This window comes from Salvelinus namaycush, chromosome 30 (genome assembly GCF_016432855.1).
Source record: "Salvelinus namaycush isolate Seneca chromosome 30, SaNama_1.0, whole genome shotgun sequence".
In the NCBI taxonomy this organism is placed as follows: Eukaryota; Metazoa; Chordata; class Actinopteri; order Salmoniformes; family Salmonidae; genus Salvelinus; species Salvelinus namaycush.
In genome coordinates this window covers 29,862,791-30,151,148 of record NC_052336.1, presented here as the reverse complement: position 1 = coordinate 30,151,148, position 288,358 = coordinate 29,862,791, and the positions used below count along the sequence as shown (strand labels likewise).

The 288,358-nt window shown below is 42.5% G+C and overlaps 2 protein-coding genes across 4 annotated transcripts; one reads left to right on the top strand and one right to left on the bottom strand.

Annotated features, from left to right (window-relative positions):
- The first annotated feature begins 20,383 nt into the window (after positions 1-20,383).
- LOC120025130 (src substrate cortactin-like) lies at positions 20,384-38,141 on the top strand. Of its 3 annotated transcripts, none has more exons than XM_038969571.1 (15): positions 20,384-20,495; positions 22,105-22,188; positions 22,452-22,525; positions 22,783-22,912; positions 23,551-23,661; positions 24,001-24,055; positions 24,787-24,897; positions 29,663-29,773; positions 31,132-31,242; positions 33,994-34,049; positions 34,141-34,210; positions 34,341-34,612; positions 35,008-35,158; positions 35,960-36,028; positions 36,222-38,141. In XM_038969571.1, exons 2-15 carry the CDS (start codon positions 22,105-22,107, stop codon positions 36,356-36,358), a joined length of 1,542 nt encoding a protein of 513 aa, XP_038825499.1. In that variant the 5' UTR covers positions 20,384-20,495; the 3' UTR covers positions 36,359-38,141. The 3 variants fall into 3 exon arrangements, with proteins under 3 accessions (XP_038825499.1, XP_038825498.1, XP_038825500.1); XM_038969570.1 differs by having other exon boundaries at positions 20,439-20,554; XM_038969572.1 differs by lacking the exon at positions 24,787-24,897 and having other exon boundaries at positions 20,439-20,554.
- Positions 38,142-55,465: 17,324 nt separating this feature from the next.
- On the bottom strand, positions 55,466-223,241 carry LOC120025092 (SH3 and multiple ankyrin repeat domains protein 2-like). The gene is made up of 21 exons (XM_038969526.1): positions 223,038-223,241; positions 207,113-207,316; positions 201,112-201,183; positions 199,657-199,765; positions 195,194-195,345; positions 194,691-194,858; positions 186,787-186,903; positions 184,659-184,736; positions 180,479-180,545; positions 156,639-157,071; positions 152,970-153,109; positions 152,165-152,278; positions 140,508-140,589; positions 127,801-127,883; positions 120,091-120,215; positions 83,851-83,986; positions 83,574-83,654; positions 76,217-76,323; positions 75,966-76,089; positions 72,861-75,423; positions 55,466-55,988 (listed from the first exon to the last, which is right to left on the bottom strand). Exons 1-21 carry the CDS (start codon positions 223,239-223,241, stop codon positions 55,466-55,468), a joined length of 5,682 nt encoding a protein of 1,893 aa, XP_038825454.1.
- Between the last annotated feature and the right edge of the window lie 65,117 nt (positions 223,242-288,358).

The following is a 288,358-nucleotide window of genomic DNA, read 5'->3' as shown; positions in this document are numbered from 1 at the left end:
GGGTGCTTTGCTGCAAGAGGGACTGGTGCACTTCACAAAATAGATGGCGTCATGAGGGAGGAAAATTAGGTGGATATATTGAAGCAACTTCTCAAGAGTCAGGAAGTTAAAGATTGGTCGCAAATGGGTCTTCCAAATGGACAATGACCCAAAGCATTCTTCCAAAGGCTTAAGGACAACAAAGTCAAGGTATTGGAGTGGCCATCACAAAGCCCTGACCTCAATCCTATAGAAAATTTGTAGGCAGAACTGAAAAAGCATGTGCGAGCAAGGAGCCTTATAAATCTGACTCAGTTACACCAGCTCTGTCAGGAGGAAAAGGGCCAAAATTCACCCAACTTATTGTGGGAAGCTTGTGGAAGGCTCCCAGAAACGTTTGATCCAAGTTAAACAATTTAAAGGCAATGCTACCAAATACTAAATGAGTGAATGTAAACTTCTGACCCACTGGGAATGTGATGAAAGATATTAAAGCTGAAATAAATAATTCTCTCTACTATTATTCTGACATTTCACATTCTTAAAATAAAGTGGTTATCCTAACTGACCTAAGACAGGGAATTTTTACTAGGATTAAATGTCAGGAATTTTGAAAAACTGAGTTGAAATGAATTTGGCTCAGGTGTATGTAAACTTCCAACTTCAACTGTATATGCACCACTGGAGGCTCCTCAGAGGAGGAAGGGGAGGACCATCCTCCTCAGTGAATTTCATAAAAATAAAAATAGTTAAACGTTAAAGTTATCCTTTTTAGATAAAACTATAGTAAATATATTCACGTCACCAAATAATTGATTTAAACACACTATTTTCCAATGAAGGTCTACAGTTGCCTCATCAGCACTCTGTAGGGTTTCACCACAGTGTAGCTGGAGGACAGCTAGCTTCTGTCCTCCTCTGTGTACATTGACTTCAATGCTAAACCTAGGAGGCTCATGGTTCTCACCCTCTTCCATAGACTTACACAGTAATTATGACAACATCCAGAGAATGTCCTCCAATCTAGTTGAACAGTTTTGAACAAATTAATTTCTTTGAAAATGAAGTAGTAAGAGAGCGAGTTATATTTCGTGGTATATTTTCTTTCACTTTCTCTTACTTAGCTAGTGTCGAATGCAGCTAGTTGGTTCAGCCTACTCAAACAGAGGGATGCCATGTTAGCTAGCTGGCTATGACTATCAAAAACTGGAAGTCTTCCAAGTCAAGGTAAGCTTTAAGGTTTATTAATTTATTGCCACCGTGACACACCAGTATAAATCTTCTTAGGGCTATGTCGACAACTTCCGGTGAAATTGGAGGGCACGCAATTCAAATAAATAATCATAAAAATTATGGATATTAAACATATAGGTACATACAAATGTCTTATATCGGTTAAAAGCTTCAATTCTTGTTAATCTAACTGCACTGTCCGATTTACAATAGGCTTTACAACGAAAGCATGCCATGTGATTGTTTGAGGACAGCGCCCCACATCAACATATTTTTCCACTGGCACAGGCTTCATAAAATCACAAATAGCGATTAAATATTCACTTACCTTTTGAAGATCTTCCTCTGATTTGCAATCCAAAGGGTCCCAGCTACAACATGTAGTGTTGTTTTGTTAGATAAAATCCTTCCTTTATATCCCAAAAAGTCTGTTTAGTTGGCGCCATCGATTTGAGTAATCCACTCGTTCAACATGCAGAGAAAGGAATCCAAAAAGCTACTGCTATACTTTGTTAAAACAAGTCTAAATATATTTATATTTATTCCCCAGGTACCCTAAAATGTAATTAAACTAATATTTAATACGAAAGAAGTATGTTCAATAGGGAAACGATATTAGCAGGTGCGCGTTCTCTTCGTCGCCCGCGCACAGACTGATTTCCAACTCTGAGTCACAGTACTAAAACTCATTATTCCTCGTTTGGGAAGAAACAAGCCTGAAACCTTGAACAAAAACTGTTGACATCTAGTGGAAGCCATAGGAATTGCAATCTGGGAGCTTGATTTGGATATGCCCTTATACTTTCCATTGTAAGAGCATGGGCTCTCAAAAAAAATGTCCGGTTGGATTTTCTCCTACCATATCTATTGTGTTATAGTCTCATACATTATTTTAACATGTCTACAAACTTCAAAGTGTTTTCTATGAAATGCTACCAATTATATGCATATCCTGGCTTCTGGGCCTGAGTAAGAGGCAGTTTACTTTGGGCACGTCAGTCAGACAGGAAGTGGAGAAAAATAGTCCCTAGACTGAAGACTGTGGGTATCGGTTAACGGTTATAATATTAAAGTTTGGCTTGGAAAGGTTTTTTCGCCTGGTGACAGACAGCTGATATGTTGTACACTGAAGTCCACAAGCAAAGGGAAAGGGTGAGAGGAGGAGAGCGTGTTGATAAATGCGAGAAGGAATTATATTTCCAATGAGCTGTTTGTATTTGGCTGCTATGAAAGTCAACTGTGTTTGCGTGTGATCAGGGTGGTATTCACTGCGCCGATTCTGTTGAAAAACGTTTCTTAAACAGAAGAAACAGAACGAAACAGGAATAAACATATGTGAATTTTTCTAATAGACACTCTCGTTTGCAAATGTGGGACTAATGATTACACCCTAGATCAGCTAGAGGCAGGCAATAGTGTGCAAGGTGATATTGAATGTGTGACTTTGTCACCTTGATCACTCAAAATTCTCTTGATCTGTGCACCTATGTTGTAAACTTTCGTTCATAGGCTAAGTTGTAGCAACTTCATGATGGGTAAAGGGATAATTTGAGTATCATGTAGTAGCCAAAACCTGTCAATGTTACATGGAATATGAATGACAGTCATCTAATATGTTGTAATAGAAATAAGGCCATGTTCATAAAACATTTGTATCATCTTCCCTCATCTTAAACGGCACCGACCGCCACTGATATGCACAACATAAAAAATTACAATGTAACATGTAAAGCTATCTTCGTGTGAAAACACTGAAGTTCTAGGTTCTAGTAGTGCAAACTCATCCACTCTCAGTTTTGGGTTGTCCACCCAACTATCAGCTGGAAGTTGGTATGGACAGTTCAAGACTCGTAAATCCATGTTGGTAACCTGCCAAGGTTTGGTCAGTTAAGGTGGACACGATCACAACCTGCCTGGAAGCCCAACCAAAAAGCTAGAAATTTCTAGTACAGAAGAGAAATTCTGAAGTCAAAGTTGGATGTTAGTTGTGCTGTAGCAAAGTATCTATTATTGAGCCAGAATGAATAGAATTAATATGTTTAAAACGTAAAAATATAGCATGTTAATTTCAAGCAAAATGCATGTACGTGAATGGGCTTTCTTCACGCTTCGTGGTCGTTGCTAAGACAAACATTGATGACACAAACTTGTCTTCCTCCATATGGTACACTATGGTAAACTATGGTACAGTATTGTGAACTGTGATACAAAAATTCTACTTAGCAGTAGTAGATTCAGATTAGTACAGTACTAGGAAACATTTATGAAAACTATGGTACTTGTACCATGGTATATCATAACTTGCAATTGTAAGTGATTGCTTGATACTCAATTAGTCTAAATATATACAAATATATGTGTTGATCTTATCCAGGTTTATGCCCTGCCAACAATGAGCCTGGCTCTGATAACATGCAAGACCATTATGCCCTTCCCATCTGACAATGATGAGCCTGCCCCTGATAACATGCACGTGTGTACATGTATATGTGCCTGAAACATCTGTCAGACTCTTCACATGTACAGTACTAACACTTGTTTCTCGATAGGATAAAGACCAAGATGCTCAGTCATCTGACAAAGAAGAGCCTGGCTGACAACGATGAGCCTGATAACATGCAGGTGTGTACATACGTACATGTACAGTGTATGTGACTTGGACCCTGCTGCCTGAAACATCTCATCAAACTCTTCTAGTTGAATGGCAAGATGCACTCCCATCTGACAGCGATTGAAATTTTACAAAAACGAGATGCTTTACAGAAAAACAACATTCATTTGAATCACAAAGCAGAACTTCCCTTTCACTGTCCTGAATGTGAGGGTTCATTTGGAGTTGATGAGGCTACAGAAAAAGGTCAATTTGTCAGCATGATGCATCAATTAATGTATGCCTAATCGATAGCAATCACTGAACGTCATCAGGCACACTTTTTGGTGTGTTGTAAACAGATGTCTATTTCCATTCAAAAAATGGAGCAAAATGGCATTGGACGGTTTGGATTATTTTGGAGAGGACTACCATGTACAGGTATTATAAGTGATTTGTTTGACAATCAGATGAAAGCATCATGACTGGCTAGATTGAAAAGGTATAACCAGTGTATCTATGCATGCTGTGTTCAGAACTTAGAAAGGGGTCAGATCAGCTTACACATGCCTGAAATGAGGCTGAAACTGTCCCGTGATTAAATGGGATGGTCACCCTAATGGTCAATTTACTACACTACTTCTGGTAGCCTACCCTCTCAGCCGAGTCAATTTTACACATGAACACACGCAGAGGAGGTAGCCTACATTCAATATAATACACGTGTTGAATCAGAACATGTTCACACCCTAGTTCATTTGTTGTTGAAAATTCACGAGTTGAATGCTCGGAGTCTTCACAGATCGTGTGACATAAAACTTACCTTCCTTACATTAATGACATTTATGGCATTGTTTGTCATTTATTAAGCATTTAACAAATTAATTAGAACATTGAACATAAACCCTGTATGATTCCTGGATCTTGGAGATCTCAGGAAATGCACTGTAAGTGTAACTATGCCTATGTAACATTTCATTACGTTTCGCCGTGAAAACAGGTCTCATGGGCACACAAATGTAATAATGTAGGCCTATGCCATTGCAAAGCCGAATGCGTCGAATGGAAAGAGTCAACTATAGGACTACTATCATTAATGTTGGATGGATTGGATGTGCTTTGGTGTCTAGCTGTAGGCGAGTAGCCTAGTGATCATAAGCTGATCCAGGAAAGAAATTAAATATTGATAGAAAATAATACATCAAAATAAATGGTCTACTTCTTCTGGCCATGGACACCAATACATGTGCACACCGGGAAAAACAAAACAATGAGCACTACAAACAGCTGACCGACAAATGGCGAAAATGAGCAAGTAGCCTACAAAGTTCAAAGGAGCTCAGCTGAGGCCATGTAGAAGTAAAGGGTTTAAACCATGACAGAGAGGTGGGGGTGTTCGTTTCATTTATAAGCTTTTATTTCATATTTACCACAGATTATTAAAATGAGTCTAATGGACCTTCAACAGGTGACAATGATCTGTACTACACAACATTAAATACCTTTCATCATTGTGAACAGCTGAGTAAATTCGTTTTTGTTTTTCATCTATGTAAATTCAGGAGTAGCAAACTGATGCCATCAATTTGAGAGAAAGGGTTTGTCAGAGGTGCAATCAGAGAGAATATAGTCGACGGTTTCTGTCAAAAAGTGATTGATTTTCCTGTGTCCTGCGTTTGACCTTTTAAGGACATCCTGTCCGGATGATCTCAAGCTATTTAGTGTGTGCTTATGTAACTTGATAGTGCAGCTGTTGCACTGAAGTAAAGCACTTGTTTGAAATAAAAAGTAATGGCCTGGTGATTGATCTGCCGTGTAGTGACCTTGTTGAACTTAAAGAAATGTGTTTGAACATTTGAAACAGTTGGGAATTTTGGTAGTGAACTTATGGAGCTGCTGTGCAGTGAACTTGTGACCCCTTGTAGAATAAAAAAGTAATTTCCGGGTAGGTCTGCCTGAGTATAAGTAAGTGTTAGACTTGTCCTGTGAACACTATGAGCGACAAGAAACCTCGAGAGATAAACCACAGAAAAAATGTCTCCTAGACCAATTTTAGGTGTATTGTGTCCTTCATGTCTGGGCCATAATGACAAAACCATCAATGCCATTCTTCGTGATGAACCTGATTTTCTTTTTTTTATGGTGGGATTGATATGGGTTACATTTTCCAACCAGATGATTTTAACAGTTAAGATTTTCACACACAGCTTTCTCAACACCCTTTTTCAGCCAAAAACCGGGAGTTTTTCTCCTGCGTTTCGCATGAGAGAACGGCTTAAGATAAGATAAGGCTCTATGTCAGATCGAACAGGCCCTGAGTGGAACATCCCTGCCTGAGTACGCTTTGGAAGAGGAAGTCTGCGGGCAAGATGATTTGGAAGCCATACGAATATCTTCAGTAGCGTATAGTCCAGACTCCAAAGTGACAATTTTAGGGTGTTCTGAATTCAATAGCGCAAATGCCACCGTTAGTTCGTATGTATTTTCAAGCGCTTGCACAGAGGTCAACTATTTTGTGCCTGTCTTTAGCTTGAAGTGGCGAGATTGGTTTAAGGTGCTTGATATGATGAAACAAGTGCAACAGTTTTTTTTCCATCATCGTGAACATTTACGAAGATTGTCCCTTCTGTCCTCAAAACAAAACTTGGGCTTAGCGGCAAGAAGGTTGATCTATCATGGAAAAGAAAGCATATGAAACCTTGAAGGCCATGGAGAGCCTGCGTGGAAGAGTCAATGTCAGAGGCCTTCACAGCTTGAAGATGGGGATTTGGAGACTGATGGGGGTGTCTGGTTACAATAAGGCCCGAAAAGGAGGAAAATGCTGATTCTGCTTTTTTTCCTAAGAAAATAATTTAAAACTGTTTTTTACAACAAAAGAAAACATGTATTGTTTAGTAACATGTAGTATTTTGTAATAATAGTGTATAATCCATATGGTTTAGTAATTAACATTAGTGTCATAGTTTAATATTGAACTTTTAATAATTTGTATATGTATGCTTACATTTCTGTCGTAACATTTTAGAAGAAAATAAAAAGGTTTGAAAGAAAATTGTATTTACCTTCAATGAATTGCAGCTCTCTCTCTAAGAGCCATTGGTTCCTTGGGTTGTGCGTGTGTGGTGGTCACACCCTGATCTGTTTCACTTGTCTTTGTGCGTGTCTCCAACCCCCTCCAGGTGTCACCCATATTCCGCAGTGTACTTATACCTGTGTTCTCTGTCTGTTGCCAGTTCGTTTTGTTTCGTCAAGCCTACCCGGTTTTGACCGTTCTGCCTGCCTGTCATTCTGTACCTTGCCATACCACCCTGGATTACTGACCTCTGCCTGCCCTGAGCATGTCTGCTGTTCTGTACCTTTCGGACTCTGCTCTGGACTACTGACCTCTGCCTGTCGTTTGCCTGCCCCCGTTTGCGTAATCTTTTGTTACTTTGGAACGGTCTGCATCTGGGTCTTCTCCTGAGCCTTGACAGTGGTGTGTCTTTGAGACAACTGTTTTTTTTAAACCTGTATAACCTTTTAAAAAGAGTTCTCAGCAATCCATATTTTAATGGCCAACAGATGCTAATCTAGGGGGTCCCTTACACACAAGGAAACTATATGTACACAAGGGGTCCCCCAAATGTTTTAAACCGGTTTAACCTTTCAAAGAGTTTTCAGCTGGGGGGGGGGGGGGGGGGGGGGGGGTGTGTATGGCATCCGAGGATGTCTGGTGGGAATGTCCAGTGGATGTCTCAGGCCCAAAAAAATAAAATAAAAATAGAGGCCTCACAACCTCTTTTAAAGAGTCATTGTACTCTTTAAGATGGGCCTTTAATGCCGACTTAAAATTAATTGGATCCCCTTTAATAAACATTTTCTGCAGTGGACTAAATCAGGGGCACACAGTGTTTTTTGGTAGTCTTAAACAAATTTACTGTGAAACAATGTATTCATTTTTGAGTTTGCATTCCAATATGACTCTTTAAATCAGTGTAATGAATACTTGGGGAGAAAAAGGTGTAGATTCATGCGCAGAGTGGGGCAGGTGTTTATTTTGCCTTTGCAGAAGACCGGAATAGTGGTCACAGGCAGGCAATGGTCATACACAGGTAGGCAAACAGGCAGGTGTATGTAAACTTCCGACTTCACCTGTGAGTGTGGACTGTGTGGAACTGTGTTTAGATACACACTGCCCGGTATGACTGCAAATCAAATAAAAATACATTCTATGGAGGCTGTGTGTGTGGAGGCTTTGTGTTAGATTTGATGAATTATTAAAGTTCCATTTCCTTTGTCGTTTCACACTAGGAGAGGTAATCTACCGTTGCTCTTCAGAGGGGCACAAATATAGATGTCAACCGTTGTTTTTCTCTTGGTTCCTTTTACCAGGTTTGCACAGTGTTTGGTATCTGGTAATTGTACTGATCTCCGCTGTGTGGAAAGTCAATTTTCCCCTGCCTCCTTCCAAAATAAAACCCTTGGATCTTCGTCCAATTAACATTTTCCACTACATGGGACTCACCATATATTTTTGTGCAGCTGAAAATCAGAGGCAATGGAAAAATTATATGTAGTAAAATAAATGAATCTTTGCTTGACAATTTGGACATTTTAAGGACATCTTTTGGCCAATTTTAAGGAATTAACTACATAGTCATATATATTTTTTAATCCTCCAACCAACCTGTACTCCAGTCACGATCCACCACTGGGTCTCCGACCCATAGTTTGGGACCACTAATCTACATCCTATTGAGACAGTCCTGCTCTCAATATTCAAGCGTTGATCATTGACATTGATCTAGCATGCCATTGACTTGGACTCAGTTACACCAGCTCTGTCAGGAGAAATGGGCCAAAATTCACCCAACTTATTGTGGAAGGCTACCTGAAACTTTGACCCAAGTTAAACAATTTAAAAGGCAATGCAACCAAATACTAATTGAGTGTATGTAAACTTCTGACCCACCGGGAATGTGATGAAAGAAATAAAAGCTGAAATAAATAATTCTCTCTACTATTATTCTGACATTTCACATTCTTAAAATAAAGTGGTGATCCTAACTGACCTAAAATGGAATTTTTACTAGGATTAAATGTCAGGAATTGTGAAAACCTGAGTTTAAATGTATTTGGTAAGGTGTATGTAAACTTCCGAATTCAACTGTAAGTGAAATTATGAACTATTTATTTTGTATTTCTCCCAGTCAATGTGTGTTTAGTATTGTTTTCTTTGGCAACTGTGGTAATAAGATGGATAAACAGCTTAAACGAAACGCAACGCAATAATCTTTACATGCTGACCAGACCGGACACGTCGCGCGCCAACGAGGGTCTGCGAGGGTCGGCTAAAATAGAACTCCTTCCTATTTCTGAAGCAGATCGCGCTGCAAGTCCTGCCTCTCCCATCTCCTCATTGGGTTATAGAAGCAGGTACCCACGTGCCATCTCCTCATATGTTATACCCACGTGGGTGATTGAAAGACGAACTTTGTTGCCGGTTGTCATGGAAATACAATGAAAGTTTAGACGCAATCGCCATATAAATTCAAAGATGAAAAAGCCTGGAAGGAGGAGAGATGACTAGAAACGATTTGGTTGGCCGTTTTATGTGTGGATTAATTGTCGGAGTAGAGGTCCTTGTGCATTTCAGGTAAAATAACAACTCAATGTTTATATCCCTGGACAGATTAGCTAGCAACAGCAAGCTAGCTAAATAGGACAAATTAATGTTAGCTAGCAAGAGCAAGCTAGCTAGCTAAATTGCCATACATGTTTAATGCATTTTGACCTGTCCCCAAATGAATGTCATTGGTTCAGAGTTTGTTTTGATATTTTAACCTGCTTGTCGTGATCGCGTTTGGTGTGTGTAGGGGGGGGGGGGGGGGGGGGGGCAAATACATTTATGCACGACAGCGCACGATGGCGCACGCGCGCAGCCGGTTTGGGTTCCGTGTCACTGTTATTCTGGCTGCAGAGGGCGTCACTGTGTAGCGGTAGCAGCAAGCAAGAGATAAGAACGCTGCCACTGAGCAGGACAACGGCACATAAACAATGAAGGACTGGGTCACATCTGTAAATATCCAACTAATTGAACGAACGACTCTCTAGCAGCCAAAAGATGAGAAAGTATGAATTTTCTTATAAAAAAAATATATTAAAAAATTATTCCGGTAAATGTGTGCTTTGGCAACTGTGGTATAAGCGGGATAGATGCCCACGTTCTCCGCAAAGGGACCAGGCTCCACCTCGTCCTGCAGCGTCTTCCCGCTGTATTTTCCATTGTTTACTTATTAGACATTCTAACCGTCAAACTCATTTCGCATCGTGGGCCACATACGGCCTAGGGAGATGTCAAGTGGGCCGGACCATTAAAATTATACCATACTCTGCTATAAATAACCAAAATATCATGTCTTTCCTTTGTTTTGGTGTAAAGAAGCACAAGAACATTAGGAAAATATTGAAATTTAATGAACTATCCTTTTACAAAACATTTCATGAAACACCTCATATTTCCTTAGACAAATGTGCAATTTACTTTTATCATTCACAAATATGCATTGCAACTGATCCCACTGATTGTACAAAGGCACAAAACTTTAATTGGTACTGAAAAATATAGTAATGCACTTTAAGATTAAATGAGACTTTTAAAGAAAGGAATTTTTAAACCACTTACACATACGCATATAAAATCTAAATGTAATCCCTGCGTACACCTTACAAACTAAGGAGAGTGATTTTAAATGTGTAATGAAGAAAGTGTTCGCCTGTCCTGTAAATCTGTAAACTTCATACATGAAACATACATACACATACAATACATACTGAAAATTTATGGAGTTGTATGAACAGTAGAATTCCATCACACAACTTTTGTTTTGAAGCTGCTGACTAACATTAAAGTGCACATTTTTTAAATCACCACAGTAAGGATTCATCTTCACAGAGCTGTATTCTTTCAATGCAAACAGTATCTAAGGCAGCATTTTAAAGGTGTTAGTCTAGTCTGGACTTGTATTTGTTCCTGAAACTTGGCATCTTTTGGCCTGTACAAGTGCATCAACACCAGGTGTCATGTCCTGACTAGCTGTCACTTTCAGAATGTCATTTAAGTGCTTGTTTGTGAGCCTTGAACGCATTTTTGTTTTATTGATATTCATCACTGAGAAAATTTGTTCACAAAGGTAGGTTGTCCCAAACATGCACAAAATTTTAGCAGCCAGGGCTGTTAATTTGGGGTACCCTGGTAGTAGATACTGATAAAATCTGTCCAGACCTACAGAGGCAAATTTGCCCTTCAAATCTGCATCACACTGGTAGCTGGCTTTTACCGCTGCTTCACTGACTTCTCGGCTCTGGATGAAAGTTGACTGCTGTTTCCTCAGACCCGCCAGCAATTCGTTAATCTTATCTCTTCTCAGTTGTCCTTGCAAGCCGTCATATTTTTCGCTGTGATGAGTCTCGTAGTGGCGTCGAATATTATATTCCTTCAATACCGAAACTTGTTGCAAACACACCAAGCACGAAGGTTTTCCGTGCATCTCTGTAAATAAATAGGACGTGGTCCATTTTTCTTTGAAAATTCTACACTCCTTATCTACTTTTCTCCGTTTGGATAACGACATTTTGGCTAATGAGGGTGTAGCGGAGAGGTAGAGACCAAGGTATTAACAACGTCGTAACAAGCAGCAGATGGCGCATTGATACCGTCTGCTGTTTTCAGTCTGTCTCAGTGATGCGGCTTGTCTTCTACTCTGATGGAAAGAGTGCGCCCCTTAGCGGATAATCCATGAATTGCAGCGAATTAAAAATATTAATTCCATGTCTTTTATGCATTTTTTCCACTTTCAAATTATCCTGCGGGCCTGATCGAACCTCCTTGGGGGCCGGTTCCGGCCCGCGGGCCGTATGTTTGACACCCCTAGAATCTAACGTATACCACAATGTCTTGGTACTTATTTTCAACGCAACATTTGAATAGCAATTTTGACCAACCCTTGGTTATGATGCATATGACAAGATACTTTGGTTATTTTAGTAATTATTTTTCACATGCTTATAATCCAAAGATACGTTTTTATAGGGGAGTGAAATATTGTTTATGTTAAACTGTTGAGAAAAGAGAACCTATGGTGACTCAGGGAGACACTCATGTTTTATATGCTACACATATCCAGAAGGCTCATTCTGACAATAAACAAGTAGATTTACAGTTTCAAACAATGTTTACGGCATGTCAGTACTTTAGTACTACACTGTTATTTACTACTAATGTAGTATCTAACATGTTAAGGACGGTCTACATGTACACAATATAAGACATCCCCACAGCATCTGAGGCGGCATTCACTGACACTGACATTGTATTGTATTATTATGTGAAAGTAGCATAATATAATACATAATATAATAAACGTAGAGTTTATAATGTTGTTTAAAAGTTTAGAATATACAGTGCCTTCAGAAAGCATTCATACCCCTTGACTTATTCAGCATTTTGGCATGTTAACATGTGTTTAGATTCTTTTCAAATTTATTGACAATTAAATACAGAAATATCTCATTTACATAAGTATTCACAGCCCTGAGTCAATACTTTGTAGAAGCGATTACAGCTGTGAGTCTTTCTGGGTAAGTCTGTAAGAGCTTTCCACACCTGCATTGTGCAACTTTTGTCCATTATTCTTTTCAAAATTCTTAAAGCTCTTTCAAATTGGTTGTTGATCATTGCTTGACAACCATTATCAGGTCTTGCTGTAGATTTTCAAGTAGATTTAAGTCAAAACTGTAACTCGGCCACTCGCTGTCTTCTTGGTAAGCAACTCCAGTGTAGATTTGGCCTTGTGTTTTAGGTTATTGTACTGCTGAAAGGTGAATTAATCTCCCATTGTCTGGGGTAAAGCAGATTGAACCAGGTTTCCCTCAAGGATTTTGCCTGTGCTTAACTCCATTCTGTTTATTTTTTATCCTGAAAAACTCCCCAGTCTTTAACGATTACAATCATACCCATAACATGATGCAGCCACCACTATGCTTGAAAATATGGAGAGTTTTGAATATGTGTATTCTGTACAGGCTTCCTTCTTTCCACTTTGTCAATAAGATTAGTATTGTGGAGTAACTACAATGTTGTTGATCCATCCTGAGTTCCTCCTATCACAGCCATTAAACTCTAACTGTTTTAAAGTCACTATTGGCCTCCCTGGGCGGTTTCCTTCCTCTCTGGGCAAACCATGATAGGAACGGGGTATATTGATACACCATCTAAAATATAATTAATAACTTCACTATGTTCAAAGGGATAGTCAATGTCTGCTTTTTTAATTTCTACCCAACTACCAATAGATGCCCTTTGCAAGCCATTGCAAAACCTCCATTGTTCTTTGTGGTTGAATCTGTGTTTGAAATTCACTGCTCTATGTGTGGGGTACAGAGATGAGTTGGTCATAGACTCACCACTGGCATACCAGACACCCCTGCAGCCCCCGTAAAGAGGAGGGGGCCATGAGTTTTGCAGGCCCATGCACCTGTCATTGATGTCTATTTGTTTTATTTAATACATCATTTTGACAGTAACTCTTCAAAAAGTCATGCATAAACCACAATGTTGCTTATGTACTAGGAAGCTAAGTGTTTGTTGCTTGTGACTGAAAAAGAACAAATAAACTGATTGAAAGTATGAGGGGATATCAGTGAACAAATGCCGTGGTCAAGGCTACGACGGTGCCAGTGCAATGAGTGGAGCTTACTCAGGTGTTCAAAAGCGCATATCATACCGAGAGCCTAATATCATATCATATCATACCGAAGCTTATCATACCGAAGCATATCATACCGAAGCTTAGGTAGTTCTTTATAAGTTTAGAAAACGATCTCGCAGAAGCAACAGTTTCAGGGACGGTACAAACAGCTTGATTGCCGTAGCAACATCAGAGAAACTAGGCAGAAGGGAGTTGTGCTCCAAATACAACAGTTCTATAACATCTTCAGCCTATTGTTGCAAGCTCATTCTCCTTAAAGGCCGGTCTCAACACGTTATGGAAAGAGACTGTACAGGAAGCTCTGGGGACAGGTCGTCTGGATACTGGACAGGCAATAAATTGGGAAACGCAAACAGATTCTTCTTACGCAGACTAGTTCTTGACGACTTAAACATAAAAAGCTTTTGCGATTTCTTTCATACTGGTGAACTGGCGTTTGAGTTGAGTGGTTGCACTACCAACAGTCCCTTATCTCTGGTATATATTGGCATGCATCAAGACTAAGTAAAAATGTTTTGTAGCACAATGGACATATAATGCACAATGACTCAGGAAACTATCCGGGTTGGCAATACTCAGTATAGAAAACAGTCGGCCCGCAACCTGGACCTACAGCATGTGGTGAAAACATTTGCAGACAAAAAAGGAGGACTTTAGGACACCAGTGGAGTCCCAATTTGGATTTAATTTGATTTAATTTACCTTGAATAATGCAGCCCATTTGTGTAGGCTATTAGCCAGACAAAACCCACTAAGTTCAACAACCACAAAAATCTCTGCAGCACTCCACCAATCAGGCCTTTATGGTAGAGTGGCCAGATTGAAGCCACTCCTCAGTAAAAGGCACATGACAGCCCACTTGGAGTTTACCAAAAGGTGTCTAAAAGGACAGCCCATGAGAAACAAGATTCTCTGGTCTGATGAAACCAAGATTGAACTCTTTTTAGCCGGAATGCCAAGCACCATCCTTACATTGAAGCATGGTGGTGGAAGCATCATGCCGTGGGGATGTTTTTCAGTGGCAGGTACTGGGAGACTAGTCAGGATCGAGGCAAAGATGAACGGAGCAAAGTACAGAGTGATCCTTGATGAAAACCTGCTCCAGAGCGCTCAGGTCCTCAGACTGTGGCTAAGGTTCACCTTCCAACAGGACAACAACTCTAAGCACACAGCCAAGACAATGCAGGAGTGGCTTCGGGACAAGTCTTTACATGTCCTTGAGTGGCCCAACCAGAGCCCAGACTTGAACCCAATCGAACATCTCTGGAGAGACCTGAAAATAGCTGTGCAGCGACGCTTCCCATCCAACCTGGCAGAGCTTGAGGGGATCTGCAGAGAAGAATGGGAGAAACTCCCCAAATACAGGTGTGCCAAACTTGTAGTGTCATACCTAAGAAGACAAAGTTCAACAAAGTACTGAAAAAAGGGTCTGAATACTTCTGTAAATGTAATATTTTAGTTAATTTATATAAAATGTGCAAACATTTCTAAAAACAGTTTTTGCTTTGTCATTATGGGGTATAGTGTGTAGATTGATGAGGGGAAAAAAACACTTAACCAATTTTAGATTAAGGCTGTAACGTATCAAAATGTGAAAACAGTCAAGGGGTCTGAACACTTTCCAAATGCACTGCATATATACACACACCACTTTAAATTTGAGTCATTAAGGAAAGTTGAGAATAATAATATTACTGTGTGTCAATATATAAATGTAAGCAAGTTTCCATCCAACCTTTATGCGAGTAAAGTATACAGAATAAAAGTATGAACTTAACATGTAAAGTGTTGGTCCCATGTTTCATGAGCTGAAATAAAACATCCCAGAAATGTTCCATACTACAAAAAGCTTCTTTCTCAAATTTTGTTAGTGAGCATTTCTCCTTTGCCAAGATAATCCAGCCACTTGACAGGTGTGGCATATCAAGAAGCGGATTAAACAGCATGATCGTTACACAGGTGCAGCTTTTGCTCAGGACAACTGTACGGGGCAGATGGCGTTGGATGGGCAAGCGGTTTGCTGGATTCAACATTGTAAACAGAGTTGGTCGCGGTGGGGTGATGGTATGGGCAGGCATAAGCTATGGACAACAAACAATTGCATTTTGTCGATGCAATTTGAATGCACAGAGGTACTATGACGAGATCCTAAGGCCCATTGTCTTGCTATTCAGTCGTCGCTATCACTTCATGTTTCAGCATGATAAGAATCTGTACACAATTCCTGAAACATGGCCTGCATACTCACCAGACATGTCACTCATTGAGCACGTTTGGGAGGCTCTGGATTGACGTGTGCGACAGCGTGTTCCAGTTCCCGCCAATATCTAGCAACTTCGCACAGCCACTGAAGCGGGGTGGGACAACATTACACGGGCCACAATCAACACCCTTATCAAAAACCTAGCTACTTACAAGTAAAGGCTGCATCATAGAACAGCTGGTGAATTTTGCGTTTGGCAATGGCGTTCTTTTGGAATGACAGCCGTTTCAGCGAAGGTACGATGCTTTGGGTAAAAAGCTCATCTTCATCAACTGCAGGTGGTGCTAGAACGGACAGGCCATCTGCTTCTGCTTAGATTGCAGTCAAAATGCGCTGCTGGGAAGGGGTCTAAGGGCTTGGGATTTCCGGGTATGGGGTCTAGTGGGTTGGGTGACTTGAGAGGTGCTTGGGGTTGGAGGTCTGGTAGCTTGAGTGGTTCTCAGGGTCAGCATAGGGGTTTACTCTAAAGACATAGGCTCTTCCCGTATAGCGACCTCAAGTGTTCACCTGTGTCTTCTCTTCCTCTCCCTGTCCTCTCCCTGCACCTGGCTGTCATATTCCCACTTGTGGGATGTTATTTTACAAATGAGTGACATGATTGGGATAAAATGCCAGAGACAGTGGTTGCTGGTTGCAGTCCCACTCTGTATTTCCTTCTCTACCCTTTATGTACTGTATCTGTTGCTCAGGTTTCCCATTTCTCGACAGTCGTCTTCTACAAAGTGATACAAAAAAAGTGAACATTTTGCAGGATCTCTTCCTCTGATATAGTGGCGTCCATACTAATTTAATGTGCATGCTACCACTGTTACATGGAGTGGAACAGGGGAACCCAAGAGCAGACTCAGATGAGGAGACTGGGACGAAGTAACCAAGGTATTTATTGAAACACAGGGGGAGATGGAGTGCAGGTCAGGGAAAGCTAGAGGATTGCTAGAAACCAGGTGCGGAGGCTGAGGCTGGAGCGAGAGGGGTTGAGACAGAGTAAGCAGGTCCGGAGAGGAATCGATGGGAGTAGAAGAGTGGGGATTCCAGGACAGAGTAGCAGGATGACGAGACGTGGGACTGGAGACAGGGACCAGAGTCAGAGCGGGCAGAACTGTAGCGGAGAGGAAAATAGCGTCAGGCAAGGAAACCAAGCACAACATGATCTGAACAGTAACAAACGGCTAGAAACATAGACTGACTGAGCAGATATTACAATCTGGCAGCGTGGAAGTGGCAGGGCTGAGTATTTGTAGAGGTCTTGGTTATGGAACAGGTTGCAGCTGGTGGGGATCTGCTCTGACTCCAGCACACCTGTCTTCGCCCACACAATCACACACACACACACACATACACAGAGAGGGAGAGGGAGAGGGAGAGGGAGAGGGAGAGGGAGAGGGAGAGGGAGAGGGAGAGAGTACTGGGGGAGTGGCGGCAGGTCAAGGAGACACAGGATGAGCAGTAGAGGGCGTTGCAGGAGCAGATGTGACAACCACCAACTGTACGGGTAATGAACTGGATATTTTTCTTGAAACCATTGCGCAAAGGGAAAATAAATACATCATCATACAAATAAACAAAAATAGATAAATAAATGAAAAAACATCCCACACCTTCAGTCATAGTCCAATCCAAATCACACCCCTACACAGGCTCAGGGGACTGGGAGGGGAACATCTTCAGTCAATATTCCCTGCAATGTTTCAGCTGTTAATTCCTGAATACCCAAAAACCTTGCAGCTGCAGATAGAATTATGTACAGCTTCTTGGACTTCTTGCTCGTTCACCACAATTGCAACACTGTCGATCATCACCTTCTTTACAAACATATTTCTTCCGTTGGTATAGACTTGACACATGACCATACCTTTTACAATTCGACACTGCAAAGGTTTATTCACAAACGCTTATGTATCCCAGTTTCACATGAAAATCAAAACTCTACACTTCAGATCCTGATCATTTAGAGAGACAGCAGGGAAAGAAAAAAAAAAATCCTGGTCACTGACTGGCTCTACCTTTCCTAATGCCTCCTTAACCATCTCCATGACCTCAAATTGATCTCCCAGAAATACATTTTATATACAGAAATACAGATTACTGCACCTGTACATAGCCCATCTATAATTTAGCCCAAACAACTACCTCTTTACCTACTGTATTTATTTATTTTGCTCCTTTGCACCCCATTATTTCTATCTCTACTTTGCACATTCTTCCACTGCAAACCAACCATTCCAGTGTTTTTTACTTGCTATATTGTATTTACTTCGCCACCATGGCCTTTTTTATATTTTTATTTATTTATATATATATATATATTTTTTGCCTTCACCTCCCTTATCTCACCTCACTTGCTCACATTGTATATAGACTTATTTTTTTTACTGTATTATTGACTGTATGTTTGTTTTACTCCATGTAAAACAAACATACTCCACACTGCACCCTCAGGGTTGTTAAGCATGTCAACAACCATTTCAACAGTAACATCTGTTACCCCCCAACATCTCTTTTACCGTCTCCACAATAACCTTCAACCTGGCATTTCTGCTTTCCACAACCCGAGTCGTATTGATAACCTTACCAATAAGAGCTATGAAGTCAACTTTATTCATGATCAATGTGTCCTTTGACAGCGCACATTCATGAGCACAAGATTTCTGAACAGGCCTCGAAACCATGCCAAGACCATCAGAAACACCATACCCGACATTAGGTCCACTTACTTAAAGATTAGCCATGGAAGATACATCATTACACACTGTAGTTCCACCAATCTGTCTTTCAGCCTCTGCATATGATATTTCATGACTAATTTCATCTCTACCCTCTCTCTGTACCTGGCATCCACAAATGCTGCACAATCTCCCCCCCATTTACAACACTTAACCTTCAAATTGCTCCCACATTCACCGTAATCATGTTCCCCTCCACACTTGGCACATGTTTTCCTTCCTTTCCATTGAACAGCCACATGTCCCATTCTTTGGCATTTAAAACACTGCAATGAGGATGGGACAAATTCTCTGACATTGAAACTAAGGAATCATATCTGTACATTTCCAGGTCAAACATTCTCAAATCTCAATAGCACTGATAGGCTTTCACTTCTTCGACCCTCTTTCCTACTGATCAACCATTTTGGCATCAATCCCTCTTCCTCCCTTCACATTTTCTTTAATATCATCCAGGGACATAGATATAGGGACCCCAGTGATGACTCCCCTCAATCTAGCATAAGCACCAGGGACATGGCTTTTAATCTTCTTCCCATTAAGCTTTACATATTCAGAATCTTCTCTTGCTGAGCCTGGCTACCTCACAATATGAACAGCCTACCATTTGCAATGAACCGAACTAGTTTGACTTCACCGACCTCTTTCTCTATGGCATTAGTTAGTTGGATAGGGTGTAAATGAGGCCCTGTGGTGTCATCAAACACCATCACCACTTTCCACTCCAAAACAGTATTACTCTTGCTTCCTACCTTGGCCCTCTTTATGCTTTCTTCACTAGACACGCCACTGCTTTCTGTATCGTGATCTCTCTTCTTCCTCTGTCTTTCCACGACCGACCATTTCGGTCCTTGACCCTCATCCTCCCGCTCCATACCATTAGAACTGACACACGTATTGTTCGCATTCGAGGACAGCTGTTGCTTCCACCAACTTTTTCTCAATTTCCTCCATTTCATCAGCGCTACTCGCCGCCATTTCCGTCTCTCCCCTCTACCTTTGACGTTGACCGTCTCCACACTCCTCCCTACTAACTCAATACGCCCACTTCCACCATCTCCCCGGAGGCATGTTTTCCCTTTGTGTGATCTCAACTGTGAAGATGCAGAGCATGGATTGTGACAATTGCATAAAATGTACCGTACAGCAACGCGATGATGCGAGCAGTGTGCAGTGTGCACGTGGCGTTACTCCCCAACCCTGCTGAGTGCTTATGGTTATTGTGAATGAGGCTTCAGGGATTTTACAGCAGAGGCACTACAAGGAATCCTTTGATTGAATGCTCCGTCCTCACATGTCCCTGAGCTTGTGTAGGGATGTGATTAGAACTGTGACTGAAGGAGTGGGATGGTTTTGGATTGATATACATCTTCTTCTTTTTTTATGTCACCCCCCCTCTAGTGGCCAAAAGGCTGTATTATCATGGGCAGCGCAATTGAGGGCTTCCACCATTTTAAAGTAGTCAACTGGGTGGGACTTCTAACTTCATTGGCGGACCCTCCTGGTCATCAGGAGGGTTCAGCCAACCATCAAGAAGAAAATTGACTACTTCAAAATGGAGATTGCCTCAATGACACTGCCCGTGCAACTATAATGGTACAGATACTAGTGCCACATTCGAAACAACTGGGACGTCGGAGAAAGAGTTTAAATCATGATGTCAGTGATTTTCAGGTCTGAACTCTTGAACGAGGGCTGAGTTTCCGATTTGGAATTCCCGAGTTGGATAACCGTTCAAATCAATATTTTTCCTGTCGGAGCTCGTTCCCAGTTGTATTGGACGCAATGAAGTCGTAGATTTCTGAGTTCCGAGTTGTTTTGAACGTGGCAAAAGATGAGTCCTCTGTCTACCTCTATGAGAACTGCGTCGCTCCCCAAGCAGGAAGTGGGATATTGGGAGAGCCGGAAGAGAGCGGGCCAAAAGGAATGTTCCATCACACCCCGACGACTGTCAAGAGGTGCATTATTTTTCACATCTCAAATATATATTTTTGACTGCAGGAAATTTTCATAAAAAGTAAGTAATTTAGATTAACATGAAAGTATCTCTTAACTACTACGCGCTCGCAGGATGGAATGCAGGCTGAATTGAAAAACCAGTCCGAGCTCGACCAGTGCCAAAATAATTTTCGACAAGCAGAGCTAGTAACTGGAACAGGAAATAATATTAACTTACTATGAACCTCTTCATGTTTAGTAGCTACAAATCTAGCTAAGCTTGTTCTTTATGTCTGTCATTGTCTAATAGAAATAGCATTCTCTGTACCGTCTTTTCTGATTCCACTGTTAAATCACTGCAAATTAAAATGTGTCACAAGGTTTGATAAAGATCAGCAATCAAGAAAATGCTAATAATGTAGCTACTTTACAAGCTACTTATGTCAATGTTATTTGTTTAATCTCTCGCAAGTGTACTTGACAAGGCAGCACATTTGAATGACTATTGTTGCTACAGTGGTCCAGTCGACCAGTCCAGCTAAGAAACGCAGAAATACTATAAATACACAGCTGCCTGGATTTTTTTTTCTAGCTGACGTTAGCTAATTAAGCCAATTGTCTTGCATTTGTATTATGGACGTAGCTTTTCTAACGAAACACTCAATCTACGTGTGTGGTGGTGCTGGAAGCCTTCAATACTATGACTACTCATCGTCAATGCGCAATACAATAAGTGACTTTTGTGGTTAACTTGGAATCGCTAGAATAGTTTAGCTGACAACACTGAAACAATGCGCCCGTTTCAATAGGGCCGAAGTCGTGAATAGTTTTGATGCTGGATGGCCAGATCGCGAACAAGAAACTGCCGTGTGGGGAATCGTAAGTGGCTCGTTTCAACTAGTTTAATCTTGTCCTGGACTTGATACCATGGCTTGTTTTGACTGATTTCACGTCAATAATATGGCAAAAAAATCGCTAGATAGCTAGCCAACAACTGTAACGATATATTTGAGAAACAAGTGTTCAATGTGCAAATGTATGTATGTTTTCAATAAACATTGGAGACGAAATATTGTTTACATGTTGTCAACATTTTAAGCCAACCCCATCTGTTTTGCCCCATAGTTGCGCACACGTCGGTTTTGTAGCTAAACAACCAACCCGTCTATGGCCGCACCTCTTTTTATTATTTTATACGTTTTTTAAGGGGCTTTACTACACATGGGGTGTGGTATGTATGTCACAACTGCGCCAGACGGAAGACCATTTTGTTGTTACAGAGAGAGAGTCCCATGTTGTAACAGGGTGCATCCTCCCTCCTTTTCCCCATCTCGGAATGAATGGAGCCACGTCGCGTACTACCCGCTCATTGAACACAGATGCCAGCCTTGTGCAGAGTTTGGTCTTAGTTAAAAGTGGCACTTCTTGCTGAGACTTGGATGATGGCCAAAGGCAGCCTAAAAAAAATATACAAATACACCACAATACCCCCATCCCAGGTTTTGAAAGACTTCATACTGGTTATTCAGTTGTCTGCTAATGTTTAATGACATTCGGATGGGGTTTTTAGGTCCTATAAAAATCATAGGAAGATGCATGTTTGAACATTGATATGCCAATTCTCCCCAGATGTGGAAGGCAGCAGCAGGTCAGTCCGTCACCGTGGCGGTGGATGATGGAGGTGATGACTGGGAGACAGACCCAGACTTTGAGGTGAGTCGACCACGGTAATGAAGTCCCACTTCGGTTTTAGTCCAGAGCAATGGCTGTTTTCCCCCTGTTTTTTGCTGTTTTGTCTTATTAACACCTCACCATATCCTCTCCTCCCTCCTTATCCCATGTCCACTAACTCTTTTTCTTTCACTACTCCTCCTCTTCTTCTCTCTCTTCCTTTGCCTCCCCGCTTTCCCCATTTATATCTTCCTCTTTCCTCTCCTTCCCGCTGACCACCTTGCTCCTTGTTTCCGTGCTAACAGAATGACGTTTCGGAGAAGGAACAGCGGTGGGGGGCCAAGACGGTGGAAGGCTCCGGTCACCAGGAACACATTAAGTAAGTACCGCTGCTTCGTCATACTTGTCATCAACAACAGTTCATCGTCATCGGCGTCACTACATTTCAAACAAGATCATTTCAATGTCATTGTAGTCTACCTGTCGACGATGTTACATCTTTAATCGTTTCATTATTCGGCTAACTTTTTATTTTTTACCTGTCATCAGGTTTTTGAGGATGGCCAGTGAAGCTCAGTCATTCTTACCCCATTATTTCTCTCCCTCCCAATTTTTTCCCGCCTACCCCCTCTCCAGTATCCACAAGCTGCGTGAGAACGTGTCATCGGAGCACAGTGACCTGAGGCAGAAGGAGCAGGCCACCATGCCCAAGGCCTCGGATGGCTATGGGGGCAAGTTTGGGGTGCAGCAGGACCGCATGGACAAAGTGAGTGGTGACCATAGTAATAGAATTACTGGAATGGGAAATGCCCCTCAGACCACAGCAATTTGATTATATTTTATTTTGGTGACCAAATCTGTAGAAAAGCTGATTATCCAATGATTCAAAGCCCAGGACCAACAGCTGATCGCTATAACAACAGTCTCCAGAGGGAGCGCAGGAACATTATTTTGGAATGGAATTAGTTTAACCTCATCTGATTGGCATAAATTGCCAATTGCATTTCAGTCTTCTACTGATATGTTTACTTTTACACATGCGCACACAGGACTGTTGCCGTGCGTTGACTGTGATTTGTGGCAAAAGCAGCTGAGCTCATCATTGCTGTTTGAGTTGTGTTATCCACAATGCTCTAGGCCTCTCTCTTTCTCTTTCTTTGTGTGTGTGAGAACAGGGTGTGACGGTGAGCAGGCAGGGGGCCATTTTATACCCCCCCTCACTCTGCCTGCACACTGCTCAGTGTGTTGTGAATATTATGACTCAGCACTGTTTACCCCACTCTGTGTGTGTGACTCGGCGGTCAACACCTGATCAAACCACTGCATACTCAGCAGTCAGCCTCACACTGTTTGCATTTATTCACCTCTCTCTTTCTCTTATCCCCCCCCCCCCTCCTCCTCCAGTCTGCGGTGGGCCATGAGTACCAGAGTAAGCTGTCCAAGCACTGCTCTCAGACAGACACATCCAAAGGCTTCGGGGGGAAGTTTGGAGTGCAGGGCGACCGCGTCGACAAGGTACGCTAATCACGGTCACATTGGGCTCTATGGTCAGGTCACATGGTCAGGAAAAACCACACAGAGATTTTAGGTCTTGACATCAATATATGATGTGGCATTTTGGGACAGATCTCCCTTGTAAGATATAGTTTTTGAGGGACCCAATAGGAATACCTAATTATAGGATGAATGAAAAGAATAGAATTTGAGTAAGTGCCCATCTCTCAAGTTATGTCATTTAGATGAGAATACTTGAGTAGCATGAAAAGATACTGGATGATGGTGCTGAGAAATGCTGCGTTCTCCTTTGGCTGGTGACTTTTGTTAACTTCAACATGGAGATCTCTCCCTTTTCAGTCCGCTGTCGGGTTTGACTATGCCGGGAAGACTGAGAAACACGCATCGCAGAAAGGTGATTTTTACACGGTCTGTTAACACAGGCAAACGACACAAGTTGAACAGTTCAATGTTTTGTAACTCTGGGTAGAAGTTGCACAATTTAGCTCTGATCTAAGATCAGCTCACTATCCTTAGTCCCCACAAATCCTAACTGTATCCATCAGGCGGTAAAAGGCCAAACTGACCTGAGCCTTCTGAATACACACTCGTTGTTTAGACACTTCACATAGGTCAGAACTGTCTGCTCTGTAGACCATCTGGATGTCATCGTATCTGGCCCAGTCAGACCTTTATGGTATTAGGATGGGTGTGAGTGGCATCCGATGCTGTGTGAGTGAGTATGCTCCTGGCTTTAAGCTTTCAGTGCTCCCTGACTCCAGCTGCACTCCTGTGATTCCATGCTGTGACCACCATTGTTCCTCACCCCCATCTAGTTGTTAGCTCTATGTGCCCAATCCTAAATGAACCCCTAGCTCCTAAGGCACTTAAACTAAAATGACTACATTAAGCAAGATAACAACAGCTCCAACTTGCCCTCTGACAAGCTAGGTGGACATTTACCCATATTGCTCACACCTATACTATTAAACAGCCAATCTGAATTTTACCCCAGACCTACTGTACATGAAGTGCCTAGATGGTATGGGCTAGGGGTTGATTCTTTTTTTTTTGGTTGAGTATTCATCACTGCAGCCACCATTCCCTGCTTCATTCTTGACCCCCTCCCCCTGCTTTGATGTGCAGACTACTCCACAGGGTTTGGGGGGAAATATGGGGTGCAGGCAGACCGCGTGGACAAGACTGCAATGGGCTTTGAATACCAGGGCAAAACGGAGAAACACGACTCCCAGAAAGGTTTGTGTAGCGAGTAATACACACACATAATTTGTACATGGACCCACACATACATTCGTGCACACATACATTAGTGGGGGAAAATATGGCGAAAGTTAAGTCCCAGAAAGGTTTGTGTAGCATAACATGAGTACACAGTCGTGTGTGGTATATAGTACCAAACGTTTGGACACCTACTCATTCAAGGGTTTTTCTTTATTTTTACTCTTTTCTACATTGTAGAACAATAGTGAAGACATCAAAACTATGAAATAACACATATGGAATCATGTAGTAACCAAAAAAGTGTTAAACAAATCAGAATATATTTGAGATTCTTCAAAGTAGCTACCCTTTTCATCCCAAACCATCTCAATTGGGTTGAGGTCGGATGATTGTGGAGGACACGTCATCTGATGCAGCACTCCACTCGCCTTCTTGGTGAAATAGCCATTACACAGCCTGGAGATGTGTTGGGTCATTGTCCTGTTGAAAAACAAATGATAGTCTCACTAAGAATTTTCATAGACGCTTGCTAAAAACTTTAATGAGCAGGCCTTCCTTCATGACCTGGCCTCTGTAAATTGGTATAGAATTAGCTTGATCCCCTCTGATGAAGTTTGGACCTTCTTTTTTGATATCTTTAGGGATATTGTTAACAAACACACCCCCATAAAGAAAATGAGAATTAAAAACCGGTTCAGGTCCTGGTTCGACCATGATCTTGCAGTTACACTACCTCAAGAATTGCATTTGGCTAAAGGCTCGGCACACGCATACTCAGGCTGATTGGCTCTCGTTCAGGTAAATTAGAAATAAGTGCACTCAGGCTATCCGGAAGGCCAAAGTTAGTTACTTTAAGAAGCAGTTCTCTCTCTGTGGGTCTAACCCCAAGAAGTTCTGGAAAATGGTTAAAGACCTGGAGAATAAACCCTCGCAGCTGCCCATGCCCCTTAAAGTTTATGATGTGGTTGTTACTGACAAGAAGCACATGGCTGAGCTCTTTAATCACCTCTTCATTTAGTCAGGATTCCTATTTGACTCAGCCATGCCTCCTTACCCGTCCAACATTTCCTAATCTCCCACCCCTTCTAATGCGACTAGCCCCGATGCACCTCCCTCTTTTTCCCCTGCCTCGCTACAAAGTTTCTAAAGGAGCTCCTTAAACTTGACCCCCAAAAAAACATCTGGGGCAGATGGTTTAGACCCTTTCTTCTTTAAGTTTTCTGCCCTTAGACTTGGCAATTATATCTCTGACCTTTTAAACCTGTCTATCCTCACTGGGGAGGTTCCCATTGCTTGGAAGGCAGCCACGGTTCGTCCTTTATTTAAAAGGGGAGATCAAGCTGATCCAAACTGTTATAGGCCTATTTCTATTTTTCCCTGTTTCAAAAGTGTTGTAAAAACTTGTCAATAATCAACTGACTGGCTTTCTTGATGTCTGTAGTATTCTCTCTGGTATGCAATCTGGTTTCCGCTTCGGTTATGGATGTGTCACTGTGACCTTAAAATGTCCTCAATGATGTCACCATTGCCCTTGATTCTAAGCAATGTTGCGCTGCTATTTTACTTGACTTGGCCAAAGCTTTTGATACGGTAGACCATTCCATTCTTGTGGGCTGGCTAAGGAGTATTGGTGTCTCTGAGGGGCTTTGGCCTGGTTTGCTAACTACGTCTCTCAAGGAGTGCAGTGTATGAAGTCAGAACACCTATCTCAGCCACTGCCGGTCACCAAGGGTGTACCCCAAGGCTCAATCCTAGGCCCCACACTCTTCTCAATTTACATCAACAACATAGCTCCGGGAGTAGGAAGCTCTATCATCCATTTATATGCAGATGATAGTCTTATACTCAACTGGCCCCTCCCTGGCTTTTGTGTTAAATGCTCTACAACAAAGCTTTCTTAGTGTCCAACAAGCTTTCTCTGCCCTTAAACTTGTTCTGAACACCTCCAAAACAAAGATCATGTGGTTTGGTATGACGAAAGGCCCTCTCCCCACAGGTGTGATTACTACCTCTGAGGGTTTAGAGCTTTAGGTTGTCACCTCATACAAGTACTTGGGAGTATGGCTAGACAGTACACTGTCCTTCTCTCAGCACATATCAAACCTGCAGGCTAAAGTTACATCTAGACTTGGTTTCCTCTATTGCAGTGGTTCCCAAACTTTTTATAGTCCCGTACCCCTTCAAACATTCAACCTCCAGCTGCGTACCCCCTCTAGCATCAGGGTCAGCGCACTCTCAAATGTTGTTTTTTGCCATCATTGTAAACCTGCCCTTTGACAGCTCTTTGGTCTTGGCAATAGTGGAGTTTGGAGTGTGACTGTTTGAGGTTGTGGACCGGTGTCTTTTATACTGATAACAAGTTCAAACAGGTGCCATTCATACAGGTAACGAGTGGAGGACAGAGGAGCCTCTTAAAGAAGAAGTTACAGGTCTGTGAGTGCCAGAAATCTTGCTTGTTTGTAGGTGACAAAATACTTATTTTCCACCATAATTTGCAAATAAATAAATTAAAAATCTTACAATGTGATTTTCTGGATTTTTTTTCTCATTTTGTCTGTCATAGTTGAAGTGTACCTATGATGAAAATTACAGGCCTCTCTCATATTTTTAAGTGGGAGAACTTGCACAATTGGTGGCTGACTAAATACTTTTTTGCCCCACTGTATATCACCCGTTCTGCCAGTCACATTCTGTTAAAGGTCCCCAAAGCGCACACATCCTTGGGTCACTTGTCTTTTCAGTTCGCTGCAGCTAGCGACAGGAACGAGCTGCAACAAACACTCTAACTAGACAGTTTTATCTCAATCTCTTCATTCAAAGACTCAATCATGGACAATCTTACTGACAGTTGTGGCTGCTTTGCATGGTGTACTGTGGCTGCTTTGCATGGTATACTGTTGTCTCTACCTTCTTGCCCTTTGTGCTGTTGTCTGTGCCCAACTGTGTTTGTACCCTGTTTTGTGCTGCTGCCATTTTGTGTTGCTACCATGCTGTGTTGTCATCTTAGGTCTCTCTTCATGTAGTGTTGTCTGTCTTGTCGTGATGTGTGTGTTTCGTCCCATATTTTTACTTTTAATACGTTTATTTGTAATCCCAGCCAACATCCCCCGCAGGAGGCCATTTGTCTTTTGGTTGGCCGTCATTGTAATTAAGAATTTGTTCTTACCTAACTTGCATAGTTAAATATAAAATAAAGCGCAAACCAGATGAGATGATGTATTGCTGTGGTAGCCATGCTGGTTAAGTGTGCCTTGAATTCTAAATAAATCACTGACAGTCACCAGCAAAGCACCATCATACCTCCTCCTCCATGCTTAACTGTGGGAACCATACATGCAGAGATCATCCGTTCACTTACACTGCGTCTTCCAAAGACGTGGTTGTTGGAACCAAAATTGAACTTTGAAGTATTTATTTGGGTTGCAATTTCTGAGGCTGGTAACTTTAATGAACTTATTCTCTGCAGCAGTGGTAACTCTGTATCTTCCTTTCCTCTGGCAGTCCTCATGAGAGCCAGTTTCATCATAGCGCTTGATGGGTTTTTGCAATTGCACTTGAAGAAACATTCAAAGTTCTTGACATTTTCCGCATTGACTGACCTTCATGTCTTAAAGTAATGATGGACTGTCGTTTCTCTTTGTTTATTTGAGCGGTTCTTGCCATAATATGGTCTTTTACCAAATAGAGATGTATACTACCTCTACCTTGTCACAACACAATTGATTGGCTCAAACACATTAAGAAGGAAAGAAATTCCAGAAATTCACTTAACAAGGCACCCCTGTTAATTGAAATGCATTCCCGGTGACTAGCTCATGAAGCTGGTTGAGGGAATGCCAAGGGTGTGCAAAGCTGTCAAGGCAAAGGGTGGCTACTTTGAAGAATCTCAAATATAAGATCAATCAAAAATATAACACTTTTTGGGGTTACTACATGAATCCATATGTGGTATTTCATAGTTTTGATGTCTTCACTAATATTCTACAATGTAGAAAATAGTAAAAATTAAGAAAACCCCTTGAATGAGCAAGTGTCCACACTTTTGACTGGTATGGTACATTTAATCAGAAATTACTTTGTCAAGCAACAAAATAACTAGGACTTTACAGTGATGGTGAAACTTGGATAAACAATGTATTGTGGGTTGAAATCTTCATAGAAGTGACACAGGGTTGACGGAACATCAAAATGCTGATTTTGGCACTTTAGCAAGTCTTCATTCATATAAACAAATGTATTAATTGAATTGTCCATGTGGTCTATTTTAAAGGGCACTTCATTTAATATAACAGCCTTTTTAAAATTCATTATTTGTGCACAATTTCTACTTTAAAATATCAAAGGGCACTCATTTTGTGGAACAACCCTACAGGATGTGCAGGTTTGACTGGTTTCCTGGACAGTTCTGACACACCTAATTAGGCTTATTACGGTTTTGATGTTTTAGTGCTGGGCTGTAACAAATACCTGCACATCCTGTAGCTCTCCACAACCAGGGTTGAAGTCCACCGGTTTGCAGTTTTCTTGTCAAATCCAGTGCTTTGTTGTGCTTTAGCTTGATCGGCTGCTGTGCAGTTCCTGTTTTAACTTGGTTTTTGGGCTGTGTGTCAGTGACTAACACTTGCCTGTGTATATATAATGTAGAATGTGTATCCAGATGGTACCTTGACTGAACTCTGAATTCTTTGCCTTGGGGGCAAGCCCAACCTATTATTTTTTTCTTCTTCCTATGATTAACTATATCTGCTATTTTCCCAACCACTTTCCCGGGTATCACCAGATTACACCAAAGGTTTTGGTGGGAAGTTCGGAGTGGAGACGGACAAGGTGGACAAGAGCGCCTTGGGCTTTGAGTACCAGGGCAAAACCGAGAAGCACGAGTCTCAGAAAGGTGTGTGTCCCTTTTGTCACGCACACACTAGGCTTGGGCGGTATCCATAGTGTCATACCGTGATACCGACCTTGTGTGCAATACTGGGTTATTCAGTAATACCGGCACTGAACACAAGGGGCCCTGTTTTCAAACCCCACTGATACTCTAATCCGAAAGGTTAGAAATGCTAACAAGTAAATGTAAAATCTCATAGCGAATGCTAACAATCGCGTTGCGGACGTTGTATACAGTCTCTGAACTAAACTATACAAGTAACTAAATAATGCTACTCACAGTTTGCTGTTCGCCTAAAGCAAATATTAGACGGCAAGGCTCTTGATCCAGGAGGTGATTCTCTGGTGTTACCAAGCAACTGCTTGATTTTGGAGGAAGCTAAACAGTTAGCTAGATGGCTAACTAGCTACTAAATTAGCACATTAAATGCACAACCACAGAGCATTTAGCACATTTTAGACAGTTAACTTTAATAGGTATAAGATATCTAGCTGGCAAACATTTAGTTATGAATTCGATCACCTGGCGCATTCTGCACAACAGTGAGTGACTCAAGGCTCTGGTCTCGTTCTGTGCTTGTAAACAAACACCACGTGACTGGGGACTATTGGTAAGCTTCATAATGAAAAATTATGTGACGGGTGAAATTAAGAACTCGATCTTTCTCCTAACATATTGCACAAGTTGACTGCAGGCATTTAGTTAAAAAGTAGGTTCAAATATTTATTAAAACACAGAAATCGATTCAATGGTATTGACGTTATTGAAAACCATCCCGTGGATTTGTCCAAATAACCCGGTATACGGTGTGTATGGTGTACCGCCCAAGCCTTATGCACACACACATACACACTTGTTTTTCTATTGTGCCTGTGTAACAAGTGGGAAGAGGCGAGACAGTGTGGGGCCATCGATATCTCCAGAGTGTGTACTACACCTCCCTCAGCTCTAATCAGACTTTTCTCTCTCCTACAGTGCCCCAAATATCCTACTAGCTAAATAGTTCTGCTTGTAGGATCTTGTTTTCAAACTCTCCCGAAGGCCTGAAAACATGTTGCCTTATCATTAGCTTTCCCTCCCTGATTACGCAATCTCAGGCTGAAGGTATCAGAGAGCGGGAAAGGTGACCTTCCATTTTTACCCATACTGCACCAAGGCAGTGTTTACAGCCCTGGTGTTGGTCACACAATGGTTGAGATGGTGGCTCGGACACGTGTCCCAGAGGGTCTACACGGTAGCTATTTTTGTAGTACAGAATTATCAAATATGTTATCCGGTAATGTACTGTATTCGTTATCAAATTTGGGCCTACCTACATTGTACTTTAGTATCCATTCTGATATTCTCTGTGCCCTTCACAGATTACGTGAAGGGCTTTGGTGGCAAGTTTGGTGTGCAGACGGACAGACAGGACAAGTCGGCCCTGGGATGGGACCACCAGGAGAAACTGCAGCTCCACGAGTCACAGAAAGGTACCGGTGGTTTGACCTGTTTTTTACATGTGTTTTATTCCACCTAACACCTATCCTTAGTAGCAGGAAAACGCACCCAAGAAATGTGTTCACACACACTTTTTACTGATGTGGTCATTATGTGGTTTTACTATTGAGTTAATGAGGTTAAAGTACTTCCTTTGTCCGGTGGCGTGGCATCTGCCACAGGCTCATAATAGAGGAAGTGAGAACAGATAGAGCAAGACAGACTGAGGACTGATCAGTCTAGCGCTCAGGCTGGATTTACTGGATGTGTATAGCACCTTGGTTATCTTGGTTTAAGTTGTTGACAGTTTTTCATTTGTGTGTGCTTTTTATATACTGTAAGGCAGGATTGGCGTGTGTTTGGTCTGAGTGCAGCTGACCTGTGTACTTGTTTATATCTGCATGTAAATGTCTGCTTCGGCCTATATATACACTGTTGGTGCATGTTTGTGTGTGTTGTTTCAGACTATAAGTGTGGGTTCGGAGGGCGGTTTGGGGTAGAGGTGGAGTAGCAAGACCAGTGTGCCCTGGGTTATGAGCACAAGGAGAGGCTAGCCAAGCACAGCATACACTGTCCTTCCTTTTCGTTCCAAAGTTTATTCTCCTCATGCCCCAGCACTGTTTTGGAATGTCTAAAGCGCCTTTGCCCTTTACCAGTCCTAGTCCCCCTTCAAAACGCCAACTCCTACAGTACAAACCTACCTCAAGGGTCGGACGATATTGACAAAATAGAAATTCATCACCAATAGCAAGTGTGTGTGTGTCACAGTCAAAAGTTTGGACACCCACTCATTTCAGGGTTTTTCTGTATTTTTTTACTATTTTCTACATTGTAGAATAATATTAAAAACTAACTATTAAAGACTAACATCAAAACTATGAAATACCACATGGAATCATGTAGTAACCAAAAAAGTGTTAAACAAATCAAAATATATTTTAGATTCTTCAAAGTAGCCACCCTTTGCCTTGATGACAGCTTTGCACACTTTTGGCATTCTCTCAACCAGCTTCACCTGGATTGCTTTCCCAACAGGCTCTAAGGAGTTCCCACATATGCTTAGCACTTGTTGGCTGCTTTTCCTTCACTGCGGTCCAACTCATCCCAAATCATCTCAATTGGGTTGAGGTGATTGTGGAGGCCAGGTCATCTGATGCAGCACTCCATCACTCTCCTTTTTGGTCAAATAGCCCTTACACAGCCAAGAGGTGTGTTTTTGGTCATTGTCCTGTTGAGAAACAAATGATAGTCTCACTAAGCGCAAACCAGATGGGATGGCGTATCGCTGCAGAATGCTGTGGTAGCTATGCTAGTTTAGTGTGCCTTGAATTCTAAATAAATCAGTCTCACCAGCAAAGCACCACCACGCTTCACGGTGGGAACCACACATGCGAAGATCATCCGTTCACTTACTCTGCGTCTCACAAAGACACGGCGGGTGGTACCAAAAATCTCAAATTGGACTTATCAGACCAAAGGACAGATTTCCACCAGTCTAATGTCAATTTCTCGTGTTTCTTGGCCCAAGTAAGTCTCTCCTCTGTAGCAGAGGTAACTCTGGGTCTTCCATTCCTGTGGCGCTCCTCACATAGCGCTTGATGGTTTTTGCGACTGCATTTGAAGAATCTTTCAAAGTTCTTGAAATTTTCCGTATTGACTGACCTTCATGTCTTAAAGTAATGATGGCCTGTCGTTTCTCTTTGCTTATTTTAGCTGTTCTTGCCATAATATGGACTAATATGGTATTTTACCAAATAGGGATGTCATCTGTATACCACCCCTACCTTGTCACAACACAACTGATTGGCTCAAACACATTAAGAAGGAAAGAAATTCCACAAATTAACTTTAACAAGGCACACCTGTTAATTGAAATGCATTACAGGTGACTACCTCATGAAGCTGGTTGAGAGAATGCCAAGATTATGCAAAACTGTCAAGGCAAAGGTTAGCTATTTGAAGAATCTCAAATATATAAGAAATATTTTGATTTGTGTAACTCTGTTTTGGTTACTACATGATTTCATTAGTTTTGGTGTCTTCACTATTATTCTACAATGTAGAAAATAGTACAAATAACACAAAACCCTTGAATGAGTAGGTGTTCTAAAACTTCAGACCGGTAGTGTAGTTGGTATTACAAATGCATATAAATACATTCCTTTTGGACATTCCTATTGAATGGTAACGCAACCCTTATTCAGAAATATTAACTTAACCACACAAGTAGGCTACAATGGCTACAGATTATGGCTGACGAGAAAGGTAGTTTGAATATCTTGGAAACTGGCTAAATACTTATCAGTGCACATTTGTTTCGCGATACCAACAAATACACAAAGTATTGCCCAGCCCTACCCTTCCTCCATTGTCAGGGCGGCAGGTAGCCTAGTGGTTAGAGCGTTGGGCCAGTAACCGAAAGGTTTCTGGATCGAATCCTCAAGCTGACAAGGTAAAAATCTGTCGTTCTGCCCCTGAACAAGGCGGTTAACCCACCGTGCCCAGGTAGGCCGTCATTGTAAATAAGATTTAGTTCTTAACTGACTTGCCTAGTTAAATATAGGTGACATTTCTATTTTATCCTCTTTTCACAGGTCTTTATGCCATGAGCTTCATTCCTGTTTTACTTTAACCCTTTCTTAAATTTAAGCGATGGTTCCCTAAAAAAAACACTTTACGGGTGGACTATCACTTGAATCTGTGAATTAAAGTCATTCTAACTATTTATTCTCCGCTGTTTACAGACTACTCCCATGGGTTCGGAGGGAAGTTTGGCATCCAGAAGGACCGAATGGATAAGGTACAATGTCTCTCTATACCTAATATCTAAAGACTGGGGATTTCTCATCTGTTGTTTGTAATTACTCTCCTCCCCCTCGTTTGAATGGCAGAGTGCAGGTAACTTTGAGGATGTGGAGAAACCAAGCCCTGCCTACCAGAGGACCAAGCCTGTGGAAGCTGGTAAGTAACCACAAAACCAGTGCGCGTGTGTATGTAAATGTGCAATATGTTTGTCAAGGTCATTGCAAAATATGTTTTTGAACCACAGGTTTGATTATGATCTGCCCTCCCCTGTGTCATCCCCCCCTAGCTGGCAGCAGCACAGGCAGCATCAAGGCCCGCTTTGAGAACATCGCCAAGCAGAAGGAGGATGAGGACAAGAAGCGGGCGGAGGAGGAGAGAGCTCGCCGCCAGGCCAAGGAGAAGCAGGAGCAAGAGGAGGCGCGGCGCAAGATAGAGGAGACAGCCAAGGCCAAGCCTGCCTCCCCGTCTCCCGAGCGAAGCCTTACCATTAGCCCCACCCCTCCTGTCCAGAAAGCCGCACCTTTGCCTGTACCTGCAGCCGCCGACCCAGTTTACCAGGTGAATGACAAGCGGTTCCACCAATCACTGCACTCCCCACAAATGCCCGTTTGCTTAACATGCCTACGTGCTCATCACTTTTTTTTTGTTGCCAGTATTTAGTTTGCTGTGTAAAATATGGACGAGTACATCCTTAAATGGATGCATCAGTCCTTCTGACATTGGCGTGAACAAGGATGATCTGATTTTTATTCCAATGCCGCAGTGCTCTTCTCGCTTTTCCTTAGACCCTTGACTTTCCTTCATTCTTACTATGCTTTCTGTGATTATTTCATAGAGGAAGAAAAAGGTGAAGTCCCAAAGAATGAAAACATTAATAGTTAAGGAGGAATTTGAATTGACCCCGGGGTTAGGAGCTGTTTTCTGACTGTGTCTCCCTCGGCTGGCTGTGTCAGGACACTGGTGTGTACGAGGATCCTGCAGCAGAAGAGAATGGAGAGGAGCTGTACGAGGCGGAGCCCACCTCCCGTCCCTCTTCCGAGCAGACGTATGAGGAGCCTCCCGTCCAGGAGGCGGCGCTCTACCAGAGTCCTGACGACACAGGAGGTGAGAGAATGAGAGTGAATGAGGTGAGAGGGGAGGAGCAGGACATGCCATTTGCTGAGTCACTGTGAACCCCATTTCTAGCTTGGCTCTTTCTCATAAAAAAAATCTGTCCTATCCATTGCACTGGTCCGAAAGAACTGACCAGGTGAAAGCCAGCCTAATGAGGTTCGACCTTATTGTTTTCACCTGTCAAGTCTTTTCCAATCAGTGCAAATTAAGGAGAGAGGATGTGAAAAGGACGTTTTTAAGCGATTGAGCCATTGGGAGAATCTCAATTGGAATCTCGATTCCTTGCGTCCTCGCCTCGATTATGTGAGGGGAAGAGAGAGAACTTGGAAAACAAATGCATTAAATGACTCCCTTTCTCCAGTAGCTTGTCATCAGGCAAATTGCCTTTACAGGGGAGGAATCCCAAAATGTGTAAAGTAGTAAAAACAGGAGAGCTAGTGCCAGACATTTTATTGATTAAAATGATTGCTCAAGTATTGTTTTTAATCGTGCGCATGCGTTCATCCTACATGAAAACTACAGCTGATTCAAAGGGAGTGTGGTGGATTACAACACTTTTCCCCATAGGATATACACTTATCCTCGGCCGGAAAAGAGTATCGAGGAGAGGCGCATGCTCCTCCGTTCAGCTATTAATGAATTGACACTCATATGGCGACAATTTAGCCGTTTCCAGGTCACGAGGGAGAGGAGGATGGAGGAGTCGAGGAGAGGACCGCATTTTGCCCAATTGACTATCTCCCTTTGCGTTCCTGTGTCTTCTGTGAATGACCTGTGACCTTTTCCCTGCAGACGCCCAGACATATGAGTACGGTGAGGACTTGGGGGTAACGGCAGTAGCCCTGTATGACTACCAAGCAGGTGAGTGGAGCCAAGCCCTCTATAATCTATACTGTAATCATCACATCGATCAAAAATCTCATTTTTAAGATCAAGATCTCCTCATGATTACCCCCAAAATACATTCATGATATACACAGACCCTTTTGACATTGTTTATAATATGAGGGCAACGGAATGCAAAGTCAACTGCTCTGGAATGTTTGCCTTCCAGCTGGTGATGACGAGATCTCCTTCGACCCTGATGACATCATCACTAACATTGAGACTATTGACGAGGGCTGGTGGAGGGGCGTGTGCCGGGGTGCCTACGGCCTCTTCCCAGCCAATTACGTTGAGCTTCGGCAATGAGGCCCGCCCACCACACCAAACAGTCTCTCTCCCCATCCCTCCATCTCTTCTAAATCCACTCTTGCGCTCTGTCATTTTGTTGATCACGGCGCTTCTTTCAAGTGTGCTCGACATTCTCAGGTCTTTCAGCTGTCCCGGTCCTCCTTCCTTTCTCTCGCTCCTCTCCTTGGGAAGAGGCTTCAGGCTGATACAGGACTAAAAGAAGAATCACGGACAACACTCGCCCTGGCTCGGCTACGCAGTAGAGCGAGATCAAGCGAGTAAGCGGGCGAGCCCTACTATGACAGAAAGGCCTTTTTTTATTGTAAAGCAAGTCATCAGAAAAACACTACTCCCATTATAATATCTAGTTATATTCTTAGTTCTATAACATGCCAGGCACTCTTGCTGCTTTGCCCCACTAGCACCTGTTAGTTAATTTACTTTAAGTTGAAATGTTCCCTCTTTGACATGTATTCAAACTTCCAAGGTATCGATTGAGACCTGGCGGCCACATTATCACGCACAGTATAGGTATTACGATCACCAAAGATCGAGATCACAGAGGTAACGTAGAAATGAACCCCAGGTTTTATGTGCATATCGTGATGTCGGGGGTTCTCTTTTTACGAAGATATGAAGTAGCTTTTAGAACAAGTTTGGAACTAGTGTGACGTCAAACACAACTGGGCATTTTTATTATGTTTTGATTAAATACATTCCACTTCCAGAAGTTGTTTGAGTTGATTGGGGAACTAGCACTTTGGATCCGTTTTGTAATAGTACAGACCAGTGGTGAATTGATTGGTGTGTAGCTGGTTCGGAGAGAGGTCTGACAGTGCATTGTCTGAGCTGCGATTTCTTTCTCTTTGGAACACTATTGTTTGCTTTAGTTAGCAGAGATCAGATAACGCTAAGAAACCCGAAATAGGGATGTTTTTGAGGATGTGTTATTGAAAACAGGATGTTTGCCTGGGGTCACCCACATTTTTGGTGTAAGGCCAGCATTTGCTTAATCATGGGGCCGATACGATCACCATAGATGGTGTGAATCTCTGTTGCGTCTAGTCTCCTCCTTTTCTCATTGTCACGAAAGACACCAGAAAGCATTAGAAGAAAATAAACGATGTAATTGTCTTGCTTTTTAATCACCCGCCCACAGTCCTGCGGTAGATCATGTCAGATAGGATGCTGAAATTAAATGGTGTACAGAAAGATGTTTTTATGATGCTCCGAGAAATATATTGAGTAGAGAAAGTACCAGATTTTCGAATCCGTGCCATCGCTGCAGACAAGACCGGTCTACATCGTAATAGACCGGAGTCTGTCACGTGTTCTGTCATGTCTGTTGCGTGTTCATGTACTGTATGTGGGACTTGGTATATTATTATGTCTGGGGCCACATTGACATCCTTGTCATGACCAACATGTGTACTGTTGACTGAGTGACTGCAGAGTGATATTTATTTATATATAGGGGGCTATAAGTACTAAATAATGCTGTGAAGCAATATTTGGCTATAAGGGGATTTTGACTGTGGTTGTTTCTAAAACGCAGAGTGATTATTTTAACCGATGACAATCTCACCCCAACGTCACGGCGATCTAATGCAGTAGTGTAACTTCAGTAGGTGTGTGGGGAATGGGATCTCATCAAATCAATTATTCGAGGTTTTATAATAAAAGTTACCTTTTTTATATTTGTTTATTTTTGATCTGTACTTCTACTTGCTCAAGTCACCACGTTATCTGCTTGTTCCCTTTTTGTAAGTCAATTGTTTGAATAAACAACGTATGGATAGTATTTTGGTTACTTCGATTCATCTTTACCACTACTACGTACATCCTGAAATAAACAGCTTCTGTATAACAAATCCTCATGAAGGTGCATTGCGGGCTTTAGAGGCATGGTTCCCTCAACCAGTGAAACCCTCCCACTTGCTGGCCAACACATTTTCTTGTGGAGTTTTCATTCAATAAGTACATTTATCTTAAGCCATCCCTTTAAATACAGTGTACCTTTTTTTTCTTTCTTTTTTTAACATTTCGTCCACAGACTCAATAGAATATATAGAGAGGAACGGGTTCAGAATATTAGAGGTCAATGAAAGAAAGCCATTTTGATTATATGCAGATTTGTCTCTCCCAGCACCAATTGGTAGATTTCAAAATAGTCTTCTCTTGTAGATTATTTAGTGTTAGGAAAGTATTTATGAATCATAAACAGGTTTGGAGAGCCTTTATGCATGAAAGAACAGTGGTTTGATTCTTTCTGAAAATTACCACATTCAGTTCTTTCACCCATGGTAATGTTGGAGATTGGTGTACAATGGTAGTATTATGCCGTGCTTCGCCTTTTAAACTGTTACTGCTTGGTCTGCCCTCCACTCCTTAACGATTTTAATTAGCCTATATGTATTTTATTCTATATCAACTGTTACTAATGATCCTCAGCAACAAACACCCGGCCGTGACGGCGTTTACAGAGGAAGCAAATGAAGGTAAGCGAAACAATGTAATGAAATAGAATGTTAATACAGTAAATTGGCAGTTGAATATGTGTTATTGTTAACTAAAAAGACACGACTAGGTTTCAGTTTAACAATGTTTTCTCCACCGTATTACCACGGTACGTAGTTGCCATCACACTCAGACCAGGTCAATCTCCAGTGAGACTACTGTGCAGGCGTACTAATAACAGAGTGGTAGCACCGTAATAACAGAAATGTAGGGATACTTAACATGATCATAAGTTATTAGGTCTACTTACGGTTGATGGCTAATATTTCATGTGATAGAAATAGGCAGTGGTGGAAAAAGTACCCAATACTCATACTTGAGTAAAAGTAAAGATCCCTTTTTTAATAGAAAATGACTCAAGTGAAAGTCACCCAGTATAATACTACTAGAGTAAGTCTAAAATTATTTGGTTTTAAATATACTTAAGTATCAAAAGTATGAATAATAAAAAATTCCTTATATTAAACAAACCAGATGGCACAATATATTACATTTACGATTAGCCTGGGTCACACCCCAACACTTGCATAATTTACAAATTAAGCGTTTGTGTTTAGTGAGTCCGCCAGATCATATGCGTTACGGATGACCAGCGATGTTCTCTTGATAGGTGTGTGAATTGGACCACTTTCTGTCCTGTTAAGCATTCAAAATGTAATGAGTATTTTTGGTTGCCAGGGAAAATGTATGGAGTGAAAAGCACTTTACTTCACTACATTCCTAAAGAAAATAAGTTGTCAAAAATACAAATGGTAAAGTACATTTACCAACAAACAAAAAAATACTTTGGTATTTTGAAGTATGTTTACTTAAGTACTTTACACCACTGAAAATAGGAAACAGAAAAAGTTGGGTCGCCTATAATTAAGACATTCGAGAGTGCCCAGCCCTGCAAGTTAAAAGGCCCTAGAATGTAAATGTTGCATAATGGCACAGCATTTCATAGACTTTACTGTGGGAATGTTATGTTCATATGCTTCAGTTTACTTACACATGACTGGTTTCCCATTTGTCTTCCGCGATTACAAGGTAACCGTGTGCATTTTAGCATCTGGCAAACAAAAAAAGTATGCCAGCCAAGCCCCAACACTAAACAATACATTAATTGATGTACCCATCTCAGGGCCATCAAACTGTAAAATAGCCATCAATAGCCGGCAACCACCCGGTTACTCAACCCTGCACCTTTTAGAGGCTGCTGCCCTATAGACATGGAATCATTGGCCACTTTAATAATGGAACGCTGGTCATTGTGACTTGTGTGTGTTGCATGGGTCCTGAGGTCCTCAAAAGGTTCTACAGCTGCAACATCGAGAGCGTCCTGACTGGTTGCATCACTGCCTGGTACGGCAATTGCTCGGCCTCTGACCGCAAGGCACTACAGAGGGTAGTGCGCACGGCCCAGTACATCACTGGGGCTAAGCTGCCTGCCATCCAGGACCTCTACACCAGGCTGTGTCAGAAGAAGGCCCTATAAATTGTCAAAGACCCCAGCCATCCCAGTCATAGACTGTTCTCTCTACTCCGCATGGCAAGAGGTACGGGAGTGCCAAGTCTAGGATAAAAAGGCTTCTCAACAGTTTTTACCCCCAAGCCATAAGACTCCTGAACAGGTAATCAAATGGATACCTGGACTATTTGCATTGTGTGCCCCCCCCCCAACCCCTCTTTTACGCTGCTGCTACTCTGTTCATCATATATGCATAGACACTTTAACCATATCTACATGTAAATACTACCTCAATTAGCCTGACTAACCGGTGTCTGTATGTAGCCTCGCTACTGTATATAGCATGTCTTTTTACTGTTTTATTTCTTTACCTACCTATTGTTCACCTAATACCTTTTTTGCACTATTGGTTAGAGCCTGTAAGTAAGCATTCACTGTAAGGTTGTATTCGGCGCACATGACAAACTTTGATTTGATTTGTAAGATACTACTGCACTGCTGGAACTAGGAACACAAGCATTTCACTACACCAGCAATAACATCTGCTAAAAATGTGTATTTGACTAATAACATTTGATTTAATTGCACTATAACAGTGACAAACGGTGCCCCCAAACTGTTAGGGCCTACATAAAGCTGTCCCAACAGCAGAGCTTTATTTTCAGCACCATGGAGTGAATCCTTACCACTGCTACACCTGGCTATCAGCGGAGCCTTGTCTGGCAGCAAAACCGTTAATTCAGCCTCATTTACTGCCTTTTTAAAAAACTTTGCTGATATGACTGACTTGCTTAAACAAATGTGGTTTCTACTGACAATTGAGATGTACAAGCTATGGCATAAGGGAACGGGGAGAGGATAAGAGGCAATCCATTAATTTCGATTAAGACAATGACCGTGCTAAGACAGACATAGTCAATATAACTATTTGTTCAGCACTTTTGAAATGTACAGTGGTTCCTCATTTAAAAGTTGCTGCGGTATGGTACAGCATGTTACAGTGCATGACGTCATAGTATATATACGGTCAGCCATTGTCAGCCTTAATGCTGTTAATGGTTGTTGAAACCACCAGAATATGTCTTTATGAAGCTTGTTGGCGCTTGCTTACTTTCCCAAAGAATCCTACAGAGGTCCGTGCAGGCCAGACGTTTTAGTTGCTATATCTGAAAAAGCATAAGTTAATTTAAAAAAATCAAAAAGTTTAGGGATAATGTTTAATACATTTTTTATTTCACCGTTAATTTAACCAGGTAGGCCAGTTGAAAAAAAATTCTCATTTACAACTGCGACCTGGCCAAGATAAAGCAAAGTAGTGCGACAAAAACAATTAATTTTATTGACATGAAGCAACCATAGCCTCAGCTGCTATAGCACAGAGAAATACATCTTAAAACATGCTATTCTATTATTTTGTCTTAGTATCATGTTTTTGTATGACCTTCCTAAACACAATATTAATGGATTTATTTGTGATTGTGTATATTAAATGCATTTATTAGACTGGCGGCTATTGGTAGGCTACTCGTTGAGTCCCAGCTATTCTACTGTTAATATGCATGCGGCACATCAGACCTTCATGGGTTTTTAAGGATGAAATGCTCAGTAAGTTTGTATTTTTTAATGATATTTATTTTAATGTAAGCATACTACTAGAGTGTAAAAATACAAATATTTGGTAAATTCAGGGACGTGGGTTCAAGGTTTTTATTGAAATTACATGTAGGACGAAGAGTCCTGTTTACTGTAGCTGTCTTAACGTAACATAACTTACATATTGGCCTAAAGGACTACTTCAATATATATCAATCTATCATTCATGCGTGTGTGCTGTACATCTAGCCGACGTCTGCTCGATGTATACATGATACATCGGGCCGCTGTAGTATGGAGAGCGTTTGCACATTGGCAAGATGTCGCCGAGACGTTGGCAGTAGATCGCATTTGCTCATCAGCCACTGTTTGGATGATGCATGTCAAAGCTGCTAAATGATACTTTAATAAGCACGCAGAGCTTACTCCTTCTTCATCTCCTTAATGTCATTATCATTAGTAGGCAAACATACATTAAACCCCCATTAATACATTTCAAGTCCCTAAAAATAGACATCTACTTTGCAGGAGTCTGTTGTCCTGCTAGCCCATCATGGGTTGATGGCTTCTTTTGTATTCCAATGTTTTGAATGAATGTATTAATTACAGTCATTTACCATTATCATTCTCGGAGTGGAAACGTCGTTTGCAGAGTTCACAACCTGCTACACTTTTCAAACAAGTGTTTGAAAGCATGTTTTCAAAATGCCTCCAGCTCACATCGTAAAGCGTTGGGTGACGCTTTGATAGCCTGTTGCCTGCACTTGAATGGTGAATGTGAGGCACGCTTCGATTACCCAGTTGAGAAATAAAATAATGCTAATTATTCTATAAACGGATAAGCAGGACTTCAAATGTACTTTCACCCAGAAATGTTGGGATTTTTGTAGGGTGAATTATGTGGATTATAATCAATTGACATATTTGTAGGGGTTGTTGCATTTTGTCTGGGTGGCCAGATACAAAAGAGTTTCGATCACCCATTTGCTATTATGAGGATTTCGGCTGGCTATCGTCCAATTCAATGGCTCATCAATGCGTGATCTGTGACCAATGTCAATCACTACTGTCAGCCGAGAACTGTATTCCAAAAATAATAACAGCATCGATAGTGGTAGAAATATATTATTGAATTAGATTTTTTTTCAAAATGCTTATGTTTATGGGCTACTGTGCAATGTGGCAAAAACCAAAAGGACAATGAGATGTTTACTGTAGCCTATATACTGTATGCTTAATTCCTTAGCCTGATTTCCCTTATCTATGGCACTACAGAACCTGGTTCGATCCCGGGCTGTATCACAACCGGCCATGATCGGGAGTCCCATAGGGCGTCGCACAATTGGCCCAGCGTCATCTGGGTTAGGTCAGGGTTTGGCTGTTTGGCCGTCATTTTAAAATAATAATTTGTTCTTAACTGACTTACCTAGTTAAATGTCCAGACTTTCTCGGTGACCTCAAGTACTCATTAACTCTGTCTCAAATAATTTTTCGGGTTGCGTCACTCATGGACAGAAACTTCAGAAACACAGTATTCATGATGAATACTCTGAGGTTCACTGGTAAGCCAAATTTGCCTCGGGATCCATCCCAGTTGGTATTCTGTGTCCACTCTTGGTATCACTCATGATGGGCAGTTTGTCAAATTCTGTCAGAAGAGGAATGGAAATGTCAGGGTGAACCGACGACCTGACGAACCCGCCACAATTGTTGCCTCTGCCTGTCGGAGGTGGAGTTCCAGAGCTCACAGGTGTGCCTGGCATGGATTGTGACTCCATCTCATCCCTCCCCCTCTTCAACATGTACCGGTAGCGCCATAGTTTTTTAGAAAGCCAGCTTCTTTCTATGTCCACGAGTGGACACAGTCTGTTCTCTTTGGTCTCAATGAAAAACATTGAGATAAAAAAGTTACCATTAAAACAATTCTGTTTAAGGGCAGAGTTTAGGGTGGGGTGAGGAGTACTGGAAAGTTGTGACTCCAGGTTACAATAGACCATAAGTATACAGCAGACTTCCCACTGTCCTCACTTTGATTATGCTGTAGCACATACTGTAGCTAAACTCAGCTAAAAAATAAACGGCCCTTTTTCAGGACCCTGTCTTTCAAAGATAATTTGTAAAAATCCAAATAACTTCACAGATCTTCATTGTAAAGGGATGTTTCCCATGCTTGTTCAAAGAACCATAAACAATTAATGAACATGCACCTGTGGAACGGTTGTTAAGACACTAACCGCTTACAGACGGTAGGCAATTAAGGTCACAGTTATGAAAACTTAGGACACTAAAGAGGCCTTTTACTGACTCTGAAAAACACCAAAAGAAAGATGCCCAGGGTCCCTGCTCATCTGCGTGAACGTGCCTTAGGCATGCTGCAAGGAGTCATGAGGACTGCAGATGTGGCCAGGGCAATAAATTGCAATGTCCGTACCGTGAGACGCCTAAGACAGCACTACAGGGAGTCAGGACGGACAGCTGATCATCCTCGCAGTGGCAGACCACGTGTAACAACACCTGCACAGGATCGGTACATCCGAACATCACACCTGCGGGACAGGTACAGGATGGCAACAACAACTGCCCGAGTTACACCAGGAACGTACAATCCCTACATCAGTGCTCAGACTGTCCGCAATAGGCTGAGAGAGGCTGGACTGAGGGCTTGTATGCCTGTTGTAAGGCAGGTCCTCACCAGATGTCACCGGCAACAACGTCACCTATGGGCACAAACCCACCGTCGCTGGACCAGACAGGACTGGCAAAAAGTGTTCTTCACTGACGAGTCACGGTTTTGTCTCACCGTGGCTTATCGTTGAAGGAATGAGCGTTACACCGAGGCCTGTACTCTGGAGCGGGATCGGTTTGGAGGTGGAGGGTCCGTCATGGTCTGGGGCGGTGTGTCACAGCATCATCGGACTGAGCTTGTTGTCATTGCAGGCAATCTCAACGCTGTGCATTACAGGGAAGACATCCTCCTCCCTCATGTGGTAACCTTCCTGCAGGCTCGTCCTGACATGACCCTCCAGCATGACAATGCCACCAGCCATACTGCTCGTTCTGTGTGTGATTTCCTGCAAGACAGGAATGTCAGTGTTCTGCCATGCCCAGCGAAGAGCCCGGATCTCAATCCCATTGAGCACGTCTGGGATTTGTTGGATCGGGGGGTGAGGGCTAGGGCCATTCCCTCCCAGAAATGTCCGGGAACTTGCAGGTGCCTTGGTGGAAGAGTGGGGTAACATCTCACAGCAAGAACTGGCAAATCTGGTGCAGTCCATGAGGAGGAGATGCAGTGCAGTACTTAGTATCAGGTGTGGCCAACAGCTACATTGACTTATTTTTGATTTTGACCCCCCTTTGTTCAGGGACACATTATTCCACATGTCTGTGGAACTTGTTCAGTTTGAATCTTATGTTCATACAAATATGTTAAGTTTGCTGAAAATAAACGCAGTTGACAGTGAGAGAACGTTTCTTTTTTTGCTGAGTTTATGATGACAATGACCCAACAGTACAACACTTTTTCAAAGCACATTACTCAACACTCGTGTCTCACCTCGCCTACAGTATATCTCTACATGTAGGTCTCCTGATTTAAACCCGATTGATCTTGTTTGGCATCAACTGAAAACAATCTGTAATTTTGCCAAGCCTACAGGTGAAGATGATCTGGTGAAGGCCATCCAGACGGTTTGGCTTGAGAAACTGACAATGGAACAAATACATTGATCATCTCAGCAAGGTTTTACCTGTGATCGTGGAGCTGGGGGGGAAGTGCAACTTAAATGTAGTTGAGATAAACATCTGCATTTTGAATTAGTTTTTTTATCATTATTTTATTAACGAAAACATTAAAGATGTTGATGAACAAATACTGTATATGCGTCTTTCTTTTGGAAAAATATAAATCATGACCTATTATAAGGTTGACTTGATTATTATGTGGATTATAATAAATTGACTTTTGTAGGGGGTTGATACATTTTTCGGTAGGACAAATCAGGTCTGTGATATTGATACATTTCTAACTTTAGTCTTGTATCAGGTGAACTGTTGTGTCTGATCATTTCCCCATAATCTCCAAAATGTTCTCTTTCAACGATACTTCAATATACACTACTGTTCAAAAGTTTGGCGTCACTTAGAAATGTCCTTGTTTTTGAAAGAAAAGCGCATTTTTTGGTTCATTTAAAATAACATAAAATTTATCAGAACTACAGTGTAGACATTGTTAATGTTGTAAATGACTATTGTAGCTGGAAACAACAGATTTTTTCATGGAATATCTACATAGGTAGATTATCAGCAACCATCACTCCTATGTTCCAATGGTTTGTGGGTTCGATTACATCCTCAAAATGGCCAGAAACAAAGCACTTTCTTCTGCAACTCATCAGTCTATTCTTGTTCTCAGAAAGGAAGGCTATTCCATGCGAGAAATTGCCAAGAAACTGAAGATCTCGTACAAGACTGTGTACTAATCCCTTCACAGAACAGCGCAAACTGGCTCTAACCAGAATAGAAAGACGAGTGGGAGGCCCCAGTGCACAACTGAGCAAGAGAACAAGTACATTAGAGTGTCTAGTTTGAGAACACGTCCACAACTGGCAGCTTCATTAAATAGTACCCGCAAAACACCAGTCTCAAAGTGAACAGTAAAGAGGCGACTCCGGGATGCTGGCCTTCTAGGCAGAGTTGCAAAGAAAAAGAAAAGATTAAGAAGGGCCAAAGAACACAGACACTGGACAGAGGAACTTTTTTTTACATTGTTTGCAAACTAATATGTGACACATATTAATGCCAAAATAACATGCAAAACAGCCAGGCAAACGTGTGAGAAAGAAAAGAAAATATATTCTGAATTCAGACTAACGCAAAAAATGTGGAATACGTCGTGGGGTATGAATACTTTCTGAAAGCACCATATATCTAAAACAAGTGTCATTTGTATTTACAATTCCCTTATCCAAACGGATTACTCATTTACCTAGCTCTTTCTCAAGTTGCAAATTACAGTGTATGGAGAATGGTGTTCTTTTTTTATTTATGTATTTGTATAATTTTTTTAAAATCTAGATTTGTAAAAATATATTTAAACATTTTATTTTACGCCCTTTTCTCCCCAATTCCGTGGTATCCAATTGGTAGTTACAGTCTTGTCTCATCGCTGAAACTCCTGTACGGGCTCGGGAGAGGCGAAGGTCGAGAGCCGTGCGTCCTCCGAAACATGACCCAACCAAGCCACACTGCTCCTTGACTAGGGATGGGTATCGTTAAGATTTTAACGGTATTACTACTCTTACCGATACTGCTAATGATCTGGTACTTTAATGGTATACTTATCAGTTACTTTTGTTATTTTTTACGAAAAAACCCCCCAAACAAATTAAGAACAGAATTAACATTGCTTTATTTTCTGAAATGTAAAATAAATAAAATAAGCAATTATTTACAGCAAAAGAAACGGCAATCTTTTGAACAAATCACTTTTATAGACTGTAATGTTGTGATGATGGAAATGTAAAACAAATGAAATAAACAGTATTTTCTTGCAAAAGAAAATACAGTAGTATAGAGCAGGGGAATGCAGGTAAGCTGCAAAATGACTAATAGTTCTTAGCAGTTCTTCTGGAGAAAGATCAACATATTCCCTTCTCTGGCAGAAGTCGGGACCTCTCCTGGCTTATTGTGTTCCCTGCAGTCGAAAATACCCTCTCGCTAGGGGTTGAGGAGGCTTGAGCACAGAGGTAGCTTGTTACAATGTTTGTGAGGAGGGGCGGAGTAGCTCTTCTCCCACTACCACGTCACAGGATCTTCAGCCATGGGGATGGGAGGCAGGCCTTTTGTAGAGCTCGACCTCTCGCTGAGGGTGAGGGACGAGGTGTCCTGTTGGATCATCAACCTCAACTCCCTGTCCTCCTCTGAGAACAGCTCCATTTCCTCTCCTTCTGCTTCAGACCTCCTGTTGCTGGTGCTCTGTGTCTGTCTGATCCGGCTCCTCTGACAGCCCTGGTGTTGCTCCTGTCACGTTGGCCTCAACAGTTGCCTTCCTCAGCCCGTCCCAGGTGTCGTCACTCACCGGCCTCCCTTTAAATCTGGGGTCCATTGCTGTGGCCTCATGCAGGAAGGCCTGAATGTCCTCATCCTGATAGCGCTCGAAGAGGTTCTCCCACACCTTCTCTTTGATGGTTGCCACAAACGTATCTTCATGCTTCACAGTGAAGTGCTCTTCCAATTATTGGAGGATGAGTATGATCTGTCCACAGGTGGCATTCTTGTCACATGACACACACAGTGTGGATGTATAGAGGATTCTCATGAGCTGGAGAAACTCCTGAGCCTTATGGAAGTCCTCATCCTTCAGACGGGTCAAGTTGTCTTTGGTCATTGCTTTTCGCAGTCGTGGGTCCAAGGTTGCTGCTTGGGTGCTGGATACTGCTACATGAATCTCTCTATCATTAGATAGAGCGAGTTCCAGCTGGTCTTGGCATCAAGGATGAGTGAGTGTTGCGGAAGGCCTGAAACAACAACAAAAAACAACACATTTAATTACCGCACACTTGAATATTGAATTAAATTGTTAAATGTAGGGAATTTCAAAACAATACTTCAATAGATTGAACTGGCTTCTTACCAAGGAGCTGCTGCTTTTCCTTCAAGACTGTTTTGGACATTGAGAATCTCTTGAACCACACGACCACTGCTCAGATTCGGGCTGCCCGTTTATCAATGGAAGGAATTTTGTGGAGGACTTTCCGTTGTGGAGGACCTTCTGTTTTACACTGCCGTGGCTTGTGTAGTGCACTGTAACAGTGAGATAGTGGTCCTGACAGAGGCTGGTCCAACCATCTGATGTGATGGCCAGCTTTGGCACGTCCTTCAGCTCAGTGATCACATTGACCTTTTCTACATCATACCAGGTAGGAATTCATGTTTCACTGAGGTAACTCCTGGAGGGAGGGGTATATTTGGGGTTGAGTGCCTTGGTCATCTCATGAAAGAGTTTTCATGTGTTGAATTATCATTATTGTGTTGTTGTGTATTGTGGAGTGATGGGACTAACATACAACCCTTTTATACTACTATATCCTAAACATGAATACAACTCAATATATACTGACAGACTGTTACCTAAAGCCCTTGGACTCCACTGTTGCAAAGAGGTTTAGGCCTTTCACTATGAACTTGGTCACGGCTAGGTGGTACTCATTCACCCTCTCCTCAGTCATCCTCCCACTAGCTGCCAGCGTGAAGGGGCTTTGGGCTTGTCTTTGGTTTGGACCAGCGTTATTAGAGGGAGGAGTGGGTTGGTTCATTGTAGCTGCAACTTTAACCAAAAAAGTTGCAAAATCTTTAAATGGGTGATTGAATTTATCAGCTGGCTAATGGTTACTTTTGATCATGAGCCCATGTTCGCATAATTTAGTTAACTCTGTGTATGGGCTCTAGGCTGCTAGCATACATATCTAACGTAGATCGGACAACGAGAGATGAACTACGAGCTAGGCAGTCAAAAACTGCATTTCTCTGCCTGTACATGATGCACTTTCGATAGATGTTTGGACAGATTGCTCGTGTTTCCGCCCTTACAAGCAAAAGTCTTGTTGCACTTGTGGAAACGAGCATTGTCAGCATCGACTCTGATGAATTGTAACCACACTTTTGAACGTTTAGTTCTCTCTGCCATTGTCACTAATTAAGAGCAGGGTCTTTCTTGTGTGTGGCTTCCGTTTAAGAAACGTTTTTCAACAGAATTAGTGGATTGAATCCTCCTCTCACCTTTTCCCATTGTTTGTGGACTTCAATGCACAAAACATGTATGTGACCAGGCGAAAAAAATAATTTCCATGCTGTTGTCACCATATTAGCTAAAGTAACATCATAGTCAACATAGCTAATAGAACTAATGCATTAGTAAACCCACTACAATCATGCAGTAATTTTACAGTTACTCAGTAAGCAGTTGAGCAGTTACATCGGCGGGCCACGGTTGCAATAAATTTGTAAAACCAAAATCTTACCTTAACTTGGAAGAGTTCCAGTGTTGTGTTGGATAAGTCATAGCCAGCTAGCTAACATAGCATCCCTCTGTCTGAGCAGGTTGTTTGAGTAGTCTAAACTAGCTAGCTGTAAGTGAAACTAAAAGTGAAAAGAAAATCTAAATCTCTCTATTTCTCTCTTGCTTCTCCTTCATTTAGGAAGAAATGAATTTGTTAAACTGTTCAACTATTTTCTTTCTCTCTCTGAGTTAACTACTCATCACATTTCATGCACTGCAGTGCTAGCTAGCTGTAGCTCATGCTTTCAGTACTAGATTCATTCTCTGATCCTTTGATTGGGTGGACATGTCAGTTCATGCTGCAAGAGCTCTGATAGGTTGGAGGACGTCCGCTACCCTACAGAGTGCTGTTGAGGCTACTTTAGACCTTGTTTGCAAAACAGTGTTTTAATTAATTATTTGGTGACGTGAATAGGCAAAAGGCAAAAGGTGGCTACTTTAAAGAATCGAAACTATAAAATATATTTTGATTTGTTTAACACTTTTTTGGTTACTACATGATTCCATATGTGTTATTTCATAGTTTCGATGTCTTAACTATTATTCTACAATGTAGAAAATAGTAAAAATAAACTAAAAAAACCTTAAATATAAAAAAAAAAACTGAAATATCACAGTTACATAAGAATTCAGATTCAGAAAAAGTAAACGGGTCTGAATCACTGTATATACATACACACTCTGGACTCCGACATTGCTCTTCCTAATATTTCTATGTTTCTTAATTCCATTATTATTAGCTTTTTTTTATGTGTGTGTGTGTGTGTGTGTGTGTTGTGTTAAGATATTACTGCACTGTTGGAGCTAGGAACACAAGCATTTCACCACACCCGCTATAACATCTGCTAAATATGTGTATGCAACCACTACAATTTTATTTGATTTCGATTTAAAGGTGGTGGAATTGTTACGGACTTAAGTCAAGGTCAGAATATGGATTATCTATAGACACACCTTCATTTATTCCATCTCCACCCACAATGAATAGCAGTTGTATAGCACCCGATTATCATGCTTAAATACAAGGTGAGAATACGCAGAGAGAAAAGCACATTAAAAAAAAAAGGAATTTAAAAAAGGACATCCAATATCAGTCCATTGGACGTCCAGTTTGCCAACGACTATAGAAAAACAGTGCTGACTGAGTTGTATGGGTTAACCTCGCTCCACAGCTTGCAATGTCACCACCCGTGCCATCAAATTGATAGCTTTTCGGGGGCTTCGCCGGCTAAGGCGGTTGCCAAAAGGGTGTTTATGTGTAGTGAGAGGGTTCGTGAGGAAGGAAGCTATACTGTTGAGCGGCAGCGTGACCCCCATTACAGTGGGGTCATGACTGGGATACCTTGTAGTAGACTCGGGAGGTGCAGCTCCTTTTCATGGTCCTTCGAGACGGATCCAAAGAAGCCCAAACCCCAAAAATAGGCACATCAGGAATTAAATGAATACAACCATAGTGCAATATTATATTTATTTCTTACAGTATCTTTTGGTTGCCATACAAGAAGTATTGAGGATTTGGGGGGGAAGGAAGAGTGCAGTGACAAGAAACTTCTCTTTCTTTTTCATTTTTGATAATTAGATCGTCGACTCTACGTAATGAGGAATTACAACATAGAGAACACGAACACAAATATACACAAAAAAGACGGAAACGTCTTGGTATTTATGTAGAATGAAAAATAAAAGAAGAGATAAAAGAAGAAGAGAAAATAGCAAAAGTATCCAAATAGTTGCCGATGGGTAAGTGAAGGACTGTGTTGTGATGGTAAGGGGGATAGTGAGCCATGCCAGTCCTTATGTAGCATAGCCTTATAGTCACACAGTGATGATTTGTATAGCATCTTAATACCACTACTCAGTTCTACGATTCCACATATAAATTAGCTTAGTGATATGTTTTTTTCCCATGAAATCAACAGTCACAACTAATCTTTTTTTGTACATTTCTATATAAGTTGAGCATAAAAGTGTCATCGGGACAGTTTTCGATCCAGTGGACTGTGAGGATATGTATAAATGTAAAGCGTTATACACACATTTTATGCAGACTAAGCGATTGGAATTGTCAAAAATTACAATATTCAAGATAGGCAGGTGATGGCCAGAGGATAGTATATAAAATATATTTTGATTGGACAAATGTCTTCTGTCCACTTCATCTATCAGTGTTCATAACATCAACAGGTGATAATATATAATGATAGTTCATCTTAAAACTGGGAAAAACCACAACCAAGGAGATCCATTCAGTATAAATATTGCTTCTTAGTTTCCTCATAAATCTGATAATATTAATTTCTATTAATATATATTTATATATAATATAGTTGTTTTTTCTTCACTTTTTGGCAAACCACACTTCAGAGTTGAATATTCTTCTCCAAATGTCTTTTATAAAATTCCATATAATTCTATATAAATCATAAAAAATACTGTGCTTTTTTCTGTCACTTTTGTTGATTCTTTTAAAATAATGAATGGATTATAGCAGCGTTATAACTCCTGCAAGTCCTCTCTTTCTGTCGGCCTGGTATTTTTTAATCATCCCTTTGTCTTCCCTTCATCATCATACAGTTGCACACAGGGACCGGGAGAAAGAAGAAGGAATCTCACCAAGGTAGCTTTTTTTTTGTCCAACAGGAGACCCTAAATTGCACACAATCCAAACAATCATGGTTATGTTCATAGAACATCACTGTGAACTGATAGAATCATGGATATGTCTCGAATGACACCAAAATACTGTTCACTTTTTTAGTTATATGTTATAATATATAGGTCATCTGGGTACAGTGGCATACATGGCCTCCACACTTCTCCTTGCAGTCCCTTCTGGGGTAGTTCTAATCTAGTTCAGAGGCAGAGAGGCCAGAAATGGGGCACTATGTATCCAATCACAAAACGGATAGAGTGACAAGGAAACAAGTTCTGAGGGTGGATGCAATGGCCATAGTCTTTCATAGAAATTCTCTCTCTGAACCTTTTAGAAATATTACACATAATTATTCTATAGATGTACTCTTTTCTTTAAATCATTCCTTTATACACATTCAAAACAATACATGTATTCACTTTACTTAAAATCAATGCCACCAAACACTTCCTGGGTACTGACCTATCGGCAGTTCTCACATTAACATTGACATAACGGTGTTTCTTGAAAAAGGATGGAGACAATTGATCGGCGGTCAGATGGGAGCTTTGATTGCAAGATAATCTTGTTCTACTTTTCTCAACACATCACTGGTGTTGAGAAAAGGACTCAGTAACACTTTACTTGAAGCCTGTAGTAATAATACTTTATAACTTTTTATAAGCAAGCCTTATAAAAGGGTTATTGCCTGCAGGCTTAAGTAAAGTGTTACGGAGGACTCTCCCTCTCATTCTCAAACGAACAGGGACCAAATGCATCATCGAAAGCCTTTATTGCCTGGATCAAACCATACCCCTCTAATAGCTGCTCAGTTGGTGCTGCTGTGTCACACCTCTTTTCTTCCCTCTGGAAACACCAGGTAGGACTAACACCTCTTCTCGTCAATAAATACATTTTGTGATTCATCGGCAATGCAAACACTGACTATACACAAACTTTGTAAACGTTCCTAGAAATCTTTTTTTAAATCCTCTTCGGTGATTGTGTGAATGTCTGGGTAGCAGATTTGAGTGAATTCATATTATTCATAGTATTCATAGTATTCTTGGCCCCTGCAATGCACAGTATAGGTTAGCTGTCTAAAAACAAGCACACAGTCAACCACAGTGTCCTATGTTAACACAGATCAGAAAGTAACACCCGTTTTGCACTCATCCTTTAAATGGTTGTCTTCAACTACTCGCCGAGAATCATTATGTCAACAAATTGTTAACCCTCACCTATAACACAACAGCACACACTGGTGTTAATATTAAAACAATGTTTGATCTGTGAAAGGAATCACTCAGTGATTAGACATGATTAAAGATGGCTGAATAGAGAGGAGAGAGATGGTGATATTATGGCAGGGAAATTGTTGTTGTGATAGGTGGATTATTTCTGTCATAGGCCTGGAGGGAGGTTGGTTGGTTCGGGGGTAGGGAGTAGGGGTCTGGCATTCCACTCCTGTCTGGGTCACTGTCAAGTGTGTGGAAGACGATGAAAACACACATGACGCCAACACTTAGGGCTCGATTATATCAGATCCGCGCCAGCCAACACCAGTGTAGGGTTGTTTTGGCAGTGTCGGAAGTGGAACTGTGTTAGAGCTGTCAAATCCACAAGCGGCTCCTGGCATTATACCTAAAACAGACATTGCCATTGGCTGCACGGAGTCGCATTAAGATAAATCCCACGCAGCCCTGTTCACAAGTTCGAACACCGGAATGTGAGATGCAGCCGACACCTTGATCAGGTTGATAGAAATCCTCATTATTTTGTTTCATGATTTTCGATTTGAGCGTATTATTGTATGCTATATTATTTCTATATAGCATACACTTTCTCTTTTTGAACTTCTAAACACGAAAGGAATGGGTGTGGCTTCGTGACAACGATCACCGATTTGACAGCTCCAACACAGTTACACTTCCGACACCGCCAAAACATCAGCTATGCAGGTGTCGGCTAGCACTGCTTAACGCTCGATTTGATTGAATCTAGACCTTACACTCTCACTCGTGTCTTTCTAAAAACCCATTTAACAAACCTCCCACAGCGTGCGCGCACACACACCTCACAAACATGTCTCTGACAAAAACGCAAATACACACACCTTCCACAGTGAACAGGGATGTGAAGGGGACAGTGGTGCCTGCTACAGTAGAGCCCCTCCAGCCATGCATTAGAAAAGACTAACACATCATTATGTTTCTCTCTCTCTCTCAGGAGAAGGCCATTGCCGGATCTGTGTGTGTGTGTGTGTGTGTGTATTTGCTTGCAGCGAGTGCTATGGTTTAGGATTAAGCAAAACATTTCTGCAAAGGTTCTCGTTTCTAATGTTTTTCAAATGTCTCTACAACGTCAGATGCATCCATAAACATAACCCACGGTTTGACGTCTAGTGACGAAATATTCTCTGAAGAAACTCTAGCAAAGATAGAAAAGGAGCGCCGACCAGCTCAGCTGGTTTCAAACACCCGCACTGTGGGAGCTTGAAAAAGTATTGAGTATTCCCAAGCAAATTGGGAGATGTAGTCTTTAGTATTCCAAAAATGTCCAGGTTGGATTTCTATCAGTATTTCAAAGTGTTTGAGGGCTACGTTTCAAGAATATTCCAAAGTGTGGTGACATGAGCATCCCTAAAAAGATACAGGATTTCCCCCCACTTTTTCTCCATTCTGGATTGATGCAGTTCCTCCAGGATTCCGACATCCCCTGATACTCGGGAAGCAGAATGGGAATGATCAAACGCATACACGCCACAGAGTCGAGGCAGGAAGGGAGGAGTCAGAGGCCGATTCCTAAATCGTCCCAGACAGAAAAGGAGAACAGGTAGGATAGAGAGTGTTTCAGATAAATCCACACCCCCTGGCTTTATCTGTCCTGCAGCATTTTGAGGGCCCTCTCGATGTTCATGCGGTGGCCCACCCGCGTCACCCCCAGGTCTATCAGATCCTCTTTCTGCAGCGAGGGCAGGTGGGCGCCCTCGATCTCGTTGTCCAGGAAGGCGTCTTTATGCTCCGACAAATTCAGACTGTCCAGCCAGTCGGCCACGTCCAGCTTGCTCCACAGCTCCACGGGCTTGGAGGCGAAGGGCTTGCCCGAGGTGGCTACGGCCTGCATTAGGGTGAGTGGCGAGGGGGAGCGCGAGTCCCCGCACGAGGACCCTCCACCAAGGCTACCGCCCATGCTGCCGAAGCCACTCGTACTCCCCATGGGTGGGGTGGGCAGGCCGAAGAGGTCGCTGAGGCTGGGCGAGGCAGAGTGGGGTAAAGAGGAGAGGGACGAGGTGTCCGGGGGGCTGCAGAGGTGAGGGGGCAGGCTGGAAGGAGGGGTGCAGGAGGGGGGCAGGCTGAAGGACACGCTGGAGTTCCGTTGGCTTCCTGAGGCTGGAGAGCTGGAGAGTGAGAGAGAGAGAAAATAGAGAAGGAGAAAAGAGAATGAGAACCTAACATACAAATGGCACAGTGATGAACTATGGTATAGAGTGGCTGTACCAAACTAATCCAGACCATAATGATCAGAACATGGCAACCAAAGAAGACCATGGCAACCTAGAGAAACTTGGCCAAATAAAAACCTCTGGCAAGAACCAAACTCCTCCCCCTCCACATGTGACTCACAACCAACCACCCACTACAGGATATGTGTGTGGGTGGGTCTGTGCATTCAGACCTGGCTGGTGTAAAACGGATGTAGTGTTTGCTGACCTTGACATGTGGTAAACCTGCTGAGGCTTGGTGTGGAAGTGGGGATCGCCGAGAGCTTTCAAAATAAACACGAAGTTCATGAACATAAAGTATCTTACTGCTCTAAGCACAGAAATCTACTGAAATACTTGAAAGAGCCACTAGGGTGCAGTGTTGTCAGTGGATTTTTACCTAAATCATACTTTACTTCACTGGTATTTTCCAGTCTACTACTTACCAATTAGGCGGTCCATATTTAGCATTTTTCAAACACCTGAAAAAGCTTGTTCCTGCAATCTAGAGGCATAATCATTATGATAAATTTTGTGTAAAAAATATGTAAATTTTTCGGCATATTTAAGCATACCACTTGAGCTGTCTGTATCCTCCTGACTGGTGGTTATTTTGTTAAATAAACTAAATATGCTTCTTTGCATCTCTGCTCAAATCCGGGTAAAGATTTAAAGGAATGTGAGTCTTATTCAGTATATTTAGTAATTGCTTGCTTTTCTAAAGTCTATCAACCTTGTCAGCAGGCATAACAGCTAAGACAGACAAGCTAGCTACTCTGACATGATCGACAGCCTGAAATGGCTTCTTGGTAGCTAGTTACAGTTCATTCGGAAAGTATTCAGACCACATGACTTTTTCTAGGTTTTGTTATGTTACAGACTTATTCTAAAATTGATTAAATCGTTTTTCCCCCTCATCAATCTACACACAATACACCATAATGACAAAGCAAAACAGGTTTTTAAAATTCCCTGAAATATCACATTTACATAAGTATTCAGACCCTTTACTCAGTACTTTGTTGAAGCACCTTTGGCAGCGATTACAGCCTCGAGTCTTCCTGTGTATGACGCTACAAGCTTGGCACACCTGTATTTGGGGAGTTTCTCCCATTCTTATCTGCAGATGCTCTTAAGCTCTGTCAGGTTGGATGGGGAGCGTCGCTGCACAGCTATTTTCAGGTCTCTCCAGAGATGTTTGATCTGGTTCAAGTCTGGGCTCTGGCTGGGCCACTCAAGGATATTCAGATATTTATCCCGAAGCCACTCCTGCGTTGTCTTGGCTGTGTGCTTAGGCTTGTTGTTCTGTTGAAAGGTGAACCTTCACCCAAGGTCCTGAGCATGTTTTCATCAAATATCTCTCTGTACTTGGCTTCGTTCATCTTTCCCTCGATCCTGACTAGTCTCCCAGTCCCTGCCGCTGAAAAACATCCCCACAGCATGATGCTGCCACCACCATGCTTCACAATAGGGGTGGTGCCAGGTTTCCTCCAGAAGTGACGCTTGGCATTCAGGCCAAAGAGTTCAATCTTGGTTTCATGAGACCAGAGAATCTTGTTTCTCATGGTCTGAGTCCTTCAGGTGCCTTTTTGCAAACTCCAAATGGGCTGTCATGTGCCTTTTACTGAGGAGTGGCTTCCATCTGGCCACTCTACCAGGCCTGATTGGTGGAGTGCTGCAGAGGTGGTTGTCCTTCTGGAAGGTTCTCCTATTTTCACAGAGGAACTCTGGAGCTCTGTTAGAGTCACCATTTGGTTCTTGGTCACCTCCCTGACCAAGGTCCTTCTACCCCGATTGCTCAGTTTGGCCAGGCGGCCAGCTGTAGGAAGAGTCTTGGTGGTTTCAAACTTCTTCCATTTAAGAATGATGGAGAACAGGTTCTTGGGGACCTTCAATACTGCAGAAATATTTTGGTACCCTTCCCCCAATCCTGTCTTAGAGCTCTACGGACAGTTTCTTCAACCTCATGGCTTGGTGTTTGCTTTGACATGCACTGTGGGACATTACATAGACAGGTGTGTGCCTTTCCAAATTATGTCCAATCAATTGAATTGACCACAGGTGGACTCCAATGAAGTTGTCGAAACATCTCAAGGATGATCAATGGAAACAGGATGCACCGGAGCTCAATTTCGAGTCTCATAGCAAAGGGTCTGAATACTTATTTACATAAGGTATTTATTTAAAAAATATATACATTTGTAAAAATGTCTAACAACCTGTTTATGGGGTATGGTGTGTAGATTGATGATGATTTTGTTTTATTTAATCCATATTAGAATAAGGCTGTAAGGTAACAAAATGTGGAAAAAGTCAAGGGGTCTGAATACTTCCCGAATGCACTGTACACTAGATGACTGTAGGAGGCGCTGTGTTCAAGCCACCGTGACTACATCTTGGCACTCCCTCACCATTTAAAAAAATATATTTTCGAAGCTATAGAAATGCATTTATTAATGCCTACATTCGTTTTGGCCACATTTATTATATTATGTGAGCTAAACATCGTAAAATATGGAGGAATATATTTACAAAAAAAATTCTTAAAGTATACTTTTTTGAGATTGTTAAAACAAAGAATAAAACAGTACATCATTAAACATTATTACACCACCACATATCTACAATACAAAATGTATAATACCACCATACAACAATATTACAATGTACTGTGTGTGGGTGTGTAGTGTGTGTGCGTGTGTCTGTACCTATGTGTGTCTCATCACAGTACTCACTGTTCCATAAGGTGTATTTTTATCTGTTAATTAAATCTGATTCTACTGCTTGCATCAGTTATCTGATGTGGAATAGAGTTCCATGTATTCATGGCTCTGTGTAGTATTGTGCGCCTCCCATAGTCTGTCCTGGACTTGGTGGCATGTCTTGTGGGGTATGCAAGGGTGTCCAAGCTGTGTGCTAGTAGTTAAATCAGACAGCTCGGTGCATTCAGCTTGTCAACACTTCTTACAAAAACAAGTAGTGATGAAGTCAATCTCTCCTCCACTTTGAGCCATGAAAGATTGACATGCATATTATTAATGTTAGCTCTCTGCGCGCATTTAAGGGTCAGCCGTGCTGTACTGTTCTAAGACAATTGTTATTTTCCTAAGTCCCTCTTTGAGGCATCTGACCTATAGCAGGGGGTGTAAAGGCATACGTTTTCCCGGCAGCAGACTATGATCGATAACGTCAAAAGCCGCACTGAAGTCTAACAAAACAGTAACAATAACTCTATTTAAGAGAAGAACGCAGATAAGCAGGAACACACACACAACAGAGCATGTAGAGAAAAAAAACTCTTGACTGCACGGAGGCCAGAGGGAAGCTTGCAGCACTAAGTCCACAGAGCATGTCCTAATGTGATTCACTCTCTATCTCGGAATGTGTGTGTGAGTGTTTAGAGAGTGCATCTATGTGCATGCATGCATGTCATACAAGCATGTCTTTTGGGTCGTTGAACTGTACATAGAACAGCAATGCAACATATCGAGGAAGAGGATTATACAGTATTTGAGGTCAGCTCAGCTGGGAATAATCATTATGAAGTGATTATTACTCTCACATCCAGCGGTTCATTCCAGAAGAATACCATTTGACCATCTGGCATCAGCATCACAGTATCCTCGACTCACAAAAACATACCTAACACAAACATGCAGTGGGCTTGACAACACAAGAGGGACAGAAGAGAGGACCTAGATCTGGTTTGCAATCTAATGTCAATATAATATTTTTTGGAACCGTGTACATATCAGTCCCCTACAGACCACAGAGATTTGTGCAGCACCAGATTGAGTGATGAGATGGAGTGATGGATCAATGGGGAGATGGAAGAAGAGGCGGATGAAGTGAGAGCAGGGACACACAGGGCAAACCCATCACCTCCCCCCAAAACACACACAATAATGCCCCGTTCAATTCAGATTAACACCCTCATTCAATTCCCCCTCTAAACTTCCTTCTGTGGTTCCATACTGATCGGGCCCTGAAGGGCTGCAATGCCTGCTAATTCGTTGACTAATATATGTGTAGAAGTCATTTAATATACTGTAATTACACTCCTAAGTATGGACAAAACCAGAAGAAAGAGCAGCCCTTGATGACCGGGTTGGTTGTCCCCTCTTTCCCTCGTACTATATGGATAACCCTGAGGGAAGTTAGGGAGGGGAAGTGAAATGGGCAAGGGCGTTATTTGGCCCCAATGGATTGGGCCAAAGTGAAAGCACCAGTCCCCCCCCCCCTCTGGACCTGTAGCACTTTGCACCATGGGTAAAACTTACAGCTTGTTCTTTTCAGCACCAGCTTTTCCACATGAAGTCATCGTGATGGAGTTAAGGAGAATGGAGTGAAACAGAGGACACATGAAAAGATGAGACAACGACAAAACACATGGAGAGACACAAACACTATCACGCACACACACACACAAAGGGGAAAAATTTGAGACAGAAAATGTGACAAAATGCAGGGAACGAACATATGTCCTTCTAAACTGACAACTCACTCCAACCTGATAACCTTCTTGTGAAGATGGGACACTAAAAATTCCCTTCACAGATCAGAGGCCAAATCTCGTAATTTCCTCTAACAGTCATAGTCTGGTCTATTTCACATATACTGTGCATGCCCCCGTACTGTACATGCCCAATGAATGCACTTGAGCAGCTTTGCATAATAAAAGTTGATGCTTCGTTATGTCACACTTATCCATTTCTAACTGATCAATACTTTGCTGTTCAACCTGTGATCACAATCAATACCATCAGGCTGACGAGGTGGGAGAGGGATGAGGGTATAAACACCCTACTGTGACGTTATCCAGCAATGAAAGCAGAAATGATACCTTCTGACTTGCTTGCTTATCGAGGAGTTTAATGACCAAGCTATCGCTCCAACCTTCCATAGTGGGTATAACAGCCCGGAAGCTGAATGGTTTTACTGTATATAAATGGGTCGGCGTCGACTGTGTCATTAGAGATCATACACAACATCATCTGAGCCATTTTCTACAGAGACGTACTGGATGCCTCAACTTAGTGCAGTGAATTTAACCATTATAGATATACTGTACTGTACACACGCATATACACACGAATGCACACACAAAAAACAGTCATGAGACTCTTTCTCCATCTCACCACACACCCTCACACATGCACGCATGCCTGCATGTACTCACACACACAATCACCCACTCTGAAATGTTATGTAAACCGTGGCCTAGCAAAGGATGTTGCACATGATGTGGATGTGCACACTGTGATGACACTGAACTCTACTGAGGGTTAGCCCACCCCCCCCCCCCACCCCACCCCACACTATAATCGGACTGACATCACTCCAGCGGGCCTCAAGGCTGCTCTCCTCAACTCGTTGCTAGGCAACCCCGTTCGTTCGCTGGCGCACTAATCTGTGAACCTAAAAGACAGGGATAAAGTGAAGGGGGGAAAATGTAAGAATGCTAAAAAGGAGAAAGAGCAAATCCTTCATGTAGTGGCGTTCATCTGGGCTGGTTCTGCTGTGCTGAACGCTTAGGAAGGAGAGAGACTGTATCTTATGAACCTGTCTAAGTCAGAGAGAGAGGGGGGGTGAGAGAGAGAGAGAGGGGGGGGGGGGAAGAAACTGAGAGAGAAAGCTACAGAGACATAAAGAGAGATGGAAGGCCCGAGACTGAGACAGAGAGAGAGAGGGACAGACAATATAGGCCACCCTCTCTTTCATATCCATCTGCTCCATGTGCTCAGCTACAGGGCACCTTGCCCCTTCTGCTATCTAATCCCTCACACGCTTCCTCACTTCAAGTGTTCTATATGATCTCGCTCCTTCCCTCAGGCTGTACTATACAGTGCCATCTTTCCCTTTAACCTACACTATGTAATGAATCTGTTTTCCAGAAAACACGTTTTATGGAAAACTCGGTCAATATCATTGGTCCAACTTATTCCAATCAGCTTGAAATGGATAGAATACGCCAGTCCCAAACACCTGACTCTTCCCTCACCTCCAACCTTTCCTTAGCCCTTATCTCTTCTGTGTTTGCAGATATGTGGCGAACCAGCTGTAAGCAATATAGTGGAAGGAAGCTCTGGTCAGTCCATTGGAGGGATAGGCCTAGTTAACAAACAGATCTGCAAACACTGGAGAAGTATTTATATCCTGAAATAAATAGATAATCTCACTAAAATACATTTTAATAAAAAGTTAGCAAAACTAGATCAAATATTGCTACCATGGAAAGGATAATACCTGACTATTTTTGGAAAAATCACCCAGATTAACTCTTTAGTCATATCCCAGTTGACCTATTTACTTATGGCCCTGCTTACACCTAATGACTTGTTTTTTAAATTATATGAGCAAAATATATTACACTTTATTTGGAACAGCATGCCAGACAAAAGTAAACAGGCATATTTATGTAATGAATATGAACTCGGAGGGCAGAAATGATAAAATATTAAAGCATTTGACCTTTCACTAAAGGCTTCAGTCAAACAAAAGCTATACTTAAATCCAAACTGGTTCTCTAGCAGATTAGTAAGAATGGCTTACCCCGTGTTCATGAATGGCCTTTTTCCCTTTATTCAGATTATAACCTCTCACTTTCCATTATTTGAAAAATAAATAATCTCCAAAATACCGCTATTTTAAAAACAAGCCATAGAAAGCTAGTTGCAATTTCACTTTAATCCACCAGAAACGACAGAACAAATATTATGGTTAAACTCAAATATACTAATCAATAAAAAAATATAAAATTGAATGAAAAAAGACAACTGTATAATCTTTGTAAATTATATCATAAATAGGACTGGTGGAGTTATGTCAGACATGCAGTTAGCAAAAAATATATGGAAATGTCTGCTCTACCCAAAATTACAACCAACTGATTGCAGCATTACCGCAAAAATGGAGGAGGCAAGTGGAAGGGGGAGAAGGTAAGGAACTTGTCTGTCGACCTTGCAATAAAGACCAAAATTGGTTAAAGAAATTTGTGATAAATAAAAAAGTTTACCAGTTTCATTTAATGGTGGGTCCCCTGCGGGACGGTTGAGCTAATGTAGGCTAATGTGATTAGCATGAGGTTGTAAGTAATAAGAACATTTCCCAGGACTTGGACATATCTGATATTGGCAGAAAGCTTACATTCTTCTTAATCCAACTGTACTGTCCAATTTACAGTAGCTATTACAGTGAAAGAATACCATGCTATTATTTGAGGAGAGTGCACAATTTTGAACATGAAAAGTTATTAATAAACAAATTAGGCACATTTGGGCAGTCTTGATACAACATTTTGAACAGAAATACAATGGTTCCTTGGATCAGTCTAAAACTTTGCACATGCACTGCTGCCATCTAGTGGCCAAAATCTAAATTGCACCTGGGCTGGCATAATACATTATGGCCTTTCTCATGCATTTAAAAGATGGTACAATTTTTTCTTCTTTTTTTTCTTGGTATTATCTTTTACCAGATCTAATGTGTTATATTCTCCTACATTCCTTTAACATTTCCACAAACTTCAAAGTGTTTCCTTTCAAATGGTACCAATAATATGAATATCCTTGCTTCAGGGCCTGAGCTACAGGCAGTTATATTTGGGTATGTAATTTTAGGTGAAAATTGAAAAAAAGGTTTTTAAGGACCAAAAAAAATACATATGAACCAAACAGATTGCAAAATAGTTGGATAGAGATTTTCGATGTACTGATTCCATGGCACATGGTTTATGAACTGATACACAAAACAACGCTGGATTCAACACTTCAATTTTGTTCGTTTAAATTATTATACAAAATCCTTGCAACCAATAGAATGTCATATACATGGGAGATACAACCATAATAGCTCTGCAGATTTGCTGTGAAGAGATAGAATCATTATATCACTTGTTTTGGTACTGGCCATATGCTTGTTTTTGGTTGCAGGTTCAGGAATGGCTGAAGAATTACCTGGAGCTAACTCTGCAAACAGCACTGCTGGTTGATTTGAAAAGTCATAGTCAATCAATCAATAATATAATAATACTGAAAAAGAATGTATCTTTAATTTACAATCTGTAGAAACTATGAAAATAGAAAGGTTCAGGACTTTAGTGAAACATCACAGCACAGTTGAAAAATATATGGCAATTTGAAAAAAAATGGTCTTCAGATATATATGGGAGGGGTTGAGGGTAGCTGGAAGGTGGGATTAAAAACAAAAAAAGATAACTAATGTAAAATATATTGTGTCCGTAAAATGTACATAGTATGTATAACCTGGAAGTAGAAGGCTAAATATTGTTGTCCATTAGTCTACTCCAATTAGGGAAGGGGTGGTAGGGTTAGGGTAAAAAAAATCAAATATACTGTGTATACACATTCAAGGATTTTCTTTATTTTTACTATTTTCTACATTGCCATACAACACTCCTTCCGAGGCCTCCAACTGCTTTTAAATGCAAGTAAAACTAAGTGCATGCTCTTCAACCGATTACTGCCGCACCCTCCCGCCCGACTAGCATCACTACTCTGGACGGTTCTGACTTAGAATATGTGGACAACTACAAATACCTAGGTGTCTGGTTAGACTGTAAACTCTCCTTCCAGAGTCACATTAAGCATCTCCAATCCAAAATTAAATCTGGAATCGGCTTCCTATTTCGCAACAAAGCCTCCTTCACTCATGCTGCCAAACATACCCTCGTAAAACTGACTACCCTACCGATCCTTGACTTCGGCGATGTCATTTACAAAATAGCCTCCAACACTCTACTTAGCAAATTGGATGCAGTCTATCACAGTGCCATCCGTTTTGTCACCAAAGCCCCATATACTACCCACCACTGCGACCTGTATGCTCTCGTTGTCTGCCTCTCACTACATATTCGTCGCCAAACCCACTGGCTCCAGGTCATCTATAAGTCTATGCTTGGTAAAGCCCTGCCTTATCTCAGCTCACTGGTCACCATAGCAACACCCACCCGTAGCACGCACTCCAGCAGACCAATAAAATTTGATTTGATTCGATTTGATATTTCACTGTTTACCCCCAAAGCCAACACTTACTTTGGCCGCCTTTCCTTCCAGTTCTCTGCTATCAGTGACTGGAACGAATTGCAAAAATCACTGAAGCTTGAGTCTTTAATCTCCCTCTCTAACTTTAAGCATCAGCTGTCAGAGCAGCTTACCGATCTGTAAATAGCACACGACTACCTCATCCCCATATTGTTACTTATCCTCTTGCTCTTTTGCACCCCAGTATCTCTACTTGCACATCATCATCTGCACATCTATCACTCCAGTGTTAATGCTAAATTGCAATTATTTCCCCTCCATGGCCTATTTAGTGCCATACCTCCCTACTCTTCTACATTTGCACAAACTGTACATAGATTTTTCTATTGTGTTATTGACTGTACGTTTGTTTATGTGTAACTCTGTGTTGTTGTTTTTGTCGCACTGCTTTGCTTTATCTTGGCCAGGTCGCAGTTGTAAATGAGAACTTGTTCTCAACTAGCCTACCTGGTTAGAGGTGGAATAAAAAATAAATAAATAAAATAATAATAGTGAAGACATCAAAACTATGAAATAACACATATGGAATCATGTAGTAACCAAGAAAGTGTTAAACAAATCAAAATATATTTTACATTTTAGATTCTTCAAAGTAGCCACCCTTTGCCTTGATACTTTGCACACTCTTGGTATTCTCTCAACCAGCTTCATGAGGAATGCTTTTCCAACAACCTTGAAGGAGTTCCCACATATGCTGAGCACTTGTTGGCTGCTTTTCCTTCACTCCGTGGTCCAACTCATCCCAAACCATCTCAATTGGGTTGAGGTCGGGTAATTGTGGAGGCCAAGTCATCTGATGCAGCACCCCATCACGTTGCTTGGTCAAATAGCCCTTACACAGCCTGGAGGTGTGTTTTGGATCATTGTCCTGTTGAAAAACAAATGATAGTCCCACTAAGTGCAAACCATATGGGATGGCGTATCGCTGCAGAATGCTGTGGTGGCCATGCTGGTTAAGTCTGCCTTGAACTCTAAATAAATCACAGACAGTGTCACCCGCAAAGCACCCCACACCATCACACCTCCTCCTCCATGCTTTATGGTGGGAAATACACGTGGAGATCATCCGTTCACCTACTCTGCATCTCACAAAGACACGGCAGTTGGAACCAAAAATCGCAAATTTGGACTCATCAGACGAAAGGAAAGATTTCCACCTGTCTAATGTTCATTGCTCGTGTTTCTTGGCCCAAGCAATATTCTTGACTGACTTTCATGTCTTAAAGTAATGATGAACTGTCATTTCTTTTTGCTTATTTGAGCTGTTCTTGCCATAATATGGACTTGGTCTTTTACCAAATAGGGCTATCTTCTGAAAACCACACCTTGTGTCACAACACAACTGATTGGCTCAAACGCGTTAAGAAGGAAAGAAATTCCACAAATTAACTTTTAACAAGGCACACCTGTCAATTGAAATGCATTCCAGGTAACTACCTCATGAAGCTGGTTGAGAGAATGCCAAGAGTGTGCAAAGCTGTCATCAAATCAAAGGGAGCTACTTTGAAGAATCTCAAATATAAAATATATTTTGATTTGTTTAACACTTATTTGTTTACTACATGATTCCATAGTTTATGTCTTCACTATTATTCTACAATGTAGAAAATAGTATAAATAAAGAAAAACCCTTGAATGAGTAGGTGTTTTCAAACTTTTGACTGTTACTCTATATATACATATATATATATATATATATATATATATATATATATATATATATATATATATATGGCGATTGGAAATGATGCAAACAATTACATTGGTAAAAGCCACAGTATACTGCAATATTAAAGCTGATCTACCGCCTAAAGAGAAATAAAATACAAACACTGGAGAAGTAACTCACTAGGCTGGTGGATCATTTCCCCCCCCCCAACCAGGTAGCTATATAGGCCACTCTCTCCCTTCTGGCTCTAACACATTCCATAGTCAAACACTGAGGACTCAGTAATCTATTAGACCCAACAGTTCCCAGAAAGACCTCAAAGCTACAGGGAACCCTCTTGTATTATCTGTCAAAATAAAAACCTAACACACGCCAATATATAAATACAGCTTCTTGAATTGAAATGTATTTCAATTAAATTCTCAGAGGTAACAGAAAAGTATCTTGTCTCTCTCTAGGCGATTGTGCAGTCAACCTTTACCTGTTCTTGATTATGTGGATACTATTTATCAAAGTGCAGCTGCCTGTACTCTTCAACCTCTGGATGCTGTTTTTCATAGTGCCCTTCATTTTATCACAGGAGTTTTATTACTCATCACTGTATTCTTTACCAAAAAGTTGTCTGGACCTCTTAAGTCACGTGGACAAGAAAATGCTCATCCATAGGCTGCGCTCCTAGTAGCCGGGGACTTCAACGCAGGGAAACTTAAATCCGTTTTACCTCATTTCTACAAGCATGTTACATATACATATCTAGACCACCGTTATTCCACACACAGAGACGCATACAAAGCTCTCCCTCGACCACCATTTGGCAAATCTGACCATAACTCTATCCTCCTGATTCCTGCTTATAAGCAAAAACTAAAGCAGGAAGTACCAGTGACTCGCTCAATACGGAAGTGGTCAGATGATGCAGATGCTAAGCTACAGGACTGTTTTGCTAGCACAGACTGGAATATGTTCTGGGATTCTTCCGATGGCATTGAGGAGTACACCCCATCAGTCACTGGCTTCAAAAATAAGTGCATCGATGATGTTGTTCCCACAGTGACCGTACGTACATACCCCAACCAGAGACCATGGATTAAAGGCAACATCCCCACGAGCTAAAGGGTAGCGCTGCCGCTTTCAAGGAGCGGGACTCTAACCCGAACACTTATAAGACATCCCGCTATGCCCTCCGATGAACCATCAAACAGTCAAAGCGTCAATACTGGACTAAGATTGAATACTACTACACCGGCTCCGATGCTCGTCGGATGTGGCAGGGCTGGAAAACTATTACAGACTACAAAGGAAAGCACAGCCGCAAGCTGCCCAGTAACGCGAGCCTACCAGATGAGCTAAATTACTTCTATGCGCGCTTCGAGGCGAGCAACACTGAAGCATACATGAGAGCACCAGCTGTTCCGGACGACTGTGTGATCACGCTCTCCGTAGCCAATATGAGTAAGACCTTTACACAGTTTAACATTCACAAGGTCGCAGGGCCAGAAGGATTACCAAGATGTGTACTCCGAGCATGCACTGACCAACTGGCAAATGTCTTCACTGACATTTTCAACCTGTCCTTGACCGAGTCTGCAGACCAGCATAGTCACTGTGCCCCAAGAACACCAAGGTAACCTGCACTCACATCTGTAGCCATGAAGTGCTTTGAAAGGCTGATCATGGCTCACATCAACTTCGTTATCCCAGAAACCCTAGACCCACTCCAATTTGCATACCACCCCAAAAGATCCACAGATGATGCAATCTCTATTGCACTCCATACTGCCCTTTCCCACCTGGATCCTGGACTTCCTGACAGGCCGCCCCCAGGGGGTAAAGGTAGGCAACAACACATGTGCCATGCTGATCTCAACACAGGGGCCCCTCAGGGGTGCGTGCTCCATCCACCTCCTGTACTCCCTGTTCACCCATGACTGCATGGCCAAGCATGACTCCAACACCATCATTACGTTTGCTGACAACACAACAGTGATAGGCCTGATCACCAACAATGATGAGACAGCCTATAGGGAGGGGTTCAGAGACCTGGCAGTGTGGTGCTATGATAACAACCTCTCCCTCAACGTGATCAAGACAAAGGATATTTGATTTGACTGGAAATCCCTTTGTGACAGGGGGAAGGGAAGCTTGATATGTGCAACAGGAAGGGGCAATTGAATGCAAGAAATTAAATTGTGAACACATTTCTAGCATTCAGTTTTCTACCACAAAACAAAAAATGTTTGGGTTAAGTGGGTTAAAATCTTCCTAGAAGTCGGAAAATTATGACGGTGGACAATGCTAATTTATATTAGAAATCAGATGTATTGAATTCTCCATGTGGTTTATATTAAAGGGCACTTTATTTAATATAACAGGATTTCAAAAAATTCAATATTGGTTCAAACGTTCTACTTAAAATATCAAAAGGGGCTCAAAAGGCACTATTCATGGAACTATTTTATCTACTATATCTACTGATATGGTTAGCTTTAGCCCAATGCTAGCAAAATTATTTTTGTTGTGCCCTGTTATAGATGTTTTCAGCTGCAATACTAGCTAAGTCCTCTGAATTATGCATTTAATGTTAGCCACAATGCTGCACTAGCTATGTGCTAACAACAATGATAGCTATGGCTAACTAAATCCACAATGCTAGCTAAGCCTCTGACATTATGTACAGTGGGGCAAAAAAGTATTTAGTCAGCCACCAATTGTGCAAGTTCTCCCACTTAAAAAGATGAGAGAGGCCTGTAATTTTCATCATAGGTACACTTCAACTATGACAGACAAAATGAGAAAAAAAAATCCAGAAAATCACATTGTAGGATTTTTAATGAATTTATTTGCAAATTATGGTGGAAAATAAGTATTTGGTCACCTACAAACAAGCAAGATTTCTGGCTCTCACAGACCTGTAACTTCTTCTTTAAGAGGCTCCTCTGTCCTCCACTCGTTACCTGTATTAATGGCACCTGTTTGAACTTGTTATCAGTATAAAAGACACCTGTCCACAACCTCAAACAGTCACACTCCAAACTCCACTATGGCCAAGACCAAAGAGCTGTCAAAGGACACCAGAAACAAAATTGTAGACCTGCACCAGGCTGGGAAGACTGAATCTGCAATAGGTAAGCAGCTTGGTTTGAAGAAATCAACTGTGGGAGCAATTATTAGGAAATGGAAGACATATAAGACCACTGATAATCTCCCTCGATCTGGGGCTCCACGCAAGATCTCACCCCGTGGGGTCAAAATGATCACAAGAACCACACGCGGGGACCTAGTGAATGACCTGCAGAGAGCTGGGACCAAAGTAACAAAGCCTACCATCAGTAACACACTACGCCGCCAGGGACTCAAATCCTGAAGTGCCAGATGTGTCCCCCTGCTTAAACCAGTACATGTCCAGGCCCGTCTGAAGTTTGCTAGAGAGCATTTGGATGATCCAGAAGAAGATTGGGAGAATGTCATATGGTCAGATGAAACCAAAATAGAACTTTTTGGTAAAAACTCAACTCGTCGTGTTTGGAGGACAAAGAATGCTGAGTTGCATCCAAAGAACACCATACCTACTGTGAAGCATGGGGGTGGAAACATCATGCTTTGGGGCTGTTTTTCTGCAAAGGGACCAGGACGACTGATCCGTGTAAAGGACAGAATGAATGGGGCCATGTATCGTGAGATTTTGAGTGAAAACCTCCTTCCATCAGCAAGGGCATTGAAGATGAAACGTGGCTGGGTCTTTCAGCATGACAATGATCCCAAACACACCGCACGGGCAACGAAGGAGTGGCTTCGTAAGAAGCATTTCAAGGTCCTGGAGTGGCCTAGCCAGTCTCCAGATCTCAACCCCATAGAAAATCTTTGGAGGGAGTTGAAAGTCCGTGTTGCTCAGCAACAGCCCCAAAACATCACTGCTCTAGAGGAGATCTGCATGGAGGAATGGACCAAAATACCAGCAACAGTGTGTGAAAACCTTGTGAAGACTTACAGAAAACGTTTGACCACTTTCATTGCCAACAAAGGGTATATAACAAAGTATTGAGATAAACTTTTGTTATTGACCAAATACTTATTTTCCACCATAATTTGCAAATAAATTCATAAAAAATCCTACAATGTGATTTTCTGGATTTTTTTTTCTCATTTTGTCTGTCATAGTTGAAGTGTACCTATGATGAAAATTACAGGCCTCTCTCATCTTTTTAAGTGGGAGAACTTGCACAATTGGTGGCTGACTAAATACTTTTTTGCCCCACTGTATATGCTATAGGTCATGCGTGCATTGTGTATGTTATGTTGGACCTCCATAAAAGGGCACTAGCCAAGTTGTCAAATGGGCAGAAATACTGAGTTTTCAATGGTCTGATTGAGGAGGGAGCATAAACATGAAGTGCCAGCAGGAGCTCTGGCCATTGCCAATAAGGTTGATGCCATAGTTGAAGTAATGGTGGCAGAAGGCTTATTAGTATAAAATAAAATACAATTTCATTTGTCACATGCGCCGAATACAACAGGTGTAGGTAGACCTTATCGTGAAATGCTTACTTAAAAGCCCTTAACCAACAATGCAGTTCAAGAAATAGTTAAGAAAATGTTTACTAAATAAACTAATGTGAAAAATAATAATGACCATTTTTAGGGATTTCCTCTGACACCGCCTGGTATAGAGGTCCTGGATGGCAGGAAGCTTGGCCCCAGTGATGTACTGGGCCGTACGCACTACCGTCTGTATTGCCTTGGGGTCGTTTGCCAAGCAGTTGTCTTGGTGTGCTTGGACCATGATAGTTTGTTGGTGATGTGGACACCAAGGAACTTGAAGCTCTCAACCTGCTCGACAGCCCCGTCGATGAGAATGGGTGCGTGCTCGGTCCTCCTTTTCCTGTAGTCCACAATCATCTCCTTCGTCTTGTTTACATTGAGGGAGAGGTTGTTGTCCTGGCACCACACGGTCAGGTCTCTGACCTCCTCCCTATAGGCTGTCTCATCGTTGTCGGTGATCAGGCCTACCACTGTTGTGTCATCGGCAAACTTAATGATGGTGTTGGAGTCATGCCTGGCCATGCAGTCATGAGTGAACAGGGAGTACAGGAGGGGACTGAGCACGCACCCCTGAGGGGCCCCCGTGTTGAGGATCAGCGAGGCTGATACCTACCTTAACCACCTGGGGTGGCCTACCACCTGGGGTGGCCCGTCAGGAAGTCCAGGATCCAGTTGCAGAGGGAGGTGTTTAGTCCCAGGGTCCTTAGCTTAGTGATGAGCTTTGAGGGCACTATGGTGTTGAATGCTGAGCTGTAGTCAATGAATAGCATTCTCACATAGAATTTATAGCTGATTTAAGATTAAATATTTAACCCAGATACGGTCAACCATGTTACTTTAATTGGCACTTACTCTAGCAATTGTTTTTCTTGAGATGGGAACACCTTTTTTATGAAGTTGAACATGTACTCCTTATGACAGAATGTTAAAATTAGAAATACAAATTTAATAAAAACGTTCTTACTTATTTACCAAACTACAGTACCCAAAAGGCACTCTATTGGTGGAATGACCCAGTAGCAGGTGTCTTGGGTATCCCCTAACTGCATCATTATGGCTAACTGAGGAAATATACCAGAAAGTGGAATTAGTAACGAGAGGATGGGCTAGAGCAAACTTGGTCCAGCACTACACAGCTGATTCAAGTAATCAAAGCTTGATGATGAGTTGGCTATTTCAATCAGCTGAGTAGTAACACCGAAGACATTGAAGACCGATTCTGGAAAACCTTGGGCTAGAGTAGCACGTTAAAAAGATGACAGTAGCTAGCTAGGCTTATGTTCCCAAATGACTATTGGTTTGTCTTAGCAACACATCAGCTCATTCTCTCGCTGTTTTAGAGGGAATAATTGATCAGCAAATGGATATATAAAAAGAGAAGATATAGACCATCTAATATTCTTAATGCCCACAGCTTGGCTCTTTGGAGATGAGGGTAGGGGGTTTGTTTAAAGGTCAAAGGTGAGATGTGTCAGCGTAAGTGTTAAAGGTCAAAGGTAAGGTAGATTTATGTGTTACCTAGTTCCAAAGCCGCCCATGGCCCCTGTGGTGGGTGAGTCGAAGGAGTCCCCCGGTTTGGGCCGGTACATCTGTGATAAGATGGAGCTCAACTCGTTGATAACCGTGGCCTTGGGGTCGGACGTGGGTGGGCTCCTTAGCTCCGGGGGCTCGCCCCACAGCTTGGACGACCGATAGGTAGGGGTCCTGGGGAGGTCCGGGGGGGACATGGACCCGGGTGGAGGAGGAGGGACAGGAGGGGGCACCCCGAAGGAGTCCAGGGATTCCTCTATGAGGACGTCGTGGTAAAGTGCAGTGTTCTTGTTGATGATAGGCTTGTTTTTGGGCTTGGGGGGAACGGGGGGTCGGTCATCGAGGTAAGCCTGGCCATCAGTATAGACCATAGAAGTGTTCTCTAGGGCGCTGTTGTACCCGCCCTCCGACGACAGTATAGAGATGCTGGAAACTGTGGAAATTGTGCTGGTAGTCTCCATATGGGGGTCTCCACTGCTGCGACTGTCTACCTCCTCGATGCCTGAGTCAGTGACACCTTGCTCAAAGCCACCGTCGGGGGGCGGAGGGGGATAGGAGGGTGGGGGCACGCAATTGGACATCCCGCTTCCCCGTCGGAACTGGCCGACAGGGGGCGGGGCGTGGGTGTAGTATGGGGGTGGATTTGGCCCCCTGTCCCCCATACCGTTGCGTCTCTCTTGGTCCCGTTGCTTGAGCAACTCAGCGATGGCCGTTGCCTGGTCCTCAGGGATGTCGATGCTGTTGGCGAACTCCAGCGGCGGCGGCAAGGGCTCGGAGAAGACAAACTCCTCCACCTCCTCGATGTCCACCGAGGCCAGCGGGGGAGGGGGCATGCGGAAGGGCAGCTTGACTGGCTCGTCCACCGACCCCCCAGCCGTGATGCTCTTCCCCCGCGGCACAGGGGGCAGGGGCATGGAACTGTGACTGTTGGTGGGGGGGTTTGGCTGGTTGGGGTCTCTCAGTTCACTGGGGATGCTGTTGTCCTGGGCTGGTGTGTTCTCCTGCCCCCTGTCTTCCCCCTCTGGGCTGTTTTTGGTGTGCACCATCAGCAGCCCGGCAGCTTTCTGCGGTTGTGACGTGTCCACAACGTCGATCTGTATGTTCTTCCCATCCTGCTCCGCCTGCTGCCTCTCCTCCCTTGCTCCATCCGACTCGTATTTCTGCTCCGTCATCTGCCTCTTCAGGCCTACCACTCTGCCTCGCCCCAGGGTTGTCGTGGAGGTAGCGAAGCTTGCCTCGGTGTTGGAGCGGAGCTTGGTATCGATGAAGAGGGGCTGATTGAGGCCAGGTTTGTGGGAGTTGGGAGGGAGGGACTGGGGGCCATCGCTCTTGGGGAGCGGTTGAGGTTGAGAAGGGGGTGGGGCTTGCATTGCCATGGTCGTTTGTGTCTGCTCCTTCATGGTTCTGTCCCGGGCCGCCAGCGCCAGGGCGAGGGGCGAGTTAGGGTCCAGGGCCTTACCTGTGACAGGGTGCAGGTAGTCCCTTCCTCCGTTGGAGCTGTAGGTCTTGGGCGGAGTGGCCGGGAGACTGACGGGGCTGTCCAGGTTGGGGTACTGGCCGGTACGCGAGGTCAGGGGCTCCCTTACCACCTGGGTGGGCTCAGGGGTGTTGAAGTCTGTCACGTTACCCCCACGGTCATCCCCTTCTTGGGACCGCAGCAGGGTGGAGGCCGGCGGGGGAGCCATTATCCTCTGCAGGTGCTCGTCATTGCTGAACATGCCCTCGTCGATAGACTTGGACTGGCATAGGCACGGGGCCTGGTCTCCCAAGTCCTCATCCCCCATGTCGGTGGAGAGGAAGCCGGGCGAGTTCCTCCGCGCCTCCAGCCTCTTCTCCCGGTCCCTCACTGCCCCTGCGATGGCAGCCGCAAAGGGGTTGTTGACAATGGGGTCTTCAGGCCTCAGCCCCCTGCCCCCTGCCCCAGGTGTTAAGGGTGGGTGTTCGGGCGTGGTGGGCTCGATCTCAATACTGCTGCCCTGGCTGCTCTTTCCACTGCTACTGGTGGACGGCTCCTTGACGATGATGGTGGGGATGGGAATGGACGAGAAGGTCCTCTCAGTGGGTGTGGTCGGCATGGAAATGGCGTCTGAGGGCGGGGCACAGCAGGTCTTCTCTGGGCTGTCCTCCACATTGGGCTGCTTGACCAGCATGCCCTTCCTCCTCGCCGGCTTGGCAGGCACGTACAGCGCCTTGTTGCCCACCTCCGAGTACGGGTTCTCGGGCACCGGTGCCCGTCCTCGGCTTCTACTATCGTACTGTTCTGAGCTCTGGCGGTGATAACCTCGCCTTAGCGTCCCTACATCTACCGTGCGGTTGCCAAGGATAGTGGTGTTGGAACATTTTCCAGCGGAGTTGAGGGTGAGGCCCGGTCGGTTGGTGCCTAAGCCCCGTGGCGTGGTGGAGACGGATGGAGAGTTGGAGGAGGAGGGGGGAGACGGGGGGGAGATGGCCGGGGGAGGGGGAATGTCCTCGGACGTGTCGGGCATGGAGAGGCTGCGGGTGAACTTGAGTGGGGGAGGGGTGAGGAGCGTCTTCTCCTCTTCTGTTATACCTGAGAGAGAGAAGTAAAGTGAGAGAATGAGAGATAGAGAGATCTGTCAATTGTACATGTGTGATTCTATTCCATTTCATCTTTCTTATCGAGAAAGATTTTTTGGATAGTTCACTTAACTCTTTAAATTCTGTAATCAGTTTTAGAAAGTTGCCTATGGGTCAGAGGTGTGAGGATTGCCTTCTATGTTCCAAAATATTATAAAATGATGCTCAAGCTACTGCATATACTGAAGTTACTAGCTACTGAAGCTAGTGCAGTCATAACACACAGACCTGCCTTTGGGCTACTATTGGCTCTGAGTGGCGTGATGAATTGGATGGAACATGGATAGAATTAGTTTCTATGGAATACTTTTGCTTCATCATAGACTGTGGTTTCAGCGTATGGGTAATGGGTTATAATACTGTCGCCTCAGAGCACAATTTGGCAAGTGGATCACTCTAATTTGTTCACATCACACTTAATGAAGCCAGTTACTCTCTGGAAACGGTCATCATAGTGTGGCCTAGAGTGGGGCCATACATTAGACACACACACACCTATGGACTTCTGTCTCCTCATGGTGCCACCCTTGGCAAGTATGCCCAGGAATGCCCCCCCTCTAGGACTGCCTGGCATGGTGGGTGGTACCACTGCCACACCCCCCTGGCGGTCGTACATGGACTGTAAACCAGAGTTGGGTAGGGTTAGAGTTTAACATGTCCACAACACAGTAAGTATTGATCAAGACCATGCTTTAGATAGAAACGTCTGCTAAATGGCATATATTATACTGTGTGGAGTAACTCACATTCATGTCAGTAGGCGTGACCAAACAGCGGCTGGAGGGGCGTGGCTTAACGGTGGCCACCTTCATGTCCACGGCATTCTGGGAAGGTGACACCTCGTCCACTTTATCTGCAAAACAAACCCCACCCCCTATGAGTGACACGGTAAATAGGGCGGGAGTTCTTTAATCCTAAAAATGTCACGGGCCAAATGCGTTCGCAAGCCAGTCATTTTCATGACCCCTTCCTCAGTTTCCAAACTAAATTGAGGCTGAAACAGAGAAAAAATAAACACAATAAAATAAAATAAAAAACATGTAATTTTGGGAAGAGGCCAGCCTTGGAAGCCGTGCAAGCCTTTAAACTTATATTATGTAATATTTAATTGTATTTGTTTTTGGAAAGCCTCCATGCATTTGGGGATGTTACTGTACTTAGAGTGACTTGAAAACATATCCTCTTCTTCTGACCATCTACACACAGAGGGAAGAGAGTGGAATCAGCCTTAACCTGGACTTAGATTACTAACAACCTCTAACACACACACACACACACACACACACACACACACACACACACACACACACACACACACACACACACACACACACGCACACACACACACACACACGCACACACACACACACACACACACACACACAATCATACACATATATTCTGAAACTATGGGTGACTTCTTCTATCTGGCCATTTTCTGTGGCATGATGTGTATAGATTCAGTTTCTGATGCCACTTCAGTAAAAACCACTCCAATTTCATCCATATCCCATGCAATCTGTTCTGCTGTGTAGATCCTGCTATATAACATTATTGCCAATCTGTTGCCAACTTTTCCAATCATATGGGATTGAAGCCTACAGATTTATTATAATTCATGTAGCAGGATCAACAAAACAGATGGCATGAACTCCAGTTTTTACAGACCAGTTTTGAGATGTGAAAACCTCTGACAAACTTTGATTTTGGGGTGAACTATCCATTTAATAGTTCATGAGATACCTGAATAAACCAAAGTTCAACATTTCACCTATGTGACATATCTGACATAAGCAATGTTTGAAATACAATACCATGGTATCACGTTATTGAGTCTGATGTCCATTCAGTATGCACAGAGATTAGACTGTAATAAAATCATGCATTCTCATTGGTGCAAACAATTACATTCAATGACAAATCAACTTACTACTTACTGTAAGTTACAGTACTTGTTGTCAGGGTTGGGGTCAATTCCATTTAATTTCCAGTCAATTCCGGAAGTGCACTGATATTCTGAATTGGAATTTCGTTTACTTTTTGAAAAGTCACAGTCGGTATTCACGTAATAATAAGGAATTCCCCTCGACCGCGGCCACAAATTGGGAAAAACCTAAATTCTTTCCTATTTTACCCCCATTGTAAAAGAGGCAACTTCAATGTTGATTTTTTTGTATCCCAGGAAGAATTAGCAAGCAACAGCAAGCTAGCTAAATAGGACAAATTAGCTAGCAACTGCAAGCTAGCTAGCTAAATTGCCATAAATGTTTAATGCTTTTAGACCTGTCCCCAAATTAATATAATTGGTTCAGAGTTGGTTTTGATATTTCAACCTGCGTGTCGTGATCGCGTTTGGTGTGGGGGGACAAAATCAATATGCGCACGAAGGCGCACGCGGACGTTTGGGCATGGTCTAAGTAGTGAGAACGCTAGAGAGCAGGCAATGTTGAAAAGTAATCTTCAGACATGTTGTACTTTTCTTAAATGTAGTTTTGGAATTAAATAAACAAGCAGTCAACAACAAAATTGGTTTGAAATGGGGAAACCTAGGTATCCACAGGTTGTTTTGCCCACAGTCGGACAGGATCGCTAAGTTCTATTTAATACCGACTGGGTCTATTGACCGGAATTTGAATGGAACTGACCCCGACACTGCTTGTTGTACTGACTTTATCATGCAAATATTACCAGACAATGACATACTGAGTAGGTATCTTTCTCAGGGGGAAAACACATTTGTAAATGAAACAAACCACTTTGTAAATATAATTAAAAATATATTGTTAATGCAGTCAATAAAACCAAGGCATACAAGTCAGTGATTTGTGGGTTAGTGCTCAAGTCATCCATCCAACATACTGTACTTTGTGTGAAACATGCCTACGTAACTTACCACCTTTCTTTTTCCTTAGTGTGGCTTGGGAGGGATAGAGAAAGAGTGCTCTGTATTTGATATGTGTATTTGACCCAGGTCTGATGAAAAGTACACTACATGGCCAAAAGTATGTGGACACCACATATGAGTGGATTTAGCTATTTCAGCCAAACCCGTTGCTGACAGGTGTATAAAATCGAGCACACAAACATTTGCAGTAGAATGCCATCTTTCCAACAAGTCAGTTTCTGCCTTGCTAGAGCTGCGCCGGTCAACTGTAAGTGCTGTTATTGTGACGTGAAAACGTCTAGGAGCAACAATGGCTCAGCCACGAAGTGGTAGGCCATACAAGCTCACAGAATGGGACCACTGATTGCTGAAGCGCGTAGCGTGTAAAAATTGACTGTCCTCTGTTGGGGGTTACCCTGGGGGTCGGGTGTGGGGCTACACCAATGCCATGATTACTGTATATATGTGATAACCTTTGTATACTTGCAATGCGCAATGATGGAAAAGTACTGGGTAAAAGGAGATGTACTGCTTTAGTTCTCAGGCTGAGAACTGCCTGCACCTGCTGAGTCACGCAGCCTCAAGGCCAAGATAGTAGAGTGAGAAACCACAGTCTAGACATGTTTTTCTCACCTTAGATACTTTGTATCTAATCCATTGCAACAATGTTAAGGTATGATTGACGGTAGGTTGTCCACACCAACTAGTATAAGGAGGGATGTCTCCTGTTTCGCCACACAGATCTTTACTATAGACTACTGAGGTATTCTGTATGTGAATCTCTGTCTGCAATTGCATTTCGTTACTAGAGTTTTATACCAAGGTTCCTGTGTCTTGGTCATCTATCTGGAAGACTGATTGTTGAAGGAAACCTACATCACCCCATGCAAAGGACCACCCAACACCTCGCTTGCAACACTGACTACCGAGTTCCAAACTGCCTCTGGAAGCAACGTCAGCACAATTGTTTGTCGGGCGCTTCATGAAATGGGTTTCCATGGCCGAGCAGCCACACACAAGCCTAATATCACCATGCGCAATGCCAAGCGTCAGTTGGAGTGGTGCAAAGCCCGTCGTCATTGGACTCTGGAGCAGTGGAAACATTTACTGGAGTGATTAATCACGCTTCACCATCTGGCAGTCCGATGGACAAATCTGGGTTTGGTGGATGCCAGGAGAACGCTACCTACCCGAATGCATAGTGCCAACTGTCAATTTTGGTGGAGGAGGAATACTGGTCTGGGGCTGTTTCATGGTTCGGGTTAGGCCCCTTAGTTCCAGTAAAGGGAAATCTTAACGCTACTGCATACAATGACATTATAGACGATTCTGTGCTTCCAACTTTGTGGCAACAGTTTAGGGAAGACCCTTTCCTGTTTCAGCATGACAATGCCCCTGTGCACAAAGCGAGGTCCATACAGAAATGGTTTGACGAGATCGGTGTGAAAGAACTTGACTGGCCTGCACAGAGCCCTGACCTCAACTCCATCAAACACCTTGGGGATGAATTGGAACGCCGACTGCGAGCCATGCCTAATCGACCAACAGCAGTGCCCGACCTAACTAATGCTCTTGTGGCTGAATGGAAGCAAGTCCCTGCAGCAATGTTCCAACATCTAGAGGAAAGCCTTCCCAGAAGAATGGAGGCTGTTATAGCAGCAAAGGGGGGACCAACTCCATATTAATGCCCATCATTTTGGAATGAGATGTTTGACGAGCAGGAGTCCACATACTTTTTGTAAATGTATAAGCATGAAAAGCAAAATACCAAATTTGTAATGAGCAGCCATATAGATAGAACTTTATGACATTTTCTATCCGATACAGCAAAGAAAAGACGGTATTAAAATAGCAATGAACAGCAAAATTAGTAGTAGAATTCATGCATGTGTCAACTGAGATCAGGGACGTACTGTACAAGTGACATTGGCCTGACACTTTCATTTCAGAAAAATCTCCCTTTCTCTCTTCACGTCTCCTCTTCTCTCTATCTCTATTCCCAGCCTCTCCCCTCTCCCTTCATTTATCTGCTCCCTCTATCTCAATCTCTCTCTTCCTTTCCTCCCACTGTGGTCGTTCAGTAGTGTTATTGATGTATTACGTGTTTCTCCTGTTTCCTACCTTTCACACAGTGTTAATTTCGTCAACAATAACTATGATGAAAAACACTTGTCAACTACCTATTTTTCCTGACAAAAACTATGACAATAACGAGACAAGAAGCCCTGGAAAAAAACTATAACAAGTTACTTTTCATTTTAGCCGATGAAAATGTGACGAGACCAGAATTCCACGTGAGACTAACGGACATTTAATTTGACATGAAGTTCGTTTTTATCTGTTTTGTCCAATCCTAAGCATGCATGCATCCATAATATTTCATCCAATCCTCTCATTGACAGAATTGACATCTTTCAGTTGGCCGGTCCGATTGAGCTGATCTGCCTGGCTCTCCCAGTCAATCTTTTGAACTGATGAGAAGCCAGGACACTTGACTTGTAACTACCTTCAACTAGAAACAATGTTTACTCTCTCTCTCTCTTACTTTCATGTAGGCTATTTTTGCTTTGATCACATCAGAAGCTCTATTTTCCCATGTGCACTGTTATTCATTCATCTGTGCTGCAGCTCTTACATCACGTTCCCCAAATGCGAGTCACGGTTGCTTTTTTCCTAAGGGAAAAACGAATGCTATATGTTGAATATTAGGAGTACAGTAATATTACTGGTATTTCCTTTTCAAGGAAACTGCTGTAATTTACCCCCTGGAGAAAAAATCTGAGATGTAAATTGTTTAACCTGTAGCCAAGGCTTTATGGTCTATATCAAGGGGGGGCAAAGTACTGTCTGCCGGGCGCTTCAATCCAGCCCACGAGACATAATATATTTAAAAAATATATATATATATATATTCACACACATATATATATATATATTTTACCCCTTTTTTCTCCCCAATTTCATGGCATCCAATTGGTAGTTACAGTCTTGTCCCATCGCTGCAACTCCCGTACAGACTCGGGAGAGGCGAAGGTTGAGAGCTGCACGACCCAGCCAAGCAGCACTGCTTCTTGACACAATGCCCACTTAACCCAGAAGCCAACTGCACCAATGTGACAGAGGAAACGCCATACACCTGGCGACTGTGTCAGTATGCATGTGCCCGGCCACCCACAGGAGTCGCTAGAGCGCGATGGGACAAGGAAATCTCAGCCTGCCAAACCCTCTCCTAACCCAGACGACACTGGGCCAATTGTGCATGGGTCTCCCAGTCACGGCCAGCTGTGACACAGCCTGGGATCGAACCCGGGTCTGTAGTGACACCTCAAGCACTTTGATGCAGTGCCTTAGACCGCTGCGCCACTCGGGAGGCCCCCACAAATTGATTTTAACAAACAATTGGTCCCCCCCTCCGTTGAATTTCAAAATCCCGATGTGGCCCTTGAGCAAAAGGTTTGCCCACCCCTGGTCTATATGCTTACTAATGGCATTGATTACAATCTGCCACAATATCAATGTTGCCAGCTAAGGTATACAAGTGGATAGTAGATCTAGTTGGACAAGACTATCTGAATGTGCACGTGATGGAAGTCAACCCCAGGCTAGGATGGGGGGTTATAAATGACATCCTGTTTCTTTGTTCTGTGGAGAAAAGCTGAGGACAGGGGGAATGAACATCTACCATCTACCTCCCAGCAGAACACCTATGATTTGTCCTTTTCAAATAGATCTATTTCTCTCCCCCTGACTTGCTTTGGGGTTTGTGTTATTGAATAATAACACCAACTGCTAACAGTACCATCTGAAATTCAGTGAAATATATTTTCCATGACAAAAAATATTGTATTTTAAGCTGTTTGAAGCTGGTGTACAAAACCGAAAGTAAAAGACGCAAAAACTAAACTTAAGAACAGGAAGCATAGAAATAGCCAACTTGTTACATATCTACTGCTTCTTAGACTTGCTTTCAAAGCAAATGACAGATATATAAACTCACATTTCTATATGAATAACCCCCCCCAAAAAAGTTACATATTGCAGCTTTAATAGAAAAAAAGGATTATGTGACTAAAATGGCTGTGTCTAAAACTACACTGAAATTGTCCAAAATTTAAATAAAACTAACGAAGGATGACATGACTAAAATGTGACTAAGACTAAAACTACATCTTAAAATAGCGGCCAAAATTAACACCACAAGTTTCATCCCCATTGACCCTCTCTGTTTCTCTCTCTCCCTCTCCCTGTCTTTCCTCCCGGTCTTCTCTCTCTCTCTCTTTTCTCTCTCCCTGGTTCCCTCCCATTTTCCCTCTCTGTTTCTCACTTTCTCCCTGTTCCTTGTATTTGAGCTCTCTCTTCTCTCTCCCTCAATCCTCCTCCTCCTCTTCTTTCTCTGTTTGTCTTTCCCCTAGCTGAGTTAGCAGGGTGGTGCTATACCGTAGCGTGTGTCCCTAGCTGCCCACCAGTTCCTCCTCCTCTCACCAGTGTTCTAAAGCAACCCTTCTCAGAAGCGCTGACTGTTCCCTCTGTCAGAACACATTACCATCACACTGCGCTCCCATTCAACACATGGGCCCTCAAATGAGATCTTAGCCCACCACACATACACCCATACACACGTGCATACACACAGTCACAAACGCAGACACATACTCACACACGCAGATATACGCTCTCACAGACACACACACACACACAACCGTGTCTGTGTTTCTAACTCGAAGACGCTGATGCAACTCTAATGCCAACTTTACAACTAGCCAGATACTCGTTTCCATGGTAGTTAAGCAAAGAAAATGATCTGTGGAGGTATTTTCACAAACGACCGCTCCTCATGCAATGGCGCAGCAAATCACTCTGAGAAATCGGTAATAAATAATAGCAAAAATATGACAATCTAAAATAATACATGGTTAACATAATTAACAGCATGTTTTGGTTTGAACCAATGGGCTTGACACTACAGCTTAGCAGGTTCAAAAGATGAATAAAATGTCAATGAATCAGCATGTTGAATATGTTGAATATTAGATGCCCTTCCCACACCAGTAGGCTACATACTGTATGTTCAGCTCCACTCCTTACCTTTACTGTCTTCCACTAATGGCAGGTAAATAACAAACCAACAGGGACAGGAGGGAAAGATCGAAAAGAGGGCGTGGTTAAAGAGGCATCGTCTCAGTGACTCCTTTGTGAGAGCCTGTCAGCTTGCTCCTTACCTAGTTCTTCCAGTTCAGAGGTCATAGACTTGGAGCGCATAGACAGGGCGGTTGTGGGGGCTCTCTTTGGCGGTGGGGGGGCTAAGAGAAAGAGAGAGATGGAGAGAGGTAACGAGAGAGAGAGGCAGAGACAGAAACATTTAGTAGGAATTTGGCATTTATTGACACATTTCAACACCCAAAATCCATTTAGCGTTTTCGCATGAGTATTGGTTGTTGGGGCAGCATTGTGCTGCTACTGGGGTGGCAAGCATAAAGTGGTGTAGGGGTATAGTACCTTTTTTGCGTGCGGTGTCCTCTGGGTCCATATTCCTGCTGACCGTTACCACTTTGATGATGAGGCTGTTCCCTGCATGACGGATCATGTTGACCACCTGCCTGTGGCCCACCTTCACCACATTCTCCTGGTTGACCTAACAACACACACAACACACACTCTTACAGTACACATATTTATATACCTGTGCTCTAACACACACACACACACACAAACACAACAGTATGACATAAAACAGATATGACAGTGTGAATTTGGTCCAGTAACCATGGAAACCTAATCCATTCAGACATTCCAGATCAGAATGTGTGTGAGTGAAACCATGGCAACAGTAATCACAGGCACCACGTTCACTTGTAATGCCAGAGCACAGACCCCATGTGATACTAACACACACAGAGAGAGAGATAGAGTGAGAAAAAGAGGTATTTAGGGAATTTGATACATTGTATCAGCAAGACAACCAAGTTGTTCCTCACATATATTTTTTACAAGAGAAACTGTTGAATTATTCAACATTTTAACAAATGGGGATCACACAATACTAAAACAGGAATGACATTCTCAGTAACGGTTGCACAAAAAGAATTGTGTGCAAACCACGCCCCCCAAACATTCAAATGAGCACCTGCCTCTAACTGGGCTTGGTGTGGGCTGGCCTGTGTTTGGCTATGCTAGGCTAACCCATGTCAGGCTGGTGTGAGCTAACCCACATTGGGTTTAGTGTAAGCTATTCCGTGTTGGGTTTATGTGGGCTAGCCTGTGTTGGACTGCTGTAGGCTAGCCCATGTTTGGCGTGGGCTAGCCTGTGTAGGAATTGTTGTGGGCTAGCAGGTGCTGAGTTGGTGTGGGCTTGGTGTGCGCTACTGTGCTTTTTTACCTTGTCGGCTCAGGGATTCGATCCAGCAACCTTTCGGTTACTGGCCCAACGCTCTAACCACTAGGCTACCTGCCGCCTCTTGCAACAGCTGCATAGTGCGGATCCTTGCCTATATAAAGTTTGAGGGAGTTCGTCCCTTCTAACCTCCCCGTGGTATTGTGCTATATTCTGTCGAAAACAAGTTTCATTTAAGAAGACCACAAATGGGGATTTTATTGCTCAATCTAATTAATGCCGAACATATTTTTTTTTATAGGCCTAATCCACAGACGTCAGTTCAACGTCTAGTTTTGATTTACATTTGGTTAAGTTGTCAACTAACGTGAATTCAATGTCAAATCAACCAAATAATTCACCATGTCATTGGATTTAGGTTAAAAGTTGGGTGAAAAAAAGACTAAATCCCCTTACGTTCTTGCCTTTTTGCAAATTCAATCAGTTTTCCATGTTGATTCAACATCGTCACATTGAATTGTTTGGTTGGAATGACATGTAAACAATGCTGAGTCAACCAGTTTTTGCCCAGTGGGAATGGACAAATGCTCTAACTCGCACACACACCTTTGATAGACGTAACACCTAACACCTGCAAATGATTGCGATATTATAGTGACACCAACAAAAATGTAAAACAATATATAGGCCTGTAGCAAATGCAGCGTACGACATACATGTTTCACATGCAAATACAATAGCACTTTCGGTAGTACTCGGTAGCATGCCATTCCGGGGGGAGCATTTCTTTTTCAACTCGAAGAAATGCGTCCAATCAGTCCTTAATGACAACAAAATCATGAACAACAGAATAGGCTAATACGTCCTCCGTTGTGGGGTTATGCTCAGGTAAAACAATTTGGCTAATCTATATTTCCAAGTCCTCTTCTTGAATATCAAGGGGTATTATTATTGGAATGACTGAAAATCTAACAGACTCTGTTTCTTTATGTAAAGATATAACCTAATCGTATTATTATCTGTAGTAGAAAACAATGGGTTAGAAGATGCCAACATAACCGACCCATAAAGTAAAAGGAAACACCATTTATGGCCAGCTATGTAAACTCTAACATTGATTTATCCTGCAACAGATGTACTTCAATTGGTAATATTCATTATTGTCTTCTTCTAATGCCTCTTAAGCAGGTTGACATTTATTGGGGTGAGTCTTGTCCTTGCGGCAGAACTGAGCGATTTCCACTAGATGGGCCAGCTGCAAAGTAAAAATGGGCTGGCTATATTGTAACAATTAATGAAAACAATTATTATTATTATTTTTCTCTTAATATTAAGGTTAGCGTTAGGCATTAGGCTTAGAAGTGTGGTTAAGGTTAGGGTTAAAATGTGCCAGCTAGTGACCACTCTGCAGAGCTGCCTCCAGAACAAGATTCATGACGAAAAACACGAACCTGCGCCTCTTAGGGGGAAGAAGTATAAAAGTAACTGGAAGAAATTTGATTACTTTACTGAGCTTTGGTAATTCAAAAGTTATGTTACTGACTACATTTTTGGACAGCAACTAGTAACTGTAACGGATTACATTTAGAAACTAACCTACCCAACCCTGGGTACCAGTTTGAGTTTTTCCAACCACATCTTAACTAGCGTTGAATGGCGGGAACCCGGTTACTAGCTATGGTCACTAGCTGGCACATCCACAATGTCATAAAATCTGATTTTAACCTAACCTTAACACTAACTTTAACCACACTTCTAAGCCACTTCTAAGCCACTTCATCTCATATGTATATGTTTTATTCTATTCTACTGTATCTTAGTCTATGCCGCTCCGACATTGCTCATCCAAATATTTACATATTCTTAATTCCTTTCCTTTACTTTGGATTTGTGTGTATTGTGTGTATTGTTGTGAAATTGTTAGATATTATTTGTTAGTTATTACTGCACTGTTGGAGCTAGAAACACAAGCATTTCGCTACACCCTCAATAACATCTGCTAAACACGTTTATGTGACCAATAAAGCCACTCCTTTTTCCCGGGATAACTGTGAGTACCGGTACATTTATAATAAATTATTCATATGAACAGCATGGTGTGAAATGGAACTGTTAAATTAGGCTATATGTGATGTCTAAATCTGGTTTCTGCATGATGAATCAACGCTCAAGGTGGGGACAGACAGCCCATCTCAGTATGGAGCGTAGTTCACAATGCATGTAGACTTAGAGTATTCATATCATCCGGTAGGCCTACATTTGATGCAGCATAGCATATGCTACAGCAATATAAAGACAGATTGCGTGTCTAATTTCATCATCTCCATCTGGCTTTCGGGGGTCACCTTGTTTTTTAATTGTAAAGATGATACTTAAAAAAAAATTGTAGCTGCAGAGTTTTAAAACAGCCTATCACTCGAATATCATTGCACTCTCGCAGTCCTTCTCTCTCTCCATCAACTCCATTCAAATTGCATCCAAAATAGATAATCCTGTTCTAGATTGATATATAGCCCTATCTATAGATGTCCCACCCTACCTCCTTTCAGTTAATACATTCTATGCTGTATTAGCCTTATACTTAGCTAATTATTGATGGTTTATGCATAATTTGCTTCTAATTTATAGCCTCTGTCTCTTGCACAATACGCAAGCACCTGTGCTCCGCTGGCCTCTCCTTAAAAAAAATTCCTTAGCTCTTAGAGTCCCATGCAGGAAAAGCTAGACTAGAATTGCTTACTGGACATTATTTATTTTTTTGCATTTCTTATACTAATAGACTATTCAAAAAGGGGCACAATCTCTTTTTTGCTGAATGTTAAATACAGCAGCCAATAGAACTCACGGCTAATAACATCAGGGGAAATATTATGAAAGGTATATACAGTGGTTCTTCCTTTAAAAGTTTTGAGCTTATGCCGTTAGTGGTAGATGGTGGCATTCTGTCATTGCACCACAGTATCACAAGGGGGAGTTAGAGCGCTGATTTATCTGTAGTCTAAACTGTGGCACAAATTGACTGTTCGTAAAATTCACAGCTGTGCCATATAGATTGCAAAATAGTTGGGAAGAGATTTTCGATGTACCGATTCCATGGCACATGGTTTATGAATTGACACGCAATTTTCCGTTCCTCTTGATAGCCCTAATATTAAAAACAGTCAAATGCATTCTCTCCGTCGCCCAAACACACTTTAAACATTTGGATAATAAATAATTTAAAGCATATTGAATATAGAAGCCTCCTCTTAATAGTTCCGAGAGCCAACGATTATTATTATTATTAACCCTGCATTATAATTATATAAAAGCCCCTTAGATATTCTCACAGACCATAAATACATCCTATTCATAATGAATAATCAGATGTGTGTTGAAAGCTTGATTTGTTTTTACTTACAAAAGTTGAAGTCGGAAGTTTACATGCACCTTAGCCAAATACATTTAAACTCAGATTTTCACAATTGCTGACATTTAATCCTAGTAACAATTCCCGGTCTTAGGTCAGTTAGGATCACCACTTTATTTTAAGAATGTGAAATGTCAGAATAATAGTAGAGAGAATTATTTATTTCAGCTTTTATTTCTTTCATCACATTCCCAGTGGGTCAGAAGTTAACATACACTCAATTACTATTTGGTACCATTGCTTTTAAATTGTTTAACTTGGGTCAAACGTTGCGGGTAGCCTTCCACAAGGTGGGTGAATTTTGGCCCATTCCACCTGACAGTGCTGGTGTAACTGAGTCAGGTTTGTAGGCCTCCTTGCTCGCACATGCTTTTTCAGTTCTGCCCACAAATTTTCTATAGTATTGAGGTCAGGGCTTTGTGATGGCCACTCCAATACCTTGACTTTGTTGTCCTAAAGCCATTTTGCCACAACTTTGGAAGTATGCTTGGGGTCATTGTCCATTTGGAAGACCCATTTGCCACCAACTTTGTTGCTTCAATATCCATATAATTTTCCTCCTCATGATGCTATCTATTTTGTGACGTGCACCAGTCCCTCCTGCAGCAAAGCACCCCCACAACATGATGCTGCCACCCCCGTGCTTCACGGTTGGGATGGTGTTCTCCGGCTTGCAAGCCTCCCCCTTTTTCCTCCAAACATAACGATGGTCATTATGGCTAAACAGTTCTATTTTTGTTTCATCAGATCAGAGGACATTTCTCCAAAAAGTACGATCTTTGTCCCCATGTGCAGTTGCAAACCGTAGTCTAGCTTTTTTATGGCAGTTTTGGAGCAGTGGCTTCTTCCTTGCTGAGCGGCCTTTCAGGTTATGTCGATATAGGACTCGTTTTACTGTGGATATAGATACTTTTGTACCTGTTTCCTCCAGCATCTTCACAAGGTCCTTTGCTGTTGTTCTGGGATTGATTTGCACATTTCGCACCAAAGTACGTTCATCTCTAGGATACAGAACACGCCTCCTTCCTGAGCGGTATGACGGCTGCGTGTTCCCATGGTGTTTATACTTGCGTACTATTGTTTGTACAGATGAACGTGGTACTGTCAGGTGTGTGCGTACTAGTAGCGAAGTCAGGTGCAGGAGAGCAGAGAGTTGTGAACAGGCGCACAATTTATTGAAACCAACAGATGGACGCAACTGCGTCAAAACCTCCAGCCCATAGGCAAAAGTGCAAAACGCGCAAAACAGTCACAATAATTTATGTTTAACAATAAACATCTTCGTGAACAACACAATATAAGCAAACCAGTCTGGCGCGTCAACAATTAACACGTAACACAAACAATTTCACACAAAGACATGAGGGGGAACAGAGGAATAAATACATGCAGTGTGATTGGGGAATGAAAACCAGTTGTGCAGGGAACAAGACAAAACAAATGGATCAATGAAAAATGGAGCGGCGATGGCTAGAAAGCCGGTGACGTCAACCCGCCGAACGCCACCTGAACAAGGAGAGGAGCCGACTTCGGCGGAAGTCGTGACAGGTACCTTCAGGCGTTTGGAAATTGCTCCCAAGGATGAACTGGACTTGTGGAGGTCTACAATTTTTTTCTGAGGTCGGCTGATTTCTTTTGATTTTCCCATGATGTCAAGCAAATAGGCACTGAGTTTGAAGGTAGGCCTTGAAATACGTCCACAGGTACACCTCCAATTGACTCAAATGATGTCAATTAGCCTTACAGAAACTTCTAAAGCCATGACATAATTTTCTGGAATTTTCCAAGCTGTATAAAGGCACAGTCAACTTAGTGTATGTAAACTTCTGACCCACTGGAATTGTGATACAGTGAATTATAAGTGAAATAATCTGTCTGTAAACAATTGTTGGAAAAATTATTAAATTATTAAGTACCATACTCTAAAGTTTTACATTTCTAAATCCAAACGCAAAATGTCGGATAAAGCATATATTGTACAGTATTTTTTCATCAACATCTTTATGCTTTCGTTAATTAAATAATGATAAAAATGCTATTTTCAAAATGCAGATGTTTATTTCAACTATCAGCAGGACAATAGACTCTGGCCGAGTTTAGGGACTTAAAATATATTTATGGATCCATAACGATTTACTATGGGAATAAATATCACTGAGTGACATAGCATGGGGACTGGTCTGAATAAATCAATCAGATTTTTATTTGAAAATGTTAGGATTATTTTTCTCTTCACTATCACAATATTAAAAACGTTCAAATGCATTCATGAACTAAATCGCTTTAGCCGACATGTTACGGTTCATCTGATGAAGGTGCACATGGGCCTATTTATATAATGAATATGAATTCGGAGGGCAGAAATGATTAAATATTAAACTATTAGACCTCTCACTAAAGGCGTCAGCCATACAAAAGTTGTCTCACCCCATGTTTAAGAATGGCCTTTTTCCCTTTATTCAGATTACAACCGCTCACTTTCGGTTATTTGAAAACGAAATACTACAACAAATAATGTGGTTAAACTCAAATGTACTAATTGATTAAAAAAAACATATTTCTATAAAATAAAAAAGTATAATCTTTGTAAGGGAACTCCCCCCTCAATTGTACAAAATAACATGGCAAGTTATTGGCACCGAGCGGACCATATACACAATGGGATTGTGTGGGAAATCACACTATTTCTGGCGGTGTTTCAGCTAAAGTTGATGGCAAATGCCATATTGTAAATGAGCTGTGTAACACCCCAAAAATCCTATAGTGGGCGAGTGTGTTCTATCTAAATTTTTCATAGGCTTACTGTAACGCAAGTCAAGACCCAAGAGTAAAATTTTGAGATTTTGAAAGTTTTGGCAAAAACGTATCACCCCCTTAAAAAAGTGCTTTCTGGACCGTTTTTCGAAATTCTTTCGAGTTTTATGTCAATTACACATGTGTAAGAACTGTATGAAAATACTTTTGTCAAATTTTATTAACATAATTTTTTGGACATTTTTATTTGGACTTAAGGAATTTGTTTTGTGCATTTGGAATGTGATTTCATAGGAAGTCAAAAGTCAAAAGTCAAAAATGTCAAAAATTTGGAAAAAACGTATCACCCCCTTTAAATAAGTGCTTTCTGGACCGTTTTTCGAAATTCTTTCAATTTTTATGTCAATTACACATGTGTAAGAACTGTATGAAAATACTTTTGTCAAATTTTATTAACATAATTTTTAGGACATTTTTATTTGGACTTAAGGAATTTGTTTTGTGCATTTGGAATGTGATTTCATAGGAAGTCAAAAGTCAAAAGTCAAAAATGTCAAATATTTGGAAAAAATGTATCACCCCCTTTAAAAAAGTGCTTTCTGGACCGTTTTTTGAAATTCTTTCGATTTTTATGTCAATTACACATGTATAAGAACTGTATGAAAATACTTTAGTCACATTTTACTATCATCATTTTTTATAAATGTTTACTTGTACTTAAGGAATATGTTTTATGCATTTGGAATGTGATTTCATAGGAAGTCAAAAGTCAAAAGTTAAAAGTCAAAAATGTTAAAAATGTGGAAAAAACGTATATTCCATTTAAAAAAGTGCTTTCTGGACCGTTTTTTGAAATTCTTTCGATTTTTACGTCAATTACACATGTATAAGAACTGTATGAAAATACTTTAGTCACATTTTACTATCATCATTTTTTATAAATGTTTACTTGTACTTAAGGAATATGTTTTATGCATTTGGAATGTGATTTCATAGGAAGTCAAAAGTCAAAAGTTAAAAGTCAAAAATGTTAAAAATGTGGAAAAAACGTATATTCCATTTAAAAAAGTGCTTTCTGGACCGTTTTTTGAAATTCTTTCGATTTTTACGTCAATTACACATGTATAAGAACTGTATGAAAATACTTTAGTCACATTTTACTATCATCATTTTTTATAAATGTTTACTTGTACTTAAGGAATATGTTTTGTGCATTTGCAATCTGATTTAATACGAAGTCAAAAATGTGAATAAATTAGAAAAAACGTATCACCCCCAAACCTCCATAAATCACTCAGGCCAGCACCCATTGATTTGGGGCCGTAGTATAGTGCTCCCATGGACGTCTGGATGACACCTAAAAGCAATTAAAACCGTTTTGAAAAATGACGCCTGGTAACCCAAAACATGAAACATAGAATATTTTTTGACTTTGTTTGGAAACCTCCATAAATCACTCAGGCCGTACCCCATTGACTCGAGAAGAAAAAACATAAAATATTTTCCAGAAAAAAAACAGAATATTTTCTGAGTTTTTGTGAAAACCTCCATAAATCACTCAGGCCAGCCCCCATTGATTTTTGGCCGTAGAATAGTGCTCCCAGAGCGGGTATGGAGGTCTGGATGCCCCCTAAACGCAATTTCAACCATCTTGAAACATGGCACCTGGTAACCCCAAAAAAATACCAGGTGCACGAACAGTTTGGACTTGTGTGTGTGTGTGTGTGAGCTTTTCTTTGACATCTGTTTAGAGAAATGACTGATTTACAGTTCATGAAGGTTGCCTAATCACATACTTAAAGTTTTGGAAAGATCTGACTTTTTTAACCCTTTGAAACAGCACCTATGACCCCATTTTAAGGCACTTCCGGTTGTCACAGGAAGCTATAAGTAAATACCTATCCTGATCGTGGTATGCTTTTACAGAATCCTGAGTTTTAAGTCTATACGTTAAGAACTGACTGATTTACACAGGGTTGAATGCACCATAAATCACAAACTGCTGGTTGGGTATGGCAAAACACTTTTAGGGTGATTTTATCACTTCCGGTTGCTCCAGGAAGCTTAGAATCGACACAGGTAGACCTCATAGTGGCTTGATGGATTGTCATTGAAGACTGGTTCATAAGACATTCATAACCCACATAGGGTTTATTTAAAGAATGCACGTTACATTTGCAATATGGTTCAACACATCATATTGCAAAAGTAACACACACTGTTGATTTCAGAATGCTATTTTGGTGCATTCGTGGAAGGCGCTGTGAATTTTGGGCCTGCTCTGAAATATGTGATAGTTGGCTTCTAAAGGAGTTGGAAAAAGTGAGTTTGGAGTCAGATGGTATCAGTTTGGTGTCTGAAAAGATGTAATTGACTTATGGACACTGACTTGCTAGTTGACTTTTGTACATTTGGAATATGTTTCAACAGGGAGGTACCATGAGGAAAAAGCGACATGATGAAATTTAACACAACGAGCGATGGAGAGGAACCACTATCACTGCCCGGCCATCCTGAGGTCATCAGGACGTTGACTTTTGTATTTATAAAGTATTTAAAGAATGCCCGTTACATTTTTGACTGATTTACATAGGGCTGAATGCACTATTTCTCTCAAACTGCAGGTTGGCTATGGCAAACACTTTTAGGGTGATTTAACCACTTCCGGTTGCTCCAGGAAGCTTAGAATCGACACAGGTAGACCTCATGGTGGCCTGATGGACTGACATCAAAGACAGGTTCATAAGACATTCATAACCCACATAGGCTTCAGGTTGAATTGAGAGGTGCAGTCAATGTATTCCTATGGGGCGACATGTCATTGTAAATTGTTTGATGTAAACACCAGCTTTTAACTGTTAAGGGTTAATGCCACAAGGTCAAGGTTAGGCTTGCACAGATCGGGAGGACCTTAAGAACATTCCTGAGGTGAAATTGTGCTTCTAACCTTAACGGTTCTCTCTCTGTCTCCCAAAAGCAAATAAAATTGACATGAGGTCAAAAGGTCATTTGGGTCCATTTTCTTGTAACGGTCGCTGCGCTCAGACCGAGCGAGCTACGGTCAAGCGGGGCATCTCGTTGAACTCGGCACGGCCTGGAGATAATAGTAATGCCATTGCAGGTTTTGTGTGACTTTAAGCACCGTACTTTTTCACTCCATCCCTGCTGTGTGTGTGTTTGAGAGCTTTTCTTTGACATCTTTTGGGAGAAATGACTGATTTACACTTCATGAGGGTTGTCTAATCACATATATGAAGTTTTGAAAAGTTCTGACGTTTTAACCCTTCAATACTGCATCTATGACACCATCTTAAGGCACTTCCGGTTGTCACAGGAAGCTATAAATAAACACATATCTTGAATGGAGTATGCTGTTACAGAATCCTGAGTTTTAAGTCTGTATGTTAAAAATTGACTGATCTACACATGTTTGAATGCAGTGATTTTCACAATTGCAGGCAATGTAAATCAAAACACTTTTAGGGTGAATTTAATCACTTCCGGTTGCTCCAGGAAGCTTAGAATCGACACAGGTAGACCTCGTGGTGGCCTGATGGACTGACATCAAAGACAGGTTCATAAGACATTCATAACCCACATAGGCTTCAGGTTGAATTTAGAGGCGCAGTCAATGTATTCCATTGGGGAGACATGTCATTGTAAAGTGTTTGATGTAAACACCTTCTTTTAACTGTTAAGGGTTAATGCCACAAGGTCAAGGTTAGGCTTGCACAGATCGGGAGGACCTTAAGAACATTCCTGAGGTCAAATTGTGCTTCTAACCTTAACGGTTCTCTCTCTGTCTCCCAAAAGCAAATAAAATTGACATTGAGGTCAAAGGGTCATTTTGCTCTGTCTTCTTGTCACTGTCGCTGCGCTCAGACCGAGTGAGCTACGGTCAAGCGGGGCATCTCGTTGAACTCGGCACGGCCTGGAGATAATAGTCATGCCATTGCAGGCTTTGTGTGTCTTTAAGCACCGTACTTTTTCACTCCATCCTTCCTTTTTGTGTGTGTGTGTTTGTGTGAGAGAGCTTTTCTTTGACATCTGTTGGGAAAAATGACTGATTACAGTTCATGAGGGTTGTCTAATCACACAAGTGAAGTTTTGAAAAGATCTGACCTTTATTACCCTTCAAACCTGACCCTATGCACCATTTTAAGGTACTTCCAGTTGACATAGGAAGCTGAACGTGAACACATACCCTCCTTGGGGTAGGCTCTTATTTAATATTGAGTTTTAAGTCTTTATGTTAAGAACTGACTTATTAACAGAGGGTTAAATGAGTGTGTGTTACTTCATAAAATCACATAAAATCACAGAATTCTCGCAGAGCTTCGAGACCCACTTTAAAAATGTTCGTGTGAACAAACTGCAACTGGATCTGTGAATTTTTTGAAAAAAAAATTCCTCTTCGTGAACATCACCAAATGGACAATGTACGATTTCTCTTAAATTACGATAGATAAACGGCTGGTTCTTTTTTTCCTGACACCGTATGCTTATGTACTTTGACGTGAAGCGGTCAAATTGCACCCTACTTTGCGTTTTTGACCTTTAATCCCAGAAAAATGTCCATAACTCAAAAAGCGCAGAGGCCTCGACGCCATCTTGTTCGGGGCCAACTTCCCTTTACTCCAAACCTACGCTCGCCGAGTTTCGTCTTCGAAATATTTTCCGTTTAGGAGAAAAGGCCGCGCTCGTTTGCCCCGTGTTCGTGCGCCTGCAATATGATTTATTTTCCCCCTTGTGGGAATTTTCGAGAATGAGAATTTTTATAAAACGGTGACCGAACGTCCGAGACGATTTCTTCGATGACTTCCCGAAAGAGCTCCCCCCCGCCCTCGGCCCGACGCCGTCCGCGATTTTCCGAGACGAAGTCGGACGTCTAGTAAGGGACCGTACATTCGCAATGGGAGAATCTTCACCGATCATACGGCTCCCGTACGAGGTGTCCCTTAAGGTATGTAAATGATATCATAAATAGGACTGGTGGAGTTATGTCACACATGCAGCTTACACAAATATATGGAAATGTATGCTCTAATGTCTGCTCCAAAATTACAACCAACTAATTGCAGCATTACCGCAAAAATGGAAGACGCAAATGGAAGGGGGAAAAAGTAAGGAACTTGTCTGTCGGCCCTGGAGGCATTTTGTAAACATGTTTTCAAACACCTGTTTTTCACAAGGGCTATTAGCAGGACAATAGACAATATGTGGTCCCAAAAACACCTCTCTGACATAGGGTCCAGCATTTCTCTAGATGATATCATTGAATGTTTCGCCAGCTTTGATCCATGCCTGGGCCTGCAGCACGCAAAGTTCTTTGTTTGTCAGACGAATCATTGGGTCAAAACTACAGAACAGTACACAACAAGAGAACACACATGGTTAATGTTCTGAAAAAAATGAATATATATATATACTACTGTTCAAAAGTTTGGGGTCACTTAGAAATGTCCTTGTTTTCCATGAAAACATACATGAAATTAGTTGCAAAATTAATAGGAAATGTAGTCAATTACGTTGACAAGGTTATAAATAATTATTTTTAATTGAAATAATAATTGTGTCCTTCAAACTTTGCTTTCGTCAAAGAATCCTCCATTTGCAGCAATTAAAGCCTTGGTAATCTGAAGAGATTTCACCCCATGCTTCCTGAAGCACCTCCCACAAATTGGAATGGCTTGATGGGCACTTCTTACAGTATGTACCATACGGTCAAGCTGCTCCCACAATAGGGTTGAGATCCGGTGACTGTGCTGCCCTCTCCATTATAGACAGAATACCAGCTGACTGCTTCTTCCCTAAATAGTTATTGCATAGTTTGGAGCTGTGATTTGGGTCATTGTCATTGTTGTAGGAGGAAATTGGCTCTGATTAAGTGCCGTCTACAGTGTATGGCATGGCGTTGTAAAATGGAGTGATAGCCTTCCTTCTTCAAGATCCCTTTTACCCTGTACAAATCTTCCACTTTACCACCACCAAAGCACCCACAGACCATCACATTGCCTCCACCATGCTTGACAGATGGCGTCAAGCACTCCTGTTTTGTGTGTTCTATTTAATGAAGCTGCCAGTTGAGGACTTGTGGGGCGTCTGTTCTCAAACTAGACACTCTAATGTACTTGTCCTCTTGCTCAGTTGTGCACCGGGGCTTCCCACTTCTCTTTCTATTCTGACCTTTCTATTCTGTTCACAGAACAGTTTGCACTGTTCTGTGAAGGGAGTAGTACACAGTCTTGTACGAGATCTTCAGTTTCTTAGCAATTTTCGCATGGAATAGCCTTCATTTCTCAGAACAAGAATAGACTGACGCTTTTCAGGAGAAAGTTCTTTGTTTCTGTCCATTATGAGCCTGTAATCGAACCCACAAATGCTGATGCTCCAGATACTCAACTAGTCTAAAGAAGGCCAGTTTTATTGCTTCTTTAATCAGCACTACAGTTTTCAGCTGTACTAACATAATTGCAAAAGGTTTTTCTAAAGATCAACTAGCCTTTTAAATAATATACTTAAAGATTAGCTAACAAAACGTGCCATTGGAACACAGGAGTGATGGTTGCTGATAATGGGCCTCTGTACGCCTAAGTAGATACTCCATAAAAAAAATCAGCCGTTTCCAGCTACAATAGTCATTTACAACATTAACAATGTCTACACTGTATTGCTTATCAATTTGATGTTATTTTAATGGACATTTTTTCTTTTCTTTCAATAACAAGGAAATGTCTAAGTGACCCCAAACTTTTGAACGGGAGTGTAGCTTGTGTAGTATCCCATCAGTTAGGTACGTTTTATAGGCATTTATTTCTGTAGACCTAACGGGAGCTTGTGTGCACACTCCGCATGCGTGTGTGTGTAGCGGGAGTGGTCGGAAGGCAATGGAGTGCGTGTGAAAGGGAATTTAGGGAGAAGAACTGTTTAATGCTTGGCTTGGTTTATTTTTTGTTGTGCTCTGCAAATGTACATGTACAAATGGAAAACCAGAGTTAAAGCAAATTAACGTTTATTTTTCTTTCATGGACAAAAATGTCACTTGCCAGTTCGGGCAGCAACAAATCACATTCCACTAAAAAGTTTGACAGTATAAAAAAAAAGTGATCTCTGGTTAAAGATCTAGTTTTAACGTCCGTTCGAGTACTCGATTACTCCTACCCATCCCTAAGCGGGCCATTCTATTGTGTAGACCTATTCAAATTCCAAGATGGCGTAGCAGTGCAGACGTTGTTTGTCGTTCTGCTGTGTATTTTTCATCTTTTTGTATATATTTCAATATATTTTCAATATATTTTTCCATTTTTAAATTAAATATACCTTCCGGCAACCCGCCTCACCCAATGTGATACGGATCTGCTATTTTTAGACCTTATAGCCAGAACCTCCATCAGGAGATAGCCATCAGGAGATAACCAGCTAATTAGCTACTAGCTATTTAGTCATGGTTAGCCACTGCTAGCGGCCTTTACCTTTTGCACAGACACCAGACGCTTTTAGCCTGGCTAATACTTGCCAGCCTGCCAGTATCGGACTGTTTTTCTCCACTACAACACTGGATTCCTGCCGTAAGCCCTGGACCATTACTCCTGATCATCACAGCTAGCTAGCTGCCACTGAGTGTCCCAGCCTTGAAGCTAGCCTTGAGCCAGGCGCATCTCTCGACCTGCTCAGTTCACCCTATGATCACTCGGCTACACAGCTGATGCCTCCCGGACTCTTCACTAACACGACTAGAATCCACTACACCACCGGATTCTTGCCATAAACTCTGGACCTTTGCATCGGATCATCACTGCTAGCTAGCTGCTACCGAGTGGCTATAGTGGCTTGTCCCGAAGCTAGCACCAGTTAGCCGTGAGCCAGGCGCATCTCCCGGCTAGCAAACAAAATTACTCCAGCTACAATACCTCTTTTGCCAACTGGCCTGGACCCTTTGTCGACTTGGAGCCCCGCCGTTCCATCACGACTAGTCTGCCGACGTAATTCCATCCGTTGTGCCCTCAACCGGCCTTAGCCGGATGTCGGAGCAGACGCGTCTACTAGACCCGGCCTGCTAACTTATTTTTTGAACGCCGTGTCTCCCGCTTGCTAGCGTAGTAATGACTACCTAGCGGCTTCCCTGTTTAATCTATTGCTGTTCACTGGACCCTATGATCACTTGGCTACATAGCTGATGCCTGCTGGACTGTTCATTAATCACGGTACTCCATTTTGTTTATTTTTGTTTATCTGTCGGCCCCAGCCTCGAACTCAGGCAATGTGTGTATTTAACTGACCCTCTCTGCCCATTCATCGCCATTTTACCTGTTGTTGTTGTCATAGCTGATTAGCTGTTGTTGTCTTACCCGTTGTTGTCTTAGCTAGCTCTCCCAATCAACACCTGTGATTGCTTTATGCCTTGCTTTATGTCTCTCTCTAATGTCAACATGCCTTGTATACTGTTGTTTAGGATAGTTATCATTGTTTTAGTTCACTGCGGAGCCCCTAGTCCCACTCAACAAGCCTCAGATACCTCTTTTGTCCCACCTCCCACACATGCAGTGACCTCACCCAGCATAACTAGTGCATCCAGAGATGCAACCTCTCTAATCGTCACCCAATGCCTAGGTTTACCTCCACTGTACTCGCACCCTACCATACCCCTGTCTGTACATTATGCCCTGAATCTATCCTACCACACCCAGAAATCTGCTCCTTAAATTCTCTGTCCCAAACGCACTAGACGACCAGTTTTGATATCCTTTAGCCGTACCCTCATCCTACTCCTCCTCTGTACCTCGGGTGATGTGGTTAACCCAGGCCCTGCGTGTACCCAGGCGCTCTCATTGGTTGACTTCTGTAACCGTAAAAGCCTTGGTTTCATTAATGTTAACATCAGAAGCCTCCTCCCGAAGTTTGTTTTACTCACTGCTTTAGCACACTCCGCCAACCCTGATGTCCTTGCCGTGTCTGAATCCTGGCTTAGGAAGGCCACCAAAAATTCTGAGATTTCCATTCCCAATTACAACATTTTCCGTCAAGATAGAACTGCCAAAGGGGGAGGAGTTGCAATCCACTGCAGAGATAGCCTGCAGTTCTGTCATAGTTTCCAGGTCTATGCCCAAACAGTTCGAGCTTCTAATTTAAAAAAAAATCTCTCCAGAAATAAGTCTCTCACTGTTGCCGCCTGTTATAGACCGCCCTCAGCCCTCAGCTCCCAGCTGTGCCCTGGACACCATATGTGAATTGATTGCCCTCCATCTATCTTCAGAGTTCATTCTGTTAGGTGACCTAAACTGGGATATGCTTAACACCCCGGCAGTCCTACAATCTAAGCTAGATGCCCTCAATCTCACACAAATTATCAAGGAACCCACCAGGTACAACACTAAATCCGTAAACATGGGCACCCTCATAGATATTATCCTGACCAACTTGCCCTCCAAATACACCTTTGCTGTTTTCAATCAGGATCTCAGCAATCACTGCCTCATTGCCTGCATCCGCTATGGGTCCACGGTCAAACAACCACCCACTCATCACTGTCAAACGCTCCCTAAAACACTTCTGCAAGCAGGCCTTTCTAATCGACCTGGCCCGGGTATCCTGGAAGGATATTGACCTCATCCCATCAGTAGAGGATGCCTGGTCGTTCTTTAAAAGTAATTTCCTCACCATGTTAAATAAGCATGCCCCTTTCAACATTTTTTGAATTAAGAACAGATATAGCCCTTGGTTAACTCAAGACCTGACTGCCCTCGTCCAGCACAAAAACATCCTGTGGCGGACTGCACTAACATCGAATAGTCCCCGCGATATGCAACTTTTCAGGGAAGTCAGGAACCAACACACGCAGTCAGTTAGGAAAGCAAAGGCTAGCTTTTTCAAACAGAAACTTGCATCCTGTAGCTCTAACTCCAAAAAGTTTTGGGACACTGTAAAGTCCATGGAGAATAAGAGCACCTCCTCCCAGCTGCCCACTGCACTGAGGCTATGAAACACTGTCACCACCAATAAATCCACGATAATCGAGAATTTCAAGAAGCATTTCTCTACGGCTGGCCATGCTTTCCTCCTGGCTACCCCAAACCCGGCCAACAGCTCCGCACCCCCAGCACAGCTACTTGCCCAAGCCTCCTCAGCTTCTCCTTCACCCAAATCCAGATAGCAAAACCTGAAACCTGAAAGAGCTGCAAAATCTGGACCCGTACAAATCAGCTGGGCTAGACAATCTGGACGCCCTCTTTCTAAAATTTTCCGCCGCCATTGTTGCAACCCCTATTACCAGTCTGTTCAACCTCTATTTCATATTGTCCGAGATCCCTAAAGATTGGAAAGCTGCCGCGGTCATCCCCCTCCTCAAAGGGGGTGACACTCTAGACCCAAACTGTTACAGACCGATATCCATCCTGCCCTGCCTTTCTAAAGTATTTGAAAGCCAAGTTAACAAACAGATCACTGACCATTTCAAATTCCGCCATACCTTCTTCGCTGTGCAATCCGGTTTCCGAGCTGGTCACAGGTGCACCTCAGCCACACTCAAGGTACTAAACGGTATCATAACCGCCATCAATAAAAGACAGTACTGTGAAGCCGTCTTCATCGACCAGGCCAAGGCTTTCGACTCTGTCAATCACCGTATTCTTATCGGCAGACTCAACAGCCTTGGTTTCTCAAATGACAAACCATTCAGATTCTCAAATGACTGCCTCGCCTGGTTCACCAACTACTTCTCAGATAGAGTTCAGTGTGTCAAATCGGAGGGCCTGTTGTCCGGACCTCTGGCAGTCTCTATGGGGGTACCACAGGGTTCAATTCTCGGGCGGACTCCTTTCTCTGCATATATCAACGATGTCGCTTTTGCTGCGGGTGATTCCCTGATCCACCTCTACGCAGACAAAACTATTCTGTATACATCTGGCCTTTCTTTGGACACTGTGTTAACAAACCTCCAAAACGAGCTTCAATGCCATACAACACTCCTTCTGTGGCCTCCAACTGGTAAACACTAGTAAATCTAAATGCATGCTTTTCAACCAATCGCTGTCCGCACACTATTATCGCTACTCTGGACGGTTATGTCTGGCTACACTGTAAACTTTCTTTCCAGACTCAAATTAAACATCTTCAATCCAAAATTAAATCTAGAATCGGCTTCCTATTTCGCAACAAAGCCTCAGTTCACCCTATTCACCCCCACGCTGCCAAACATACCCTCGTAAAACTGACTATCCTACTGATCCTCGACTTCGGCGATGTCATTTACAAAATAGCCTCCAACACTTTACTCAGCAAACTGGATGCAGTCTATCACAGTGCCATCCGTTTTGTCACCAAAGCCCAATATACTACCCACCACTGCGACCTGTATGCTCTCGTCGGCTGGCCCTCGCTACATATTCGTCGCCAGACCCACTGACTCCAGGTCATCTATAAGTCTTTGCTAGGTAAAGCTCCGCCTTATCTCAGCTCACTGGTCACCATAACAACACCCACCCGTAGCACGCGCTTCAGCAGGTATATCTCTCTGTTCATCCCCAAAGCCAACACCTGCTTTGGCCGCCTTTCCTTCTAGTTCTTTGCTGCCAATGACTGGAACGAATTGCAAAAATCGCTGAAGTTGGAGACATATCTCCCTCACTAACTTTAAGCATCTGCTATCTGAGCAGCTTACCGATCGCTGCAGCTGTACACAGCCCATCTGTAAATAGCCCATCCAATCTACGTACCTCATCCCCATATTGTTTTTATGGACTTTTTTGCTCTTTTGCGGACTAGTATTTCTACTTGCACATCATCATCTGCACATCTATCACTCCAGTGAGAATTTGCTAAATTGTATTTACTCGGCTACTATGGCCTATTTATTGCCTTACCTCCTCACGCCATTTGCACACACTGTATATAGACTTTTTTTCTATTGTGTTATTGACTGTACGTTTGTTTATTCCATGTGTAACTCTGTGTTGTTGTTTGTGTCGCGCTGCTTTGCTTTATCTTGGCCAGGTCTCAGTTGTAAATGAGAACTTGTTCTCAACTGGCCTACCTAACTTCTCTAGGGTAGGGGAAAGCATTCTGAATTTTGGATGAAAAGCATGCCCAAATTAAACTGCCAGCTACTCATCCCCAGAAGATAAGATATGTATATTATTAGTAGATGTGGATAGAAAACACTCTGAAGTTTCTAAAACTGTTTGAATCATGTCTGTGAGTATAACAGAGCTTATGTAGTAGGCGAAACCCCGAGGACAAACCATTCAGATTTTTTGTTGTTGTTGAGGTCACCCTGTTTTCAATTAGATTTCATTGGGAATCCAGATTTCTAAGGGACTTGCTTGCAGTTCCTACCGCTTCCACTGGATGTCACCAGTCTTTAGAAATTGGTTGAGGTTATTCCTTTGTGTAATGAAGAAGGACGGCCATCTTGAAAAAGTGTCACTTCATGTGTACTGTTTGATAGAGGCGCAAGACCAGAAAGCATGCTTGAGTTTGTTTTAATCCTGTATTGAACACAGATCATCCCGTCTTCAATTTTATCGATTATTTACTTTAAAAAATACCTAAAGCTGTATTACAAAAGTAGTTTGAAATGTTTTGGCAAAGTTTACAGGTAACTTTTGAGATATTTTATCATTACGTTGCGCAACGTGTTTTTCTGGATCAAACGCGCCAAATAAATGGATATTTTGGATATATATTGACGGAATTAATTGAACAAAAGGACCATTTGTGATGTTTATGGGACATATTGGAGTGCCAACAACAGAAGCTCGTCAAAGGTAAGGCATGAATTATATTTTTATTTCTGCGTTTTGTGTCGCGCCTGCAGGGTTGAAATGTTTTCTCTCTTTTGTTTACTATGGTGCTATGCTCAGATAATAGCATCGTATGCTTTCGCCGAAAAGCCTATTTGAATTCTGACATGTTGGCTGGATTCACAACACGTGTAGCTTTAATTTGGTATCTTTCATGTTATGATTTAATGAAAGTTAGATTTTTATAGTAATTAATTAGAATTTGGCGTGCTGCATTTTCTCTGGTTTTTGGTCAAGTGAGTCAGTAGCGTCCCGCCTAAACTCTAATTTTTGGATATAAATATGAACTTTACCGAAGAAAACATACATGTATTGTGTAACATGAAGTCCTATGAGTGTCATCTGATGAAGATCATCAAAGGTTAGTGATTAATTTTAACTCTATTTCTGCTTTTTGTTACTTCTCTCTTTGGCTGGAAAAATGGCTGTGTATTTCTGTGGCTATGTACTGACCTAACATAATCGCAAGGTGTGCTTTCGCCGTAAATCCGTTTTGAAATTAGACACTTTGGTTGGATTAACGAGAGGTTTATCTTTAAAATGGTGTATAATGCTTGTATGTTTGAGGAATTTTAATTATGAGATTTCTGTTGTTTTGAATTTGGCGCCCTGCAATTTCACTGGCTGTTGGTTAGGTGGGACACTACCGTCCCACATACCCTAGAGAAGTTAAATAAAGGTGAAATATATATATTTTTTTAAACAATTCTAATCTCAAAATGGTAGGTACCCTGTATCAGTCCACAGAATTCAAGAAGTCTTTATCAGTCTACTCTGGCCTATTTGGAGTACACAGTGAGAGCATGTATAATTTACAATAGCAAAAAGACCAAGACGAATGGGTGCCAATGCTGCACGTTGTAAAAAATCTGAATGAAACCAACTCAGATGGTGGGGAATAAATGAATCATGACATCTCTGATGATTTTTTTTCTGATTCTGAGCCTCAGCCTAAACCTATACTTCTGAGGCTTAAGCACAAAAAAGACATAACGGTGCGCACTGAGCCAGTGCCCGCCCCACCACCAAATGAAACAGTGAGAGAGGAGAGAGGAAGGGACAGCACCGTTTGGAATGAACAAGCTGGTGACAATGCTACAGGCCAATTATCAGCACAAAATGTCATCACTGAGAGAGTAGACCCTACATCTCAAGAAAAAAACTACATCAGCATTTATGTTATATTAATTATAATTTTGGGTATTCTTCTAATTTTTTGACATTCATAAACACAACCAAATTATTATTTTGGGGATAGCATATACGACATTTATTAATTACACTCTTAGATGTTGCAGTCGGAATGACTGCTCATTAGCTTGAAGGGGGGGGGGGTCCCTTGAAACACAGTCGTTGCAGTGTTAAAGAAAACCGAACCATAACAGTTTATCTTGGCCCAAGACTACTTTCAGAGTGAGGAACCATCTAACATTAAGTTGTAAAATCCTGAACTTTGCCTTTAAGTGATCATTATGAGGAAGTTGGTTGTCCTGCAGCGAAGAAAGGTCATGCCCATTCAAAGATGAGCCAAACACAAAGTCTATTCACACTAGTGTTATCTCCCTTATTACAGGACCAGGGGCACAGATCATAGTCAATGAGAGCGTACAGAAAAGCATACACACTACAGAATTGTCTTTGGATAACAAGTGCGGGAGCAGTGTGTGTATGTGAGTGAGTGATTGACTGAGTGAGTGAGTGAGTGAGTGAGTGAGTGAGTGAGTGAGTGAGTGAGTGAGTGAGTGAGTGAGTGAGTGAGTGAGTGAGTGAGTGAGTGAGTGAGTGAGTGAGTGAGTGAGTGAGTGAGTGAGTGAGAGAAATCAGGGAGACAGAGAGAGAGAGACAGTGAGATCGGGGAGACAGAGAGAGAGACAGTGAGATCCAGAGATTTCATTAAAGGTATTCTTTAAAAGAGAGAGAGTGTGAATATATGAGTGTGTTGTGTAAGAGGGGCTTTTATGTTGAACGCAGGCAGGTTACTTGTTAAACCCATAATGGAGGGGCTGTACATGTGTGGAAGATTAGAAGCACAGCCTCTTAGCTTGTGGTGTGTGTTTGTGTGTATTCCCTTGATGAAAGTGGGAACAGGGAGACTTCAAAGTAGGATCATTAAACACTATCTGCTTTCCAGAGTGTGTGAGTGCATCATTGTGTGTGTTTGACTGTGTGTGTTTGTGTGCCTACGGGCGAGAAATGACGTGTGTGTGTAAATGTTTGGTGAGTATGCATCGTGGTGTATTTGTTTGTGTATTTATGGTGAATCTTTCTGTGTCTGAATGAGTGTGCTTGTAGTGATGACGCACAACTCCAGCTAGAAGAATCTGGATTCTGATGAATCATACTGCTGAGCACGGAACTATCAAAGGATGAGTACACACACACGCACACACACACACACATACTTTACACACACATACACTGGATGATTTTGAATATTCTCGAGAAAGGAACATCATGATGAGGGTGAATTATTGTCGTGGCATTACACTATACATCAGTATGCCTTTAATATAATGGATTTTAATCAATGCTTTATAATTCTTACAGATTTATATTTATTCATTGAAATGCATCATATCGGGTACCAAAGCAAAGACTATAGCTTCTGTAATGATAATAAGTTAATGAACTATCAGCCAACATTGAAATGATCTATAATAAAACCACAGGAGGCAGCTGAGGGGAGAACGGCTCACAATAATGGCTGGAATAGAGCAAATGGAATGGCATCAAACACATGAAAACCACGTGTTTGATACCATTCCACTAATTTCGCTCCAGCCATTACCACAACCCCGTTCTCCCCAATTAAGGTGCCCACAACCTCCTCTGAATAAAGGGTGTAGTGATACACAACAAACAAGGTTTGGAATGATGTGACATAACATCGGTCAACTGTTCTGTCTGCGGCTATGGAACCCTGACCTGTTCACCGGACGTGCTACCTGTCCCAGACCTGCTGTTTTCAACTCTCTAGAGACCGTAGGAGCGGTAGAGATACTCTTAATGATCGGCTATGAAAAGACAACTGACATTTACTCCTGAGGTGCTGACTTGCTGCACCCTCGACAACTACTGTGATTATTATTATTTGACCATGCTGGTCATTTATGAACATTTGAACATCTTGGCCATGTTCTGTTATAATCTCCACCCGGCACAGCCAGAAGAGGACTGGCCACCCCTCATAGCCTGGTTCCTCTCTAGGTTTCTTCCTAGGTTTTGGCCTTTCTAGGGAGTTTTTCCTAGCCACCGTGCTTCTACACCTGCATTGCTTGCTGTTTGGGGTTTTAGGCTGGGTTTCTGTACAGCACTTTGAGATATCAGCTGATGTAAGAAGGGCTATATAAATACATTTGATTTGATTTGATTCTCCGCCTTTATTTCCTTCCTCTGAGCCCAGGGTTTCAGACCTGACCAATACGGTTCGATTCCTGCACTCTCTGCCGATGACCGAGTGTCTCTCTGACGCCCCATTATGCATCATTATATCATCAGCATTATGCATGCAGGCACAATGCGCCGACGGTTGCCAGATGACCGTTGCCCTGCGTTACCTTTCTAAGTGGGAGTGCGGTGTTGCTGTATGAAAAAAGGCAAGTACCATTTATTATTAAAGGGGTTGGGTTGACGTTCTGTGTTTTTCATCTATGGTGTTTTCACTAATGTAACCCATTTAATCTCTCGCAATATGACAGCCATCCTAACCTTTTATTACTACTCCAGGTTTTGACAGTGTGTGTTTTTTGTGCCTTTTTTGAAGGAGACGAAAAGAGTTCCCACAGCAGCAATGTGTTCATGCGGGATCTTGATTGTATCTGTGTGACTAAATGATTCATGTGATACGATCGTATCCACTCCCGATGCTATTTTAAGACTGTGTGCGTGTGTACTGTGTGTGAGTGTGTGCGCACGTGCATGCAAGCGTGTGTGTGACTCTCGGCTGTCTGATATTCCCCGAGAGCTACAGTATTGATCTGTGTAATGGAAGGGAAGTGTAACTCACCACATTAAAACCACACACCGCAACAACTAACAGTTACCCTGGGAGAGGTCAGTGAGCCAGAAGACTCTAGACCAGGATTGGGTTTCACGGAGATCAATACATTAGCCGGCTAACACTAATTTGAATATTAGTGAGGGAGTAACAAGTCCATGCCCATTTTTGGTTAATAGCCATGTAGGGAGGGGATGAAACGCATCCAAACACAACCCTTTTCATGTCTGGCAATAAAACAGCACAACATTTCTGTCAACATTAACGCAACTATGCCATTCCCACAACCCAGGTTCAAATATTTTAGCTGAACCTCAGCTTGTGTCTATCAATGTTGTTGTCCAAACACTCAAGACGTGACCCAATGCTAAGCGCGCGCGCGCGTGTGTGTGTGTGTGTGTGTGTGTGTGTGTGTGTGTGTGTGTGTGTGTGTGTGTGTGTGTGTGTGTGTGTGTGTGTGTGTGTGTGTGTGTGTGTGTGTGTGTGTGTGCATGTGCATGTGTGTGTGTGTATGTGTGAGTTAGCCAGCTGTGGGAAAACCTTTGTAGTCTCAATCTCCTCAGTAGTAGAGCTGCCTAAAGGCATGGAATGGCTCCCCGCTGCTCCAGGTGCACCCTGGGTAACGAAGAGAACCTGTGTTCATTTTACACCCCTGTGCTTCAGCAGGGAAGCTACAAGCCCGCCTGATTGGCCCTCTAAATGGCGAGCGCAGACACACATCCTGTGTCTCTTCGGGCCATTTGTCTTGAGCTGGGACAGGCAGGAATTTGAAATGCTTTCTCCTGTTGATACCGTTTAAGTTATATTGTTTCTTGTTTTTTATACAGCATCTTCAAGAGAATTTGAGCTTCAACAGAGCTCTTGTCTAAAGAGTCCAATATGACCTAATGTAGCAAATACATTTCCTGGAGTGTCCGTGTCATTTAAGTCCTCAAACCTTACCACTAGGTTGGTAAAAAAAAAGTACATTGTGTTGCAACTAAAACCCCATTTGCACGGGACTTGTATTACTATAGAACGTCAGTTATGTAACTATTACGCAAGTGTGTTAGTTTTTCCAGTGGACAATTCAGATGGGATTAATAACAAACTTGTATGCCATCTGTAAATATGAACAAAATTGTTCAATTACAAGCCTAGTTGGTTTAGCCATGGAAAAAGTCAGGAACCTTCCTGCTAATGTCACGCCCTGACCTTAGAGAGACGTTTTTTTTCTCTATTTGGTTAGGTCAGGGTGTGATTTGGGTGGGCATTCTATGTTTTCTAGGTCTTTGTTTTTGGCCGAGTGTGGTTCGCAATCAGAGGCAGCTGTTTATCGTTGTCTCTGATTGGGAATCATACTTAGGCAGGCTTTTTCCCACCTATGTTGTGGGTAATTATTTATTTTTTCGTGTGTGTTTGTGTGCGCCACGGTTGCGTCACGTTTGTGTCACGTCTGTTTCTGTTTACCTGTTCTTTTGGTGAAGGTTTCACTACGATTAAAAGAGATGTGGAATTACATGCATGCTGCGCCTTGGCTCATTTATGACAGGGAGTTTGAAGATAGTGAACGTGACAGCTAGCCATTATTGGCTGAGATAATGGATGGGCTGGACATGCCAAGAGATGAGTTTGAATTGGTCTGCCATGTAGCTCGCTTCTGTCTATAATAGGCTACTCAGTATGTGTCGGTAATCCTTTCTAACGCAGATTCTTTTGAAAGATAGCTCTCCACTTTCTGAAGGACACAGTTTTGAAATCAGTGGAATGCTCGGTGAAAGCCTAAACAGATTAAAACATTGTGACTGGTTTTGTTTATGCCACACATAAAAATAAAAGGTAATAAATACTTTTGCGAAACAACCCGAGGCGAAAGAATGGCCGGACCTCCTCAGCCATTGCACCAGCTGTCGTCATCTCGAGTTCTATGGTAAGAAACACGCTGTGATATCCTGGAGCATGAGTACAGGACATTTAAAGGCTGCTTCCAACCATTCTACGACAGCTGCCGGGAGTTGACGCTGTCGTAGTCCATGTGGTGTCAAACGACATTAGGAGGGCTAGCTCGGAACTTCTGGAAATGAATTTTAAAGAGCGAGTGTGAAGGATTCAGGCTACTGGCATTACACGAATGGCAAAAAAATTGCAGAATCACTTTTACAGATAACTTTGACACTTTCTGGAAACAGAAGATGCTCTACAGGAATGATGGAGCCCAGCTGAATCCTCTTGACTCCTGGACTTATCAGTGACCCAAGCCCAACTCAGTTAATCCCTACCATTGTGTTGCTGAGGTGTCATAATGCTGCAGCAAATGTACATTATCCCTGGGGCGTTGGCAGACACAATGTAAGTAACCTAATGTATGTCCCTCTAACTGCCCTGAATGCCTCTGTTGATCCTACAGCTATTGTATGCTGTAATCATGTGCCTATGAACCAGAGTTATACTGTTAGCACTGAGGCGGTGTGCCCTAGTAGAAAGTCCAATGTGTGCAGCTCAGCCTGCACTATCAGCTCAAACATAAATAACATGAGCATATCTACTTCTGCTAAGCTTCCCAGTAAAGCAATAAAAACAATCAAGCATCCCAGAAAAGTGCTAAAAACAGACCACATTAACATGTGTAGCCTAAGAAACAAGATTCAAGAAATGTATATATGAATCATGAAACTTTTTCTTGAATGGGCAGCTTGATGAAAGCCAGTCAATATTTAAATCACCAAGAAAACATACCTCTCTCTTGGTATCACATATATTATCAAGTATTTCACACATGTTATCCAGATACTGTTAGCACTTGGTGTTCTAAAGCAGCTTCCCACCAGAATGGGCTTTAAGTAAGGCAGATGAACCTGTAGCCATATTACTTCAACAATACTGATCATGAGGTCCTCTCTAAGCTTTACAGGAATATGGTTCTAAATATAAACGGTTACACCTCCACCTTTGGCATTTCTGTATTTTCTGTAGATCTTATAACCATGTATTGCTACCACTGTATCATCAAAGGTATTATCTAAGTGAGTTTCAGAGATGTCAGAATATGAATGTCATCTGTAAATAGCAAATTATTGATTTCATGAACCTTGTTTCTTAAGCTACATATGTTAACGTGGGCTATTTTTAACACTTTTCTGGAATGCTTGACTGTTTTCATTGCTTTACTGAGAAGCTGAGCAGAAGTACACATGCTCGTGTTATTTATGTTAGTGCAGGGTGAGCTGCACACAATTCCTACTAGGGCACACCGCCTCAGTGCTAACAGTATAACTTTGGTTCATAGGCACATGATTAATGCATAGAGTTAGGGGAACATACATTAGGTGATCCCATCCTCCAAATGATTTGGGTGGATCCCATCCTCCTTATAAAAGGAGCTTTGTTTCCAGAAGGTATCAAAATTATCAATGTCACAACCACAGAGCTGCAATAGTCTCGTAGCCATGGAGGGCTAATAGTCTGCTTAAACATTCAAGGCAACAATTTAGGGAGGGCACAGGGCCAGATATTATGGGGTGTTTGTTGGTGTCAAGCAGAGACCCAATCAGTTCTTTAAAATCCATCTTCAGCTGTTCTGAGCTGCCCTTCATAATGTCATTGAATCCCACATGAATTATGCTAGACTAAAATTCCTGATGCTCGTTTAAAATGTTTAGGAGCAGCTTATTGATGTCCTGTATTTGTGGTCTTGGATAGCACAACGTTTTTTCTCCAAGGACTGAGACATTTCTCACCACTGATCTGCCCAACACAACGGCCGGATAAGGGGACAGAGAAATCCGCCCATTCCTACATCACACACAATTCGTTAACCTCTTTGGGCTGCAGGGGCAGTATTGAGTAGCCTGGATAAAAGGTGCCCATTTCAAACGGCCTCGTACTCAATTCTTGCTCGTACAATATGCATATTATTATTACTATTGGATAGAAAACACTCTCTAGTTTCTAAAACCGTTTGAATTATATCTGTGAGTAAAACAGAACTCATTTTGCAGCAAACTTCCTGACAGGAAGTGGAAAATCTGAAATCGATGCTCTGTTCTAGGGCCTGCCTATAAATGTGCTTGATATTTATTAGTATACATGCACTTCATACGCCTTCCACTAGATGTCAACAGGCAGTGAGAGAAGAAATAGAGTGTATAACATCATCTGAGGTCGAATAAAAGCTCTTGGCATGACGTGACCCCAATTTCCTGTTTTCTGGAACGCGCGAGAAGTGACCTGGTATTGCCTTCTGTAAAGCTGTCGTTATAGACGACTAATATCTCCGGCTTTGATTTTATTTGATACATGTGACAATATCATCGTAAAGTATGTTTTTTCAATATAGTTTTATTAGATTATTGAAATTTTTTCGGGACGTTAGGCGTGTTGCTTTGTCTGCGTATGTTCAGGAAGGAGAGCTTCGCGCCACTTTGCTAGCTTTCCGTGCTAATTGACTGGAGAAGAGGACATTCTAAATCCAAACAACGATTGTTCTGGACAAAGGACCCCTTGTACAACATTCTGATGGAAGATCATCAAAAGTAGGACCCATTTTATGATGCTATTTCATATATCTGTCGAACATGTGAACTAGTAGTTTGCGCCCAGATTTTGGGCACGCTCTCGCCATAACGTAAACTGCATGTCGTAATGAAGTTATTTTTTGAATTCTAACACGGCGATTGCATTAAGAACTAGTGTATCTATCATTTCCTATACAACATGTATTTTTTAGTAATGTTTATGAATAGTTATTTGGTCAGAATATGTGAGTGTCAGAAAAATATCCGGACGTTGTGGGAAAAAGATGCTACGTTAGCACAATGTATAACCACTGATTTCAGCTCTAAATATGCACATATGCACATTTTCGAACAAAACATAAGTGTATGTATAACCTGATGTTATAGGACTGTCATCTGATGAAGCTTATCAAGGTTAGTCAAAAATTATATATCTTTTGCTGGTTTGTTACGATCGCTAACTTTTGCTGCTGGTAAATGGCTTGTGTTTCTGGCTATTGTGGTAAGCTAATATAATGCTATATTGTGTTTTCGCTGTAAAACACTTAAGAAATCGGAAATATTGGCTGGAATCACAAGATGCCTGTCTTTCATTTGCTGTACACCATGTATTTTTCAGAAATGTTTTATGATGAGTATTTAGGTATTTGACGTTGGTGTCTGTAATTACTCTGGCTGCTTCGGTGCTATTTCTGACGGTAGCTGTGATGGTAGCTGCAATGTAAAACTGATTTATAGCTCAAATATGCACATTTTTCGAACAAAACATAGATTTATTGAATAACATGTTATAAGACTGTCATCTGATGAAGTTGTTTCTTGGTTAGTTTGGTTGGTTCTTGGTTAGTTAGGTTGGTTTTGTGCATGCTACCTGTGCTGTGAAAAATGTCTGTCCTTTTTTGTATTTGGTGGTGAGCTAACATAAATATACGTGGTGTTTTCGCTGTAAAACATTTAAAAAATCGGACATGTTGGCTGGATTCACAAGATGTTTATCTTTCAAATGCTGTATTGGACTTGTTAATGTGTGAAAGTTAAATATTTCTAAAAAATATATTTTGAATTTCGCGCCCTGCACTTGAAGTGGCTGTTGTCATATTGTGCCCGGCTTCGGGCTTGCAGCCCAAAGAAGTTAAACCTTTCACAGTCCCGCGAAAAGCAGCACTGCCCGCTGCTCCCGGCGATAGGTCCCACAGCAGGCAGTGGTCCGTCAGGTCCAGAGAGAGGGAAAGGAGCCGAAACTCGGCGACGAAGCCGCTGCTGGAGTCAGCACAGCCGCCACAGACACAGCGATGAAGGCGCAGAAAGATCAGGTACCAGTGCGGTGAAGCTATCCCTTATGTCAATCTGTTCCGAACCTCTCGCAGTCACTTCCGTCCACTTAGAAGAATGCCGCTGCTTTCGGTTTCCACGACTTGTGCCACGGGACCAGCGCTGACTGGAACAATCCTCTTGCTGTTCCCTGTCTACTCCACCACAAGATGGAGGAGGAGAAGCAGATGGACACGACTTCCTCGGCAGGCAAGTTCCAGGTAGCACAGGCCATTTGGATAGGGAAAGATAACAAGGTGGGGATACATCCGGGGATACATCCATCAGGCCCGAGCAGCGTCCAGCCACAGGAGTTGAGAAGGAGAAAGTTACAATTTGCATTTTCCCCAAAAGTTCGCACAGCATTGAAATTTGCTTGCTAAGGATAGCTACCTCATTCCTGTAATCCTCCGCAAACAAACAATTGCTGCATTGGAACTACGGATTGTCAATATTGTCCTGGATAAGAGAGTAATAAAAACAGCTTCGACAGCGCTGGAAACGAACAAAATAAAAATAAACAAAATAAAACTTCGGAAACATCAGGTCAAAACAACAGGTCGAGACGCAGGAGGTATCTGAGTTTGTGACCGGAGTTAAAAACGATTTAATGGAAACGATTTCAGAAAAACAGCAGACGGAGTGTAAACAGTAAACTGATCTATGTGGAATAATGTGGAAATTGAGCAAGTTGAAGTGACTCAACTGCCTGGAGTAACCCTGGATTTTAAATTGTCATGGTCAATACATGTTGACACAACAGTAACTAAGATGGGTAAAAGTCTGTCCATAATAAAGCTCTGCTCTGCCTTCTTAACAACACCATCAACATCAACAAGGCAGGTCCTACAGGCTCTAGTTTTGTCGCACCGGGACTACTGTTCAGTCGTGTGGTCAGGTGCCACAAAGAGGGACCTTGGAATAGTACAATTGCCTCAGAACAGGGCAGCACAGTTGGTTCTTAAATGTACACGGAGAGCTAACATGAATAATATGCATGTCAATCTCTCAAGGCTCAAAGTGGAGGAGAGATTGACTTCATCACTACTTGTTTTTGTAAGAAGTGTTGACATGTTGAATGCACCGAGCTAGCAGCACACAGGTTGGACACCCATGCATACCCCACAAGACATGCCACCAGAGGTCTCTTCAGAATCCCCATGACTACATGGAACTCTATTCCACATCAGGTAACTGATGGAAGCAGAAGAGTCAGATCAACAAAATTGTACACCTTAATAATAATAATACACCTTACGGAATACACCTTACGGAACAGCGGTGACTGTGAAGAGATACACACAGGTACAGGCACATGCATACGCACACACGCACTAGCACCACACGCACACGCTTTCCACACACATGTACTTTGTAATATTGTTGTATGGTGACATTTTGTATTGTAGATATGTAGTGGTGTAATAATGTTACATGATGTACTGTTTTATCTTTTGCTTTATGTGTGATGTAAGCGCCTTAATGTGTTTGGACCCCAGGGAGAGTAGCTGCTGCCTAATAAATACAAATACAAAATCATATTCACAAAGTTGGTGTGAAGATGGGGAGGGGTATGTCTGTTACAAAAAAAGATGTCCTGCGTTTTTGACAAAAATCAACTGTACTAGTTGTTCAGGCTCTGGTCTTGTCCCATCTTGATTACTGTCCGTAATATGGCCAATTGCAGCAAAGAAAGACCTAGAAAAGCTGCAGCTGGCTCAAAACAGAGCACACCGTGTCCGTACCTGCACATACAGAAGCAACATCAACAACATGCATGCCCGTCTTGAGGGTTGATGAGAGATTGACTGCTTCTCTTCTAGTTTTTATGAGAAATATTACTGTGGGGAAAAATTCCAGCTTGTTTGCATAATAAATAACATACGGCTCAGACATCCATACATACCCCCACAAGACATGCCACCAGGGGTCTCTTCACAGTCCCCAAGTCCAAAACGAATGTATATATACAGAGCCATGATCGAATGGACCTCCCCTTCCATTTCTAATTATTCACGCAAACAGCAAAATTCCCTCATTTATTTGTTTTATAAAACAACGTCTCATTGCACAATAGGGACTGTGAAGTGACACACGCAAACACTCTAACGCACACAAACTACGCACACATCACTCTTTAGCTGCATTATTTGCACATCGTTGCATTTTAAATTTGTGTGACTGTTCTAGTCTACCAGTGTTTTGTTACTTGTCGCATTTTACATTTTTGTGTGGACCCCAGGAAGAATAGCTGCTGCTTCGGCAAAAGCTAATGGGAATCTGAATAAACAAATAAACTCTCCCACCATGTGAAAATTACTGACATGGCAGATTCAGAAGGGACTAAAATTACAGTTGCTGTGTTTTGTGCTTGTGCATGTAATACATTATTACCTGACCTCCCACAGTAAAACTAATCCCTGCCGAATAGGGCTCTAGTGCCTTCTTCTAGCATTCTAAATCTCAAACATAGTCTGCTGAACACCGCATATCCATAGCTCTAAGTGGATGCAGGTTACAAGTTAACAGGTTCCAGCGCTAGCTATTCCAGATCCTCTAGCTATCATCACAATACTGCTTGTCAGAGAGAAAATTGGCCACTCACTCAGGCATAATTGGGTCAAGGGCAATGGTTGTAATCTCATCAATATCACTGAGCACAGACCTGGGGTCTGTTGGGAAAGCATGGTTGACTGCCATATTAGCAGGGAACTGAGCTAGCTAGCAACGTAGCACTTTCACAGTGCTAGAACGTCACACAGCAAAGTGTTTATTAGCAATGTGCTAATATCCTGTAGACTAGCTTTACTGGTTTGTTGTAACTAAGTTGGGAAAGACATAGTGTTATCAGTCCACTGGTAGAATTATGGTACGGTAAGAGACTTTGTATTTGTATCAGCTGTGTTTGTGTAGCACTAGAGGAGGACTGAGTTGACAGTAAGATGCTCAGAATATGCAGCAGTGGGGAAGAGATCTGACTGTCACACACACACACACACACACACACACACACACACACACACACACACACACACACACACACACACACACACACACACACACACACACACACACACACACACACACACACACACACACACACACACACACACACACGCACCTGGGGGTTGAGGGTAGCAGCTGCCTTTGCATACATACAGTCACACACAGCACACTCCTGACCTGGGAGAGAGGAGCGTTATACTACAGTCTTCCTCCCCATCTCTCTATCTCTATTCAAACACACACACAGGCAGAGAGATACAGTTAATTCATCTGTGTACTGTACTGTACTGTACCATAGTCAGTGTCCTGGACTGCTATGGGAGAATTAGAGTGGAAGAGAGAGAGAGAGAGAGAGAGAGAGAGAAAGTGAGAGGGGGGAGCTGCTACATTTGAGAAATGACAATGTACTGTAGCAATCTGCTAACAATCTTTATCTGGGCTAACCACCACCATCTTACTTAGCCCTGTCAGCACCACTGCTGTGGCAGCCACGTTCAGTACGGTATACCCAAAATGCTTGGCTTGTATGGAGCGATACAACATAAATTGTATTTTAATTCCATAACTTCCAGAATTTGTATTACATCTAACCCTAACCACACTGCTAACCTTATGCCCAACCGTAACCTTAAATTAAAACCAAAAAAGCTATTTTGACTTTGTGGCTGTGGTAACTAGTGGAAACTGCTGTGCCTGCTGTTCACACGTGTATATATCTACCCTCTCATTGGCTAGAATGGTCCCCCCTTATCTTGCCTCCGCTCGACTGCCTTTCATTTTTTTATGAAATGTATTTCCATTGTTAGAGCAGCCACTAGAGTATCTGGTCAGTATAACGGCTAATCTGTGTCCAAATTCAGATTCAAAATCGGAGACAACATCCTGGTACTTTGCCAGCCAGGAGAACTGGCTGGAGAACTGCATTTAAAAACTGAATCTGAATACATCTGAGAAGTTGAATATTTGAAACTTTGATGAACATGAAATTATATTTTGTAAATTTGAATCACAGCCAATGAATACAATATCTACCATATTGAAAATGAATATATAAATATTGAATTTGAATATTACATTTAAAAAAATGCAATATTCATTCAAAATAGCTTCAAATTATGAAATACAAGTTAAATTTATGAATTCATTGATTCAATTTGTGCATTACAAATTAAAAAATATAAAATTCAAATTCAGTACCTTAAAACAAATTCTAAATTATGAAATTGAAATACAATTGGCACTGTTGGCACTGAAATCGCTCCATACTTTGGGCCATACACTCCACTTAACATTAGTAAGCCACTGGCTCCTAAGCCGTAGTCTGTATAGACTGAATAGGCTAGAGACATTCAGCCTCTTGGAAGGAAATGGAAGTTTAATGAAAAATATGATTTGACATTAACTGCCAAATCATTTTGGGGATAAAAAAGTGTGTTTTGGTATATGGTGCATACTGTTCAAGACTCATACGGTGCAATTTAAGATGCAGTCCAGCCCATCAGCTAAGGGCACAGTAAGGCAGCGCAGCCCACTCCATATAGAATCTCGATTTTGGGGGAGATTTGCCAAAAACTGCAGTGTCTGAGGAACAAGAGGTCAGACATAAACAGTGTCCTAACAGCAAGGAGTCTCGCCATTACAGACAGTCTAACAGAGGAGAGGAGAGGGGAGGGGAGAAGATCCCTCATCTCCAAAAACAGCTTGGTGAACTCTGCAGCCTGCAGTAAAACTGTCACCTTTCACCTTTGACCCTGACAACGAAAGGGGCAAAGGTCACATCAACAGAGACAAACAGTACAGACCAGAGACAAGTCATCCTACACTCTAACCTGTCAGAAACAAAGTTCAATAACATTGACAGAACACTTAGACAGGTTTCACGCTTTCTCACGTCCAACAGTCACAGCCTGAGTGATTGATCCCTCCCACTCTGTCTCAACTCAATACAATTGAATCAACTTCATTGGTACGACAAGTGAAGAAAGGGTTACCGGAACATACATGACCAAAAAGCACATGATGAGAACAATTAAAACAGCAGAGACAACAACAATTAGTAATCATTGACAACAGTAAAAAATATGAGAAGAACCTGAAAAACGGTTGTCAAATTCATCTCCCTCTCGTTCTCTCTCTTTTAATACAACTCAGTAAGCAGTAAAGTTTGAAATGTGTCCTTCTCCCTCCCAGCTATAGGATATTATTTCCTCCATGGCCTGAAAAGGAGGCCTCTCAATACCAACTTTGCAGAATCATGACTAGTTAAACCATGACTAGTTTCTCTCACATCAAGAAAGGCCAAGGATGCTGTACCCATTGGGCACAGACGTCAGTTGAAAGTCTAGTTTGACTTACATTTGGTTGAGTTGTCAACTAAAGTGAATTCAATGTATAAAAAATAACAACAATAAAAAATCACCATGTCATCGGATTTAGGTTCAAAGTTGGGTGGAAAAAATACAAAATGCCCTTACATTGAGGACTTTTTGCAAATCCAATCACTTTTCCACGTTGTCGCAACATCATCACGTTGATTGTTGGTGTTGAAATGATGTGGAAATAACATTGATTCAACCAGTTTTTGCCCAGTGGGTAATCTGCGTTTAAGATGCTGTAATAGAGAGATGAGGGGAAAGATAGGGGCAGTGTATGTAACAGCTAATGAGAGAGGAGTGAGGGAGAGAGAGGAGATAGAGATGGAGGCGGAGAACGAGGGAGAGATGCTCCATTTAGCAAGAGCCAAGACAAACCCCAACCACAGCACTGCACTGATTACAATTGCACTGTTTGCACTCGTTACACACACATACAGTATGCACGCAGCCCAACAGGGATTCACAACCATGTTCATAACAATTCTCAAACAGCACCGTCATAACCACTATCCCAAAAAAACAGAACACAAAAACAGACCCCCAAAAAGTACCCACAAAAACAGTACTTCAGGTCTCAGGAAGGCCATGTTATTGTGTGATGGTAGCCTAAGCTGGCTATCACTACCTGGATGTCGTTTTTTTCACACCACATCCTTGGCTGTGACCCACCTAAAGCCTTTCACCACAAATAAACAAACCAATGCAACTGGACACAATCACATGTTCATCTGCCACCAGACAGGGAACTTAGTGACTTAGTGGTGGATCTTGACCCAGAGTTTGGGAATCACTGGTCTGATCCAAAAGCTCTCTGAAACTCAAAGCATTGAGCAGAAACAGGACAAGTGGTAACTACCTGGTATCAAAAGCTGCAAAGTCGGGCTTGTTGTAATAATCCCAAAGACACATTTAATTGTAACATTATTAGTACATAATGATCATACTAGCGTGTGCTTTTTAAATAAATACCAGGTAAATAGCAGTCTGTAAAATAAAGAGGGACCTAAGATCAAGTTGAACCAAAACTCAAGCGCCAACAGATATCATCACCAGTCAGCTCTCACTCATCCCAAAATGGATCTCTACAACCAATCTCATTGCTTCTAGCAGCAGGAAGAAAGACCTCTGTTAGGGACAGGAAGTGAATAGCAGTATGATACACACAATCGCACAATAACACACACACAGACACACAATGCACTCACTCTCACATAAAAGCGCATACATACACACACATGCATGCACGCGCACACACACACTTACCTCAATGAGGAAGTCCCCGGTCCTAAGTCCCGCCTGCCAGGCCACTCCTCCCTCATCCACCGACTCCAGGTATTGGAGGGCTGGGAAGGCAGGGGTGGGAGTAAACTCCTCGATGGGCGTGTCCGCTATTGGATAGAAAAAGAGAGAGAGAGAGAGAGACAGGGGGGATAGAGAGAAAGAGAGAGGAGGCATTTAGGAGGAGTGAGAGAGAGAGAGAGAGAGAGAGAGAGAGAGAGAGAGAGAGAGAGAGAGAGAGAGAGGAGGCATTTAGGAGGAGTGAGAGAGAGACAGGGGGGATAGAGAGAGAGAGAGAAGGTAAGTGGGTCACCTTATCCTGAACACCACTCCCCTCCTCAACCCTGAGTCTATGGAGATCTAGCCCCATTCCAGATCTATATACACACACACACACACACACACACACACACACACACACACACACACACACACACACACACACACACACACACACACACACACACACACACACACACACACACACACACACACACACACACACACACACAGCTTTATTTTCAACAGGGTTTAGCATGGACTTTGTGGTCAGCAGACAAACAAACAAACAAAAGACAAGCAGAGATAATCCATTAATCACCAATAAAACCACAAAGGTCATTGCCAATTCAATAAGGTGGAAGGCTGAAGACACTGTGCTGTCATCAACACAGCCAGATTAGATTACTGCTGTCCTAATGTCTATGCATGGCAGTGTGTGTGTGTGTGTGTGTGTGTGTGTGTGTGTGTGTGTGTGTGTGTGTGTGTGTGTGTGTGTGTGTGTGTGTGTGTGTGTGTGTGTGTGTGTGTGTGTGTGTGTGTGTGTGTGTGCGAGTGTGTGTGTGTGTGTGTGTGTGTGTGTGTGTGTGTGTGTGTGTGTGTGTGTGTGTGTGTGTGTGTGTGTGTGTGTGCGAGACACAAGGTTTGCTCTGGTGGTAGGGGCAGTAAGATCTCTTTCTACAATCTCCTATACTGCTGTCTATTTCGTCTCCCCCATCTCCCTCTCTTCACCCTTATCCCCTGTCACCCTCTCTCTCTTTCTCCTCTCCCATCTCTTCTCCACTCTTCCACCTTCCAATGGCCAGTGATATTCACATTGTGTCCTCGTGGCAGCCAGAAACCAATGGTGACGAGTGACACTTCTAATACATCACCCTCTTACTGTAAGAGAGATGCTAGGCACTGTGTGTGTGCGCGTGTGTGTGCGCGCATATGCGTGTGCGTGTATGCGCGTGCATGTATGCGCAAGCATTCATTTGTGATTTTATGTGAGAGTGGGTGCATTGTGTGTCTGTCTGTGTGTTTTCGTGCGATTTTGTGTGTTTCCGTTGTGTGTGTTTGTGAGCATTAGAGAGTGTGTGTGTGAAGTGCACAGTGCCAGAGGATAAAGAGGGCTGGCTCAGTTCCCTTGGGTGATGGCAGTGTCAGAACAACTCTAGTACATTCGGCTTGTTGTTTTTTAGGCTAAATTGTTCTCTTCCTCTCTCTGTCACTTTCTTCTTCTATCCCTGTCTGTCCCCCCACCCCCCCCCCCCCCCCCTAAAAAAACAAGGATGTTCAGACAGTTGACAATCTACCTGTCAACAGTTCAGAACAATGAGAAAATGCCACCTCGCAGCGTTTGACAGTGTGGATTATGACATGGCTGTAATCATCATAGAAACCAAAACAGCCGCTCAGCGGGCTATTTTTAGACAGCATCAAATGGGTGGTGTAATATCAAATGATGTGTGGACAATCGCACTAATGTCCTGACAACATGTCCTACACGCAGGCTGATATTGATGTGTGAGTGTGTGCATTTGCGAGTGTGTGCTCTAGAGTAGCGGTCTTCACGGATCCACCTGTGCCCGAATACCCGAGATCCAGAATTCTAAATCATGTCAAGGGTCTGGGTTTGATCTGATATGATTGTCACGGGTATCGGGTATGTGTCATTTTGATTGACTTGTCCAGAAGGACCCATATAGATCCGAACATGACTGCTGCAGTAGAGAGAGAGAGAGAACATTTTTATAATTTCTCCTTCTGCTCTTTGCTTTTCACGAGAGTGGCGCGTGTAGCAATTGTTTAACAATCATAAGTCTTCAAAGTGGCAATAAGCGGCCTCTGTAAACTGGTATAGAATCAGCTTGATCCCCTCTGTCCAAGACGCCTGTACCATCTTTTTATTTTATTTTCAGTGATATTGTTAACAAACACGCCTGCATAAAGAAAATGAGAATTTAAAACAGGTTCAGCCCCTGGTTCGACCATGACCTTGCAGAGTTACTCCACCTCAAGAATTGCATTTGACGAAAGGCTTGGCACACGCATACTCAGGCTGACTGGCTCTCCTTCAGGGAAATGAGAAATAAGTGCACTCAGGCTATCCGGAAGGCCAAAGTTAGTTACTTTAAGGAGCAGTTCTCTCTCTGTGGGTCGAACCCCAAGAAGTTCTGAAAAACGGTTAAAGACCTGGAGAATAAACCCTCCTCCTCACCGCTGCCCATGCCCCTTAAAGTTGATGATGTGGTTGTTACTGACAAGAAGCACATGGCTGAGCTATTTAATCACCACTTCATTAAGTCAGGATTCCTATTTGAATAAGCCATGCCTCCTTGCCCGTCCAACATTTCCTCATCTCCCACCCCTTCTAATGCGACTAGCCCCGATGCTCCTCCCTCTTTTTCCCCTGCCCCGCTACAAAGTTTCTCCCTGCAGGCGGTCACTGAGTCCGAGGTGCTAAAGGAAATCCTTAAACTTGACCACAAAAAAAATCTGGGTCAGATGGTTTAGACCCATTCTTCTTTAAGGTTGCTGCCCCTATAATCGCCGAGCCTATCTCTGACCTTTTAAACTTGTCTCTCCTCTCTGGGGAGGTTCCCATTGCTTGTAAGGCAGCTACGGTTTGTCCTTTATGTATTTATTTAATAAATAATTATAATTATTTATTTAATAATTATTATTTATTTATTTAAAGGGGGAGATCAAGCTGATCCTAACTGTTATAGACCTATTTCTATTTTGCCCGGTTTATCAAAAGTGTTGGAAAAGCTTGTCAATAATCAACTGACTGGCGTTCTTGATGTCTATAGTATTCTCTCTAGTTTGCAATCTGGTTTCCGCTCAGGTTATGGATGTGTCACTGCAACCTTAAAAGGTCCTCAATGATGTCACCATTGCCCTTGATTCTAAGCAATGTTGTGCTGCTATTTTTATTGACTTGGCCAAAGCTTTTGATTCGGTAGACCATTCCATTCTCGTGGACTGGCTAAGGAGTATTGGTGTCTCTGAGGGGCTTTGGCCTGGTTTGCTAACTACCTCTCTCAAGGAGTGCAGTGTGTAAAGTCAGAACATCTGCAGTCTCAGCCACTGCCTGTCACCAAGGGTGTACCCCAAGTCTCAATCCTAGGCCCCACACTCTTCTCAATTTACATCAACATCATAGCTCAGGCAGAAGGAAGCTCTCTCATCCATTTATATGCAGATGATAGTCTTATACTCAACTGGCCCCTCCCCGGCTTTTGTGTTAACTTTTTATGGCTGCAGGGGCAGTATTGAGTAGCCAGATAATAGGTGCCCATTTCAAACGGCCTCGTACTCAATTCTTGCTCGTACAATATGCATATTATTGTTATTATTGGATAGAAAACACTCTCTAGTTTCTATAGCCGTTGAAATTTTGTCTCTGAGTGGAACAGAACTCATTCTACAGCACTTTCCCTGACATGGAGTCAGATTTCAGACATCTTGGCCCCTGATCTGGAGTCAGTTTAAAGGTCCCTGTGAATGCTATGAGGATACAAACACTGCTTACGTCTTCCCCTGGATGTCATTACGTGGTGACGCTTTGAATGGAGTCGATTGCGCAATCAGAGCCTCTATAAAACAGCACAACGTGTAGGTAGTGTTCCTTTTCCAGCTGCGCCTGATGCAAGGTGGACACGGACCTGCTCTTTTTCCAAGCTTTAGTTTAGCCAGTAATATTTCTCCGGTCATGTTTTTGCTCGTTATAGGTGTTAAAAACATCATAAGGTAGTTAATTTAAACCGTTTTATAGCAATTTATATCCGTTTAGTGCGATTTTGAGGCATTGCTTTCTGAGACACTTTGAACCTCTGGGCACGTTTCCAGTTCATGCCGAACGCAGTGGGCATTTCCACATGGCAAGAGGACAGCTTTCGACCAAAAGACGATTAGACCCAAGAAAGGATTCTTTGCCCAAGATTCTGATGGAAGAACAGCTCAAAGTAAGAACAATTTATTATGATAAATCGTGTTTCTGTCGAAAAATGTTAATCGCTTATGCCGCCATTTTGTTAGATTCGCTTGGCGCAACCTGTATTGAAAAGTAAGGATAATTAAAAAAATGTAATTCAGCGATTGTATTAAGAATTAAATTGTCTATCAATCGCTGTCCACCCTATATTTTTTTAGTCACGTTTATGAGTATTTATGTATAAGACTAGATCACTGTCTAATATGGCGCACGACATTTTCTGACCAGCTGGGCTACTTTTGTCATTGTCTAACCATGATTTTGGTGGCTAAATATGCACATTTTCGAACAAACTCTATATGTATGTTGTAATATGATGTTACAGGAGTGTCATCGGAAGAATTCTGAGAAGGTTAGTGAAAAAATTAATATATTTTGGCGATGATTACGTTATCGCTCTCTTTGGCTTGAATCAATGCTCTGGTAACGTTTGCATATGTGGTATGCTAATATAACGATTTATTGTGTTTTCGCTGTAAAACACTTAGAACATCTGAAATATTGTCTGAATTCACAAGATCTGTGTCTTTCCATTGCTATGTGCTGTGTATTTTTAAGAAATGTTTTATGATGAGTAAATTGGTAATACACGTTGCTCTGTGTATTTATTCTAGTCGATTTGTGATGGTGGGTGCAATTGTAAACTATGATTTATACCTGAAATATGCACATTTTTCTAACAAAACCTATCCTATACAATAAATATGTTATCAGACTGTCATCTGATGAGGTTTTTTCTTGGTTAGTGGCTATCAATATCTTAGTTTAGCCGAATTGGTGATAGCTACTGGTGTTGAGAAAAAATGGTGGACAAAGAAAAATGGTGTCTTTTGCTAACATGGTTAGCTAATAGATTTACATATTTTGTCTTCCCTGTAAAACATTTTAAAAATCTGAAATGGTGGCTTTATTCACAAGATCTGTATCTTTCATTTGGTGTCTTGGACTTGTGATTTAATGATATTTAGATGCTACTATTTAATTGTGACGCTATGCTAGCGATGCTAATCAGTGTGGGGGGGGTGGGGGATGTTGTCATAGGTGTACCGACCTCGGGCTTGCAGCCATAAGAGGTTAAATGCTCTACAACAAAGCTTTCTTAGTGTCCAACAAGCTTTCTCTGCCCTTAAACTTGTTCTGAACACCTCCAAAACAAAGGTCATGTGGTTTGGTAAGAAGAATGCCCCTCTCCCCACAGGTGTGATTACTACTTCTGAGGGTTTAGAGCTTGAGGTCATTGACCTCATACAAGTACTTGTGAGTATGGCTAGACGGAACACTGTCATTCTTTCAGCACATATCAACGTTTCAAGGATAAATTCAAATCTAGACTTGGTTTCCTCTGTCGTAATCGCTCCTTTTTCACCCCAGCTGCCAAACTAACCCTGATTCAGATGACCATCCTACCCATGCTAGATTACGGAGACTTCATTTATAAATCGGCAGGTAAGGGTGCTCTCGATCGGCTAGATGTGCTTTACCATTTGGCCATTAGATTGGCCACCAATGCTCCTTATAGGACACATCACTGCACTCTATATTCTTCTGTAAACTGGTCATCTCTGTATACCCGTCGTAAAACACAGTGGTCGTAAAACACAGTGGTTGATGCTTATTTCTTAAACCTCCTTAGGCCTCACTACCCCCCTATCTGAGATATCTACTGCAACCCTCCTCCTCCACATATAACACCCATTCTGCCAGTCACATTCTGTTAAAGGTCACCAAACACACACATCCCTGGGTCGCACGTCTTTTCAGTTCGCTGCAGCTAGCGACTGGAACGAGCTGCAACAAACACTCAAACTGGACAGTTTCATCTCAATCTCTTAATTCAAAGACTCAATCATGGACACTCTTACTGACAGTTGTGGCTGCTTTGCATGATGTATTGTTGTCTCTACCTTCTTGCCCTTTGTGCTGTTGTCTGTGTCCAATAATGTTTGTACCCTGTTTTGTGCTGCTACCATGTTGTGCAGCTGCCATGTTGTGTTGCTACCATGTTGTTGTCATGTTGTGTTGCTACCATGCTGTGTTGTCATGTGTTGTTGTCTTAGGTATCTCTTTATGTAGTGTTGTGTTGTCTCTCTTGTCATGATGTGTGTTTTGGCCTATATTTTTATTTAATTAATTTTTAAATGAAATAAAAAGGCCTCCGTCCCCGCAGGAGGCCTTTTGCCTTTTGGTAGGCCGACATTGTAAATAAGAATTTGACTTGCCTAGTTAAATAAAGGTTAAATAAAAAAAATAAAAATAGGCTACAGTCATAGAGTCTCCGTGTGGGGCAAAAGTGAGGAGATATTAATCAATGGAAGATTCAATTAAAGTGATGGAATAAAAAGTTAAAGGAGAAGAATAGGCTACAATTACCAAGAGCCAACAGGTAGGCTGCTACTTCATATTCTGAATGTTGTTGTTGTTTGTAACTGTGTAAGATGAGAGAGCGCTCACTGCCTCAATTAGCCTAGCGCTAGCTAGCTAGGGAGCTTAACTAGATTCACCCGGTTTGATCCAGTCAAGACAGGTACTCAGAATCCTATTGGATGATAAATAACTTAGCTATGGCATTTATTAGTTTAATATAGCGCATCGGCTTGCTTGGTTGCTGTCTCTCCCTCCCTCCTCCCGTGTCACTCACTCACACTCAAAGTAGCCTACACACACAGCACAGCCCCTGCTAGAGCCTCACCTCTCCCTACCCCCTCTTCCTTGCGCTTTCTCAACTCTAGTTAATAAAGTAGTTTAAAAATGGACTTTTCTGCTGCTTCTCTCACTCGGATTGGGTCTGGATCTGACCAGGTCGAAACGGAACGGGTTTAGTTGTCCTCGGGTCCGTTTGGAACAGGTCTCTATATTTAAAAAATGAATTCATGCAAATCATGTCCAGATGGGAAAGCCCCAGGTCCATTTCGGAACAGGTCCAACTATTTGGACCCATGAGGGCCTCTGTTCTAGAGAGGTGGACAGAGGTGCAGTTAGTCTTTGTTTGTGTGTGTGTGTGTGTGTGTGTGTGTGTGTGTGTGTGTGTGTGTGTGTGTGTGTGTGTGTGTGTGTGTGTGTGTGTGTGTGTGTGTTTCTGCTTCAGTTATGATGGTGTCTAGCTGGCTAGACATTGACGCTCACACTGACAGACAGACAGACAGACAGACAGACAGACAGACAGACAGACAGACAGACAGATTAACTCATATATATTCATAAGTCGTTTACATTATACAGTAGGCTATATATAGGTGACTGACATACCGAGTGGAGGGGTTCCTGTGGTTACTTCAGGTGGGAAATACAATGTTAATCTCTTTAAAGTTTTATCATATAGAGACATATAAAATACATAGGCTGTTATTATATTGTTTAATGTGCAGTGCCTACATATACAGTAACCATGAGAAAGGGATATGGAGAAGGGGGGAGAGACCAGGGTAGCATCTTACCTTTGGCCCCTCGCAGCACGAAGCCGAAGCCTTCATTCTCCTTCTTGGTCAAGACCACCGTCTTCTCCTCGACCACGCAGTCGCTGTGGAGAAAATGCCGCGCAAAGCGCCCGTTATTACAGCCCATCATCCGCATCACGGCCACAGCCGCCCGCCCTGAGTGCAGGTTCATCGCGGTAAGCTACTCTGGGCAGCCCCCGACGGAGGGGCTCCTTGCCTCGGCCCCTTTTAGCTCAAATGAAGTGCATGACAACGCTGGCAGTGGCAGTCCGGCGCCCGCATCTCCAGAAAAGCCGCCGCTCCGCTCCTCTGCGGCCGAAAACCACTCGGGGGAGCGACAAGCGGAGGCCGGAGATGGCGACGAAGTCGAAGCGTGACGTCGGATAGAAGCAGCATTACCGACTAAATAAATGATGATGAAAGCGTGGCTTGGCGCGGAGGAGGGGGGGAGAAAAGGAACGGATGGTGGCAGGCAGTTAGGAGTCCTGGGCGAGGAGTGCGCGCAACGAATGAGAGAAGAGAAAGAGAGAAGGGAGAGCGTGACCAGCATGGCAGTGCGCGGGCACGAAAACAGGAGGCCATGCATGAGTGATTGACCCTTTCACTCGAGTCGAGAGGTGGGTGTCCTCCCACTCAGTGGCGTGGGGTGGCGGTGGGTGACACAGAGGGACGCAGCCCGCATGCGCTTGCATTACATTTTTCATTAATGTAATGCAAGGCGACAGATGCGCACAAGCAACGCGACGAGAGAAATGGAGAGGGAAGGAAAAGATATTCAGGTAATTATGTTGCTTTCAGTTTCATTGCTGTGGTTTTAAAATCATGGATGGGGCTTTGATACAGTTTTTATAAAAATGTATTTTTGTTGAATCCTCTTTCTCCAGCCCGACTCCAAATGCGATTGGGCACAACAGGTGATAACTCAAACCTGTATGCTCATACTCCAAAAACAGAATGCCACCACGTCAGTCACAGCCACATTCAACCAAGCAATTAAATTCTCAGACACCTCTTCACCTCTATAACTTCCAGAAGAAAGAAAAAAACATCTACAAGCAGCAATGACGTGATCCAAGCAATACAGCCCCATAAACACGACAGTGGGCCTACCAGGCTACCAGTAATACTGCTATATACCCTTTACCTGTCACGTCTGCAGCTTGAACCTTTCAGTCGATATACTTAAGGCACATAGACAGTGTGACTAGCGTGGCATGCTCATTTGCTAAAGTTGATCTGCCATGAGAGCTGTGATTAGGGGTGTGTGTGTGTGTGTGTGTGTACTCTACCATAGTAAATGAGGGGGGGAAACAGTCAAATCCACCCAGACAGTGGATGAGATATGAGACACATTAAACAGGGATGGTGAGGGATGAGAGGAGAGATGGAGAGCTGCAACTGCCTTCCTAGCAACAGAGCAGCAAATGCAGAGTTGCCTTAGCAACACAATATGTCTTTTTTTTTTAAGGACAACATCCTGATTATATTATTATTGTTATTATTATTATTATAATAACACCACTTTTTATTTAAAAAACGTTTATTCAAAACACCCAGTCACTTGAGCTTGTCAGGATAATCAGCAAAAAACAATAAGACAATAAGATCACACATTAAAACAGCACACGAGGTTATCGCCCATGACCTGTCAAGACATGGAGTCAGGTGGCCGATGACATCAATCGCACCGTTATCACCTGAAGCATCGCCTGCTTTGTTGATTTCACCACGTCCTATGGTTTGACAGGGGAGAGTTTGCATGTTATCGATAAGAGTCATCTTCATCCATCCACCAGAGTGACCATAACAGTTACAAGTGTCAAAACGTGGACATTGTGGGGCCAGAGGATAAACACACAATAGGCTTCTGTGGGATATCAACGCACGGTAGTCCTGGTGACCACTGCACTAATTCAAATGTCTAACCACATGACCGGTAGGCTACGTGTGCCTTTTTTCAATTTATTTTTTAATTGACGTAGTTCTGTCCTTGAGCAGTTCTTGTCTATTAATGTTCTGTATTACGTCATGTTTCATGTTTTGTGTGGACCCCAGGAAGAGTATCTTCTGCTTTTGCAACAGCTAATGGGGATCCTAATAAAATAAATACCAAAATACCTGAATTGTCCTTTCCTGTTACAGGCAGAGCCATTTATGTATAGGCTAGATATGTGTACATATGGATATACACTGAGTATACAAAACATTAAGGACACCTGCTCATTCCATGACATAGACTGACCAGGTGAATCCAGGTGAAAGCTATGATCCCTTATTGATGATACTTGTTCAATCCACTTTAATCAGTGTAGATGACTCAATATTAGGAAGGTGTTCCTAATGTCTGGTATACTCAGTGTACACAGCTATCTTTACAGGCTATTTCTGGTTCCTTTTGTTTTTCCTCTTTCCTGTCCCTGATGTTGACATTGTCAACCAATCTGAGAAAGATTCCTTCCTCTGCCGGTCGACATTTGGCGCCTTTTTCTCCCCCTGTGCCCGTCGGCCAGGAAATGTCTTGGCTCATGTAAAATTAAATCTCCTTCTGTCTGTTAAAAAATCTATTATGAATCTTTAAAGAGCAAAAAGGGCCTTGGTGTCTCTGCCTAAAGAAAATAGAATTAGAAGCATTTTTTTAAAGTCCTACTTCAACTTGGGATACAGATAATAGTAGCTTAGTAGTCAGGTTTGGATGTAATGACATGTTATCATAGGCTATTCAATGATGGTCACTTGCCACTATCAGTTGTTCACCTTGACCTACTGTATGTATATTTACAGTGCATCCGGAAATTATTCAGACCCCTTGGACTTTTTCCAAATTTTGTTACGTTACAGCCTTATTCTAAAATGTATTAAATCGTGTTCAGTTTTGAATGAAATTATAATATGAACACTTCCCACCTGCGTTTTGGTCTCCTCCATTAGACGATCGTTACACCACGCTGGGCTAGAAGATTGAGGATCCACCCACCAGTGCATCGTGCGAGTTCACTCTCCCTACTATTTTCATTACAATATGTTGTTCAAAGTGGTTAGAGAGGCTAATGAGAGAGAAATAGTGGAGGCTACCAAATATATTACAAGATGAATAAATTATGACAGGAGAATTTGCTTCAGTTCCTCCCATTTAATAAGAGAGGAAATAAAAAACTGGCACCTGTCATCAGTCCTCACACATACATTGGCAAGAAAAAGTATGTGAACACTTTGGAATTACCTGGATTTCTGAATAAATTTGTCATCAAATGTGATATGATCTTCATGTAAGTCACAACAATAGACAAACATAGTGTGCTTAATAATAACACACAAATTATTGTATTTCTATTGTCTATATTGAACACATCATTTAAACATTCACATTGTAGGTTGGAAAATGTATGTGAACCCCTAGGCTAATGACTTCTCCAAAAGCTAATTGGAGTCAGGAGTCAGCTAACCTGGAGTCCAATCAATGACATGAGATTGGAGATGTTGGTTAGAGCTGCCTTGCCCTATAAAAAACACTCACAAAATTTGAGTTTGCTATTAACAGGAAGTATTGCTTGATGTGAACCATGCCTCGAACAAAAGAGATGTCAGAAGACCTAAGATTAAGAATTGTTGACTTGCATAAAGCTGGAAAAGGTTACAAAAGTATCTCTAAAAGCCTTGATGTTCATCTGTCCAAGGTAAGACAAATTGTCTATAAATGGAGAAAGTTCAGCACTGTTGCTACTCTCCGTAGGAGTGGCCGTCCTGCAAAGATGACTGCAAGAGCACAGCGCAGAATGCTCAATGAGGTTAAGAAGAATCCTAGAGTGTCAGCTAAAGACTTACAGAAATCTCTGGAACATGCTAACATCTCTGTTGACGAGTCTACGACACATAAAACACTAAACAAGAATGGTGTTCATGGGAGGACACCATGGAAGAAGCCACCGCTGTCCAAAAAAACATTGCTGCACGTCTGAAGTTTACAAAAGTGCACCTGGATGTTCCACAGCGCTACTGGCAAAATATTATGTGGACAGATGAAACTGCAGTTGAGTTGTTTGGAAGGAACACACAACACTATGTGTGGAGAAAAAAAGGCACAGCACACCAACATCAAAACCTCATCCCAACTGTAAAGTATGGTGGAGGGAGCATTAATGTTTGGGGCTGCTTTTCTGCCTCAGGGCCTGTACAGCTTGCTATCATCGACAAAAACATGAATTCCCAAGTTTATCAAGACATTTTGCAGGAGAATGTTAGGCTATCTGTCCGCCAATTGAAGCTCAACAGAAGTTGGGTGATGCAACAGGACAACGACCCAAAACACAGAAGTAAATCAACAACAGAATGGCTTCAACAGAAGAATATACGCCTTCTGGAGTGGCCCAGTCAGAGTCCTGACCTCAACCCGATTGAGATGCTGTGGCATGACCTCAAGAGAGCAGTTCACACCAGACATCCCAATAATATTGCTGAACTGAAACAGTTTTGTAAAGAGGAATGGTCCAAAATTCCTCCTGACCGCTGTGCAGGTCTGATCCGCAACTACAGAAAACGTTTGGTTGAGGTTATTGCTGCCAAAGGAGGGTCAACCAGTTATTAAAACCAAGGGTTCACATACTTTTTCCACCCTGCACTGCGAATGTTTACACGGTGTGTTCAATAAAGACATGAAAACATATTGTCTGTGTGTTATTAGTTTAAGCAGATTGTGTTTGTCTATTGTTGTGACCTAGATGAAGATCAGATCAAATTTTATGACCAATTTATGCAGAAATCCAGGTATTTCCAAAGGGTTTACATGCTTTTTCTTGCCACTGTATATTCTGTATATTGCTACTGTATATTCTAAACAAAAAACATTTGTCATAAGAAACTAGCTCCCTGGTATACAGAAAATACCCGAGCTCTGAAGCAAGCTTCCAGAAAATTGGAACGGAAATGGCGCTACACCAAACTGGAACTCTTCCGACTAGCTTGGAAAGACAGTACTGTGCAGTATCGAAGAGCCCTCACTGCTGCTCGATCATCCTATTCCAACTTAATTGAGGAAAATAAGAACAATCCAAAATTAATTTCATTGATACTGTTGCAAAGCTAACTAAAAAGCAGCATTCCCCAAGAGAGGATGGCTTTCACTTCAGCAGTGATAAAATCATGAACTTCTTTGAGGAAAAGATCATGATCATTAGAAATCAAATTATGGACTCCTCTTTAAATCTGCATATTCCGCCAAAGCTCAGTTGTCCTGAGTCTGCACAACTCTGCCAGGACCTAGGATCAAGGGAGACAGTCAAGTTTTTTAGTACTATATCTCTTGACACATTGATGAGCATAGTCATGGCCTCTAAACCTTCAAGCTGCATACTGGACCCTATTCCAACTAAACTACTGAAAGAGCTGCTTCCTGTGCTTGGCCCTCCTATGTTGAACATAATACATGTCTCTCTATCCACCGGATGTGTACCAAACTTACTAAAAGTGGCAGTAATAAAGCCTCTCTTAAAAAGCCAAACCTTAACCCAGAAAATATAAAAAACTATCAGCCAAAATCGAATCTCCCATTCCTCTCAAAACATTTTAGAAAAAGCTGTGCAGCAACTCACTGCCTTCCTGAAGACAAACAATGTATACGAAACGCTTCAGGCTGGTTTTAGACCCCATCATAGCACTGAGATTGCAGGTGGTAAATTACCTTTTAATGGCGTCAGATCGAGGCTCTGCATCTGTCCTAGTGCTCCTAGACCTTAGTGCTGCTTTTGATACCATCCTTCACCACATTCTTTTGGAGAGATTGGAAACCCAAATTGGTCTACACGGACAAGCTCTGGCCTGGTTTAGATCTTATCTGTCGAAAAGATATCAGTTTGTCTCTGTGGATGGTTTGTCCTCTGAAAAATCAACTGCATTTTCGTGTTCCTCAAGGCTCCGTTTTAGGACCACTATTGTTTTCACTATATATTTTACCTCTTGGTGATGTCATTCGGAAACATAATGTTAACTTTCACTGCTATGCGGATGACACACAGCTGTAATTTTCGATGAAACATAGTGAAGCCCCAAAATTGCCCTCCCTGGAAGCCTGTGTTTCAGACATAAGGAAGTGGATGGCTGCAAATGTTCAAATTTAAACTCGGACAAAACAGAGATGCTAGTTCTAGGTCCCAAGAAACAAAGAGATCTTCTGTTGAATCTGACAATTAATCTTGATGGTTGTATAGTCGTCTCAAATAAAACTGTGAAGGACCTCGGCGTTACTCTGGACCCTGATCTCTCTTTTGAGGAACATATCAAGACTGTTTCAAGGACAGCTTTTTTCCATCTACGTAACATTACAAAAATCAGAGACTTTCTGTCCAAAAATGATGCAGAAAAATTTATCAATGCTTTCGTCACTTCTAGATTAGACTACCGCAATGCTCTACTTTCCGGCTACCCGGATAAAGCACTAAATAAACTTCAGTTAGTTCTAAACACGGCTGCTAGAATCTTGACTAGAACCCAAAAATTTGATCATATTACTCCAGTGCTAACCTCTCTACACTGGCTTCCTGTTAAGGCAAGGGCTGATTTCAAGATTTACTGCTAACCTACAACGCATTACATGGGCTTGCTCATACCTATCTTTCCGATTTGGTCCTGCCATACATACCTACACGTACGCTACGGTCACAAGAAGCAGGCCTCCTCACTGTCCCTAGAATTTCTAAGCAAACAGCTAGAGGCAGGGCTCTCTCCTATAGAGCTCCATTTTTATGGAATGGTCTGCCTATCCATGTGAGAGACGCAGACTTGGTCTCAACCTTTAAGTCTTTATTAGGTCCTATGATTGAGTGTAGTCTGGCCCAGGAGTGTGAAGGTGAACGGAAAGGCACTGGAGCAACGAACCGCCCTTGCTGTCTCTGCCTGGCCGGTTCCCCTCTCTCCACTGGGATTCTCTGCCTCTAACCCTATTACAGGGGCTGAGTCACTGGCTTACTGGTGCTCTTCCATAACGTCCCTAGGAGGGGTGCGTCACTTGAGTGGGTTGAGTCACTGACGTGATCTTCCATTCCAGGTTGGCGCCCACCTTGGGTTGTGCCATGGCGGAGATCTTTGTGGGCTATACTTGGCCTTGTCTCAGGATGGTAAGTTGGTGGTTGAAGATATCCCTCTAGTGGTGTGGGGGCTGTGCTTGGCAAAGTAGGTGGGGTTATATCCTGCCTGTTTGGCCCTGTCCGGGAGTATTGTCGGACGGGGCCACAGTGTCTCCCGACCCCTCCTGTCTCAGCTTCCAGTATTTATGCTGCAATAGTTTATGTGTCAGGGGGCTAGGGTCAGTCTGTTATATCTGGAGTATTTCTCCTGTCCTATCCGGTGTCCTGTGTGAATTTAAGTATGCTCTCTCTTAATTCTCTCTCTCTTTCTCTCTTTCTCTCTTTCTCTCTCTCGGAGGACCTGAGCCCTAGCACCATGCCTCAGGACTACCTGGCCTGATGACTCCTTGCTGTCCCCAGTCCACCTGGCCATGCTGCTGCTCCAGTTTCAACTGTTTTGCCTTTGGCTATGGAACCCTGACCTGTTCACCAGACGTCCTACCTGTCCCAGACCTGCTGTTTTCAACTCTCTAGAGACAGCAGGAGCGGTAGAGATACTCTGAATGATCGGCTATGAAAAGCCAACTGACATTTACTCCTGAGGTGCTGACCTGCTGCACCCTCGACAACTACTGTGATTATTATTATTTGACCCTACTGGTCATCTATGAACATTTGAACATCTTGGCCATGTTCTGTTATAATCTCCACCCGGCACAGCCAGAAGAGGACTGGCCACCCCATATAGCCTGGTTCCTCTCTAGGTTTCTTCCTAGGTTCTGGCCTTTCTAGGGAGTTTTTCCTAGCCACCGTGCTTCTACACCTGCATTGCTTGCTGTTTGGGGTTTTAGGCTGGGTTTCTGTACAGCACTTTGTGACATCAGCTGATGTAAGAAGGGCTTTATAAATACATTTGATTGATTGATCATCATGACATACCTACATTTTTGTTATGCTCATTTCAGTTATAGACTATCGATCATGCCTCCTCTTTTATTAACCTCTTTGGGCTCAAGGGGCAGTATTGAGTAGCCAGATAAAAGGTGCCCATTTCAAAAAGGCCTCGTACTCAATTCTTGCTTGTACAATATGCATATTATTATTACTATTGGATAGAAAACACTCTCTAGTTTCTAAAACCGTTTGAATTATTTCTCTGAGTGAAACAGAACTCATTCTGCAGCACTTTTCCTGTCAGGGAGTGAGATTTCAGAAATCCAGGTCCCTGTTCTGAGATCAGTTTATAAGTCCCCATGCAAGCTATGAGGGTACATGCACTGCATACGCCTTCCTCTAGATGTCAGTAAGCGGTGAGACTTTGAATGGAGTCGATTGCGCAATCTGGGACCTTATATTAGACCGTGGAACAGGAAGTACCGTTCTTTTCAACAGTGCGCTTGACGCATGAAGACATCAGAATGGCGTCCTGCAAACGCTTTCGTTTTAGTATTTCTATATCTCCGGTCATGTTTTTATTCGTTATAGGTGTTAAAGACATCATAAGGTAGTTAATTTAAACCGACTTATAGCAGTTTATAGCAGTTTATTGCGATTTTCTGGGATTTCTTTGCCATGCGCTTTCACGAGTTGGACACCACTCCAGTTGGCGGCTAACGTTTAGCGGCTAATTCGACCGGACAAGAGGACATCTTTCAACCCAAAGACGATTGTTTTGAAGAAAGGACACCTTGCCCAAGATTCTGATGGAAGCTCAGCTAATAGTAAGCAGTCTTTATGCTGATAATTCATTGTTCTGTTGAAAAATGTCAAATGCATGAAACGCCATTGCTTGCAGTGTAGCATTGTGTTATTGCAACCTGTATTGCGCAGTAAGGTTAATTTTAAAAATGTAATTCGGCGATTGCATGAAGAACTAATTTGTCTTTCAATTGCTGTCCAACCTGTATTTTTTTAGTCAAGTTTATGAATAGTTTTCGATAAGAGTAGGTGGCTTTCCAAGATGGCGCCGGACAGATTGCTTGACGTTATGGACACTATTCTCATTGTATAAGCACAATTTGTGCCGCTAAATATGCACATTTTCGAACAAACTCTATATGCATTGTGTAATATGATGTTACAGGACTGTCATCTGAAGAATTCTGAGAAGGTTAGTGAAACAATTAATATATTTGTGGTTTATACGTTATAGCTATTTTTGCCTTGAATCAATGCTGTTGTTATGTTTGCTATTGTGCTAAGCTAATATAACGCTATATTGTGTTTTCGCTGTAAAACACTTGATAAATCGGAAATATTGTCTGGAATCACAAGATGCCTGTCTTTCAATTGCTGTACACTATGTATTTTTCAGAAATGTTTTATGATGAGTATTTAGTTATTTGGCGTTGGTGTCTGTAATTTTTCTGTCTGCTTTCGGTGCAATTTTTGACTGTAGCTGCAATGTAAACTATGATTTATACCTGAAATATATGCACATTTTTCTAACAAAACATATGCTATACAATAAATATGTTATCAGACTGTCATCTGATGAGGTTGTTTCTTGGTTAGTGGCTATTTATATCTTTATTTGGTCGAATTTGTGATAGCTACTGATGTAGTAAAAAACAGATGGAGTAAAAATAGTGGTGTCTTTTGCTAACGTGGTTAGCTATTAGATTTACATATTGTGTCTTCCCTGTAAAACATTTTAAAAATCGGACATGTTGGCTTGATTCACAAGATGTGTACCTTTCATCTGGTGTCTTGGACTTGTTAATGTGTGAAAGTTAAATATTTAAAAAAAATATCTTTTGAATTTCGCGCCCTGCACTTTGAGCTGGCTGTTGTCATAAGTGTACCGACGTCGGGCTTGCACGCCAAACAGGTTAAAGAGACGGAGTCCAGACAGACCTACACTACTTTAGGAAACTTTCTGAACTCACACACACACCCATCAAAATGACCCATCAATCAAAGCTACCAGCTCATCTCAAACAAGAGCAAATCACATTTCTCCTTTCCTGAAAATGTATCCTATTAAAACCCAGGCCTACCTTTAAATCCTGGCTGTAGGCTATCAGATAGTAGACTACATTAGGATAATGCTAAAACAATGTACCTATCAAATGAATTGACAAGGCAGGTTTAAAGGGGATTGGGAGAGAGACATCTATGCAATAGTAGTCTATGAAGATGAAGAACAACCATAAAAAAGGGAAACAACATGCAACCTGTCCATATCTACATTTTTGTGAAGCAATTGGTGCTTAAATTGACACCACATTTAAATTTGAATGAGTGTAGGCTTATACGATATCTTAAGTCTGTGTACACACTTATATATGTTCAAACGTTTTTTGTCTGTCTTGCATATTCATTGTGATAGTTTACCAAGGCCGAATATACAGGCTGGCATACACATTATGCATTAATAGGCACATATAAATTAGCCTAACTTCTAATTTAGTCTATATATCTTTCTGACTTCACTGTTCCCTTCTGTGCAATTCTCCACTGGCATCTCCACAGACTCACTGGCTTGAGTGGCCTCTCTCACATTCACCTCTCTCTATTCCTTATTGCTCTTGAACGACTAGGCCAATAATGGACTTAAGGAGCCTAACATTACTCCTTATAGGACCTTACACGTTTTGTTTATAGGCAAATTGGCTCTGGCAGCCAAAACAGCCAAATACTCCATCTAAATGTGAATTGATTCTCAACTGTGGTGTGGTTCTAGAGACATAAAGGCCTCTACTTTCATATCACATGAAAATAATTTGACAAATGCAAAATATACTGTACACTTGCTGTACACTGTTTTATGCCGTTTTAACACAGTTGCCTCCGACAGTATTTTTCAGTGACAACACGTTTGTTGCGTCCGTCTTCTGTTTACACACAGGCGTTTTGAGACACATATAGCTAATATTCACAGGTAGTAGACTTTGTCTTCTGTCTGTTTTCCGTAAACAAGCGCTGTAACATGTAAATATGGTGCGTGTGGGAACCCTAACCCGATAAAGGTGTGTAGTAATTTAACCTTTAGTTTTTTTGAAAATAATTATGAAAGCTACTTTCCTAGGATCTCCCGAGTGGCACAGCGGTCTAAGGCATTGCATTGCAGCACTAGAGGTGTCACTACAGACCCGACATCGATCCTTGGCTGTATCACAACCGGCCGTGCACTATACCCTCCACTGTACTGTAGTGTGCCCAATATAAAACAAAACAACCCTCCCCAAAGGAAAGAAAAAAGTTGCATCCCCCTCCCCTATTTTGGTCCCCCACAGTAATTTTCGAACGGTCTCTTATGGGAGATATGCCTATATCACAATACATGCTGTGGGTAGTGGTCTAAAATGGACTGTAATGGTCTAGCTATAAAGGTCTATAACACTCTGTAGTGGTGTAATGGTCCATAATGGTCCGTGGTATACATAGTGGTCGGGCACCACGCTGTGTAGCTGTATGCTTTGGTTTGACACCCTGCTAGCGTATTTTTTAATATATATTTTTTTAATTTAACCTTTATTTAACTAGGCAAGCAGTATTTGCGCTCTGCTCTGGTCTGTGATTAGTTTGGACTGGTGCCTAATGAATACAAAGGGCCTTATCTGAAGCTGGCCTGATCAAACACAGCTTAATAGAGTCCAGCAGCTTCATATTCATGTATGGACAAGGACATTTGTCTTAACCCGCTGGGTTGCTGCAGCTAAATGAGATTTGAACACAATGAAGAACACACTCGAGTGACACGCTTGGCCCGGTGTGTGTTGTGTGTGTGTGCGCCGATTGAAACTGAGGGGTCATGTGCCATCAGTGCTCCCTGAAGATTAGCGGCATGATGCTTCTATGTGTGTGTGTGTGTGTGTGTGTGTGTGTGTGTGTGTGAGTGTGTGTGTGTGTGTGTGCGTGTGCGCACGCGCGCAGTGGTATAAAGTACATAAGTAAAAATATTTTAAAGTACTACTTATGTAGTTTTCTTGGGGTATCTATACTTTACTTTTTTTAGGAGTGAAGTAAAAGTATAAGTTGTAAAAAATATAAATAGTAAAGTCAAGTACTTTTTACGCCATACATTTTCCCTGACACCCAAAATACATTTTCACTAAACACCCATGCTTCGTTTGTAAATGATGTCTGAGTGTTGGCATGTGCACCTGGCTATCCGTACATTTTCAAAACAAGACAATGGTGTCATCTAGATTGCTTAATATAAGGAATTAGAAATTATTTCTACTTTTACTTTTGATGCTTAAGTATATTTAAAACCAAATACTTTAAGACTTTTACTTTTACTCAAGTATTATTTTACTGGGTGACTTTTACTTGAGTCACTTTCTATGAAGGTATCTTTACGTTTACTCTTTTACTCTTTTTATTGAGTCATTTTTCCACCACTGTGTGTGCTGGCGTTCATGCTTGCGTGTGTGTGGACTGTGGAGGAATTGCCTAGTGGTCAAATCCAACACCTTGGAAATTAAGCCTGTGACTGGGAGTGGATAAGCCAACGGGAAGAGAAGAAGTAGAGGAGAACAATTGAAGGATAACTTCAACTGAAAACTCGAGAAAAAAACGAACCTCAAAACACTGCTCTGAGACACGCTACCACTTCACGTAAACCTCCACTTAGCTTATCACCCTGTGTGTTTGTTTGTGTATGTGTGTGTGTGTGTTTTAGGACATGCATCTGAGTAACCTTACCTGGAGGCGTCAAAGCTATCGTAGGAACCCACAGTGTAGTGTCGGAAGAGTTTCCTCTTGTCCGAGCGGTCAGCTCTTGTGTCTGTGGAAGAACAGGAGGACCAACAGTCATTGGCCACGTCGGTCACCGACCGCATGCATGGCTACAGAAATCAATTCATCAACAGTAATAGAAAGAATGAAAACAAAACAGCAGCAACATGCAAACTGTGAAACTCCTGTACAAGAAAGTGCAGCTCTGCAATCCAATCAAATGTGCAAACAAACATAGACATATGGACACACTCCAGTTTTCATTCTAAGGGTACACAACGAATTACAAATTACAAATCGACCCCCAACCCCTACCACCCTGTAGGCACTTCAAGAATATAGATCTGAAAGGATTGGATAAAGTGACAATGACAACAACATGCTGCAGAAGTGTGCACCACTGAAACACAAATAACTACAATCTCCTTTGGTAAAAAACACAACCCTTAAGCAAGAAATCAACTCAAGCGACCATCAACTGCGTATGCACACACACACTCGCACACGCACACACACACACACACGCACGCACACACACACACGCACAGTTACCTCCAAAACGAACTTTCCTCCTGATAGAGGCCGTTTTTTCCATTTGCACTTGACTAAATGTCTCTTCCCTCTTTCTCTCCCTCACTTTATGTCTTTCACATGCACCCTCTCTCTCACTCTTATTCTTTCAGACACTCTTTCTCTGTCTCTCCCTCGCTCTTCATATTTCTCTCTATCCCTCTCTCTCAGATGCAATCAGTGACAGGGACATGCCTTGAATGCCCAGAAATGCCCAAATCCACAGTGTCTAGAGAAAAGCCGGAAAACCAGACAGGCAGTCCCACTAAGCGTTAAGGATAGAATCCGGTTTGAGATCTGTGGTTACTGCTGAGAGGAGAACATAATGTAAAGGAGAAGAGAGAGAATAAAGAGAGGAGGGAGGAGAAAGAGATAAATACTACATCACAACAGGCCCACTCCATAGCAACCACTGGTGTACTGTAGGGAGTTTGTTTCCATGACCACCGATCAATGGAGAAGGTACATGACGTACATGTCTGGTCACTGTGAAGGTTTCCTTAGTGTGTGTGTGTGTCTACATATCTGAATGTGTGGTTGTGCAGGGGAAGTGGTAGAGTAATTGAAGGGTGTGCATGCGTGTGTGTGTGTGTGTGTGTGTGTGTGTGTGTGTGTGTGTGTGTGTGTGTGTGTGGGGAAGAGGGCGGATGGTTACGGATTTGCTTACAGTTCAACGTGAAGGGGGGTCTTCGTTGACCTCCATTTCCCTATTTTCTACTTTTCCTCCCCCATCCCTCCCTCCTTTGTTCCCTCCCTCCTACTGACACTAATCTTACACAGTTTGGGGGAGTGGAAAAGACACAAAATGAGCAAGAGAAATGAAAGATTATTTATGAGTAATAAATCATCATTGCAGGGCTTAAAGTATTTGAGGGATTACACGGCACAGGCACGCCAACTATATGATTGAAGTTCTGGAACAAACAGAAACACAGACATGCCAATACAATATTTAATTGTCTTGCAAATGGAGGAGAAAATGTAAATACAAAATAGAGAATAAGGACCTGTGTCTGTGCGTCATTCTCTTTCTCAAAGAAACACCTGCGTGTGTGTGTGTGTCTGTGTCTTTCCCTCTGTTTTCCTCTCTTTCCACCCACGATGTCCAAGGGTGGACTTAGTGATTTGGATACCCCCAGGCAGAGGCCTGTCTTTTTACGAAATAAATTGTGTTAACTTAAGTCATTTTTTTGTTCAAATTCAATCTTCTTTCTTTTTCGTTTCTCTGCTTTGAAATTGTCACATGCGTCGTAAACAACAGGTGTTGACTAACAGTGACATGGTTACTTACGGGCACAACCCAACAATGCAGAGAGAGAGAAAATAGAGAAATAATAGAAAAGCAATAAAACAAGGTAATTGAGGTAGAAATGTACATATAACTAGGAATAAAGTGACTAGCCAACAGGATAGATAATAAACAGTAGCAGCAGCGTATGTGATGAGTCAAAAAAGGTAGTGCAAAAAGGGTCAATGCAGATATTCCATGTAGCTATTTGGTTAACTTTTTAACTAACATTGTAACTAACACATGCCGTGAGGTAGCAGGGAGAACAGTCTATGACTTGGGTGGCTGGAGTCTTTCACAATTTTTAGTGCCTTCCTCTGACACCGCCGGGTATAGAGGTCCTAGATTGCAGGGAGCTCAGCCCCAGTGATGTACTGGGTCGTACACACTACCCTATGTAGCACACCTTGCCAAGGAGTTGCCATAACAAGCGGTGATGCAGCCAGTCAAGATGCTCTCAATGGTGCAGCCTTTTGAGGATCTGAGGGCCCATGCCAAATCTTTTCAGCCAACTGAGGGGGAAGAGGCGTTGTTGTGCCCTCTTCACGACTGTGTTGATGTATGTGGATCATGATAGATCCTTAGTGATGTGGACACCAAAGAACTTGACGCTCTCAACCTGCTCCCCTACAGCCCCATAGATGTGAATGGGGCCGTGCTCGGCCTTCCATTTCCTGTAGTCCACGTTCAGTTCCTTTGCCTTGCTGACGTTGAGAGAGATGTTGTCCTGGCACCACACAGCCAGGTCTCTGACCTCCTCCCTATAGGCTGTCTCATCGTCGTCTGTGATCAGGCTTACCACTGTCGGTGTCATCAGCAAACTAAATGATGGTGTTGGAGTCGTGCACCGCCACACAGTCGTGGGTGAACAGGCAATACAGGAAGGAGCTAAGCATGCACCCCTGAGGGGCCCCCGTGTTGAGGGTCAGCTTGGCGTATGTGTTGTTGCCTAGTCTCACCACCTGGGGAGCGGCCAGTCAGGAAGTTCCAGGCTCCAGTTGCAGAGGGAGGTGCTCAGTCCCAGGGTCCTTAACTTAGTGATGAGCTTGGAGGGCACTATGGTGTTGAACAGTGACCTGTAGTCAATGAACAGCATTCTCACATAGGTGTTCCTCTTGTCCAGTTGAGAGAAAGCAGTGTGGAGTGCAATAGAAATTCTGTGGATTTTTCAACACCATCATCCCAGACACCCTGGACCCACTTCTTTGAGGGAAGATCATGATCAATGGAAAGCAAATTACGGACTCCTCTTTAAATCTGCATATTCCTCCAAAGCTCAGTTGTCCTGAGTCTGCACAACTCTGCCAGGACCTAAGATCAAGGGAGAGACTCCAGTTTTTTAATACTATACCTCTTGACACATTGATGAAAATAATCATGGCCACTTAACCTTCAAGCTGCATACTGGACCCTATTCCAACTAAACTACTGAAAGAGCTGCTTGCTGTGCTTGGCTGCTTCCTATGTTGAACATAATAAATGGCTCTCTATCCACCGGATGTGTACCAAACTCACTAAAAGTGGCAGTAATAAAGCCTCTCTTGAAAAAGCCAAACCTTGACTAAGAAAATATTTAAAAAAAAAAATGAATCGGCCTATATCGAATCTCCCATTCCTCCCAATTTTTTGGGAAAAAGCTGTTGCGCAGCAACTCACTGCCTTCCTGAAGACAAACAATGTATACGAAAGAGAGATTGGAAACCCAAATTAGTCTACACGGACAGGTTCTGGCCTGGTTTAGATCTTATCTGTCGGAAAGATATCAGTTTGTCTCTGTGGATGGTTTGTCCTCTGAAAAATCAACTGTAAATGTTTGTGTTCCTCAAGGCTCCGTTTTAGGACCACTATTGTTTTCACTATATATTTTACCTCTTGGTGATGTCATTCGGAAACATAATGCTAACGTTCACTGCTATGCGGACGACACACAGCTGTACATTTCGATGAAACATGGTGAAACCCCAATGTTGCCCTCCCTGGAAGCCTGTGTTTCAGACATAAGGAAGTGGATGCCTGCAAATGTTCTACTTTTAAACAGATGCTAGTTCTAGGTCCCAAGAAACAAAGAGATCTTCGGTTGATTCTGACAATTAATATTGATGGTTGTACAGTTGTCTCAAATAAAACTGTGAAGGACCTTGGCGTTACTCTGGACCCTGATCTCTCTTTTGACGAACATATCAAGACTGTTTCAAGGACAGCTTTTTTCCATCTACGTAACATTGCAAAAATCAGAAACTTTCTGTCCAAAAATGATGCAGAAAATTGTATCCATGCTTTTGTCCCTTCTAGGTTAGACTACTGCAATGCTCTACTTTCTGGCTACTCGGATAAAGCACTAAATAAACTTCAGTTAGTGCTAAACACGGCTGCTAGAATCTTGACTTGAACCCAAAAAATGTATCATATTACTCCAGTGCTAGCCTCTCTACCCCTGCCTTCTGTTAAGGCAAGGGCTGATTTCAAGGTTTTACTGCTAACCTACAAAGCATTACATGGGTTTGCACCTACCTATCTTTCCGATTTGGTCCTGCCGTACATACCTACAAGTACACTATGGTCACAAGACGCAGGCCTCCTTACTGTCCCTAGAATTTCTAAGGAAACAGCTGGAGGCAGGGCTTTCTCCTATAGAGCTCCATTTTTATGGAATGGTCTGCCTATCAATGTGAGAGACGCAGACTCGGTCTCAACCTTTAAGTCTTAGGTCCTATGATTGAGTGTAGTCTGGCCCAGGAGTGTGAAGGTGAACGGAAAGGCACTGGTGCAACGAACCGCCCTTGCTGTCTCTGCCTGGCCGGTTCCCCTCTTTCCACTGGGATTCTCTGCCTCAAACCTTATTACAGGGGCTGGGTCACTGGCTTCCTGGTGTCTTCCATGCCATCCCTAGGAGGGGTGCGTCACTTGAGTGGGTTGAGTCACTGACATGATATTCCTTTTTGGGTTGGCGCCCCACCTTGGGTTGTGCTGTGGGGGAGATCTTCGTGGGCTATACTCGGCCTTGTCTCAGGATGGCAAGTTGTTGGTTGAAGATATACCTCTAGTGGTGTCGGGGCTGTGTTTTGGCAAAGTAGGTCGGGTTATATCCTGCCTATTTGGCCCTGTCCGGGGGTATCGTTGGACGGCGTCACAGTGTCTCTCGACCCCTCCTGTCTCAGCTTCCAGTATTTATGCTGCAGTAGTTTATGTGTCGGGGGGCTAGGGTCAGTCTGTTATATCTGGAGTATTTCTCCTGTCTTATCCGGTGTCCTGTGTGAATTTAAGTATGCTCTCTCTAATTCTCTTTCTTTCTTTCTCTTTCTTTCTTTCTCTTTCTTTCTTTCTTTCTTTCTCTTTCTTTCTTTCTTTCTCTTTCTTTCTTTCTTTCTTTCTTTCGGAGGACCTGAGCCCTAGGACCATGCCTCAGGACTACCTGGCCTGATGACTCCTTACTGTCCCCAATCCATCTGGTCGTGCTGCTGCTCCAGTTTGAACTGTTCTGCCTGCGGCTATGGAACCCTGACCTGTTCACCAGACGTGCTACCTGTCCCAGACCTGCTGTTTTCAACTCTCTAGAGACAGCAGGAGCGGTAGAGATACTCTGAATGATCGGCTATGAAAAGCCAACTGACATTTACTCCTGAGGTGCTGACCTGTTGCACCCACGACAACCACTGTGATTATTATTATTTTTGAACATTTGAACATCTTGGCCATGTTCTGTCATAATTTCCACCTGGCACAGCCAGAAGAGGACTGGCCACCCCTCATAGCCTGGTTCCTCTCTAGGTTTCTTCCTAGGTTCTGGCCTTTCTAGGAAGTTTTTCCTAGCCACCGTACTTCTACACCTGCATTGCTTGCTGTTTGGGGTTTTAGGCTGGGTTTCTGTACATCACTTTGTGACATCAGCTGATGTAAGAAGGGCTTTATAAATACATTTGATTGATTGATGTTCTGTGTATGTATGGTGGGACATTTTTGGAACATTCTCCTAACCATCAGAAAACTGGACATATGAATGTTCTTGCAACATTCCCAAGAAACGTATCTAGAACATTAATATCTTATGTTGTGAGAACATGGCAACCATGTTCTGTGTAGGTTTGGTGGGACGTTGATGAGATATTCTCCTAACACACAGAAAACTGAACACATGAATATCCTTGCAACATCCCATAAAACATCTCTAGAACATTGTTGTATATTCTGAGAACCTTGTAACCACATTCTAGATAATTTATGCTTGACATAAAGGGAATGTTCTCCTAACTTTAACACCAAAACATGCTAAAAAGATTCTTAGAAGGTTTTTGCTAACATAGATTGAATTTTCCTCTAACTAATGGAAAACTTTAGGGAACATTAAGGGTAACATTACAAAAAGGTTCTCCCTAGAATTTTAAGCTGGGCAGTTACTGATTTGCCAATATAAAAACTGTCCCCTTTAAAAATAAATTAGAGTACTAAGTACATGTAAGTAAGGTAGACAATCAGACTCAATCTTCACACTTAAGTCCTGCTATCCATGCATTCGCAATGAACACGTGCAAGGCCCGGTCTTGATGAGACTGCCCCTGCGAGGGTTTGTGCTAGCTAGCTACTTCCATACTTTGTTCCCCTTTTCTGACAGGCATTCTTTGGGGCAGCCCTAAGGTACTTCTGATCTGGCAATGTGTGAAATGAGTTCTCTCTGCCAAGAGCTCCAGGGCTGGTTCGAAAGGGGTGTCGCAGGGAGGGGGTGAGAACAGCCAGACAGGAAAAAGGGGGCATGTTGCGCCCCATCTGCCAATATATATATACAGTAACAGTCAAAAGTTTGGACACACCTACTCTACAGTGTAGAATAATATCACATATTTAGAATCATGTAGTAACCAAAAAAGTGTTAAACAATTCTAAATATATTTTGGCTGCAATTTCTGATGTGCAGGTAACTCTATTGAACTTATTCTCTGCAGCAGAGGTAACTCTGGGTCTTCCTTTCCTGTGGCGGTCCTCATAAGAGCCAGTTTCATCCTAGCACTTGGCTGACCTTGGCTGACCTTCATGTCTTAAAGTAAGGATGGACTGTCGTTTCTCTTTGCTTATTTGAGCTGCTTTTGCCATAATATGGACATAGTCTTTTACCAAATAGGGATATCTTCTGTATACCACCCTTACCTTGTCACAACACAACTGATTGGCTCAAACACATTAAGAAGGAAAGTTTTAACAAGGCACTTCTGTTAATTGTGCATTCCAAATGTCTACCTCATGAATCTGGTTATGAGAATGCCAAGAGTGTGCACAGCTGTCATCAAGGCAAAGGGTGGATACTTTGAAGAATCTCAAATATAAAATATATTTCAATTTTTTTAAACACTTTTTTGGTTACTACATGATTCCATATTTGTTATTTCATAGTTTTGATGTCTTCACTATTATTTTACAATGTAGAAAATAGTAAAAATATAGAAAAACCCTTGAATGAGTAGGTGTGTCCAAACTTTTGACTGGTACAATATACAGTGCCTTCGGAAAGTATTCAGACCCCTTGAATTTTTCCAAATTATGTTACGTTACAGCCTTATTCTAAAATTGATTAAATCTACACACAATACCCCATAACGACAAAGCAAAAATTGGTTTTTAGAAATGTCTCCAAATTTATTACAAATAAAAAAAATCTGAAATATCACATTTACATAAGTATTCAGGTACTTTACTCAATACTTTGTTGAAACACCTTCGGCAGCGATTACAGCCTCGAGTCTTCTTGGGTATGACCCTACAAGCTTGGGACACCTGTATTTGTGGAGTTTATTCCATTCTTCTCTGCAGATCCTGTCAAGCTCTGTCAGGTTGGATGGGGAGCGTTGCTGCACAGCTATTTTTCCAGAGATGTTTGATCGGGTTCAAGTCCGAGCTCTGGCTGGGCCACTCAAGGAAATTCAGAAGCCACTCCTGCGTTTTCTTGGCTGTGTGCTTAGGGTCGTTGTTCTGTTGGAAGGTGAACCTTCGTTTGAGGTCCTGAGTGCTCTGGAGCAGGTTTTCATTAAGGATCACTTTGTACCTTGCTCCGTTCATTAAGATGTGCAAAAGAACACAGACTCTGGACAGAGGAACTCTGCCTAGAAGGCCAGCATCCCGGAGTCGCCTCTTCACTGTTGACGTTGAGACTGATGTTTTGCTTTTTTAATCAGTAAAACAGTTATCAGCTGTGCTAGCATCATTGTAAAAGGGTTTTCGAATGATAAATTAGCCTTTTAAATGATAAACATGGATTAGCTAACACAACGTGCCATTGGAACACAGGAGTGATGGTTGCTGATAATGGGCCTCTGTACGCCTATGTAGATATTCCATAAAAAATCTGCCATTTCCAGCTACAATAGTAATTTACAACATTAACAATGTCTACACTGGATTTCTGATCGATTTTATGTTATTTTAATGGAGAAAGACAGAGAGAAGGAGCTAGGAGGGGTAAGACATAATGCATTTTGTATTATGCAATTATGCCAACAAAGCATAATTTAATAGAATTTAATTGAGAGAGAGAGACAGAATAAATAAAAGAAAACAGAGGAATAATGACATCGACAGTGAGCGAGCGAGAGAGAGAGTAAGATGACAGAAAGTGAGGGAGAGTGGGCATAGAGAGAATAAATGGGCCAGTTGAAAGAGAGAGAGAAGGGGGTGGAGCGTTAATTCCCCTGCAGCCCAGAGGACATCAGAACGCACCTGATTTAGCAGCGCAGCGCTTAGCCTAGCCTACCAGAGAGAAGAGAGAGACGGGGCCCGTTCACATGGAGCACATGTACCAGAGACAGAGAGAGGGGCTAACACATGTCACTGCCTGCCTTGACATCACTTCACCTAGTACATTTAGCCAACACTGAGTCTGAATTATTTTTTATTTTAACCTTTTTTTAACTAGGCAAGTCAGTTAAGAACAAATTCTTATTTACATTGACGGCCTACCCCGGACAACGCTGGGCCAATTGCGCGCCGCACTATGGGACTCCCAAACACAGCCGGATGTGATACAGCCTGGATTTGAACCAGGGACTGTGGCAACGCCTCTTGCACTGAGATGCAGTGCCTTAGACCCCTGCACCCCTCGGGAGCCCCTGAAAATTGGAATTGTACTGTTAGTGATCCTTTGCTATGGCTAACAGTAGTGAATTGCAGGTTAGCTCTTGCTAAGACCATTCCGGTTCTATGGGCAGCACAAAACAGAGCAAGGATTTCTGTTATGTTTACCGAACTATGGTTAGCAACACAATAACTGATCTATCACAGAGATTGATGGCTAATGTGGTTATTGACCAAAAGCATGGGAATGGTAAGGAACCCAAGCTTCCAGAAATGATTATGGTTATCAGCAATAGGGTGACAACCGTAACATACAAGAGTGATGTCACACTTGTGCCAGTGTATAATACCCAGAAGACACCTTGCTTTAAAGGTCACGAGGCAGATCATACTGTACAAAGATATCCAAGGGCCTATGATGACACAGCAGTGAACACGCACACAGTAACATATTAGCTCAAAGCCCAGTAGCGGTGCGTGGGTAAAATCACTGGGGAAGCCAAGCCAGGGAAAAAAAGCCATATTACAACCTGTTTGTCGTGTTAGTTGCACTATTTGCTCTATAAATTGTTAGTTTACACCAGTGGAGGCTGCTGTGGGGAGGACGGCTCATAATAATGGCTGGAATGGAGTCAATCGAATGGTATTAAACACATCAAACATGTGGTTTCCATGAGGTTGATCCCGTTCCATTGACTCCATTCCAGCCATTATAATGAGCCGTCCTCCCTGCAGCAGCCTCCACTGGTTCACATGCCTTGCTACCGTGGTATATAGGCCTAAGGCCGAGACAATAAGAAGACAGTGGCAGAATAAATTCAATCGCACCTTTGTTTCTTCACAAAACCGGAGAGCAACATAGCATATTACATGTAGAAAACAGGTACATGACCTACAGCATGGTCCAGCAAGTTAATGTTTCCAAAATGTTCAGACCACTAAACAACCATTGATTTAGAACCACAGAGTTACCGCAAGTCACAAAGAAAACAGGAGCTGCCTCCACTATTCCAGCACCATTTCAACTTCATCATCAAATCACCTACGCTTAGTCTAACAAAGTGACAACTAAAAGATACCAAAAACAATTTCGTCCAATCAACGTAAGCTAAATATGACGTGGCTGTCCATGGTACTGATTTGTGTGTGTGTGTGTGTCCGTGCGTGCGTGCAAGTAAAAAAAACATGTTGACTCACCCTACTTGTAGAGAAATGCCAAGGACATCTTCCTTTCTGTCATACAGCACACACTTACATTTTTTGTTGTCCTAGGCTTCCTGGCTAAAATGCTCGCTTGCTATCCTAACTTCCTTTCATGGGCAATGCGGTGCCCCCACACATTGACTCTGTACCGGTACCCCCTGTATATAGCCTCGCTATTGTTATTTTATATTTTACTGCTGCTCTTTAATTATTTGTTACTTTTATTTATTTACTTTTTGAGGTATTTTTGTCTTAAAACTGCATTGTTGGTTAAGCGCTTGTAAGTAAGTATTCGGCGCATGTGACAAATACAATTTGATTTGATTTTGATGCGCTAGGCCAGCAAGTTAACGCTAGCCTATTACATCTAGCTAGCTACATTGAACTTCTCTCCTCTCAGGCCAGCGCCACAATGTATGCATTTATTGTTGGATCAGAATCGCCGTTATAATCACAGTATGGAGAATTAAGTAAAACCTCAAGTCCAAATTCCTATCTCCCTCCATGGTTAATTTAAGAGAGGGATGATTATAGCTAGCTAGCTAGCCACCGGAGGACAAAAACCCAACGAGATACAACAATTCATTTTTTTTTTTAAATAAATTATGTATTGCTTTTGATGTGATGTGGTTGGTGTGAAGCCACATCCAAACTGGCTTCCCTTGACACTTTGTTTTGGTGCACCAGGACCATTCCCAGTTGAGCTCACTCAGTTTAACTCAACGCTGATTGGCTATTGTTATATTTTAAAAATATATATAAAGGGAGGCCAAATGCTCGCTGGCTTCCCTTGCATTCAATGCTACGGGCGGCAACAATGTCATAGTCTTTTTGACCGGACAGCATCAGACAGATGGGCTACACATACAGAGAAAGAGGGGCGCTGTTTCCCTCGCTCGGATGCTTTCTCCAGTGAGATACATTCAGCCTCTTGCAAAGGGAAGGACAATTATGAAACACAGAGAGATAAATTATGTTTATTTTTATTTTGGGGAAGCCTGGCTTCCCTTGGCATCCATGAATACACACCGCCGTTAAAGCCCCATAATATCTGACATCTGACAGTGTGGCTTGAGGAGAGGAGGGGGAAGAGAGGGGAGAGAAGGAATGTGGGGGATCAGGCCTTAACCTCCATCCAACTCCCTCCCTCCTCCGTCTCTCTCTCTCTCTCTACCTCTCTTTCTCTCTTGTCAGTCTGGAAAGACCCCCTAGCCCCTACACACCTTTGGTAGGCTGTCAAATGCTGACGGCTCCATCTAGTGTGTGAATTGGGCTTAGGGGACTTTCCTCCATATTCTTCCACATCCCACCAATCCAATTATTTTGGATCTGTACACACTAAACAGTCCCTGTGTTGAGCCTATCTCCTGAGTGGAAAAGTGAGTCTCAGTGCCCTAGGATGCCACCAGTGGGATCCATGGAGCAGAAATCTTCCCCCCTCCTCCTCAGAGATCCCCAACCACTCTCCTATTCCAAAATATCTGGGTCAGCATGCTTAATGACTTACGCATCCTCTCCTCGCTGGGCTTGGCAGGAATCTCCTCCACGCACTCCGCAGGAAACCAGCCCACCTGGCCCCGGGCACTGCCTTCCCAGAACCCCCCCTCTCCGATGCTCAGAACTGGAGCGAGGGTGAGAGAGAGAGAGTGAATCATTAGACACAGCACATGTACTGTAGTAAATGTCACTTGCGGATCGCATGGTACCTGTGTTCATAGAGCTCGCCAGCTTGTAGTCCTAAAAAACAGAAATGAATTACCTCTGGTTCGTTCAGCCATTCCTATGAATGGGGAAAGAATGGAGTTTTGGGATAATCGGCGAAAATAAGGTATGAGGTTAACACAGGTTTAGGAGATCTTATACGTTTTGTTGTATGAGCCAGTTAACATTACCTTTAAGAATTATGAAGCCTTTGTGTGGTTTATGTGCTTGTTTTAAATACATAAATACTTCAGCTGATGAAGAGGATCTCATAGAACAAAACGAATAAGATCTCCTAAGCCTGTGTTTACCACAGAACTTATTTACGGCGATTATCCAGAAAACCCTCCAAACCCCCCATAAACTTTGGCCAACAAGCCATGGTGGAGTTAGTGCTTACAAAAAGATGACATTATTATTGCTCTCTATTGGTTTATTTCGCAGGGACGACATGCTCAACAAATGTTGCACCAGATTTAGCTATATACACTAATATACGCTATATATGCTAATTTCCATCTGTGTCACAAATGTTTCCAGTGGTAGAGCAGTGTTAAGCATAATACAACTATATCTGTATGTTCTCTCCTTAACACTCCCTAATGTCTCACCTTTAACCCTGTCGTTCTTGTAGAGGGTGATCTCTCCCTCGGCCTGTGGGTGGTAGGCGTGGACCACCACAAAGTGCCTCCCTGGCACAGCACTGTACAGCTTCCTCCGCTGGACCACCACCTCCATATTACCACTGGGGCTGAGGATGGGAGAGAGAGGTGGGAAGGAGGGAAGAGAGGAGAGGATATGGAAGAGAGGGTGAGAGAGAAGAGGAGATAGGAGAGACAGAGGAGGAGTGCATGTTAGCACGTGCCACATTTGGCAGAGTATTACAGGATACACAGTATATATAGTAAACTCTTAAGTTACACCGCTGTCCTTAATAGAACCAAGAGGGGAGCGAGGGGTAACGGAAGTGTCTGATTTATGGAGCTTGTAAATGGGGCAGGATGGAAGCTGGCCCACATAACGTATCGCTGATCCCTGCAGTGTCCTCTGGGTAGGGAAAAGAGGACACTGGGTTCACCCACAACACAAACAGACAGACATCCCCAACACAGGGAAGAGAGAAAGAGTCTGTCCTTACCTTTCTTACCTTTCTGAGATGCAATTGACACGTTTCCTACAGAAAGTCTCAGATCTTTCTTCTTATAATTTTTTTGCGAGTGTACAAGCCAAAACCCTGCCAGCATAACCAAAGGAGAAGAACAAGCACACGTGTACATTTGCTTGAGTCCAACTACAGATGAAACCACAAGTTTACTACACTACTGAGATGGACCTAATGTTGTGTATTCATCGGTGTCTGGGTTGATCTGCTGTAGTATTGTATTGGAGCTCCACTTGGTGGTAAGCCCCAGCAACAGCAACATGGTAAGTATTCAAGCACAGCCATACAGGGAGAAAGACAGTGAGAGAGAGAGAGAGAGAGAGAAAGACAGTGAGAGAGAGAGAGAGAGAGAGAAAGACAGTGAGAGAGAGAGAGAGAGAGAGAAAGACAGTGAGAGAGAGAGAGAGAGAGAGAGAGAGAGAGAGAGAGAGAGAGAGAGAGAGAGAGAGAGAGAGAGAGAGAGAGAGAGAGAGAGGAAGTGAGAGAGAGAGAAGGTAAGTGGGTCACCTTATCCTGAACACCACTCCCCTCCTCAACCCTGAGTCTATGGAGATCTAGCCCCATTCCAGATCTACACACACACACACACACACACACACACACACACACACACACACACACACACACACACACACACACACACACACACACACACACACACACACACACACATTTGAATTATCATGAAATTTCAGGACTTTTTGGGGAGTAAACATGTTTGACCATTAAAAATCATACTTTCCCTAACCCTTTACATAACCTGAACTTTAACCCTAACCCCAAAACCCTAAACCTAACCCTTAAGCTTAAAATAGCATTTGAACAAATTCAGGACATGAAAAAAGTCCTGACTTTTCAAAAAAAGTTATTGTTGCCCTACCTTGTCAGGACATAGAGGTGAATTGTTAGGAAATTGGTGTGCTGATAAGGTAGGAAAAGAAGTACACACACACACACACACACACACACACACACACATACTTAGCGGAAAGCCAGGGTTGTATAAAATAAAATAGGGGGCATGACTTTCCCAACCAAAAATAGAAAGACAGAATGTACCGATCAAATACAAAAGACTTCCAAATGACATCAGTTCTAAACGCTACATAGCTCGACCCTTTTTGGGAAATGTGAGCCAAGAAGAGTCCATCCTATTGCTTTGACCAATTCCATTGATCTCCCTTGATCCGTGACAACAATGGGGAAGGACGGGGAAAAGAGGAGAAAAAAACAAAGGAGTGTTTCTTCCAGACGATTGGCCACATTCCCTGCTGTGTCGTGGCAATTAGTGGAGCGGCATTGAAAATATGTTAATTCAACAATACTCCGTGTTGACTAAAACCTCCTGTGTAAGTTCACTCTGTTAATCAATGATGCCCTCGGAGACAGAGAGAGAGAAAGAGAGACTTGCCTCGACACATCCTCCCTCAGACGGTGCTCAGGCTGATTTTTCAGTATAAAGGGATCGTCCACTGAAAATACAACCTAACCTGATTAAATCATCGTTGGTTATGTTCAACAGAGTTGGCTGCTTCTTTTTTGCCCCAATTGATTGTAGAAACGAATCTGGGTCATTTCGGTGGCTGAAAACTACGTTTGCCTTCCAAGCTAAAGCCCAAGGCATTAGATTTGGCAGCTAATATGCGTCTTAAGGTTTCAGGTAAGGTTAAAACACACACCGTACTAAGCAAGACTTCCAGAGTCAAACACTGATCTTATTTTATCTTATAGTCCACATTGTATTTCTGTATTGGAAAGTCTTGGGTAAGAATATTCTTGCAGGAGAGAGGGAATCTGATTTGATTTGTCTCGACTCTCTGGAGAGTATGTGAATTAGGCACAACTCGGGCTACGGGACGAGGATCCGTCGCCGTAGTTTCTGATTCAGTTACGCCTCGAGTCTTCTTTCTAGAGCCAAAAAAAAGTCAGAGGAGAGAGGGAAAAGGGGGAAAAAATAGAGGTGAGAGGATGGATGGACGGAAAGATAGAGAAGGGTTGACAAAAGGAGAGAGGAGAGGGAGAAGAGAAGCGAGGGAGGAAGTTGCTGAAAAAAATGAGATGGAGGGAGCGGGCAGAGGACAGAAGAAAGGCGTCCGCATGCTTCCCACCTGAAACAGTTTGGTAGAGTTCGGAACTGTATACTTGCTACGGCATCTCAGAATTGACAAACAGTACTAATGACGCTTTTTTATCTTGTTTTTTGATCTTCGGCTAGGCGTCAGCTGAACAGAAACACGTCGACGCCTTAAGGGGGAAAATGGAGGTAGAGGATGGACTGAGAGCGGAGAGGAGAGTATGATGGAATGAGTGGTAAGAGGGAATTAATAAAGAGAGAAAGGCTGATGGATGGAAGGAGAAGGGATTGAAGGAGATGAAGAAGTGGAGAGGACAAGAGGCAAGATGGACATGAGATTGGGAAGGATTTGGAGGGGAGGATGGAGATAAAGTGAAACTCCAATGTCCAACCCATCCTTGGTTGGCTGTCATCGTGTCAGGGCAAAAGACACACTTATCCCCTTATCCCCCATTCCCTTTTCACTTTCCAATTGTTTTCCATCACTCAGAATGTCTTCTCTCCTCCCTATCTTGGGCTCCCGAGTGGCGCAGCGGTCTAAGGCACTGTATCTCAGTGCTAGAGGCGTCACGACAGACCCTGTTTCGATTCCAGGATGGTTCGATTCCAATCACAACTGGCCGTGATTGGGAGCCCAATATTCCGGCGAACAATTTGTCTGGGTTTGTCTGCGGTAGGCCGTCATTGTAAATAAGAATTTGTGCGTAACTGACTAGCCTAATAAAATAATTAATTAAATATTCCCCCTCTCACCCATTGTTTCTCTTTGTCAAGCTCTTAATTGTTATCTCCTTCTTTCCCTCCTCGCTCTCTCTCCCTTGTTCCCAGACAGAAGGAATGTGATGGACAGTGTCAGAATGTGTGGACGAAAGACAGTGCCATTTGTCTGTATTAATCTGTCAAGGAGGACTGTGCAGATCCAAGGTTAAGTCACCAGCAATATAAAGCCTTCAGCGTCTAATCCGCAGTGCAAACATACAGCCATGTGTGTGTGCCTACATGTCTGTGTTTCTGTCTGGTTCTGCTGCTTCTCCTCCTACTGACCTGGGCTGTCTGTGCTGCGTCTGCTGTGTCTGTACATGTGTCTGCGGGTGCAGCCTGCGGGCCTCCTCTCCCAGCCGGTTGAGGGACGGGGACCGACTCCGGGGGACCACCCCCACGCTGGTACTGCGGGACCCCTGGCCCATGGTGCTCACAGTGCCATTGGGGTTCCCCTGTATCTGCCCGAGCAGCTGTGGAGAGAGGATATGGTGGGAGGTGGAGGTGGGGGGTCCGACCCCTCCGTGTTGGGGTCCGTGGTGCTGGGGGTGTCCCTGGGGCTGGGACCAGTCCTGGGGGGGCCCTTGGCTCACTTTGAAGTTGTTGTCACTGTTGGAGCGCAGCAGGACCCGGGGGGCCGCCAGGGAGCCACCGCTGCTGCTGGTAGGGGGAAGGGCCCGACGCCGCTTGGAGTATTCCGGGACCTCGTGGAAAGGCACTGGGTATGAGAGAGAGAAAGAAAGAGCAAGAGATAGGGACATTCATTGATTATCTGATAAACCAGTTCTACCTGACCCTTGCAAGTAGAGGTGTCTGTGTCTTATGAGCCATTTCACTCACTGTTCATGATCATGTCTCAGAGAGCTAGACTTTGTGGTGGAGAGACACGTGAGGAACAGAGTAGCACTCCTACCTTTCCTGATAGGTAGGTAGAGAATGAAATGGAGAGCACTCCAAGAGATAACCTTGAATAATTCATTTATTGCCCTGCGATTTTACTCACATTCACACACGCACACATGCAAGCATGTTCGTACTTACGCACATACTTGCTTACTAACACGCACGCACGCAGACACACGAACACAGAATATCAATCACTACTTGTACGGCGATGTGTCTGATTGATTTTCTTGATGGGAATCAGTCAAGATCAATTTTTTCCCCCAAAGGCATCCATCTATCCCTTACTGTAAAACAGTTGAAACACACACACACTTACATGCACGTACACACACACACACACACTTGCCTGGGGGATGTCTGCTCTGCATTATTCGATAGTCCTGTCTGGCCCTCTCATAAACATCCAAGTCATTATGATCTCAGTATGATGATTATTATTATTGCACTGAGTACAGCTGAGCTCCTCTGCCCCACCAGCAGTGGTGTGATTGAACCATAATGGAGGGCCATGCTTATTTCCCAGTGGAGTTTCAGCATTAGAGTATAATATCACACTGACAAGCGTGCAACTGCGGCACTTTCGTCTCCATTCGTAATTAAAGCAGTGGAGGAAGTAGCAGGAAGGCGCCTGCAGTCGCACCAAAGACCCAACAACGCTTTCAATGTGAGAAGGTGATCAACAATAGAGCTAGCATTAGCATTTGTTGTCAATCTTAGACTTGCAGTAGTAAATTGGATGCTAGGATTTTGATCACGGTGGCTAAGTGTCTCACAGGGATTAAATGCTAGTAGCTACAGTACAGCTAGCCACAGGTTAGCCTAGCCTATAGTGCTACAAGCCCTCACTTAGCCCTAGCCTCATCTAAGAGGGTTTCAATACACCATTGTCTGTGTCAGTGACAAAGCCCTAGACCGTTTCGCCATCACATCACTTTCTCTCTCCTTCACCAGGGCGTAGAGATGAAGAGAGACACTAATGGCTAATGAGCTAACATGCTAAGGTGCTGGCAGCTCTTCTGCCCATTACAGGTTGGTGTGGGTGTGTGTGTGTGTGTGTATATATATGAGATATGACGCAGCCTTTGATTGAGTGCACTGGACTAGAACCACATGCATTTCACACACACTGCGGGGTTTGATACGCACACCTGAGAGAGAGAGAGAGAGAGAGAGAGAGAGGAGAAGAGAGAAGAGAGAAGAGAGAAGAGAGAAGAGAGAAGAGAGAGAGAGAGAGAGAGAGAGAGAGAGAGAGAGAGAGAGAGAGAGAGAGAGAGAGAGAGAGAGAATGTGCCAGCCAGGCTTTTGGCTTTAGCAGAGACTGGAGCCATCTTAATACACCTTCACGCTACCTAACAATAACCATTATCAAAATCACCACCACAGCCTGGCCCACACTGCTTTACAAACCACATCCTGTTTAATCACTAACACATACCCTGACCACAACCACACTTGATGTAACACTTCATCACAAGACTATATACCCTGACCACAACCCCAATCTTTGACCACAACCTGGACCACATTGCTATCTTACCACCCCCCCAACATTAACGAACCACATTCCAAACACTTACAGTAAACCATAAGAGTGCACAGCTTTTGTGTGGGGCATGAAGACAGTATCCTCATGTGTGGGAGGATGCTGAACATGCTTGGCGTCACTGACGTGATTACGTTACACACAAAGGCTATGAATACACCTAAATCAAGACAAGTTGTAATGACCGACGCCCGGAAGATGAAAAGCAGGTAAGGGGAGTCAACATTTAATACGGAACAGACAGGTAACAAGAGAGGAACAGCATCAGCACACAGGTATACAACGACAAATGACAATTGATGCAGCAGCGGAGGAACAGAGATGGGGAACTGCCAAATATAGGGGAGGTAATAAACAGGTGATTGAGTCCAGGTGAGTCCAATAATACGCTGATGCGCGTGACGGGGAAAGGCAGGTGTGCGTACTGATGGTGGCAGGAGTGTGTAATGCTGGAGAGCCTGGCGCGAGAGCGGGAGCAGGCGTGATAGAACGCCCCCCTCTCTAGGGGCGCCACCCGGCATCCCACCTGGGCGAGCCTGACGGGCTGACCGAGGCACGGGCACTGGACAAACTGGCTGGGTGTAGAATCCCGACGAACTGGCAGGGGCGTGGGAGCCTGGCGAACCGGGGGCTGAGGCGGGGGCTGAGGCGGGGGCTGCGGGGGCTGAGGCGTGGGAGCCTGACGATCCCGCTGAGGCGTGGGAGCCCTATGATCCGGCGGAGGCGTAGCAACTTGATGAGCCGGCTGGGCGTAAAAACCTGACGATCCGGCTGAGGCCTGACGTGGGATGGGCAACTTTCGAGCCAACCGGGGCAAGAAACCTCTCGAGCCAGCTAGGGAGTGACAGCCCGACGAGCTGGCTTAGGCACCCCCGGTTCCATCGGTGTTGGCCCCGGACCCGACGTCACCACCAACTGGAACGTCAGCATGCTTCGTATGATGGCTTCTGCATTCTGTAAGGACTTGCGCCGGAGATGAGAAGCAGGTACAGGGAGTCAACATTTAATACGGAACAGACAGGTAACAAGAGAGGAACAGCATCAGCACACAGGTATACAACGACAAACGACAATTAACGCAGCAGCAGGGAACAGAGATGGGGAACTGACAAATATTGGGGAGGTAATAAACAGGTGATTGAGTCCAAGTGAATCCAATAATACGCTGATGCGCGTGACGGGGGAAGGCAGGTGTGCTTACTGATGGTGGCAGGAGTGTGTACTGCTGGGGAGCCTGGTGCCTTTGAGCACCAGGGAGGGGGAGCGGGAGCAGGCGTGACACAAATAAAACACTACATTTTCTAAAAGAGATATTCAAATAGTAAAAACAATAATAAAATAACAGTGGATATGAGAGACTAATGCATTACAATAAATACAAATAAATAGGATATATAAAATGGGATAAATTAGATAAAACAGATATTATGACTAAAAGCACCTCAATAAGCAAGGCTACAAATGTGTCTTAAGATCTTTAAAAAATATATATAGTTTCTGAGGCCATCAGATCCTTCGGCAGGCTGTTCCAAAGGCCAGAACCATGGTGGCTGAAGGTATCCTCACCAAATGTTTTGATTGTGACCTTTGGAACAACTAAAAGGCCAATGCCTAGCACAACTGAGGTGCACTGGGAAAGAAGTAAGGAAAGAAAAGAAAAGGGAGATACTAGTCATCAAAAAGAAAGGAGGACCAAGGCACTCTACATATAATTAATTAAAATGCCTTTATTAGAATGGCATGTTGTAACGTCCTGACCAGAGTTCTTATGTATTTTGCTTGTTTAGTGTTGGTCAGGACGTGAGCTGGGTGGGAATTCTATGTTGTGTGTCTAGTTCGTCTGTTTCTGTGTTCAGCCTAATATGGTTCTCAATCAGAGACAGCTGTCAATCGTTGTCCCTGATTGAGAATCATATATAGGTGGCTTGTTTTGTGTTGGGGATTGTGGGTGGTTGTTTCCTGTCTTTGTGTTTTGGCTGCACCAGCTAGGACTGTGACGGTTAGTTTGTTTTGTCATTTTGTTTAGTGTTTTGTGTTAATTAAATAATGGAAAATTACCACGCTGCACATTGGTCCTCAGATCCTTCTCTCCTCTCCTCGTCGGAGGAGGAGGAGCTAGACTGCCGTTACACATGTTCAATAGAAACAAGGTTTTATTAAAAAGCCGACGCGTTTCGGCTGCATGGCCTTCGTCAGGGAGATACCTAGTCAGTTGTACAACTGAATGCATTCAACTGAAATGTGTCTTCCTCATTTAACCTCTCTGAATCAGACAGGTGCGGGGGGTTGCCTTAATCGACATCCACGTTATCAGCGCCGGGGAACAGTGGGTTAACTGCCTTGCTCAGGGGCAGAATGACAGATTTTTTACCTTGTCAGCTCTGGGATTCAATCCAGCAACCTTTCGGTTACTGGCCCAACGCTCCTACTCGCCAGGCGGCATGGAGTTCAAACTTCTCGACTCCTTTGATTGGTTCTATTGTACTGGGCAAACTAAATAAAGTACTTGCAAGTATTTGCCATAGTTTGACCCAGAACTGACAGTCAGACATACATGCAAGTATGCAGTCATGTGCGTGCACACATGCACACACACACTCAGCCCTTAATTGTGCGCTCAATTGTGGAATGTAATAAGCACACATTCCCTCTGTAGGAATAGAGATCCAAGGAAAAGAACATGACAAACATCCAGAGCTGTCTTATATAAGAGAGGAAAGCAATCAGTGTGATCTATATCATTTACTGTGCTCTCTAATACTAAGAGAACTAAGGTCAAAGGCCAATGAGTGATCAGCTCTGGTCAGTGTCTTGCAAAAAAAGGGATTTGACATAATGTAGTGAAACCAATGAAACTATACCAAGCTTTGAAAGAAAACCAAAAAATGCACTACTCATAGATCCAGTTTGACAGTTTGAGTATATCTCATTGATAAATAGCATGTCAGGTGGAAGTAAAGGGTTAAGGAACCAACTGTTTTCACACACAGGCAGATGGATCCATAATGCACCCGGCAGAGCCGTTTTGGTGACGTGCATCATCCACTCATTTTGGTGGGTGTGTTTTCTCCCCCGTGGACCAGGAGAACGATAGATACACTATGTGTCCTCTCGCTGGCTATAATCTACATACAGTAGTTGATTGGTGAAGGAGACTATAAATACATTTTGTAGAAGACTGAATCATAACACATTTATTTGGAAACCACTCAAATGCGTGCCAACGTTAAATCTATGACATAACCTCTAATCTATCCTACATGTTAAATAACCTCTAGCCTAAAAAGAACGACACATGTAAAAACCACATCATTGTATAGGTGTTGCTAGTTTAAATCAGGACGACAATTGCATGCATGAATCCACAACGCAAAGACCTAGCTATATTCGTCACATTCAAAAAAGCCCGAAATGTAGAATAACTTACTGGAGCAGATGAAATTATTGAAAGTGTGCCACGCAGGGATAAAAAAAATATCGCATGAGAAAGTTGAAAGTGAACGCGCAGTAGCGAAGGAAGAGAATCCCATCTAATTATGAGACAAAAGCAAATAAAACTTACACCCAGACTCGTAAAGGTGATAGACCTACCTTCCTTTTTTAAGGCATTGAGAAAAGACTTCATTTTCACCCCCTTTTATGTTACTTCAATATTCAGAATACCTACATAATCAGTGCACTTTTTAAAACAGCACAGGAAAAAATTAAGAAATAAAATCTCAGAATTCCACGGTAGTCACTGAAGAATGTGGCGCCAGGTACCATGGACGGCGACTGATGGAGTTTAGCGCCGGGGAAATCTGACGCTCGAGCGCAGCGCACAGGAACCGGCCTGGCAGAGGCGCGAAAGCACACTCACTGCCGCACCGCCAGTCATCTCTCTCTCTCTTTCTCTCTCTCTTTCTCTCTCTCTTTCTCTCTCTCTTTCTTTCTCTCTCTCTCTCAGTGGGATTTTAAGGCGAACTTGACATGCTTCATTGACAAATGTTGTTAATTCATTAAAATATCATTCCATGTGATTTCAGAAAGTTACAGTGGCCAGAAAGTTACATGAATGATAAAACAGAATAGAATTATGTTCTATGATTGAAATGACACCCACCACGTATTCAAGAGGACACTGTGTCTCAACCATGACTGGCACAGCACAAACACTTCAGATTATGTCAAATAGAGTCTAAGCTACAACAAGCTTTAAAAAATGACATAGTTGTTTAACTAAAATAATAGAATAGTTTGACAACCCTGTTGGTAAGCTTTCAAATTATATCAAGCTCAACCGCTTATCTTTTTCAGTGATGAAGACATGGATGTCTCGTGGTAGGATGGGGTATGCAAAATGGGTCAACTTTGAGCACCTCTATCTCCTGAATATTTTGGCATTCAAGTCCAAAATGTCCCTTTCTGACCACTTCTACCATGGGAAAACATGTATGGAATATTTCGTTAAAATAAAAAGGGGTGCAGTCAGAAAGTAATTAAAATCATATGGAACAACCATAAACACAACTTATCTGTTAATTGACTGTTTATCAATTAATATACTGTTAATTGCTCAACACATTCACCCTGCAAAGTACAAGGCTTAGGCCAGGGGTTGACTAACTTTTTTGGCCCATGACCCCATTTTGATATCTGAAAATTCTCTCGACCCCAACCATGTGAAAAAAAAAAATTAACAGCCAATGTTTACTTTTTTATTTGGGGGCTATGGCAGTCAATTTTAAATTAGTCTGACATGATGTCTCACCGACATGAATGAGATGGGTGTGCTTGATACATGCCGCATTGGAGCTTTTCAAAGTCAGGGGTTGTGGTCAACAGTGCGCCTCTGCTGTCACATCCAACCTGGATCAATTTTTGGTTTTAATGCAGACAAGAGCACTGTATCCGGCTTCAAGCAGATATGAGCTGAAGAAGGGTACCCTACCATGAGTTTTATAGCACTTTCAAGACAACTGAGAACACGGAAAAATACGAGGTCAAATCATGATGTCACTGATCTTTAGGTCCGAAAGTTGTAGATCTAGGGTGTGTTTGTATATTCAAATCTGGAGTGCAAGAGTGCGCTCAGAGTGCGCTCAGGGCGTTCGTAAATTCAAAGCGTTGTCAGATTGTCTGTTTGTAAATTCAGAGTGTTTCGCTCTCGGTGCATTCAGAGCGCACACTGGATGTTGTGGCCGAGGAGTAGGGTTGACACGAGCGTTCTGACCTTACAACGGCAGTCAAGCACCCAAGCTAACTGGCTAATGTTGGCTAGCTTGCAAGCTACTAACAGACACAAATGAGAGAACACCTCACTCTGACCATTTTACTCCACCCTTGCAGAGCTGGTTAGGCTGTTTTCATGTTATCTAGAGCGTTGGTGACTGTAACTGTGCTGCTGACAATTTAATGATGCTTTTTGGCCGATGATTACTGACACCGGCCATATTCAACTGGTGTTGAGCGTTCGTACATTCATCAGTTATTCTGCGCTCTGGCACACTCAAATCAAATCAAATCATATTTTATTTGTCACATACACATGGTGAGCAGATGTTAATGTGAGTGTAGCGAAATGCTTGTGCTTCTAGTTCCGACAATGCAGTAATATCCAACGAGTAATCTAACCTAACAATTTCACAACAATTACCTTATACACACAAGTGTAAAGGAATGAATAAGAATATGTACATAAAAAAAATATATGAATGAGTGATGGTATAGAACGGCATAGGAAAGATGCAGTGGCAGGTATAGAGTACAGTATATACATATGAGATGAGTAATGTAGGGTATGTAAACATTATATGAAGTGGCACTCAGACGAGAGTCTTTTGTTAAAACATGTAACTAGCTAGCTAAGTAAACAATTAACCATAATCCCAACTCATGACGTTACTACTCTGCATGAATCTGCAGGTAGCTAACCAACCAGGTTCAATGTTAGCTAGCTAACATTAGGCTATAACTAGTCCAGCAAATGGGTCTGAGATTCGAATAATAAGATCATACAGACATAAAGACTTTGTCAAAATTAGAAATGTGTAGTATCTGAAAATGTACCAAGCTAGATTCCCGAGTTTGAATTCTGAGTTGGATGACTGTTCAAAATGATTGTTCCCAGTCGGAGCTCATTTCTTTCAGAGTTCCGAGTTGTCTCGAACTCTCCGTAGTCTGAGATTTCTGAGTTCGCTATTCCAAGTTCCCAGTTGTTTTGAATGCTCAGAGGGAGACGGCAGGGTATTCCCTTTGAGTCAGGAGCCAAAACTCCCCCATAGTGTCACATGAATGCGTTGTCGGCAGCATTCGGTCACGTGACAGCTCAATCAGCGGTTCAATTTTACCAACTGGCAGGTCAACTGAGCCAGGATTATAGTCAAATAGATTGGGAAGTAGGTCCCAAAGTGCTCTTCCAAGTGTTGGACCTGAGCAGTCATCACTCATGTGGGACACTTACTGATGCTGTTATTTTCTTTCTTTTCACGGAGTCAACCAAGTCTGTTTTTTTACATCCATTGTGAATGACAACAATTCCTCTCGCAATGCAAAAAATCATTTCAACACTCCTCCTCGATAACCACCAAGCCTCAGTGTGAAATAGAAAATGATCATGCTCTGATCCCATATCTCCACATAGTTTTGCAAACAGGCGTGCGCGCAGTGGATGTGGTTTGATATAGTTTACAATCAAAGTTACCTGCTGCATCATATCTCTGAGTTCTGGCTCAGCTCTTTTGCCACCAGTTGCTCTTGGTGTATCAACGTGTCCATATGACAGAGGGAGACACATTCATAACAAGAGTGCAGAGGCCTGCGCGCCGTCCCGCCATAGATGGAGCCCCATCTGTGCAAAAGCCCACCATTCGATCCCATATGGAATCTGTTTTTGGTCAACATAGCCATGCTATGAACATCCCCTATTACATTGCATGCTCGTGAACCGTGAGACAGAACAATATGTCCTCGTGAATAGCATCCCCCGACATGCATAGCGAACAAAAGTCAATGCATGTGGGCATCTCGGCCCTAACGTCCATTTGGAGAGCATAAGATAGGGAGTTTTTGAGTCGTTCAGCCTCTTGATTGCTAGCAATAGCATAAATGATTCGTTTAGCAGTGTTATCTGACAAAGGTATTAATGTGAGCTTCTGTGTCTCTGCCTCCCCCACAGATTGTTTCACCATATCAATTGTAATGGCAAAGTCTCTGCAAAAAGTGTGTGGTTTCATAGCGTAGCAGGCCTAGCCATTCACCATGGGAATGATTCAAGTGCAACGGTCAGGTGCGGCCTTTTCCCATGATCTAAAGGCGCTCTCTGATTGAATTTTCATTTAGATTTTTTAAGGTTAACCACATTACAATGCTTTTGAAATACAAAAACAATATTAAAATATACAGTACAGGTCAAAAGTTTGGACACACCTACTCATTCCAGGGTTTTTCTTTATTTAGACTATTTTCTACATTGTAGAATAATAGTAAAGACATCAAAACTATGAAATAACACATATGGAATCATGTAGTAACCAAGAAAGTGTTAAACAAATCAAAATATATTTTTGATTCTCCAAAGTAGCCACCCTTTGCATTGAAAATAGCCACAGCTTTGCACACTCTTGGCATTCTCTCAACAAGCTTCATGAGGAATTGTCACGGTGTGACTAGGGTGGATATGCTAGTTTTGTATGTCTAGGGTTTTTGTATGTCTAGGGTTTTGTATGTCTAGGGGTGTTGTATGTCTAGGGGTTTTGTATGTCTATGTTGGCCTGATATGGTTCCCAATCAGAGACAGATGTTTATCGTTGTCTCTGATTGGAGAGCATATTTAGGTAGCCATTTTCCTCGTTTGTGTTGTGGGATCTTGTCTATGTATAGTTGACTGTCTGCGCTAGTCGTATAGCTTCACGTTTCGTTCGTTGGTTTTGTTGTTTTTGTTAAGTGTTTCATTCAGTAAAAGAGAATGTACGCATACCACGCTGCGCCTTGGTCTCATCATTACGACGATCGTGACAGAAGATCCCACCAACAATGGACCAAGCAGCGTGTACAGGAGGAGTGGACTTGGGAGGAGATCCTGGATGGAAAAGGACCCTGGACGCAGGCCGGGGAGTATCGCCGACCTAAGGAGGAGATAGCGGCAGCGGAAGCGGAACGGCGACTATACGAGGAGATAGCTCAACGGAGCAAGCACGAGGGGCACATGGAGCCAGTCAGGGAGTCGAGTGAGGAGTTCGACGCAAGATTCCGGAGAGAGGTGCTGGCATTGAGAGCGCTGCAGAGCGGGCGTGCTGAGGTGCATGTCATCAGCCCGGTGTCACCTGTACCGGTCCCACGCATCAGGTCTCCAGTGCGAATCCACAGTCCAGTACGTCCTGTGCCTCCTCTCCGCACTCGCCCTGAGGTGCGTGTCATCAGCCCGGTGCCACCTGTACCGGTCCCACGCATCAGGTCTCCAGTGCGCCTCCACAGTCCAGTACGTCCTGTGCCTCCTCTCTGCACTCGCCCTGAGGTGCGTGTCATCAGCCCGGTGCCACCTGTACCGGTCCCACGCATCAGGTCACCAGCGACGGTCCCCAGTCCGGAGCCTCCGGCTACGGTCCCCAGTCCGGAGCCTCCGGCTACGGTCCCCAGTCCGGAGCCTCCGGCTACGGTCCCCAGTCCGGAGCCTCCGGCGACGAGCTGCAGTCCGGAGCCTCCAGTGGTGGTTCCCAGTTCAGAGCCTCCGGCGAAGATCCACGGTCCGGTGCCTCCAGCGACGAAGCCTCCAGCGACGGTCGGCGGTCCGGTGCCTACAGCGACGAAGCCTCCAGCGACGGTCGGCGGTCCAGAGCCTTCAGCAGGGGTTCTCAGTCCAGAGCCTCCTGCGACGATCTAGGGTCAGGTTCCTCCGGCGACGATCCATGGTACGGGGCCTCCAGAGACGACCCACGGTCCGGAGCTTCCGGCGACGATCCACGGTCCGGGGCCTCCAGAGACGACCCACGGTTCGGGGCCTCCAGAGACGACCCACGGTTTGGAACTTACAGAGCTGCGTCCAGAACCAGAGCCGCCACCAAGGGTAGATGCCCACCCGGACCCTCCCCTATAGGTTCAGGTCTGCAGCCGGGAGTCCGCACCTTTGGGGGGGAGGGGGGGGGGTACTGTCACGCCCTGACCTTAGATATCTCTGTGATTCTATATATTTTGGTTAGGTCAGGGTGTGACTGGGGTGGGTATGCTAGTTTTGTATGTCTAGGGTTTTTGTATGTCTAGGGTTTTGTATGTCTATGTTGGCCTGATATGGTTCCCAATCAGAGACAGGTACCAATTTACCTCGTTTGTGTTGTGTGATCTTGTCTATGTATAGTTGCCTGTCTGCACTAGCTTCACGTTTTGTTGTTTTTGTTAAGTGTTTCATTCAGTAAAAGAGAATGTACACATACCACGCTGCGCCTTGGTCTCATCATTACGACGATCGTGACAGGAATGCTTTTCCAACAGTCTTTAAGGAGTTCCCACATATGCTGAGCACTTGTTGTTTGCTTTTCCTTCACTCTGCGGTCCAACTCATCCCAAACCATCTCAATTGGGTTGAAGTCAGGTGGTTGTGGAGGCCAGGTCGTCTGATGCAGCACTCCATCACTCTCCTTGGTCAAATAGCCCTTACACAGCCTGGAGGTGTGTTTTTATCCTCCTCCTCCATGCTTCACGGTGGGAACCACACATGCGGAGATCATCCGTTCATCTACTATGCATCTCACAAAGACACGGCGGTTGGAACCAAAAATCTCTAATTCGGACTCATCAGACCAAAGGACAGATTTCCACCGGTCTAATGTCCATTGCTTGTGTTTCTTGGCCTAAGCGAGTCTCTTCTTATTGGTGTCCTTTAGCAGTTATTTTTTTGCAGCAATTCGACCATGAAGGCATGATTCACACAGTCTCCTCTGAACAGTTGATGTTGAGATGTGTCTGTTACTTGAACTCTGTGAAGCATTTATTTGGGCTGCAATCTGAGGTGCAGTTAACTCTAATGAACTTATCCTCTGCAGCAGAGGTAACTCTGGGTCTTCCTTTCCTGTGGCGGTCCTTATGAGAGCCAGTTTCGCCATAGCGCTTGATGGTTTTTGCGAATACACTTGAAGAAACTTCACATCTTAAAGTAATGATGTAGTTTCGCTTCTCCTTGGTTATTTGAGCTGTTCTTGCCATAATATGGACTTGGTCTTTTACCAAATAGGGCTATTTTCTGTATACTACCCCTACCTTGTCACAACACAACTGATGGGCTCAAACGCATTATGAAGGAAAGAGATTCCACAAATGAACAAGGCACACCTGTTAATTGAAATGCATTCCAGGGGCCTACCTCACTTTTTTGGTTACGGCATGATTCCATATGTGTTATTTCAAAGTTTTGATGTCTTCACTATTATTCTACAATGTAGAAAATAGTAAAAATAAAGAAACCCTGATACTGTATATATACACAGTATACACATTAAAATGCAAATCAACCAGAAAAACAGTTACATTCCTCCACAAATAAGTCCCCAATCAATACATTAAATGACCCGAACGGGACCAGAACATCAAGATAAAATAGATTTAGAGTTTTGTTCAAGCAATATGCTCCATTTAAACTAAAAGCAGATTTACTTAGCTCAGTAGAGACCCTAGGAACCTCAAGCGTTAACCAATCCTGTTAACGGGTTAGGCAACTCATGAATCTATACTTCAATGGCAAAGTTAGATAAGCCGGAAGTTTATGAAGTAGTGCCATGGAAACAAAAAGGCAATAATCTGCTTCCTACTGCTTAGAGAAAGGCACGATCTGTTTCTATACAAAATGCCACGTTTAAATCTCAGCTTCTTAACCAGCTCAGCTATATATACATCAATTCCATATCAATCCAAATGCCTACGTATTTATATGAGGAAACATGTTCAATTGGAAAACCATCTAATGAGTGAAGATGTGATTGATCTCAAACATTCAAAAGTGAGTTTGAAAACAACATGAATTCCGTTTTGTCCATATTAAGCACACGTTTGAAATCAAAAGGGATTCCTGCATTGCTATAAAATCTGACTGTAGTTTTGACACAGCCAGATCAACAGTCGGGGGGAAATGGCATACATAATAGCAGTGGTGGAAAAAGTACCCACATTTCATACTTGAGTAAAAGTAAAGATACCGTAATAGAAAATAACCCAAGTAAAAGTGAAAGTCACCCAGTAATTGCTAAAATATACTAAAGTATCAAAAGTAAAAGTATAAATCACTTCAAATTCCTTATATCAAGCAACCCAGACAGCACCATTTTCTTGTTTGATAAATGTCCATTTAGCCAGGGGCACACTCCAACACTTAATTTACGAATGAAACATTTGTGTTTAGTGAGTCCGCTAGATGAGAGACAGTAGAGATGTTCTTTTGATAAGTGTGTGAATTGGACCCTTGTCCTGTCCTGCTAAGCATTCAAAATGTACTTTTGAGTGTCAGGGAAAATGTATGGACTTAAAAGTACATTATCTTCTATAGGAATGTAGTAAAGTAAAAGTAAAAGTTGCCAAGAATATAAATAGTAAAGTACAGATAGCAAAAAAAACTACTTCAGTAGTCCTTTAAAGTGTTTTTACTTTAAGTACTTTACACCAATGCATAATATTATTATCTGCATATACAGTTGAATTCAGAAGTTTACATACACTTAGGTTGGAGTCATTAAAACTTGTTTTTCAACCACTACACAAATTTCTTGTTAACAAACTATGGTTTTTGGCAAGTTGGTTAGGACACAAGTAATTTTTCCAACAATTGTTTACAGACAGATAATTTCACTTTCACTGTCTCACAATTCCAGTTGGTCAGAAGCTCACACACACTGAGTTGACTGTACCTTTGAACAGCTTGGAAAATTCCAGAAATTATGTCATGGCTTTAGAAGCTTCTGATAGGCTAATTGACATCATTTGAGTCAATTGGAGGTGTACCTGTGGACGTATTTCAAGGCCTACCTTCAAACTCAGTGCCTCTTTGCTTGACATCATGGGAAAATCTAAATAAATCCACCAGGACCTCAGAAAAACAATTGTAGACATCCACAAGTCTGGTTCATCCTTGGGAGCAATTTCCAAACGCCTGAAGGTACCACGTTCATCTGTACAAACAATACAACGCAAGTATAAACACAATGGGAGCATGGAGCCGTCATACCGCTCAGGAAGGAGACACGTTCTGTCTCCTAGAGATGAACGTACTTTGGTGCGAAAAGTGCAAATCAATCCCAGAACAACAGCAAAGTACCTCGTGAATATGCTGGAGAAAACAGTTACAAAAGTATCTATATCCACAGTAAGATGAGTCCTATATCGACATACCCTCAAAGCCCGCTCAGCAAGAAAGAAGCCACTGCTCCAAAACCGCCATAAAAAAGCCAGACTACAGTTTGCAACTGCACATGGGGACAAAGATCGTACTTTTTGGAGAAATGTCCTCTGGTCTGATGAAACAAAATTAGAACTGTTTGGCAGTAATGACCATTTTTATGTTTGGAGGAAAAAGGGGGACGCTTGCAAGCCGAAGAACACCATCCCAACCGTGAAGCACAGCATCATGTTGTGGGGGTGCTTTGCTGCAGGAGGGACTGGTGCACTTCACAAAATAGATAACATCATGAGGAGGAAAATTATGTGGATATATTGAAGCAACATCTCAAGACATCAGTCAGGAAGTGAAAGATTGGTCACAAATGGGTCTTCCAAATGGACAATGACCCCAAGCATACTTCCAAAGTTGTGGCAAAATGGCTTAAGGACAACAAAGTCAAGGCATTGGAGTGGCCATCACAAAGCCCTGACCTCAATCCCATAGAAAATGTGTGGGCAGACCTGAAAAAGTGTGTGCGAGCAAGGAGGCCTACAAACCTGACTCAGTTAAACCAGCTCTTTCAGGTGGAATGGGCCAAAATTCACCCAACTTATTGTGGGAAGCTCGTGGAAGGCTACCCGAAATGTTTGACAATTTAAAGGCAAGGCTACCAAGTACTAATTGAGTGTATGTAAACGTCTGACCCACTGGGAATGTGATGAAATAAATAAAAGCTGAAATAAATCATTCTCTCTACTATTATTCTGACATTTCACATTCTTAAAATAAAGTGGTGATCCGAACTGACCTAAGACTGGGAATTGTTACTAGGATTAAATGTCAGGATTTCTGAAAAACTGACTTTAAATGTATTTGGCTAAGGTGTATGTAAAAGTTTAACATTTTTAATAGATTGACCAATGAAGAGAACAGGTCCCAAAATCGACCCTTGTGGTACACCTTTCTACACTTTCTACATGTCACAATCACTGACATGATGTCAGCTGGTCCTTTTGTGGCAGGGCTGAAATGCAGTGGAAATGTTTTTGGGGGATTCAGTTCATTTGCATGGCAAAGAGGGACTTTGCAATTAATTGTAGTTCATCTGATCACTCTTCATAACATTCTGGAGTATATGCAAATTGCCATCATACAAACTGAGGTAGCAGACTTTGTGAAAATGTATATTTGTGTAATTCTCAAAACTTTTGGACACGACTGTACAGAAGCGAGGCTATAAAAGTAGCGAGGCTACATACAGACACCGGTTAGTCATGCTGATTGAGGTAGTATGTACATGTAGATATGGTTAAAGTGACAATGCATATATGATAAACAGAGAGTGTTAGTAGCGTAAAAGAGGGGTTGGCGGGTGGTGGGTGGGACACAATGCAGATAGCCCGGTTAGCCAATGTGCGGGAGCACTGGTTGGTCGGCCCAATTGAGGTAGTATGTACATGAATGTATAGTTAAAGTGACTATGCATATATGATAAACAAAGAGTAGCAGCAGTGTAAAATGAGGGGTTGGGGGGGCACACAATGCAAATAGTCTGGGTAGCCATTTGATTACCTGTTCAGAAGTCTTATGGCTTGGGGTAAAAACTGTTGAGAAGCCTTTTTGTCCTAGACTTGGCACTCCGGTACCGCTTGCCATGCGGTAGTAGAGAGAACAGTCTATGACAAGGGTGGCGTGCTCGGTCCTCTTTTTCCTGTAGTCCACAATCATCTCCTTAGTCGTGGTTACGTTGAGGGATAGGTTGTTATTCTGGCACCACACGGCCAGATCTCTGACCTCCTCCCTATGGGCTGTCTCGTCGTTGTCATGATCAGGCCTACCATTGTTGTGTCGTCTGCAAACTTAATGATGGTGTTGGAGTCGTGCCTGGCTATGCAGTCGTGGGTGAACAGGGAATACAGGAGGGGACTGAGCACGCACCCCTGGGGAGCTCCAGTGTTGAGGATCAGCGTGGCAGATGTGTTGCTACCTACCCTCACCACCTGGGGGTGGCCCGTCAAGAAGTCCAGGATCCAGTTGCAGAGGGAGGTGTTTAGTCCCAGGATCCTTAGCTTAGTGATGAGCTTTGAGGGTACTATGGTGTTGAACGCTGAGCTGTAGTCAATGAATAGCATTCTCACATAAGTGTTCCTTTTGTCCAGGTGGGAAAGGGCAGTGTGGAGTGCAATAGAGATTGCATCATTTTTGGATCTGTTAGTGCGGTATGCAAATTGGAGTGGGTCTGGGGTTTCTGGAATAATGGTGTTGATGTGAGTCATTACCAACCTTTCAAAGCACTTCATGGCTACAGACGTGAGTGCTACGGGTCTGTAGTCATTTAGGCAGATTACCTTTGTGTTCTTGGGCACAGGGACTATGGTGGTCTGCTTGAAACATGTTGGCATTACAGACTCAATCAGGGACATGTTGAAAATGTCAGTGAAGACACCTGCCAGTTGGTCAGCACATGCCCGGAGCACACGCCCTGGAAATCCGTCTGGCCCCGCAGCCTTGTGTATGTTGACCTGTTTAAAGGTCTTACACACGTCGGCTACGGAGAGCGTGATCACACAGTCATCCGGAACAGCTTTGCTCTCATGCATGCCTCAGTGTTGCTTGCCTCGAAGCGAGCATAGAAGTGATTTAGCTCGTCTGGTAGGCTCTTGTCACTGGGCAGCTCGCGGCTGTGCCTCCCTTTGTAGTCTGTAATAGTTCTGCAAGCCCTGCCACATAAGTCGAGTGTCGGAGCCGGTGTAGTATGATTCAATCTTAGCCCTGTATTGACGCTTTGCCTGTTTGATGGTTCGTCGCAGGGCATAACAGGATTTCTTGTAAGCTTCCGGGTTAGTCCTGAAAGCGGCAGCTCTACCCTTTAGCTCAGTGCGAATGTTGCCTGTATTCCATGGCTTCTGGTTGGGGAATGTACGTACAGTCGCTGTGGGGATGACGTCCTCGATGCACTTATTGATAAAGCCAGTGACTGATGTGGTGTACTCCTCAATGCCATTGGAAAAATCCCGGAACATGTTCCAGTCTGTGATAGCAAAACAGTCCTGTAGTTTAGCATCTGCTTCATCTGACCACTTTTTTATAGACCGAGTCACTGGTGCTTCCTGCTCTAATTTTTGCTTGTAAGCAGGAATCAGGAGGATAGAGTTGTGGTCGGATTTACCAAATGGAGGGCGAGCTTTGCATGTGTCTCTGTGTGTGGAGTACAGGTGAACTACAATTTTTTTCCCTCTGGTTGCACATTTAACATGTTGATGGAAATTTGGTAGAACTGATTTAAGTTTCCCTGCATTAAAGTCTCCGGCCACTAGGAGCGCCGCCTCTGGGTGAGTGGTCTCCTGTTTGCTTATTTCCTTATAAAACTGACTGAGTGCGGTCTTAGTGCCAGCATCTGTCTGCGGTGGTAAATAAACAGCCACAAAAAGTATAGCTGAAAACTCTCTAGGCAATTATTGTGGCCTGCAATTTATCACAATACACTCTACTTCAGGCGAGCAAAATCTAGAGACTTCCTTAGATTTCGTGCACCAGCTGTTGTTTACAAATATGCCGGCCCTGTGGGGTGTTTGGAGAATGTCTTGTGCGTCTTGCTTGTTGAAGAAAAATCTTTGTCTAATCCGAGGTGAGTGATCGCTGTCCTGATATCCAGAAGCTCTTTTTTGCCGTAAGATATGGTTGCAGAAACATTATGTACAAAATAAGTTACAAATAACACGAAAAACCCACATAGTAGCACAATTGGTTGGGCGCCCGTAAAACTGCTGCCATTTCTTCCGGCACCATTTACTTCAGTCCAGAGCAGAGAAGGCCGTATTAAGACAGATTTAGACATTGCAAATAATTTAACAGTTCCAATTTATGTTACGCTGACCATATAAATTATTTATTATAATTTGCAAACATTTATCAACGGAAAAGTGAATGGGTTTGGGCGGGAAAACCGGGTTACAGAGATTTACCGGGTTTTCCCGCCAAAACCCACTCCCTTTTCCTGCTCGCCATTAAACCCTAATCCACACCCACCACAACACACGTGTTTCACTGCAGCAAATTAGGACACACAATACTCTTCTCAACCTTCCGCTCAACAGCAGGAAGTTAGCTCCCCACTTCCTATCATCTTCCTGCGGCTGCCTGTTTTTAGTCTCCTCTAAATCCCATTACTATAGGGCGCTCTCTGGCTGTCTCATCTAAATCCCATTACTATAGGGCGCTCTCTGGCTGTCTCATCTAAATCCCATTACTATAGGGCGCTCTCTGGCTGTCTCATCTAAATCCCATTACTATAGGGCGCTCTCTGGCTGTCTCATCTAAATCCCATTACTATAGGGCGCTCTCTGGCTGTCTCATCTAAATCCCATTACTATAGGGCGCTCTCTGGCTGTCTCATCTAAATCCCATTACTATAGGGCGCTCTCTGGCTGTCTCATCTAAATCCCATTACTATAGGGCGCTCTCTGGCTGTCTCCTCTAAATCCCATTACTATAGGGCGCTCTCTGGCTGTCTCCTCTAAATCCCATTACTATAGGGCGCTCTCTGGCTGTCTCATCTAAATCCCATTACTATAGGGCGCTCTCTGGCTGTCTCATCTAAATCCCATTACTATAGGGCGCTCTCTGGCTGTCTCATCTAAATCCCATTACTATAGGGCGCTCTCTGGCTGTCTCATCTAAATCCCATTACTATAGGGCGCTCTCTGGCTGTCTCATCTAAATCCCATTACTATAGGGCGCTCTCTGGCTGTCTCATCTAAATCCCATTACTATAGGGCGCTCTCTGGCTGTCTCATCTAAATCCCATTACTATAGGGCGCTCTCTGGCTGTCTCCTCTAAATCCCATTACTATAGGGCGCTCTCTGGCTGTCTCATCTAAATCCCATTACTATAGGGCGCTCTCTGGCTGTCTCCTCTAAATCCCATTACTATAGGGCGCTCTCTGGCTGTCTCATCTAAATCCCATTACTATAGGGCGCTCTCTGGCTGTCTCATCAAAAGCTGTGTAGAACAGGCTGCAATGAACCATGTCACCACCATGTCACCAGCTACTCAGAGCCACGCAAGCTGTGTTTGTTCTTTAATTAGGGAAACTGGATTAGCTAGTCAGTGACATTAAGACAAGAATGTATTACCATAATACACTAAGGAGGAGACATAAGACGCCTTTGAACTGCTATAAAGTGCATTATTAAATTACGTCATGGACCTGCATGAGTATGCCATGTGGTCGCTGAGCATTGGATGAGTGGGTGTTTGGTTGTCTGTGTGTTTAGTTGAGTGTTTGTTGGGATGGCCATTTGTGTGCTAAGGAGTGTGTTGAGTGTGTGCGTGCACGTGTCTCTGTGTGCACGTGTGTGTATGACGCACACATTGTGTATCTGTGTGTTTGATTTGTTCACCATGGCGGATTATCACACTCTTGCAGCGTGAGGTCTAATACACACATCTGCCAATCATTCTTAGAGAGGCTTACCGGCAGAATGGGGAAAAAACTGACTGGATTTAAGAAACAGATTTACTGGCCTATCTACCAAAGCAGTGTCTGGACACATTCACTCGCGCCTAGTTACTATAGCACTGATCGATTGGACACATTGCACACTAACTCCTATCTCAATTTAACCCTCTTCCTAGCTCTACTTACTACCCCCTCTATCTACGTATACCCCTCACCATCTTTATTTGCCACCCCTCTCTGCTAAACTTCTCCTGGGGTGCTGCTCTGTGGCTGACCATGTTGCTGTGTCAGATTGATATGAGGATATGAATGGGTGCTTAACTTTGTCCTAAATGTGTTTTTGGCATATCCCAACTCTCCCTGAGAAACCCTCGGAGAGTGGGGTAACATCCAGGGTACTCATTATCCAGCGACCCTGGAGCCTTGCTCAAGGGCACATTGGCAGATGTTTCACCTTTTTCACACCCTGATCTGTTTCACCTGTCTTTGTGATTGTCTCCAACCCCTCCAGGTGTCGCCCATCTTCCCCATTATCCCCTGTGTATTTATACTTGTGTTCTCTGTTTGTCTGTTGCCAGTTTGTCTTGTTTGTCAAGCCTACCAGAGTTTGTCCTGTCAGCTCCTTTTTCCCCCCAGCCTTTCTTTTTCTCGCCCTCCTGGTTTTTGACCCTGGCCTGTCCCGTCTCTGTACCCGCCTGCCTGATCACTCTGCCTGCCGCTGACCCTGAGCCTGCCTGCTGACCTGTACACTTGCCACATCTCTGGATTATTGACCCCTGCCTGCCTTGACCTGTCTCTCGCCTGCCCCTTGGACTATTAAACCATTGTTTATTCAACGTGTCTGCACCTGGGTCTCCTTGATTCCTGATAGTATTACCCCTTTCCAACTATACTTATTTTTCTACAACATCTCTCCACCACCCCTTTCTCCTTTATCTCCAATTATCCGCTCTGTATAACTTTCCTTAAAACTGGGAATTGTACCTTTGCCCAAATTTCTCTTACCATTTGGAGCATCAGCCAGATGCCTTAGTCTTTTAATGATTAGCACACAAGCCCTGATGCCATGGTAACCTTGTTGCTGGTTCGGAGTGTGTTGCTTTCACGAGGAGCAAGAGTCAGCTGACTCAAAGAGATGAACACTGCGAGACTCACATGCACACGTGCAAATGAACACACAATCACACGCATGACACACACATTTATGGTTATTGACGCTTCACTCAGATTTAGGTTCTGTGAGTTTATGTCTTGTACAGAACATGTGGATATTCCTAAGCCTCTCTGACTACATTACACACATCCCAATGCTATTCTCATTACTCCCGACATTATCTGTGTCATTACTATGGATGTAGGTCACACACACACATACACACACACACACACTCACAGACACACACACTTGGGAATTCTCACTATAGGCTGAGCTAAAGAATGACGCCTCGTCCTTCGAGGAGCATCATTTCTGCTCTATCCATCTATAATTCATCCACTTTCTTATTCACATTGTAGCGGTTTCAGGGGTTGTGTGGTGGATGGACAGTATGTGCCTGCGAGTTTCCTTTGTTTTCTGGCTGCCAGGACCACGGACAGCAATGTGAAGTATTCCCCAGAGGCAGGACCATGGACAGCTCAGGGGAAAACTTCTAGACTGCAGCAGAACAGCCACACCTGTCTCCAGTTGTAATCAGAGCCAAACTGCAGACGGGTGAAACCAATCAAGGCCTCTACTTAACGACGCCCTGGTAATTTTTTTAATTTGTATTTTCTTTGACCCCAGGAGGTGAAGGAGTAGGAGGTTATTGGGGAGACAGAACGTACGGTGGAGAAGGAGGTTTTACGGAAGAAAGGAACTTATGATTTCAACAAGGATTGAACCCCCACATCGACCAAGATTGGAGGACCTGCCACTGGTGACAAAGTGTTTTCTCTGTTTGCTTTGTATATCAGGAACACTGCCGAAACCTGATAGTAATAAACCGGTTTAACCCTTCACTTGGACTGGTGGTGTGTGTTTGTATGTGTAAACCCTGCCTTACAAAGATCTTTGCGCCGAATCCGCTACAATATCCTGTCACTATATTATTCACTTAGCCTTGTGTTCGCTAACCCAGTCCAAGAACCTAAACATACATTATATGGCAATATAACCCTTCCACCATAATCTATCCAACCCGTTTCTATTGCTTTGGTCTGACTCTCTGGTATTTCCTATGGGTCTAATACAGAGATTGAATAACAGACTAGTTAATTGAATGAGTGTTGGGGCATACCATGTTAGTAATTCAATAATACACTGATTCATGAGCACCTTGAGTTGGGTTACAAGACAGGCTAGGCAGTGTCAGAGTTAGCTGAACTGCTCTGTGCTCTCTCGTACAGGATTAAATGCATGCCTATCGTCTAATCCAACTCCAACACAAAGAGACAGACTATAAAGTCACCGACACGTCTGGGAACAAGGGAGCGAGAAGGATGTAGGGAGAGGGAGAGAAGGTGTGTGAGTCTTAACGACGCATAGCTCTACTCACTAATTACTCTTTCTGGGCTAATGCTCTTTAGTGCACCTTCTAAATACTCTTTAGGCACACACACACACACACAATCAATTCTGTACCCATGCCAGGGTAGTGCCTCAGCTCAGGCAGGATAGACAATTACCCACCATACCGCAGATACACAATTCTACCTGTATCCCAACATTGCAAGCTACCGCCCACCCGGAGCGGGTGAGAAGGGGACTAGAAATGGCAGGGAAGAGGGTAGAGGAGGTAGGAGAGTGGTGGTTGAGCTTCAGAGCACCCACCTTTCTCTGATTTGCAACATGCAGAACCCATGGCCGATAATCCAGCAAAGAAAATATCCCATTACAGACTCAGTGAGGCACGGCTGACAGTGAGCCGAGAGATAGAGACAGAAAGAGTTAAAGTGAAAGTAAAAGCGAGGACTGTAGTAGAGGACAGTTATCCGGGCCTTTTCATTCCACTAGAACGGCTAATGGTCAATGGCGGAGTTCGGGCTCTCATGGCCCCACCGGAGTCGAGGTGCGACGGCGTCCCGTTGTGAGAAGGTTCATGCTGAACGTGGGGAGCAGGATGGGTGGCCTGAGAAGGGGGAGAGGAGACGATGGCGGCAGATGTGAGAGACGCGGGGTAATCCTGCAGCGCTGCGTTTCATCTAGCCCTCGCTGCAGCTGTGAGGCCTGGGGAATCTTGCTCAGGGGGGGGGAAACAATTGTGGATTACATCTTTAGATTATTTTATTTATTTATCTATTCACTCTTTTTCTATTTATTTATTTCATTTTTTATTTAATTTGTCTGGGGATGGTAATCCCTCCCGCTTAACCTTTTTCCCTCCATGTGAAATAGTTTAATTAAGAAAGATGATGGCGTTGTAGGGCAGTGGGGGGTGTGGGGTGCACGGCAGATAAACCCACAGGGAAAAACGAGAAAGTAGAAATCTATTTTTAAATTCCTTTGGGAGAAGGAAACCATTTTTTGGGGGCGGGATTTAGTATAGTCATTCTATCCCTCCCTAACCCTGCTCTCATATGCCACCTGAGGGATCCTGGATTCCCCAGTGTGATAGGTTAGTCCCACGAAAGGGGGGGGGGGGGGGGGGTGGACCGAATGACAAATCCTTCTCTAGCACTCACACACAAACATGCACATGCACGCACAAACACACACTCACACATGCATGATGGAGAACATACTTGCAGAAGGGCAGACACACACACACACACACACATATATACAACAACAAAAGATCATACACAAGAAAAGATCAGCAACCTATTATCCAATAACATATCCATTTCAGACAGAGAAAAGTGGGAGGTGGAAAAGAGGAGGGTAACCATGGTTACTCACCTATATCTGTCTCTTTATGGTTCTTGACCAGTTCGGCCAGTTCAAAGTTCCCCGCGATGATGGCCACCTGCGAGAGGGAGAGAGAGGGGGGGGGGGGGGCACATTTCATGTCCGCAAAACAACCTTTACATTACTCTACAAATTCAAACAATTAATTGTGTGTGTGTGTGTGTGTGTGTGTGTGTGTGTGTGTGTGTGTGTGTGTGTGTGTGTGTGTGTGTGTGTGTGTGTGTGTGTGTGTGTGTGTGTGTGTGTGTGTGTGTGTGTGTGTGTGTGTGTGTGTGTGTGTGTGTGTGTGTGTGTGTGTGCGCGCGCGCGCGCGCGTGTGTCTGTGTAGCAATTCGGACTTGATTCTACTAAATTCCTATCTGGATGTAACCATCTGCAGCCTGTTACGAATCCTGACCTTTTAGCATGACACGCGCGCATACCAATGTGCGTACACACACGCCCACACTCACCTACACCCACCATCGGAAGAGTGAACGTTGGTGAGAGAGAGAGAGAGAGAGAGAGCAGTGGTGGAAGATAGCATGTGGGAGAAAGAAAGTGAGGAGAGGGAGCAAGAGAGGGATGAGAGAGAAAGCAAAGGGGTCGCTAGAGAGAGGGATATAGGGATATGTTGTGAGAAATGTGTGCTACCTACATATGAGAGAGAGAGAGAGAGAGAGAGACAGAGTGTGGTGGCTGGCGGGTCAGCTCTAGCATCTTGTTTTGCATGGCTCTAATGGAAGAAGGACCCTTTCACTAGCCCCGTGTGACGTGTTGGGTTCTGAAAATATGAAATGTACTTATTCATGTCACCGAGGGAGAGAGGGGAATGTGAACGTATACATTCTGTCAGGATATGTTATTGTTAGCCGTCGGGGATCCTATGGGAGGAGAAGAGACACAGTCTGGTACGAGTCAACAGGACAGCCGTGAGTTGGGGACGAGCGAGCAATTTGGGGCTGAAGTCAGGTCAGATGAAGCGAGGAAGATACAGATATCACTAAGGTTCTGTCTAGCAACAGAGACGCATTGGCTGTTCAAATGTGTGGGAGGAGACTCAGTATAGGAGAAAGGGTTAAATATCAGTGTTTGTGTGAATATGTCTTTTGTCTTATGCAGCTGTATGACCCAACGGGGGTATAAACTTTGTCTGAGCTTTATTAAGCGTCAGTGAGTTCTATTAGGTTCATTTAGAACCTAACACATGAAAGACTCATAAAACCCACATTCACCTTTCCCCTCTCTCATCTTTCTCGTTCTCTCCTTCTCTCTTCCCTTTCTCTTCATTTCCACTTCTCCATCAATGGACAAAAACACATGTAAATATAGCAGCAAACAGCCATGACAGTGTGTAAGCCTGATGGCATCACGGCGCCACCATCAGCCAGTCAACATGGCAGCGTGGGCAACTATGGGTTGATGACAAGTCACCCCCAGTCTTACCCACTGGACGAAAGGGAGCAATATCATAGTGTCCCCGGGGGGCAGTGGATGTACACGTGGTATACAGTGAGAGGAACAGAGCGTTGATTACATTACAGGAGAGATCATTCCTGGGAGAGGGAGTAGGGAGGAGGAGGGATTTGGAGGAGGGGGAGGGTGGGGTTTACTGCAATCTCTTTGGACAACACTTCATAACAAAATGACAAACCTTCTTCGCTTAAACATAACATGCCCTCATTGCTTATGAGCCGTTGTGATAGGTGTAACTCTGATTGCAGATCACTGGGTATCATAACTGAACACTGGTGAACTGAGAGTGAAAGCACTGTGAGGAGACGAAGGTATAGAATGAAGCCTACAGCTGAAGTGTACACTCTTAGAAAAAAATTGTTTTTCGGCTGTCTCCATAAGAGAACCCTTTGAAGAACCCCTTTTGGGTTCTACCTGGAACTTTTGGGTTCTACCTGGGTTCTACCTGGAACCCAAAAGTGGTCTCCTATGGGGACAACTGCAGAACCCTTTTTGAATCATTTTTTCTCAGAGTGTATAGCTGTAGTGTGATTTAAAGCCTAAAGACCACATCTAAACCACACGGCCGTAGTGTAGAGCACAGGCATGTATAGGGGAAAACACCCCACTGACGCCTTCATTGCCACCCCCTCCTTCACTCCCTCACTCCTTCATGTTCCCAACGCATAGGAATGCTGGGAATGACCCCTTGTTTCCATGAAGACACTGTTGTCTATGGTGGTGGATGAGAGGAGGAGGAGGAAGAGAAGGAGGTAGGGGAGGAGGAATGGGTGGAGAATTGTGCCTGAAACTACATCCAACAACTCAGGGAGGGAATTAATTCTGATTCAAGACCAGCGAGAATCCTTAAAGGGCCAGGCACATAGGAGAACGCGAGTAGGGAAGATGGAGAAGACAGGAGGAGATTGGAAAGGAGATGGGAAAGGAGGAATTGTTAGAGATACAGAGACAGACAGCAGAAATACTCTCTTTCCCTTCCCGTCGTTCTTGAATTTGCATGTTCTTGTTTCTCATCGTGAGTTCCTCAATACTGATAAACATCCTCCCATACCCTGGGCTAAAGGGCTAGACTTTCGCTGAGAGACAGATAGCGATTGGAGCTTCAGTATAAAGTTGAATACTTCTGCATGTTTCTCATTCCAGTTTATTATTTCACTTCCCGCTGGGCACAGACGGTTCAACGTCATTTACATGAAATGACACGGAAACAAAGTTGATTCCAACCCGTGTGTGTCCAGCGGGATTCCAGTCTCATCGGAATGCAACACAGCGGAAGAAACGGACACCACAGGTGACAGAATGAAAGAGGGAGAGAGAGAGAGAGAGAAAGGAAAGGAAAGGGAGAAATAAAATGGCAGAAAGGAAAGACAAGGAAGCAGAACATTTAGAGAGAGAGGAGAGAAAAGGAGAGAAATGTGAGAAATGAACAGAGACAGAAGGAAGGCGAGGGAGAGGAAAGAAGAAAGAAAAAGAAGAGAGGAGAAAGGGGACAGCGAAGAAATAATCAAATAAGAGACTGGAGAGGAGAGCGAGAGAAAAAGAAAATGTGAAAGGGATAAAGGAGGGGAACTATAAAGACACTGACACTGTCCATCACACATCTGGGAACAAGGGAGCAAGGGAGGGAACAGGGGGGGGCGTTAGAGAGTGAGGTTGAAACAGGCAAATGCTTTATAGAAGAATCTTGTGAAAACACCTACATCCAGAGTCTGGGCCAACAGAGGAGGGGGAGGGATTTTGAGCTACTCAGCAGAGCTCTAATTGATGATCTCATTGGGCTGCTGGGACTCTATTTTTAGCTACAGATACACAGGCAGAGCAGCGGAGACACACACTATCACATATTTTCACTCCCATTGAACTCCGCCCCAATAAGTGACATTACTTGATCAATTCATTGGCAACTTTGATAGAGACACCTATATTCCGTTTCAGGGGGCCCATACGGGAATTGTACCCACAACCATGGTATTGGGAGCACCATGTTCTAACCCTCTGCTTGTGTCTTCTCCTTGTCTCCTCTAGACATTTCAAGTGTAACAAAACCAGTGCAACTGGAAAAGAATAGGAGACAATTAAACAAGTTCAACTTTTGGGACCAACCCCACTGGCGAAAGCCAGAGAGATTAGGAGGGCCACTGAAGTGCCTGTGGAGGGCCATCGAGGATCCGAGGACTGCCATACATAAAAGCCTGCTTCAAAACGCTCCTTTGTGACTCAGACGTGACTCATGCAGGACTCTCATTGGAATCAATAGTGTCAGCTGCACTGCCTTCTGTGTATTCAAGCAATTATCTCGGCAAGACACACACAACACATCGAGCCAACCCGTGGACGTATGCAACTTTGTAAGATGTCTACAACTGCATCACACACACAACTGTGTGACCTAGTGACACTCGGCCCATTCCCTTCAGCACTTGCTTTTCAGATGCAGATAAAGGAGAGGAGTCAAGTAGAGGAGTTAGGTAGAGGAAGCCACTTCAGACTATTGAGATGCATCCTTGGTATTACTTGGGACTTGAAAGGTGTGTTTTTTCTCAATAGAGTCCCATTCACACTGACCCAGGTTTTACCCGCTGATAAGAAAACTTCTTCAGTATATATTCTGTATATTGGATAAACTATGTAGCCCATGAAGGAATTAAACCCGCAGCTCTGGTATGTCAGAACTACAGTAACGGTTTTGGATGAGAGGATGCATTACGGGTCTCACCTGGAAGGGACTCTGGCTGTTGTAGTTCTTCACCGCTTTGTCGGCTCCACGGACCAGCAGCACCCTGGCACAGTTATCCTGGGAAAGAACAGGGAAGAACAGGAATCTGAGGAGTGGCTCTGAATTTCTTGGGAATGATCAATCTCTATTACTCCCATGCTTCCCATACGACACAAAGACTAGACAGAACACTTGTACAGTAACCCCAACAGTCCAGAAGCCAGTTTTCGATTACTTGAATTAGCAGTGGAAAAAGGCAATAAGTCCTCCTTTGAATCCCCAACTTTTAAAAACAAGAGAGAGAGAGCGAGAGAGAGAGAGAAAGAGAAAGAGAAAGAGAAAGAGAAAGAGAGAGAGAGACAGAGAGACAGAGAGACAGAGAGACAGAGAGACAGAGAGACAGACAGAGAGAGAGAGAGAGAGAGAGACAGAGAGACAGAGAGACAGAGAGACAGAGAGACAGAGAGAGAGAGAGAGAGAGAGAGAAACAGTGCCTGCTACATGTATGAAGGGAGATTCTGTGTGAAGAAAATGAAAAAAAGCTGTTGAACAGAGAGTGTGAAAGAGAGAAAGGGTCTGAATGTGCTGCACAACTCGCCCACAGAGTGCTCAACCATGCATGAACAGTATTATATACAGAAACACACACATTAACACACACACACACACACACACACACACACACACACACACACACACACACACACACACACACACACACACACACACACACACACACACACACACACACACACACACACACACACACACACACACACACAATCAATTCTGTACTCATGCCAGTTTGCAAAGTAACTAACATGAAGGATGTAAATTCGGGCATTTGTAGAGTGTATAATATGTTCTCTATATTTTGACACGTTCAACAAACTAACAATCCCACATATTGTCATTTTATAACCTCCATTTGCATTGAAGCTCATTTTGAAATAGAAATGGATGACGTGTAAACCCCCCCCCCCCTCTCATTCTGCCTGTATTCTTTCGCTCTCACTGACTCTCTCACTCTGCCTCCCCCCTCCCCCCATCTCTAATTGTAGCCCTGACACAGGATAATACGACTTGAAGGTTTAAATACCAGGAGAACAGTGCATGTGTGTACAGACACTAAACTACAGAACATTAGGAGACATGGGGATTCCCGCCTCAACAGTTTGCAGAAAAATCCCCAAATGTGAAAGGGATAAAGAGAGAGAGAGGAAGAGGAGGCGAGATATAAGACATGATAGAAGGACATGTTCAAAACATGAATTTGTTCCTTGTGCTGTTAGACTACTAAATGCAAAATACATTTTATCGGTACAGTGCAGTTGGGACAGCGGTCGGATGTGAGTGAAGGTATTAAAGTCCTCTATGTTGTTAGTGTATGCAACATGATGGACTGACTGGTTTAAATGCGTATGATGTGAGAATGTATGTGTGTGTGATCCTTTTAATGGAAGGTGATGCCAAAAGAAAAATGTCCATCCTGGATGGACAATAAAGCTGTATTCTATTCTATTCTAGGCCATAGCGCTAATTGAGACAGATGATTCTGAATACGGACGTACTGGGAGAGTAGAAAAACAAGTGGGTTGAGATGTGAAAAGCTTTTCAAGCAAGAGAGGGGTCAGGACTCAAATGCATTTAAGAAATGCTATGATGTAAGATTTGATGTCAAATTGAATACATTTAGCTAATGAACATGTACAAATCTGGGGGTCTAATTGAGTCTAGAGTAGGAGGAGAGCTGTGTGGTGGGAATGAGAGACAGACTTATCCCCTTGTCACTCATTCTCCACCCTTACTCATGATCCTCTCCTCCAATTTCTCTTAATTGTGGAAAAGCACTTTGTTAACGCAAATAACTGCCATTTAATTGTGGATTTACTTACATCTCATACGAACGGAACGAGAAGCAGATGTGTGTGTGTATGTGTGTAAGGTCAGTAATGCGTGGTGGTGGGTTAAGTTAATTCACCCAGACACTTACAGACTCGAACACAAGTAGAACAGGTGAACAGAGAGACATCAGGGAGACCTCCAGGCCTACACAATCAAACCAGGTGGAAGAAGGACAGATACACTTGTATGAACAAACACACACGCGCACACACACACAGCTCACCTGATTGTAGAGAGCACAGATATGCAGCGCTGTGTTCCCTGAGGCGTTCTGTGCGCTCATGTCCGCCCCGTAGAACAGCAGATGCTCCAGGTGCTGGACAAAGCCATTCCGACAAGCCTGTACCCACGCACACAAACACACAGAAAACAATACATGTTGATTATAATTTATATATTTATTATACAGTGCCTAGTGAAAGTCTACACACCGCATTCACAGTTGTCACATTCTAAACCTAAAAAGGGATTACATTTTTTTTTTTTTATCTTACAGATCTACACAACCTGCTGCACTTTTTCAAAGGGAAAGAGACTGCGTATGTCTTCACACCCCAGAGTGAATACTTGGTGGAAGCACCTTTGTCAGCAATTACAACTGTAAATCATGTTTTGTATATACCTCTACCAGCTCTCTGCACAACTCTTAGGGCAACATATATCAATTGTTACTCGAGCTCATTCAATTTGGTTGGGAATCACGGATTGACAGCAATAGTCAAACCTTGTCTGACATTTTCAGGAAGATTGAAAGTCAGGACTGAGACTTGGACCCCTTGGGAACACTCCACACCTATTGGAAAGTTGATGTTGAGATGTGTTTGTTACTTGAAATCTGCGAAGCATTTATTTGGGCTGATATTTCTGAGGCTGGTAACTCTAATAAACTTATCCTCTGCAGCAGAGGTAACTCTGGGTCTTCCTGTCCTGTAGCGGTCCTCATGAGAGCCAGTTTCATCATAGCGCTTGATGGTTTTTGCGACTGCACTTGAAGAAACTTTCAAAGTTCTTGAAATGTTCTGCATTGGCTAACCTTCATGTCTTAAAGTAAAGATGGATTGTCGTTTCTCTTTGCTTATTTGAGCTGTTCTTACCATAATATGGACTGGGTCTTTTACCAAATAGGTGTCACGCCCTGACCTTAGAGATCCTTTTTAGGTCTCTATTTTGGTTTGGTCAGGGCGTGAGTTGGGGTGGGCATTCTATGTCTGGTGTTCTATGTTTTCTTTTCTGTGTGTTTGGCCGGGTGTGGTTCTCAATCAGAGGCAGCTGTCTATCGTTGTCTCTGATTGAGAACCATACTTAGGTAGCCTTTTTCCACCTGTTTGTTGTGGGTAGTTGTTTTCTGTCTTTGTGTCTGCACCAGACAGAACTGTTTCGGGTTGGTCTATTTTTGTTATTTTGTCTTAGTGTTCTGAGTTAAATAAATATCATGAACACGTACCACGCTGCACCTTGGTCCACTCCTTCCTCCTCAGACGAACATTGTTACAGAACTACCCACCACCAAAGGACCAAGCAGCGTGGTGGAATGGACTCCTGGACATGGGAGGAAAGCTTGGACGGCAAGGGACCCTGGGCACAGCCGGGAGAGTATCGCCGTCCTAAAGAGGAGCTGGAGGCAGCTAAAGCGGAGCGGCGACGCTACGAGGAGTTGGCTCGAGGAAACGTGCACGGAAGGCAGCCCCAGAAATTTTTTTTGGGGGGGGGGGCAGACGAGGAGATTGGCGGAGTCAGGTAGGAGACCTGAGGCAACTCCCCGTGCTTACCGTGGCGAGCGTCGTACTGGTCAGGCACAATGTTATGCGGTGGAGCGCACGGTGTCTCTAGTACGTGTTCTTAGCCCGGTGCGCTATATCCCAGCTCCTCGCGTCGGCCGGGCTAGAGTGGGCATTGAGCCAGGACGGAGTGTGCCAGCCCTGCTCTCCAGACCTCCAGTGCGTCTCCTCGGCCCGGGTTATCCTGCGCCAGCCCTACGCACGGTGTCCCCGGTTCGCCAGCACAGCCCTGTGCGGCCTGTTCCAGCTCCCCGCACTTGCCGGGCTTCAGGGGGGATCCAGCCAGGACGAGTTGTGCTAGCTCTGCGCTCGAGACCGCCAGTGCGCCTCCACGGCCCAGTGTATCCGGTGCCTCGGCCAAGGAAGAGGCCTTCTCTGTACATGTAGTGTACATGTACAGTTGAAGTCGGAAGTTTACATACCCTTAGGTTGGAGTTATTAAAACTTGTTTTTCAAACACTCCACAAATTTCTTGTTAACAAACTATAGTTTTGGCAAGTCGGTTAGGACATCTACTTTGTACACGACACAAGTAATTTTTCCAACAATTGTTTACAGACAGATTATTTCACTTATCACTGTATCAGAATTCCAGTAGGTCAGAAGTTTACATACACTATGTTGACTGTGCTTTTAAACAGCTTGTAAAATTCCAGAAAATTATGTCATGGCTTTAGAAGCTTCTGATAGGCTAAGACATCATTTGAGTCAATTGGAGGTGTACCTGTGGATGTATTTCAAGGCCTACCTTCGAACGTATTGCCTCTTTGCTTGACATTATGGGAAAATCAAAAGAAATCAGCCAAGACCTAAGAAAAAAATTGTAGACATCCACAAGTCTGGTTTATCCTTGGGAGCAATTTCCAAACGCCTGAAGGTACCACGTTCATCTGTACAAACAATATTAAGCAAGTATAAACACCATGGGACCACGCAGCCGTCATACCGCTCAGGAAGGAGACTCGTTCTGTCTCCTAGAGATGAACGTACTTTGGTGCGAAAAGTGCAAATCAATCCCAGAACAACAGCAAAGGACCTTGTGAAGATGCTGGAGGAGACAGGTATAAAAGTATCTATATCCACAGTTAAATGAGTCCTATATCGACATAACCTGAAAGGCCGCTCAGCAAGGAAGAAGCTATTGCTCCAAAGCCGCCATAAAAAAGCCAGACTACGGTTTGCAACTACACGTGGGGACAAAGATCGTACTTTTTGGAGAAATGTCCTCTGGTCTGATGAAACAAAAATAGATCTGTTTGGCCATAATGACCATCGTAATGTTTGGAGGAAAAAGGGGACGCTTGCAAGCCGAAGAACACCATCCCACGGGGGTGGCAGCATCAATTTGTGGGGATGCTTTGCTGCAGGAAGGACTGGTGCACTTCACAAAATAGATGACATCATGAGGGAGGAAAATTATGTGGATATGTTGAAGCAACATCTCAAGACATCAGTCAGGAAGTTAAAGCTTGGTCGCAAATGGGTCTTCCAAATGGACAATGACCCCAAGCATACTTCCAAAGTTGTGGCAAAATGGCTTAAGGACAACAAAGTCAAGGTATTGGAGTGGCCATCACAAAGTCCTGACCTCAATCCTACAGAAGATTTGTGGGCAGAACTGGAAAAGTGTGTGCGAGCAAGGAGGCCTACAAACCTGACTCAATTACACCAGCTCTGTCAGGAGGAATGGGCCAAAATTCACTCAACTTATTGTGGGAAGCTTGTGGAAGGCTACACAAAACGCTTGACTCAAGTTAAACAATTTAAAGGCAATGCTACCAAATACTAATTGAGTATATGTAAACTTCTGACCCACTGGGAATGTGATGAAAGAAATAAAAGCTGAAATAAATCACTCTCTACTATTATTCTGACATTTCACATTCTTAAAATAAACTGGTAATCCTAACTGACCTAAGACCGGGAATTTTTACTAGGATTAAATGTCAGGAATTGTGAAAAACAGAGTTTAAATGCATTTGGCTAAGGTGTATGTAAACTTCCGACTTCAACTGTAGGTAGAGTTATTAAAGTGACGTAGATAATGCATAGATAATAACAGAGAGCATCAGCAGCATAGAAGAGGGGGAGGGGGCAATGCAAATAGTCTGGGTAGCCATTTAATGAGATGTTTAGGATTGTTATGGCTTGGGGTTATAAGCTGTTTAGAAGCCTCTTGGACCTAGACTTGGCGCTCTGGTACCGCTTGCCGTGCGGTGGTAGAGAGAACAGTCTATGACTAGGGTGGCTGTAGTTTTTGACCATTTTTAGGGCCTTTCTCTGACACCGCCTGGTTTAGAGGTCCTGGATGGCAGGAAGCTTGGCCCCGGTGATGTACTGGGCCATACGCACTACCCTCGGTAGTGCCTTGCGGTTGGAGGCCGAGCAGTTGCCATAACAGGCAGTGGTCCTTGCACCACACGGTCAGGTATCTGACCTACTCCCTATAGGCTGTCTCATCGTTGTCGGTGATCAGGCCTACCACTGTTGTGTCATCGGCACATTTAATGATGGTGTTGGAGTCGTGCCTGGCCGTGCAGTCATGAGTAAACAGGGAATACATGAGGGGACTGAGCACGCAACCCTGAGGGTCCCCCGTGTTGAGGATCAGCGTGGCGGATGTGTTGTTACCTACCCTTACCACATGGGTGCGGCCCGTCAGGAAGTCCAGGGTCCAGTTGCAGAGGGAGGTGTTTAGTCCCAGGGTCCTTAGCTTAGTGATGAGCTTTGAGGGTACTATGAGCTGTAGTCAATGAATAGCATTCTCACATAGGTTTTCCTTTTGTCCAGGTGTGAACGGGCAGTGTGGAGTGCAATAGGGATTGCATCATCTGTGGATCTGTTGGGGCGGTATGCAAATTGGAGTGGGTCTAGGGTTTCTGGGATAATGGTGTTGATGTGAGCCATGACCAGCCTTTCAAAGCAGTGCTACGGGTCGGTAGTCATTTAGGCAGGTTACCTTAGTGTTCTTGGTCACAGGGACTATGGTGGTCTGCTTGAAACATGTTGGTATTACAGGCTCAGACAGGGATAGGTTGAATATGTCAGTGAAGACACTTGCCAGTTGGTCAGCACATTTATAGGGAAAGACATTCAACAATTACAGCATTTACACAAATGACTGATGATTGGCTGTGAGAAATTGATAATAAAAATAGTGTGTGCTGTTTCGTTAGACTTCAGTGCGGCTTATGACATTATCGATCTGCTGGAAAAATGTATGTGTTATGGCTTTACACCCCCTGCTATATTGTGGATAAAGAGTTACCTGTCTAACAGAACACAGAGGGTGTTCTTTAATGGAAGACTCTCCAACATAATCCAGGTAGAATCAGGAATTCGCCAGGGCCGCTGTTTAGGCCCCTTACTTTTTACATTTTTTACTAACAACATGCCACTGGCTTTGACTAAAGCCAGTATGTCTATGTATGCGGATGACTCAACACAATACATGTCAGCTACCACTGAAATCTTCCAATCCAATTCAACACATCACAGAGTGAAACCATCTGTATTTTCAAGTAATGTGGTGGGGCATCATCATGGTTTGAGTGTGTATGCTTGTCACCGGCAGGGACAGGGGAGTTTGTCAGGATCAAAAGGAATATGAAAGTTGTAGGAAACCCTGCCTCGGTCTTCTGAATACCTAACCCTGGGATAGAGTTTCACAATTCAGTGCGACAATTACACAAATGTTAAAACCAATGACACACCAGACTGCTTTAAAAGAAGAGTTCAGTGTTCCTAATGGGTCAAGTCTCAGTCCTTACTTAAATCTGATTGAAAATCCAAGACAAGGTTTGAATATCACTGTCCATCGATGATTCCCAACCAAATGTTTCGAGCTTGAGTAATTTTGACAAAAACAATGGATATACAGTATGTTGCCCTAAGAGTTGTCTTGAGTTGGTAGAATCCGACGCAATCAAGACATGTTCGTTTAAATTTTGGTTTTATTAATTTAGAAAATGTTCTATATTTTTTCTTTCACTTTGAAAATGTGGAGCAGGTTGTGTAGATCTGTATAATACTATAATTGAATCCCTTTTAGATACACGTATACAGTATATATATAAAGTGCATTCGGAAAGACCCCTTGACCTTTTCCACATTTTGTTACTTTACAGCCTTATTCTAAAATGTATTAAATCGTTTGTTCCCTCATCAATCTACAAACAATACCCCATAACGACAAAGCAAAAACTGGTTTATAGATTTTTTTGCACATTTATTAAATATAAAAAATTAAGTATAAAACATTTACATAAGTATTCAGGCCCTTCACTTAGTACTTTGTTGAAGCACTTTTGGCAGTGATTACAGCCTCAAGTCTTCTTGGGCACGACGCTACAAACTTGACACACCTGTATTTGGGGAGTTTCTCTCATTCTTCTCTGCAGATCATTTCAAGCTCTGTCAGGTTGGATGGGGAGCATCGCATTTCAGGTCTCTCAAGAGATGTTCGATCAGGTTCAAGTCCGGTCTCTGGCTGGGCTACTCAAGGACATTCAGAGACTTGTCCCGAAGCCACTCCTGCATTGTCTTGGCTGTGTGCTTAGGGTTGTTGTCCTGTTGGAAGGTGGACCTTCACCCCAGTCTGCGTTCCCGAGCTCTCTGGATCAGGTTTTCATCAAGGATCTCTATACTTTGTTCCGTTCATCTTTCCCTCGATCCTGACTAGTCTCCCAGTCCCTGCCAATAATAAACATCCCCACAGCAGCATGATGCTGCCACCACCATGCTTCACCGTAGGGATGGTGCCAGGTTTCCTCCAGACGTGATGCTTGGCATTCAGGCCAAAGAGTTCAATCTTGGTTTCATCAGACCAGAGATTCTTGTTTCTCATGGTCTGAGAGTCCTTTAGGGGCCTTTTGGCAAACTCCAAGCAGGCTGTCATGTGCCTTTTACCAGGGAGTGGCTTCCACCTGGCCACTCTACCATAAAGGTCTGAATTGTGGAGTGCTGCAGAGATGGTTGTACTTCTGGAATATTCTCCCATCTCCACAGATGAACTCAGGAGCTCTGTCAGAGTGACCATCGGGTTCTTGGTCACCTCCCCGACCAAGGCTCTTCTCCCCCAATTGCTCAGTTTGGATGGGCGGCCAGCTCAAGGAAGAGTCTTGGTGGTTCCAAACTTCGTCTATTTAAGAATGATAGACAGGTGTGTTGCCTTTCCAAATCATGTCCAATCAAATGAATTTACACAGGTGAACTCCAATCAAGTTATAGAAATGTCTCAAGGATTATCAATGGAAACAGGATGCACCTGAGCTCAATTTTGAGCCTCATAGCAAAGGGTCTGAATACATACCAATGTAATTTGAGCAGTAAAAATACATGTTTTGTCATACCCTTGGTATACGGTCTGATATACCACAGCCTTCAGCCAATCAGCATTCAGGGCTCGAACCACCCGTTTTCTAATTATGAACAGACACCACGGGTATGATTAAAAAAATACTATTTACTGGTCTTATTATGTTGGTAACCAGTTTATAATTGCAATAAGGCACATTGGGGGTTTGTGGTATATGACCAATAAACACAACTAAGAACTGTATCCAGGCGCTCCGCATGGCGTCGTCCCTAAGAACAGCCCTTCGCATGTTATATTGGCCATATACCACACCCCCTCGTGCCTTATTGCTTAAACATACAACATATAATACACATGGTGACACAAGCTATATAATAGTCTCTGCTTTGGCTTTGCCCTAGAGTCAGGCTGCAGTTACATGCCAAGTCCACTAGATGTCAGTGTTCTGCAGAGTAGGCGCACTGAGGCCCTGGAGTTCAGGATATTATGTCCTTAGTTTGAACCCAGTCATCAGATAGAATAATCAGTTCTAGGGGGATGTAGTGAACAGATGTAGAACGACACCAGTGCTAAATAAGGAAAGATGTATCAAAGTATAACTCGAAAACCTACATAGATGCAAAGTAATTTAGAGTAACTGGTTGACAGAGAGTGAGCGAAAGAGAGTCAGTGGGGGAGCGAGGGAGGAGAGCGCAGAGGAAGCGGAGGCATTTCCGTAGCACATGGGCAAGGCTCCTTTTTCGGAGGATGTAAATGCGTTTCGATGATAGTTAACTGATAGGCTAACCTAGAGGAGAGTTGTGTTTGATATGTTGACAGTGCCATGTTCTAAAGAAGAGAAAGTACAGTAACGTCAGGAAGAGTGACGTTACTGCTGGCTGGAGCTGATCGCAATCAGAGTAGCACAGGAAGGGAGAGGGTCTAGGAGAGCTATCAACCATCTGTACACACACAGGCACGCGCACACGCACTTACGCACACGTACAGGGGAAAAGTATGTGTGCGTGTGTGTGTGCCTGTGTGTGTGTGTACCTGGTGGACTTCGTGCCAGCCGTTTTCGTCCTGGCAGCAGACGGTGGCGTGTTCATGTAGCAGCAACTCACAGCACAACGGGTCTCCTCCCACCATGGCTGTGTGATAGAGCGCCGTCAGACCCCGACTGTCCTTATAGTCTGGAGACAAACCAAGCTCCAACAGGGTCTGCAACACACACACATACGCAGGCATGCAGGCAGGCAGGCACACACACATTGGCATTAGATTTAGATCAAAATACACCTTATGGAACAGCGGGACTGTGAAGAGACACAAACACAGGCACAGACACATACATACACAATCACATATGCACTATACACACACACGCAAACATGGATTTTGTGTTGTAGATATGTGGTAGTAGAGTAGGGGCCTAACCCTAACACAAATACAATACGTATCAATACAATGTATGGGTAACCATAAGAGTGGCAGGGTTAATGTTGTGTGTGTTCATGTGAGTATGCATGTGTGAGTGGCTGTGTGTGTGTCCGTACCGTCAGAGTAACCTGGTTCTTGGACCTAGCAGCTTTGTGTAGGGCCGTCATGCCGTCTTTGGCCCTGAAGTCCAGGTGGGCCCCTCCATTCTTCAGAACCTTTATGATCTCCACCACGTTATCCAGGTGGGCCGCAAACGTCAGGGGGGTCTCTGTAGAATGACATAGACAGGATACAGTGTAGATCATGGGTCTTAAAGTTATTCTGCCTGGGGCCACACCCAATTGTCATACTTGAGTAAAAGTAAAGAATACTTTTTTTAATTATTTTTTTTATCCCATTTTCTCCCCAATTTTCGTGGTATCCAATCGCTAGTAATTACTACCTTGTCTCATCGCTACAACTCCCGTACGGGCTCGGGAGAGACGAAGGTCGAAAGCCATGCGTCCTCCGAAGCACAACCCAACCAGCCGTACTGCTTCTTAACACAGCGCGCCTCCAACCCGGAAGCCAGCCGCACCAATGTGTCGGAGGAAACACCGTGTACCTGGCCCCCTTGGTTGGCGCGCACTGCGCCCGGCCCGCCACAGGAGTCGCTGGAGCACGATGAGACAAGGATATCCCTACCGGCCAAACCCTCCCTAACCCGGACGACGCTATGCCAATTGTGCGTCGCCCCACGGACCTCCCGGTCGCGGCCGGCTGCGACAGAGCCTGGGCGCGAACCCAGAGACTCTGGTGGCGCAGTTAGCACTGCGATGCAGTGCCCTAGACCACTGCGCCACCCGGGAGGCCCCCAGTAAAGAATACTTAATAGGAAATGACTCAAGTAAAAGTGAAAGTCACCCAGTAAAATCCTACTTGAGTAAAAGTCTAAAAGTATTTGATTTTAAATATACTTAAGTATCAAGAATAAATGTACTTGTTAAAAAATACTCCAATTCCTTATATTAAGCAAACCAGACAGCACCATTACATTTTTTTACTTTTTATTTACAGATAGCCTGGGGCATGCTCCAACACTCAGACATAATTTACAATCGAAGCAAGTGTTTAGTGAGTCCGCCAGATCAGAGGCAGTAGGGATGACCAGGGATGTTCTCTTGATAAGTGTGTGAATTAGACAAGTATTCAAAATTTAACAAATACTTTTGGGTGTCAGGGAAAATGTATGGAGTAAAATGTACATACTTTTCTTTAAGAATGCAGTGAATTAAAAGTAAAAGTAATAGTAAAGTAAAGTACAGATACCCCCAAAAACGACTTAAGTAGTACTTTGAAGTATTTTTACTTAAGTACTTTACACCACTGCATAGAGGAAACACAGACACAACAGACAACAGAAAAGAACAGCCACAAGAACAGATCAGAACAGCCACAAGAACAGATCAGAACAGCCAAAAGAACAGATCAGAACAGCCAAAAGAACAGATCAGAACAGCCAAAAGAACAGATCAGAACAGCCAAAAGAACAGATCAGAACAGCCAAAAGAACAGATCAGAACAGCCAAAAGAACAGATCAGAACAGCCACAAGAACAGATCAGAACAGCCAAAAGAACAGATCAGAACAGCCAAAAGAACAGAACAGGACGAGATAGAACAGACAAGGGAACAGGCAACAGAACATAACATAGACATGGAGAGAATAATGTGCACCAATTAAACTCAGATCAGCAGTGATGGTGATAACACCATCATATTTTCTCAGGAATCGAAGTGGTCCTCCCATAACTCTATTGTTCATCTTCACTTTTCTCTCCTCTGTCAGTGTCATTCATCATCCAATCACTGCAGCCACACGAAATCCCATCAATTCATCCACACTCGACCACTCGTCCATCTAGACTGATGTCCGTCCATGGGTCAATAAGTGGATTTATAATGGCCATGACACATCGGTTAAAGGTCCAATGTAGCCATATTTTTCCTGTCTCAATACCATTTCCGGGTAACAATTAAGTACCTTACAAACCACGTTTCCATCCAACCATTCCATGAGGCTGAATTTCTTGACGCATGAAAAAAAGTCACGACTGGTCTGATGGAAACATGAAATGCTGGTACAATTTCTTCATGCAGGCTTTGGAAAAGCCTTTTTGCTCAAATGTTGATATAATAACCATCATTTGGAAGTAAACTTGGGAGTCACGCGATGATATGCTGTGTGGTCCTCCCCACTACGACTCGGGAAAGCATGCAGTTTATAGACTACAGATGAAGTTATGAAGTTATAAGTTATGATGAACTTCACAGGATGGTGAATGTGCAAGGTGATTAACTTGATGCTCCTTGAATGTTCCAACAAATATCGAGGGTCTTATTCTGGTGACATGATGATCAATGCTCGGCTGCCTTTTGACAAATAATATCCCTTTTATTTATAATAATCTCATCATTTAGGTAGCTTCCCCACCCTGTATCTGTGATCTGTTGACTAGAGCACGTGTTCCAAGACCAGAGTGGGACCATTTGCTCTATAACGCAACCGTTTTTGTGACAAAACCATCAGTGGAGTTGAAAATGTCATGGAAACCCATTTAACTTGTATTTTTCATTTGGTACATGGGAAATTAACGGCAAAAGTTATTTCTATGTGCACTACTATGCGCACAGCCTTTTATCCGCAAAAAGTCAGTTTGATGGAAACACATCTCTGGTAGAAAATGGGCAAACTGTTTAATGCAGATTTTTTTCACATTTGTGTGAAAATCTGTCGCTAAATTGGATAGAAACGTGATTGTTTTCAATTAAAATGGCCAAAAAGACACACAAATAGCTTCTTAGCAAAGAGCAATTTCTCAAGCAAGAATTTTGATCGGACTGTCTGGGAGTGGTCTGAGTGGGGGGGGAAACTAGCCGTTATTGGCAGAGGTCTGGAAATCTCTGTCTTATTGGTATATTAACAAATTTAATTTCACCAGGCAGGCCAAAACTCCCTCCAACCAAAACAGGCTGAAATTTCAGACATTCTTTTCAAATAGCTCTTCAAATATCATGTTTTTGACTGCACTTGGCCTTTAACATACTCTACTGTATTATTAAAATACCTGAACAACATAGAAAAAAAACCAATCATATAGCAGGCTCTGACCATGTCCTACTGTACAGCATTATACGGTTGTTATGAATGATACTGTAACACTGAAAGTGTCATCGTGGCAAAGTGTGTTCCTTTGTAATGGGAGTAAAACAAGCTTATATTGTGGGTTCTGATGGGGTACGACAGTAAACTCACGAGGCATTTCTATGTTACATTCTTCAAGAAACAATGGCTATATATCATTCATTCAAAAGTCCAAAAGTGGATGTAGCAATCCCACATTGCACCTTTAAGACAGGCATACCAAAGATGCCAATTACTCTGTGAGATCTAGAAATCCACTCCATCAATTCAAATGAGTATGGAATAGAAAATAGTTGTATGAGACACGGAGGGAGGGGGCATGGTAGGGGGTGAGTGGGCGTCTGGGCGACACAGTGGGTGGAAATCTTTGGGGTCGATTGGTGTCGACCTACATCTGAGCCCCATGTAATTGTGATATAATTAGCTTGGGATTTAGAACAGAACGTGCGTTTGTGTGTGTGCTATGCTTATGTCCATGTCTGTGTGTGTACTTCTACAGCCAAAATCAATAGCGAGCCAGAGCTCTATAATTGAGCGCTATTCTACAAGCTGCCCTTATGCCTCAATCTCACAGCAACAAGGCTTAATCTACCAATACCACTTATATCCCATTAATGCCCCTTCAATGTCCCTGCTACAAGCCCTAACACCGGTTTGCTTTACGTACTTCTTTATAAGCCTTAACTGAAAGGCTGCATTTGCCCTGCATTTATCCAGCGTGTCCAGTACATTATTCACACAATGCTGACTGTGTCCCTAGCTCTTAAAATACCGTAATACCTCTAATTAACTCATTAAAATATTTCGAACCCTTACAGCCCTAATACCTCGAAAAGCTGCACTGATTGCCTTAAAACCTCAACTAACCCCCCCTCTTAGCCCCCAAATACCCTCCTTCCTTTGTTAATTGATGGTCAGAGCATTGGAGTACATTCTGGAAGTACATCATTTCAGTACAATGATGCTTCATAGGAGAAGGAGTACATTGGGTTGGACTGATAGTGAAGATAGTTTGTGCAGTTCTAATAGAGTATATGTAATAGCAATCTCAAACAGATTTTTCTGAACTCTGTGTTCATCTCCGCTCCCTCTTATCCCCTGTTGCTAACTCTGTATACACCACACAGGGAGGCTTATGGCCTCTCTCCCCTACGCTAACGATACAGATCTCTGAGTAGAGTTGACTCGAGTCGCCATTGATCTGTGTGTTAATTTAAAAACCAATGGGATTGATCAGGGGCTAGGTTGTGCTGTTCTTGGTAGTGGGTGGGAGGGTTTAAATGTGAGGAGCCACGGGGGTATTTCTCAGCAGTATCTATCTTGTTAGCACTGTGATTATGTCAAACCACCTGTGTTCATGATGTGTGAGTGTGTGCATGTGTGTGTGTAGTATTACCACCGGTCTCTGTATCCTGGTAGTTGGGGTCCAGCCCTCTCTCCAGCAGCCTAGATACTTTCTCCACCTGATGGTGCTGGATGAGGTCCATAAACTTTCTCAAGTTGGCCTGGAGATGGAGAGCGAGACCAAAAAGAGAGTTAGAGAGAGAGAGAGTGGAGTGTGTGTGTGTGTGTGTGTGTGTGTGTGTGTGTGTGTGTGTGTGTGTGTGTGTGTGTGTGTGTGTGTGTGTGTGTGTGTGTGTGTGTGTGTGTGTGTGTGTGTGTGGGTCAGAGATATGGAGGGGAGAAGGTTCGGAAAAAAGAGAGAAGGATGGAGAACAAGAGGGACAGAAGAAGGGGGAGAGAGGACAAGAGAGCGAGAGAGATAGATTGAATGATTGGAGTGTGCTGATTGGAGCGTGGAGTACACGGTGGGATGAGTGTTCTCATCTGCTTTCCAGGCCAGATATAAATAGATAAGAGAACAGCTCCCAAAACACAATAGGAAGAGAGGAGGTGAGGAAAGGAGGAGGAAAGGAGGAGAGGAGAAGAGGATGATGATGAAAATATGGAGTAGAAAAGAGGGAGGAGGGAGAGGGGGGTGTTCGGTAGGAAAGGGTGAGGGAGAGAAGGAGAGGACAAAAATAAGAATCTTTGAAGAGATGGAGGTAGAGAGAGAGAAATGTAGGGAGGAGGAAAGAGCAGAACATAGTAGGATGGTGGACCTGTATACACCTACATCTGCTTCATCACAGAGTCAATCTATATGTGTCAGAAATACAGTACATGGAACTGTACACCAGTATAGAAACCAGCATGAGCTCACTTCCCATCGTCTCTGTTTCCCTCTGCCTTTGTTTTCCATCGGATACTGCTCTCTCAATTCAGCGATGCTTTATTGGCCCATAATACGAAGGTGTGCACTGCCTTAGCATAAATGCATTTATAACAACACAATTAGAAAGGAATGACACACCATCAAGTTACTTAGATCATTTACTCATTATTGTTATCTATCATGTATGCATAATATTTCCCTCATACAGTCAGTGACCATTTACCAGGGGCAGATATGAAAAATGCGTATTTTGTGTGCTTATGTACGTTCATGCACGTGTGAGCACATGCACAAGGATCCAGGTAAAGTGGGCACAGGCGAGACATGAAATATACATGACATGCCTCCTTGACTCTTACGGAAAGTACAGAGTAGGCATGCGGACTGGAGAGTAGAGAGTAGAGAGAGACATGCAGACAGGATACTAGAGAGAGATTGCAGAGGCTAACAGTGATACCAGCTGACATAACTCAATATGTTTGTGTGTCTGTGTGTTGACAGTGAGATAAAGTGAGATAAAGTGACACTCCAGCATCTCTGTTGCTCCCAACAGTGTGTGTGTGCATGTGTGCATGTGTGCAGTGGGACCCCAGCTGGTTGTTAGGAGAGAGTGTGAAGTTTGTCCACACCACTCACCTTGGTGTGAAGTTTGGCAATCTGCTTCTCTTCCACATGGGGCTGCCTGTAGACTCGGTTCTTGTAGCGGAACTGTGGAAAAGAGGGAAAAAGAGAAAAAAATGGATTTTGGTCAGTCAGTTATGTATGACATGGTGTCATGTAGCAATGACAGTTGTTCTTATTGGATGAAAAGGTAATAGTCTGCCTAGAGACGCCCATGCTAATTGGTTGGGACCCAGGAGAAAATGGACCTCTTTATTTATCGATTGGCTAAAGCAATTTGTCTAGAGGAGTGGCGCCTTTATCGATTGGCTGAGGGATACTGCAACATAAAATCTCGGGTACTGATTTGCTCACTTGATTGGAGCAAGATGCTTCCAACATTAGAGTTGGGGGTTTGATTGATCCACACGGACCAATTATACCGTTCGGTTGAGGGGTACAGCACCCCATCTCTAACAATCGAACAACTTTACTCATTGGCTGAGGAGTACTGGAGGTTGCCGCACCGGCGTCCTCTACCCTGTTTCCAACACAGGGTTGATCCTACCTCGGGTTCAGATCTACAGAGCTCCCCGCCTCATCGGACAGTGAGGGTGTCCGAGACAAACATAAATATCACTGTCTGATAAGCCTCCAAGCAAAGCAATAAAAGCAACCAACAATATTGGTATTTCCATAGCAAGCAGTGATGCAGCCAGTCAAGATGCTCTAATGGTACAGCTGTATAACATTTTGAGGATTTGAAGGCCCATGCCAAACCTTTTCAACCTCCTGAGGGGGAAGCGGCGGTGTCGCACCTTCTTAACGACTGTGCGCGAGTGTGGACCAATTTAAGTTCTTAGTGATTTGGACACCGAGGAACTTGAAGCTCTCGACCTGTTTCACTGCAGACTCGTCGATGTGAGGCGTGCTCTCCCCACCATTTCCTGTAGTCCACGATCAGCTTCTTGGTCTTACTGACGTTGAGGGAAAGGTTGTTATTTCAGCCCCACAATGCCAGGTCACTGACCTCCTCCATGTAGGCTGTCTCATTGTCGCCGGTGGTCGGCAGAGCACCATCGTGTCATCAGCAATTTTGATGATGGTGTTGGAGGCGTGCGTGGCCACGCAGTCGTGGGTTAACAGGGAGTGCAGGAGGGGACTAAGCACACAACCCCGTGGGGCCCCCCTGTTGAGGGTCAGCGTAGCAGAGTTGATGTTGCCTACCCTCACCACCTGGGGTCGGACCATTAGGAAGTCATTCAGATTCATATTCCTGTAGAGCTTAGAGAGGATCTCATGTCAACTGTTGTTGAAGTAATATGGCTACAGGTTCACCTGCCTAAAGCCTATTATTTTGGGGAGTACTATAGACCACAAAGTGCTAACAGTCAGTATCTGGATAATATGTGTGAAATGCTTGATAATTTCTGTGACATCAACAGAGAGGTATATTTTCTGGGTGACCTAAATATTGACTGGCTTTCTTCAAGCTGTCCACTCCAGCAAAAGCTTCAAACTGTAACCAGTAACTGCAACCTGGTTCAAAGTATCAGTCAACCTACAAGCTTATTTACAAACAGCATAGGAATGAAATCTTCCACATATGTGACCGACCAGCTGAAATCGGTCTTACAGACAACCGCCGAAGCATCTATTCTATGAGAACATTTCTAAATGGTACTCTGTATCCCTTCTAACCACCTACAACCACTAAATACTTTGTGACTTCAATAAAAGTTAACCAGATGAACCCTACAGGATGATCGAGGATTCCAACAGAGAAGACAACAATGACATACGGGCGTAAATACATATACATTGCAGTTATTCTCGAATGAGCAGCCGTTCATGTGCAAAGGATTAGCATTTCAATGAATATAATTATAGACTGTGTGTAGTGAATCCATGTTGTCTTTCCCGCTCTTTCTCAGTGCACACCGCCTTCCCTTTGTCTACCAAGCCGTCATATCGGTGTTTTCTCCATCGCCTTCGCTATCATACTCGAATTCTACTGATTTCAAAACTTGGTCCCCCAGAAAGTGGAGAGCATACAAGTAACGTTCGCTCGCGAGCCAGCCAGCTAACTTTTAACTTGACATTAGGCTTATGCGCTCACCCAGAGGTGGCGCTCCTAGTAGCCGGGGACTTTAATGCAGGGACACTTAAATCCATTAAAATGTTATTATATCAGCATGTTAAATGTGCAACCAGAGGAAAAAGAACTCTGGACTACCTATACTCCACACACAGAAACACATACAAAGCTCTCCCTCGCCCTCCATTTGGCAAATCTGACCATAATTCTATCCTCATGATTCCTGCTTAAAGGCAAAAATGAAAGCAGGAAGCACCAGTGACTAGATCAATAAAAAAGTGGTCAGAGGAAGCATATGCTAAGCTACAGGACTCTTTTGCTAGCACAGACTGAAAAATGTTCTAGGATTCCTCCAATGGCACTGAGGAGAACACCATATCAGTCATTGGCTTCATCAATAATTGCATTGATGAAGTCGTCCCCACAGTGACCGTACGTACATACCCAAACCAGAAGCCATGGATTACAGGCAGCATCCGCACTGAGCTAAAGGCTAGAACTGCCGCTTTTAAGGAGCGGGAATCTAACTTGGAAGCTTATAAGAAATCCCGCTATGTCCCCTGACGAACCATCAAACAGGCAAAGCGTCAATACAAGACTAAGATCGAGTCGTTCTACACCGGCTCTGATGCTCGTTGGATGTGGCAGACTACAAAGGGAAGCACAGCCGAGAGCTGCCCAGTGACACGAGCCTACCAGACGAGCTAAACTACTTATATGCTCGCTTCAAGGCAAATAACACTGAAAGACGCATGAGAGCACCAGCTGTTCCGGACGACTGTGTGATCATGCTCTCCGCAGCCAATGTGAGTAAGACCTTTAAACAGGTCAATATTCACAAGGCCACAGGGCCAGATGGATTACCAGGACGTGTACTGCGAGCATGCGCTGACCAACTGGCAAGAGTCTTCACTGACATTTTCAACCTCCCCCTGTCCGAGTCTGTAATACCAACATGTTTTAAGCAGACCACCATAGTCCCTGTGCCCAAGAACACTTAGGTAACCTGCCTAAATGACTACCGACCCATAGCACTCACGTCTGTAGCCTTCTAGTTCTTTGAAAGGCTCACGTGTGGCTCACATCAACACCATCACCTAGAAACCTAGACACACTTCGATTTGCATACCGCCCCAACAGATCAACAGATGATGCAATCTCTATTGCACTCCACACTGCCCTTTCCCACCTGGACAAAAGGAACACCTATGTGAGAATGCTACTCATTGACTACAGCTCAGCATTCAACACCATAGTACCCTCAAAACTCATGAATAAGCTAAGGACTCTGGGACTAAACACCTCCCTCTGCAACTGGATCCTGGACTTCCTGACGGGCCGTACCCAGGTGGTAAGGGTAGGTATCAACACATCCGCCATGCTGATCCTCAACACAGGGGCCTCTGAGGGGTGCCTGCTCAGTCCCCTCCTGTACTCCCTGTTCACTCATGACTGCACGGCCAGGCACGACTCCAAGACCATTATTACATTTGCCAATGGCACAACAGTGATAGGCCTGATCACCGACAACGACGAGGCAGCCTATAGGGAGGTCAGAGACCTGGACGTGTGGTGCCAGGACAACAACCTCTCTCTCAACATGATCAAGACAAAGGAGATGATTGTGGACTACAGGAAAAGGAGGACCGAGCACGCCCCCATTCTCATCGACGGGGCTGCAATGGAGCAGGTTGAGTGCTTCAACACCATAGTGCCCTTAAAGCTCATCAATAAACTACGATCCTGGGACTAAACACCTCCCTCTGCAACTGGATCCTGGGCCTCCGACCGCAAGGCACTACAGAGGGTAGTGCGAACGGCCCAGTACATCACTGGGGCCAAGCTTCCTGCCATCCAGGACTTCTATGCCAGGCGGTGTCAGAGGAAGTCCCTAAAAATTGTCAAAGACTCCAGCCATCCTAGTCATAGACTGTTCTCTCTGCTACCGCACGGCAGGCGGTACCGGAGCGCCAAGTCTAGGTCCAAGAGGCTTCTAAACAGCTTCTATCCCTAAGCCATAAGACTCCTGAACATCTAGTCAAATGGCTACCCAGACAATTTGCAGTGCAACACCTGTTGTATTTGGTGCATGTGACTAATAACATTTGATTTAATTTGCAGTTTTACTACGCAATATAAAATGTAAAAGCTGCGTTAGACAGGATTGCCTAGACAGACCTAGGCAGACCAATTCAAACTCATCTCAGCATGTCCAGCCCACTCATTATCTCAGCCAACCATGGCTAGCGGGAAGGTTGTTGGCTTTTTCTGTGACTAAACCAACTAGGCTCCTAATTTTTATATATATATATATTTTTTTATTTTATTATTTTTTTACCCCCTTTTCTCCCCAATATCGTGGTATCCAATTGTTAGTAATTACTATCTTGTCTCATCGCTACAACTCCCGTACGGGCTCGGGAGAGACGAAGGTCGAAAGCCATGCGTCCTCCGAAACACAACCCAACCAAGCCGCACTGCTTCTTAACACAGCGCGCCTCCAACCCGGAAGCCAGCCGCACCAATGTGTCTGAGGAAACACCGTGCTACCTTGGTTAGCGCGCACTGCGCCCGGCCCGCCACAGGAGTCGCTGGTGCGCGATGAGACAAGGATATCCCTACCGGCCAAACCCTCCCTAACCCGGACGACGCTAGGCCAATTGTGCGTCACCCCACGGACCTCCCGGTCGTGGCCAGCTGCGACAGAGCCTGGGCGCGGACCTAGAGTCTCTGGTGGCGCAGCTAGCGCTGCGATGCAGTGCCCTAGCCGACTGCGCCACCCGGGAGGCCCTGTAGGCTCCTAATTTAACAATTTTATTCGTATTTACAGATGGCATACAAGTTTGATATTAAGGCACATGAAAGTTCACATGTTCGAGAAGGTATTTCTGCCAAAAAACACATTTAGATTTTTTTTTTAAAATGACGTTCAAACTGCTCTCCTGTGAAGTAGTGACCCGTGACGTATGCCCATATTTCCTGAAACTGGTCACATATATATACACATCTTTACTAATGCTGCAGAAATCCACTTTGAAGCAGTATCCAAATCCATTGGATGTACTTGCTAAGTCAAACTAGCTGTTTGCAGATGTAAGAAAGACAAACGAATAGTGTAATTATAGAACACTAGTGGATTTATATTAAGAAGCAAAGTGAAAACAGCATTGTTGTCATCAACATTGTTGCATATGCTGCATTCACCATGCAGGCTGAACGCAAGTGTCCCCTGGCCGATGAACAACAAAGTGGAAAGCAGCATGGAGAGAGAGAGTGGAGAGAGATGACTCAAGTAGCGAAGTAAACTATAAAAATGTACCTTATACACGGCGTATCGCATTTAACAAACCAAACATTCAAATACGCTTATAGAAGGTAAAATAAAAACCTAAACTGGTCCGTGCATGAATACCGGTATATCGTTAAATACGGTATACCACCCAACCCTAGTCTCTCCTGGCTCAAAGTAGAGGAGAGATTGACTGCATCACTACTTGTCTTTGTGAGAGGCATTGACATGTTAAAAGCAACAAACTGTCTGTATGACTAGCACACAGCTCGGACACACATGCACACTCCGCAAGACATGCTACCAGGGGTCTCTTCACAGTGCCCAAGTCCAGGACAGACTCTGGAATATGCACAGTACTACACAGAGCCGTGACTACATGGAACTCTATTCCACATCAAGTAACTCAGACTTAATAAAATCAGACTTAAAAAACAGATAAAACTACACTTTATGGAACAACGCAGACTTCAAAGAGACACACACATGCATACTAACAGTTCTTGTACACACACGTACATTTTTATATTGTTGTATGGTGAGATTATACTGCCTTGGCAGCAGCTAATGGGGATCCATAATAAACAGAAATACAAAATATCACAGCTTTTTAAATACGTAACAACTTCAGTGATTTGCTGGCACTCTACCTCCAGAGATGGAACTCCTTTGCTGATTGGCTGTGGGTATTCCAGGAGGAGGCGTTCTTCATCCAGGAACTTCCCGTCTCGTCCGTTCATGGCGGGCTGGAAGAGGCCGTAGTTCAACACATCCTTCAGACTCTGGTTCAACGAGCACAGGATCCTCTGCTTGGCAACCCAGACGGTCGCGTTGGGGTTGAACCGCATACATTTCTGTGTGAGGGGTTTGGGTTATGGTTGAAAGGGGTGGGTTAGGGTTGAAAGAGGTAGGGTTAGAGAGGGGGAAAGAGAGAATCATGGTTAAAAAAAAACAGATCACAGACTTTCAGTTGTAGGCCAAGAGCTTGGGCTTGAGCATTCCCACGCAAAACCGTCACCAACATTTATTTTACAAACACTTATAAACATTATCCTACAAACACTAATACAGACACAGACTTAAAGGTTCACCCAAGTAAAAAAATGACACATTGGTTTCCTTAACCTGTAAGCAGTCTATGGACAAGGTATGACAGCAATGCATGCTTTGGTTTAGTTCCACTTTCGACATGCTAACATTTTAGCATTTGTGGCACAAATCCCATTCAAGTCATGGGACCGATCTTAGCATTTGTTGCTCATCATGTCCAAATCATCCTGTTGTGACTTGGCTTGGGGGCAGGTGGGACGCAAACATCCCACCGGCCAATAGCCAGGGAAAATACAGCGAGCCATATTCAAATAACATGATATAAAAATCAAACTTTCATTAAATCACACATGTAAGATACCAAATTAAAGCTACACTCGTTGTGAATCCAGCCAACATGTCAGATTTCAAAAAAGCTTTTCGGCGAAAGCATAAGATGCTATTATCTGATGATAGCACATCAGTAAACAACAGAGTAGCATATTTCAACACTGCAAGCACGACACAAAACGCAGAAATAAAATATAAATCATGCCTTACCTTTGACGAAATTCTTTTGTTGGCACTCCAATATGTCCCATAAACATCACAAATGGTCCTTTTGTTCGATTAATTCCGTCGATATATATCCAAAATGTCAATTTATTTGGACCGTTTCATCCAGAAAAACACAGCTTCCAACTTTCGCCAAGTGACTACAAAATATATCAAAAGTTACATGTAAATTTACCAAAACATTTCAAACTACTTTTGTCATACAACGTTAGGTATTTTTAAACGTTAATAATCGGGATGATGGGATGATCTGTGTTCAATACAAAATTAAACCAAACTGACAACTTTTTTCATAACGTGATTCTCTCCAAAAATGTACTTCATGTGACCCTCATTTACGATAGCCCTACTTCTTCAGTACACAAAGGAATAACCTCAACCGATTTCCAAGGACTGGTGACATCCAGTGGAAGCGGTAGAAACTGCAAGCAAGTCCATTAGAAATCTAGTGTCTCTAAAAAAATCTTTGAAAAGACAGTGACATCAAAAAAATACAAATTCTGAATGGTTTGTCCTCAGGGTTTTGCCTGCTACATAAGTTCTGTTATTCTCACAGACAGTTTTAGAAACTTCAGAGTGTTTTCTATCCAAATCTACTAATAATATGCATATCTTATATTCTGGGGATGAGTAGCAAGCAGTTGAATTTTGGCATGCTATTTTTCCCGAAAGTGAAAAAGCTGCCCCCTGCCCTCAAAAAGTTTAACAATAATCCGAAGACTGTTATTTATCTAATCAACCTAAATATGTTTAATTGTTACCCGATTAAATTAATCATTCAACAATGAACTCATTAGGATCTGGGGCACCACGAGAGCGGTTCTTTAAAGAGTTACCATTTCCCAAACTAAACTCTAAAGGTCTTTACCTATGACATCTATAAACAGTCAACTTATTAATCATAACCTCGTATCATGTCATCACTCTGAACAGTCGTAACCTCCTTGCATCAGCAAAAACCCGAGCCTTACTTATGATTCAGTACTACACAAATTGGTTTAATGATTTATTTACTAGCTAACTAAATGGTAACACAGGATAAACATACACACTTAATACATTAAAAACAGGTCCCTAGTGGACTGACAACAATATGGCTGCTTGTTACAAAAGACATGGAGAGGGTGAGAGAAAGAAAGGGACAGAGACACTTAACATTGGTACATTTTAGAAACTACTCTCACTGATAGCACTCCTATACTTTACACACGAACCGCCGCCCGCTTGGAGTAAGAAATCATGAATGTATTTACGTGAAAATCCTTGGTTTCTCTCGGTGGACAGGGCCATCTTGGAAAGGGGGTTGGACCTTTTCGGGGCACGCTTGTAAGGCTCTGATTGTACAAAAGGGGTTTCTTGTTGTTCTCCTCTGCCGTCGTCCGGTATCCGGTGACTTGTTTTGTAGTCCTGAACAGAACTACACAAACAGAACTACTCCTTCTATTCACTCTGGAAGATGCTTCTTTGAAGATAGGCTAGCCAGTCGTGTCGATAGTTCCCAGTGGGGTGATGAGAGTAGCGTACTGCGGTGGTTAGAAAGTAGTAGAATGGTTCCACTTCAATTTGCTTTTCTAGATACTTTACTTAGGACAGCTTATCAGCCGTCCCAGTGATTGTCCAGGAGGTGACTTTACCATCTCTACCTCGTGTTGAGATTCAGAGTTCAAACCACTTTAAACATGACCTGCAGCTCTAAGTCTCTCTGGTCAGATATGTTAATTCTTAACCCATCATTTTATACAGTTTGTTCAAAAGGGCGGTTCTATCAGGCTGATCAGGCTGTCAGGCTGACTTGTCACTGTGCAAAGTTAAGTATAACTATCATCTCTTATGGCTCCTAAAATCATGTCCCTCTCTTAACAAAAACACTTTAGTTATTTTTCATCTTTCATGCACAACACATTTTTAATGATATCACAAAATAACACACAATATGACATTAGTGTTTTATAGATCGCCTGTGACCATTCCCCACGTTCTATTTTAGAAATATTGTTCCAGTACTCGTTTTAGAACGTGTTAGAGTTTCGACGGGAAAAGTCTTCTTAAAACAAAGGAACATTCCTCTGGTGAACATTGGAGGGAAATGCTGAATGTTCTGTCCTTGATTTACAACAGGGTGTGAGGTGTTAACCCCCACCAGTTCCCTCCTCTGCAGCTGAGAGGGGGTCTGGTTGAAGTTGTTTATTGCAAAGCTAACCTCACATATTTGGATCCTCACAGGACAGTCATGACAATCCGCAAGTATCTAAAATTGTTTGTGAAGTTCAACAATCTCACTTATAGTTGATTTGAAATAATACTAATATCTTAACTTGAATGGGATTTGTGCCACAAATGCTAAAACATTAGCATGTGGAAACAGTGCAAGGGAAACTAAACCAATGTATGGATTGCTGTCATACCTTGTCCATAGACTGCTTACAGGGTAAGGAAACCAATATCATTTTGTAATTTGGGTGAACTATCCCTTTAAAAAACATTGCCCATACAAACACGTCCCACATCTTCTCTAAGTGCCACAGCCTCAGCTATGGCGCGGGTACAGCATGACTCAGTCACACCACACCACCCCACTGACCCCTCTCCTGCACCCAGCCAGATTACCTCAGAGCTGAACAAACAAGCAAAACAGCTGCATCTGCCAGACCTGGCTGAATCAGAGAGGATTATGGGCCACGGGCCGTGTCATTCAGCGTTTGTTTGTTTGTGTTTGTCTCTGTGTGTGTGTGTGTGTGTTTGTGTGTTCACCTCCGGATCTGCTGCTCAGCTGGTGATAGTGGACCTGTGCCTGTGATAAAGACTGAGGCTGATGAACACTCTGAACTCTACCCATAATCGCTCCTGGCTGGCAGCAAGTAGGTGAGGAGGAGATGGAGGGATGGAGGGAAGGGTTGAGGTGTACAGGAACAGATGTCTGGTACCTGTCTGTGGAGAGACAATGGGCTGTTTCCGCCTGGCTGAGGACCATTGCAACAGTACAGTATGTTACTTTGCTCGTACATCTCCCATCATGTTACATTATGCCCCAGCTTCATCAGGAGTGCATCTCAGAACAGTAAATAGAAAGGTTTCAGGAGAAACTTTACATAATGTGGTCCTGTGTGCCTCAGTTGGTAAAACATGGCGCTTGCAACGCCAGGGTTGTGGGTTCAAGTCAAAAGTCAAATAAAATATTCCCACAAATTCAATTACCACAAGAGATCAGTACGAAAAAAGTATAAAACTCAATACTGTAAGTCAATCTAGATAAGAGCGTCTGCTAAATGACTAAAATGTTTTTTTTTTAAATGTAATGAAATGGAACGTTAACATAGCGGGAGAAACGTTATAAAATAGTGAAGCAGCTATTGAACAGTGAAATGGCTGAAATGGGTTTGAAGTGCAACCCCAGCAGGCGTGGTATAGGGATGGAGAAAGAGAATAGAATAGAAAGAAAAAGCAGAGGCACTTTGTCACTGGGTAATACATCAACATACATGTAATCCTCTCTTCAATTCAAAGTGCTTTATTGGGATGAGAAACGTATGTTTACATTGCCAAAGCAAGTGAAATAGATATTATAAACAAAAGTGAAATAAACAACAAATGTACAGTAAACATTACGCACATTTTTCCTCTCCAAAAGAATAGAGACATTTCAAATGTCACATGATGGCTGTATACAGTGTTGTAACGATGTCAAAATAGTACAAAAGGGAACATAAATAGATATGGGATGTTTTTACAATGGATGGTCTCTCTCTCTCTCTCGATAACACACACACACAGCCCACTGATGTTAAAACAACAGTCACCAAGCGATAAACCGATCTAATGAAATCATCCAGTGCACTCACAAGCCCATGCTATTATAATGAGTATATGATTACTCAACATTAATGAATGGTAATTCAACCTAATACGTAAACTAAGTAATTTGAATATATATGAAAGAGGAGGAATAGTTAATCCCAGTACTTTGATTTATTCAACACTATAGGGTACAAAACGACCTCATTTGTGGTCTTGTACTGTGTAATTTGTGTGTGTGTGTGTGTGTGTTGTACTGTGGGGACGTGTTGAATTATTCAACCGTGTCAGTTTTCCTAGTGGACTGTGTGACCCAATCATGTGATCAAATACCACAGCTGAGCACTCAGTTTTGATGAATCTGGAATTATGGGTATTAGCACATACATGTGTGATCACACACACACACACACACACACACACACACACACACACACACACACACACACACACACACACACACACACACACACACACACACACACACACACACACACACACACACACACACACACACACACACACACACACACACACACCTTTCCCTCTACATTCTGTACCAAAGCCCAAGTTCATTACATCAAAACTACATCAGGTTCATATGTAGGTCAATACAAATTGACCCTGAAGATTTCCACCCACTGTGTGACACACTCACCCCCTCTCATAACCCCTCCCCTCAAATCAAATCAAATATAATTTTATTGGTCACATACACATGGTTAGCAGATGTTAATGCGAGTGTAGCAAAATGCTTGTGCTTCTAGTTCCGACCATGCAGTAACATCTAACAAGTAATCTAACAATTTCACAACAACTACATTATACACACAAGTGTAAAGGAATGAATAAGAATATGTATATATAAATATATGGATAAGCGATGGCCGAACCCCATAGGCAAGATGCAGTAGATGGTATAGAGTACAGTATAAACATATGAGATGAGTAATGTAGGGTATGTAAACATGATATAAAGTGGCATTGTTTAAAGTGACTAGTGATACATTTATTACATCCACTTTTAATTATTAAAGAGGCTAGAGATTTGAGTCAGTATGTTGGCAGCAGCCACTCATTGTTAGTGATGGCTGTTTAACAGTCTGATGTCCTTGAGATAGAAGCTGTTTTTCAGTCTCTCGTTCCCTGCTTTTATGCACCTGTACTGACCTTGCCTTCTGGATGATAGCGGGATGAACAGGCAGTGGCTCGGGTGGTTGTTGTCTTTGATGATCTTTTTGGCCTTCCTGTGACATCGGGTGGTGTAGGTGTCCTGGAGGGCATGTAGTTTGACCCCGGTAATGCTTTTTTCTGACCTCCCTACCCTCTGGAGAGCCTTGCGGTTGTGGGCGGAGCAGTTGCCGTACCAGGCAGTGATACAGCCCGACAAGATGCTCTCGATTGTGCATCTGTAAACGTTTGTGTGTTTTTGGTGACAAGCCAAATTTCTTCAGCCTCCTGGGGTTGAAGAGGCAACTGTTGCGCCTTCTTCACCACTCTGTCTGTGTGGGTGGACCATTTCAGTTTGTCTGTGATGTGTACACCGAGGAACTTAAAACCCTCTTGCCGCTCAGATCCCTTTAGCGGGATCATTTTCGTCTACATCGGGTGAATTGCAGAGCGCCAAATTCAAATTAAATTACTAAACATTTTCATGAAATCACAAGTGCAATACACCAAAACACAGTTTAACTTGTTGTTAATCCAGCCGGTGTGTCAGATTTCAAAAAGGCTTTACGGTGAAAGCAAACCATGTGATTATGTGAGGACAGCTCTCAGCAGACAAAACATTACAAACAGCTAGCAGCAAAGTAGATTGGTCACGAACGTCAGAAAAGCAATACAATTAATCACTTACCTTTGATGATCTTCGGATGTTTGCACTCACAAGACTCCCAGTTACACAACAAATGTTAGCTTTGTTCGATAAAGATTCTGTTTATATCCAAAAACCTCCATTTGGTTGGCGCGTTTTGTTCAGTAATCCACAGGCTCGTGCGGTCACGATGGGCAGACAAAAATTCCAAATAGTATCTGTAAAGTTCGTAGAAACATGTCAAACGTTTTTTATAATCAATCCTCAGGTTGTTTTTACAATAAATAATCGATAATATTTCAACCTGGAGAGTAGCCTTTTCAATAGAAGAGAGAAAGAAAAGGTCTCGCTCCCGGCGCGTGCACACACACAAATCTGAGGACATCTGGCTATCCACTGACGCGATGTGATCATTCTCGCTAATTTTTCAGAATAAAAGCCTGAAACTATGTCTAAAGACTGTTCACACCTTGTGGAAGCCATAGGGAAATGAATCTGGTTGATATCCCTTTAAAATGGAGGATAGGCTTGCAATAGAAAAGAGTAGTTTCAGAAAAACAGCACTTCCTGGATGGATTTTCCTCAGGTTTTCGCCTGCCATATCAGTTCTGTTTTACTCACAGACAATATTTTGACAGTTTTGGAAACTGTAGAGTGTTTTCTATCCTAATCTGCCAAGTATATGCATATTCTAGGAATAGGCAGTTTACTTTGGGCACATTTTTCATCCAAACATCAAAATACTGACCCTAGCCTAAAGAGGTTCCACCTTCTCCACTACTGTCCCGTCGATGTGGATAGGTGGGTGCTCCCTCTGCTGTTTCCTGAATTCCACGATCATCTCCTTCGTTTTGTTTACGTTGATTGTGAGGTTATTTTCCTGACACCACACTCCGAGGGCCCTCACCTCCTCCCTGTTGGCCGTCTCATCGTTGTTGGTAATCAAGCCTACCACTGTAGTGTCATCTGCAAACTTGATGATTGAGTTGGAGGCGTTGCATGACCACGCAGTCATGGGTGAACAGGGAGTACAGGAGAGGGCTGAGAATGCACCCTTTTGGGCCCCAGTGTTGAGGATCAGCGGGGTGGCGATGTTGTTTCCTACCCCCACCACCTGGGGGCGGCCCGTCAGAAAGTCCAGGACCCAGTTGCACAGGGCGGGTCGAGATCCAGGGTCTTGAGCTTAAAGACAAGTTTGGAGGGTACTATGGTGTTAAATGCTGAGTTGTAGTCGATGAACAGCATTCTTACATAGGTATTCCTCTTGTCCAGATGGGTTAGGGCAGTGTAATTGCGATTGCGTCGTCTGTGTACCTATTGGGGCAGTAAGCAAATTGGAGTGGGTCTAGGGCATCAGGTAGGGTGGAGGTGATATGATCCTCGACTCGTCTCTCAAAGCCCTTCATGATGACGGAAGTGAGTGCTACGGAGTGATAGTCGTTTAGCTCAGTTACCTTAGCTTTCTTGGGAACAGGAACAATGTTCCTTGAAGCATGTGGGAACAGCAGACTGGGATAGGAATTGATTGAATATGTCCGTAAACACACCCGCTAGCTGGTCTGTGCATGCTCCGAGGACGCAGCTAGGGATGCCGTCCGGGCTGGCAGCCTTGCGAGGGTTAACACATTTAAATGTTTTACTCACGTTGAAGGAGAGGACGCAGGTTTCGGTAGCAGGCCGTGTTGGTGGCACTGTGTTGTCATCAAAGCGAGCAAAGAAGTTATTTAGTTTGTCTGCGAGCAAGACATCAGGGTCCGCGATGGGGCTGGTTTTCTTTTTGTAGTCCGTGATTGACTGTAGACCCTGCCACATACCTCTCGTGTCTGATCTGTTGAATTGCGACTCTACTTTGTCTCTATACCGAAGCTTAGCATGTTTGATTGCCTTGCGGAGGGAATAGCTACACTGTTTGTATTCAGTCATTTTTCCGGTCGCCTTGCCCTGATTAAAAGCAGTGGTTCGCGCTTTTAGTTTTGTGCGAATGCTGCCATCCATCCACGGTTTCTGGTTGGGGAAAGTTTTAATTGTCGCCGTGGGTACAACATCACCGATGCACTTGCTAATTAACTCGCTCACCAAATCAGCGTATACATCAATGTTGTTGTTCGACGCTATCCGGAACATATCCCAGTCCACGTGATTGAAGCAATCTTGAAGCGTGGAATAAGATTGGTCAGACCAGCGTTGAACAGACCTGAGCACAGGCGTTTCCTGTTTTAGTTTCTGTCTATAGGCTGGGAGCAACAACATGGAGTTGTGGTAAGATTTGCCCGAAAGGAGGGCGAGGGAGGGCTTTGTATGCGTCGCGGAAGTTAGAGTAACAATGATCCAGAATTTTTACCAGCCCGGGTCGCGCAATCGATATGCTGACAAAATTTAGGGAGCCTTGTTTTCAGATTAGCCTTGTTAAAATCCCCAGCTACAATAAATGCAGCCTCAGGATATGTGGTTTCCAGTTTACATAGAGTCCAATTAAGTTCTTTCAGGGCCGTCGAGGTGTCTGCTTGGGGGGATGTACACGACTGTGATTATAATCGAAGAGAATAATCTTGGTAGATAATGCGGTCCACAACTATCCCAAACCACAGGGAGTCATAACCGTTCCATATTTAAACAACATGTTTCCCATTTATAAGACTGAGCAGAGAGATAGAGAGAAAGATAAAGGGGAGAGACAGAGGCAGAAAGGGAGAAAAAGAAACAGTTAAGATTACAAAAGATAAACAGAGACTGACAAAGGAAAAGTGAGAGAGGGACATTGTATAAGCAAGAGAGTGTTGAGTAGTGGAGGGACAGAAAAACAGTTGTTCATTGTAGGTGTTCCCTCCCTCCCTCCAATTCAAAAGGACTTTATTGGCATGGGAAACATGTGTTTACATTGCCAAACCAAGTGAAATGAACAATTAGCAAAAGTGAGTAGACACAAAACATTAACAAAAACATATTAGAATAAACACTAATTTGTGTCAAGGCACAGATCTGGGGAAGGGTGACAAACCATTTCTGCAGCAGTCCCCAAGAACACAGTGGCCTCCATCATTCTTAAATGGAAGAAGTTTGGAACCACTAAGGCTCTTTCTAGAGCTGGCCGCCCAGCCAAACTGAGCAATCGGGGTTGAAGGGCCTTGGTCAGGAAGGTGACCAAGAACCTGATGGTCACTCTGACAGAGCTCCAGAGTTCCTCTGTGGAGATGGGAGAACCTTCCAGAAGGACAACCATCTCTGCAGCACTCCACCAATCAAGCATTCATAGTAGAGTGGCCAGACGGAAGCCCCTCCTCAGTAGAAGGCACACGACAGACACTTTGGAGTTTGCCAAAAGGCACCTAACGCACACTCAGACCATGATAAAAAATAATCTCTGCTCTGAAGAAACCAAGATTGAACTTTTTGGCCTGAATGCCAAGCGTCACGTCTGGAGGAAACCATGCACCATCCCTACGGTGAAGCATGGTGGTGGCAGCATCATGCTGTGGGGATGTTTTTCAGAGACTGGGACTGGGAGACAAGTCAGGATCGAGTAAAAGATGAACGGAGCAAATCGCAGACAGATCCTTGATGAAACCCTGCTCCAGAGGGCCCAGGACCTCAGACTGGGGCAAAGGTTCACCTTCCAGCAGGACAACAACGCTAAGCACCTTGCCAAGACAACACAGGAGTGGCTTCGGGACAAGTCTCTGAATGTCCTTGAGTGGCCCAGCCAGAGCCCGGACTTGAACTCGATCGAACATCTCTGGAGAGACCTGAAATTAGCTGTGCAGTGACACTCCCCATCCAACTTGACAGAGTTTAACTTCTTATGGCTGCAAGCCCGACGTCGGTACACTTATGACAACAGCCAGCTCAAGTGCAGGGCGCGAAATTCAAAATATATTTTTTAGAAATCCAGTCCAATACAGCAATTGAAAGATAAACATCTTGTGAATCCAACATGTCCGATTTTTAAAATGTTTTACAGCGAAAACACCACGTATATTTATGTTAGCTCACCACCAAATACAAAAAAGGACAGACATTTTTCACAGCACAGGTAGCATGCACAAAACCAACCTAACTAACCAAGAACCAACTTCATCAGATGACAGTCTTATAACATGTTATACAATAAATCTATGTTTTGTTCGAAAAATGTGCATATTTGAGGTATAAATCAGTTTTACATTGCAGCTACCATCACAGCTACCGTCACAAATAGCACCGAAGCAGCCAGAGTAATTACAGACACCAACGTGGAATACCTAAATACTCATCATAAAACATTTCTGAAAAATACATGATGTACAGCAAATGAAAGACAAGCATCATGTGAATATTTCCGATTTCTTAAATGTTTTACAGCGAAAACACAATATAGCATTATATTAGCTTACCACAATAGCCAGAAACACAAGCCATTTACCAGCTGCAAAAGTTAGCGATCGTAACAAACCAGCAAAAGATATATCATTTTTGACTAACCTTGATAAGCTTCATCAGATGACAGTCCTATAACATCAGGTTATACATACACTTATGTTTTGTTCGAAAATGTGCATATTTAGAGCTGAAATCAGTGGTTATACATTGTGCTAACGTAGCAGCTTTTTCCCATTATGTCCGGATATTTTTATGATAATCACCTATTCTGACCAAATAACTATTCATAAACGTTACTAAAAAATACATGTTGTATAGGAAATGATAGATACACTAGTTCTTAATGCAATCGCCGTGTTAGAATTCTAAAAATAACTTCATTACGAAATCCAGCTTACGTTATAGCGAGAGAGTGCCCAAAATCTGGGCGCAAACTACTAGTACACATGTACGACAGATATATGAAATAACATCATAAAATGGGTCCTACTTTTGATGATCTTCCATCAGAATGTTGTACAAGGGGTCCTTTGTCGGGAACAATCGTTGTTTGGTTTTAGAATGTCCTCTTCTCCAGTCAATTAGCACGGAAAGCTAGCAAAGTGGCGCGAAGCTCTCCTTCGTGAACAAACGCAGACAAAGCAACACGCCTAACGTCCCGAAAAAATTTCAATAATCTAATAAAACTATATTGAAAAAACATACTTTACGATGATATTGTCACATTTATCAAATAAAATCAAAGCCGGAGATATTAGTCGTCTATAACGACAGCTTTTCAGAAGGCAATACCAGGTCCCTTCTCGCGCGCTCCAGGAAACAGGAAACTGGTGACACGTCATGCCAAGAGCTTTTATTCGACCCCAGATCAAGTTATACACTCCATTTCTTCTCTCACTGCCTGTCGACATCTAGTGGAAGACGTATGAAGTGCATGTATACTAATAAATATCAAGGACATTTATAGGCAGGCCCTAGAACAGAGCATCGATTTCAGATTTTCCACTTCCTGTCAGGAAGTTTGCTGCAAAATGAGTTCTGTTTTACTCACAGATATAATTCAAACGGTTTTAGAAACTAGAGAGTGTTTTCTATCCAATAGTAATAATAATATGCATATTGTACGAGCAAGAATTGAGTACGAGGCCGTTTGAAATGGGCACCTTTTATCCGGGCTACTCAATACTGCCCCTGCAGCCCAAAGAAGTTAACCTCTCTTGGGTATTGGGCAGTATTTTTACAACCGGATGAAAAGCGTGCCCAAAGTAAACTGCCAGTTACTCAAGCCCAGAAGCTAATTGGTAGATTTGGATAGAAAACACTCTAAAGTTTCTAAAACTGTTAAAATAATGTATGTGAGTATAACAGAACTGATATGGCAGGTGAAACCCCGAGGACAAACCATCCCTCCCAAAAATTCAGCCTACCACTATTTTCAATGGCTGTCACTTTTATTATAAGGCGAAGTCCTCCCAGATTGCAGTTCCTAGGGCTTCCACTAGATGTCAACAGTCTTTAGAAAGAGCTTCAGGCTGGTTTTTGGAAAAATTTGCCAGAAATTGTAGTTTTTCTAGGTGGCTCCCATTTTGGCTGTAGTGTTTCCAAGCGCGTGAATGAGAGTGCATTCTTTGGTATTTTTCTCCGGTAAAGACAATAACGATTCTCCGTCTTAAATGTTATCTTTTATTTACGTATTAGGGTACCTAAGGTTTGATTATAAACATTGTTTGACTTGTTTGGAAAAGTTTATTAGTAACGTTTGTGATTAATTTTGTATGCATTTTGATGGAGGGAACTGGGTGGATTATTGACTGAAGCGTGCCAGCTAAACTGAGTTTTTATGGATATAAAGAAGGACATTATCGAACAAAAGGACCATTTGTGATGTAACTGGGACCTTTTGGAGTGCCAACAGAAGAAGATCATCAAAGGTAAGGCATTTATTATATCGCTATTTCTGACTTTCGTGTCGCACCTGCCTGGTTGAAATATGGTTTTTCATGGTTTTGTATGCGGGTGCTGTCCTCAGATAATCGCATGGTGTGTTTTCGCCGTAAAGCTTTTTTGAAATCTGACACAGCGGCTGGATTAACAAGAAGTTAAGCTTTATTTTGATGTATTACATTTGTGATTTTATGAAAGTTAAATATTTATAATCCTGTAGTTTGAATTTCGCGCTCTGCAATTTCACCGGAAGTTGGTCAGGTGGGACGAGAGGATCTGCAGAGAAGAATGGGAAAAACTCCCAAAATACAGGTGTGCCAAGCTTGTAGCATCATACCCAAGAAGACTCGAGGCTGTAATTGCTGCCAAAGGTGCTTCAACAGACCCAGTGAAGGGTCTGAATACTTGTGTAAATGTGATAGTTTTATATTGTTAACACATTTGCAAAAAAAAATGTAAAACCTGTTTTTGCTTCGTCATTATGGGATATTGTGTGTAGATTGATGAGGGCTGAGCAGACTGTTCTCTAGGATAATCTCTCTGTAGGTGAGGGCTTTGTGGTGGAAAGTGTGGGCATCGCTTCCTTTTAGGTGGTTGTAGAATTTAACAGCTCTTTTCTGGATAACTAGCAGGTATAGTCCCAATTATACTCTGCACGCATTATTTGGGGTTTTGCGTTGTACACAAAGAATATTTTGCAGGATTCTGCATGCAGTCTCAATTGGGTTATTGTCCCATTTTGTGAATTCTTGGTTGGTGAGTGGACCCCAGACCTCACAACCATAGAGGGCATTGGGTTCTATAGCTGACTGAAATATTTTTAGCCAGATCCTAATTGGGATGTCGATTTTTATGTTTCTTTTGATGGCATAGAAGGCCCTTCTTGCCTTGTCTCTTAGAGCGTCCACAGTCTCGTGTAAGTTACCTGTGGTGTTTAGGTGTTTAGCCCGAGGTATGTATAGTTCTTTGTGTGCTCTAGTGAAACGCCTTTATTGGAAAACCATTATTCACTGCCAGGGCCCAAGTCTGACAGAATCTGTGGTGAAGATATAGGTGCTGCCATAGCTGTGGGAAATAGGGGTGTTGAGGGTGCTGCAGCACCCCCTTTAAAATCGGATAAAAAAAAAATATATATACCATTTTAAATGTTTTGGGTGAACTGGGCCTTTACTAGTATTAGCGAACCGATACAGACTACTGTAGCGCGGACAAAGAATTGTTTTCAGCATCTCCGCTTTGGAGAGATAGTTGAATAATTAAGAACAGTATCTTGCAGGAAAGGTAGTTGTATATTTAAGAACTGTATCTTGCAGGATTCAATTGCTGAAATTGTAAGCGTTCTTGCCATATGGAATCCATAAATAACAAAAGCCTGTCCTCAAACATTAATATCAAAAGGTACTTACTTAATTATAGGCAAAGACACAAAACAGCCACAGCAAATGAAATATTCTTCTTGATTAAATAACATTGAAAACAACCACTTTTTGTGCAGTATCACTTAATTGAAATGCACACTACAGTTCAAAGGTTTGGGGTCACTTAGACTTGTCCTTGTTTTTGAAAGAAAAGCAACAAAAAAAATCCATTAAAATAACATAAAATTGATCAGAAATACAGTGTAGACCTTGTTAATGTTTTAAATTACTATTGTAGCTGGAAAAGGCAGATTTATTTCATGGAATATCTACATAGGCGTACAGAGGCCCATTATCAGCAACCATCACTCCTGTGTTCCAATGGCATGTTGTGTTAACTAATCCAAGTTTATCATTTTAAAAGGCTAATTGACCATTAGAAAAACCTTTTGCAATTATGTTAGCAGAGCTGAAAACTGTTGTTCTGATTAAAGAAGCAATAAAACTGTTCTTCTTTAGACTAGTTGAGTATCTGGAGCATCAGCATTTGTGGGTTCGATTACAGGCTCAAAATGGCCAGAAACAAAGCATTTTCTTCTGAAACTCGCTAGTCTATTCTTGTTCTCAGAAAGGAAGGCTATTCCATGTGAGAAACTACAAAGAAACTGAAGATCTCGTACAACGCTGTCTACTACTCCTTTCACAGAACAGCACAAACTGGTTCTAACCAGAATAGAAAGAGGAGTGGGAGGCCCCGGTGCACAACTGAGCAAGAGGACAAGTACATTAGAGTGTCTAGTTTGAGAAACAGAAGCCTCACAAGTCCTCAACTGGCAGCCTCATTAAATAGTACCCGCAAAACACCAGTCTCAACGTCAACAGTGAAGAGGCGACTCCGGGATGCTGGCCTTCTAGGCAGAGTTGCAAAGAAAAAGCCATTACTCAGACTGGCCAATAAAAAGAAAAGATTAAGATGGGCAAAAGAACACAGACACTGGACAGACGCCTGACAAGTCCCGCAAAACACCAGTCTCAACATCAACACTGAAGAGGCGACGCCGGGATGCTGCACCAGGCACGGTCAATCAATCCCAGCTCAAGTATTTGAAATTATATTAAATAGTATTTGAAGCCAGGTCTGGTAATAAGAGAGGAATGCAGAGCGACATTAATGTCCCCATACATTTGCGAGATACACACATCAACGCCCATACAACGCCCACAGATTGTTCACACAGCGTGTGTTCTCCAACAGGTGAAATGATGCAGCACAGCCAGGATAATGGATGGCCAGAGCTGGCTTAAATCAAAGGCATTATACCAAAGGGAAACGAGAGAAAGAGAGGATGTTAGCAAGTGTAATCTAAGACTTCTTTTGCAAGCCAGACATTCAAAACCTATGAGTCGGTCTATGAGTCTAGGAGTAAACAGTTCTATCCTTTAAAAAGAAAAATGGGTGTAAAAAACCCTCAAAAGGTAACCCATAAGTTGGTATATCAAACAATAGGGTCTTTATGGCTCATACAAACATACAACTCCTTCACACACATTCCTGAGTAAACATAGGGAAGCATGCACACACACACACACACACACACACACACACACACACACACACACACACACACACACACACACACACACACACACACACACACACACACACACACACACACACACACACACACACACACACACACTCACTGTCTGCTGCAGGTCGGGGATGGCGATGCGGACGACCAGGGAGTGAGTGTGTATGTCGTCCATGTGTCCGGGGGCCGGCTCGGCGGTGGCTCTTATGGTCTCGTAGATGGTCTCCTCACGGGAGCTGTCAGAGGCGGAGTCCTCTGAGTAGTCAGAACAACTCTGGGCCATCTCATCCTCACTGGACGTGGGACTCCGGGGCATAGTCAGTAGGCCGGACGAATTCAGCTATGGAGGAGTAGAAAACTATGAGTAAACAACTTAGAAAAAACTATTTTGAGACAAATCCTAAATTTCACTTGTCAAATTTTCACTTAGTCTCGCTCCCATTGATATGAATGCATGACTAAGTGAAAATCCGACATTAGAATTCACCCCTTGTAGAAGATAAGCTCTAATAATGCTCTATGTAGCAACAGTAGAAGTCGGAAGTTTACATACACTTAGGTTGGAAACTTTAAAACTCATCTTTCAAACACTCCAGAAATTTCTTGTTAACAAACTATAGTTTGTGCATGACACAAGTCATTTTTCCAACAATCGTTTACAGACAGATTACTTCACTGTATCACACTTCCAGTGGGTCAGAAGTTTACATACACTAAGTTGATGGTGCCTTTAAACAGCTTGGAAAATACCAGAAAATTATGTCATGGCTTTAGAAGCTTCTGATAGCCTAATTGACATAATTTGAGTCAATTGGAGGTGTACCTGTGGCTGTATTTCAAGGCCTACCTTCAAACTCAGTGCCTCTTTGCTTGACATCATGGGAAAATCAAAAGAAATCAGCCAAGACCTCAGAAAAAAGATTGTAGACCTCCACAAGTCTGGTTCAATTTCTAAATGCCTGAATGTACCACGTTCATCTGTACAAACAATAGTATGCAAGTATAAACACCATGGGACACACGCAGCCGTCATACCGCTCAGGAAGGAGAGACGAACATACCTTGGTCCGAAAAGTGCAAATCAATCCCAGAACAACAGCAAAGGACCTTGTGAAGATGCTGGAGGAAACAGGTACAAAAGTATCTATATCCACAGTAAAATGAGTCCTATATCGACATACCTGAAAGGCCGCTCAGCAAGGAAGAAGCCACTGCTCCAAAACCGCCATAAAAAAAGCCAGACTACGGTTTTCAACTGCACATGGGGACGAAGATCGTACTTTTTGGAGAAACGTCCTCTGGTCTGATAAAACAAAAATAGAACTGTTTGGCCATAATGACCATCGTTATGTTTGGAGGAAAAAGGGGGAGGCTTGCAAGCCGAAGAACACCATCCCAACCGTGAAGCACAGGGGTGGCAGCATCATGTTGCGTTGGTGCTTTGCTGCAGGAGGGACTGGTGCACTTCACAAAATAGATGGCATCACGAGGAGGAAAATTATGTGAATATATTGAAGCAATAGCTCAAGACATCAGTCAGGAAGTTAAATATTGGTTGCAAATGGGTCTTCCAAATGGACAATGACCTCAAGCATACTTCCAAAGTTGTGGCAAAATGGCTTAAGGACAACAAAGTCAAGGTATTGGAGTGGCCATCACAAAGCCCTGACCTCAATCCTATAGAAAATGTGTGAGCAGAACTGAAAAAATGTGTGCGAGCAAGTAGGCCTACAAACCAGACTCAGTTACACCAGCTTTGTCAGGAGGAATGGGCCAAAATTCACCCAACTTATTGTGGGAAGCTTGTGGAAGGCTACCCGAAACGTTTGACTCAAGTTAAACAATTTAAAGTCAATGCTACCAAATACTAATTGAGTATATGTAAACTTCTGACCCACTGGGAATGTGATGAAAGAAATAAAAGCTGAAATAAATAATTCTCTCTACTATTATTCTGACATTTCACATTCTTAAAATAAAGTGCTGATCCTATCTGACCTAAAACAGTGAATTTTTACTAGGATTAAATGTCAGAATTTGGCTAAGGTGTATGTAAACTTCCGACTTCAACTGTATATAGTCATGTTCATGATGTGCTTATAAATGTGCAATGCATGTATATAGTTCATGTACAGAGAATAGAGATTATACTGTAGACTGGGCTGATTGTACTTTTCTCTCACTTTAATGTGGTTTAGTACAAATATGATTCAGACAGTCAAGATTCAGATTCAGGGCAGTTCTCTCAATATTAGGCTACTGGGCAGATTGTACAATTCTCTCAGGTCAAAGTGGCCTAATAACAACAATTACTTGACATACCTAAACAATGGCTAATCAACATTTCAGAAAATTACCATAGTAAGATCATACAATACATGACATGTTCTGTTACAGTACAAGCAAGCAAGACAATAAATGCTTTTTGACAGTTGCAGGGCACAATTGTTATCTGTGTTCGATAAGGACTGATATGAGGGCATAAGGCTGTGTTTAGACACGCAGCCCAATTGTGATCTTTTTCCCACTAATTGGTATTTTGACCAATCACATTAGATCTTTTCACATCAGAACTTTATCAGAGCTGATCTGATTGGTCAAAAGATCATGAGGAGTGTGCCTTAGTGACACACTCCTCATCAACCCTCCACATTTCTAGTCCGTTTCTCATTTCAATGAAATAGGAGACTTAGCCCTGATTGAGGAATCTCTTCACTCTTCACTCTCAAAACCAATAAAACATTGCTGTAACATTGTCTGAAGGTGGTATGGATGGAATCAGACAGGCAAACATTATCTTTCCATGGGCAACATCTGTGACATCTAAGACGGTCATCCATCATAATGATGACTTCAAATATTTATTTTTGTGTTGATAGTGTCCAGATATGAGACGCTATCAAACAAATTGGTACAATATAGCCTTAGGCACCAGTTTGATAGCTGGCATTTTCCGTCTTTGTATTACACTTCACCAACGAGAGTTGTGGATAGATAGAGTAGAGCTATGGACCAAGTTGCATGTTCGATTCGCGTCGCGGACAATTGTAGCATTTTATCTTACCCTACCCCTTTTTCTAAGCTTAACCTAATTATCCTAACCTGATACTTTTGTTCTCCTTACCTGCTACAGTATGTAAGTCATCACTGTCCATAGCTGCACTCCATCTAGCCAAAACCACAAAAGAGGGATCTTTCTCACATTTTCTTTCTCACTCACTCCCTCTCTCTCTTTTGCTATTTCTCTGGCCACGACACATATGACTTAGATTAGCAGGAAATAAGTGGACAATTTGACCTGTCAGTGACACATTTTTTCTACTGCTCAATGGTTTAGCACAAACACTGTCTTGTACACACAGGCACACAGTTTTAGGTATCCAGGAAATGAACCAGTCTGGCCTAACACTCCACTCAGTGTAACCACTACCTTGACCCTACGGTCATTATATTACAGATTATCTCATTAACCTTAATAAAACAAATGACACAGTCACTCACTCAGGACGTCAACAGCGTTACAATAATCACCAAAGAAAATAGAAAATAGATTGTTATTCTCTATTTCCTTTGGTGATTATTGTAATGCATTTGACATCTTGAGTCAGTGAGTGACTGTCATTTATAATTCCTGATCTCGAATGGTAATCAGCGCTCACAGCTTAAACACGGGCTAAAAAATAAAACAAATAAACCGCAAAGCCCTTCCTTTAAATCCCCTTTAATCTTGTGATGCAGAAAGGAAGATAATGAAATCATACAATTAGCATGTGAATGTTAATACTGTGTGGTGGAAACTAGCTTTTGGAGGTGATCTGAAAGGTCAGTGTCATTGAGTTCTTCTTGTAGAGTACTTCTTTGGCACTGACGAGAGTTCTAATGAAGTATTGACTGAATTAAAATCAGTTTCAGGTTCACTGCCATCAACTTGAGCTTTTCTCTGTTCAATTTACCTGATTCTGGATCAGTAACCTGTAATTGTTAGCTATCTCCTTTTCAGGACATGATTCAATATAATATAATATAATATAATATAATATGGAGCGGCAGGTGATTAACAGCATTGGGACAGGTCGCTGGTACGAATCCCAAAGCCAACTATGCTAAAAACCTGTCAATGTGCACTCAAGCAAGGCTCCTGTTAAGTCACTCTTTAACCATGTGGTTGTGTGCAGAGGTAAAGAGAAAAAATATATACATTTTCTTCTAACAGACACATACTGTTGTACAAGTGTCTTTGGTCAGAGCCCAAGCCCAGACAAGCCCAGTCCCTGAGGTTGTCAAAATAAACCCAGCTATTTCCTTCACTGTGTGTCCCTGTTACAGATGGTGTTACCATATTGACCAGATGCTTGTCAATAACACAGCATACATGAACAAGTGCACACAAGGCAATGTAGGGTAATTATGACCGTGTTATTCAATGATGACTAGCACTACGATGGATACAAGTAGCGTAAGCATCCGATTACCAGTACATTAGTCTAGTCACAGATCTGTTTGTCTGTCTTGCAAACTCCTTTATGCTAATCTATTCTAAGTATATAACAATGGCCATTCTGAGATTAAGTCAAACAAAACTCTATGTGAGGGAAAATACCCTTCACATATCACTTAGAGTATAGATGTTTGAAAGCCCAAGGAGAAAGAGCAACGTTTCACTAACCTTCAAAAATCTTACCTCTCGGGGGGCCACTAGAGGCGCAATGTGCGACTACCGTGTTTTCCGTTATGTACATTTTGCAGTAAAACCATATTTATGGTGTACTGGGCCATACGCAATACCCTCTGCAGTGTCTTGTGGTCGAATGCCTAGCAGTTGCCATACCAAGCGCTGATGCAGCCAGTCAAGATGCTCTCAGTGGTGCAGCTGTGGAACTTTTTGAGGATCTGATGGCTCATGCCTAATCACTTCAGCCTACTGAGGTGGAAGAGGCGTTGCCGTGTCCTCTTCACGACTGTGTTGGTGTGTTTGGACCATGGTTGTTCCTTAGTGACGTGGACACAGGAGAACTTGAAGCTCTCGATCCGCCCCATTACAGGCCTGTTGATGTGAATGGGGGGCGTGTTTGGCCCTCTGTTTCCTGTAGTCCATGATAATCTCATTTGTCTTGCTCACGTTGAGGGAGCGGTTGTTGCTCTGGCACCACACGGCCAGGTCTCTGACCTTCTCCCTATAGGCTGTCTCATCGTCATCTGTGATCAAGCCTACCACCAATTGTGTCGTCGTAAAACGTAATGATGGTGTTGGAGTCGTATGCGGCCACGCAGTCGTGTGTGAACAGGGAGTACAGGAGGGGACTGAGCACGCACCCCTGAGGGGCCCCGTGTTGAGGGTCAGAGTGGCGGATATGTAGTTGCCTACCCTCACCACCTAGGGGCGGCCCATCATGAAGTCCAGTATCCAATTGCAGAGGGAGGTGTTCAGTCCCAGGGCCCTTAACTTAGTGAAGAGCTTGGAGGGCACTATGAAGTTGAATGCTGAGCTGTAGTCAATGAACAGCATTCTCACATAAGTGGTCCTTTTTTCTAGGTGGGAAAGGGCAGTGTTCAGTGCAATATAGATTGTGTCATCTTTGGGTCTGTTGGGGCGGTATGCAAATTGGAGTGGGTCAATGGTTTCTGGGATGATGGTGTTGATGTGAGCCATGACCACCCTTTCAAAGTATGTCATGGCTACAGATATGAGTGCTACGGGGCGGTAGTCATTTAGACAGGTTACCTTGGCGCTCGTAGGCACAGGGACAATAGTGGTTTGCTTGAAACATGTAGATATTACAGACTGTGTCAGAGAGAGGTTTGAAAATGTCAGTGAAGACACTTGCTGGTCAGCGCATGATCTGAGTACGCATCCTGGTAATCCATCCTGCGGCCTTGTGAATGTTAACCTGTTTAAAGGTCTTACTCACATTGGCTACGGAGAGCGTGATCATACCGTCGTCTGGAGAAGCTGGTGCTCTCATGCGTGGTTCAGTGTTGCTTGCCTCGAAGTGAACAAAGAAGGCATTTAGCTCATCTGTAGGCTTGTGTAACTGGGCGGCTCTCAGCTGGGTTTCCCTTTGTATCCGTGATAGTTTGCAAGGATTCGATCTTTAATCCTGTATTGGCGTTTAGCCTTTTTGATGGTTCGTCGGAGGGCATATCGGGATTTCTTATAAGCATCCGGATTAGTGTCCTGCTCCTTGAAAGCTGTTGCTTGTAATCCATGGCTTCTGGTTGGGATATGTACAGTCGTGGTCAAAAGTTTTGAGAATATTAATTTTCACAAAGTCTGCTGCCTCCGTTTGTATGATGTCGATTTGCATATACTCCGGAATGTTATGAAGAGTGATCAGATGAATTGCAATTAATTGCAAAGTCCCTCTTTGCCATGCAAATGAACTGAATGCCCCAAAAACATTTTCACTGCATTTCAGCCCTGCCACAAAAGGACCAGCTGACATCATGTCAGTGATTCTCTCATTAACACAGATGTGAGTGTTGACGAGGACAAGGCTGGAGATCACTTTGTCATGCTGATTGAGTTCGAATTACAGACTGGAAGCTTCAAAAGGAGGGTGGTGCTTGGAATCATTGTTCTTCCTCTGTCAACCATGGTTACCTGCAAGGAAACACGTGTCATTGCTTTACACAAAAAGGGCTTCACAGGCAAGGATATTGCTGCCAGTAAGATTGCACCTAAATCAACCATTTATCGGATCATCAAGAACTTCAAGGAGAGCGGTTCAATTGTTGTGAAGAAGGCTTCAGGGCGCCCAAGAAAGTCCAGCAAGCGCCAGGACCGTCTCCTAAAGTTGATTCAGCTGCAGGATCGGGGCAGCACCAGTACAGAGCTTGCTCAGGAATGGCAGCAGGCAGGTGTGAGTGCATCTGCACGCACAGTGAGGCAAAGACTCCAGCACGATGGAGCACCTTGCCATAAGGCAAAAGTGAAAAATAAGTGGCTCGGGGAACAAAACATAGATATTTTTGGTCCATGACCAGGAAACTCCCCAGACCTTAATCCCATTGAGAACTTGTGGTCAATCCTCAAGAGGCGGGTGGACAAACAAAACCCCACAAATTCTGACAAACTCCAAGTATTGCCAGAGTTCAAGTTCTCATTGTTTCAGGTGATGTTGCTCATTCCTGTGTTCTACCTGTGTAGGCCTACTGCAATGCAATGTCAGTACTCTGGTCAGCTAAAACGTCCGCGAGCTATTATGGTTCCCATACCTGAGAACATTCAGCCTGGTTATACTTATGTAAAACCCTGGTGTTTGTGTTTAAATGCTTTTGAGGGAGGTGGTAAATCTATAACTATTTAGTGCTTTTCCTCCGCACTTCGTCCGTCACGTAGAAGGTGGAGGAAATGTGACAATCAGCCAATGAGCTCTGTCACATAATGTAAAGACATGCCTTATATCAATCAGACATTGCAAACGGTTAAGGGTTTATGATAAGCACATATAGTACCAGTCAAAAGTTTGGACACAGCTACTCATTCCAGGGTTTTCTTTATTTTTACAATTTTCTACATTGAAGAAAATGTTCAAAGTTGTTGAAATTTTACAGATTGACTGACCTTCATGTCTTATAGTAATGATGGACTGTCGTTTCTCTTTGCTTATTTGAGCTGTTCTTGCCATAATATGGACTTGGTCTTTTACCAAATAGGGCTATCTTCTGTATACCAACCCTACCTTGTCACAACACAACTGATTGGCTCAAACGCATTAAGGAAAGAAATTCCACAAATTCACTTTTAACAAGGCACACCTGTTAATTGAAATGCATTCCAGGTGACTACCTCATTAAGCTGGTCGAGAGAATACCAAGAGTATGCAAAGCTGTCATCAAGGCAAAGGGTGGCTACTTTGAAGAATCCCAAATATAAAATATATTTTGATTTGTTTAAAAACATATTGGTTACTACATGATTCCATACGTGTTATTTCATAGTTTTGATGTCTTCACTATTAATTATTCTACAATGTAGAAAATAGTAAAAAAATAAAATAAAACTTGAATGAGTAGGTGTGTCCAAACTTTTGACTGGTAGTGTTTATTTATTCATGGTATAATGTGGGGTTAGCAATGTCCTTTAGGTAAATTATTACCTGGTATTTTGTCTTCAGATGCAACACAAACAACTGAGGACAAGCGATTTTTACTCACTAAGTGCTTCATCACTCAGCAGTCCCGTTCTGTGGGCTTGTGAGGCCAACCACTTTGTGGCTGAGCAGTTGTTTCTCCTAGACGTTTGCACTACACAATAACAGCACCTATAGCTGTCCGCTCTATTTGACGCACTGACTTGTGGGAAAGGTGGCATCCTATGGCTTTTCATTTGTATTTAACGAGGCAAGTCAGTTAAGAACAAATTCTTATTTACAATGACGGCCTACGAAAAGGCAAAAGACCTCCTGCGGGGACGGGGGATTGGATTAAAATAAAAATAAATGTAATACAAATATAGGACAAAACACACATCACGACAAGAGAGACAACACAACACTACATAAAGAGAGACTTAATAAGACAACAACATAATATGGCAGCAACACATCACAAAACAGCATGGTAGCAACTAGAGGTCGACCGATTATGATTTTTCAACGCCGATACCGATACCAACTATTGGAGGACCGATTAAATCGGACGATTTTTATATATTTGTAATAATGAAATTACAACAATACTGAATGAACACTTTTATTTTAACTCAATATAATACATCAATAAAATCAATTTAGTCTCAAATAAATAACGAAACATGTTCAATTTGGTTTAAATAATGCAAAAACAAAGTGTTGGAGAAGAAAGTAAAAGTGCAATATTTGCCATGTAAAAAAGCTAACGTTTAAGTTCCTTGCTCAGAACCTGAGAACATATGAAAGCTGGTGGTTCCTTTTAACATGAGTCTTCAATATTCCCAGGTAAGAAGTTTTAGGTTGTAGTTATTACAGGAATAATAGGACTATTTCTCTCTATACCATTTGTATTTCATATACCTTTTCCTATTGGATATTTATATTGTTTATATTGTGTTATCTAATTTTGTGTGATGTGATGTGTGTAAACTGAATAAACAGAGTTTTCAAAGAAAAAATACAAAATGATTCTCTCTTTCAATTCTCGCCTCAGGACCCACTCCCACCACACTTACACAATTGCTGGAGACAGATTTGTTTAACGCAGAGATTTCTCTAAACCCCCCGAAAGGATTACACCAAGCATTAGGGAAGCTGCTGTATCTCTTCCAATCTGGCAAAACAGCCCCGGCAAAGAGTCAATTTAGCACCATATTTGTATTGTAATTATTAAGGATCTCTATTAGCTGCTGCCAAGACAGCAGCTTCTCTTCCTGGGGTCCAGCAACATTAAGGCATTTATATACAATTTAAAATATTACATGACATTACAATTCATAACAAATTAAGTGTGTACCCTCAGGCCACTACTATACTAACGCGTATCTACAATACAAAAGCCATGAGTGTGTAGAGTGCGTGTCTTATCATGTGTATATGTAAGCCTGTGTCTGTGCCTGTGTGTGTGTCTCTTCACAGTCCCCGCTGTTCAATAAGGTGTATTTTTATTACATTTTTTCAAGACTCTCTCTAGAGTCCCCATTCCCCACGTGAAGACACTGCAGCACCAGTCCATACTAAAGTCTTTATTTTCCATTGACTAATTTAACAGCAATATACTTCTCACTAACCCCCAAATTCACTCATTTTGGAACTGCTTAGCTTAGCTTTTAAGTGTTACTTTAGGTTTTTGTGTCACGCCCTGACCTTAGAGATCCTTTTTATTCTCTATTTTGGTTAGGTCAGGGTGTGACTAGGGTGGGCAATCTATGTGTTCTATTTCTTTGTTGGCCGGGTATGGTTCACAATCAGATGCAGCTGTCTATCGTTGTCTCTGATTGGGGATCATACTTAGGCAGCCTGTTTTCCACCTTAGTTTGTGGGATTCTTGATTTTGTTAGTTGCTGTATAGCCTGCAGAACTTTACGTTCGTTTTGTATTTTTTCTTGGTTTTGGTGTTCATTTTAAAATAAAGTAAGATGTTCACCTACCACGCTACACCTTGGTCTCATTCCAACAACGGACGTAACAGAAGATCCCACCACCAAAGGACCAAGCAGCGTGGCCAAGAGGAGCAGGGATCCTGGGCCCGGGAGAAAAGTGAGTGGAGAACATCATGGACATGGGAGGAGGTTATGGTAGGGGACAAGACCCTGCCATGGAAGCAGGCGCAGGCAGCAAAGGAGGACCGATTCCGAAGTTCACGACCACGACGGAAGCCTGAGAGGCAGCCCCCCAAAAATGTTTGGGGGAGGCACACGGGTTGGTCGGCAAAGCCGAGGGGCGAGTTTGAGAGCGAAGAGGAGTATTGGGATAGACTGAGCGAGGAGTATTGTGAGATAGTTGAGGGGAGTGATGAGGTAGAGTGGATGGTTTGGTGTCTGGAGCAAGACAGTCGCCGTGAGGAGTGTGGGACCAGTCAGGCACCATGTTTTGCGGAGATACGCAATGTGTCTCCAGTGCGCATCCACAGCCCGGTACGTTCTGTGCCAGCTCCTCACACTTTCCGTGCGAAAGTGAGCACCCAGCCAGGATGGGTTGTGCCGGCTCAGCGCTCCTGGTCTCCAGTACGCCTCCTCGGTCCAGGATATAGTGTGTGGACTATATGTTTTTCAAAACCAAGAAAGCGGAAACATCACTTTGTATTCCTCTCATATCCGTCCTGCTGGTAAGTGGTCCTTATGCTCAGTGGAGTAGTCTGTTAGAGTGTGTTAACTTGGTTGAACTTGTGAATGGTCCGTAAAGTAGATTTTCAAATTTTTCAGTCTTTAAAGTGCAGTTTCATAATTTCTCTCACCCAGCACAAAGATACTGTAAGTATTCAGTTATTCAAATTGCCACCATGATTTGAATAATTGTTTGGAATTGCGTTGTACTGACTAATGATGTGCTCTGAAGTGTGAAGGTTGTGGTAAGATCAGCATAAAGACACTTCCTGTCTGAATGCTAATCTGGATAGGTCCTTCTTCACCTTACTTTTTACAAACTCTACATACACCCACACTTGTCTATATGAACAAATTGAATAGGTATAAGCAATATTGCAAGCAATACGATAAGCAATATAAAAAACAATAAGCACACTGCAGTCCTTGCCAGCATGCCAGGAGCAGCCAGCGGCTTTGTGAAAGAGGATCTAACGATGAGAGATTCTCGTCACCTCTCTCTTGGTAAACGGCAGTCCTGGCCGATTACTTCACTCACACAGTGCGGTCAGGACTGCCTCGCAACCGCCTCATTTCCAAAGCACTTTAGACTGTTAGGAGTGTGGTTTCTCTGCCTTCTGTCTAGCTTCTCATGCATATTCAGCAAGCACTGGATGTAGCCTCCAGATGTTGTTGATAGGCAGAACTGGGTTGCATGTGCACTATTGAAACATCGCATGGAAATGTAATGGCATTCCTACATAGATATAGAAGGTCCTGGCGAGTAATGTCTTTGTGTGTTGATGGCTTTTACATGGCCTGTACAGATGCGAAGTCTCGTAGTGTAAGGGAAGCGGTGTATTTGGTTGAAGACAAATACTGTGCACTTATTGACACTTGATTGAGAATCCAACAAACATTCATTAAAATAAATGAGAGATAAAATAAGGTAACACTTAATTTGGATAGTCCAAAGTAGATGTTTTTTAGATGTTCAGTAGATGTTAAATAACTGTCAACAACATACACATGTACTGTCCACTAACCCTAACCCTTATCCTAACCCTAAACTTAGCCCTTACCCTAAAACCTTACCTTGGTCCTTACCCTAACCCTTATTCTAAACCTAACCCTAACCTTAGCAAGCATGTGCTTATCAATAGATAGTATGACCATCTGTAGATCATCTTATCATTATCCAAATAAAGTGTTACCTTAAATAATTTTTCAAACCCTATATTTAAAGCCACAATGCGTAAGATTCCCAGCCATTCATTGGTAACTTCAACTAATTTACCTCTTCATTTTCAAATAATAACATTTAAACACCTGACTTATTAGCAGCATCTGCAATGCTGGTGCAGAAATTCCTGAGGGGTATATCACAAACCAGGATCAATGTTAGCTAACATCGCTAAAAACTCTCAGACCTCTTTATTTCCTATTAAAAAAATGAAGTCGTTTTTGTTTGTTTCATTGGGTTTTTGTTTTTTTCCCTGTTTTGTTTAGTTACTCGGGGGTATGACATCTTTCATATTTTATTCAGGATTATTGAGAGTTTATTGTTCCAAAAATGGAACTGTAATGCCTCTAATAATAGTCTGGTGTGTCTGTAGGCACCTCAGAGGAGGTGGTGGTTCTCACTCCCTTCCATAGACTTACACAGTAATGATGATGGCTTGGGGAGGACGTCCTCATACCCAAGTCAAACGCTCAGATCTGTTACAGCATGTACTAACATCTTGTCGATCCAATCAAAGGAGCAGAAAACTAACCTAGTGCTATGCACTTTTTGCCTATGGCTGCTCACTGCGCTTTGCTAACACCGAAAAAAAAGGAAGATTGCCCATTATTTTGTTTTTGTAAGGACCCAAAAAACAGTGGGAGAACCTATTCAAGTAATTAGATACATTTTTAAAATGTTAAAAACAATGCAGCCTATTATTAGCTAGCTAGCTACAGCAGGCCACTTTGTAGGCTAACTGAAATGAGCTGCTAGCTAACTGTACACACTGTTAAGCTAAGTGAATTACATTTAAATCAGCCAGCTAACTTCCCATTAGCTTGAATTCTTGAGGTAATCATTTTAAATAAAAAACACAATTTCCAAATGCATTTGTAAATAACAGCCATGGAAGAGGGTGAAATTGCAGCTCCAGCTGTCAGGGAGAGTTTGGGTACTGCTGGATAGGGCAGTTCCAGTCCCTAGAGGGGAACACTTTGAGAACAGAGGGATAATAGTGTTGGAATCGGCTAAACTTTGAGTATTGAGATATTAAATAAATGATAGAGAATAAGCTTTGAATAGAAAGAGTGGAAGAGAATGGGTTTTGTGTCAGAAGTTAAGGGTTCTCTGTAAAAAGCCAGAAGGCTTTGGAATGTGTTTGATGGAGGAGAGGAGAGCGATGTGTTGATATAGGGAAGACAGATGGATATCTGTGGATTAGGTGAAGGAGAGGTTGAGGTCAGGACGTGAGGGGTGAGGTCAGTTCCCCTTAAGGGAGTAATCAGGGTTAGTATCTGGTTACCTTCTTTCTCTTGGCCATAAACTAAGGATTGGAGAGAGGGAGTGTCTTAAGTAGGATGTATATAACCAATGGAGAGAAAAGTTTTGCTGTCTGATTACAGCTGTACAGAACCGTTGGGACGAATTAAACTTGGTTAAAGCTTCTCTAGTGTCCGTGAGCTATTTACTCTATAAAATAAGAACCTATCAATAGCAATAGAAAACCTGTTTGCAGATAAATTAGAGAAGTCCTAATGAATGTCCCAAGACTGGGTATATCCTATATGCCATGAATTATATGTGTACCTACAGTACCAGTCAAAAGTTTGAACACAACTACTCATTCAAGGGTTTTTCTTTATTTGTTACTATTTTTTACATTGTAGAAACCACTACTAAAGGACACCAATAAGAAAAATAGACTTTCCTGGGCCAAGAAACACAAGCAATGGACATTAGAGAGGTGGAAATGTGTCCTTTGGTCTGATGAGTCCAAATTTTAGATTTTTGGTTCCAACTGCCGTGTCTTTGTGAGACGCAGAGTATAAATGAACGGATGATCTCCACATGTGTGGTTCCCAACGTGAAGCCTGGAGGAGGTGGTGTGGGGGTGCTTTGCTGGTGAGACTGTCTGTGATTTATTTAGAAATAAAGGCACACTTAACCCCAATGGCTACCACAGCATTCTGCAGCGGTACGCCATCCCATCTGGTTTGGGCTCACACCTCCAGGCTGTGTAGGGGCTATTTGAGTGATGGAGTGCTGCATCAGATGACCTGGCCTCCTCAATCACCCGACCTCAACCAAATTGAGATGGTTTGAGATGAGTTGGACCGCAGAGTGAAGAAAAAGCAGCCAACAAATGCTCAGCATATGTGGGAACTTCTTCAAGACTGTTGGAAAAGCATTCCTCATGAAGCTGTTGTAAGATGGTGCCAGAGGCTTTCACGTGCCAACAGCCGATTGGGTTTTTATGGATGTTTATTTGCGTTGTTTGTAACTTATTTTTTTACTTATTTTGCACATAATGTTGCCGCTACCGTCTCTTATGACCGAAATTAACTTCTAGACATCAGGACTGCGATTATTCACCATGGACCAGCAGAATAATTTTTTTCCTTTCACGACTCTGACAAGCCCGGCGCGAAGGATATACTGCTTCCTCGGGAACAGGCCCGATCCCCGTGATCTGCGTGAAGAGGAGGCGGAGAAAGAGGGGCCGAAGGTCAGCCTGCTTTCTGAGAATTCGTAGGGGATTGAATAAACCCCCACTTCCCTCCATTCTGCTAGCAAACATGCAATCTTTGGAGAATAAAAATCGAGGAGTTACGCGGAAGATTAATCTACAAACTGCACATTAAAAACTAACATCTTATGCTTCACGGAGTCGTGGTTGAACGATGACAATATCAACATACAGCTGCTTGTTATACGATGTACCGGCAGGATACAACAGCGGAGTCTGGTAAGAGAAGGGGCGGCGGTCTATCTATTTTTGTAAACAACAGCTGGTGCACGATATCTAAGGAAGTCTCGAGCTATTTCTTGCCTGAGGTAGAGTATCTCATAATAAGCTGTAGACCACACTACCTACCGAGAGAGATTTCAACTGTATTCTTTGTAGCTGTTTTACATACCACCATAGTCAGAGGCTGGCACTAAGACAGCATAGAATGAGCTGCATTCCACCATAAGCAAACAAGAAAACGCTCACCCAGAGGCGGCGCTCCAAGTAGCCGGGGACTTTAATGCAGGGAAACTTAAATTTGTTTTACCAAATTTCTATCAGCATGTTAAATGTGCATCCAGAGGAAAAAGACCTCTTGACCACCTATACTCCACACACAGACACGCATACAAAGCTCTCCCTCACCCTCCATTTGTCAAATCTGACCACAATTCTTACAAGCAACAATTAAAAGCAGGAAGCACCAGTGACTAGATCCATAAAAAAGTGATCAGAGGAATATGTTCCAGGATTTCTCCAATGGCATTGAGGAAGTGCATTGATGACGTCGTCCCCACAGTGACAGTACGTACATACCCCAACCAGAAGCCATGGATTACAGGCAGCATCCACACTGAGCTAAAGGCTAGAGCTGCCACTTTCAAGGAGCGGGACTCTAACCCGGAAGCTTATAAGAAATCCCGCTATGCCCTCAGATGGACCATCAAACAGGCAAAGCATCAATACAGGACTAAGATCGAATCGTACTACACCGGCTCTGACGCTCGTCGGACGTGGCAGGGCTTGCAAACCATTACAGACTACAAAGGGAAGTACACCCAAGAGCTGCCCAGTGACACGAGCCTATCACACGAGCTAAACTACTTCTATGCTCGCTTCGAGGCAAATAACATTGAAACACGCATGAGAGCACCAGCTGTTCCGGACGGAAGACTGTGTGATCACGCTTTCCACAGCCGATGTGAGTAAGACCTTTAAACAGGTCAACATTCACAAGGCCGCAGAGCCAGACAGATTACCAGGACGTGTATTCAAAGCATGCACTGACTGATAATCATAGTAATCCGTCCTGACGGGTTGCATCATAGCCTGGTATGGCAACTGCTCGGCCTCCGACCACAAGGCACTACAGAGGGTAGCGCATACGGCCCAGTACATCACCGGGGCCAAGCTTCCTGCCATCCAGGACCTCTATACCAGGCGGTATCAGAGGAAGGCCATAAAAATCGTCAAAGACTCCAGCCACCCTATTCATAGACTGTTCTCTCTGCTACCGCACGGCAAGCGGTACCGGAGCACCAAGTATAGGTCCAAGAGGCTTCTAATCAGCTTCTACCTCCAAGCCATAAGACTCCTGAACAGCTAATCAAATGGCTACCCAGACTATTTGCACCCCCCACGCTGCTGCTACTACCTCTCTGTTATTATCTATGCATAGCCACTTTAACAACCCTACCTGCATGTACATAATTATCTCAATTACCGTGACACCAGTGCCCCCGCACATTGACTCTGTACCAGTAAACTCTGTATATAGCCCCACTAATGTTATTCACTGCTGCTCTTTAATTATTTATTTTTCTTATTTCTTACTTTTTCCTTTATTTGATTTTTTAGGAATTTTCTTTAAACTGCATCGTTGGTTAAGGGCTTGTAAGTAAGCATTTGACTGTAAGGTCTGTTGTATTCGGCGCATGTGACAAATACAATTTGATATGATTTGACCAACTGGCAAATGTCTTCACTGACATTTTCAACCTCTCCCTCTCTGAGTCTGTAATACCAACATGTTTCAAGCAGACCACCATAGTCCCAGTGCCCAAGAACACTAAGGTAACCTGCCTAAATGACTACCGACCCGTAGCACTCACATCTGTAGCTATGAAGTGCTTAGAAAGAGTGGCTCACATCAACACCAACATCCCAGAAACCATAGACCCACTCCAATTTGCATACTGCCCAAACAGAACCACAGATGATGCAATCTCTATTGCACTCCACACTGCCCTTTCACACCTGGACAAAAGGAACACCTATGTGAGAATGCTATTCATTGACTACAGCTCAGCGTTCAACACCATAGTGCCCTCAAAGATCATCTATAAGCTAAGGACCCTGGTACTAAACACCTCCCTCTGCAACTGGATCCTGGACTTCCTGACGGGCCGCACCCAGGTGGTAAGGGTAGGTAATAACACATCAGCCACGCTGATCCTCAACACATGGGCACCTCAGGGGTGTGTGCTCAGTCCCCTCCTGTACTCCCTGTTTACTCATGACTGCACAGCCAGGCACGACTCCAACACCATCATTAAATTTGACGATGACACAACAGTGATAGGCCTGATCACCGACAACGACGAGACAGCCTATAGGGAGGAGGTCAGAGACCTGGCTGTGTGGTGCCAGGACAACAACCTCTCCCTCATCTCAATCAAGACAAAGGAGATGATTGTGGACTACAGGAAAAACAGGACCGAGCACACCCCCATTCTCATCGACTGGGCTGCAGTGGAGCAGGTTGAGAGCTTCAAGTTCCTTGGTGTCCACATCACCAACAAACTAACATGATTCAAGCACACCAAGACAGTCGTGAAGAGGGCACGACAAAACCTATTACCCCTCAGGAGCGGGAAAAGATTAGGCATGGGTCCTCAGATCCTCAAAAGTTTATATTGCCGCACCATCAAGAGCATCCTGATGGGTTGCATCACTGCCTGGTATGGCAACTGCTCGGCCTCCGACCACAAGGCATTACAGAGGGTAGTGAAAACAGCCCAGTACATCACTGAGGTCAAGCTTCCTTCCATCAAGGATCTCCATACCAGGTGGTGTCAGAGGAAAGGCCCTAAAAATTGTCAGACTCCAGCCCTCTAGTCATAGACTGTTGTCTCTGCTACCACACGGCAAGCGGAGCGCCAAGTCTAGGTCCAAGAGGCTTCTAAGACTCCTGAACATCTAGTCAAATGGCTACCCAGACTATGTGCAGTGCCCCCCCCCCCCCCCCTCCTACCCCCTCTTTACACCACTGTACTCTCTGTTGTCAATACATAGTCACTTTAATAACTCTACCTACATGTACATACTACCTCAACTAACCGGTGCCCTTGCACATTGACTGGATCGGTACCCCCCTGTATATAGTCTCACTATTGTAATTTTACAGCTGCTCTTTCATTACTTGTTACTTTTATTTTTTATTCTTATCTCTATTTTTGTGAAACTGCATTGTTGGTTAACGGGCTCGTAAGTAAGCATTTCACTGTAAGGTCGACACCTGTTGTATTTGGCGCATGTGACTAATACAATTGATTTGATTTGAGAATGCCAAGAGTGTACAAAGCTAATCATCAAGGCAAAGGGTGTCTACTTTGAAGAATCTCAAATATAACATATATTTTAATTTGTTTAACACTTTTTTGGTTACTACATGATTCCATATGTGTTATTTCATAGTTTTGATGTCTTCACTATTGTTCTACAATGTAGAACATAGTGAAAATAAAGAAAAACCCTTGGATGAGTAGGCGTGTCCAAACTTTTGACTGGTACTGTATGTTAGCAATGTTGTATACAAAAATACAGTTAAATATCACACCCAATGTATAAACCTATTACAACTGGAGCAGGCCAACCCCGCTGAAGGTCTGATGGGTGTGTAGTGTTCCCAGCAATAATAATATGCATGTCAATCTCTCCTGGCTCAAAGTCGAGGAGAGATTGACTCCATCACTACTTGTATTTGTGAAAGGTATTGACTTGTTGAAAGCACCGAGGTGTCTGTTTAAACTACTAGCACACAGCTTGGACACCCATGCATACCCCCACAAGACATGCCACCAGAGGTCTCTTCACAGTCCCCAAGTCCAGAAAAGACTATGGGAGGCGCACAGTACTACATAGAGCCATGATTACATGGAACTCTATTCCACATCAGGTAACTGATGCAAGCACCAGAATCAGATTTTAAAAAACATAAAAAATACACCTTATGGAACAGCGGGGACTGTGAAGCAACATAAACATAGGCACAGACACATGCATACACACACAAAAACATATGCACTATACACATGGGTACACATGCATTTTGTGTTGTAGATATGTGGTAGTGGAGTATGGGCCAGAGGGCACACACTTAGTGTGTTGTGAATTATGTAATGAATGTATTGTAATGTTTTAAAAATTGTATAACTGCATTAACTTTGCCAGACCCCAGAAAGAGTCGCTGCTTCCTTGGCAGCAGCTAATGGGGATCCATTATAAATACAAATACCTGACTCAACTTATCAAACCTAATGAGTTGATAATCAAGTGCGCTATTGCTGGGCAGGAATAGAAGTCTGCTCACCCAATAGGTCAGGAATCAGTGCAGCAAGGTTTGCCACTGCTTTTTGTTGATGTTGTTCACCTGAAATGATGCTTTAGTAATAAAAAATATATATTATCTATTGTTGTTTAGACCAATTTGTCTAATTTTTACATATGAGTAAGCTTATTTCTACATTTTGAAGGGCTGATGTTTTGATTCTTTGAAGTGTTTAAATGTGTTTTTTTTTGTTGATTAATCACAGATCACATTCCTGTAATAAAGAGGGGAAGGGGTGATACCATTATCACTTATGTGTTGGATGGTTAGTCTAACTGCACATCTTTGTGGCGTTCGTCTTCACAGTACAATCCTGTTCTGCTACGAGTGGAAGAGTTGAGCTCTTCTCCAACACCATCCATCCATGATGGACCTGTCCTGCACACTGCTACTACCTTGACGAACTGGCCTGGTCCCATTCCCCATAATATTTTACTATTAATGCCTTTAATAAATGTTTTAGTTACAAATAATTTGTCTTAGACGATTTTTCAAACGAGCTTTGCCGTCCCATCCTCCGAAATGTTTCAAGTCACCTCCACTGATGCGTGTACGTGTATTAACATATTTTCCTACCTTATCAGGACCACAGTGTGTGTGTGTGTGTGTGTGTGTGTGTGTGTGTGTGTGTGTGTGTGTGTGTGTGTGTGTGTGTGTGTGTGTGTGTGTGTGTGTGTGTGTGTGTGTGTGTGTGTGTGTGTGTGTGTGTGTGTGTGTGTGTGTGTGCGCGCGCGCGCGCGCGAGTGCTTTCGACTGTCAGTCAACTCAGGGAATGTCCAATGCAAAGTGTCACACCATGCCCTATACACATTGTACAAAACATTAGGAACACCTGCTCTTTCCATGACATACACTGACCAGGTGAATCCAGGTAAAAGCTATGATCCCTTATTGATGTCACCGGTCAAATCCACTTCAAATCAGTGTAGATGTAGAGGAGGAGTCAGGTTTCAGAAAGATCTTTAAGCATTGAGACATGGATTGTGTGTGTGTGCCATTCAGAGGGTGAAGACAAAATATTGAAGTACCTTTGAACAGGGTATGGTAATAGGTGCCAGGCGCACCGGTTTGAATTCAAGAACTGCAACGCTGATGGGTTTTCCACGCTCAATAGTTTACCGTGTGTATCAAGAATGGTCCACTACCCAAAGGATATCCAGCCAACTTGAAACAACTGTGGGAAGCATTGGAGTCAACATGGGTCAGCATCCCTGTGGAATGCTTTCGACACCTTGTAGAGTGCATGTCCCGACGAATTGAGGCTGTTCTGTGGGCAAAATGTGTTCCTAATGTTTTGTGCACTCAGTGTATGTTTCCAAGACTACCGTTTTAAAAGGAGTATCACTCGCTCTCTCTCTCTCTGTAATTAGCGTAATAATGAGGTAAGTATGAAAAGCAAACACAAGTCCTCAGTAATAATAACTGTGTGTATGAATGTAATTGGACTTGCTAGTTTCTATTGCTGAGTGTGGAGTATGTCGGTGTGGATTCCCTATCGTTTATTATGACTCAATGGTAAAACAAATACAGGAGAGTTGAGTATGTAGAGAAGGAGGAGAAGAGGGGACCTCTCATGTACATCCAGTGGTGATTTTAGCTTGTAAATCTTGGTGAGAGGAAAAAGGAATATGGGATGCATGCCAGCAAAGCCACTACACAACACAACACTAAACAATACATTAATTGCACTATAACGGTGACAAACGGTGCCCACAAACTGTTAGGGCCTACATAAAGCTGTCCCAAAAGCAGAATCCCACACCTTACCACTGCTACACCTGGCTTTCAGCAGAGCCTTGTCTGGCAGCGAAACAGTTCATTCAGCCTCATTTACTGCCTTTTTAAAAAACATAGCTGATATAGCTGATATAGCTGATATGACTGATATGGCTGATATTTAAAAAAAACATAGCTGATATGGCTTAAACAAATGTGGTTTCTACTGACAACTGAGATGTACAACCTATGGCATAAGGGGATGACAAGCGGGTAAGAGGCAATCTGTAATTTTGATTGAGACATTAATGAGCGAGCGACGACAGACGTAGTCAATATAACTATTTGTTCAACACTTTTGAAATGTACAGTGACAGAATTCAGAACATGGGCCGTTCTTACAGTGTACTCCCTGTACAACAGGTCAGAACCGTAGGATAAATAAAGGGGGCATATAAACAGACAATGAAATCTCTTACAATATTCGATGATTACATTTCTCTAAAACAGTTTATAGGCTACATGTGCATCACCAAGTCAGAACAGTAGGCAAAATTATTAAGGTGAAAATAGACCAAATTATTAGGGTGAGGCTGTTTGGGTCTTTGCGTGTCAAAAAAGATGCACGTCATGTAACACTCTTTGACGTGTTAAATAAGCTGACATCTCAGTTGCTTATTACATCATTTATACAGCAGCATACAAGACCTTTTTGGACTCAACTTGTGAAGGAAGAGCAGCGGTCATTTGTGGGCAAAATTTGTCATCAAACTTTGTCATCAAAGTCTGGTATTCTCTGGATTTATGGTGGGAACTCGGGGGGAAAAAACACAGCCACTCCATTGGATAGCAGGCTAACGTTAGTGGTTGCTTTGCAATGCTTGCAGTTAGCCACTGATTCCTTACAAACCACTCATTGCTGAATTTGCCATTTCCAAACTTGTGTAATCTTTATGTCCGATGAGCACCGATACGTTTTATCTATAATTTCTCTTCATATGACAAGGATTAAAACTTATTTGCCAGTAGATTGTCGACTTGATTCATGATGATGACTGCTAGCTAAGACTTTGAAAGTAAGATGTTGACATGATCAGTCCAATCAAAGCTTCTGTACATATAATGTGATTTGACGTAATTTTATCTGCCAATGACATTGAGCCTTCTATTGCAGGACCCAAAGGGCAGAAATGTTGGATGTCTACCCTTACTAAGGACGTAAACTTAGCGATGACGTACTGTCCCCATGAGTGACAGAACACTGAGCCAATCACGGCTCAATGATCCTATTTTCTGCTGGCTCCCACCACCACCACTGAGCTAGGCTGAAACACCTGCATTTTGGAGCTGCATCACTCAAGAAAAAAAAAAGAGACCATGTTTGTATGCAGATTTATTTACTCAATGATATATATATTTTTTACATCGTTTGCAAGCTGATATGTGACACGTATTAATGCCAAAATAACATGCAAAACAGGCTCTGCCCCACCTGCCCTGAATGACGGTTCGCCACTGTGTACATCTGCCATCTTTCATCTCTGCTGTGAAGGCAAATAATTGATTTTTGATTACTGTCATCCTCACCCACTGTGGGAGCTTCTTCAAACACAGCCTCTGCAATGGATGAAAACAGTGTGTGTGTGTTTGTGTTTGCAAAGCCATCACTGCTATCTGCAGAGGAAGTCACCAACCCATCTCCCATCTCCTGTTTTGACTTCTATATATGAAATCACCAACGTATTCATGCATTTGATTCTAAAAAGATAAATTCCCATCACCCCGAAATTAACGTACACACAAAATTAACAGGCACACACACAGACACAGCGGTGTGATGCTGACTCTTACCCAGCCCTGTCTCCTCTCTGAAACATCATCAAGCAGGGACATCATGCCCTTCACCATCCCCCCTGCCTGGCACAATCAGAGAGTGCATAGAGAGCTAGGATTGAGCAGAGTGAGCACCCTACCACAACAATGACAGGGGTGAGGAAGGGGGGGGGGGGGTTAAGGGATTGAGTGGATGGGATGAGTGGAAAGTAATGATGGTAATGATGAGGCAGAAGGGGGTCTGTGCACTTGAGTAATAAGTAATAAGGAGCAGCATGATCTGGAGTTTTCAGAACGTTTTAAATAGGATGAAAGTAAAGAAATCAGTGGTGAAAAGTACTTAAGTAAAAATACTTGAAAGTCCTACTTAAGTCGTTTTTGGGGGTATCTGTACTTTACTATTTATATTTTGACAACTTTTACTTCACTATATTCCTGACTAAAAGAATGTGGTTTTTACGCCATACATTTTCCTTGACACCCAAAAGTTTTCATTACATTTTGAATGCTTGGCAGGACAGGAAAATTGTCCAATTCACACACTTGTCAAGAGAACATGCCCGATCATCCTTACTGCATCTGATCTGGCGGACTCACTAAACACAAACGCTTTGCTTGTAAATTATGTCTGCGTGCTGGAGTGTGTCCCTGACAATCATTACATTTAAAAAAACAAGAATATAGTGCTGTCTGGTTTGCTAAATATAAGGAATTTGAAATTATTTATACTTTGATACTTAAGTATATTTTAGCAATTACATTTTCTTTTGATACTTAAGTATATTTAAAACCAAATACTTTTAGACTTTTACTCAAGTAGTATTTTACTGGGTGACTGTCACTTTGGCTTATTTTCTCGTAAGGTATCTGTACTTTTACTCAAGTTTGACAATTGTGTTGTTTTCCCTTCACTTAAAGAAATACTACCCTACTTCTCTGCAACAACCGAACATCCTAGCTCCTCCTGCAACTTCCCTCACATTCTTGCCCTAGCTTTTTAATCAGCTGGCTACTTTTTTGCTTTTGTTTGACCACCACCTCTGCCCATAAAAAACTCTTGGAATGCAGCGATACAGTAGCGGAGTATGTGTGTGCGGACATGCGTGTGTGCTTGAGTGTGTCTGTCTGTCTGTGTGTGTTCACCCTACAACACTTCTTGCATCCTTAACTTTATAGGGAAACCCTGTAATACAATGTGGGAGTCCAGTAAAATCCTCCCAAGGAGTAGGAGGACGACGGGTATGGCTTGTAAAGTTCCCACCAAGCCAGAACACAAAACCCCATGTTGAAGCTTCAGTCTGCGAGAAGTGCACTGAAATCGGGTCTGAAAGATACTCAGACATGAAGCTGGGTTGTTGCCTTTCTCGGAGGTGAAGCGGAAAAAACAGCACTCTCTGCACTAAATAATCATATAATTTCCTCTACTTTAGAAGCGGAAACAATAACATTAAATGGAGATCTATAAATCTATATTTCAACAGCTGCTATGCCTCCTCGCCGCTTATTGAGATTCAGCCAGCAAAGTCAGTCTTTGTCATTAAGGAAGACTAATATAAACAGAGAAGTAGTTAAGAAGTTAATTAAGGTATGAGGAATCATCTCACATCTCAACTAATCACTATGCATTAGAGAGTGGATTAGGTTGTGTTATGAGTTGTTGGATAAGATGATGAGGTGGGTAATGTCTTGTCTGTGTGTGTGCTTGTGTGTGCACGAGCGTGCGTGTGTGTGTGTGTGTCCAGTCATTGATACTGACTGAACACAAATGGATGTTAGAGAATGGGAAACATTGTTTCCTTTTAACGTCAGATTGTAAACAGCTTCAAAACAAAGGCTTGGAGAGTGAGGGCTGGGAAAAAGCACGCTGTAAGAATCTGGACTGGGCAAGAGTCACACTCCCACTCTAAAAATTACCATATTTTATCTACAATCAAGTCTTCAATTCATGTAAAAAAATATATACACTTCTAGTCAAAGAATATTGAACGCCTACTCATTCAAGGGTTTTTCTTTATTTTTTACTATTTTCTAAATTGTAGAATAATAGTGAAGACATCAAAACTATGAAAAAACACATATGGAATCAAGTAGTAAGTAAAAAAGTGTTAAACAAATCAAAATATATTTGAGATTTGAGATTCTTCAAATAGCAACCCTTTGCCTTGATCACAGCTTTGCACACTCTTGGCATTCTCTCAACTAGCTTCTTTATGTATTTTGTATTTATTTTATTTCACCTTTATATAACCAGGTATAACCACCTTTATATAACCAGGCGACCTGGCAACCTGGCCAAGATAAAGCAAAGCAGTGCGACAAAAACAACAACACAGAGTTACACATGGGATAAACAAACGTACAGTCAATAATACAATAGAAAGAAGAAGAAAAAAAACGATAGAAAAATCTATATACAGTGTGTGCAAATGTAGTAAGATTAGACTATGGCAATAAATAGGCCATAGTGGCGAAATAATTACAATTTAGCATTAACACTGGAGTGATAGATGTGCAAATGATGATGTGCAAGTAGAGATACTGGGGTGCAAAAGAGCAAAAATAAATAACAATTTGGGGAATGAGGTAGTTGGGTGGGCTATTTATAGATGGGCTGTGTACAGGTGTAGTGATCGGTAAGCTGCTCTGACAGCTGATGCTTAAAGTTAGTGAGGAAGATATGTCTCCAGCTTCAGTGATTTTTGCAATTCGTTCAGTGATTTTTGCAATTCGCTTCACCTGGAATGCTTTTCCAACAGTCGTGAAGGAGTTCCCACATATGCTGAGCATTTGTTGGCTGCTTTTCCTATACTCTGCGGTCCGACTCATCCCAAACCATCTCAATTTGGTTGAGGTCGGGGTATTGAGGAGGCCAGGTCATCTGATGCAGCACTCCACTCTCCTTCTTGGTAAAATAACCCTTACACGGCCTGGAGATGTGTTGGGTTATTGTCCTGTTGAAAAACAAATTATAGTTCCACTAAGCCCAAACCAGATTGGATGGCGTATCACTGCAGAATGCTTTGGTAGCCATGCTGGTTAAGTGTGCCTTGAATTCTAAATAAATCACAGACACTGTCACCAGCAAAGCACCCCCACACCATAACACCTCCTCCTCCAAGCTTTAACACCACCTCCTCCTCCAACGGAGATCATCCATTCACCCAAACCACGTCTAACAAAGACACAGCGGTTGAAACCAAAAATCTCCAATTTGGACTCCAGACCAAAGGACAAATTTCCACCAGTCTAATGTCCATTGCTCGTGTTTCTTGGCCCAAGCAAGTTTCTTCTTCGTCTTTGCAGCAATTCGACCATGAAGGCCTGATTAAAACAGTCTCCTCTGAACAGTTGATGTTGAAATGTGTCTGTTACTTGAACTCTGTGAAGCATTTATTTGGGCTGCAATCTGAGGCTGGTAACTCTGTAGCAGAGGTAACTCTGGGGCTTCCATTCCTGTGGCGGTCCTCATGAGAGCCAGTTTCATCATAGCGCTTGAAGGTTATTGCGACTGCAATTTTCCGTATTGATTAATATGGACTTGGTATTTTACCAAACAGGGCAATATTCTGTATACCACCCTTACCTCATCACAACACAACTGATTGGCTCAAACGCATTAAAAAGGAAAGAAATTCAACAAATTAACTTTAAGAAGGCACACCTGTTAATTGAAATTCATTCCTGGTGACTACCTCATGAAGCTGGTTGAGAGAATGCCAAGAGTGTGCAAAGCTGTCATCAAGGCAAAACTATTTGAAGAATCTCAAAATATAAAATACATTTTTAATTGTTTAACTTTTTTGGGGTTACTACATGATTCCATATGTGTTATTTCATAGTTTTGATGTCTTCACTCTTATTCTACAATGTAGAAAATATAAAAAATTAAGAAAAACCCTTGAATGAGTAGATGTTCTAAAAGGTTTGACCTGTAGTGTGTGTGTATATATATATATTTTATACATATATTTTTTTATATCTCTCAGATGTTTTTGGGACTATCTGCTGTTCCATGTAGTGAATCTGTTATTGAATGCGTTTGTAAGGGTTAAAAATAATTTTATCAAATCATTATTTTATATATTTTTGGGGATACTTTAAGGGGTCTTAAAATTCAAAATCAAATAGCTAAGTGATCCTTGGTAAGACCTTCTCAAAACATTCCCATATAGTTTAGTAGAACCCCTACCCCAGCTTAGACAAGGCTTAGACTCTGATGTGTTTATAAAAATCCCAGATTTTTTTTTACACATTAAACCTTTCAAAGTAATGTCCAGTCATTAACTAAAAATGATAATAATGTTTCTAATGTAGATACCGAAAACTTGCAACTCAGTCATGGTTGATGTTGTGCAAAGTAACACTATGTTTAAACCAGTCACACCCTGATCGGTTTCACCTGTCTTTGTGCTTGTCTCCACACCCCTCCAAGTGTCGCCCAACTTCCCCATTATCCCCAGTGGATTTATACCTGTGTTCTTTGTCTGTTGCCAGTTCGTTTTGTTTTCCCCTTGCTCTTGTCTTTTTCTAGTTCCTGTTTTCTAGTTTTCCAGGATTTGACCATCCTACCCTGAGCCTGTCTGCCGTTCTGTACCTTGTCACACCACCCTGGATTATTGACCTCTGCCTGCCCTGACCCCGAGACTACCTGCCATTCTGTACCTTATGGACTCTGATCTGGATTACTGACCTCTGCCTGCCCTTGACCTGTCCTTTTGTCTGCCCTCTGTTCTAGTAATAAACGTTTGTTACTTCGACACTGTCTGCATCTGGGTCTTCTCCTGAAACGTGATAAAACCAGCATAACGCATGATAGGATCCAGTTACAAACATAACAAAGCATACTGCAGAAACAACAAAAAGTGCTTTATCATTGTGTATACAGTATATAGCATCAAGTGACTTTGTGAATTAAGTCCTTATACAGTTTACATCCCTCTCCTCAATCCTCTGTTGCTAGGTGATGGGAAGACTGCAGGGGTCATAGATTAAGTCTGTGTGACCTTTACAGAGAAAATGAAAGGAAACACGCCTGCAAATATAATAATGCACATACTTGCACGCACACACATTCGCACACCAGTGGAGGCTCCTCAGGGCAGGAAGGGGAGGACCCTCCTCCTCAGTGAAAAATAAAAAAGGTGAAACAAAGCTATCCTTTTTATATATTAGCTGTCCTCTGGCCACACCATGGTGCTACCCTACAGAGTGCTGTTGAGGCTACTGTAGACCTGCATTGCAAAACAGTTTGTTGGCATCAATTATTTGGTGACGTGAATATATTTAGTATCGTTTTTTTTGTCCTCCTCTGGGTACATTGACTTCAATACAAAACCTAGGAGGCTCGTCGTTCTCACCCCCTTCCATAGACCTACACAGTAATTATGACAACTTCCAGAGGACGTCCCCCAAACAATCAGAGTTCTTGCAGCATGAACTGACACGTTGTCCACCCAATCAAAGGATCAGAGAGTACTGAAAGCATAAGCTAGAGCTAGCTAGCACTGGAGTGCAGTGCAGTGCATAAAATGTGGTGAGTGGTTGACTCAAAGAGAAAGACAATCGTTGAATAGTTTTGAACAAATTAATTTCTTTAAAAAGAAGAGGAAGCAAGAGAGAGAGAGCTAGCTATATTTTGTTTTTTAACTTTCACTTTCACTTACTTAGCGAATGGAGTTAATTAGTTTAGCCTACGTTTGTAGACTTGATTATTCACAGTCATTCTTAGCTTAGCTAAATGGTGTAGTCGTTGTGCGTTCTCAATGGACATTGTTAAATGGGGTACTTGGTAAATTCGCTCAGGCTATTGTTTGGATTTCAGTGCAGTTGTCTGAATGTACCAGAGCACAGAATAACGGATGAATTTACGAATGCTCAACGCCCGTTGAATATGGCCAGTGTAAAATTGGCAGTATATATGGGCGAGAGCACGAATTATGTTTACAAAAGGTCAAACTTTGCATCACACCACATTTAAACAATCGCTAAAAGGTGTAGATTTGAGGGTTCTGTGATACAATATGTCATGAATTTGTTATTGCTGTAAAAAGACGAAGAAACTCATATGCCAAACATCACCACATTAGTATACTATGTGGTAGAGCAGGGTCACAAGGCATCATATGGGAAAGTACAACCAGGGAATTAATAGATAACACATTTGTTGGTTTCGAGAACAATGCGACTCAGGAAAAACCCCTGGGGGTTTTAATCTCGTGCGACACTTCATTTAGTTTTATTCTAAAATAGATTTATAGAATTGACAAAAGGGAGGAGGGGTCACAAGTGATTAAAGTGGCCTCCCTGTGAATAGAAGATATGTTTGTTTTGACTATAATAAAACAAATATGTTCACCTGGTATAGTAACGTTAGACGGAAAGACAGAGCTAGCGGTAAGACAGAGGTAGAGTATGGTTGAGATTGTAGAGAGCTTTCTGAGTTTAAGGAAACAGAGATGTAGACTAGTGAAGGTAACAAAGGAAGCTCAGTCAATTGGAAAGTGAGAATTTCGCATTTGAATTGATTAAGATTTGGCTGATGTATTTTATACATTTGGTGTATTACAGGTTAATCTTAAAATAACAGACGTTTAATACATGTGAGGCAGAAAGGGAATATCCAGCAGAGGTTGGTTTTAAAAATATAGAGTCATATTGTTAGGGTAGACTACAAAGAAAACATTGTCTTCTAGTAAAGAGAGAATAATCATGGTTTGGTTTCTTTTCATTTCTAAACCTTACGATGGGTGGCACTGACGAAGTCATTGATAATTTGGGTTGATGTAAACCCAATGACGTTTGACAGGTTGTGAATGGTAATATGTTAGATTTTTTTTATACAGCACTCTATGTGATATTTTAGTAATTTGAAAAGCTGAGGTTTCAATACAAGGTTAAATTATGAATAGAGGGATTGAGCCTTGATATTGTAAAACAGATTAGCTACGGTTAAAAGCGAGCGGGCAATGGGACATTTGAAGTAGAGGTAATGAGAAACGTTCTTTGACAGTTCCTGATTATTTGTCACGCCCTGACCTTAGAGATCCTTTATATGTCTCTATTTTGGTTTGGTCAGGGCGTGAGTTGGGGTGGGCATTCTATGTTTTGTGTTCTATGTTTTCTATTTCTGTGTGTTTGGCCGGGTGTGGTTCTCAGAGGCAGCGGTCTATCGTTGTCTCTGATTGAGAACCATACTTAGGTAGCCTTTTCCCACCTGTGTTTTGTGGGTAGTTGTTTTCTGTTTTGTGTCTGCACCAGACCGAACTGTTTCGGTTTCGTTCGTTCTCTTTGTTGTTTTTTTGTTATTCAGTGTTCAGTTTTATGAATAAATCATGAACTTACCACGCTGCGCTTTGGTCCACTTCTTCATGCAACGATGGCCGTTACAATATTGTTGCTTGGTTTTATAGTTTAGGTAACATCAGTGAATTTGAGCTGGAAGTTTATGTATTCAAAAATTATAATCTGTTTCCATTACGTGGAACAGTGTCCAGTAATTAAAGTAGATTGAAATAAGTATTGAATATTAAGCTGATAAGACAACACCAACTTTTTGAAGGTTCTATATTTGTTATACAACAGGTGTATATTTTGACTAAATTAATGCAACAGGTGGCAATGATTAGATTGCCAGAAAGGTGTTACGGGTTTGTTTATTTTAGGTGTCGATTCCACTTAATGGAACACTGTATTGTTTGATGTGTCTTGAGTAGGATTCTTTCTTCCAGGACAGATGGAAGTCCATTACAGTATGTACGTTAAGGAAGACATAGGAGATGCCTGAGATCAACTATCACTGATTCCTTATGCTAAAGAAATGTACACTTTCTCTTCCAGGAGAATGGGGGTAGTCATGTTTCCCGAGGCTACGGTCTTGGGGGAACAGTTAGTGAAATTCGGCAGTTTTATAGGTATAATGGTATCCGGATTCGGTGGTAAAGAGGAGCTACCAAATTAAATAAGGCCTTGCCATTTTTGTTAGTTTTTGCCATATAGTTTACCACACACAAACACACACAACTTACTGGTTATGATTATGGGTTAGTGCCAAGGTATTTCAAAAGGGGCACACACACACACATGGAATATTTAGAAGTTTTTATTTTCTGAGTTTAATTGAACACGTGAATTCTTTTGATAATAAATGTACTAGAAACTTACTAGAAACCTGGGATACGAAATGTATGAAATGTTTGATGGTTTTTCATTAGTCTAATATAGTAAGAAACACTTCGTTGAAGGGTTTGTATGACCTCTAACCTCGTTCTTTACTTTCTAGTGTTGTTTGATGGCCCTCACTGGAAAGCCAAAATAAATTTATCATCCAATGTAAGGTGATATGTAATGATGATAATTACGAAGAAGGTTATAATTAAGTGTGAGATTTGGACCACGAGAAGGATAGACCTGTCTCTGGTCTATTTTTCTATTCCTTGAATCAAGTTATGGGTAAAAAAAAAAATCATCTTTGGGGAGTTATTATGGGTAGTGATTCTAATTTGATTTTGTTATTTTAAAATTAACCAGTAGTGTTTTTGCACATTAGTCACTATGTGAGTCGTGTCAAAGTGGAGGAATTACAGTCTCTTGAGGTTTTTGGGTAGAGGTTTACACACCTTGAGTTATATGTAGCTATGTATCGAATGATGTATGAAGGAGTGTATTGTGGTTTGTCTGTTTTGTTTGATAAATCTCACCAGATTGGGTCTGCTGGATGATCGAGATTACTTCCTAAGGATTAGCGGTCTCATTTCCTGATCCTATGACTACGATGAGATTGACAGTGTGAGCATTGTTTCAGCAGAATGTGTTGTTATTCTCTTTGACATTTGTTTTACAGATTTGTGTTAAGAATATTGTTAGTCGTAATAATTTGTTATACAGTACATCATTTGTTTTCGATTTCTTGAAATGCTTGTCTGGATTTCCTGAATCAGAGATGCACTGAACTGAATTGTTGTTCTGATCTGTCCTTCTCGAGGTTATGGTGGAGATGGTATCTAGATGCATGGAAGGGATAATTTGACCAAATGGGGTGGACCTCAAAACCCTCTCTAACCAGCTGAAGAACTGGCGTTCCAGTTGAAGTTATCGACTGCCTTTTCTCTCATGCCTTTTCTCTCAGGAGTGGAACAGATGTCCGTTCCAAAACTTCTCATATCCTAGTATACTGGTTGGCAAATGGACAATACATAATAGGAGTTGTGGTGGGGCTCAGGTGACATTGAAATTGGGACATTGTCATGGGCCATCCACTTTTAACTGTGAAGCTATCTGAAGAATAAAAAATAAGAAATGCCAGATTGAGTGCCGGGAAAGGGAGGGGATTGGTCAACTGAATTGTTTTCAACTTGTCTAAAATTATTATTTGGGGTATCGGGGTGATTGAGGAGGTCTATACATCGCTACATTTATAGTAATTTAGGCTAAGAATGAATTGAGATACTGATCAGTAATTATAACCCTGATGAGAGCGTTAATTGGGTTAATTATAAGGTGAATATATTATATATTAATATAAATGTGCATTCTGCCAGTGTTGATGTGTGCTAAGTTGAGGTTTTAATTTTGAGTGATTGAACCGATGTGAATCACTGAGCAATGTCATTCTAAATGTTGTTTGGATAATTGAGAATTTCTTATGATTTGGAAACTGAATGATGTTAATACTGACTGCTTGAGTTGAGTAAGTTTTAGTATGTTAATAACTATATGGGTGGAGAAATTAATATATTATGGATTAATTGTTTTAATTGATGACATGGGTAAAGAAGTTGTGTACTATGTTGAGACTATTCTCAGCATGCCTTGGTGAATGGAGGGGAGAACTCCAAACCTGAGAGTGAAACTGATGTTAATCTATTTTTTTAACCTTTATTTATAACTAGGCAAGTCAGTTAAAAACAAATATTTTCAATGACGGCCTAGGAACAGTGGGTTAACTGCCTTGTTCAGGGCCAGAACGACAGATTTTTACCTTGTCAGCTCAGGGATTCGATCTTGCAACCTTTTAGTTACTAGCCTTTTAGTTACTAGGCAATTTCATTGGCTGTTGGCGAGGTTTCCAGACAGGTTAATGCAACCGCTGTGTCAGATTTCAAAAAAACTTTAACGAAAAAGCATAATCTGAGTACGGCGCTCAGAGACCAAAACAGCCAAAGAAATATCCGCCATAATGTGCAGTCAACATTAGTCAGAAATAGCATTATAAATATTCACTTACCTTTGATGATCTTCATCAGAATGCACTCCCAGGAATCCCAGTTCCACAATAAATGTTTGATTTGTACGATAAAGTTCATAATTTATGTCCAAACACCTCCATGTGTTAGGGCGTTTAGTAAACAAATCGAAACTCACGAGGCGCGGGCAAGTCTAGCGGAAATGTCGGAGGAAAATTCCCAAAAGTTATATTACTGGTCGTAGAAACATATCGAACGATGTATAGAATCAATCTTTAGGATGTTTTTATCATAAATGTTCAATAATGTCCCAACCGGAGAATTCCTTTGCCTGTAGAAAAGCCATGGAATGAGAGCTACTTTTCACATGAACGAGTGTCAAGAGTTTGTGGCACTCTGCCAGACCACTGACTCAAAGAGCCCTTATGAGCCCCTCCTTTACAGTAGAAGCCTCAAACAAGTTTCTAAAGACGGTTGACATCTAGTGGAAGCCTCAGGGAGTGCAAAATGACCCCATAGACACTGTGTATTCGATAGGCCAAGCTTTGAAAAACTACAAACCTCAGATTTCCCACTTCCTGGTTGGATTTTTCTCAGGTTTTCGCCTGCCATATGAGTTCTGTTATACTCACAGACATCATTCAAACAGTTTTAGAAACTTCCGATTGTTTTCTATCCAAATCTATGAATACTATGCATATATATTAGCAACTGGGACTGAGTAGTAGGCCATTTACTCTGGGCACGCTTTTCATCCAAACGTGAAAATGCTGCCCCCTATCCATAAGAAGTTTTAAGTTAAGGAAATATCAAAATGGGGGAATGTGATAGAAAAATTCCGTATTTACCTGATTTGTTTGATGTTAATAGTTAGCAATTAATACTTAACAAATAGGAAGACATGTCTGTTCTGTTTAATTCTGTGTTTCTATAAAGAGATGGTTTCCACTCCAGCTTCGTGAAGTTAGTCTGGGCAAATGGTCAAGGAAATGGGTTTTGCTAGAGATAGCTTGAGCTGCCAATGACTTGGTGATGAAACCTAAAGCTGGCATTCTATAGACAAGATGTGGTGTGTGTGACCCGAGATAGAGATAGCCTGGAAGAGTTTAGAACAACGCCTCATTGTCTCATCATCCTGGCATCTGGGAAACTCAGCCAGACCACTGACTCAAAGAGCCCTTATGAGCCCCTCCTTTACAGTAGAAGCCTCAAACAAGTTTCTAAAGACGGTTGACATCTAGTGGAAGCCTCAGGGAGTGCAAAATGACCCCATAGACACTGTGTATTCGATAGGCCAAGCTTTGAAAAACTACAAACCTCAGATTTCCCACTTCCTGGTTGGATTTTTCTCAGGTTTTCGCCTGCCATATGAGTTCTGTTATACTCACAGACATCATTCAAACAGTTTTAGAAACTTCCGATTGTTTTCTATCCAAATCTATGAATACTATGCATATATATTAGCAACTGGGACTGAGTAGTAGGCCATTTACTCTGGGCACGCTTTTCATCCAAACGTGAAAATGCTGCCCCCTATCCATAAGAAGTTTTAAGTTAAGGAAATATCAAAATGGGGGAATGTGATAGAAAAATTCCGTATTTACCTGATTTGTTTGATGTTAATAGTTAGCAATTAATACTTAACAAATAGGAAGACATGTCTGTTCTGTTTAATTCTGTGTTTCTATAAAGAGATGGTTTCCACTCCAGCTTCGTGAAGTTAGTCTGGGCAAATGGTCAAGGAAATGGGTTTTGCTAGAGATAGCTTGAGCTGCCAATGACTTGGTGATGAAACCTAAAGCTGGCATTCTATAGACAAGATGTGGTGTGTGTGACCCGAGATAGAGATAGCCTGGAAGAGTTTAGAACAACGCCTCATTGTCTCATCATCCTGGCATCTGGGAAACTCAGCCAGGTTGGAAGTAAAACAACATCCAGTGCAGATAAGCAGTAGATGGACCAAGGTGGCTTATGGGAGGGGTTAGAAGGGGTAAGATCTGTTTTTTCATTATCAGTTAGGCTGCTCAGCCCAACAGTCAAGACTGTTGAGTCGACCGTTTCATTATGCAATATTTAATTGATATCGAATATAGATAATTGTTTGAAGAATTGACAAAGTATCTGCCACTTGACTAGAATATTCCACCACACAGGGAGTAAGCAACTGTGAACAGAATGATAAAGGACTTGTGCTTTCTTTCATTGTCCAAAGTAACCTTTTTTCGGGAAAGTGTTCTCGGGGTTGTTAGCATGTCCTGGCCGTGTTCGACTGACACAGGGATCGTTCTTGGGTCCTTGCTTAAGTAACATTGGTTAATAGTCTTGTTGAAGTAGAAAGTGTCTGGAATTTTACAAATCCAATATAACAGCATTGTTACCTAAATGGAATTCTGGAAGGGGTCCCAAACAATACATGGACGCACGCACGCACGCACGCACACACACACACACACACACACACACACACACACACACACACACACACACACACACACACACACACACACACACACACACACACACACACACACACACACACACACACACACCTCTCTGAAGGAAAATTTTCGCTGGAACAGTGGTGCTGTGATCCTGTGCTATCATGTCAATCACACTCCATTTACCTCCACTGTGCATGAAATATGTTCTTATCCTACACTATAATTTCTTTAACATTATATAGGTAGTGCTATGCAGTGTGTGTGTCGCCTAGTGCCTCAGTGACAGGTGTACTAAGCATTTGCTCGACATGTACTTTATTACAGCAGCTTCAAGTAGGTCATTTCAGTAACAGAGGTAGTACCTGTTAAGTAAATCTTTTATAGAATCCTTATCAATAGAAGGTAAACTATTTAGTATGCTTTCTTTGAACCTAAATCTATAGGAATAATGGTCAAGGAGAGTATCCAGACAGAGCCAACAGATTGCAGAGCCCGAGACCGAAACGAACTTAGCCACTAACCATGATCCCACAGGGGCAGTGAGAGTGATTTGGCAGAGCGAAAGCGGCTCGGCTCTCTGGACTGGACATAACCTTTCCTCATCCCCCTCTCATTCTCTCTTGGCCAGTCTGAAACAAGCACTTTTCAGCGAGCCCCCTACCCATTTGGTGCTCACAGATCAGAGGCGACTGAGTAGATAAGTACTGTTGTAAAGCTGTCAAGTCGACCGAAAAAGATTAGTTGATTAATCAGTAGATTAGTGGAATGAACTGTCTTCAAACCAGGTCCCTTCCTCTCCTTATCCTCTCATTTTCACCCTTCCATTTTACTTTCACTTGTTATTGCTCCCTTTATTCTCTTGTTATGTTCTTTCTCTCGCAGACTCATCATGAAACGCTCATTCTCTCTCCTAGTCTCTCAGTATCACGCCTTGCTCTCTTTTTACCTCTCCCTCTGTCTCTCAGCCTCTCTTCACAACCTCCCCATTTCTCTTCCTTTCTCTCTCAATGCAACATGTGAACGCAAATAGGCCAGCACACAGTGGAGCACTTTCTCCAAATTGAGAGGTGTCTAAATGGAGTGTATTAGCCCTCATAAAAAGGCTGCCCTCATACAGAAGACCGAAATACAAATTGGAACACCCTCACAGACACAAAATGTCAGTCCTGGTGATAACTAGCTAGCTAGCTACTTGGCTTAGCACCTTGAGAAAGGGATGTGTCAGACTAGCATCTCCTCAAACAGAGCAGTGAAAGTGGTGCTGAAAGCCTTTTGGCTTCCCAACAGCCAATGACATGAGGCCAGGGCCATGAGGGTCTGAGCGTTCCAGCCAATCCCATATGAACCCCTAAACCCTACACCCTATGTACTTGTGGAGATCTGAGAGGATTTGACAGGTGCAATCTTGTCCTCTGATAGGCTAGGTTGAAATTTCACCATATACCAATCCAATCCTCTCACTGTAGATCTCCACACGTGCATAGGGTTAAGGGTTCTATTTGGGATTGGGCATGCTTTCTTCTCTCCTCCACCCTCTGGTCTTCCCTCCCTCCCTTCCTCCATCCTCTCGGTCAAGACGAGATGAAATGGTCAGGTATGGAGGCCAAATAACAGATGTATGATAACTGAATTATTCCATGGTTCTGTAAGTCTCATCAGTCAGCCTAAGTGTGTGAGCTCACTACTCTGACAGGTCAAAACAAAAACATGGTTATGTAGGCTTTATCTCTGTTGTGGGTGGGATATGGCCTAAAGAAGCTATTTCCACATATTTGGCTCACTAACAAATTCCAATGAGGTAGCTAGTGAAGATGTGGACATGGACATGGACATTGTAGTATGGCCCAGAAGACAGCTGGTGTGTCACGCCCTGACCGTGGAGATCCTTTTTATGTCTCTATTTTGGTTGGTCAGGGCGTGAGTTTGGGTGGGCATTCTATGTCTGGTGTTCTATGTTGTCCTTGTTTTCTATTTCTGTGTGTTTGGCCTGGTATGGTTCTCAGTCAGAGGCAGCTGTCTATCGTTGTCTCTGATTGAGAATCATACTTAGGTAGCCTGTTCCCACCTGTGTTTGTGGGTGGTTGTTTTCTGTTTAGTGTATGTCACCTTGCAGAACTGTTCGTTTATCGTTTTTGTTGTTTTGTTCTAGTATTCGTATTCATTAAAAGGAATTATGAATACTTACCACGCTGCACCTTGGTCTTCTCCTTCTCCTCTATACGACGATCGTTACATGGTGGCCTACTACAGTATTACTCACAGAGAGCTAAGGCGTTACTTGCTAGTCGTTCAAGGCAAGCCGGCACTTTTAATAAATAAATAAATAAATAAATAAATAAATGAAGGAAGGAAGGAAGGAAGGAAGGAAGGAAGGAAGGAAGGAAGGAAGGAAGGAAGGAAGGAAGGAAGGAAGGAAGGAAGGAAGGAAGGAAGGAAGGAAGGGAGAGAGAGAGAGAAAGGAGCTTCTAGTGTTGTTGTATCAAGATGTATTGCCTTAGCCTTAAAACAACATCTCTGCCATTCTCTTGAAATGCCCCCTCTCCTCCTGCTCCCTCTCCTGCTTTAAAGTTATTGGAAGCGATGAGTTCACCCTTGAGTGTGTACTGTACGCAAGGCAATACTCAAGGAATGTGACTGATAGGCCTAACAACACTCTAGGAATGTGAGTGATACCATATTGACTCAAGGTGGGTGATGCCATCATACAAGGGTAACACTTTCTATGCGCCACACATGTGTGATGGTTTATGAATGCATGTATAGTTATAATGGGCTGTTCAATTAAAAACAAAAAAGTTAAGTGAGAAGTAGGCATTGGTCTGAAGCCGAAAAAAGAAAGGAAATTCAGGAGTGCCTACTTCACCCATGCTCTACCAAGGTTTCCCAGCACACAGCTTTGACCTACTACAGTAGCTATGTTGCTCTATGCATTCAAACCTTCTCAGACAGCCTAATTCATACTCGGAGAGGAGTTGCTCCCACAATAATGTGATTTGTACTGTATACAAGGTCATGTATTGCATTCTTCCCACCCAAAAAGTAAGACACTATCCCATTCCACAAAAATTGTCAAGCTTTTTCTTACAAGACTGTCAGGCTTGATTGAGTGAGCGGTTTTGTCTTAAATATTCAAAACACATTTTTTGGTCAATAGGTGCCCAACATAAGAACAGGTGGTGGTGTGTTGGAGACAGTCACTCATATAGATATAGAGGTCTGCATTCCTGATTTCTGTAACCATTAGCTTACCTGGGTAATATTTACATAAGTTTATAACCGCCTGTATTGCATACATGGTCCTGTTTTATCAATTGCAATTCCTCTGTCAAATGACTATGTAGCTCTACAGTTGTGTGCATTTGTATTTATTTTGCAATAAAGATGATGCTACAATAATACACATTTACAATTGGCCGATATCTAATACATACAGCCTAATGATATACTGTATATTGTATATACATCATTTTAATCATTATACTTTTCATACGTGAGTTCCGAATATCTCTAACGGTCGCCCCAGCGTGAGTTGTTCTATGCACGTGATGTCAGAAATCACTCACTGTTCCAAAATGTGATTGTTACGCAACAGGACAGTTATTATTGTTAGGTTCTAATTTTGAGGAAATAACACAATAACAAATGACACTCGAGAAGCTTAACCGAGTTTAATTTTTCCTAAAGGTTCGATACAGCTGTAATTCAGACAACCGACATTTCACACAAGCACTGATATTTAACCCTTTCTCCTAGGCTGTCTCCTCCTCCACAACTGAACAGCCAATGCATCTCTGTTGCTAGACAGAACCTAAGTGATATCTGTTCTTCCTCACTTCATCTAACCTGACCTCTACCCCAAAGTGCTAACTCCTCCCCAACTCAAGGCTGTCATGGTGATTGATACCAGACTTTGTCTCTTCTCCTCCCAGAGGATCCCTGACGGCTAACAATAACATATCCTGGCACAATGTAAAGTTATACATTACCCTCTCTCCCTCAGTGACATTGTTAGTTTCCAAGATCTCCACCTGTCTCCCCTTCTCAATGGCTGCCAGATGTAATCGCTTTCCTGCACTCAACACATTCCAAGCTTAGTTGCACACACTATATACCTTCCTCCTATAACCCTTAAAACCTGTTATGGCTGCAAGGGAAAGTATTGAGTAGCCAGATAAAACATGCCCATTTCAAACGGCGCCGTACTCAAATCTTGCTCGTACAATATGCATATTATTATTACTATTGGATAGAAAACACTCTCTAGTTTCTAAAACCGTTTGAATTATTTCTGAGTGAAACAGAACTCATTCTGCAGCACTTTTCCTGACCCGGAAGTTCAAAGTCTGAAATCGATGCTCTGTTCAACTTCATGCCTATACATGGGCAATGAACGTAAGAGTCTACGTACACTTCATACACCTTCCTCTGGGTGTCAAGAAGGCTATGAGAGAAGAAAGGAGGTGATTATCTCGATCTGGGATGGAATAAATCCTCTTGGAATGACGTGTACCCAATTTCCGGTACTCTGAAGAACGCAATTTGGACAGTGGGGTTGCCTTTTGTTTTGCTGACGTTATAGGCGAATATTATTTCCGGCTTTGATTTTATTTGATACATGTCACCATATCATCGTAACGTATGTTTTTTCAATATAGTTTCATCAGATTATTGAAATTTTTTCGGGAGTTTTGCCGTGTTCCGTTCTCTTCCGTTTGTTTACATGGAGAGATCCGTGCAACCCGGCTAGCGCGCTTGCTAAATGGAGAGAGAAAGTTGCCATTCTGAATCCAAACAACGACTCATCTGGACAAAGGACACCTTGTTCAACATTCTGATGAAAGATCAGCAAAAGTAAGACCCAATTTATGATGTTATTTCATATATCTCTCGTAGTCGCCGGCGCCCAAGTGTTTCTATTGTGCTAAGCTAAGCTAATATAATGCTACATTTTGTTTTCGCTGTAAAACACTTAATAAATCGGAAATATTGTCTGGCATCACAAGATGCCTGTCTTTCATTTACTGTACACTATGTATTTTTCAGAAATGTTTTATGATGAGTAATTAGGTATTTGACGTTGGTGTCTGTAAATATTATGGCTGCTTTCGGTGCAATTTCTGAATGTAGCTGCAATGTAAACTATGATTTATACCTGAAATATGCACATTTTTCGAAAAAAACATATGCTATACAATAAATATGTTATCAGACTGTCATCTGATGAGGTTGTTTCTTGGTTAGTGGCTATTTATATCTTTATTTGGCCGAATTTGTGATAGCTACTGATGTAGTAAAAAACTGATGGAGTAATAAAAGTGGAGTCTTTTGCTAACGTGGTTAGCTAATAGATTTACATATTTTGTCTTCCCTGTAAAACATTTTAAAAAATCGGACATGTTGGCTGGATTCACGAGATGTGTACCTTTCATATGCTGTATTGGACTTGTTAATGTGTGAAAGTTAAATATTTAAAAAAATATATATTTTGAATTTCGCGCCCTGCACTTGAAGTGGCTGTTGTCATAAGTGTACCGACGTCGGGCTTGCAGCCCAAACAGGTTAACTTCTTGTCTAGACCCTCTAAACCTTAGCACTCCATCAGTGACATGAATAAGTATATTTTCCTATTCTCAGAACCCAACATTATCTATAGGGTATGTTTTTCAACTTGTCAATTTCAAAATTATTTTCTAACAAGTTGTATTTTCTAACAACAGTTTGAATTGAGGTGTGTTCCGCCTCATCATTAATTCACATAGAAGTAGCCCATTTCAGCATTGCGGACAATTTATGTTTGAGGCTTTATTGAGCTGGACAAACTTCTCTCTTCAAGGACAGCCCATGCACTTCACCAATGTTTCCTCAGATCAAGTATGCAGACATTTGCGCAGTCTTGCACGAATTGGCACATTTTCTGGCTGGCGCTCGCATAACCTTCCTTGTTGTTCTCCTTACAAATAATAACTTTGTATACGTGTGCAAACAGACCAAACGTATTCTAAATCATGCAAATATAACTTGTCTGTGTATAGCCTGTGGTGGTTAATTTCTGTGTTATCAAATGAGGAGATAAACTTATCACACAAGTCAGAGTTATACTTAAACTAAATCTTTATTCACGTATAAGGAAAGCATGTCACACCACACCCACAAGTGAATGATGTGAGTGCTCTACAATAACGATGGCTGGTCAACAAATCACTCTTAGATGATTCTTTGATAGCCCCGACACAAAGAATACAACACCTTTTTATAGCTAAGATAAAACCCCTAAATGTTCATGACAAACAGATGTATGGAATGGGTCACAAGGTTAGGATTCGTATGATAGATACTAATAATTCACAGCAGACAGTATCTGCTGTAAAGACTGTTCTCATTGTGTAGAAACCAGGGTCTAGCCCCCAAAACAAGGTTCCTCTCATAATTATCCATACTGGAGCCTTCTCCACCCTGGTACCTCAGTACAGAAACACCAACTCATGCTATGGAATGCGGTCTTGTTAGGTTTATCACCCAAGGCATCGTAAATCTTCTGTCAGCATTAAGCCCCCAGAGGCCCATTCTCAGTAGAACACACACAGATGAGAGCGTTCCCCTATTCTGCTGCATAAAACAACCATTTGATGCAATTACAGTATTAGCACATAATCTTGCAATTTTGCTTTCACAAGCCGTATATAAAGACACCTGCTGGGTATGCCCAGGCAGAGCTTCTGACAGACATTCACTATGGTGCATTACGTTTGTTGAAACCTCTCCAGCGCACTGACGAATAAACAATGATTCATTTAAGATTGACTTCGAGTGTCCCTGTGTAAGAATGTCCACAACAGTGCGTTCCTATCAAAGCAAGTGCCTTATTTTCTGTATATCGTGTTGTCGTTTCTACTGTAGCATACAGTATGTATGTATGTATGTATGTATGTATGTATGTATGTATGTATGTATGTATGTATGTATGTACTGTATGTATGCATGCATGCATGGAGCATAATGTATTTACAGTTTTATTCACACGTTTTCAAGTACTGGTGACAAATAATGTATTCTGATTATTGCATAGATTGTAATGGACACCTATGATGTGTGTAAAATACTTTTTTGAAGGTTGTACTTATTATAATGAGCTAAAGCTAAGCTATTTGTTTGACATTATACAATGCGTTCTGGGTGTTACGTAAACGTCTGTCAGTCCAAAGACGTTATAATGAGGTGAAGGAATGGTTCACTCATCTTTCGGGTAAACTTCCGGAAGTGAATGATCATCGATGACACACCCCCTTCAACATGCATACAGCAAACAGACCAAACTCATCTTGTCTCCTCTTATTATCTTTGGTTGACGTGAATAACGAACAAGGCGGCACACACCACCTACCCATCATCGGATTACTTTCGATTTCTAGAAAGTGTTTTACTCAATTATTTTGATGTTGAACTCATCCGTGATGTAATTGTTTATAAATAGTAATTCTGTCAGCCGAGAGTTATCTAAATATGAACGCTTGTGTTATGTCAATATCTCCTCAGTTAGCGCTAGGACTAATTTTCCAGTTTGGTTGATTGTGTATGCTGTTGCTACTTCTGTAAATGTCAGAACAATGCATCCTGAAATAAACTTGTCATATTCAGGACTTAACTTTGTAAGGACTGTGTTTGTGCAAAATGTTTCTGTGAAAATACAGTGTGGCTAGCTCAAATGCTGACTGTTGCTTCAAATCGAAACTGGACGTTCTAAATAAGTGTTCTAATCAAACCGGTTTGAGCGTACGCTCCAGGGACCACTGTAGAATTATCACACCCATTTGTTGGTACGTGTGAAAAGGTTAAGTGTCTATTGACGCACCCGTGCATCAATCTAAGTGACATAATAAAACAATCATCAAAATCTGTCAGTTTAAACTAGAGATATGTTATGTTTTTGTTGTTGCATGGGCTGTCTCAATCCACCACATCCGCCTATGTCAGCCTTCCCCATCTGCGGTGGAAGGTTGCCGAGCTACAGCGATGTTTGTCAGATCATGAGGCATCCCGAAAATCGGTCTCCTCATGAAAACATCTGTAGCGTTCCGAACCGTTTAAGCCACTGTCACAGCGATCACCAACTGGACATCTGCTGTCCAGCCATGAAGCAGACTTCTTCATTTGCAGACACCCTACCCGGGTCGACCACACCAGAGGGGGGACTGCCACAGCGATCACCAACTGGACATCTGCTGTCCAGCCATGGAGCAGACTTCTTCATTCGCAGAAACCCTACCTGGGTCGACCACCAGATGGGGACCACAACGATGGTCCACAACCAGAACAATCTAGAAGAAAAAAGAAACGCACACCTATGTAGGCGAGGTGCTGGCTAGCGGAGTAGAAAACTAGAAAATAAAGGAGAGCCGCACACTCTAGGAGCTCAGATGCAAAAATATTTAATTACCAACGTTTCGACAGGCAAGCTGTCTTCATCAGGGTACAATCACAGACACTGCGGGATGACTCGTTTATATATAGTGTCAAGACACACAGGTGTCTGTAATCATGGCCAACAGTGGCCTAATATCATTGGTTAATTACTCATATTAAAACGGCATAGAATGAGCAACATACAATTAATACAAATGGATAACATACGATCATAGACTCACTAAAGGCCACACAAGCCTACAAACAACCACAATGGCAAAGTCACAACAATCACAACAATCACAAGAATGGCTTCAGATCAAAGTCCACATTAAGACCGAAGGGAGCAAGGGTCTTTAAATTAAATATCCAAGCAGCCTCTCGTCTTAACAATAAATTATCAAGGTCACCCCCTCTCCTAGGGAGGGTGACATGTTCGATGCCAATATAACGCAAAGATGAAATCGAGTGGCCTGCCTCCAAAAAGTGGGCCGCAACTGGGTAGGTCAAGTTTTTGCACCTAATGGTGCTACGATGCTCTGAGATACGTACTTTTAATTCACGCTTTGTTTTACCCACATAATTTTTACCACAAGGACAAGTTATGAGATAAATAACTGCCTTAGTGGAGCACGTAATAACACCTTTGATTGGGATCGATGTCCCTGTTTGTGGATGTTTGAAGGATCTGCATTTATAAATGCCATTGCATTGGGCACAGCCATTACACTTATAATTACCATCCAATAGGGGCGCAAATAGACGTTGTTCAGGAATATCTTGGGGGGTTAAATCAGAGTGTACCAATTGGTCTCGGAGATTTCTGCCCCGCGAAAATACGACCAAGGGAAGGTCAGAAAACACATTACCGAGACTATCATCGGATTTAAGAATATGCCAATGTTTGTGAACGATTCCCTTAATTTGTTCAGAGCGCTTTGAATAGCGGGTAGTTAAAATGCAAGAATGCGTCTTTTTGCGAGACTGCCCTTGAAAAAGGTCATGTCTCGTTTTGTTTTGAATTTTCTCAATGGCATTATTAATCTGATCATTTTTGTACCCCCTCTCCTTGAACTTTCTTTGCGTCTCAGCCATATTTCTGTCGAAATCTGATTGTTTTTTGCAAATTCTTTTGATTCGACAGAATTGGCTGTAGGGCAAACTACTTTTCAAGGGAAGTGGGTGACAACTGTCAGCCCTCAACAAACTGTTACGATCAGTAGGTTTCCTGTAAAGATCAGTGTATAGAACATTATTTTCACACAAGATCAGAAGATCAAGAAAACTGATTTGACGTGTATCAGATTGCATAGTAAATCTCAAATGTTCAGAACAGGAGTTAAGAAAATCATGGAACGCCTGGAGCTGTTTTACATCACCCCTCCATAGAACAAAAATATCATCAATATACCGTTTCCAAATAATGATGTTAGGCAAGAAAACATTTTTGAGAGGATTGAAAATAGACTGTTTCTCCATGTAACCAACATACAAATTAGCATAGTTAGGAGCCATGGGGGATCCCATAGCAGTACCCTTCGTCTGAATAAAGAAATCATTTAGAAACATGAAATAGTTGTGTGTAAGTACTATTTCAGCCAATGTTATAATGCATTCACTGGAAGGTAGTTTATTGGGGTCACGTTGCAGAAGAAAATGTTCCATAGCTTCAATACCGCCCTCGTGAGGAATATTAGTGTATAACGACTCAACATCAAAAGTAACTAACAATGTGTTCTCAGGGAGAGGATCAAGAGATTCTATGATAGAGATCATACTGCTGGTGTCCTTTACAAAGGAGGGGAGCTGTTCTGCGAGTGGTCTAATAAAAAAGTCAACAAAAGTAGAAAGAGGGGCCGTTACTGCATCAATGCCCGCTACAATAGGGCGCCCTGGAGGTTTAGTAACATTCTTATGTAATTTCGGCAAAGTATAAAAAGTGGCAATTTTTGGGTGTTGAATAGCCAAAAAGTCATATTCTTTTTTGGTTATCTGACCACAACCTAAATACCCATCTAGGACAGTTAAGATAGTATTCTGAAATTGAGAAGTGGGATCACTTCTGAGTTTCTTGACCTTGATAATTTATTGTTAAGACGAGAGGCTGCTTGGATATTTAATTTAAAGACCCTTGCTCCCTTCGGTCTTAATGTGGACTTTGATCTGAAGCCATTCTTGTGATTGTTGTGTTTGTTGTGACTTTGCCATTGTGGTTGTTTGTAGGCTTGTGTGGCCTTTAGTGAGTCTATGATCGTATGTTATCCATTTGTATTAATTGTATGTTGCTCATTCTATGCCGTTTTAATATGAGTAATTAACCAATGATATTAGGCCACTGTTGGCCATGATTACAGACACCTGTGTGTCTTGACACTATATATAAACGAGTCATCCTGCAGTGTCTGTGATTGTACCCTGATGAAGACAGCTTGCCTGTCGAAACGTTGGTAATTAAATATTTTTGCATCTGAGCTCCTAGAGTGTGCGGCTCTCCTTTAATTTCCACAACCAGAACAACCCACGGTCATTTGTATGTTGGTTTGCAACATGCAGGTTAATCGCAAGATTGAACCCAACATGGGGGGACTGTCATGACGTTGGGTTGGGGGTAGGTTTACGACAGTCATAAATACCTCTTTCCCCCTTTTTCTCTCTCCCCCACTATAACTGATGTGACATAAGGAAACCCATGGGTTAACATAGAGATTCTGGGTAACATCAGAAGTTGGGGGAAATGAACTATATTCTGGTAATCCAACCAACTGTACATATGCGGTGGTACTTAAGGTATATTATGTCAGTTCGGTTGCCCTCTGACACATTCTCATCAATGATAGAATGACATAAACGCTACTGTGAAAAGTCTAAACGTCAGAGGTATCGGATTCACATGGAATTGTTGTTTAATTCAAATGTTTGAATATGACATTGTTTGTGAAGAGGTGAAATGTAATTTTACCTTCCAAATGAGAGATCTGTGTTTTCATAAATTTGGCTTCTGCTCAACCAGGGGCCCGCCCCTGTGAAGAGACCTGGGTAATAGACTTTTCAGACACACCCCTCTCCCTCCACTATATAAAGCCAGAGACAAGAATATAACTTCCTGTTCCGGGTACTCTAGGATGACGATCCAGGGTCAGAATGGTTCAGATAATCACTATAGATGAAGCCAACATCAGCATGGACTTTGATTGTGAATGGTATGAACTTTGAACTCGTATTCACTACAGAAGTGATATCTCCTAGCCTTGGAGTTAGCAACAGCTAAACGCAGGTTCGGAAGGACAGTCCAAGTATCCCGTCTAATACACACAACGTGTTCCCGTGACTACCAGAGACTTCTTCAAAGGACAGAGGACTCGGGTTGGCGACACGGGCCATCTACCACCAACCTACTGAAGTGCAGCTCAGAGTAAATATTCATTGCATTTTCCTCTTCAAATGGCGGTAATTTAGAATGCATAAGATAAGATTTACGATAGCACAGCTCGCCTATGCTCAAGTCTCCCGCGCTTTCACTAGGACTCCCCCCCTTTCCTTTGTGTAACAAGCTGCCATATCTACTCCGCCCGCTAGGGACGTTTTCTGTATGACGTAATTTGTGATCAAGTTATGATTTAATTGTATATGTGTGATTCTGTGTGATTAGTTAGGTATTTAGTAAATAAATAATTAAACCCAATTTTGTATTGCTGATTCAACTTGTTAGCCAGGATTCTTGCAGATAATCAAGGACTTACAACTTTCAGATGAGACTGAATATAAGGACGATTAATGTGACTGCTATTTAGTAAAATATTACTAAATCTTTAAGAGTTTATTCGAAAGATAACAGCTCTATAAATATTCTTTCGTGGTGTCCCTCTCTAGTTAATTAATATTTACATGATTAGTTCAATCAGGTAATATTAATTACGGAGAAATTATTTTATAGAATAGCATGTCATAGCAATCAATCTGGCATAGTCAAAGACACAACACCACAAACTAATATGACCCCACTGTGGAAAGATGAGACTCATGTTTTGCTCTCCACTTCTTTCTCTACGACCCCCGCAAGTGTCACGGGACTCGTCTGAAGGTAACCCATACAAATGAATGGAAGTATGGAGGTAGTTTTGTGCCAACAAAACTAAGGGGTTAAATATGTGTCCAAAAAAACACGAATATTTCCTGAGCTTTCTTGTATCTCCTAGATATAGGACAGACACTTCAAAACCTCATGATCCATTTTTTGACTCTTTTTTGCCATTAATGAATGTGTTATTATATGTGTTTCTATGGACTATAGTAGTAAAGGCCAAATTCAATATTTTATCAAATATTTTTATATATATTTTTGGGATACCTAAAGGGGTCATACATTTTTTTTTTTTAACAATAAATGATCCATGGTATGATCATCTTAAAACAATTCCATATGTTAGCTTAGTAGAACCTCCTCCCCTAACAGCTTAGACTTTTAGAGGTTAATCGCAGTAAAGTCCACTGCAAAATTATCGTGCAGATTTGTCTTTGTGAAGGACGCATGAATCAGGGTTATTCCACCAAATATTGACTGCTGAACTCATCCTAAGTTAAAAAATTAGTTTTGTGCTGTTTAAAAATGAATATGAACTTATTTTCTTTGCATTATTCGAGGTCTGACAACACTGCATCTTTGTTATTTTGACCAGTTGTTATTTTCTGCAAATAAATGCTCTAAATGACAACATTTTTATTTGCAATTTGGAAGAATGTTGTCAGTAGTTTATAGAATAAAACAAAAATGTTAATTTTACCCAAACACCTATAAATAGTAAAACCAGAGAAACTGATCATTTTGCAGTGGTCTCTTAATTTTTTTCCAGAGCTGTATATTAGTCTGTTTGAGAAGGTTTGAATCCTAAGCAACCTGACTACACATTGTTGGAAGTACAATAGACCAACATAGCTACTGTAGTAGGTCAAAGTTGTGTGCTGGAAAAGCTTGTTAAAGCATGGGTAAAGAAGGCATTGTGGTGCTTCTCACTTAAAACATCGTTTTCCGTTTTGAAATTCCATGTTTTTTACACCGAAAGGTGATTAAACAACATTTTTATACCACATATAGCGTATAGCGTAACACAGCAATACAAGTACAAGTACAATCTGTCCCCCTTACATTAAGCAGTGTGTCTCTTCGCTATACCGTAGGGATGGCCATACCGTAAGGATACAATAGGGATGGCTTGCATCTCATGGATGAGGGCACCGATGACCTCTGATGAGCCATCAAACAAGAAAAAGGACAATATAGGATTAGGATTAAATCCTACTACACCAGCTCAGATGCTTGTCGGATGTGGCAGGGCTAGCAAACCATTACGGACTACAAAGGGAAACCGAGCAGTGAGTTGCCCAGTGACGCAGACCTCCCAGACGAGCTAAATGGTTGCTTCGAGGCAAACACTGAGCCATGTATGAGAGCCCCTGCTGTCCCAGACGACTGTGTGATCTCGCTCTCCGTGGCCGATGTGAGTAAGACTTTTAAAACAGATTAACACTTGTAAGGCCGCTGGGACAGACGGAATACCAAGGCGCGTTCTCAGAGCACGTGCAGACCAGCTTGTAAGTGTCTTCACAAACATTTTCAACCTCTCCTTATCCCAGTCTGTGATACCAACATGTTTCAAGCAGGCCACCATTGTCCCTGATCCAAAGAAGGTAACCTGCCTAAATGACTATTGTACCGTAGCACTCACATCTGTAACCATGAAATGCTTGAAAGGCTGGTCATAGCACACATTAACACCATCACCCCAGACACCATAGACCCACTGCAATTTGTATACCGCTCAACAGATCCACAGATGACACAATATCTAGTGCACTCCACACTGCAGTCTCTCCTTTGGACAAGAGGAATACCTATGTGAGAATGATGTTCATTGACTATAGCTCAGCATTCAACACCCTAGTCCCCTCCAAGCTCGGGACCCTGGGACTGAACACCTCCCTCTGCAACTGAATCCTGGACTGCCTGACGTGCCATCCCTAGGAGGTGAGGGTAGGCAACAACACATCCGCCACACTGACCCTAAATACGGGGAACCCTCAGGGGTGTGTGCTTAGTCCCCTCCTGTACTCCCTGTTAACCCATGACAGCGTGGCCACGCACGACTCCAACACCATCATCAAGCTTGCTGACGACACAACGCTGGTAGGCCTGATCACAGACGATGATGAGACAGCCTACAGGGAGGTGGTCAGAAGGCCCGAAAAATGGTCAGACTCAAGCCACCCAAGACGTAGTTATCTCTGCTACCGCATGGGAAGCGGTACCGAGGTGCCAAGTCTGGGACCAAGAGGGTCCTGAAAAGCTTCTACTCTGAAGCCATAAGACTGCTAAATAGTTAATCAAATGGCTACCCGGACTATTTGCATTTATCCTTTTTTGCACTGACTCTATGCACACTCACTGGACTCTACCCACACACTCACACTCACACTCCACCACAGACATACAGTACATTACCAAAAGTGTGTCGACACCTGCTTGTCGAACAGCTCATTCCAAAATCATGGTAATTAATATGGCATTGGTCTACATTTTGCTGCTGTAACAGCCTCCACTCTTCTGGGAAGGCTTTCCACTAGATGTCTGAACATTGCTACAGGGACTTGCTTCCATTCAGCTACAAGAGCATGAGGTCGGGCACTGATGTTGGGCAATTAGGCCTGGCTTGCAGTCAGCTTTCCAATTCATCCCAAAGGTGTTCGATGGGATTGAGGTCAGGACTCTGTGCATGCCAGTAAAGTTCTTCCATACTGATCTCAACAAACAATTGCTGTATGGACATCGCTTTCTGCACACGGATATTGTCATGCTGAAACAGGAAATGGCCTTCCCCAAACTGTTACCATGAAGTTGGAGGCACAAAATCATCTAGAATGTCATTGTATGCTGTAGCATTATGATTTCCCTTCACTGGAACTAAGGGGCCTAGCCGAAACCATGAAGAACAGCCCCAGACCATTATTCCTCCTCCACCAAACTTAACAGTTGGCACTATGCATTGAGGCAGGTAGCATTCTCCTGGCATCTGCCAAACCCAGATTCATCCATCAGCTTGTTTCATCACTCCAGAGAACGTGTTTCCACTGCTCCAGAGTCCAATGGTGGCAAGCTTTACACCACTCCAGCCGACGTTTGGCATTGCGCGTGGTGATCTTAGGCTTGTGTGCAGATGCTCGGCCATTTCATGAAGCTATGATGGTGCCACGTTGAAAGTCACTGAGCTTTTCAGTAAGGCCATTATACTGCCAATGTTTGTCTATGGAGATTGCATTGCTCTGTGCTTAATTTTATACACCTGTCAGCAACAGGTCTTGCTGAAATAGCCAAATCCACAAATTTGTCCACATACTTTTGTATATATAGTGTACACACACACCTCTGTTTATTATCTATCCTGATTGACTAGTCACTTTACCCCTACCTACATGTACACATCTACCTCAACTACCTTGTACCCCTGCACATTGACTAGGTTATGGTACTCCCTGTATATGTATTTACATTACATTTTAATCATTTAGCAGACACATTTATCCAGAGCAACTTACAGGAGCAATTAGGGTTAAGTGCCTTGTTCAAGGACACATCGACAGATTTTGAAACTACTCGGGTCTGGGTTTCGAACCAGCAACCTTTTGGTTATTGGTCCAACACTCCTAACTGCTAGGCTACCTGCTGTTAGTGTAATTATGTTACTATTTTTCTATTTTGATTTCTTACTTCTTAACTCTGTGGTTGGGCAAGGGTTCACAAGTAAGCATTTCACGGTAAAGTCTACAATTGTTCTACTTGGTGCATGTGAGAAATAACTTATGATTTGATTTTGAGAGCTGGTCTCTCCACTGTTCTCTCCTCCGTTGTAGCAAGACGAGCGCAGTACCGGTACACACCACACTCCCTGCCCCTTGCCACTCAATGATGTTCAACAACCCCATAGTCTCTCAATTAAAATAATCAGACACTGTGCGTGCGTGTGCACGATGGTGTGTGTGTGTATCAAAACTATACATGAAGGAGAACTGTCAAAAACATGCCTGGCAGTCTGGTCCTAGCAGTGATTGGTCAATGCCAACGAGACCCGCCGTACCAAACCAGCCATACCAACAGCGTCTGTGCCGATCAAGCTGACTGCACTACTGCCTACTCCTGAAGCCAAGGCACTTGATTCATCATTCTCTCACTCCTTTCTCATTTTCTCCCCCCTCCCCCCTGGGGGCTTACGATGCCATCTGGACAATGACCACCGCCAGATACGATCAGTCCTCTCTTTTGTCGGATACAGAGAAAAGGACAAAAAGAACAATACAAAATGTACCTCTTCCTGTTGCTACCGTCATTGTCAACCTAACAGTAGGTAGGTAGACACATTTATCTCCCCGGACCTCGCATACTCTGTATCTCACCACTGATAAAATAGAAAAGCCAGTATCTCAACCGCCACCCGCCTGCTCTGACAATCGAGCCACGACAAAAGCCAAGAGGTCACTGATAAACAAAATGTCACACCTCGTCTCCCGCTATTGCCACCTGCAAAGTCTTCTGGGAAACATCTTCACAGCGAGCAAACCATCAATTTCTCAGTTTGCCTCAGAAGTAACAAAGGACGTCAAACCTGCCTATTGTGCATTTTAAGGGGAAAAGAGCACGGGTAGATTTCTGAGCGTTGATACACACCACAGCCTCTGAATGGTTTCCCCACTGAGCTCTCATTCTGCGGGTTGTGATGAGGAGCAAAAGGGTGAGAGCTTCTCTAATGAGTATAATCATCACCCCTTATCTCCAAAATGGCTGTTTTGTTGTGTATATTTCCCCCTGGGGATCTATTAAGTCAGGGAGAGCAGGGGCATTCAACACATATTACCTGAGGGATATTGAAAAATGTAAATATCCTCAATGAACACAATCCATTGTCAGAGTGGTAATAAGAAAATATCATTAATATGAGGCCTCAAGCAATAATTACCAAGTGTGGGGGATGTCGGATGTGTGTCAAATTGAAACTATACCATTGGTTAATGAGGACGGCGCCATCTGATTGCAGTCACACCTCAAGCTATTCCACATACGCTGTTCGGCTGTAATTAGCTGAGCGACTCAATTAGTAAATTGCTAATGAACGATGCAGAAAGTTGTTAGTAAACAATCCCTGTCAACATACTTTGAAATTGAAATCTTAAGGAATATTAAATGAAACTATTTCATTTAACCATCCTATCTTTGACAGAGGAACAGTTGCAGAGTAAAACAGTGCAGAGTTCCCTTCTTCATGACAGTGAGATTTGGAAAGCTTGTCACACAGTGTGGGGATTCCTGAACTTGTACAGTGTCAGCCTGGCATTATCTTCACCATTTGGAGGATAAGAAAATACTAGTGATAGGGGAAAATGTTTTTTATAGTTACATATTGCAATATTATTTTTGGACGATATAGAGCTCGCCAGCTTGTAGTTCTAATATAACAGAAATGAGTTACCTCTGAGTCATTTAGCCATTCCTATAGGGAAAATTAATTGGGAAAGATTAGGGTTTGTGATTAACACCGAAAATATTTGATAACACAGGCTTAGGAGATATTATACGTTTTGTTCTATGAGATAATAACAGTCAGTTAACATGACCTTTATGAATTGTGAAGCCTAAATGTGCTTTGTGATATTTTTTATTATATAAATGCTTCAAAATACACAAAAAAATGACATTAGCTGATGAAGATTCTCATAGAACAAAACATAAGATCTTCTAAGCCTGTGTTTACCACAGAGCTGATTTTCGGCATTTATCCAAAAACCCTACAAAAACACCACTGTTCTGGCCCCTGTAGTTGGGTTTGAGTTCCTTTAGGCTATTGTGTTGGTTGAGGTCAGGGGATTGTGGAGGCCAGGTCATCCGATGCAGCACTCCATCACTCTCCTTCTTGATAAAATAGCCCTTACACAGCCTGGAGGTGTGTTGGATCATTGTCCAGTTGAATAACAAATGATAGTCCCACTAAGAATCGTTAAAAGTTCTTGAAATGTTCCGTATTGACTGCCCTTAAAATATTGACGGACTGTCTTTTCTCTTTGCTTATTTGAGCTGTTCTTGCCTTAATATGGACTTGGTCTTTTACCAAATAGGGCTATCTTCTGTATATCCCCCCTACCTTGTCACAACACAGCTGACTGGCTGAAACGCATTAAGAAGGAAAACATTTCCACAAATTAACTTTTAAGAAGGCACACCAATTAGTTGAAATGCATTCCAGGTGGCTACCCCATGAAGCTGGTTGGGAGAATGCCAAGCGTGTGCTAAGCTGTCATCAAGGCAAAGGTTGGCTACTTAAAGAATCTCAAATATAACATATATTTAGATTTGTTTAACACTTTTTGGTTACTACATTATTCCATGTATTATTTCATAGTTTTCATGTCTTCACTATTATTCTACAATGTAGAAAATAGTAAAAATAAAGAAAAACCCTTGAATGAGTAGGTGTTCTAAAACTTTTGACCGGTAGTGAGTGAGTGTGTGTGTGTGTGTGTGTGTGTGTGTGTGTGTGTGTGTGTGTGTTTGCGCATTCAAACCCCTTCTCTTTTTCCACATTTTGTTATGTTAAAGCTTTATTCTAAAAATGGATTAAGTCGCTTTTCCCCCCCTCATCAATCTACACACAATACTCCATAATGACAAAGCAAACACCATTTATATTTTACATTTCTGCAAATATATAAAAAAATAACATAACATTTACATAAGTATTCAGACCATTTACTCAGTACTTTGTTGAAGCACCTTTGGCAGCAACTACAGCCTCGAGCCTTCTTGGATATGACGCTACAGTGGTTGCTTCACTAAAAGTTTTGCGATTATGCTGCAGTACTTAGAGGTAATTTGTGGTTTAGTACAGTACCCTGCGTCACCACTTCATTGCTCCAGATCAGCACAAGGGGGAGTTAGAGCACTGATTATGTTTTTGGGTTCAAAGGTGCTACTGTGACTCTAACTGAGAATGACTAAACCAAATAGAAACTGATAATTGTGCACGACTTCAGTATTACTTACTAAAACTGTTGTTACACTAAGGTTTTTATTCATTTATTTTGTTAGGATTATTTTGCCCTTACTGTAGCCCACTCCCGACCAGTCACGTTGTACAGCGCCCGAGTGGTGCAACGGTCTAAAACACTGTATAGCACTGCAGGCTTTGTTGCTACAAATGCTGGTTCAATACCCGTGCCGGCCTCGACTGGGAAACCCATGAGATGACTGTAGGATTTTGGTTTCTCTCCCTCTAAAAACAGAAATAAATAATTCTAAATAACAAACCGGCTTTATTTACAAATTAGTAACAATGTCTCACCCCATGTTCAAGAATGGCGTTTTCCTCACTCATTTTACGTTATTTGAAAACAAAATATTTTTTTAACAATGCGATTATTATTGATAATTTAGAATTATATAAAAGCCCCTTGGATATTCTGACAGATATATTTTTAACCCTGTTATTAGCAGGACAATATATATTTTGGTCATATTGGTCATGGCTCCCGAGTGGCACACAATGGAATTGCCTTGCAGATTTCCAGCTGTATCCATTGAAAGTGCACCACACTGGGTAGCACAGAGCAACACTTTAAGGGGCATTGCACTAATAATGGCGCTGACTAGGGAAACGTTCCCGCTGTTCTTTGTGCCAGTCTGCACGTTCAAAGTAAAACAATGTAACTAATAATGGCATCTTTATGCTTTCGTTAATAAAATAATTATAAAAATACTCTTTCAAAATGCTGATGTTTAACAAATTACTATATCACTGAATTACAGAAATATCCTCCAATCCTTTATATGTAATTATTGGAGGAGAGTCACGTCATATATTTCGATATAATGTAGGCCTACCGTAGGTGACATGAGTCTCACTAGTGTTGAGTAATGTGCTGTTAAAAACTTCTTATGGGCAGGTGGGACGGTAGCGTCCCACCTGGCCAACAGCCGGTGAAATTGCAGTGCGTGAAATTCAAACTACAGTATTATAAATATTTAACTTCCATAAAATCACAAGTGTAATACATCAAAATAAAGCTTAACTTCTTGTTGATCCAGCCGCTGTGTCAGATTTCAAAAAGGCTTTACAGGGAAAGCAAACCATGCGATTATCTGAGGACCGCGCACCGCAAACAAACATATGAAAAACATATTTCAACTAGCTAGGTGCGACACGAAAGTCAGAAATAGCGATATAAAAAAATGCCTTACCTTTGATGATCTTCTTCTGTTGGCACTCCAAAAGGTCCCAGTTACATCACAAATGGTCCTTTTGTTCGATAATGTCCTTCTTTATATCCATAAAAACTCAGTTTAGCTGGCGCGCTTCAGTCAATAATCCACCCAGTTTCCCTCCATCAAAATGCATACAAAATTAATCCCAAACGTTACTAATAAACTTTTCCAAACAAGTCAAACAACGTTTATAATCAAACCTTAGGTACCCTAATATGTAAATAAATGATCAAATTTAAGACGGAGAATTGTTATTATCTTTACCGGAGAAAAATACCAAAGAACGGGCTCTCTTCCACTCGCTTGGAAACACTACAGCCAAAATGGGAGCCACCTAGAGAAACTACAATTTATGGCTCATTTTTCCAAAAACCAGCCTGAAACTCTTTCCAGACTGTTGACATTTAGTGGAAGCCCTAGGAACTGCAATCTGGAAGGACTTGGCCTTATAATAAAAGTGATAGCTATTGAAAATAGTGGTAGGCTGAATTTTTGGGGGGGATGGTTTGTCATCGGGACATATCAGTTCTGTTATACTCACATACATAATTTTAACAGTTTTAGAAACTTTAGAGTGTTTTCTATCCATATGCATATCCTAGCTTCTGGGCCTGAGTAACAGGCAGTTTACTTTGGGCACGCTTTTCATCCGGACGTTAAAATACTGCCCCCTACCCAAGAGAGGTTAAAAGTGGCGCAGGTCTTATTTATTTAAAGAGCATATTGAAGTTAGAAGCATTAGGATTTGAAGCAATAGCCTACAACTATTTTAGCACTGCTGTGAGACAAGGATGGGGACTGGTCTTGATAAATCAATTGAGATTTATATTTTGTCTGAATCTCCATTTGGGTATTGGTTAGACTATCATTATACAATTAGGGTGTAGAAAGGTTATGCTCTTAATATAACCTTTATTCAACTAGGCAAGTCAGTTTAGAACAAATTCTTATTTTACAAGGACAGCCTACACCTTCCTCCCTGTCAGGGAATTGAACCCCAGTCTCCCACGTGCCCGCACTACACAGGGACTCTTTAGCTAAATAGCCCAGTAGAGTATCCTACTCCCGACCATCACATTGTACAGCGCCATATTTTCCGTACCCATCCTATCGGAAACCCGGAGGGCGTTTCGTTTTCTTGGAATAGAAACACCATAATATTAAGTACTCTGAAGTGTTACATTTCTAACTCAAAACAGCAGTATAGTATTTCTTCAACATCTTTATGCTTTCGTTTATAAAATAACTAGAAAAGACATTCAAAAATGCAGATGGTTATTTAAACTACATTTTAGTTGCACTTCCACCACGACTCCACGACCACGGGTAAAACCTTGCTGACCTCATCAATGTATTTGTTGGCAGAGATACGGATGAATGTTTTCAGTTGATGCCAAACAGTTCGATCGGTTTTAAAAATCAGGAGACCTACATGTAGAGATTTTTTTTTAAACTTTTATGATATACTGTAGGCCTACCGTAGGTGTTGTAGGTACTTTATTTATTTATTTATTTATTTGTATTTAACCTTTATTTTACTACATCCCAGAAACACCTCTCTGACATATCTCTTGATGCCAACATTTTTTCACCACTTATTTCCATGACTGATCAAAGCTTGTTTTCTCATGCTCTCATCTCTCTGCAGCCAGACATATGGTGAGCAATATGTTTGGAACCTCAAAATCGCAATAGATATAGAATCTTGACAACCGCAATACATATCGTATCGGCACCTAAGTATCGTGATAATATCATATTCTGAGGTCCCTGGCAATTCCCTGTCCTGGAAAATAGTCAAACTAACGGTTAGGGGAAACAACTTCTACCTTATTCCCAGAATGCGCTGACAGTTGGGTGTCTTAGGATGCCAACAGACAAAGTAAAGACAAAGAGGACAGTCATCTAAGGATAATTTGATTCTCTTATCCACCCACCCACAGAAGGGGAGACAGCAGTGTGGGAGGTTAGACTACCCCCCTTCCTCCACCTCACCCGTTCCACCCTCATCCTGTTCCACTGAAACGAACTAGCCTACCCAGATCAAACATTGATCGTCTTTGTATTGATATCTGTCGCCTTGGTCACCACGGACCCAGCAACCGTCTCCTAATGACAGGAAATTGGGAGGACTCACTGGGGCATGCAACCCTGCAAGCATACGAGTGTGTGTTTGTGTGTGTTAGATTGTGTGTGATTGAGAGTGTGTGTGTGTGTGTGTGTGTGTGTGTGTGTGTGTGTGTGTGTGTGTGTGTGTGTGTGTGTGTGTGTGTGTGTGTGTGTGTGTGTGTGTGTGTGTAGCATTGTTTTGGCTTCTCCCCAGGGTGAGCAGAAACAGTAGCTCATTTGGAATAATTGGCTTCTTAAAGGCCCTCTGACATTATAATGGCTGCTTTCGGGGGTCTAGAGGAATTTCTGTCATTTTCTCCACTCCGTCTTATTTCAGATCATGGCAACACTAGATTTATGCTCCCAGGTGTCTGGGTTGGACACAAAGCTTTCCCCATTACTCTGTGCCTGTGTTGAAATTGCCACTGCTTATATTGCAGTATGTGGAACACATACACGCGCACACACCCACCCAAATCAATACTCCAGCGAGACAAGAGGATATATGAATTATGAATCCACTCACAGAAAAAAAAACTGGAAAATGGGTCAATGTGCATTAAAGTGCATGTTTCCGCCAACAGTCATAACGTATATAGGATGTGTAGTATGCTAGCCTACTATAGCAGTGTATTGTGGTTCTAGGACCACCAGAGTAAAGAAAACATGAAGAAAGTTGATACCACGTGTGTGGGAAATTCCACAGTAAGAGACTAACACAGATTCTTCACTTGAAAATGTTAGCAAAATCCTATGATGCAAAGTTAAACAAACCATTCAACTCTATGCACAAGGACTTTAACAATTTCCACACAAAATCGTACAAAAACTAATTTACTTGAAGAACAGTGCAGATACAAAGTTTGGTAACAGAATGACGGTTTGTGCTGTTTGTGCCATCATTTTGTTAACAAATTTTGCATCTGCACTGTTCTTCGAGCAAATGTGTATTTTTTAACAATTTCCACAGAAGATTTTACAAGTAGTCCTTGTGCATGGAGTTGTATTGTTTTTTAACTTTGCAATCATTGGCGAGGTCATTGGCCTTGAGTAAAGCACTCTGATCCTCCCTTGGTGGTGGTCAAAGAACCATGGAGCACTAGGCTTCAGTAAAGAGATTGTACCGTCTGCCGCCAGCTAACCCAATCAAATCCAATTACAGCATGGTTCAAGCCATGTTCCCCCAAGATTGACATTCAACTGATTTCTTATCTGATTCCTCATCCATTCTTAGTCAGAGTTTTGTTTCAATGGGCACTAGAACGGGTTATTGTATCAGAAGCCTCTCCAAATCTCTACATTTTGACATTATTGCTTATAATATGCTGCCGGAAAAACGTATGTGTTAAGGCTTTACATCCCCTGCTATATGGTGGATTGAGAGTTACTTGTCTAACAGAAGACAGATGGTGTTCTTTTATGGAAGCATCTCCAACATAATCCAGGTAGAGTCAGGCATTCCCCAAGGCAGCTGTCTAGGCCCTTACTTAAAAAAAATCTTTACTAATGACCTGGCACTGGCGTTAAGTAAAGTCTGCGTGCCTATGTATGCTGATGACTCAACACTATACACATCAGCTACCACAGCAATTGAAATCACTGCAACAGTAAACAAGAGCTGCAGTCAGTTTCAGAATGGGTGGCAATAAATAAGTTAGTCCTAAATATTTCAAAAACTAAATTGCATTTGGGACAAATCATTCACTAAATCTCACCTAAATCTTGTAATTAATACATGTTGAAATTTAGCAATTTGAGGAGACTAAACTGCTTGGTGTAACGCTGGATTGTAAACTGTAATGGTAAAACATATTGATGCAACAGTAGCTAAGATGGGGAGAGGTCTGTCCATAATAAAGCGCTACTCTGCCTTCTTAACAATGCTATCAACAAGGCAGGTCCTACAGGCCATAGTTTTGCTGCACCTGGACTACTGTTCAGTCGTGTGTTCAGGTTCCACAAAGATTACAATTGGCCCAGAACAAGGCAGCAAGGCTGGCACTTAAATGTTCACAAAGAGCTAACATGAATAATATGCATGTCAATCTCTTCTGGCTTGTAGAGGAGAGATTGACTTCATCACTACTTGTATTTGTGAGAAATATTGACATGTTGAATGCACCGAGCTGTCTGTTTAAACTACTAGCACACAACTCAGACAACCATGCGTATCCCACAAGACATGCCACCAGAGATCTCTTCACAGTCCCCAAGTCCAGAACAGACTATGGGAGACGCACAGTATTACATAGAGCCATGACTACATGAAACTCTATTCCACTTCAAGTAACTCATACAAGCAGTAAAATCTGATTTAAAAAAACAGATTAAAAATGCACTGTATAGAAGTGGAGACTGTGAAGATGCACACAGGCACAGACACAGACGACACACACACAAATGTATGTGGACACCTCTTCAAATTAGTGGTTTAGGCTATTTCAACCAAACCCGTTGCTGACTGGTGTATAACAATTGAGAACACAGCCATGTAATCTCCATAGACAAACATTGGCAGTAGAATGGCTTTATTGAAGAGCTCAGTGACTTTCAACGTGGCACCGTCATAGGATGCCATTTTTTAAAACAAGTCAGTTTGTAAAATTTCGGCCCTGCTAGAGCTGGCCTGGTCAACTGTAAGTGCTGTTAATGTGAAGTGGAAACATTGAGGAGCAACAACGGCTCAGCCACGAAGTGGTAGGCCACACAAGCTCACAGAACGGAACTGTCGAGTGCGTAGCGCGTATAAATTGTCTGTCCTCGGTTGCAACACTCATTACCAAGTTCCAAACTGCCTCTGGAAGCAACATCAGCACAATAACTGTTAGTCGGGAGCTTCATGAAATGGGTTTCCAAGGCCGAGCAGCCGCACACATGCCTAAGATCATCATGCACAATGCCAAGCGTCGGCTGTAGTGGTGTAAATCTCGCTGCCATTGGACTCTGGAGGAGTGGAAATGCATTCTCTGGAGTGATGAATCACGATTCACCATCTGGCAGTCCAACGGACAAATCTGGGTTTGGTGGATGCCAGGAGAAAGCTACCTGCCTGAATGTATAGTGCCAACTGTAAAGTTTGTTAGAGGATGAATAATGGTCCGGGGCTGTAATTCATGGTTTGTGCTAGGCCCCTTAGTTCCAGTGAAGGGAAATCACAACGCTACAGCATACATTGACATTCTAGACGATTCCGTGCTGCCAACTTTGTGGCAACAGTTTGTGGAAGGCCCGTTCCTGTTGCAGCATGACAATGCTCCCGTGCACAAAGTGAGGTACATACAGAAATGGTTTGTCGAGATCGGTGTGGAAGAACTTGACTGGCATGCACAGAGCCCTGACCTCAACCCCATTGAGCACCTTTCGGATGAATTGGATCGCCGACTGCAAGCCAGGCCTAATCGCCCAACATCAGTGCCCGACCTCACTAATGCTCTTGAGGCTGAATGGAAGCCAGTCCCCGCAGTAATGTTCCAACATCTAGTGGAAAGCCTTCTCAGAAGAGTGGAGGCTGTTATAGCAGCAAAAGATTTTGAAATTCGATGTTTGACAAGCAGGTTTCCACATAATTTTGGTCATGTAGTGAATGTGGGAGTAGTGGCCTGAGGGTACACAGTTAATGTGTTGTGAAATCGGTTGTGAAAATGTAATGTAATGTTTTTAATTGTATATAAGTGCTTTCATTTTTATGGACCCCAGAAAGAGTAGCTGATGCCTTGGCAGCAGCTAATGGGGATCTATAATAAGAATCTATAATAAGAAATAAATATATATAAAAACCTCTTCACTTTCTCACTCTTGAACTGAAGTTGTACTGCATGTCTTTTATTTCCTTTTGTTCATTCCCTCTCTCATCCCTCTTCTTCACTATGCTGGGGCAAACTTTGCTGGCTGCTATCTCGTATCTTAGCAGCCAACTGCAGCGACACTAAAGACGTACACGGGAATATTTCCGAAACATTCTTGTGAGAACAACATGTATTTAGTCTTGCCCGCATTAAGTAGGACCTGTTCTTTTCACTATTCATTCAAATGCTATTGGTCAATCCGAGGATTAAAAAAATTATAATCTACATGCAGATGATACTATTATTTATGCAATTGCCCCGACTGCTGACCTGGCTGTGACAAGGCTACAGTCTGATTTTGCAGTTGTGCAAGTAGCCCTTACCGATTTCAAACCCGTACATAATACGGGCAAAACTAAATACATGTTGTTTTTAAGCTCTCGTAAGATTGTCTCAGATGGATTACATCTTTACTCATCGGATGGTTCTATAATCAAATGAGTTCCAGCATTTAAATACCTTGCTATTTGGATTGACGATGATTTATTGTTTAAAAAACATACGACTGAGCTTGTTAAGATTTAAAAGTGGGCTTTCTTTGAGAGAAACAGATCTTGTCCCTCTCTAGTCAGCAGGAAGCAGATCGTGCAGTCAACCCTTCTACCGGTTCTTGATTAAGGTGATACTATTCAACAAAGTGCAGCTGCCATTGGATGCCATTTTTTTTCACCCTTTGTTTTATCACACGAGACAGTTTTATTACTCATCACTCAATAATTTACCAAAAGATTGGCTGGATCTCTTTGAAGTCACATAGATCACATCATTGCGCTTTTTTTGTTTACAAAGCCCTGCTCCACAAACTTCCGATTGACCTAATATCACTGTTAAGATTTAAAATTTCAATATAAGATTTAACTTGTCAGTTAGCAAACCCGTTCATAGGTGGGGTTAACTCTGGAGATTCCTTTGGTGTCTAGAGAGTTAGGTAAATCAGCCTTTAATTTCCTTGCACCTTACATGTGGAATGATCTACAAAACACTTTTAAAATGTTATTGATGTGTATAATAACGTGTATTATGAAGGTGTAGTTTAATGTGTTTATTGTATTTTGATGTGTATTGTGGCGCTATACAGGGCTCATCTGCAAAAGATACCTTGGTCTCATCATTGACTCCCTGTCAATTTTTTTTTTTAAAGGTACAAATAAAAATATAAAATTCAAACAAGTTTTGGACCACCAGAGCTTTCTGTTAGGTAACAATGTCAGATTACGAATTGAAAAATGCACAAAAATGTTCTTGAATCTTCAACATAGAAATGCTACCAACAATAATTTACAGAAACTCATTAGATGATGCAGTCATCCATGATTTAGTAAATCAGTTTTATTACTTCTTTAATCAGAACAACAGTTTTTAGCTGTGCTAACATAATTGCAAAAGGGTTTTCTTATGATCAATTAGCCTTTTAAAATTATGAACTTGGATTAGCTAACACAATGTGCCATTGGAACACAGGAGTGATGGTTGCTGATAATGGGCCTCTGTACGCCTACGGAGATTTTCCATTTTTTTTTAAAGAAATCAGCCGTTTCCAGCTCAATATTCATTTACAACATTAACAATGTCTACACTGTATTTCTGATCAATTTGATGTTTGTTTAATGGACAGAAAATGTGCTTTTCTTTCAAAAACAAGGACATTTCTAAGTGACCCCAAACTTTTGAACGATAGTGTATATGGGAGGCAGGCAAATACCTTTCACTGAGCCGTATAAAGACAGACTGACAGGTGTGAGACAATTCATTGTAATTTATCTTAATGTTCTTTTGTTGTTTGCAGGTGCACTATCCTTCTGACCCTATGGAGCCAGGTCCCATCTACTTTTTAACACCACGCAAGAGTGGCTTGTTTGGTGTCTGCTGTCAAGGAATACCACAACAAGTCAAGTACTTGATTGATGAAGACATGTCATCCAGCAAAGGCAGCAGTGTAGTCATCAACTACATACACCATTTCGTCACCATCTATGGAGTTGGGGAGACACGTGGGACCTGAATTGTGATAATTGCAGTGGCCAAACCAAGAACAAGTTTGTGCTCTGGTATTGTGCCTGGCGGATCATGCACAAGCACTTCCTGACCACAGGCCACACCAAGTTTGCCCCTGACTGGTGCTTTCGGCCTCATCAAGCAGCGCTTCAGAAAGACCAGAGTGAACACTGCCTGAGATTGGTGGTGTTGTGAAGGACAGCACTGTGACAGGGGTCAACATCCCACAGCTGGTTGGACTGGTGGATGGTACGGTGCTGGTGGAAAGCTATGACTGGCAACAACACCTGACACCGTAAGTCAGGCCGCTGCCACAGATCAAGCACAACCAGCACTTCAGGTGAATATAATTTGAATTGCATTGTATGAGGTTATTCTTCTTATTTAAACTTGAGGTGAATTGATGTTGTGCAAGGTTGTAATGTCTACAATTCTGTTATTGTTATTTCCTGTTTTACAGCTTCGATGCTCTGGAGCCTGGTGTTGTTGTCGCCAAGAACCATTTGCACTCAATCGGGACCAGGTTTCAGCTGCTGCACAACGCTGACATCCTTCCTCCCATAGATGGTCTGCCTGTACAAGCACCACCTGGACTGTACAAGCACTTTGAGAAGATCAGGGAGTTTTGCCACGAAGAGGCTATGGGCATCACATGCCCTGCACCAAAGTCAAGGGCAGGACAGAAACAGGCTCTCCGAATATAGATTCCCTTGTTCATGCGTGGTTCGGATGGACCAGTCATCAGAACTATCTGCAGTGCCTCGCTCCTAACACACATTGCTGTTACTATTTTTTTCATTCATACTTTTGATACTTAAGTACATTTTAGCAATTCCATTTACTTTTGATACTTAAGTATATTATTTTAAACCAAATACTTTTAGACTTTTACTCAAGTAGTATTTTACTGGGTGACTTACTTTAGTCATTTTCTATTACGGTATTTTTACATCTGGACACTTTCTGTTTACCTGGAATTTTTCCCTTATTGTAGGCTACTAGCACTTTTAGTCTTAATCTTTACTACACTATTCACTGTTTCGCACATGACCTCATGTGAATCCTTAAAGAGATGGATGGCGTTGGCTTAAGAGGGTGTGAACAATGCTGAATGGGTGTAGACAAAGGAGAACTCTCCAGTAGGTACCAAAACATTCAAAGGCCCTTTTCTCAAAGCAGAATTACTTTCCCATTGTTCCTCAAAAATGCAGTGTATTAATTAAATACCATTTTGTAGCTATGAGTCTCTACTTTTTACCAATGTAAAAAACCTAATTTAACATTTTGCTATTAGACAGAATCCAGGTGTCGAGTCACAAATAGTAAAGAGAAAAGGTCCAGAGCGACTTACAGGAGCTATTAGGATTAAGTGACTTGCTCAAGGGCACAACACTCTTAACCGCTAGGCTATCTGCTGCCACCTTCCATTCTACACAAAGTCTCTCTCTCTCTCTCTCTCTCTCTCTCTACTAATTACCTCAGTCTGCTCTTCTTGTTAATTGTGGCTGTATTTTAGGAACATCGAGAGGGAGAAGGGAGGGAAGGAAACGGAGGA

What these genes read in the sequence shown, in the direction of transcription:
- LOC120025130 (XM_038969571.1), top strand. Translation starts at nt 22,105, where the DNA reads ATGTGGAAGGCAGCAGCAGGTCAGTCCGTCACCGTGGCGGTGGATGAT. An exon ending in AGAAGGACCGAATGGATAAG is followed by an intron (nt 34,050 to 34,140) that starts GTACAATGTCTC and finishes TTTGAATGGCAG; the next exon opens with AGTGCAGGTAACTTTGAGGA. An exon ending in CCGCCGACCCAGTTTACCAG is followed by an intron (nt 34,613 to 35,007) that starts GTGAATGACAAG and finishes TGGCTGTGTCAG; the next exon opens with GACACTGGTGTGTACGAGGA.
- LOC120025092 (XM_038969526.1), bottom strand. Translation starts at nt 223,241, where the DNA reads ATGCCCCGGAGTCCCACGTCCAGTGAGGATGAGATGGCCCAGAGTTGT. An exon ending in CCGGGGACTTCCTCATTGAG is followed by an intron (nt 83,987 to 120,090) that starts GTAAGTGTGTGT and finishes GTGTGTTGTTAG; the next exon opens with GTCAACCAGGAGAATGTGGT. An exon ending in GGACACCGCACGCAAAAAAG is followed by an intron (nt 83,655 to 83,850) that starts GTACTATACCCC and finishes TCTTTCTCTTAG; the next exon opens with CCCCCCCACCGCCAAAGAGA.